This window comes from Caloenas nicobarica, chromosome 2 (assembly GCF_036013445.1).
Source record: "Caloenas nicobarica isolate bCalNic1 chromosome 2, bCalNic1.hap1, whole genome shotgun sequence".
In the NCBI taxonomy this organism is placed as follows: domain Eukaryota; kingdom Metazoa; phylum Chordata; class Aves; order Columbiformes; family Columbidae; genus Caloenas; species Caloenas nicobarica.
The window spans coordinates 4,892,466-5,136,258 of record NC_088246.1 but is presented as its reverse complement, the minus strand read 5'-3'; the positions used below and the strand labels follow the sequence as shown (position 1 = coordinate 5,136,258).

The window sequence follows — 243,793 nt, the reverse complement described above, 5'->3', positions numbered from 1 at the left end:
TTTATCTGGGCCTCAAAGTGTCTCCTTTTCTAATCTCTTACATGTGATAAGAACAAAGACTGGAGAAAACATCTGAGACCTCATCCAGTGGTTAACTTTTGCCAAAGGAGAACTTTCCACGACAAGAGCAAAGTTTTATGGAAGAGCAAATATTGCTGGGAGCTAGTTTGATGTTCTGGGATGAACTTTCTGCAGGAACTAATGGCCTGCACAAGCTTTACCACCTTCTGCCCAGGCTGCTCTCTGTCTCAAGGGTATGGCAGTGCTTATAGGTTACTTAAAAATAATCCACCATTGTCTGCATACATACACACACCCTCTGCCAGGAACTAAAAAAAAAGAAAATAAATTTGAAAGACATTAGTCTGATTAACGGTGTTTCATTGCTAGTTATTATAGTCATGGTCAAGAAAGAAGTTGAAAACAAATAGTGAATTCCAAGCAAACATCACTGTGACCCTACATGTTGATGGTCATTTCACACACCAACAAACCAGAACTTGTACTTTACTAGGTCTGATCTCATTATGTTGGTTTTTTGGTTTGTTTTTTCACTTCAGAGGTTCAAATCTTTCTATGCCATGGTGAGATCTATCTTTTCAGATTACAGACAGCTGAGGCACGGCATCTCTGTATCAATCCCTTGCTCTCATCCACCCCACCAAAGCAAATACAGGCAGGTTTTTTCTCTCTGAACATTGCTGGAGCAATGAATAGACAAAAGGAATTAAAGAGGTGGAAAAGTGCAATTACTGCCACCTGCCATTACTGGCAAAACCTGGTGATGTGTCTCTCTTTATGTATAATGATATATTCCTGATCAGGAGAGAAGGGAGGGAAAAAATCTGAAAAATAATCTTTAGTACTGCGACATGAGGATGCTGGATCTTTTCCATCTGATATCTGGGCACCCGCTGAAGGCTCCTGACTGCATTATTATGAAATTAGACAAGTAGTTTCCAGCAAGATGGTATGGCCAGGAGTCAGTTAAACTCACTGATTTCTCCTAAGAGCTACAGATATCTGGCAGCCATACAGAAGGAAAAATATACATATGTGGAAAAAAAAGAAAAAGACAGAAGAGGATTTTTTTTTAACTTTCCTGTGTCTGCCTCTAAAATGCCACTGCCGGTTCATTTATTAATTCATATCAAACCTTGAATAATTCCCTTTCAATTTTCTGCTGAGCACTAATGTGACCAACTAATTTTTCTTTACTTACAGTGAATTTGTGCTGGAATAGCATCAGCCCGTAATGACTCTTGGTCCAGGCTGGGTTTGAATTAGCTAATAAACCCATAAGAGAAGATTGCAGATAAATCTTATGTTTGGCATAATGTGAAACCCTGCTTTGTTTACTTTCTCGTACGTGAAAGAAGAGATATTAACTGAAAACAGAAGTCAGACGGAGATTGTCATGGCCAGTGTCTTGAGACAGATGTGAGCTCCGTGCCGTAATGAGACAAGCTCAAGCATCATCTCACAGGCTGGCAGCATATGGAGAGGCAGCAGCAGCAAAGCAGAATAATTGCAAAGCAAGGAAGGGATACACAAAGGGCAGCTCGCTGTCCTCAGGCGAGACCTGACTTTTAAGCTTTCTACACAAGCAGAGCCTGTTAGTCACTTACTTCTTCAGCCTCTGAGGACTGTACAGACTGCCCAGCTCAAATACAGCAGCCAGGCCATCAGCATTTAAATTCAGGTGAATCCCTAAATCTATTCAGGGAGAAAGTTTGCTACACGAGAGGTTTCTTAGCTGAGACATAGGCAATTTTATTTTTTCAACAATGTGGCTAAGCATTGAAATTTATTACCCGAGCACAAGGTTCTAGCAGTGTCCAAAAACATTGTTAGGTGCAGAGGTAGCAATTATGTAAAATCTCTTTTATACAACATGTGGAAAAATTGTAAGTATTCACCAGTATCCCAGGGGATCTCATATGTGAAAGATATTGTGTGTGCACAGCCTCTTTGCCAGGAAAAAGAATTATATTGTCACATTCAAAGTGCTTGCGGCATGGTCTGGAATTTTAATTTAGAGAATGGGAGATAATGAACAGGACAAGAGGTCTGTTGAGGAGGTTGTTGATTCCCAGTGGCAGTGTCCTGCTGTTTGCTTCGTTCTTTGCTCTGAACTGTAAATGAAGAACAGTGGTGATGCTACTAATAAAATGTTTCTTGCTGGCTCCTGAGAGATCAGTCAGAGACTGTCCTGCACATTGGAGAGTGGGGTCAGGGTGAGTAACTGGTGAGCTGCAGGGAATGGGAACCCTAGGGCACGTGTAGGTGTAGGGGAAATAGAAACATCATGGGAGATGTGTCTGGGATTATAAATTGCACCGTGAGACGCATCAAACTTCTTTCCCCACATAAGAATGGACAAAGGGTCACCCAAGTAAAAATATCTGTGATGCTCCTGCTGATACCTCCAAAGGAGGCTTCATGCAAGTTCTGCTGGCTTCCCAGGCTGGGCAGGTGGGACCATGTCCCACCTGCATGCTGCCTGAACCCACAGAGGTGACATGTCCTGGGACTGCTGGAGATGACACCACTGGCTGCTCTAGCCTCCATCTTCACAGGAGACACTACCTTCCAGCTTGCCTGCCAAGAATGAGTCTGCTCCAGAGGTTATGACACATTCCAGCCCAGAAGCTGAGTCAGAAAAAGCTCAGAGTTGTTTTTGATGGAGTTCTCTTCCTTCAGCTCTCCTGCCAAAGCCAGTGGTTTTACAATGGAAAACTGCACTGTAACTTTGGAATGTTTTCCTTGGCATTGTGTATGAATTATAACCATTTTATAGCTCTTATTCTCTTTTTTTTTTTTCTTTTTTTTTTTCTTTCCCTCTCAGTGTAATCATACTATAAAAGCAGGGGGCATAGGAAGCAAACAGCAAAAAAACCCCACACTCAAGTCCTCACCACACTCTGTCTCTAAAGAAATACACATATTATTTTCCATTCTTTAAAAGTAATTTGATGACAATGGACCCCAGACAGTACCATTTTCTGTTATCCTTGCAATCACTCCTTAGGGCTCAGGTCTCAGGATGTGACATCTGCTTGTACCACATAACACGTAACAGAGACTCATCTACTGGTGTCCAGCACATTTGGAGCTCTGTGTGGCCTCTGGTTTCTCACCCTGCCACCCCATGCAGTTGTCTCAGACACCTTAGGCCATCTCAGGTGGCACTGAGCAACTATGTTTAGATAACTCAGTCAACCAAGTTCTGAGGTTTAGCTCAGGAGATACGTCTTTTCACAGAATCACAGAATCACAGAATGTTAGGGTTTGGAAGGGACCTCGAAAGATCATCTAGTCCAATCCCCCTGCCGGGGCAGGAACACCTAGGTGAGGTTACACAGGAAGGTGTCCAGGCGGGTTTTGAATGTCTCCAGAGAAGGAGAATCCACAACCTCCCTGGGAAGCCTGTTCCAGTGTTCCGTCACCCTCACTGAGAAGAAGTTTCTTCTCAAATTTAAGTGGAACCTCTTGTGTTCCAGTTTGAACCCATTACCCCTTGTCTTACTGTTGGTTGTCACCGAGAAGAGCCTGGCTCCATCCTCGTGACACCCACCCTTTATATATTTATAAACATTGATGAGGTCACCCCTCAGTCTCCTCTTCTCCAAGCTAAAGAGCCCCAGCTCCCTCAGCCTTTCCTCACATGGGAGATGCTCCACTCCCTTAATCATCTTTGTGGCCCTGCGCTGGACTCTCTCCAGCAGTTCCCTGTCCTTCTTGAACTGAGGGGCCCAGAACTGGACACAATATTCCAGATGAGGTCTCACCAGGGCAGAGTAGAGGGGCAGGAGAACCTCTCTCGACCTACTAACCACCCCACTTCTAATCCCCCCCAGGTCCCATTGGCCTTCTTGGCCACAAGGGCCCAGTGCTGGCTCATGGTCATCCTGCTGTCCACCAGGACCCCCAGGTCCCTTTCCCCTACACTGCTCTCTAATAGGTCATTCCCCAACCTGTACTGGAACCTGGGGTTGTTCCTGCCCAGATGCAAGACTCTACATTTTCCCTTGTTATATTTCATTAAATTTTTCCCTGCCCAACTCTCCAGCCTGTCCAGATCTCGCTGGATGGCAGCACAGCCTTCTGGCGTGTCAGCCACTCCTCCCAGCTTGGTGTCATCAGCAAACTTGCTGATAGTACACTCAATTCCCTCATCCAAGTCATTGATGAATATATTGAATAGTATTGGTCCCAGTACTGACCCTTGAGGCGCTCCACTAGATACAGGCCTCCAACCAGACTCTGCCCCATTGACCACGACTCTCTGGCTTCTCTCCTTCAGCCAGTTTGCAGTCCACCTCACTACCCGATCATCTAGTCCACACTTCCTCAGTTTTGCCGTGAGGATGCTGTGGGAGACAGTGTCAAATGCTTTGCTGAAGTCAAGGTAGACCACATCCACTGCTCTGCCATCGTCAATCCACCTTGTTACGTCTTCATAAAAGGCTATGAGGTTGGTCAAACATGACTTCCCCTTGATGAAGCCATGTTGACTGCCCCTGATGACCCTCTTATCCTTGATATGTCTTAAGATGGCACCAAGGTTAAGGTGTTCCATCACTTTCCCAGGGATGGAGGTGAGGCTGACTGGTCTATAGTTGCCCGGGTCCTCCTTCTTGCCCTTTTTGAAGACCGGAATGACATTTGCTTTCCTCCAGTCCTCAGGCACCTCTCCCGTTTCCCAAGACTTGGCAAAGACTCACAGTTGTCTGAGCCATCCTCCAAGGTCCTCTTGTAGCCAGTGGGAATATCGTTAATACAGTCCCTGGGGTGCAGGGAGCTGTTGAGGTCACCCAAAGGCAAACATCTGCGTGTCGACAAGATAAACAGCTCTTTGGGCTGTTCTCACTGCATGGATGAGATCTCCACCGCCTACCATGAGGATGAAGACACCAGCTCCTTGGACACACCTGCATACTGGCACCTCATCTTAGGTGTCCTTCTCAACGAGGTGAATCCCGAGGGAAAGGTCTGAGTTTGACCTGCCCTTGGAGAGAGGCAGGAACCGGGATGCTTGGTATGCTGCAGGAGGTTTGAGATGTCTCCTTAGGTTGGGACACAGGTGAGCCAGGAGCCCTGCTGCCTTGTCATGCAGAATCACAGAATGGTTGAGGTTGGAAGGGAACTCTGGAGATCATATAGTCCAACCCATCTGCTAAAGCAGGGTCACCTACAGCAGATCACACAGTTCACTTGGGAAACTGCCCTCTGTATGATACCAGCTGCACACACTCAGAATGATCTTTGCGGAGTTTAAGATGAGTCTTTCACATAATTCTGGATGCAGATGTTAATCTGGCCCTGGCAAACAAAAGTTTCTCCTTTCAGCATGGGCACAGATGGGATATATATATATATAGCACATTCAAGGGGTATACAGGCACTGTCACGCCAAGAATATTGTCTGTAAACAGTAAAATAACTGAGCTGAGACAATTTGATTGTTTGGGTTGTGGATTGAGATAGGAACAACTAATAAATAACACCATTCTAAATGATTCTGATGAGCAATTGATAGCGAAAAGCATGTTATCCTTCCTTGCTGAAACGGGGACCTGGAGAACTGATGTGTTTATTTTTTAATCGACTTTGACTGCGCAGTCTTTCATTTTTACGCTGCAGATGGGACTGCTTGTAGTCATTTCAAAAGGAGCCTGTCCCATATGAATCATAAATGTCTTGTGGCTAGAAGCTAAAATCATTTCAGAACATGTGGGAAGAGCTGATTTATTGAAGGAGTCACATGATGAATTTTAGGGCTGCAGCAGCTTGAGGCTTTCCTTTTGATCCTTAGGTGCACAGTGCGTTGGAGGGGGTGGCAGGCTGGATCTGTTTCATTTTACATCTCTGCCTTAATGAGTTCAGCAGGAGAAGGAACTATGTGCTTCCTAGAATGATGTTGCAAACTTTGATAAAATATTTTAATGCAGCTTTTTCTCTTTATTGCTTTGCAAGCAATTTCCCAATGCTTGTCAATGCTGACCAAAGCAAAAATGCTTTGAAAACCTGTGTGCACCAAGTGAGGGAAAAGAATGAGGCTGAGCAAGCCAGCTGTTGTTAACGAGGTGAAGCTTAGCCTGGGAAACAGCAAAAATGTACAGATATATTTCTAGTCATGGATTTTTATCAGCGAGAGTGTAAAACCTGCAAAGTGATTAACTAATAGAATGAGAAAATGCAAATTAGCAAAGCTGAAACAAAACCTTCAAGCAACCTTACTGATTACAGCATTGGGTGCTTGTGTTGTTGTCGTGTTCTGCTTCTCCCAGGCAGTGAACCTTGCATGCACAGGATGGAGCTCAGGACCAGGGCAAGAACACCACTTTCCTACTCCAACCCCACGACTGCCTATTTTCTGTGCAGACTCTTGCGCCTTCAAACATTTAGTTTTTGCAGCATGTCCTGATGGTAGCAGGCCATCTACACTGTTTCTGCATCCAGTCCTCATTCTGGTCTCAACAAAATTTTCCTCAGCTCGAGCATCTCTCTCCTCCTCTGGGCAGATTGTTCACTAATCATATTGCCTGGTAGGTTGGTCCTTGTTGCTCAGTCCTGTGAATTGACTGCTCCTTGGAAATTTCTACAAGTTCCATCACTGTTTCTCTGCATATGCCTCTCTCTGGCACTCAGTCTCTTAACATCCCTGAAGAACGTCATGCCAGCAGGATCATGTCCGCTTGGGTTCTAATTTTTTGCACTCCCAATAAAAACTCATGCCCTTGTGTTGGGCATGTTCCCACGACCAGCTGGAGGAGGCGTCTCAGAGCTGCTGTAGGCTTGGCAGAAGAAGGCTTAGCTGTCTCTGTTCTGGATCTAGGCATGTGAGAAAAGAAGAGTACAATGCCAAGCAAGGATCAAGAAACAAGCATAAAGTTTCTGGAAAAACAGAAGTTGAAGCTAAAGTGAGTGGATGCTGAATTGGCTGGAATTCAGAGCAGTATTGTCACCACACGCAGGGGACAAAATGCATCTAAGTTTCTCCCAAGGACTTGCCCATAAACTCAAGTCAAACTGAAGCTAAAAGCAGCCACCGTAACACATGGAGATAAGTTGTAGGGTAAAGTACCAAAGCGAAATAGGGTTGTGAGGCATGCGAGTGATGCTTTTGGAAAGAAGAGTGTTTTAGAGCAGTTCAATGGAATGGAAGGCTGCTAAATGGACACCATCAATTTAGCCAATCCTTCCATTTCTCTGGACATTCCCTTTTCTTTGATGGTCATTTTTGCTTTCAAAGTTTCAATGAACAGTGTAATGTGGCTTGGGGAGGACATGCTCATAGCAAGCTCCTCATTTTCTCATGGGGAAATCTACTATCAGTTCTTCAGATGACAACTGCCTGCAAAACCCAGGAGAAAATACTTCGAATGTTTTAAACAGAAAGTGTGGTAGAAACTGCCTGAGAGGAGAAAGGAGGAGAGAGGTTTTTTAAAAAGCTAAATTCCTTTTTTTTTTTTCTAAAGAAATTCAGTTGTCAGACAAATAAAACTTTGCTTTATTACATGTGAAGAAGAGGGACTCATCTGGCCAAAGCTCATTTGCCTTTTCCAGTGGCATGAATAGATCTAATAAAGACACTGTCCTTAGTAGGAAACTGTACAAGCCAGACAAGCGTCTCTATGACAAAATGTCCAAACTTGATGCAGATTTTAGAGCTTGAAATAAGTCTGTGTTTTCCTACATGCTGGCTGGGCAGGTTGGAGAGGAAACATAAAAACCATGGTCACTGGAGTGATATATAGACATTTTTTTCATGGGCTTCCAGTCATGAGGTGTTCATGGTAGGACGAGAGTCAGTAGACGTTTGCAGAAGTAATCTCAGACTCTGCTGACTGACAACTGCTGGAGAAATAGGGAAAAGCAGAAGGAAGCACCAGGTAAGGAATGTCCTGTGATTTAATATAGGAGTTTTTTGGGTGTTTTTTTTTTTTTTTTTTTTTTTTTTAAGAATTTGGTCACCTTTAAAATAAGAAAGACCTTTTTTTTTTAAATGTGAAATGCAGTTCTTAGTCATCAGTAACAGCATTTTGAACAACCTGTTTTCCTTCAGTCAAAATTATTGCCTCATTTAACCCAGTTTTGCAAATAGCTTCAGTTCCTGTGAAATTCCCTTTTGGGAAGGAGTCATGAATCTGCTATCTATTGGAAAAATGTCATGTTGTTCTGGTTCAGTGATGGAGCTGGATATGTAAATGGTATATACCACTTGCACCTACCTACCCCTGCAAATGGAAACACTGCCTACGAAAAAGTATGAAGAAGGAAAACAAAATGAAACAAAACAAACCCACACTACTCTCCTAAATTAAAACAAGCAAGTGAAAAAATACAGAGATTTTTCCTCTTTGTATTTCCATATACATCACTGCAAAGAAGTACAAAGTGGCTTCAGGAAATCATCAACGCTGTCCTTCCCAGTTGCTCTTTTCCCAAGGTATACAATATTGAGTTCAAAAGCTTGATCTGCATCTTCAAAGCTCTTAGTCAGTCAGATTTAAATTATCAAAACAGAAAAGAAACCAGTTCGTGGCTGTGGTTAATTCTTTTGAACAGATGAAGCCGTGAAGCTTTCTGCACTGTATGGGGAACTCGGCACCAGTGGCTGCACCCAGCGGCTGGTCACTGCCTCCCATCATGGCTGGTTCTGGTCACTGGGACACAGATGTGTCCAGTCAAAGCCTGCTGAGGTCCAGGAGAGCCTTCCCATCCAGTTCATATTTGCAGAAGACCTGTCAGGCGTGTTTCAAGAAAGCATCTTTACACTGAAAAATACATGAGCATCTGTAAGGGCATTTACAAAGTCACTGAACTCTGATATTCACTCAACTCCACCAGAAATCAATGGGAATTAAGTACTCGGTATATACGGGAATGTTTGAAAATCCCATTGGGTTCCTATCTGCATGCTTAGAAGCCAATACACTTTTGGCCAACGGCATGGGAAAACATACATTATTTTTGTGTGACAGTGTATTTGTCAGCCAGCCACCTCTAACAGGGGTTTGTTGTTAGCACAATGTATACAAATCACACCTCTCATGTCTTTGCTAAATCATAGGTGGACAATATTGACCCAGTATTGTTGCTCGGTTTCAGATGTGGATTGAACCTCTTAGATTATTATGTGGGTTCTGTTGTTATGGTTGTTATGTATGTATGTATATATATGGTATTATTATTTTTTTTAATTCTGGTATTCCACATTATAAAATGAGCCCACGCTGTGTTAGTTGCCAGATGCCACATGGACAGCCACTGGGAGAAGATTGTACCCCAAAGGGCTTCAAGTCTAAGTGCTCAAGCTAAACAATGTAAGGAGAAAGTAATAGGAGATATGGAAAGAAACATCCTTGAAGTGACATGAGAAGTCTACAAAAGAGGTGAGAAGAGTGTGTGGAGGTCCTATTCCCAATCCAGCACTTGATTTGTTTGCTGAGTGTTTCTTGGTCTGCGAGTCACTCTTTAGCCATAAGACATCTTCTTAAGTAAACAGAAGGATCAAAACACCATATGTGCTCATATGCATGCATGCAAATGAGTTGAAGGGTAATAAAAACCATCACTAGATATTCTAAGTGAACTCCAGCTTTCACTTGAGTGTTGTTGTTGTGGCAAAGCAGCATAGGATGACAAGATACTTTTTTTTTTCTCCAAAAAGGTTATGCAATCCTTTTATTCAAGAAAGGCTGCTCTAGATTTGATGACTTATCTGAAATACTTGTGCACATTTACAGAACTGAGGCCAATCGCAGTCTGGTTGCTGAGCAAGGAGACTTGCAGGGATCCCTGGGAGATACAAAACCACAGCAATCATCAAATCTCACAAACAAGCAGTGGGGCTGACCTTGGGGTCTGCATTACTTTGGTTACATACTGCTCCTGAGTCAGTTTAGATGTCGCCTCACCCTTGTACAAGGAAGAAGCAACTTCTGTTTCAGACATGAGGATTGATCAGTTAATGTGCCAGGACCCACCGGTTGACACTCTGGCTGATCAGTTAACCTCTGGCTGAACTGCTGAGCTGCGAGTCAACGATCAGTGAGCACCCCCAAGGTCAAAATGAGTCAACTGCTAAATCACAGCCAAGCCAACCGAAGGTCATTCAGAATTTCTACTGTCTAAACGTGCTTTCAGGGCTGGATGTGTCTGGCCAAGATTGGGATGAACCCAGGTTAATCACTTCTCCCTGCTCAGTTTGGATGGGGCAGCTCATTAGCCACTGTGCCAATAATCAACACAATACTGCCGGACCCCGAGGAAAACATCCCTGCAGGGTGCTGGTGCTGTTTCTTATTACCTTGCCAGCAGCTTTATAATTTGTCATTTTTCCACCTCAGAAGATTGAATCACTCCTTTGACATATGCCAATATCCAGAGTGCAATTAATTGGTTCAGCCTTTGACATGACCCCTTGCAGCCTGGGAGCGCAGAGGAAAGATGTGTCAAAAGGCTTGGAGTGTTCATTTCACAGCCTTTGGAGACTTCTGAGCACAGATAGCCTTCGCGGAGGCTGGCTTGCTCATTAACATCTGGGAAACTCATTTAAGTTTTACGAGGTCTTTTTTAAAGCTTTGGCTTCTCAGAGCTAAAGGTCACTACAGCACTGCTCTATGGTAATTGTACTAATCAGAAATATTTTCTTTTTACTACACTAATTAGTAGGTGGAGAAACTTAGGAAACCAGTGTAGAATCCAACAGGACTATCCAGATGATGCATGTTTTTGTTTTAACTACACATTTTGCCATCAGTCCACAATTTCTAGATATGCTGTTTCTTTTCCAAGAGTTTCTCCTGAGATGCTTGTTATCTTCCAGCTCTATGGCATTAAATGAGAAAGGGAACAAAGAGAACTAGTCTATGAAAACTTGCAGGATTTATGTGAAATGTGGTGCCAAAGGCTTTACTAAAGTCCAGGTGGACAATATCCACAGCCTTTCCCTCATCCAATAAGCAGGTCACCTTGTCATAGAAGGAGATCAGGTTGGTCAAAGAGTGGTCTCCACTGCAAGCTGGGCTTGGGGATTTGTTGCAAAGGAGGAGAATGCAGAGGTTTAAATAGTGTCAGAAGGAAGCTATTAGTCCAGATCCAAAGTAAGCTTACACTTACTCTCAGATGCCATTTGGCAGATGCATTATCTGCAACACTCAGCACTGCAAACATTTTCCTGGAAAAGCTTTTGTGAGTCCCATTTCAAGTACTTAAGTGTTCATGGGTGTTCATTTCCCTAATGATTCACTGAACACAAGAAGCCTTGTTTTCTTCCTAAATAATATGTTATAAATCAAAAGTACCTTGACCAGTTTTCTTCACAGACACATACAATCGAACATGTAGATACATGCGCATATGCTGGTACCTAAACACACACATGCACACAGACAAAGAGGTTGTCAGTCCATCATATCCACAACCATTTTCCTGGCACAGCTGAGACTTTTCCTGCTGATACAAAAGCTACATCTGAATCATCCCAGATCTCTTCTGTGACTGGTTATTTTGTTGAAAGGGACATAGGGCTTTAAAAGGCATCACAATGTAAAGGAGATATTTTTTCCTAAAGAGATGTTGCTTTATTCATCTTTGCATCCCTGCCAGGAGAAAGCAGAGGAAGAAGACGGAAAATATGAGCATGTTTTCAAGACCTCTGAGGTGTACCTGAAAAAAATACAGCAGCCAAAACTTGCTCGTGTTCATTCTTTCCTGGTGTTAGTGGAATGACTGGCAATATTACTACTACAGTGATAGGATAATTGAGGTTGTAAGGGACCTCAGGACCTTCATGGAAACATGAAGAGCAGGTTGGTTTCACAGCCAGCATGGGCCATATTGACTCATAGTTATGGTATGGAGTAGGGTCTTACTACACCTAATAAAACCAGATGAAGGATACAGGCAGACAGGTGGACTTAAGGAAGCAATAAGATTTATTGATCAGTTGACAGATTGGGGGAAAGAGAAACAGCTTTCAAAGTACTATTTCCATGGAGACTACTTTTTGGTTTTTTGTGTCTATGGCAGCTTTCATCAGGAGATTGGTTGCCCTATGGTCTGCCTGGTTCGTGATGTGGAAGAGGGAAAGGGAAAGATAGGAATTGCCTCTTTACTGGGAACCAGAAAGGGATGCTGAGAGGGTAGATGTGAGCCTGACACCAACTCTACTGACACCAGTAAGAGTCCTTCCAGGGACTTGAAGTGTATGTCTAGAAAACAGACTGATGGTAGTCACCTTGCAAATGCAGAGAGACGACAGATCTCGTGCCTCAGCTTGTGACTCCAGAGGAACAAGGACGTGAGCTCTAGGACACAGGTATTCCACTTTGTGTTGCTGACCAGGAGAGTTCGGTGCCCACCGAAAGATTGGGCAGCCAATGAATCAGTCACAGGTTGTCTACAGGGCAGTCACATGCAGAAAAGCTGGAGATCACTGTATATAATATGAAGAGCTTTGGATTGAGCTCCATGTATCCAATCTCAGATACAAACCCCTCAGATGGTGTAAATGATATTCCTTCCACTAGCTGTCACAAAGCAGTCACCTCCTAGGAATTTGCCTGATAAAACCTAGACCCTGTTTTTTTTTCTCAAATCCTGGCCTTTATGACCACCCCTGCTCCATATATGCAGTGCTCAGAGTTACACACCTATCTATCTCCATTGTTCTCCTTTGCTCTGCACTCTCTGAGAAGACAGAAAAGCCACTAGCAAAATTTTTTGTTGCTCTTCTGGGAATGTTCTGAAATCTTGCTCTTAAAAAGCTGACCGTAGAAATTCAAGCTTGATTTTCATCACAGTGCTCTAGACAAAATGGGCTGTGGCTGTCAGTATCTCAGGCATGACAGACTTCAGAAAGCTTCCATGGCAGAACAAGTAGAGGTAGTGTATGTGTTAGCATAGCAATCACTTCACAATTAACATAAGCAGTATCCCATTAATGCTGTACGTTCACCATGCTGGCTTGAAACAGGGTCCAATGATGGAAGGACTGAAAATCTCTGCTTTGGATAAATACTAATTGGTAAAAATAATTTCATTTTTTGTGAAAATACACTCCTGGTAGCAACAATAACCGGCAATTTCTGACAGTAGCTGCTGCATTGCAAATCCCTTTTTCATCCCAGACTGGCCCAGAGACAGAGCAGACACAGAGGTATTCAATTCACATATTTCTAACTTCTAGGTATATCCATCCATTCAAAACCAAAATGCCAGGGGCTGCGCATCCCTGTTGTGATGCAGGTGATGAATAAAAGCACTGACACGGTCCTCTCTCATCCAGGCACTTTTTGTTTCTCAGCCACCATGAAGATGGTTTGCATCACTTTGCTGAGCTCAGGGCACTGACAGCAGTGAGTGGCACAGGCAGGCACGTCTCCAGTCTTATTTGTATTTCTGCCACACTGGGATCTATGAAGCTCGTTGGCATGTCACGTGGAGGGCTGTGTGAAGACTCTTCCCTTCTTCCCTTCTTTGGCAGAGATGGCAGGTCTGACTAGACAGAGTCTCAAATCTCCCTTCTCCCTCCTCCCTCAGTTATCTCATTGAGGCACAAGAATCCAAATGGAGAGTTAGGAGGGAGAAAAGTTACAAAAATTTAATTTGTAAACTTAAGTTTGCTGTGCATTTCCAATCAGCTAAAAGTTGAAGGTGATTGAGCTGTTAGGGCAGAATGCCTCCAAAAGTAGGGGATTAACATCAATGTCTTCTAAGGTATTTTCCAGCCCTGTGTAGGCGCGAAAACTAGAGAGAAACCAATTTAAATCTGAAGATTTAAATCCAGCTTGTACTGGCAAGTCCTCTAAAACATGAAGAAAATTCAAAATAAGCATGCTATGGTGCAAAGAACGAATTACTCCAGCACTGGTGGGATACAGGCGATGGAGAATGTATTACACAACTTGCTTTTTTCTTTCTGGTGTTGCAAAACCCATCGAAGGGAAGGGGAGTGCAGAGGGACAGGGATCCAGTGTGGCACCATGAGCTGAGAAGGGAGACAATTCATCTTGCATTTAAATGCCCTCTTGCTCAATTGTATCGTGAGGTTGTTCTTCTTATGTCTCATTATCAAACAGGATTTCTTTCCCTGATCTTAGGTACAAAACCACTCTCAAGATAGGCATCCTCTTCCATTCCAGAGTAAAGAAAATTATGCCTGGTTTTATTGAAACCAACCCAGAGTAGTGTTTATTATTGAAAATATACAGTATTTTTGAACATCACATAAAAAGCCTAGTAGATACATCAGGTCTACTTCAAAATGCTCAATAGATAATCTTTGTGCAGCATGTAGCACTATCCTCATAATACAAACATCCTCTTCTCATTCTTGTTTTTACAGTGCTTCCCTTTTATGTTTTTTAAATCCAGAAAACATGTTTTATTGTCCTTTCCCACCCCAGTCCTCTTAGTTGAAGAAAAACAAAGACTTTCCAAAGGCTACTTACATTGTTTTGAAAGTGTGGGGCTAAGAGGAATAAGGATATTTTATAGAGCTATCTAGAGATATTATTGTCCTTTTCAAAATTTTATGTATGAACAGGGCATGGTTCTTGCAAGGCAACATGCTCTGTGTTAAATAGTCCAGTGATGCCCTGGCCAACTCCCGTCTACCAAAGGGATAAATGAGTAAGGTAGATAAATTCGGATTTTCCACACCACCTCTCAGATGCTCTTTTTCTTGCTGCCACGTGTTCTCAAATGACAGTTCTGCAGAGAAGAAATTTTTACAAAGAAACAAGAAAGAGACGGGCTATCTACACACCAAACTGCTGAAATCATTGGGAATCAATGTACAGAGTGAGATGGGCAGTATGTTAAAAATAGTCTTCGTTCACCACAATACGGAAGGAAAAAACAACACAAAAAAACCAAAACGAAAAGAAAGGAGAAAAAAAATTGATTGTTCCTGTCACTGTGCTGTTTTAGACTTTTCACTGTGAACTTCCACAAAGTGCAGTCAGTGTTGAATCTCTTTCTTCTTTGAATCTGTTTTGCCAGCACCTACTCCAAGAGGCTTTTGCCTGTTTGCCTTAAAGCAGCATCACGAATATGGGAGGTGAGAGTCCGCAAAAATATGACGGGCACCTCATTGCGAGAGGGAGCAGTGCAGAATAAAGGAAAAAAGTTTGAAGAATGGGGCCTGGGGAGAGTGAAGAAAGAAAAACCCTGAAGGCCACCACGTTGTGCGTGTACGTGCGGGGCATTTCACACAGCTGCGGTCTGTTTGATGCTGTGGAAGCTGATCCGTGTTGGAGAGGTGGGGATAGACATGGCACGTGCTACACGCACTCGGAGGGAGTGATGGTCTTGCCAGCGGTGCCATCTTTTCCTGGCAGCAGAACGGACCTGGTGAAAAAAACCAAAACAAAACAACAGGAAGAACATGAACACTTAGAATACTCAGGTGTCCTCTGTAAAGGGACACTAGACAGCTCAAGATGAATGATGATACATGTCAAACCAGTGAAACATTGATTCAGTTGCCTAAACATGGACATCTAGTTCACTTGATATTCTTCAAAGTACTGCACTCTGGGAAAAGCATGGGTTTCGCCTATCTCATGTCTCGTATCAGATGTCTTAAGTACCGTAGAGCATTTCAAATGGCAATAAATACCTAAGCTTATGCAATTGAATCAACCTCTTGAGATGGATGCACCTGATGGAGGTTTTATAGAGACCTATCACAGGGCCTGTAGTTGCCCTGGCTTCCCTTGTATATGAAGAGGAATCACACATCATCTAACTAAACATTGGTGTCTACAACACAGACACACCTGAGCTAACCCCTGTGAACATCTTGTATAGGCAGTGGAGAGCTACTCCACAGTCAACAGAAGGCCATCCTCAAACAGATGCTTACAAACAGGACAGATGAATCTCCTTTAAGTGAATATTTTGTGGCATGAACCAAAGAGAGAGCCCAGGAACTCTAGCTCAAATATAATGTGTATAAGCAAGAGAAATCAAAGTATAGGAACACGAGCCTCAAACACAATGGGAGAGAAAGCTTGAGATACTCCTAACATAGACTGTAATCAATTCCTGCCAAATCATTGGAACAGAAGACTCAAAGTCAGAAGCTGTAATGAAACATTTAGACCAATTTCTGGGTATTCTTGTTGATCTCTACTTACTGTAGGGATGAGAGAAACCCAGACCCCTAACTGAGGCAGCGAGGTAAGTGTACAAAATCAGGTGAGATGAACCTGGGCCTGACTTCTTGAGCAGTCAATGGGTAATTCTACTCACAACACTTGGAAAGGATGTTCACGTTCTACTGCCAACCTGAAGTCCAGTCAAGTTTGAAAAAAAGAGCATTTTTAAATACAACCTCTATATCAAGTCAGGGCCTCCGTTGCCAGAACCACATTTGTTTAGAAGGTGGGGTTATAAATAATATAACATAGACATTACACCTCAGCCACTGACCCATAGATCTCTTCCTGACCAAGAGAGAAGCAGTCAGTATAGTCAAGGGATATGATTCATCCCCTCCTAAAGCAGATGTCCAAAGCAGGCCAGATACTGTGATCAGATGAAAAAATACCTATTTCCTTTCATTAGTTATAAAGTGTGTCTAGACAACTAGCTCTGCTTTATATGTCTGGATTATAAATTTAGCTAAATTTAGACAATATTGATATCTTACCCTGAATGTTTTTCTGTCTTTAACGTACTTATCTTCACTGTATCCCCCAAAAGTAAGGGAGTATTTTTACCCCCATTTTACCACTGGCAGACTAAAGCTTGGGTATTAATAGCAGTGATGTTGTAGACTAGACCTCAACACGGATCAGCTACCATGGCAACTGTACAAGGCCTGGGGTGAGCTTGCACAGCCTGGGTGAAACCCATGCTGACACAGCTTCTCAGCTATCAGCACCTGAGGTAGATCAAAGCCATCCTGGATGTATCTATAATCACCACTGGGATTGCAGGGAAGAAGGTGTTGATCAAATTGTCAAAAGGTCCACGGCCACTGCTTTCTCCATTTCTTTTAAAACTTGGGGCCTGCCTTCAGGCGCAGTGTTAATTCTACCCAAGACATAAGGAACACAAACTCCCCAGCCCCACATCAGATCAGCTCCAACAGGTCTAACAGGTGCTCGGATGAACTGATGAGGTCTAGCAGCAGAGTTATTTCCCACCCAAACCACACGCTGTCGGTGTTATGTGTCATAGATAAACACGAATAATGGCTTCATAATTAAAACATACAACACTTCATCAGGAGGACATGGGAAGGGGGGATCTGCACTCCTCTCAGAGGGTTCCAATCCTCCATTTCTTGGTGGGCCTTCATGATCTTAGAAAGACCCATAGTTTGCAGCACTGCTACTTAGGAACTCTTCACTGTTGTGGTCTGGCACCTAACAATCCCTTCTCATCACCAGGTTTGTCCATGAAATACACCCCGTTTCAGGTCTGTGAGTATCAACTTGGAAAACTGTTTTGCAATTTGCCCTTTTTAGTGCTTTGTCAGGGGAACCATGAAGCTGGAAATCTGGCTTTTCTATCAAAGCCCTTCCAGAAGGCACAGATTGGGCAAAACAGACCAGAGGATCTCTTTCTTTGGTTGTTTTCTTGACTGTGTGTGATCTGTGCTGCTTGGTCTGAAACTTAAGTAGATGCAGATATTTGTAGTAAGATGAGAAGTGTGCCACATGGGTTTTTTTTCTTTTGATTTTGAATCAATGATTTGTTTCAATATAAAATAATGGGGTTTGCACTTAACAGGTGGGACAGACTCTAAAAGAAAAAAGGCTATGAGGGGACACGGCTGCTTGCGTGGAAAAGGGGAAGAATAAACATTTCATGAAAGAAGAATTAAAGTTAAAAGACAGCACTGCTATGAGGAGCGTAGTCATCACAAATGAATTTATTATGAGAATGAGAATAATGTGATTAAACACGAGTTCAGGGGATGTCTGGAAGAGCCTCTTATTATAAATTAATAAGTACAAAACACTAAACCTTTCTGCTGCAACACAAGAAAAAGTGGAAAGAATATGTGTTATGGTGTTGCGCCTTCCTCGATGCCCAGTGTTTGCAAACCTTTCACAGTTCTACCCAAACTGGCCAAGGGATACTTATTTCTGATTTTGGATTTAAAGGAGAATATAATATGTACTCAAAGGCAAATCCACGTGCCAGAGTATGTACAAGGGGGGATACGTCTCATCTGAAATCTTGACACCTAGTCTTGGCTAATTCTGTATGCTTTCAGTATAGAAAATGGAGAAAGAGAGATGATCTCCCTAAGAAGGTGACTTAGATATGTGGAATGAATAAGTCCTTGCTTCATCTTGCTCCTCTGAGCAGAAAACCAGCTTAGCTAAATGTTGGACACCTAAGGCAAGTGGTATGAGTAACACGTAAAGTGTCTGGGGGGTAACCAGTGTCCTGGAATGGTCCCATAAAGAACATGAGACTTGATCTGCAGAGGGAGGTTGCCTCTCAAATGCTCATTTCTCCACAGTTGTCACCAAATGCTGAGATATTAGAAAGTTTTTTCCCCTTTCTGCTGGAGTGAAATTCACCCTTGTACAGGGAGATGGTAATCCACTTAAGTCCTTCAAAGAGGTGAATTTCTTCGTGTCTGGTGCAAAAGCAGAGAATAAATCTCTGTGTACAGCACAGTCTCGCAAAAGATGTTAGTAGCAGAGTGTCAGTCCTGTGAGCTGGTGTATCCCAGGTACTCCTGCAGCGGTATTCCATCGGGTCATGGAAACGGGGAGTCACCTGGTGAGCTTTTTGTGTTTCTGAGAAACTTGTGTGAACAGGTACTTACTCAGCCAGTGACACCAGATTAGGTTTATCATTTGCGCTTCAAACCAATCAAGTCAGAAAGAGTCACCTGGAGATAAAGACGTTAGTCTAAACAAGCAGTTGTCTGAATGGCTTTTATTATGTGGTTTGCTTACAAGCTTTGAGAAAGGATAAAAAGTAGTAACAAAAACTCTTGTCTTGTACAGCTGGAGCTGTTCCTAATGGACCGGGCACTTGGAAATAGACTCTACGCTTATAGGGGAGAGTGCAAAGCATTTCTTAATGACGGAATAATTCACTGCAATTAGTATGTGGCCAGAGCACAAGAAAAAAGGTTAAACTCAAATTTATCTCTTAAAATTAAACTCAGAAAAAAAATATTCTAGCTTAACTTGAAGACAGAAAAGAAAAAAGAAAAATGGCTGTGACCGCTATAATAACATGTTAAAAAAGGCTATTACACAGCAGAAGAGTAATAGAAAAAGATAAGGCAAAATAGCAGCTTCAAAACTGGTTGTTAATCTCCATGAGAGCAATTACCTCTATCTGTTAAGCATTTGTAGAGTCAGTACCATGTCCTAGAGTCAGCATTAGCACATCTATGACCTGGAATTAACAACGTCTTCCTGTAACAGCCCAAGATGCTCAGGGTATCATCAGTGGTTAAAGCTTAACAAAGAGGCTCTGAAATAAAAATTATCACTTCACCTGTGCGTAACTTCAGTTGCTTGAGAAGACAAAGTTTATTTGTGCTGCTGAGCAGAGAGCTCAGTTCTCTGTGTTGACCCCTGGTCTGTCTTTCTCTTGCAAATAGCTGCTCTCTCAGAATTACCTTTTTCAGCTCTTTGCATACTTTGAATAATCACAGTTTCTGAACATGTGGTCAAATCAGATTTACCAGCATATTTGTGCCTACAGAGTGTGGGCACTGCTCTCAGCAGGATTGCTTTAGTACAGCCAAGAGAAAGAATTCACGTCATGAGATGGAGAGAAGTCAGTGGGTGATCTGATTTCTTCCCTGATTGGATCACCTAACCGAGGAGTCATCGAACTTTCAGATCACATCTGAAAATCACTAAAAAAACAGATCTGATCATAAAAATTCTTAAAAACCTCTCCCCCTCTGAAGAAGAACAACAAAAAGAATGGAAGAGATAGAGAGAAGGATGAAAACATGCAGAGAAGATTTGCTTTTGATAAAACAGACATCAGCTTTGTATTGCTATTACTTACACTATACAGTAGCTGCTGGCTAACTTCATGCAGCCATCAATTAGAAATGAGCTGAAGAAAGAGCCTTTAGCGACATTAAACATGAGGTTTTGGAAGAAATGTCATGTCTTATTAGCAGAAAGGAAGAAAATTTCATCCATTTACACAGTGCTTAGAACAAAAATGCCCATTCATTTGGGGCTTCTTGATGTAGTACTAAAATATAATATTGGTAATTTAGGTAAAAAGGAAGGGTCTGATAAGGAGATCGGGATTAAATGAGCTGTCATGGTAATGGAAGATGGACTACTGGGATGCTGTCATACTCTCTACCCAGAGAACATCTCTCATATGAAAGTGTTAACAACTGAGGGGCAGAAGGTCAGCAGGTATGTGACTACAGAATAATCATGGTGTTCAGTAGTCTACGACTACATAACACTAATTAAGTTCTTACTTTGCTCAGATGCAGCTTTTTAGTCCCAGAAAACCTGATCCAAAGGCAAATGAAATAAATGAAAAAGGTTTATATAGATCTCAATGGACTTTGAAACAAACCAATTTTTGCTCTATGAGAACAGATCTCAGTGATGAATTCATCAAGTTCCACCTACACTTAAGCAGCTTTGTAACATGTTTCAGATCCTTGTGCTACTGTCGAAGGTAAATGGAGAATAACTTTGGACTTTAAATATCTTTGGTTATGGAGAACAGGAGGCTGAGGGGAGACTTATCACTCTCTGCAACTACCTGAAAGGAGGTTGTAACATGGAGGGGGTTGGTCTCTTCTCCCAAGTAGCAAGTGATAAGATGGAAAGAAATGGCCTCTAGTTGTACCAGGGGAGGTTCAGATTGGACCTCAGGAAAGATTTCTTCCTGGAAAGGGTTGTGCAACAGGCTGCCCAGGGAAGTGGTGGAGTCACCATCCCTGGAGGTGTTTAAAAGATGTGTAGGTAAGGTCCTTAGGGACATGGTTTAGAGGTGGACTGTGGTTAATGGTTGGACTTGAAGACCTTAAAGGTCTTTTCCAACCAAAATGATTCTATGATTCTATTAACAGCAGCGCAAATTGTGGAAAAGTTGATGAAGATTTATTCAATCTTATTGTAAACTACAGAGCAAGAGGGACTTTCAAGCAAAGTCCAGATCAACAAAAGGGAACTGGCTACGCAGACTTTAAATTTCAAGATACTTGTCTCACTGTGTCTGACTCCACAGTATAATCCACTTCCATGAAGTTTCTGAAGCCCTGGTCTCGCTCTGTATCCAGCAGAGACGTAAGAACGGCCATAAGATATTGGCAACAGTTCATTAAAAAGAGACAACTAAAATAGCTCAGTTGAAATCCATTGTCATTTGGGGGAATCATTGCCTATAAATGAAGTTGAGGGTGATCAGCTCAACTGCATATGTGTGTATATGAGATGTCTAACGTTAGGGGGATAATCCCATCCATTACGTAATAGAACTTAAACTAATGTAAGATGATGCCTTACAGGATACCTTGAAAGTTTTCCAAAGGGTCAGGGTGTCCCTCAAGGGAGGAGGGACAGTAAATGCTGGATTTCCTAGTAAATGCTGTGAAGAAGCCTATGGGTCAAGCCTCTCCAGATCCTTGGAAGGATGAAATGCCATCCTGAATGGAAGTAAAGAAACAGAAGCACCTAAGTGCAGAGACCAGTAGACTGACAGACCTGGGGATCTGCAGATGAGGAATGCTAATGCTCTCAAAAACACAGGACTGAGTCTTTATCTATTTTTTGTAATTAACGTACATCACTGAGCAAATATACATATGTCCTACAGCTACCTCTCACCTTATTGGTATGTTTTTGCAAGGCCTCTGGTAGAGCCAACCCCTCAGGGCAAAGATGGTCGTGTTACCATTAGGCAAAAAACTGAACCAAACATCTTTATACATGAGCCATTATCAGTGTTTAATCATCCTAAGGTAGGGAAGGGATGTAGTCAAAACAAACGGTAAGGCTCAAAGGAAACAAAAAAGAAGCTCAGGTGGAACTTTTTTTTTTCCAAATAGCCTACATCACACCATTATTTTATGTAACATTTTAAAATTTCTTTTTCTCCCTAAGAAAAAAAAAAAAAAAGAGCCGGCTTTACTGGTCTGGAATTAATTTTTTTTTTTGCCAGAGAATTTGGCAACAACAGGTGCGTAGTTTTGCAACACCTGCCAGACTGGGATGTTGAAGTCTTATTTCCAAGACCACAACAGTGAAATTTTGTTATCATAAATAAATGTTCAAGAAACTAGAACAGTTCTGACTAGTTATAAAGATTTGCCACAGATTTTGGGCTGGAAGCAGATGCTGCTTCCTTCTTCTGGACCATGAAGGACCAGAAATAACCACTAGAGAGGGAGGCCATGAATGCAATCAGCCCACTCCAAGCAGCTGTGGTTTTGTTGTGGCGTGCTCTGGAGGCACAGAATCACAGGATCACGGAATGGCTGGGGTTGGAAGGGACCTCTGGAGATCATCCAGTCCAACCCACCTGCTGAAGCAGGGTCACCTAGAGTAGGTGAACAAAAGTTCACAACAGCAATGGTGTAGCGAAAAGGAAGATGAGGTGAGGAAGGACCCTCAGACCAGTTGTTACTGTTCACCATGCCTGGACTTCTCATTTTACTCTCTCTGTCAGGATCCTGGTCTGAAGAGACCTACTGGGGTCACAGCAATGAAGGTGACTTTCTATCAAAACACACTTGGGTGTAGGAGATGGGTACTGAAGACAGACTGCAGAAGAACTGCTGCCTGGTGGTCCCAAAGGGAAGGTTTGATCCCTTCAGTTGACTCTATATTGATCAGGCATCCTTAAGGGCATTTAGTATTAATAACCATGCTCAACTCTCGGGTACCTTTGCTCAGAAAACAATCATTATGGGAGATAGAATTAAACTTTAACCCTCTAATCCACCTCCATATTCATATTTATTCAGTTATTTGAAGGAATGCTTAATGCATGTCCTTTGGGTTCAGAATGATAAATGTGAAGTCTGCTTAGATTGGTAAGCAGGTGGATGACTAACCATTTAGGTGGTGATTCATAGCTGGCAACTATAATGAATGGCCTCCCAAGATGATCAGATCAAAGTAAGCCACTTTGGGCTTAATAGATTTTGAGAGACAGATGGTGCCTGGGTAAAAGGTCAACACAAAAAAAAATTAAACATATTTATCCTTGCCTTGCACCTTGTTGTGAGAATAATTTACGGTGCCATCTGACAAAGTAACCCGTTCTGTTCATCTCTGGTTATGGTTTCTCTCTAAGTCAGTTAATTGCTTTCCATTTTAAATGTTAATTCATGGATGGCTATCAATATTGACCAGATAATACTAGAATCTGAGACCTGTTTGAGCTGAGAATTCATGCTTTGCAGGATGATTTCAGACACACACATTGGTAGTTGTATACCCCTTCAGGACACAGTTAGAAATAAAGGACAGCTACCTTATTATAAACACAAGATTCATGAATTATAGAATAATTAAGGTTGGAAGGGATCTCAGAAGTCCTCTGGTCCAACGTCACGATCAAAGCAAATCCAGCGTAGAAATTATATGCAGTTTTGAAAATATGTCAGGCCCTTACCCAGTCACTTTGAGCATATCAAAGGACAGAGATCTCAAAATGCTTCTGGTGCTTTCTTCTAGTGCTTAAACACCCTCCATGTTTAATTTGTATTTCACTTGTTTTCTTAATTCAATTTGATAGTGGAAACTGCTCTTCTCTGTCTAGCCCTTCATCAAGAACTATCACTATAAATTTGGGTCATTCTCACATACGATCACCTTCATTCACAAGAACCACTTGTCTCAGGAGAAAAGCATCACTAGCAAGGAGGTCTGGCTGCGAAGGTAGATACCACACTAGAAAGGGAACTGGAGGGAAGATCCATCTTCCTTTAAAGATGCTTTATCTGGAATCAGTCAACGAGAGATGCTGGGAATGCTGTACCCATGTGCCTGTGAGCAGAAGGTATATACTAAAGAACTGAAAGAAGACTCTGGAGACAAAAGTATGAAGAACCTCTAGGCTACTCGTTATACGCCTGACAACTATAACCTTCGCTTAGATTTTTTTCAGTTTCAGATCTGCCTGTGACCTGGATAAGATACTGATTTTTTTATCCAACATTCAGTTCTAAAGGCCATTGTCAGAAAACTCAGAGGTACCACTCGAGGTGAATCCCTCGCCAGACACCCTTTTGAAAGACAGGCTTTAATTAAAGACATGCTGTCGAACTCAGTTACTGGATTGAATTCATCAGCTTGAACTACAGAGGCTGAAGAGACAATTTAGTAGTTTCTATGAATCCACGTTCTCATCTAAACTTACATAAGCATGAGATACCGTGAATGCATATCCCTGATTATAAATTATTAGCTTGTTATAAGCAAACTGATCTAGGTAGAATAAATATAATCAACTAAAAAAGCCTAAAGATCTTTTTAGTGAACTGCAATAAAAATTGTCCAACAGGAGTTTTGTGGAAACACATTCTTTTCAGCACAGCTTCATGCCATTGTATCTATCCTTGTTCCAAAGAAACCCTGTCATAAATACATTTTTTAATTCAGTGTTTTGTGAAATTAAATTCGGTCTTGTGATCTGTGAATTGATAGAAAAATTTTTGAGAAGCATCTTGATTTTTGCAGTCATTGGAAAAAAAGTTCACAACCTTAATTAATTCTTTTTAGCTGACATTTAACACAAATGCATATATAGTTTTCATTATGCCACTTTTCATAACCTCTTAAATTCTCAGAAACCTCTCATTCTCAATATTCATGGAAATCCAGGGATGCTCTTTACCACACAGATTAAATTACATTTACATAATTTTGCCTTCTAGTGCTAGTAGATTTTCTCTGTGTCTAAAAAATACAACTTTTTCCGTAAAGTCTCTAGGCAAATTAATATGAGTCAAGTGCCAATGGCCTCTCATGCCCATCTATGGCACACACAGTTTGCTCAAAACAACTGCAGAACTTTTCAGAGAGCAAGAAAACAAAAAAACCTGTTCACTTTGTAGCTAAACTGCTGCTTCTCCTTAGGTTCACTGGCATAATTTGTATATAATGTGTTAGCTTGAAAGACATAGATATTCAAAATTTGAAGGATCATATCTCGAGTAGAGGGGCCCAGATGACACACATTCTCTCAAGACCGGGCCCATCATGAGTTGTGGAAATGAGGGAAAGGGAGATGTTTGCATTCCAGGGTCAAACACCCACTCTAAACTAAACTCGACTCGTTTGAAATTCTTTGCATGGACTGCAAGTTAATAGCCTAACTTTTTCCTTTCAGTGATCCCACTGCTGAACTGCCAGACCAAATCGCTGCAAGATCAGGACCAAGAGCTTTTATGGTGATATCTTGCATTACCAAGGTGCTATCTTCAGAGAGCTGGAGGTGCTGCCTTCTCCACCAGAAACTCAGATCTATTCAAGCAGCAAAGCTGTGTAACTGCTCTGATCTGGGGCAAAAAGCTCAGAGCAAGAGAAACACTCTAAGTCCTAAGGAGATGTTGTTTAAACCAAGGGAGGCTACAAGATGTTACAGAGAAAAAACTCTTTTTCTGTTCCTTTTTCCAAACTTCATGGATAGAACACTGACAAAAAGGCAGAAACTTTGATAAGTTTCATCTGCAATCCATATTGTTTGAGTTCTACTACAGACAGTTATTGGAAGTTTGTAAATACCTAGTGGCATCTGTATCAAATATGAAATGGTAGAGATGCAGCTGAGATCACAGCATTATCAAAGCTTTAAATTAATGGATTTTCTAACCTTTTTGCTTGTGTCATCATTAAGAGCAGGCCTGGCACTGTGTGGGATGAATAAAGACTATTAAATTCATTTAAAGAACCCAACTCTGTCATAACTTGAAAACCTGCAGTATTTAAAATATTCTGGGAGCGCAAGTCATCAGCTCATCTATCACAGAGACAGGAATATTGGATTCACTGAAGAAATAATAATTCAACAAGGCTTCAGTGATATTTATAAAGATCTCAGGCTGCTGCAAGGATACTACTTACAGGTTATTTTGGTTTTAGAGCAAAATCTGCTGTGGATCTCGCTAAGAGTGCTGGTACCTGGTGTGGATTGAGTGGCATTACCTTCATCACCACTTCTCATAGGGATGCCTCTCTGAGAGCAACTGATATCAGGAGAATGCAAATGATATTTCGGTTCTTCTCATGTTCACATGCCCTAAGAAATACAGGCTGTTTCATAGCAGATATTTGAGGAAAACAATGTGCTGCAAATCTAATGGAGCAGTAAATGGGTATGGCTTTCACTGTGTAGACATGGAAGTTTATGGTAAGAAAACAGACTTTTGCTGTGCTGCCAGCCAAGGCCTCCATATATGCCCCAGCTGGCAATGTAGCTGTACAGGACTTTTACTTCACAAGGGGGCAAGACACAGCATTATTGCAAGGTTTTGGAATGTTGTGTGGCCTTCAGGATGTGACCTGGGAAACATAAGCTCTTTTTAGAATGCTCTATCAGTCTGTGGAGATCTAGGGAGGATAGGCACTATCACAAGGGAGGGCTTTTTAAGTAGTATACTATAAGATGCAACTATTTTTCTGCACCATCTGATTACAAACCTAGAAAGCCCTGAAAATTCACTAAATTTGCTACTTGTTTCTAAGCTGTGCAGAGCTGAAGCTAAAAAAGAGCAGGAAATTTCACCCTTTAAAGCCTTTATGATACTTCAAAAACATTGCCACAGTACATTAAGATGAGTCCAAAGTCCTTTTACAGTTTTGAAATAGTCAATGCTACAGTATTTGGGGGGTTTAGAGTTATGTTATATCTCAAAGAAGAAGTTAAGAAGTTGCCATAGTTTAGCTAGTCAAGTGGAAATTGTTCATTATATGTAAACATATGGCTTCAGGGAAGATTTTGTTCACAAATTCATCTTTTTGTAGGTGTCTACATGTGAGTGGAGTGCCTAGGCATGCATTATAGTCAGTGGAGAGCTAGTCAATATAGTTAGTCAGTGAAGACTAGAGTTGTTCAAGTGAGCAAATGGAGGCTACTGTAGGCTAAGCTGATAAAAAAAAAAGAAAAAGACTGTATTGACTGGCTCGAATTAGTGACACTGAAAGCTTGTGCCATTTGAGAAGCCCTTCTGTAACCCACTTGGCTTCCCACTTCCAAGTCAGAAGGTTTGGATCTTCTACAGATCTTGTATCATATCTAGTAGACTTATGTGGATGTCTCAGATACTCTCTAGCCTCTGAAGTGACACTAGATATCTATGTTTAGGGAAATGAATCAAGATCATCTACATCATCCAAGTTGGGCGTCTTACCCCTGAACTGACTCCCAGAAATGCCCATTCAAATTGTAATAATAGTGTGATATAGCTGGGAAAAATCACTGTTATGGAAATCATTCCAGAACTGCTAGTAGATTGTTATCAAGGCCTAGAAGCAGCACATGAGGTGACTCATCCTGCCTTTCAACAAGCCTGATTATGTCTGAACTCATTTAGGTTACGGGAGATGGGAAGTTGGCTCATGGCCTTGGACACAGAACTTCAGACTACTGTGCTGAAGGAGATATTTCTCTCACTTCAAGACAGCTGAAAGAATCCCAGAACAGATAAAAAAGTGAAAGTCTGGTATGAAGAGCCAACTGGTCCTGGGCCAAGTCCACAAAATGGAAGTGCACTAGTGTAATATATAGTCCTGACTGACGATGAAATGATGTCTCCCAGGTTCCAGCCCCTCATGTTCACTATGACACCAGTAGAAAAAAGAAAAAAAAACCCCAAAAGATAGAAAAAAAGCCTGCTGTCTACATGGAAGATTCTCCTTCTGCATTAACAGTGTAAACCTGATGAATATGACAAGTGCTACTGAAGAGACATGCCAGACTTCTGATGCCTTTAACCTCATCAGATTGTGCAGCACATTGGCTCACAAAAGAAAAAAAAAGTATAGTCGCAAAGCAACTGAAATATATGGCAAGGTTTTGAGGTAACTGGAGTTACAGTTAAGGTGTCCATGCCTTTGGGGAAAGACTTCACCTCCATATTTATTGAGAAGCAGATGGAATTTATTGAAGAGAAGTTGCAAAGAGAACTGAAAACACTTTGCTGCCAGTGTATAAAAGTAGCATGTGCCTAACCTGAGCAGGCAGTGTTGCTTCTGGTTAACATCACCTCAGAATTAATGAAGAAGAGAGAAAATGAAGAAAAACAAAAAAACCCCAAACGAAACAAACTGAAATAAGACCAAAACCAACCAACCGACCAAAATAACACAAAACAAAACCAAACAAGCAAACAAACCCGGCCAAAACCAAACTGCTGCTTCATTGGCTGAGGTATAGAAAATGTTGCAGAGCAGCTGGGTGAGAAGACCTGTCCATTCTTTCTCATAGCACCATACAGAAATTAATGAAATTAAGAAGCACCACAAAGAAAATATATAATGATACAGCAGCAATAATTAAGGCATGGAATTAATTTCTGCAGAGAAGAAAATTTTAACTGGACAAAGCTGGCACATTTAAATGCAGGTAAATGAGACACTGGCAGTGTAAGTGGGGGAAAAGTTATAAATCTCACACTTTGGGGTTTAAGTCAAACACTGAGGGATATTAGTGAAACATTTATCACTTGAGTAGCAGCGGCTAAAATTAATTCTGAGAAACACCACTGACTGTCCCCAGTTCTCTTTTCTGAATGTAACAGGTATTGATCACTCAGAGATAGATATCCACACAGAAAAACCGACTCGTCCAACTCAGCAGGGAAATCTCATTATAAAAATGAGTCACTTGCAGCATATCCTTAACAAGACCCCAGCTCAGAACTAATGCTTCTGTATGGCTAGAAATCATATTTGTAATTAATGAGAAACTTCAAAGAAGTCTGAAACTGAAGAACAAAAATTTTATAATCTGAGAAGGCTTCTTTTCCTCTGCCCTGACCTCCCAGGTAATAACCTGAATTTGATAAAGCGTTGTGAGCAAAGGGCACCTACAAAGAGGGCTGGGAAATTCAGATGCACATTAAGAGAAACTTCTGCAAGAGCAACAGACTGATGAGACTTTGACCCCATGTAAAAATATCTCATGTCTCTAATCAGGCATTTAAGTAGGTTCCACCTCCCAAGAGTTAATTAGACTGACAGCAAGGGACACTACTTACCTCACCATTCAAGAAACAGTAAAATACTGACACAAAGAAACCCTGGAAAGAAAAGAAAGCAATCAATTATTAGGTATTTTACCATGGAGAATCGGGGATGGAGCTTTATCCTGGGATCATCCTGAGCATAAACATTATTTTGTTGAGATAGTCCACTTCTAGATAGATGGAATCTTTAACCTACAACTTCATGAGAAAATAGTAAATGTCTTGCAGCTCTCAGGTGAGATGTAAGAGTTAGAATCTACACCGCTCTTCACTGACAGAAGGAATTGCCACTCTAGCTGTGCTAAAGCTCATCCACAGGCTCCAGCTGCCCCCAGAAGGGCACAGACCCCTCACAGGTCATGTCTGCCACCTCTATGCAGATGTCTCAGACACTACGGGGCATGGCAAATGACCTCAGGCCATCTTGTGTGGACAAGTGTATCATCAGGTTGCTTATGTTCATCTGAGCTGAATTGCTCAGTGGAATCTGGTGGCAGCAGTGACTGGACCCCTGTAATGACTGCAAAGACTGTGATGACTACAATGGGAGCTCAGATGACAACATGATGACACTTTCATCTCTAAATGTGGGAGTGGGGTCCTACCCATTTTGCTTTCAGCAATGGACTATAATTATTGTCACCATAAAGGACAGATTCCCTGTGCTTGCTTTCTTACAAGAAGTGTAGCATTTTTGGAGACATTGTGAATCAGCAGATAAAAAATACAATTAATTTTAAGGAATGGAAAATGTGGATTGCTTCACCGACAAAGGATAAAGTTCCTTTCTTTGTAGATTAAAAGGATCATTTTTCATTTTGGATTTTCAGTTTCAATTTCTGGTGGGATGCACTGTGTTTCAAAGCTAAACATGCAATCAGTAAGACTAATAATTCAAAGCTCAAAACTTTTGTAATCCATAACCCTAGATTTGACTTGACAGTGTGTTTACTGTGTATTTGTGTTGAATATCCTGGGTATCAGAGTGCTTGCTCCTGCAGATATCAGAGGTAAAACATTAATGTGAAACATAGTTCCACCCCAGTTCAAGAAGATCTTTAAGCAGACATAAAGCTGTAGGACAGACCTAAGCAGAAACGTGTGGTTAAACACCATTCAAGATCTTCATTTTCTTTTGATTTTGTGCCAAATATAGAAAGCTGGGTCAATTACTCAGGTTCTACTGTCTTTTTTACATCCTGGCAGAACTCCTGTTGAATTCAGGGGAAGGAAGAGATAGGGCATGAGTTCTCAGTTATTACGGTCTGATGGCTGAGGAGAGCTGGAGTGGGAGACTGGGGAACGTAGCTCATGTCTTAATCAAGTGAGCCCAACAGGTAGGAGTTGTCTCCCTTTGCTTTAACAACATCTAGTCTAAGTCTCAGCTCAGTTGTGCTCTGTGGAGAGGTACCTTGGGAGGATGATTCATCATCCTCTCTCAGGCAGTTTAGGATAGGATGAAACATCATCTGTCTCCATTGACTTCAGATGGAGCCCAGGTGAGGGGCTGTAGCTATAGACTGAACATAGTGCTCATGTTAACGGAGATTAATCCATCCAGTACACACGTGAGAGGAGATCTCTGCTTTGTATGACGTGCTGATATATCTATTACATAAACATGAACAAAGCTGAGCAGTTTCATTTATTATTTCTACCATGGATTTCATTGCCATAAGTTTCATGGCTGAAAAGTATTCAGGATCCTTTCTGCAGTACCTGATACCAGCTGTAAACTTGTTCTCTTACCTGAAAAGACTGCAGGAAGGAATTGAAATAGATGAAGACAATCTGGGAAATGTCATCTTCACCGGGATTGACAAAGAAAAGCATGTAGGTGATGCCTAGAAGAGGCAGAAGAACTAATGTTGCCTTGACTGCCTTCCTGTGGGAAGCAAAGAGAAAACACAAGTGAACACAGGAAAGAACAACTGTGCTCTCTGAACCACTCTACAATGACCCAATCCAAACAAATCACTCTTCTAGTGGAGAGAAGGGATGAATCTCAGAGGAATTCAGAGGGAAGTGAAGTAGCTACATTAGTTGGAGGGGGAACTTAGGTGCTACCTTAAGACAGTTTAGCACTTGCACATGTCAAACAGGGAGTATCTGAGAAGAAAACAAAAGGATGGCCTAAGACATGTCTGTTCAGGTCTGTCCAATATGTACAGTCACTGAAGGAAAGGAGAATTTTAAGGCAGAAATTCACATGTCAACTTCTGTCCAGTGTCTAAGACAGGTGACCAGAGATAGGGAACACAAGTATTCTCTGTAGGTATCTCCATCTCTTGAGGTATGCTGCAAGGGCATGTGTAGTGGAAGCCTGTATTTGCACAATACCCAAGTAACTGAGCTTTTTTCCAGGAGGACATCCAAGTTTTAGACACTTCTCAGCCCACCTGCACAGGAACAGCCCCAAGGTTCATCACCACCTTATTGTGTAACCCAAGCCGACGCTCCCAGGGTCCTCAGACAATGAAGACGCAAGTTTCTTAGAGCTTGGGAAAGGAGGGAGTCTGATCCATCTGAAAGGCTGAATAGAGTTTAGCAGGGGAGCACGGAGAGAGTGACGGCCTCTGCTTTGGGTTGTGAAGCCACAGGTGAGTTTGTTAGTGAACACTTTCTGACCAGTTCCTGACCACTTGGAGAAAGGTGGGTGTTCTGGGGAAACCTTTGCCTTTGAATCCTGCTGTTTGTCCCCACACTCTGAACTCCAGGGGACAAATGGGATCCTTTTTTATATCAATCCCTTTCTCTTTTTTCTTCCTCCAGACCGTTTCTCTCCTAGCAATGAGGCTTGAATTAGGCTCAAACCTCAAGAGTCTCTGCAGGCTCCGTGAGTGATTTCTGACACCGCAGGGTGATGTAATAAGTGCACAATTTATCTGCTGACCAGGGCAAGGGTGCTGTGCCCATGAGACCAGCTCTATGCCCATCTTTCGATTCTGTCTGGAGTGTAAATAAGTGCTTGTTAACACAATTATTAGGGGCTGATCTTAATTATTGGTGCTATAATAGTGTCTTGGCATGTCAGCTGCAGAACAGCACATCATGCTAGACACTGTACAAACACAGAAGACTGCAATTTTGCTAATTCTGTATAAATCCCTGTATAATGCCATAACAGGTAGACAAAGACAGGCAGGTAGGCAGGCAGGGGAGCACAAAAAAAATGCCAGTGTCAGGACAGAATGTCAGTCTTAACAAAGTAGCTGCCACATCATTTAATACTTGCTTAACAAGTGTTTGGACTACGCAGCTTTAGAGCAGCGAGGCTTGCCCCAGGCCTTCCTGGAATTGTAATGATTTCTATTTAGGCTGCGAAAAAAGAAGATTCCATCGTAGAGCTTGTAGCAAGGATAAGATCATCGTAATCTGTTCAAGGACGAAGACAGCTACATTAGATTGCCTCAGAATCTAATATCTCTGATGCTCCCTGCAAACTGCAGCAGGGAGAAAACTGTACTGAGACTGGAATCAGTATCTCTTTTTTTTCATTCTAGTTTCAGTTTTATGGCATGAGGTTTGAGCATGAAAAAGGGGTATTTTTCCTCTTGATTTCTCAGGAAATGTGCAGAGAAAAGTCAGAATGACAAAATCAGACCACTGCATTGATTTCATATTTGTCCCCAAACCCCAGACAGGGTAAAAAGGAAGGAATCAAGCAAATCAAAACCCCACTACTGCAGCAAAACTGCCTCCAAAGCCAAGAGCAGGCAAATATTCTTGTGTACACAGGGGAATTGATAAACTTCCCAGCTTCACTTGAAATTCAGTCCTTCAGATTTCATTGGAGGGGGGAAATTTCATGTGTGCTTTGGGGCATGTGCAAGACTGAAGGTGGTGAAGAGGCTGGTGGCTGCGGCAGCTCACGTGTCCGTGCCCGTGTGCCAAGGCTGTTTGCAAAAATAAACTCTTTGTACATTACTATCTGAGCTCACAGAGCAAGAAAGTCACCCTCCGAGATCAAAAGAGGCTCATGGAAAGAAAAAGTTGGTACAAGGACGAGGCAGGCAAAGCAGTTCTTTGTTAACACCATAAACAGCAAGAAGTGCCAGCTGACTTACCTGTACTGTATTGTTTCTGAAGTGGTTGAAGCTCTCAGCTTTGTCATTAAAATCCTAACTATGTTAAATAGAAATACAAAATTTATCTGGAAAAGAAGGAAGAGAGAGGAAAAAATAAAATCATTGAGTCAAACGGTGGCCTAAAAGATGTGTTACACCTTAAAAGGCACATTTTACAGTTCAAATACAATTGGAAACAGCCTCTTGGTTTTCCCATTGCTCACAACAGACTCAGTATTTTACTGGAAATATCAGATTATTCAGTAAATATCCAACAACTATTAAAATTTTCAAAGCAGCAATGAAAATGGAGTACAGAATTAATGGTTCCAGCAAGGAACTCACTCATTTCCTGGGTGCTACAATGAACTAAGGGTGGGATTTGTTTGACTATTTGCATCCGTCTCTGGCTCGGCTCATCCAGGTCTCCCTGTGCAGTGTATTTGGCAGCCCTGTGTTGTGTCGATAGGGCAGGTGTTTGAAACCACCCCCCCGTTCCACAGCACCCTGTGATGCTTGTGTATGGCTCCCTGGAGCCAAAGCACTCGACTGCATCGCAGAGACCTGAATGTGAGCACTCCATTTAAAACACAGCAGACGAATCATACCTGAAAAATGCCTGGTTTGGTTTGGTTTGTTTTGTTTTCACTGTCTTTAAAGGTGAGATGATAGACTTGCCACTTCCCTTCTTAATCTGCTGAGCTGGGTAATTATTATTTCTGTTACAATCTCACCGCTGAGAACTGAAATTTGCTCTAATTGCTGTTGTAGCATCTGCTGGCAAGTTTCTTACGTAAGTTTCCTCTCAGTGTAAACAGGAAAGAAATAAAAAAAAAAAAAAGAAAAGAAGATTCTGATTTGTAGACTGTGATCAGCAGAAGGATTTGGCACCTAGAAGCAAATTTTGGATTGCTTTCAACACATAAAATAGGGTAGCTTGCAAAATTGTCGATGATGTACACTGTCAGAACTGCAGAACTGCCACCTCAGGACTGCTGAGGTCACAACCCAAGCTCGTAAGAAGATATTTATCTCACACCCATTTCCAGACTCCCAGGGCTCCTGGCATTTTGCAGCCTACGAATAGAACAATTCTGTGATTGATTTCCAACTATTAACACTGTAGCAGAGCTGCCAATTTCAAGGTGTTCTCAAAATATTCTCCTTTTTTTATGTGGTATATTTCAACGATTATAGTATCTTGGCATCCATCATATCATTCCCTGTGGTTACTATAACATGGTTTATAAAAAATGGTGCAATAAGCACCTGAATAGACACTGGGAGACTGACAGTGTTGGAAATCGTGTATATTAAACGGTTATTAAGTGAGATACAAAAATGCTGCTCTAGCAGTTAACGTGACATTTTTGAAATAATTTTCTTAGCAGAGCAGGGCCTTAGGGAGTATAAGAAATAAATAAATAAACCAGTGCAGTTTACATAGCTGTTATTGCTAGAATTGTCTTTATTATATTTAAGAGCTTGAAGTCAACAGGTTCTCCATTTATCAGAGACAAAACCAGCTTCACATCACTGGTTTGACTTGAGTCTTAAACTCCTGACATTGGTGACTGCACCGTTCCTCAATAAAAGAAAGAGAAATGTTCAGCCACTCTCTACCGAGGGGGAGGTGGATGGGGTGGCCTTCACTCACAGGAAGAAAACTTCCACCTCCGAAATTCTGCTGACAAATCTTGAGGTTCTTCATCAGCTCAGAGCCAGGTTTGGGTTACTTCTATTGAGGATGCAAAAAAGGCACCAACCCAAAACTTGCTACTTTTGCAATCATAATAGAAGGTGCCAGATGGAATTATAGACTCTTAGGGAAGGGCAAGTTCCAAATATAAGTATGACTAATTACATGGGATTAACATGATGAACTGGACTGAGAAAGCATTTCAAGTTTCATGAGTCCTAGTCTGATGTGATAGCAGGGAACTGGAAATTCAAATTGCCATGGGTTGCATCAGAAAAATTACTGATTTTGATATTTTCTGAAATTAAATTGCAGAAGTCTGATTCATCAGTCCAGAAGGAGAATTGCTAGCTGAAATGTTTGGGAGCTGCTTCACTAGAAATACTCTTCTTCTATATGAATCAGGTTTTCATTCTCCCACTCTTTCCCCTAAGCAACTTCCATCCAAGGGTTGCAGAAAGAAGACAACTGTGACATAAGGGCTATGGTGGACTGGTACATGTGATGGGGCTGATAAGAGACCACGACTCTCTACAGCAGCAATAAGAAGGCAGATACCTTGGTGCTTCCTTCTAACGAGCTGCCCAGGTGTCAGAAGAAAGCCTGCTAGGGACATTATTTCTATAATATTTTCTAGGAGAGAGGAACACTGATGCCAAAACAGGGGGACCAGCCACTCACCCCGAGTCCCCTTGCTAGTTCAGACATTGAATATGCTCCTTGAATAACCAATGGAGAAAAATAGCTACTTTTACATTACAGTTCCTCCTTCTATTTTTATTGTTTACTTCATCATGAGGTGACTCTCCTCACTTTGAAGTGCCTCTTTGTGTGACTTGCATAGACAGACCTGTTGGGAGGCCATATATTAATATTACAGGGCCCCAATCCAGGGCTGCAATTGAGTTGTCTAAACTCAATCGCTGAGAGGCATTTTTGGTGCCTGGCCTCAAACTACTACTTGAGAACAGCATGGGCTTTCTAGAGGACCTGTATCCTCCCCAGACCCATGTGGGGCTGATAGAACATCTGAAAAGGTACTATGAACCTACATTTAGGCAAAAAGATCTCTCCTCTTTGTTAGGTTAAATAAAGCCTATCTTTAGAGTCTTAACATTTCCCAATGGGACAGCTGTGAATACAAAGTCACATGGATTTTTTTGAAAAGTATGAAGGTACAGAAGAAGACTTCTTTGGCTAATGCTTGGTGGCCTTAACCCATTTGGCATTTTGGTGTTACAACAATAACAATTGTTTGTAGAAAATATGTTCCACTGCTCACCCAAGGCTCCAGAAACAGATCCCAAATGCCACCTTACCTAACTGCAGAAATAAACTCAGTCCCGGGATTTTTATGTCCTGGTCTGATCCTCATAAACAACTGCTCTGTAAATAGCAAACCTGGATCCAAACTCCTCTGGATTCTTAGGGAGGGTCCCAATTTAAGCTGTTCCAAACTCCAGACCTGACATTTACTCAACAATTATACTTGGCTAACGTTTAATAAATGAATTTAAAATGCCCATCAAAGCCTTGGTAGTCACCTAAGGACAAATGTCAGAGCTGATGCCCTGTCATCTGATCACCTTGATGTGTAAAGAAAGAGTATGAGAGCAAACATTCAATGACATTGTACACCGAGTATGGAGTCCTGGCTTTCAGCAACAGCCAACTCTGAGGACATGTTAAGATGAGCTTTAGAGACTCATCTCTGTGTCTCAATGAGCTTTTTCTCCCTGAATGGATCTAACCCAGGTATCCTGAGTTTGAACGGAGCGCAGCTGTGTCTGTTGAGGATCATATAACACATTCTATTATACGAAAGCTTAAAAATGTTTTGAGGCACCAACATCAAGGGTTCCCTTTTGTCTCTGTGAAGGTTTCTCTGGGAGGTACTTAAGGCTTGAATAGGATAACCTCGCAAAGGCAGAGCTTAGCAACTAAAAAATTCCAAGGCAAAAGATGCTAATGTGATAACATCAAAATACTTATTTCTGGTTTTGCCTACTAGAAACACATTTCACTGTGTTCAATTTTGATGACTGCCTTTAAAATGACACTCCATTTCAGAAAGGTATTTGGCTCAGTAAGACCTTTAGTAGGTCCTAAAGAGGTCTAATCTGAAGATAATTTTTCACAGCATAATTAGAAGGATTTTTATCGTCCATTTGTCCACACTGGGCCTGACACCACAGTTCACAGAGATGATAGCTTGAGTTTTTCAGGACAAAAGACACAACCTGGGAATCAAACAGTTAACAGGCTGCTGCAGACAGCCTGCAAAAGCTGAAGTCTTTGAAAGGAAAATGGAGCTATTTTCTTGGCTGGAGAGAATCCATACAGTTCTAGTGGCTACCAGAATGATTGTGATCTACAGGCAAGGAAGATGAAGCCTCTGGTGTTTATTCCTTATATATATATATATTGTAAAGTTTCTAAGGAAGAAAGATCTTACTACTGCAAAGTGAGTTTTCCTAGAAAAGAGCCCCTGTACTGTATCTAGGAAAGTACACAATTATTTATCAAGGACTTTCTTGTTATTATTGGAGCTCTGTGTCAACAGATTAATTTCTCTCAGAACTGGACAGGTCTAACAAAACCCACACATCAGTTCCATAAATGGAGACTGACGAATGGAAGTAATGATGACAGGGAGTACAGCCTTTTTATTTATCTTTAATCTCGCTTGATATTTTTATTCCTTTCTGTTTATACATGTTTTCTACTTCATATTGGAAACTAGAACTAAGAATTTTTCCCTTGATGTTTATAGATAGATAAAATTAATCCAAAGGTGAGGTCTTGAGGACAGAATAAAACAGCTTATTCCATATTCTCGTACTTATATTTATGACGTGGTAAGAATACCCATATTGCTGGAATAAGATCCTTCCAACTACAGAGAGGAAAGAAGTAGTTTTCATACCTTGCCAGGGCTTCAGAAGATTAGTGTTCCCATTTCTAAACTGAGATGAAAATTCAGAGCCCCAAATTTGAGTTATAAGCTAGTGATCCAAAAAGCATTTGGACGACCTGTTTTGGCACTGGTCAGTTATAATCTGAACACAGAAACACAGAAGCTACTTTGAACCAAAAGATACTTAAAAGATACATAAAAACCAACTCCAGTTTTTTCTCCCTTAGTGAGATGAAATATCCAAAGTATTCCGAGATGCACGTAAGAGGGAACTCAGACTGTGAGGGCTTCTTTGCAGTTTTCCTTAAGCTCAGGAGATTAAATGGGAAGTCTTTAAGGTCTTTTCCTCTCTTTTGAGAGTTTAATGGGCAATTAGGATTTATTTTGATCATTTCTGCTTCCTGTTTTATGCTTCACAGAAAGCTTGTGCTTGTGTGCTTCCCATGATTTTTACTCCTCTTCACTCCCAGGAAGTGTAAATATTATTCTATTTAGACTTTGCATTTTTATGCGACATGGTAAAATCCACCCCAGGATTAAGTAACCCAAACTGGCCTCAGAGCAGTCATTTCAGCTGGAGCGCTATATACTGTCATCCTGACCTCAAATGAATAGTCTGCCAGTTTATTAATGCCTCGTTTTAATTCGCTAGTCATACTGTCCTGACATGATTCTCAGCCAGGGCCTTTTATCACAAAAGTTTCCCTTTTCAGAAAGAAATTATAGAAAGAAAGAGACATTGTAGGAGTGTATATGGTACTGGAAACTTTGTTCGACACCATTTACTCTACAGCTACAAAATGTAAACAGGAAAACAGTAATAGCAGTGACAGCAGAATTTGAGATTAAAATCTGGAAGGACTGTAATCAAATCAGCCTATTATCTTTATCCTATGTATAACTACGACAACATGCTTGCAAACCAGTGAAAATTATGATAAATGTCTTGTAAGAAAAGCTCATAGATTTCAACAGTTTGCAGGTCATGAAACCTGCTAGCAGTGGAAGAACTGGGAAGCTGTAGAGAACAGGAAATTTTAAAAATTGATAGGAAAACTAAATTAATCAACAATCCAGTGGCTGAAACAAAAAAACCCCCAAACAAACAAAAATACCCAAACCCCATAAGCAATCAGATAGGAAGGAGAAGGGCAAATGAAAAAGATCTATCTATATTAATAATAATAAAAAAAATTGTCAGTCTTTAAAGAGAACACTGCAGAAGTGGAAGAAGAAGTGTGAAGACAGTCAGCAGAAACTAAGAAAATATTCAGATATGCAATTATATCAGCAAGGAAGTCATTTGTACAGAACTAGGGGATACTTTTCAGATAAAACAAAAATGAAATGCCTACAGATACATACATAGGTACAATACTTCTATATATAAAATGGAAAGTGAACAGATCTTTGTAGAAGATCAAAAGAAAGGAACTTTAATAATGTGGACTGGAACACCCTGAGTGGAGAATTACAGTCAAGCAAAGGGAAGTGAAGATCAAGATTAAGACGCGCTACAGATTTTATCTTATTTGATAATATCAGAAACGAATGGATTCCATGAATATTGGCTAAGTTGCTTAATAAACCTATTTTCCCTGCATGTAACACTTTTAAAGACATGCTGGAAAAAAATGTGTGTAACAGGATGGTAGAAAGACAGGTGTGCTCTGCAGAAGTGTGAGTACCTATTTGGTGTGAGCATAATAATGCAAAAGCATGGAGAAGCGTACTTCACAAAGAAAAAAAAAAAGCACATGAACAGCATACAGTATCATCACACTGATAAATTAGGGCACAGGATGGGAAGAATTATTGAGCCAAGCCCTATAGCTATTGTAAACAGTTGTACTGAAACATCCTTTGTACTAGTGGCCAATATTGAAGAAATTGTTACTATTCCTTTTCTTCTGTTGGAAGACAGGTAATGGAGCCTACTTCTGTGAATGCTAGAAGTCTTAAATATGTTAATGGTCATTCATAAAAATGTCCTTTTTTGTCAACAACACTATTAAAATTAATTAACTCTCCTCTCCTCTGTGATGTACTTATAAAAAACATTGTATCTTTCCGCAGTCTTGGTTTTGGAAAGCTAAACAAACTCAGATATTTATGGAAACTTTCTCCATGACATGGTCTTCCAGAACACTGGCCAGTGGTTGGTATATATGGGATAATGCTATATCTCATAACCTGAAGGTGAACAAGAGCTGGACAAATTCTTTGCAAACACTGTAAAGAAAATAATTTGTAGAAATAAAATATAAAGGGGAAGAATGATACAGTTTGCAAAATCCTCTGAGAGAGTCAGCGTGGGGACACGGAGAATCCAGTTGATAGTTTACTCAGGTTTCTGAAAGTAATTTGAATCTGTTTCTACAAAAGGTCCTATAGAAATTTGGCTGCTATAGGTTTGGAGGAAAGAGTATAATGCATAGAAATACAAGAAAGAGAGAGTAGGAATATATATAGTCTGTTTTCTCAATTGAGAGAGACTACTGGTAGTTCTGTGCTCTTTTACATGGACCTTTGTGTGTCTATAAAGGGGAATGAAGAGCATGCTGACAGATTTTAACTGACACTAAGCTGATTCAGGATAGTAAAAATAAAAGCTGTTTGCAAAGAGCTGTATAGGGACTCACAATACTAAGTGACCAGGCAATAACGTGCCATATGACATCACATGATATAAAGGTGACACAATGGGGAAGCAAAGCAATCTTAACTTTACATGAAGAGTTATGAGCTTTGGGTATTTTCATTCATAAAACTTGGAATTACACTAGATGGCTCCCTGAAAACTTCATCTCAGTTCTGAGTGGCACTCAAGGAAGGAAACAAAAAGTGTTCGGGATAACTGCGAAAGAAAAAAGAAGAAAAAACAGAGAAGAGGATGCTGCTATAAAAATCCATTTGTGTGGTCACACCTTGAGTACCGGGGTAAGCTTGATCTTGCCATCACAAAAATGCTACGTATTTAATGATTAGCACATCATAAAAAACAGTTCAGTCCACCTGTCAGCTGTCTCCTGAGCAAAATTCCGCGTTGCAATAAGGATCAGCCCATCATCTTAAGGACACTTAACTCTTCTACAACACTTGTCATCCAGGGATCTCAAAGCATTTTGCAAAGGAAGATAAGTATCATTAAACTTGCTTTGTAGCTGGGGAAACTGAGACCTAGAGCAGCAATCTAACTTGTTCAAAAGTAAATAGCTGATGCAGGCAGAGACAGAAGCGGACTCCGGTTCTTCCTTTCAGCTCAGACACCCACTATGCCAGCAGTTAATTGATTGTGATGAATTATTTTCAACGAGACCCAAAAAGCAGAGGTGAGAAAACTGTTCAGTTCTCAAGCACGAGGGAAAAAAACCTCTTAAAGCTGAAGGTAAGGTTTGTATAAAAACCAAATTTTATATATATATATATATATACACTTGATCTGCCTGTTTGAAAAACTGAAAGTCTAATACAACTTTAGCTCTGAGAAATATTGCAAAGCAGTTCATATCTGGGGGCAGTTCACAGCAGTAGTTACTGAGAAAAAAAGCAGCTCAGGTAAATGCCTCTGGTGCCTATTTTCTGAGGTTTGTCCTCTGTTATGGCTGTGTTTTCGTGGTTCACCTGTTCTTTGAGAGGGATTACATTTAAAATTGCACATGAGAAATACATTTTTTCTTCATAAAATCAGGCTGTTCCCTGGTATGTACTTCCAACCCTTTGCTCCTTCTTTACCTTCAGAGAGGGATGTATGATTGAAACATAGTTATGCCACTCTGAGGAAAGATACCAGAATTTAAAAAAACCCCACACTAATTTGAAGGGAAAATACCGAACAGTGTATTTTTCTAGCACTATCAGAAATTGAATTTCAAAGCTTCCAGTGTACTGAATGGTTAGATATCTCCTGGGATATTTTCAAGCTAAAATCCATTCAGGAATGAAACAAAGAAGGATGATTACCTACATTTTCTCCCTCACATTTTTTTGTCGATAAAAATACAGATTTCTCGCCCAATATTTAGGATCAGCATTTATACCCAGTTTCCTTTGCCTCTGAAACTGTCTCAGAAATTGTCTCTGAAATTGTTTTGAGCACAAGTCAATGTTCAAGTTTCTTCTAAAGACAAGTAGGAAAGCAGTCAAACCAATTTCTCTACTGCATTGTTCCAAGCTTTTGTACCCTGCAATATAACAAAGAGTAAAATGGTTTTTAAAATGGACTTGAGGACTGCTATGGTGATCAAAGGGCTTTATTTTTGACCAGTTTGCATTTCCTGGTGAGGCTCAGAACTGCATGATCTGTTTCTTGGTGTTACGCCACCTTGTGCTGCAGCAGGTTCAGTGCATAGAGTTACGGAAAAGAGAAACCCAAACTAAAGGAAATAATTTTTAATAGACAAAATCCTCCTGTCTTTCAAAGAGAGCTGGCATCTTTAGAAGCAGGTTTTATTCCTCTGGAACTAAGAATATTTACCCACAATAACACTTTATTCATATTACCACTGATTGGTATATTGATGTGTCGAGAACACATAATGGTGCCACCTTTGTCTAACAGGTACCCAAATCTCAGCTGGGCACTTGGCTCTTAACTAGCTGAGTGAAATTAGTTTTAACTGCCACATACTACATGCTTGCATGTGGACAGGAACTGCAATTTGATTGAGTTTTTAAACCTTTGCCTTTTAGTGTGAGCCCTGTTTTGGAAATGACATTAGGTTCTTCTAGTAACATTCAATGTCTCTCCAGCAGGACACAGAATTGTCCTGTATATTCTTTCATAAAACATGAACCTCAGTTGAACATTTCAATTCTTCGTTAATTCAAATCGAACTTATTAGCTGTGACGGAAAGGGGTCACAGGGTTGTACTATTTTTGACATCTTTACGTCTTGCATTTCTGGTCACTATTGTTCACTGAAGAGAAGAGGGAAGCAGCACTTTGTCTTCATCTATGTTAAGGCAAAGTCATACTGACATACAGGGGGGTGGTGTTGGGCTGTGTTGCCCTGCAAACATGGCAGACGTCAAACTTCAGCTCTCTTAATGCAGCGTTTCTCACAGCACCCTTGAAAGGGTCAGTAACTCCAATAATGATAAGTGATGCTTGAGTCATTATATGGGATTTGTTTTTATCCATGTAAGGATCAAAAAAATGAGCCTGTCAAGTTGCTTTAATACTCTGTGGGGTTGTGTATTTTAATTATAAACACAAGACTCAACTGTAAGTTAAAAAAAACGGGGGAGGGGAAAGGAGCATCACATTTTAGCAATCAGGAGTGTGTTGTAACACGACTTTCCAGATTTGCCTTTTAAACTGTATTTTCAGAGAGCTCTTTTCCTCACTTGGCAGTGATTTCTGAAGGAGTAACCATAAGAAAAGCAAAGGAAGGGTTTGCCCTTATATTACTTCTCTAAATTGTATCAGCTGCTCTCCACCCCACAGTGCAATTACTGTTGTTATCTCATTAGTGTTTTAATTAAAGCTCAAGTGCAGGGCCATGTAGAAAGGTTCAACACACAATGTCAGTTCAGGGGACTGTGGTTATTGGCTCAGTTTAGAGGGGTCTCAAGGCTGCTCTAAATTAGAGGCAGACATAATGACCTGTATATAACGATGAAGCCTCCAACTGTACCTCCATTTTCTGTGCCCCTTTGGGGTCTTTAAATAAAGTACTATTCTGGGGAGAGGGGAAAAAAAAAAAAAGCTATTTTCATGACTCTAAGCTACCTATGGTGTCTGTCAGAGATGCTGTCCAAGGATTTTACAGATCTTGTTGACTAAATGAGTTGTGGTAGATTCACAGACTTCTAGGCAACGATGTGAAAACCAAATTGCAAACTTGCTACCTTGTATTGTTTAAATAGGATTTGTTTGTGAGTTAGTCTTTATGTCAGTGAGTCAATTTACTGTGACGCTGTTTGTGGTTTTGGGATGACTCCCTTGGTGACACACAGTCATATTGTGTGTATCACACCGATTGTATTTCTCTCCTTAGAACATGAAGAAAATAATTTTTACATAAACCCAGACTCCTCCCACCTTTTTTTCTCTTTTCAGCTCTGCACAATATGTTCCGTTTGCTGCATTTTATCAATTAACACAGAAATGTATTTTCCTGATTTCAGGTTAGGAATCATTCAGATTAACAGCTGTCTTCCTAGGCACAGCACTGATAAAGTGAGAGCCTTGAAAAAGCTGGCAGTGGCTCCTATTCTGGAGCATTTGCACCTTCTCTGTGGATGTTGGAATGACATAAAGGACAGCTATACTGCGTCTCGGTTGCCTAAGAGAGGGGACCTAACCAAGCCCTGTGAATTCTCTATTACAACATCTGCCTTCTTCCTAGGTGGCTTTTACCACAAAGGAGTAGAAGAGTAGAATCATGTTTTTCAGCATTGTCCATTCTAATAGTATTGACCTTTTCCATCCACACTCAATATCTTCTGGGAAGGCATCGCTGCCTTATAGTTATAGGTTTAAAATGGTTTATGAATGAGCTTCCTTCTTCCTTTGCCTACTGTTCACTGGCACAGAGGACAGTATTGGGCAAACAGATAAACAGCCTGTTAACTATAGGTGGCACTGAAAAGGAAACCTGACAACAGGAAAGCTGACAAACAAATACCCAGCAATGATGGGGAATGAAGATGTAGATGGTTGTACAAGGAGATGTAATTCTGTAACAGGATTACTACATTTTTCTAATCAATGTGCATGACAGAATTGCTTTAGCTCTCAAGAGCCTCAAATGGATGAGCAGATATTGTAATGTACCTCCTGTTTTTGAACTTTTTACCATCCTGCATCTCAAAACATTGTACAAAGGAAAGCAAATGGCATTACAGAGGGAGGAGGAAAGAATGGCCTAAGGTCAAGGAAACAGCCAAAACCAAATCACTGCAATTCTGACTTGCAGTGTTCGCTACTGTGGCAACTTTAGAGAACAGCTGAAGATGTTCGACCTTGTTTGTGTTTTATTTTACTTAAAAGTGGATGTGGAACATCACATACGCCTATTAAATTATCCCTCAATGGGAGATGGCAACGTCCTTCCACCCACATACACACTTACCAGAAGAACAAGAATCACTGGCCCTTGATATATGTAGTCGATATATTTCCCTGGCTCCTTTCCAAACCAGCACCTGTAAGAAAACAAACAAATAAGAAAATAATTTATAAAGGGGAATGCATTTCTTTTATATTTTAATATCAAAAACACCATAGAGAGATGTTCCCTTATTGCCCAAGTTGTTTAATCATGTACATAATTGGCAAGTGACTGAGTTTTCTGCTATAAAGCCACTTTTTGCTTGGACACAGCTCTGAGCCCCATTTTCCCCTCCCATTAGCACATTCATGTTCTCACTATGGTTTTGGCTATTGCCCATGTAAATATTTCCAAGAAATGTGAGAACCTGCTATAAAGGAGGATACAGAAGATATGTCCTGCTGGGTCTGAAAAAGGGATGAAACAAATATTCTTTGTAAGGAAAAAAAAACCTGTTATCTATTGCAGTGTCCAGCAGCACTTCAATTCTATAAAGCAAGGGCTGTTACTTAGAGCAAATATGTCTCAATCTGTGTGGAAATGCTGTCTAAATAAGGTACTGCATGAATTAGAAGTTCTGGCTTGACTTTCACTTCCACTAATTAGAAGTGTTTGCTCCCTGTTATCTTTTTTGTACAACAGACTAAACCTGTGATTTCACAGTGACCGGTACTGGTGTTTACTTCATTCCTTTAACTGAGTAATAAACTGGTTATATCTATGTCAGCAAATGAATCAGAACCGAGCTTAGACCTAGACTCAGTCACTTACACTATTAAATTTTCCTTGATGCAGTTTTGGCCCAGGCTAAGCAATATCCAACCCCAAAACAGTTCTTGGGGAGCCAATTTGGAGTAGCGTGAACCAGAGGACATTCCCAATAGTCTACAAACTGCAGCTACCCTGATTTGGAGGCTGAGAGTGTTTAATAATATGGATGTGAACTATTCCATGCTATTTGGACTCCAGCCTAAGGAATGATTCCATGTCTAGCTAGTTTAATACTGCAGATATAGCCGCATGGTCTGGATCCTGGTTCCACCCAGAAGAGACAACTTTGCTATCACAATGCCTTAAGGTCATTGGAGCTCCAGGTCCTGTAAGAAGTAGATTTTGGAGTTCAAAAGTCTGAGAGTTTTTTTGCCCTTGGTGGATACCACGCAAAAAGTTTACAGAGCAAAAAATAGATCTTTCCTGTGTATGCCTTATGACAAAAGATAATTGCCACTGGGGACGTTAAACCAAAGGCAATTTCTGATCCAAGGAGGCCACGAGTAAAAGTGCAGATTTTCACTTTTACAAACATTCAAGAAATAACACTTGTTACCTTGAAGAGGTTGCAGTCTGTAAGACACAACCTCATGAGTCCAAGGCAAATAAATTGGGATAAGGAAAGCTATGGTTCAGATGGAATTATTGGGAATCACATAATGCCCCCTTCTCCAGAAGGTATTGCTTGCTAAAACTGAAGGAGCTGTTTTCCCATTGCAGAATGCTCTTATTGAACTGAATGCACAGAAATATTGAGATATGCAGCAGATATCTAGGAGCAGAAATCAGTATCACACAATTGTTTGCATTTTCTTGAGTCAATTTCTACATATTTTAAATTCTAAATAAATGAGAGAGCTTTGAATATTTTTAAATACAAAACATGTCTGTTATTCCCTGGTGCACTGACTGAAAATTAGTTTAAATTGATAATTTTCCAACTAATCTTCAAAATTTGGTGATGAGAGCAAGACTCGGAATAAGGTTCTTCCTGCAGCCAAGTTATCATCCTAGAAGAATCCGCAGGGCAGCCTTAAATGAGGGAGACCGAGGAGACTGGTGGGTGTTTTGTTTCACTTTTTTTTTTCTTTTTAGTTATGGAGATGGAAAGATATGAAGAAAAATGAATTGCAAGATATGCCAAGGTGGGAAACACAACTTTCCTGAGCTTGCAAGACCTAAATTTGAGAATCTTTTTTGAAGGGCATTTTGGGAGAACTATTATATATTGCCTGAAACTCTGAGAACCAAGAGCTACTTGGAGTTTCTGGGCAGCTGGCTATTCTAGCAGAGGATCTAGAAGGGGGACTAATAAGAAACAGGCTGGGGCATGTGGCAGAACTTGGTGGGCCAGAAAAAGTCAGCAGAGAATTTGGCACAGAGCTGGTAGGGCACAAATGAGGTTCCAGAGCACAGGCTGCTCATTGCTCTTTGGAATTTAAATATTGCTTAAGTGTAAGAACATTCTGAAGAGCAAAATGCTGACGTTTATTATCTGAAGCCCAGTATTAGACCATGGTTGCATTGAGTGAAGCGTGATGTGTTTATACAAACTTTCACATATAATTCGAGGGAATAAGTTTGTGGCCAAAGGTAGACTTCTACACAACAGGCATCTCCATAGGAGCTTGATGCTCCAGGAGTTAATGGAAACAAACAAAAAAATAAATAGTAGCTTTTCTAGGACATCGCTAATCTCATTAGGCTATGGAATAGATCTGTTACATTGTCATCTAAACATTTCTAATGTATCCATTAAATCAGACAAGTAATGGTAAGAAGACAGATATACCAGTGGCATCACATATGTCTGCATTTGATTAGCTATATTTCATATTTACAGTCAAATCGTTCAAACTGGGACCTTAGCTGAGATATTGCAAACTTTTCTGCCTGTCATCTTAACTCTTACTTTAAATACAACATAATCCATTATTTCTGCAACAAAATCAGCACTGCACATTTCTTTAAGACCAAAAAGAGAAACATAAACCACAGAAAATCATTTGGTGCATCAGAATTTTAATTCCATCTGTGTGAAATAAAAGCTTTTTTTTTCCTACCTCTGAAAGAATAAACAAACACTCACTGAATATCAGAATATTGAAGAAGACAATTTAGGAAGACAGCTCTGATTAGGCTCAGATATGTAAACATGCTTCTATTGAATAGTACTAATTAATATTATTCGTGGTTCTCTGATAGTTCGTTATATAACAAAAAGCACTGCTGGTTTTATCATTTTCGTTAATTACATCTTAATAATGTTCTTCCCCTTATCAACTGTTCATCAATGAAATTACTACAATAATTCTTAATCATTTATGTGTTGGTTTTTGGTTGGTTTTTTGTTTGTTTGTTTCTTTTTTATTTTTAATTGAGACTTAACCGTACTTTTTTCAGAGTTGTCAGATTTTGCTAAAGAACAACTAAACCCCAGAGAGGATATTTGCCACAGTACCAATTATATTTGCCTCAATACTCAGAACATGATCTCTAAAAAGAACAAAAATGAAAAAAATTAGGAAGCTGGTTGAAGCGTTTTCTTAACATTCTTCCTGTGTGCTATTTGGAGCTCTTAAGTTATTATGAGCTACATAACTTGAACCCCAGTTCAACCTCTGAACAATTAAGTTACAGATCAAATGCGTACTCAGATGGAGAAGTTTCCCATTTTGTTCTGAATTTTGGGCTGTCCAATGAGATACCTTGAATACTGTGTTCACTTTGGGGCCCCTCACTATTGGAAAGACCTTGAGGTGCTGGAGTGAGTTGAGAGAAGGGAACGGAGCTGGGGAAGGGGCTGGAGCACAAGTGTGATGGGACTTGGGGGGTTCAGCCTGGAGAACAGGAGCTGAGGGGAGACCTGATCTCTGAACTGCCTGAAAGGAGCTTGGAGCATGGAGGGGGTTGGTCTCTTCTTCCAAGGAACGAGTGACAGGATGGGAGGAAATGGCCTCATGTTGCACCAGGGGAGGTTTAGATGGGATATTGGGAAAAATTTATTCCCAAAAAGGGTTGTTGGGCATTGGAACAGGCTGCCCAGGGCAGTGGTGGAATCACCATCCCTGAAGGGGTTTAGAAAGCTTATAGACACGGTTCTTAGGGATGTGGTTTAGTGCTAGAGTTAGGTTATGGTTGGACTCAATGATCTTGAGGGTCTCTTCCAACTGGAATGTTTCTGTGATTCTATCTAGTGAAAGATGTGCTTGACCACGGCAAGAGGGTTGGAGTAGATGATCTTTAAAGGTCCCTTCCAACCCAGAGCATTCTATGATCTATGATTCTATATCCAAAGAGTGTCGGAAGCTGCAGGATAGTCCATGTTTTCTGCATGTGTCCAGTGTGGAGGTCTGACCTCATGGGGGAACAACACATGATTTCCCCAGTGGTCAAGATAAATGGAGCATGACAAGTAGGTTGACTGGGGAGAACAGCCTCTTTTCACAGAATAAGTGAGGCTGGCAGGGACTTCTTGAGATTTTCTAGTCCTCCCTCCCTGCTCACAGCAGGGTTGGCTGAAACAGATTGCTCAGAGCTGTGCTCAGCCGGCTTTTGAGTAGTTTCAAGGATGAAGACTCCACAATTTCCCTGGGCAACCTGTTCTACCACCCCCACAGTAAAAAGTTGTTTCTTGATGTTCAGACGGAATTTCATGTGTTTCATTCTGTGCCACTGCCACTTGTCCTGTCTCTGGGCACCAATGAGAAGTGTCTGGCTCTATCTTCTTTATATCCTCCTATAAGATATTTATAAACGTTGATATGATCCCCCTGAGCTTTCTCCTCTCCAGTCTAAACAATCCCAACTCTCTCAGTCTCTGCTCTCATAAGAGATGCTCTTATGAGATCCAGAGAGCAATTGTTTTTTTTTAAAGTCAGGGATTAGTTTTCTCTCATCTGTATATATTTGCACAAACTTACAGAATTCAAATTAAAGGCATGATTTCTATATTATCCCTGCACAGAGAAAGTGTTCTCTAAATGCCACAAAGTTCAGTCCAAACTGTCCCAATGGCTGATGGACTGGAGAGGAAAACAGGCCATAAGTTAAGTACACACAGGTACATATCTCACACACAGCACATGTAGGTACATTCCTACATGTGCTTCAGTTTGACTATTCAGCAGAATCTGCTCCTTTCCTCAGGGAGACAGAGCAGGGGCTCTCTGAAGCATCCCATGCTTCAATGCTTGAGAAGGTGTCTGAACACTTATGACGGCTGTCAGACCCTCAGCAAGTTATCAATTTATATTTTGCTTCAGTTCATTTACTTCTACTGAGTCTCCCCTGCATATGACATTACTACAAATGTGAAAAGCAGATTTCATTTACTAGCCTTGGCCTTACAACTTAATGCCCTTGTCAGCTCTTCATTTACAAGAGCTCTGCCTGGGTGCATATGCTACATCAAAGAAAGGCACTATTGAAGCATCCACTCTTGATTTCTCAAGCAGAGTAAAGTGAATCTTGGCTCAAACACTGACAACAAGCGAGCACAAAACTGACGCTCCAGGCTATTATACCTCACACTATGGTGGGCACAAGCCAAAAGGGCATTCTTGATGAATTTGACATAGCTATGATGTGCAGTGAGGGTGTGTGTGAATGTTTTACTCCAAGGCAAACAGCAGCAATAAAGACAGAAAGGTAGAAACATCCCAAGGCATTAAGTTTGTCTGGGTCTACCATGAGTACCTGACACCTCCCTCGTCAGTAAGCACGTAAGACGAATGATGTATATGAATTGGAAAGTACAGATTTGTCCATGACATGGATTTAAAAGCACAAGCTCTATTTGATAATCCACCCAAGGGGGAGAGCTTGAGCCTAGAGACTCAACAGAAACAGCCTCGATGTTCTCCGCACCGAAGTGGATCACTTTGTCTTCCTTGCCCTGCTGACTGTATTTTATATCCCCCCTTTTTTTGTTGTTGTTGTGCAGTATTTGAGCCAGTTACACCTTTGCTGGTAAGAGTAACACACATACCTATATAAACATGTAATGTCTTTTTTCATATTTGTGATACATCAAGGGGAGATTATTTCACATTACTTTGCAGGTGTACAATAATGGCGCAAGAAGGCACTGGTACAAATGATGCAGTGGTTTCTTCCTCTAGCCACCTTGTGGGCAGTGTGACCACAGGTGTTGTGGCATGTTTCTATCAAGGGTCCTACTTTCCATTATTTCATTTGGGAGTGATGAGCAGTCTTCCAAAAGGAGGCGTTTAAACTTCGGCATTGAACTCACAACAGGAATGTTTAATGTGCATCACCATTATTAATGCATGTGGTGCTTTGCCTCTCCAGGTTTCAAGACACGAGTTTTGGTTATTTTGTTTTGTGCTTTTTAAGCTGACTTGTTCCTTCAGCTCTTACTTCTAGAGCTGAATGTCGTACTTCAGCACAATGAGACAGCTGCCATGCTGCCCTGGCTTGTGCAAGGCAAGAACTACAAGGAACCTGACCATGAAGCAGACCCAGAATGTTCTGATCCTTTACCCATCCAAAACCAAGGTCTGTGAGCACAGAAATTAGGGAAGTCTAGTGATCTGAGGTTAACTCCCAGGGCTATTTGACTTGAACACACGAGGAACAGATTCCAACTGAAGTTTTTCCTGCTATTTTGAGACTACAGTATGAATTCTCCTGTATGATTACTGTGGGTGGTGTGGAATCACACAAAACTTTTCCCTCAGTGAAAAAGTGTCTGTCTGTCTGCCAATATGTGTAACTCCTGGAAATTAGATTATCACCTGCAAAGTCACTGTTAAAGCTACAGAAGAGATTGGCCAAGGGTTCAAAATTTTGTTGTGAGCAGAGAAGAGGAATTAAGTAGCGTGTAGCAGAATTCCTCCCGTGCCTACAGCATGGATGCCCAAAACTCAGCCGGTCATCCTATCCACCTCCCCTATGGCCAGGAGAAATACCGCCTGTAACTCTAATTCGTCCAACCTACTTGGGACATTTTCTTCTGGATGAGCTGAAATACACGCCAGACTGCTTTTATTGTTTAGACTGATCACCCCGATCATAAGAGACCAGAGATTAGTGCAGATGCAAACACCCACAAGGTAGATACTTACATTTAATCAGATGCGCTACAGACAGACAAACAGCGTGGTCATAGGAAAACCAGATTCATAGAGAAAATAGTGTTTTCAAGGTTAGGGAAGGGAGCTATAACAGGCAATAGACATTGATCCAAACACTAGTTGAAAAGTACAAGCTGAGCTATATCTGACCAGTGTCAATGCTTGGGTGAAAAATTCCCAAAACATAGATGCCTCTTTATGTCTCATATTTTTCAATTTCGTGCACTAACTGCTTCCAATTGGAAAAGCCAGAAACAGAAATGCAAAAATTCCAGCTGTATGACTATTCTTGGCAGACTGTCACCTGAATTGATGGAACACCTTATCCTTGGTGCTATCTTAAGACATATCAAGGATAAGAGGGTCATCAGGGACAGTCAACATGGCTTCACCAAGGGGAAGTCGTGTTTGACCAACCTCATAGCCTTTTATGAAGACGTAACAAGGTGGATTGACGATGGCAGAGCAGTGGATGTGGTCTACCTTGACTTCAGCAAAGCATTTGACACCGTCTCCCACAGCATCCTCACGGCAAAACTGAGGAAGTGTGGGCTGGATGATCGGGTAGTGAGGTGGACTGCAAACTGGCTGAAGGAGAGAAGCCAGAGAGTCGTGGTCAATGGGGCGGAGTCTGGTTGGAGGCCTGTATCTAGTGGAGTGCCTCAAGGGTCAGTTCTGGGACCAATACTGTTCAATATATTCATCAACGACTTGGATGAGGGAATTGAGTGTACTATCAGCAAGTTTGCTGATGACACCAAGCTGGGAGGAGTGGCTGACACGCCAGAAGGCTGTGCTGCCATCCAGCGAGATCTGGACAGGCTAGAGAGTTGGGCGGGGAAAAATTTAATGAAATATAACAAGGGAAAATGTAGAGTCTTGCATCTGGACAGGAACAACCCCAGGTTCCAGTACAGGTTGGGGAATGACCTATTAGAGAGCAGTGTAGGGGAAAGGGACCTGGGGGTCCTGGGGACAGCAGGATGACCATGAGCCAGCACTGTGCCATTGTGGCCAAGAAGGCCAATGGCATCCTGGGGTGTATTAGAAGGGGGGTGGTCAGTAGGTCAGAGAGGTTCTCCTGCCCCTCTACTCTGCCCTGGTGAGACCTCATCTGGAATATTGTGTCCAGTTCTGGGCCCCTCAGTTCAAGAAGGACAGGGAACTGCTGGAGACAGTCCAGCGCAGGGCCACAAAGATGATGAAGGGAGTGGAGCATCTCCCTTATGAGGAAAGGCTGAGGGAGCTGGGGCTCTTTAGCTTGGAGAAGAGGAGACTGAGGGGTGACCTCATCAATGTTTATAAATATATAAAGGGTGGGTGTCACGAGGATGGAGCCAGGCTCTTCTTGGTGACAACCAACAGTAAGACAAGGGGTAATGGGTTCAAGCTGGAACACAAGAGGTTCCACTTAAATTTGAGAAGAAACTTCTTCTCAGTGAGGGTGACGGAACACTGGAACAGGCTTCCCAGGGAGGTTGTGGATTCTCCTTCTCTGGAGACATTCAAAACCCGCCTGGACACCTTCCTGTATAACCTCACCTGGGTGTTCCTGCTCCGGCAGGGGGATTGGACTAGATGATCTTTCGAGGTCCCTTCCAATCCCTAACATTCTGTGATTCTGTGATTCTGTGATTCTGTGAATTCTGCACACCCAGAAAGCTAAATCCTTTAGCACTCAACCGTAGTTTTTTACCAAGGTCTTACTCAAGCAAAACTCCCATTGAAGGAGATTAGCCTGACTGTAAATCATGTATAAAGATACCAAATGAGAGCTTCAGGGCTCAGCCAAGGATATTTGGGAAAGGTATTTTCAGGAACTGACTCAAGTAGTGCTCTGAAATTTGAGATAGTCTGGATTTGGATGGAAGTGATTTGAGCCTTCCTCTTTCCTATCAGTCAGCCTGATTTCTAAATTACCGGTTCATCTTGCAGGCATTTCTTAATTTATTTACAGAGTCACATAAACGCAATTGTTAACATCACTTACTGTTCATTTTCATAATATAGTTTTCCAATGGCCCAGGCAATGATGATTGGGCAAGGAATACCTGCAACAGCAAAAAATCAGGAGTTAATCACAGCCCATGTATGGATGGATAATACAGGTGTAGATACAGATTCGTTTGAGGAGGGTCTTGGTTAATGAACTGGAAGAGCACAAATACAAACGGTCCTATTTTTGTATACTTGAGACACTACAATTACTAAGACCTCTTTATGTATATACCAAAAAGATCATCTGAAAAAGAGAAAACTGTAGTTCCACTAAGAAAAGTTTAGAAAATTATTAACAAACACACATATATATATGCAAGTGTCTATATAAGTGACCAGAACAATTTTGACTGGCTTAAAGGCTATTTTGGTCCCTTTCCATTTTCCTGCAGTTGATATGGCAAAACTTTAGAGATATCACTTGTAGATGGGTGTTTAGATTTTTATTTCCCAGGCTGCAAGAAGTCTGTAAACATACAGAACTCTTTAGATGAAGACCATTCTCAAAATTTTCAATTAATTTTTTAGTTGAATCTTCTCTGTGAAACAGGATTATGGGAAAGAATCTCTTGATATCTTGCACTGTCAAAATTTGTTCGTTTGCCCTTTCTGAAGGATCCAGCTAATCTTAATTTTATATATATATAATTCTACCTAAAACGTGCAATGTGTTGTGTCTGCATGTTCGTTCTTATCAAGACTTGCGCTTGTTTTGTGTTAGGCCTTCAGAGTCCAGCTTGTTTCAGGGGGATTTGCTGGAGCAGGAAACTGGAAATGAGGACTAAGTAGAACTGGCCTTTTGACGCAGATCTGCTGGGCAAAACGGGAACTTTCTCACCCAGGCATTCTCCAGGCAAAGACTGGATTGCTGCCAAAATTAGAGGAGGAGAATTTTCTCTCTCCCATTTCCCCCGTACCTTTAACCTGTCACCTCAGGCAAAAACAAACAACAGCTCCATCTCTTATTCCAACCTCCAGGATCACATTCCTCTGAAATCACTGCTACTCTCAGGTGAATGAATGAGCAGAAGCCCAGATTCAGTGACCCCGCTAGTATCTGCTTTTTCCCACTGGAAGCAACACAACTTAAATCCTCATACAGGAGTCAGCCCGGACAAGTATCTACTGCTGCTTTTTAACCTCCCATTTGTTGCCTCTTCTGTGGGAAACGGAGGCTTTGAAGAGGCAAAGCAGAGTGGAAAGAGAACCAGAACACAGTAGGGGTGGGACTGAATTGCTAAGTGGTCAACTTTAATCTCAGCAAGAAGTATAGTGCAGCTCTCGTCTCCTAATCCACCAACTCCTGTGCCCTGCAAGTGATTGTGTTGTCTTCTGTCTTGTTCACCATTGACTCACAGGGTCTGGTACCCTCATTTCCCCCATGTTTTTGTAGCCATGTCCTTGCTCCTAGAGGAAAACGTTTTACTTTTCCTCGTGAAGCAAAGAACAGCAATTTGAGAATGAAGGCAGTAAAAGATTGTGTATGGGAAAGCAAAGCAGAGCCAGAAAGTACCCAAAAGGGTGAGGAAAAAGGCATATTCAGCTTGCATCACTCCTACATCGTTAATCAGAAACCCAGAGGGCTCTGAGTGAGGTAGGGACCAAATCAGTCACGGGATCTGTGAGAGCTGTGTGAGCAGCTGATTTTCCAGTTTGGCGAGAGAATTGAAAATATTGAAAAAAAATTGAATCCATTCCCCCACATGAACATTTTCTTTCTACCACAACTCTTCTTTCCTCCGATTTGATTTTGGATTGAATGACGTATTTTGTTTTAAAGGCTGTTTCTGCCTTCAGAAGTGCAATTCAATTACTTCTGCTCAGTTCTGAAAAGCAGAAGCATTTCTGAACAAAATGACATTCTACTTTCAGAAAAGAAAATATTTGCAACTTTTTCCCATCTTTCTTCTCCCAATAGAAAAGAACTGCCAAATTCACTAGTTCAGTTTTACTTCAGATTTTGCTTTCAAGCGAATAAGCTGCCCGCAGGGGGCTTGTATTGTCAAACCTGTCCTGGTCAAGTTCAAATCATGGATATGTTCGTAGAATCATAGAATAGTTTGGGCCAGTAGGAACCTTCAAAGGTCATCTAGTCCAACCTGAACTCTGAAGGTATCCACTCCAATCTCCTGCTAAAAGCAGAACTGTCAGTACTAACCCACCTCAACCAAGGAATAGCCTTGCTGAATTTGCAACACCTCCAGAGTCAGAGATTCCAGAGCTTCTTAGTCATCTGTTCCAGTGTTGTACTACTTGGTAAATTTTCTGTTTTCTTAATGTCTGGTCGTAATCTCCCAGTCTGTAATCTGTGGCCCTTGCCCTTTCTCATAACATCTGCTATTACCAAGAATATAATCCTTTAAATCATTCTTGGTACCTAACAGATTCTTCCTTAGCTTCCTCCTTGCCAGATTAAATAAACTCAGCTCATTCAGCCTCACTTCACAGGTCATGTCCTCTAGATCCCTGATCATATTGACAGCCTTCTACTGGCTAACCTCCAGATTTTCCACAGCCCTTTTCACCCAAAAGACTCCAAACTGACCACAAAGGTGCCTTACCAAAGCTGAATAGAAAGTAGTAGTAACTTAGCTCAATCTTCTCTCCACACAGTATGTCTTTTACCTTATTTATGACAGGAAGGCACTGATGGCTCATACTCAGCTCGCATCCGCTGCAAGCCCTACGTCTTTTTCAGCAGGACTGCTACTCTCACAATCGGTTCCCAGCCTGTTACCAACAGACCAGCCTATATGGATGCAGTGAGGGTGAAGGAGATGCTCCTTTGCGCTGGTCCAGGCTGGCACAGTAGAAAGAAGGCTATGGCATGCAATGAGCTATTTTTCTGCCTTTGAGTAGCCACAAGGAGAGTACAAAGATGACATGTGACTCTTTGTTAAAGGTGGTTTTCTAGGAACAAATCCTTCAGCAGCCCGAAAGGCGGCGGTAAGGCCAGATTGGCAGATAATTAGGGTTCTCTTATAGCCAGCTCTTCACTTAGATGTGTCTCATCTGTCTCTTGAGGCCGAGTGGTCCACAGGGCATGGGCAGTGCCTTTTCTGTTTCATGCCGTGTTGAGCAGCAGCGCATAAGGGGTTGTGATCGCCGCTTTGCTGATCAAAGTCAAAGGGACATGGTATGAACTGCTGCATTCCCAAAATCCCAAGCCTGGGACTTCTCTTTTGTTCCTTAACACCAGGTATCTGAGGATCTAAATGAAGATAAATCCAGCAATAACCTATTTGGTTTATATCATCGTCACAGTGAAGAACTAAACCCAATCTCATGTTGTTCTGACATAAAGTTAGGTTTGAATATTAGACTTCATCACAGTGGGATTTTTCACATTTATTCTTGCTGCTTTTGTTTTTATCACTTTAATGCCAGGTACCATGTAATGCCATTTTAAACATGAGTCACTTACACCATCCTATGAAGAGAAAGACCCATTTCCGCAGCTTATCTGTGGAATAAGTCATCACTATAGCAGTGTGTAAGTAGCAGCCTTCCACAAACATCCAGAAGAAGTTGGTCACCACAAAATAATTGTAGACAGTGGTAATACATCGACACCAGGGCTGGAAAGAAAATAGAAAATAACATTTAAAAATCATGGTGAGAACATTTGAAAAATTTTATATATTGTTATTCCCTTAAAAATCAATAGTAGAATTCATAGAATCATAGAGTCATTTTGGTTGGAAAAGACCCTTGAAGATCGTTGAGTCCAACCGTTAAACTAACACATTAATGGGATGCGGATTTATACCTGTGATTTGGAATTAGAATATCTTAGGTTCTCTTGGGAACTCACAACTATGTCTGAAGCTCGGTCTTGACCACAACATGCAGGATCTCCTGCACCTGAGCATGTCTGGAAAGTTAACACACCATAGGACACGTCCAGACTAGCAATCCCCAAGTGGTTAAAGAAGCAGATGTGTGGAAAGAAGACAAGAGGAGGGAGGTCATTTGACTACAGATGATCTTTCAGAGAGGTACAGCTATAGCCTAGGGTCCTATCCAAAGACAACGTAAGAGTCTAAGCATATCTTAGGAACTACAACCCACCTCCTGAGAAATTCAAAGAAAATATGAGACAGAAGTGAATGTCACAGTCTTGCTTCGCTTCCACTGAAGGGAAGGAGCACCATTGACATCCAGAAAAAATATATTTTATTTTAAAAACATGCTTTTGTCAGCTACTTCATCCCCCCTATTCCTGCCGTTAGTGCTTCAGTCTGAATTTTGCCATAACTTCAATAGGATTTTTTGGTCAGGTTCAGTAAAAGCATCTTCTCCTCACGGCTGTGCAGAGAGAGCACAGCTGTGGAATACACAATTAGCTATAGAGAGGTAGACGGCAACATCACATCGATAAATCACAGGTAACTTCTGATGGTAATTTCCGCAGTGCTACACAGAGAAGACTGGGAAAGATTCTTTCTGATCAAGCAGGCATTCAACATATTCCCCAAATTTATTGGACAAGAAACAGTTACAAAATGATAACCCATTAACAAGTTGTGATCACTTCTGTATATTGAGCTGAAATAAACAGAAGAAATCTTTTGGATGTGTTAAAGCTTTCATTTTTGTATAATTTAATTAGGATTTGTTATTTAGTTTGGCTTCATCTTTAATATAAGATTAAAAAACAAAACTCAGAGGGAGATGAAACATTTTGTTTTCAAAGTTTTGTTTAAACCAAATCATGTTTTGTTCTCCTTTTGGCCTGAGCAAAGTAAAATAAAACCACAAACAAACAAACAAAATCCTATTTTTGAATAACACCAAACAAATATTTTGGCTCCATTCCTGATTGACCCCCAAACCAACAGGACTTTGTTTCCAAAGACTCTAAGTCTCACATTCAATTTTTTGAAAGTATGAGTATCAATTAAATCTTTCCCTGTGGCCTTAATCTCATGTAAATTCTCTGATATAACGTCTACAGTCTCGTTCCACTATATCCCTCAGTTGCAACACTTACACAATTTTTGTCCTCTCCACAGCTGCCCATTTTCACAAAAATTATAAAAAACCAATTTTATCTGAGCTTGTTGTTCCTGTGTCAGAACTGAGTGGAATTGGGCAGGGGGTTGCGAAGGTACCAGGACAGATACAAATACATGTGATAGTAGTGAGATCTCCCTCTGCATCGTTTCCATAGGAAACCAGAATAAAACGAATTTTGAGCAATTTGTTTTGGAGCAGTGGATTTGTTTGTACTAAATAATAAACCCAATTAGCAGAACTCGTTAATTTATACCATTTCATTTATTTGACTGAGGATTCTTGATCCTCATGTGTATCCACCATCAGACTCCAGACATCTTCACCAATTCCCCTTCTTGATTTATTAACACAAGCACTATAACTTCACGCAAAATGTTTCCACATTGAGTCCTTGATGCTTCTGTAACTAAATTATTACTGATCAGCAGAGAAGAGATCACATCATTAGGTAGCATAGTGATGTTGCTCTCATTGATTTTGATGGTGTTACTTTGACTTCTATCACAATAGGAATTTAACAAAGTTATTACTAAGCTTGTATAAAGTACCTTCCCCAAAAGATTGCAGCGTTCTGCAGAGAAGAGATGAATTAATTAAAACTGAGGCATGTGAGGATCTGTCCTTATATTTGCAGGTTTATATTTTCCTCGACACTTTGTGGTCACATTTTAAAAGGTATTTGAGTGCCTGACTCCAACGATTTTTTTTAAATATCTGTAAAAATCTGTGTTAAGATTTGCAGCAGCATCTTGAGCTTAAATCACACAGCATAAAACTGTCAACAATAAAGCTCATATACCACCATCTTCTGTAGCCTGAAAATGTCAGAAATACAAAGCAAACAGTGAATTAATAGATGCTATAACATCTCAAAGGAGTATCTGCTTGAAGAATGATAGGTATGCATAGATATCCCAAAACCCTTAGAATCTCATACTCTTTCTTTATCTAGGTACTAATGACTTTGCTCTTTGTTTTCCAGCTTCTAATCTATAGGCACTTTAGTCCACTCTCTGTCCAAAGACACTAGGAAGCGGGGGGTATGTGTGTATGTGTGTGCATAAGTGTCTGTAGCATGATGTTTCTTCTTTATTAGGGAGCTAAATACCAGGGGACAGTCCTAAAAGGAGAATACTCCACTATAAGAATATGTCAAGGGAAAGAGAACTGTAAAAAACCCTGCTAAGGGACTATCAAAAAGGACCACTCACCAAGGAAATGTAGAATTACTCCCCAAGAAAATAAAGAAAACTGCTTTTTCTTGTGGAGTAGGTGCTTTTAATCCACTCAAAAATCCTTATATTATTGGGGCTGCTGTGTGACTAAATGGAGGGAGACATTACAGTACTGATGTAGGGACTGATTCAATGTCCTCACTCAAACAAGCATCTGCAGTTAGAATCATGGAATAATTTGGGTTGGAAGGGACCTCCCCAGCTCCCCCAGTGCCCCCCCTGCCATGAGCAGGGACATCTGCACCAGCTCAGGTTGCTCAGAGCCCCGTCCAGCCTGGCCTGGGATGTCTCCAGGGATGGGGCATCCACCACCTCTCTGGGCAACCTGGGACAGGGTTTCACCACCCTCAGTGTCAAAAAAAATTGAGGTTTGGGAGTTACCTGAGTGAACAAAAAATAACATAGATAGTAAGAGAAATGAGAGTGCTGTGACATGCTGTATTCCTTAAGAGTGCTCAAAGCCACACAAAGAAGATGCCTCACTTCTTACCCCCTTCAGCCATCCCATTTTTTATTGTGTGTATCCATCCAGTCCCTTGAACTGGCTCTGACTCTCAGTCACCCATCAGAAAGACGACTTAGGTCACTACACCAGCAGAAAAGTCTTGCTCAATTTTTCGCTGGCTAGTTTTCCACCAGTTTAGTCACCTCTGTCTCCAAGGGTTCAGTCCTTCCCAAGGGATCAAGAAAAGTAACAGAGGCAGTTCAAAAGGAGTGGCAGGAGCTGGAGTGAAGCATTTGGGTCCCTGAAGGAAGCAGCCATCCCGTTTAGTGGCAGGGAGCTGCTGCTGGATGCATCTCATATCACAGATCTTCATCCTCGAGGCCAGCATGGTGTAGAGGGGATTAGCAGAAAAATGGATTTTTTTTTTTTTCCCTCATGAAGATATCAAGAAACAAAAATTGCACTGTTTCAGGCCCTATTTCTTCTTTTCTTGGAAGTCTCACTGACTCCAGACAGCAAGAAGTCCACTGTCATCAGACAAAGCTGACTCAGAGCCTCAACAGCCAAATCAATCATTTCTGTACTGTGTTCATAAAGATTGCCCTCTGGAATGAATGCTTTCCCTACACCAGTGCACACCATGGCAAGATGGTCTGACAAAAAAAAATGTTCAAGAACTGCCAAATTTAGTGTCTTGCACGATACTGAGTCTCACAGGATATAAACTTGGAAAGTACCTATAGTTGGTGAAGATAAGAAATAAGTTTTTGGGAGGGATTTTTACTTTTAAAAAGTGTTTGATATTCAGTAATGAGGAAATAAATGAAAAATCATAAAATCTAAGCTGCTTTTCTTAATATTTTTGAAATTACATGAAAATCACTCCGAGCATGTGTGTGTGTCCTTTGTAATATTTCTATCAGTTGAACAAATTCAGCACCCCTGCCTGCCCCCAAACTACATGGCACAGACACGCTACCTCTAAGCACTTACTTCATTGCTTTCATGTATGTTGTGATCTATCATTTGAAGTAGAAACCACATCACATTCCTCAGGATGAAAGTGGTGATCAAGTTCCAGTGGATAATATTCCGCAGGCATCTGATACTCCTAAACGCAGAAATACATTTAAATCATCATCACATATGGAGAAGAAATACACATACATATTAATGACTGTATAAAACGACCCAAGCTAATTCTATTCACTTTCAAAATTCCTCATGGTTTATCCCTCTCCATTACTTTTCTCACACTATGGAACAGAAGGTTTGTCTATCCAGTGGGTCAGCAATAACAGTTTACACGCTGTCTGTAGCCTATATCTTTACCAGCTGTCATATCTGGGTTTGGTCTCATTCTCTGGCTCTCAGGGTAAATTGCACATCCAGTGTCAAAGCCAAAACTTGGATTTTGCAGTGTAGTCACAACACAAATAAATGACATCAATATAAAGCAGCAACCGGAGGATAGTAAAATCTGTGCTGCTTCTTTTCCTTGTTATATACCTTTCTTCCAGAAACCACAGAATAACTTTTGCAAAGCCACATACAACAATTTGTCTTGATGAGATGCTCTCTTTGACATTAAATCAGTTCAAGCAAGTGAAACATGATCTGCTGGAAAGACCCGAAGATTCAAATGGTTATTTCATCCTTGGTTGTGACTTTTACTCCCCTCAGCCCTGTCTCATCAGCTCTATTATAATGTCAACTAGAATTGATAAGCCCCTAAACAACAAGGCTCCACTGGAGTGTGTTGCATTGTTCACAGAAGGAGATTTTGTGACAAATATCTGCTCTGGACTGGCAAAACTGGAATGGTTTTCATTCAGTTGGTCTCTTGAACAGGCTTGCCTGTGTGAAGTTCAAATTTTTCAGACACATTAATATGATAGGAGAGCATCAACTGCCTGGTTTCCAGCCCTGGGCTCAGCTGGCTGTACCAAGCTTTCTCAAACAAGGTAAAACTGCGTATCCTCCTTCACCAGAAAATCTCTGTATCTGTTTTTAGTCCTTTCCCAGCCCCCTTTCAGATGCAATGTAAAATATGAGCACAATGTAAAATATGAGCCACAATGAGTTGGGGCACAGTGCCATAAAACAAAAGAAGGGACATACTAAATAGTGCTTGCTGCTGAAATAGTGCTGGCTCCAGGAGGTGGCCAGTGTGTGACACTGATGCCACCAACCAAAGTATCATTGAAACTAGACAGAAAGTTATTCATTCCATCATCTGAGACCAGAGCATTTTGTCTTCTCGTTCTTTGTGAAGTCATAAAAGAAGGTGAGTGCAAAGTTGCAGTTTTGCAACCAAGCTAAACACAAAACACTCCAGTTACTAAAATGTCTTCCACGAGGGTCCAAAGAGCCAGTGCATTTCCCAGGATCATCAGGTTAGGATTCTGCATTTGCCACATCAGCCTCCCCGTTTGCAAAGGAAGCTGTCAAATAACGTGGGACAGCCACAGAAAGTGGTCCCAAACACGCTCAACTGCAGCTGACCGTAGCTCATCCCACTGACAGCAAAAAGAGAAAGCACAATCCAGCAACCAACTTTGCTGTTGCCTCAGGGTTTTTTTGCACGAAAAACAAGCCAGACTTCTTAATAACAAATACTATTTTGTTACCACGAAACACTTATTGCACTCTTCCTAGTACTTGATTAGTCAGTTTTAGGGCCAGAAGCAATTCTGTTATGTCCTTCAGCCTCACAAATCTCTCAGACATTTCGCAGAAATCCAGAAAAAAAAAATCCAAAGTCCTCCTACATACTGGATACTCCAATTTACAGAAAAATGCTCAGAGGTACAACCCTACTAAGTCAATGTTAAAATAGCTTCTGAGTTTAACAACTCAGGCTCCAGGTATGAAATTGGTATTTGGTTTTGAGAGCATCAGTGACTCACGACTGGAGTCAATTTGGAAAACAAATCTCCAGCTGCTCAGATCCGTTTACTTTGATTTAGGCTACAAAACCCCAAAGCGTTGCTCTCAGTGTAACCTCTGCTACCAGGGAACACATCAGAGGCACATCTCACTTCAAAAATTTCACTTCTAACAAAGGCAAAGGTTCACGTTAGGCTTTCAAAGAAACTACCCAACCAACACCTACTGCCTTTCATGCTGAACCCCAAGAACCCATCTGTCTCTGGACAGACTTCGAAACTTGTTATTAGGGTCTGTTCTTTGTTTATCATTCTGCACAGAAATGTCCTGAGCTGCTGTTCATCTCAGTATTATATTAACTCCCTTCAGGTTAAGGATTAGCAGATTAAGGAGGGAGTTTGAAATGCTGCTTCTAGGGGGAGAGGGAGGCAGGGGACTAGAAACTGAGGAAATTCAGGTCAAACTGTAGAGCTACTGGCATGAAATTAATTGCTTTTGAGAGCTCTAACAACAAAACAGATCCAGCACATTTGACACCTGTATGTAATTCTTGACAAAGAGAAGATAAGGGAGTGGAAAAAAAAATAATCCTTGTTACATGCCTCCATTTAGGTGTAGTTTAATCATCCCGTATTCTGGAACACCACTAAATCTGGTGGAAGAAACCTTATTCCCGCAAGATTTACAGCAGGACATTGGACTGGCCGCAGAGACAAGTGGGATCGAACAAATAGTTCCTAACGAGAGCTTTCCCTCTCAGTAGGATCTTAGTCGTCAAAATCACATTCTCTTCTGTGTCTTGGAACATAAAGACGACCTCAGCATCTACTGGCTGCATGATCTTTGCTTTCCTCACTACTTCTTGGTTCATGTTGTTTTGTCTTCTTTGCCCATCTGTCTGCATCCAGCCATTGGATTTTGTTTGGATTCCAAGATGCTTGGGACAGAGACGAACTTTTAGTAATCTGTGTTAAGGATCCAGAGCAAGAGAGTCTGATCTGTGTCGAGAACTCCCAAGATTTACAGGTAATTATGATCAAAACCCTCCTTCTTTACAAAAAGCCACAGAGGCACAGGGAAGATGTGTTCCTGGTATAAAATTAAGTAAAGTATAAATATAACCAACAGCTGGAATTTACCAAAATGAGGCCTGAAGCCTTGTCAAATAACGCTTTGGTTATGCAACAGGGATAGTTGGTTCCCAAGTCCCACTACCTGTAGCAAAAGCCATACGTTGAATATCAGCAACCTGGTACCACAGCCTCATTTTCTTCCTCAGACACTTCATGTGTGGCATGGATGTTAAGTAGATGCTTTCACCTGCCAAAAACCTTCATATTTTTGGGGCTAACAGAGCAATGAAGAAGATGCTGTAGAGCAAGCATTTTGCTCTTCTAGCTGCAGTCTCTCCCCAGTCACATTCCCCACCATGCTGCTGCCTTGGCAAAGCAGCACAAACACGTGAGGGGCTGGATTTGCATTTGCGATGTCTGGGTCATTATTCTGCTGGTGTTAATTAGGGTTTTAATGGAACCACTGGTACAGTCAGGCTGAGAAACACAGGTCTGAAAGTTCTGCAGAATATCTCAATGACTCCAGGCGCAGAATGGTTGTAACCTTTTCCCTTTTTATTTTTTTTTCCTTTCCTATATTTTTATTTTAATAGGAGTACCAAGTAGGGGCTCAAAGTTTGTTTTTGTTTGTAGAGAGCCCAGAGCACATGGATGCTTTGTATCTGTCTCCTAACTACAACTAGCACAGAAATCACAGTACGAATTGCATTAAAGCAATTCATAGCCGAGGGCAGGAAAAGCTTGAGAAATCACTGTGCCAGGTTTGTACCGGGGAAGGAGAAACAGGAGGGTTAATATAGTGTATGGAGGCTTGAGGGCACAGCAGTGGAGGGACTGCAGCTAAGTCCATTGATGTCAAAAGGGAAAGAGCTCTTGCCAGCCACCCGAGAAAGCTGCTCTCATTTACAGGCACCGCTGGTGAATGTTGTTATTGTTATTTACAATGGGTAAAGCATCTAGAGGGATACTGACTGAGACAAGGGCCTGGAGCGCGAGTCTGATGAGGAGCAGCTGAGGGACCTGGGGGGTTCAGCCTGGAGAACAGGAGCTGAGGGGAGACCTTCTTACTCTCTACAACTACCTGAAATGACGTTGTAGCATGGAGGGTGTTGGTCTCTTCTCCCAGGTAACAAGTGACAGGACAAGATGAAATGGCCTCAAGTTGCTCCAGGGGAGGTTAGGATTGGATATTGGGAAAAAATTCTTCACAGAAAGGGCTGTCAGGCATTGGAACAGGCTGCCCAGGGCAGTGGTGGAGTCACCATCCCTGGAGGGGTTTAAAAGGCATTTAGACGAGGTTCCTGGGGACATGGTTTAGTGCTAGAGTTAGGTTAGGTTATGGTTGGACTCGATGATCCGCAGGGTCTCTTCCAACTGAAAAGATTCTATGATTCTATGATTCGTTACAGGCACTATTCACATGGGATTGTTCTGTTGGGCTCAGGAGCTTACTCTGTGTGTAAAGTTCATCTGTGTAGCCAGATTGGAGTCTGAGGCGGACAGTGAATGAAGGACATGGTCCAGATTGGGCAACAAAGCTAATGACTAATAGGAGACCTGCAGTGCAGCTAGTGTTTGGCAAAGGCACAAAGCTGACCTTGTCGTATTCGCTCATCTCAAAGACTGAGGAGGAAACTCATAATACCCATAGGGGTAATTTGTCCTCCACAGGTCTTTTCCCGGCTTTTGATAGATGGATTCTAGCTTAAATTTATAAGCCTTAATTTAAACTGAAGTAATCCTGTTACTTGTATAAATGACCTGTCCCTTTTTGAAAGCCAGTTAAACTTAGAGTTAGAACAGTCTTCTGTGACACAGTTATTTTCTCCTTGATTAATTATTGCCTTCACTCCGTGGAGTGAAAAAGGAAGGAAGTCTGTGCTCCAGAAACAGCAGTAACTGCCCTTACAGGCAGCACTGAAAAGGAATTCACATCACATTGTAAATGAGAGGAGGTGAAATTTGAAGCACATTGAGCTGTATTATAAGTTAGTGAATTGAGCTTCCCTAGAGGCACAGTGATTGGCATGAATGAACTCCCTCACAACTCAGAAGCTAAGAAATTTGGCATTATTCTAACCTCTGTAGGGAGATATCACAATTTGGGGACTGTGGCAGTGACAACATCAGGAAAATGAAAGCACAGACAGCAGAGAGCTACCTTCTTAGGAGGGCAAAGAGTCTGGCACATCACAAGATGCCATGGACTGAGGCTACCAACTTCCATTAAAGAACCTTTTCCTGTATTTGCTTCCTGCCCTGATCCTTTTCAGATAAAAAGTGCTGGTCAAGGCCCTGGTTTGACTCTCCTGCTGGGTCTTCCCTGTGCGTAGGTCCAAATATGGAAGGAATAAGAAAAGAGATTGCAGCAATTCAGTCAGAATAGACTTAAAGATTGAGGCCACAACATGAAGACATAAGAACTTCCATGTTCAGTCAGACCAATGAGCCATGTAGGCTGTGACCTTGTCCCCAGTGATGATCAGTAAAAGACAGTATGGGAAACAGGGGAGATAGGTTGTCAGTTGTCCCTTGTTCCTATCTCCTTGCTTCTGGCAGTCAGAGGTTTTAAGATATTCCTGATTCAGAGATCACATTTTATCACATTAAATCACCCTGTTGGTGACCTCAGCTCCTCACAGGAGTCACCGAATTCCTTTTGTGGTTTATGCTCATTGGGGTCACGCCATGGCTTATACTACTAACATGCTGGACTGAAGAGCTCATAATATGTTATTCGCGGTAAAAATAGGTTTGTCTGTGTTGGTTCCTATTCTCCACTTGCCTTTCCCCTCCCAAGGGGTGGATAAGGAGGCATTTCCTCGCAACTACATTCCCTCCTGTCCTGTGGGAATTGCAGGGAGGAGTGATAGAAAGAGCCTGGAGTGGACAGCAGGAAACCGCTGGTCCCATGGGCTGCAGGAGCAAGCTGGGAGGAGTGGTTGGTGCTATGTCTCCAACATGTTCTCCTGAACTAGCACAGTTCCCACAGCAATTTCACTTCTGCCTGTGCCTGGCAGCAGCTTTGGGGCCTGAAATATCCCCTTGAAATACAGCAAGTGGTGTCAGACAGGCACAAGCAAGTAGTGCGTGTTACACTGAGTGAAGGAGCAGAAGGAAAAGGATTTCCTTGAAAAGAGGAGAAAATAAGAACTTGTAGTTTCTGACTTGAAGGGAAAAAATGTACTAAATTATGAAGTACTTTGTTTGATATCTACAGGAATTTGGGGACAATGATACAGGAAAATTTGTGTGTTCCAGTGAGTCATGAGTCCCAGAGTGTCTCTGGTTGTGCTGGCCAAAACCAGACAAGATGATTTGGGAGCACGTACCTCCTGCTCACCATACACACAGGGAGCCCTGTAAAAGCATCAGCTGCAGCTCTGCAGCTAGACACACAGAAGTAATTAAGGTGAAAGCAAACATACTTCTCTGGCCTTCCGAATTAATAAATCAAAAGCCAGGTGTATGGTGGGAAATTACACATAATGACCTCTTTATTTGATTTAAGAACATGCTGTGTTTCAAGCCCAAATGCCATTCCTTGACTCAATATCTTATCACTGGCATCCTGAACTGCTTGACGTGTGTTGTAACTGAGCTTCCATGTCAGGAACAATAGCAGCAAATGAAAAAAAATAGCAAAATTGTCCAGCAGTTGACTGCAGCCTGTGCCAGAGGTGGGCAGAAAGAGTTTCGGATTGTTGATAGAGAAAGCACACTTTGCTAATTATTGCCCTCAAATGACCTTAATTGTATGGTTGGATATAGAAAGCAGAGAGTTAGAAAATCCATTCTTTTGACTTGGGAAATGCTGAGATCTGAAAAGGCAGAAAATCTGATCAAGTCTTTCTGTTACTTTCACTGACTCAGAAATGTAGATCTGTAAGAGTTTAAAAAATAGCACTGGTAAAACTCAAAGTAGCCTTTCTGTTGATTCATGAGTATTTTTTTGTTTTGCTTTGTTTTGTTTTATTTGGTTTGTTGTTTTTTTTTCCTCTATCCATACAGTGATATTTTTCCTCTGGGATATGCAGAGCTACTATTTTCTGATTCAAAGCATAACACAATCAATTAGCATTAGCAATCATAATAATATGCCAGCATGGCTGAAAGCAAGCTGAATTACTTGAATCATCTGCATGGAAATATTAATAATTGCAAATGATAGCTTTAATAAAGAAGCATGGAAATCTTCTATTAATTCATGTAGTATTCTATTAATACTGAAGTTCAGTTAAGACTACTGTCCCAAAGTCTGTCTGAAAACAGTTGGCAGCAGAAATCTGAGAGCACTTTGCTGTAGTCCTTCCCATTCCATCGCTGTTGAACCAGCAGGAAGGAGAATCATGGACAATACTTAAAAAAGTATATTTTCCCCTGTAGTATTTTCTAGGGCAGGCAAAGCTCATGGACAAGCCATAAATGGCATGGAGTGGGAAAAATACCTAACAATGAGTTATTTCCCAGGCTCTGTGTCTGTCATGGCCTGTTTGCTTTCATCCACACAGAGGACTCCCCTGAGGTCCTCATGGTTTCCTCTGAGTGCTCGTGTTCAGTCTCTACATATATTCTGGTACTAATGCTTACAGATGGGAAAAGCAGCTGGAGAGGTTGGCAGGGAAAATGAGGTCCATGGTGGCAGTTGCCTGGGGGAATATAGATATTCCCACAGGAAATGCAAGGGGAAGAAAAAAAGCCTGGAAGAGAATAACAGCTTTATTATAAGGACAGAGGTGAAATGCTTAGGTGAAGAGGAGAAGCAGCAACAGTGTTTAGGATGTGCATAGACCCTAAAAATAAACCCATTGTGGAACCATCTGCGCTCCACTAAGCCTTTTCCAAAACTTCTTTCTCCTGCCTTCAAGCCAATTTTTAATCACGGGACGCAAAGCATTCAGACTTAAAGCACTGATGTTCCTACGGTTAGAAGGATGCAACCAACACAGTGCAGAACAGGACCGCAGGTAGGACAGCCCCAGGGCAGGACCAGACCAACTGTGTTCACTGTCAATATTTGTGCCCAGCATTGTCTGGCTGCATAGCATGGTGTGTCAAAAATGGCCCTCTGCAAACTACCCATGGACGGTATGGATAACTACAGGACACTGCATCAGCCTGTGCTTTGTTCCTAGTCAGTGTACAAAGAGAAACAGAATCACAGACTGGTTGGGGTGGGAGGGGACCTTTGGCAATCATCTAGTCCGATCAAAGCAGGGTCACCAGAGCAGATCGCACAGGATCGTGTCCAGGTGGGTTTGAATGTCTCCAGAGAAGGAGACTCCACAACCTCTCTGGGCAGCCTGGTCCAGGCTCTGGCACCTCAAAGGAAAGAAGTTTCTCCTCATATTCAGATGGAACCTCCTGTGTTTCAGTCTGTGCCCGTTGACCCTTATCCTGTCATTGGGCACCACTGAACAGAGTCTGGTCCATCCCCTTGAGATATTTATCAGCATTTATAAGATCCCCTCTCAGCTTCTCTTCTCCAGGCTGAACAGCCCCAGCTCTCTCTGTCTTTCCTCATAAGAAAGATGCTCCAGACCCCTCATCATCTCTGTAGCTCTGTGCTGGACTCCCTCCAGTAATTCCTTGTCCTTCTTAAACTGTGGAGCCCAGAACTGGACAGACACAGTGCTCCAAATATAGTCCCTGAGAACTGCAAGGTTACATACGGGCTAATTGAAATCCAGTCAGGGGATACTCTCATCTAAGAATATGGCTCCAATCTTGACTATGCAATCAGCTCTTTCAGTGGAGGAAATCTCTCACTTATTTTCAGAGGAATGACAAAGTTCGATGCAGATGGCCTCATTTAGTACAGCACATGCTTGTGGTTTAGCTGGTTGAAACAGATTTAGGGGTCTGCTCTAATTTGCTTTGCTAAATGGAGGTGGGATGTCAGTAATTTTTGAAACAAACAGGAAACAGGCCTGTAAAGTGTCTTTTTAGCAGAAGCTATCTTGCAGCTCAGGTTTTAGTACCCCATAACAAACTACTTTTAGAGTAGCAGGGGCATAATACGTGACTACAGCTCTCTGGGATTTATCTAAGTCATTGTCCTGTTCACACAGGCTATACTTATTACTCCAGACCATGAAAGGGGGAATGTTTTCTGTTAGAAGTGACCATTCTAGCTGGATTGCACAAATTCAAGTGAAGATTTCAGAAGCCAAACACTGAGAGTTGATAGCAGTTGATCTGGCTTAGAGCTGCTCTTTGTGCGCAACATGTCCTCATGCAAAAACCTCTGGTAGGATTGTTAAAAAAAAAAAATAAAAAAAAATTAAATGGCCTGCTAGGGAATTGAGGGTATATGTTTTTTTGTTGCTTTTAATATAATTATATAGTTAGCAATGTTTATTAAATTATCTACCTTTGCAGATACTGTGTGAATAAACTAACGAGGAAAGTCTGAGGCACTGATGCTGCTGACCACGCTCTCCTTGGCCTCATTTCCACCAAAACATGGTACGAAATATTTCATTAATTTTGAGTATTTGGCCAGGAATTCAGGAAAGACCACATAGGATCATTCATAGCCCACTCCTTCCAAATATTAATTCCTGTGCTTGTTCTAAATTCATTAGCCTCATGGTGCTCACTGCATGTGTGGAAATATTTCTGACGGTTCAATCCGGGTACCTCCCTAAGGAAGCTGCTGCTTCCATAGCACACACAGGGAGTCCACCCGGCAGCAGGAGTGTACGTGCCCCATTTTGAGGTGACACAAATCAGGGATTTTCAACCTCTCTCGTGTTTTACTTGACAGAATAATTTGAAGCAGCAGCATTCATCTTTTAGATTAGACAGAAGAGAAGGTGGTTAGGTGCTGGACAACTACAGCGGAGTTAGCAATGGATGGAGACATCCAGGTCCTTGGATGAAAACACAAACTGAACCATTTAGTACTTGAACACCTGCAGGTGCATTTATAGTGGGTGACTCTAAACATCTAGGCTTGCAAATATCTTCTTTAATTCTCCTTCCCAGAGGTGAATCAGGACTTGTTATTTTTTGAAGTAAATTGCACTCCTGAGCATGATTCATATCTAAGCTGTAAAGACTAACCTTTACTTTCTTCCTTCATCTGAAGCCTTGGAAAAGTCACAAGGCTTGCTCCACTGTTCCCAAAATGATTCCAACATCATCAAAAGGAGAACAGAGCACAGACAAGTTTTAGCAAGTCGGTCAACAAAGATCTAATCTTGTTATTTTACCAGATTTTAATCAAGTTAGTGTCCATCTCCAAAAACACTGTCTCATTGCTAGAATCTTGGCAATGACAGAAATATGTCACTAGGAACATATTTCCAGCACAGGACAGGAAGTGGCCACCTGATCCTCCAAACTCCAGGTGGAGAAGTCGTTGAGTAAGAGTCCTTCCTGAAACTTTGGTTTATAACTCCAAGTTAAATTTTTCCTCCCTTCCATTGCTCCTGGAACCCTTCTGCTCTGTAGGTTGGAAATCATCCTCTAATATCCACTCACAAGTCTATCTATAGAGTGTCTATACCCATTTCTTCTTGCACTGACATTGTCCTTGACTGTAAGTGGCTCTTCAGTTTCTAATGTTTATCCACCAATGATGTATTTACAGGCAGTAATAATACTTCTTGCCAGCCTTTGTATTGCTAGGCTACAATACCACTGTTGCAGAGGCATCTTATGAAACCTTCCACATTTTAAGAATATAGCTCTCTGGTCATACTTTTAATTACTGGTATTATTCTAGGACTTCATGAGGGCTCTGCTCTCCTCTGTGGTTTTTGTGCTAGGTAGGCTCTATACAAAGAGTTTGAAAAACAAGTGATACAGATATGAGATGAGAAGGTGGGTGAGTAAAGGCGGTGGGATGCAAAGACACTGGCTTAAGGTTAGTCAATAGGAAATCTGTTTCTGTTCTTTACCTGAGTTTGTGAGACAAGACACTTCAGATAGTTTCAAGCAGTACATGTACTTCAGATGTTTTGTATTCCAAGATGACCATCTCATTGCATGTGTGCTTATTTACACAGCTCCGTTGTTTTCATTCCTGCCTTGCTTTGAGAACTTTGTCATGGACTGTTACAAGGTGGGACAGTGCTGTCTCCAAGCCAACGGCCACTACATCCACTGAGCACATGCTCTGCAATGACTGGTATTTATGATGAAGTTTAAAAAATGCCATGTGCCTGAAACTTTATTTAAAGTTCTGCTGTTCTAAGCGGCAGATGGAAAAGACTTAAAAAGGCCAGGTAGAAAGCTGGGAGATGAAGGGGAAAATGGAATAGTAACGTGAACCCATGAATTCATTTAGTTGATGCCCTGTTCTGGGACTTGCTCTTTTTCTCCTTGCTCCACAAGAGAAAGGTGTGTATGTGAGGGGCGTGCCTTAGATCCGGAGTCTACTCTGCACTAATCACATCAGATACCACTTTACTTTTAAGTGTAAACCAGTACTAATTGTGCAGATCACCCATCCACTTCATATACCCTCAGTCTCTGGCTCTGATAGGTGTCAGATAACCCTGCTTTATGAAACCTCCTCTGTATGGATGCTCTACATTTCTTTTGATGGGTTTGTACAAATCATTTAATCAAACTCTTCCATTCTTACTAACAGAAGCATGCAGCAGCAGTCTCATCAACTGCACGCCAGACTGAAGATCAAGAGGCAGTTTAAAGGAGCTTGGAACAGGGGAGGATGAAGCAATGTAGCTCTTCCTCACCTAAACCCTTGGAGAGGGTTAAGGGAAAAAAGAAAAAAAAAAAAGAAAAAAGAAAAAAAAGGTGACCATGTTGTTTCAAGGAAAAAAATGTTTCAGCCTTTTGGGAGAAAAAATATGTGAGATTTAGGATATCTGGCTGTAATCATGAGAAAGAAAGGGGGCACTGCCTCAGACCTATAAGAAAAAAAAATCAGATATTTTAAAGGGGAAATAGAAAGAATTATCTTTATGGGCAACAGGGAAGCAAAGTTTCCCTCAAATCATCAGTTTGCTTTCATTACCACCATACGGTGACAAAAGATGTTATTTCAGTGTTTGTGGGTTTGGCTTTTTTTAGAGCTGCCTTTATCCAGCAACCTGTGCAGAAGGATATGTCCTTTGTAATCTCCAGCCTGTCTTCCTTTCAGCACCATCCTTCTTTATTGGATTCAAAACTCAGCAGGGACGTCGACATTTCCCAGAACAAATACTTGTCTTCCCGTACTTCTTCTTTGGTCACTACTGCACAAATAAAACATCTTCTGATGGAACTCAGTCAGATCACTGCTGGCCATTGCCAGCACATTTTTTAATAACAAGTCAGGAGTTTTACAAGGGACTCTTATTCCACCTCAGAGGCTGGTATAACAGCACACTAATAAGGAAAAAAACAAGACAAAACAATTTTGGTTTCTGCAACAGTAAAGGAAAAGTGTTACTCAAAAGAACAAAATAAGTGTTTTAATCCTTTTGCCTGTTATTTTTTTTTCTTCAGCTTGATTGGTATTACTGGTACCAGGATTCCTCCTATGGAAAATTTCTGCTTTACTAGAGTGAGAATGTGATTATGTGGGATGATGAGAGCCGTGTCAGCAGGAGCTGCCTGTGTGCACCTGAAGGACCGATCAAACTTTTACTATTAATGATAACATACAGACTATGAGATTCACAGCAGTGCAGATACATTTAACAATGCCCTGTGAAGTGCCCTGAGCAAATCTCTCCAGATCTTGAGTTGGAGGTCAATGCAGCTCTACAGGACATTTGGTTCATTTACAAATGCTTGATTTTTTCTTCTCAGCATATTCTGTTTGTTTGTCTGGGGTTTGTTTGTTTGTTTGTTTGTTTTTTATTAAGATCACCTACATTTGGACCTTGAGGAACCATCCTTGACTTAGATCTTTAGGAACGATGTCAATGACTCATTTCCATTCAATCAGCATGTCAACAAAAATCAAGTCCTCTCCCATAAGTTGGGCTTCACTTCTTAATATTTGGGTGCTAAATGAAATGTTTACTGGCTTATTTTTCATTGCGCAGCCAACAAAGAATGACAGAACTGAAGAAAGTAAGGCTGGAATAGGTCTTTGCAGTCAAAGGGGGTTCCTGGCTGAGTTCTCCTCCCATCTCAGTTGTGTTGGGGTCTCTCCTGGCAGCACAAACACAGATGACAGATGATTTCATTACTTGCTGCTACACCTGAGGTTTCCAATCCTCATAATTTCTTTTGATGTATAGTTGCCTACAGTTTAGGACAGTAGAACGTTTCTACTGGTGTGGAGGGTGGGTTGTGAATGGAGGACAGAGGGTTGCATAGGGAACTGAGGAAGACAGAAACTGGGGTCAAGATGGCATAGGATAGATTTGGAAGAACAGGGACTAGATCCAGTTCTTTCCCCTTCCCACTTCAGCACAACTGAGGACTAAGCTTCCCATCAATGCACCAGCTACGTGGGCTGGGGTAACAGTAATGGTGAAGCTCGTTTCCAAAACCAAAACACCCATCTCACTAGTTGATCACCAAAGCAACACTCTTTGCCATGTCAACTAGATATTTAACCTGGTCTTAAAAACTCCAGTGTGGAGACCCCAAACCCTTCCTAGCAGTTACGTTCCAATACAGCAGCTGTGCTCCAGTCCCTTCAGACAGAACTGCCTTTGAGACTCCAGCTGCACTGACAGAACAAAGGAAAATCAAGCAAGTGATGTGTGAGAAGCAGAAAAATATGGAGCAGATGTAGAACTTGAGCCTTCCTGGATGTCTCCTCTGGCTTCAACCTCAGCAGACACTCAAAGATTGAGGTAAATGGATGGAGTGGGGCAGGAATAAGGAACCAATAGATTTCTACTTTGGGCCAAGATGTGGGACAATCAGATCTAGCCTTCAGGTTCTTTTGTTTTTTTATCCAGGCATTACCTGAATTTTCTTGTTTTACCCAATTAGCAGGTGCCTTCTTCCATCCAAATTGCAAGAGGAAAAAGAGACCCAAATAAGAGGACTGAATTATCAAAACTGATTTGCTCTTGGGACACTTTGAAGAGGTGTGATGAAGATGTGCAAAACCTAGAATTTGGGTAGGGGAAATCTGTAATGCAACATGACTCTGGACTGCCTTCACAAAAGCATCTTTAGAACTTTTGAAAACAAGAGTAACTCTACAGGCACTGAGGTAGTTCATGCTGGTTAATGCTTGCTGGACACTAGATTTTTTTTGCTTGATACAGTGGGAATTTAAAAAGATGGACTACCTTAATTCACAACGTATACTGGGAAGTACTTAATTGCTGCAGTCACTTTAATGCTGAAGATGATTACAAAATATAAAACTTAAAGTCAAAGTTTAAATACCTGAAGAATAATTTAAAAGAGATCAACTAGGCCGCTTGTATGTTAGAAGCTGGATACATTTATACCATATTGTCTAACTGTTTATGCATTATTTACTCAAGCATTTATAAAAGATTCAGCATAAAAGCAGGTAATATAGTTACAATGAAAAATTTGCATTCTTTATTCAGTATAGATTAATTCAGATCTCCAAGCACTATGGGAATTAACATCACATGGACAGTAAAAAGGATAAAATGGAAGTTTAAACTGATGCACCATAAATATTCCTGTTGAATGTTTTAAGCTTTTTTTCCTTCCCGTTAGCAGAGATTATTCTGTTTGTAGGTGCTGGGTTGACAAGAAGACTCCTGTTGTTAATAAGAAAGACCCTCTTGATATAAATGCTCAAGAGGAAGACTTAGCATAAGACTTTGTAGGGATGCTCCACTCTAGGACAGCAGTAGTTCTTTCACTTAGGTCACTGTCTATCATCATGTTGTAATCCTGGGGGAGGTTCCTCCACCTGTTTCTCCTCTGCTACCAGTATAAGATTTTTCTTAAGGGTTATCATTGCATAGCACTTAGTGCTCTTATTTCTAAGTTCAGGTGGAATGCGCCTAGACAATACAGCACAAATAGTACAGAAGTACCAGTCAGGTAATCCAACAAATAATACAGAAATATCCAACCGGGCGACTCTTATTAAAATATATTCCTGTGACTCAGGATGAATACATACAATAATTATGATGACTGATACACATCTATCTGTTACTTCCCACTAAGTTTCCTTCTCTCCTGTCTTTTCTCCCTGTAGCCCTAACTCTTCTTCACAGACTTTCTTCCACTGACATGTCCATTTGACCCGACAAACTCCCTTCTGTACTTCTGAACCAGGGAAATGTTTCAATACAGTTTCATTGATTTGTATTCATGATTTCGTGAACACTGGTGGGGAAAAAGCTACTCAAGAGATGTTTCTCTTGTTATTTAAGAAGACTTCTAAGTTCTTTAACAGAAGGAGAATTGAAATTAACCCAAAGAAAAATTGAAATATTTCATTCTATCTCCTTTGGTCTAGATCTGGGCATTATCTGTCAGGGAATGTAAAATGCCTTAGGTTATCAAGTGCTGCCTTATAAAAAAAGAAAATCTGCCCCCAAAACTTGCAACATGACACACTTAAATCCCGGTTTCCCTTTATGAAGCACTCTGTGCTCACTGAATTTTTTGCTGCATCAATAAATCACGCACAGTTCTCTTCCTGCATATAAAAAGGCTTTCGATCCTATGCACAGCAGCCGCTATTACAACTCACCCAATACATCAGTCAAAGAAACCATGTACATGCTTGGGAATGTAAAAGCCACAACCATTTTTCAGCACCATACACAACCTGGACAGTGTAATTAGGAGGCCTGAGTAAGCTGGTAAGTGTTGTACATCCAACCAAGTTCTAAGCATGCAAACAGATTACTCACCTCAAGCACAAGAAAAGCATAAAGGCAACTATAAGGGCCCCTACTGATATACAGTGCCCCAGGTAGTTTATGATGAGAGCAGTCTTGTAATGGAGTGCGTACTTCCTCTGGAGGTAAAGAGATAACATGATTAAATCAGCATGACTCTCTAAGCACTGACATTATGGAACAGTAAATCAGTTTAGGAAACAGTAATTACTTTTCTCAACTTTAAAATGATATCATAGCCACAGAGCTGATGCCTATGTATAAGCCAAACATGCTGCCCAGGCACAGGAGTACAGGCTTGGTTTAATTTCAGTTTGGGATTGATTTGTCCACAGTTTGTTACAAATGTCAGCAAAAAAGTTATTTTTTCTCCCTTTTTATTTTTTTTCCCCTGCAATTTCCTCAGGACTTTTTTTATTATTATTATTACGCTATTTTAAAACTTTGTTGTTTTAGGCTGACAAAGCTACCAAAGACACATTATTTTACAGTTTTAAAAGTTATAAAACATTATTGTGTAAGGAAACTGCATGGTCTGAAAGAGCTAAGTTATGCCACTTTCCAACTCAAACGGTTTGGTTTTCACACAAAAATGAATCAGTTGTCAGTAAGAATAAAAAATAAGCCCTTTCCACAGAGTGAGATTTTTCTCTGAGGCACATTCCTTGCGAGCTATGATCCTTATCTTTCAAATTGAGGGCAGAACCAATGCAGACTGAAAGAGGTGGAATCTGGTGGCATCCTTTTGCTTTTGAGAGAGCCTGACAAACCACAAAACCTGTTGTTTTTAGCAGCAACCCAAGTATGTGGCGACACTTAATGTATCAGTGTCTATTTCCCGGGATGCTGAGGAGATTATTGGTAGGTTCTTGACCCAGCAAACAAAAAAAATAAGTACAAAAGTGCTCCCACCTAAATCAGTGAATTTAGTGATGTGACCAAAATTTTACCTTGACGTAACTGGAACTTTCTTTATTGGTGGGCTACTGCTGGCTTCAAAAAAATAGAAATTTCTCCTCTCTTAACCTGATGGATAGGAACTGGTAGAAAAACACTATTCAGATAAATACTGAAGCTGGTTAAAAGCTGAAAGGTGTTTGCTACTAAAAGAATAAATACCTTAAAAGACCCATTATTTATTAGTTTTAGCATTTGTTTCTTCTCAGGTTAAGCAGATCTTTCCCAACTTTGGGATGTTGTCCTCCTTCAGAAGAATGAGACCTCTGAAAACTAACCACCTAAATTTTCTGCCTTGTGATAGAAATATAAAAGTAAAATCCTACCAATGGCACCAGTTTTCTAATTTTGGTTGAATATGCTTTGTTTATTTTTTTTCCCTAACAATTTCCCTAAACATTTTATTATAGCCAAAAGAATTTGTTAGTGAATGAATGTTTGGATGAAACTACAACCAGCAGCTGTAGGGAATCTGTTCCGTTGTTTTTGAAGATAGCATCTCCCAGCGCTCTGCCAGAGAGCGAGCGTGCCCTCCTGGAATAATTTTCATGATGAAATCTGTCTATATCTTCAGCACAGGGAATAATGTGCCGTTTCTGGACAGAACTCAACCATGTAAGGTATTTTTAAGTCTATTATAAAATCTGCTAAAATAAACTTCCCCATACATGGGCCCATTTTCCGAATAGCCTTGAGGAGAAAAAACACAAAACAAAACAAGACACTACAAGATCTGAATTCCACACTGAGTTTTATTTATCCTCAAGTCACAGGGACACCTAAAGGGGAGGAAAACTCACTTGAACTGATGTGCCTACCTGAAATGCAATGTTGTACTGTCCAGCTAGTGCCCTGGCAAACTGCGTAGCTTATTTACTTTCCTACTTAGTTCCCAGAATTATAGAATCATTGAATATCTCAAGTTGGAAGGGACCCATAAGGATCATAAAGTCCAACGCCTTGCTTCTCGCAGGACTCTTTAAAACTAAACCATATGACTAAAAGCGTTGTCCAGAATTGCTGATGTAGTGCTAGAAATCTTCTAGAAGATGACAATGTTTCTCCCAGGCCAAGGATCCTGCTCTTTGAATCTGATCCTTCAGTTCCCTCCTTTGGCTCCTAACATCTATTTCGACTTCACTCAAGTTTTAAGAGGGTATGGTTCAAAACATGAGAAAATTAATGGGAAAAAAAAATAATTAAGCTCTTATTTGACACACTGATGCTGAATGAAAAACAGACACGACTTTTTTTTTTTTTTTCTCTTACTGACACTAACAAGGTTTCCTGAAGGCAAATTCAAATACCATAGAAATAACAACTGCCTCAGTGTCTATGAAAACTAAGCTGACAAGGTGGCAAGATCACTTTCCACCAGCCTACATGCAATCTGCATCTCTGGTAGAATTGGAGAGAACACCTTCAGATATGAAGAACATGTGCCCAGAATCAGTCATGTGTTGGCCAAAGCTCAGTTCGTGTAAAATACTTGCATAACTCTTTTCTGTCTCACCCTCTTGAAAACAGATACATTTAAAATGGGAACAACCTTCTACTGGTACCCAACATTCCTCTGCTTCTAGGAAGATGTTTCACTCCACTATAGTGTAGATTTAAATCCTATTCAGGCTTAGGAGGAGGGTTGTTACATCAGAAAGGCCACAGAAATGAGATGGTTGGACATTTGGTTAGCCTTGCTGTCTGGACCACAGCTGGTCACATCACTGGAGTCCTCTTCCTTGCTGTACCTCATGCATGACAATCACATCACATCACATCAATCACATCAATCCAACAGTGCAGAGTTATCTACCAGCCAGCTCCTCCCAGGTAAACTGAGGAAACACCACCTCATGTCTTTACCTGCACCAGCTTTGGAAATCTAAACCACATTGGGCTCCCTGCAGGCTAATGAAAGATTCTGTCCAGAGGACTTTTTCCTTTGCTCTAGGTGGAATGGAACGGCTAACCTGCCCTTCCTCCTACAACTACATGCTGAGAGAGTTGGGATTGTGCAGCCTGGAGAAGAGAAGGCTCTGGGGAGACCTTGCTGTGGCCTTTCCATACTTAAAAGGGGGCTATGAGAGATGGGGTCAGACTTTTTAGTGGGACCTGTTGTGTTGGGACAAGGGGTGATAGTTTTAAACTAAAGGAGGAGAGATTCAGGCTGGACATGAGGAAGAAATTTTTGACACTGAGGGTGGTGAGAGCCCGGCCCAGGTTGCCCAGAGAGGTGGTGGATGAACCATCCCTGGAGACATCCCAGGCCAGGCTGGACGGGGCTCTGAGCAACCTGAGCTGGTGCAGATGTCCCTGCTCATGGCAGGGGTAGCACTGGGGGAGCTTTGGAGGTCCCTTCCAACCCAAACAATTCTATGATTCTAAACCAAATCAGCTAATGATTTGAACAATCAACCACCTAATGGCAGCACTCTTAGCTCTCTATATGACAAGGATCTTTCTCCACCTAACAGAACTTCTTGACAGGTCCTGACAGTCTTTACAGCACAGATCTTCCTGCAAGGCTCTGCTCTCCCTTCCCCATTCAGTCACTTTAGATTTCTCCCTGTTGCCAGGATGATCTCATCACCAGTCTGGTTTAAAAGCACCATATCTCCTCTCCAAAGACTTCCAGAAGCAACTGGGAAGTATCTTTGTCATCCAAGATGCTTCTGAGTTCACTGCTTTCCTGTTCTGAGCCAGCTGGAAGCTGGGTAGCTGTGGCTAATGTGACCGTGCTCCTAAGCAGGATACACTAACTTAAGCCCAGCATGGTTTTAACTCAGCTACACAGCTTCGAACCACCTCAAAACATTAGTAGAGCCAAATTTATATCCAGCTGTCAAAGGCAACATACACAAGACCAAAGTTCCTAATTTATAGCTCTTTTTTGGAGGCTAAGACATATTTTTTGCTGCCAGCAACTCTTTATTTGTCTTCTAAGATGAGCACAGACTTGTGCCAGATGCAGCAAAGGTCCCTTTGACAACAGGAGCTTGTCGGCTGAGTAGAAGCTTTCCATTTGTCACATATTATGCCATCAAACAGCCAGTATCTAATTGCTGTGCCTGGAGAAGGAGCTAACTGATCATTCCGAAGACGGGATGAAGTCTGATATTAGGACACCAACATTAGTGTATCTACCCAACATCTGAACCGATATCTGAAACCTTTACACACATTTATACAAGCACAGGCATCTCATGTCCCTTCAGGTGTACTCAGGAGACTCTGTGCTTCCTTGTCACTCCTGGTGAGTGACCTCCAGTTATTCCTGCTGAAGGACACAGGTATTCCAGAAGGAATTCCAGGTGCATAGAAACACACTGAGGCATTTTAAACTACACTGCATAACTACATGGAGGCAATTGGATCCCAGCCAAAGTGGGAATCTGGGAGCAAAGCAGTTCCAGAGCACAGTTTTATCAGCTGCTGCCATGGGTTTCGGCCTCACGTAAAGCAATAATGTGCTAATGTAACCCATCAGTGAATGTTTGCTACAGGAGCTTATGCCTTTAAGGATGACCCACAGCTGAAAAAAAACCCTGAAATTTCCTTTGCTACATCACCAACACTCTGGCATAAAGCATGTAGCACTGGATTGAGGGCTGATCTTGAAAACTCCTGTTCCTGTCCCATGTATCAGCCACCGCATTTGAGGTCAAACCATGTAATTCTTTAGCACTCTGGCTGTGAGTGGCCAAGTCTGAAAGTAACATGTTTCGTGCATTAAAAATAAACATGAAACACAGGGGGTACCTCCTGGCCGATGCGTAGTACCTGCTAGGATCAGTCAAGAAATAACAATAGACCCATGTGTGTGCTTGCATCTCACCTTTAATCAAAACGGAGGATTAGGAAAATCCATGGGGATTTTTGTCTTTTTTTTTTTTTTTTTTTTTTTGAGATCACCAAACAACCCAAATATTCATATGTAACACTGAGCATTATGTAGAGATTTCAAAAATATTCACAAATATTAATATTTGTAAAGCTTGCTGCAAATCTTTAAAGATCTAATAAATGAGATTTTAAGCTTTTGCAAACAAGGGTGGGGGAACATCTGCACTTTCATCTGTTTAAGGAACGTGCTAGTTAAGAAGTTTCAAGCTATCACCATAGCTGCAAAGTTTTTCAAAGCAAAAACAAAGGAAATAATCTTGTCCTCTAGTCACAATACTCCTCCAGCCTCTTCAAATAGAATGCCTCTGTATTTGCTTGTGCAGAGATAGCAATTGTTCAGGTCATGCAGACAAACACATAGAGTGTCATTAAAATACAGCAGCATTTTCCAGAGCTGGTACAGCAAACTATCAGTTCAAGTTCTCATGCCAGCTAAAACACACCAAAAATTTCAAGCCTTCACCCAGCTCTGTTCCCCAATCTCTAACTCAGCCCCGACTGCTACGTACAGTCCCTCTTACTCATTTTTAAGAGGGTGGCTTCGCAGAAGTGTAAATCCACTTCATTCAGAGATGGTCTGCTATCATGGTCTGCTGTCCTTCTCAACTTCAGCCACACTTTCCCTTCCCTTGCCTGTGCTGGCCCCAGCACTCCTGCAGTAATGTATTAAGATGGTTAAGAGAATTGATCCATATGAAAACATTCCCAGCAAAAATTAGTTTTTCACTTCAAGTGGGAAAGAAATGTAAGGAGGGGCTGCACCAGAGTGGTCCCAGCTTAGATCAGCTTAAATCGTCATGGGAGCCTCTCCACTGTGCCGGACCACCTTGTTTGTGTATTGGTCCCTCTGGATGGCAGTTATACCTTTGTATATTTTTTCTTCCATTCTAAGAGCCTCCAGCAAATGTGTGAGGGAGTGGGCTACCACCAAATCACCTAGCCAGTGGGCAAGAGTGGGTATTCTTCAGCAGCTGGTGTGTAGTTATTTGTTTTCCGATTCATTTGTCAAAGCCCACATTCAGCAACAACATGGATTTTTCAGGATAGATGCTGAGCTACAGCCAAAGCACATCATGACTGTTCTGGGCACAGCACCAGTTCAGATAGTTCCCACATACTAAATCCAGATTAACTCTGCAAGTAGCCCTCAGCAGGTGAGACTTTGACTTCTTCTCTGTTTGTAACCAGCATGGCACAACTCCAGTGACAGAGTGAGTGGAATGAATCCCAAAACATATCCAGGCCTGAGCTGCTGGGCTCCACCCAGGTTATTAGGGGGAAAGTCACATCTGGCAGAGAGACAGCACAAAGACTACTGTAGAATAGTTCGGGTTGGAAGGGACCTCCAAAGCTCATCCAGTGCCACCCCTGCCATGAGCAGGGACATCTGCACCAGCTCAGGTTGCTCAGAGCCCCGTCCAGCCTGGCCTGGGATGTCTCCAGGGATGGGGCATCCACCACCTCTCTGGGCTCGTGTCCCACCATAGCACTCAAACAGGAGGAAGAGAAGGAGAACATGGCATGAAAGGCTTGAAGCTTTAAACTGTGCTGGTGAATGTCTATGATACCTTCAAGAAAAGCTGAGTCATTTGGCAAGAAAAGGACTTTGCATAATTACTTGCAGCCTTTCTGAAGGAGCTTACCCCTACATGCTAATTTCATTCTGTAAATTCCTATGTAATGCGAGATTGTTTCAATCTTTTTAAGACAGCTGGGACCTGAGTCTGCTTTTTATGTATTTTTCTGCTGCTGCCCCTTTACATATTTGCTGAAGGAAAAATGAAATTGGGATCCAGAAAGGTCAGTTGTTGATGAGATGTTAGAACTGATAGGTACAGGGTGGAATCAGCTAGTGAAAGCTTATTTTTCAGTGCCAAAGAAGCTTTTGGTCTTATTGTTATTATTACCAACAACTATGGTAGCAGCTGTAGGATCTGAACAAAGAGGAATGATCTGCATGAACATACATCATCAGGGACCAAATGTAATAAAGCATCCTTTTACAAAACCCATGTGAGTAGGGGATATGGAGAGAGGACAAGTGATTTGCCTGAATTCACAGGGAGGGTTTGTTGCAGAGACAAAAATGGAATCCATCTCAGAAGTCCCAAATTAGTACGTTAACCTTAAGCTTAGCTTTCATTCATGCATGCTGAGAAATGTCATTGAGAAGAATGAAGGGAAAAATACAGACCTTGTCATCCAAAATAGGCTCGCACTGGGAGTAGTTTATCTTGGAAGCCCATGTCCCGTTGCCCAGGCATTCTCTGTAGGCATTTCCTGGTATGGACCAAAAATAAAAGAGAGATGAACATTCTGTGCTGGACATTAAAAAGCCTGGTAATTTCAGAGTTTTAAGGAAAGTTTACGCAGTAGATTATTCACAAGGCAAATAGAATTATCCCATCTCTATGAGGACTAGACCAGCCACTGAGGAGGGAAGAGGAGAAATAAAGAACATAAACATATTGAGAGACATCAAGTATTTAAAGATACTTATTGATAACGTTTTCTTACAGCATAGAGGTCCAGAAGACAGTAAAGGTATGAAAAGAATGTTGCAAGAGAAAGCTTAATGTTAGTATGGTCTTTTAAACAGCAGTTAAATCATGTATTCAAAAGTGGACAGAAAAGTTTAGGTCTTTAGTGTTCCACCTAGGAGAATGGTATGTGTATGGTAAAATTGTTGCTCTACTCCCCTCTCATTTATCCCACTGTAAACTACAAGCAACATTCCTGGAGGCACGAATTTTCTAGAGTCTTCCTATGCAATAACATTATTTGTAAAACTTCTTCCAAGAACCTGAAAAAGAAGCAAGACAACCACATCTCCCAACCCTGGAGCAGGCAGCCTGGGGAGGCCACACAAGAATGTCCCTGAGCAGGTTTCAGAAACAGATACACTGAGGTTAGCATTTGTTTACCCATCCTCTGTGAAAACAGAACCACTTTTGATCTCTTTCCGAAGTGCCAGTTCTCCCAGAGTGTATTATAAGTGAAAATCATTAATTCCTTTACTGAAGCAGAGAGATTTAATGTCCATTTGCAATGTCACCCTGAGGAGCTCTGGGAACTGTGTGTGGTAATATTGGGGGTGAGGAGGAGCGTTCAATTTCTGCAAAGCAGTGTCCGTCGTCCCAAGGAACGCAGAGAGAAAACTGCGCAGTTTTGCTGTACAAACTACCTTCCTCCACTCATCAGAAGCACAGCCAATCCCAAGCAATAGGTTTTTTCCGTGCTTATTTTGAACGGTGTCTTAGTAACAAGAAAATTAAAATAAAACAGGAAATTCAGAAAGATCCCCAAAGGACACATACAGCAAATTCCTTCATGATGTTCTTGCTGCCCCTTACCCAATCTCTTCTTGAGTCTTTGCCATGGTCATTCAGTGCTAGTTCAGCACCCAACCATCAGGAAAACAAGATGTCAAATAAAAGCAGGAGACTCAATGTTTCTAAAAGTACTGTTGACAACAGCCTTTGAAAAAGGTAAAAAGATCTTTTGAAAAAGTGCTTTTTCTTACACAGAAGGAAAGTCCACATAGAAAGCAGCAAGTAACAGTTCACTAGGTGCTCCAGATTACACCATATCCATACAGAACACAATATCATGTTGCTTTTGTCTATTTGCAATTTTTCACTGTTTCTTTTTGGAGTGACAAGGCCAAATAAAATAATGACATTACAGTTGGATTAACTACAGAAACTTGAGCTAAAGGTTAAGGATCTCAGTTTCCATTTCTCTCACTAGTTTACAGACAACTTTACCCATTTCCCTCTCTTTCTTACTGGAAGATGAGGTATAAACTGCAATTATCTGTGCTATTTTTTTTTTAATGCAATTTTCCCCTGAAGGGCAAGCAGATGATTAAACTTCATTGCTCAGCGTTGTGTTTATTATTATTCAATATCTCAAGCTAAATCTGTCTTGGGGCATCTTTTACTTTCTTCCTCTGAGACCAGGTCCGAGTGGGATTCAGGTGGTTGGATCTGAGTTACATCCCTAAAAGTCCTTGTACTTGGCCTCTCCTTTTGGACAGCACTGAAGCTCTCTCTGCAGAATAGTTACTGATGTTGAGTCTCCGTAGCAAAACTAGGGAAAGAGGACCCATTTGACCCCAAAACTCCTTTCAAAGATTTCTCTTAGCTGAAAGATTAGGAGTGCTCTCCCTGTCCACACTAACTTCTTCCTTCACTCTTCTCATTGCTCTTTCCATTTTCCAGGTACAGAAACAGAAGCAAAATGTGTGTACATGATTTCCTGAAAATGACCTGGCAGGACCGTGGCAGAGCTGCGAACCATCACAAAACATGTGTTCTACCTTCTCGGGCCGTGATACCGCCTGTGCTACACCTTCCCTGCTCATTATAACCTTCTTTTCAGGAGGATAAATATGTGCCTCAGGTTTATTGCCTAAAAGAAATATTAGAGAACAGGTCATGATAAGCAAAGCAAGATCGAGTGTAACGAATACCATTCATTTCCACCTCCACTTTGATGTGTAATCTCAGAATATTAGGGGTCATAAAATGTGTCTCTGAGCTCTCTTTCAGTGCAAATTCAGGAATCCTATACAACACCCACATCAAAGCAGTTCTTTGAGAAACAGTGATTTGAGTTTATGAGCTGTCACACCAGATCTCTTACACAGCGAGTATTTGGGCAAGAGGAGGATAAAATCAAACTCTGAAGTCCAGAATCTCCTCCAGTATCAGCTACTTCTCAGAAACAAATGCATCAAGTAGATCTGACTTCTGGGAATGTCTAATTCCAAACTCCAGTAGTCATAAGTGATTTATACCCAAAAGCAAAGGTCTTCTTTCTTTCTTCCAAATGTCTTACAGCATTAGTTCTAATAGCCACATGGAAACAAGTTTCCAATCATACTGAATGTGTTTTCATATATCTATTTTAATAATGTAATAGAGATCTTTACCCAGTGCTTTAAAGGAGAAATATCTGATTTAGTGAATGAGGTAATATTAGAGAATAAGAGCTTCACTGCAGGCATCTGGAAGAAGGAGCTCTTGTTCGTGCACAGACGAATCCCATGGCACATAGCAAGTGAGTTTAGCATTTCTTGCGGACATTGGACTGACCGCATATGCACTGGAGAGACACTCACTGCGTTCGCAGACACTCAGTCACATCTGGCATGTGCTGAACTTCCCGTGTGAGCTTGTATGTCTCTGCACAGAAGACCCTGGGTGACTTCTAATAGTCAGCTTAGTCTTTTTCATAGCAGCAAACAGCTGCTTCATAGCATCCCTACTTACTGTCAAAAGCAGCACAGAGAAGATGAAGAAATAACAGACTCTGGACTCAATAACAGGCTGAGTCACTGGGACACGTGGAGTTGTAGCAGTGATCAAAGCAGCAAAGAGATGTCAAAAAGATGACAGATCCATTGGTTCTGTGAAAGACAGCAATGGAAGATGTGTTCTCCATGCAAAGGAAAACAAGAGGGACACCACCAGTCAGTGGTCTTACCAAGAGACTTCTATGATCCCTTTGGTGGCTGACCATGTTGAAGAATATTCCTTTCAACCTGTTTTTCCAGTGAGAACTGGGGTTGATGTGCTTTGTACTACAAGCATTATTGTCCTTTTCTTTAAAGCACTGTGTACAGAAAAAGACTGGATTAAGTTGAATTTTTCTTAATGACCGTCTTGAAAAACAGGGAGAAAATGGAAGAGTCATGATGGAGAACTCCATTGTAGAAACAAACAATGAACACTCAAGAAGAAGAGAACAGTTACACGATTGTTCTAGGGCAACAATAGCTAATGAGAACAATTAAGATCATCCCTTTTTTCCTTGTTAAGAAAAATTGTGCCAGTTTTCATTTCTGGAGACAAATGTCATACTGAAGAACTTGGTATACTTTCTTTTCTCATATTTTTCCCTTCCTTACTGATTTTATTCTAAAGAACAGATAAACAAAATAAATTAAGAGGGTTTCAGTGGTTATATTTTGTGGTTATTTGTGCTCTGTGCGCACTTGCACTCATACAACTGAACAAGCAGATTTAATCTTCATGCAAAGGAGTAACAAATAGTAGATAAGTCATAATGACACAAGCAACACAGCTTTTATACACGTGGCTTTTGACACATCAACCAACATTCATTTCTATGCTTCAGTTTATGGCCTCTTTGACTTTGAAAATGTTGATTTCCTTTCGTTGAAGACTATTAGCCACACTCTTGGCACTTGATTGCTTCTGCTTAACCATCAGTCCAGGGGACGAGCAAGGAGGCATTGCCAGCAGGTCAAGGGACATGATCCTTCTCCTCTACTCAGCATTGATGAGGCCACCTCTGAAGTACTGTGTGCAGTTCTGGGCTCACCAGTACAAGAGACACATGGACATACTGGAGAGAGCTCAACAGAGGGACACAGAGGCTGAAGCACCTCACATATGAGGAGAGGCTGAGAGAGCTGGGACAGTTCGGTCTGGAAAAGAAAAGGCTCAGGGGAGGATCTTATGGATGCATATAAATACCTGAAGGGAGAGTGCAAAGCAGATGGAGCCAGGATCTTTTCAGTGGTGCCCAGTGACAAGACCAGAGGCCACGGATACAAACTGAAATGCAGGAGGTTCCCTCTGAACATCAGGAAACACATTTTCACTGTGAGGGTGACTGAGCACTGGCACAGGTTGCCCAAGGAGGTTGTGGAGTCTCCATCCTTGGATATATTCTAAAGTCATCTGGCCACGGTCCTGGGCAACCAGCTCCAGGCGTCCCTGCTTGAGCAGGGGCTTGAACCAGATGACTTCCACAGGTCCCTTCCAACCTCAACCGTCCCATGATTCTCTGATTAGCAGGACACTATTATGCTCTGGAACAACTTTAAAGAACAGCTTACGTCCAAAGTTTTATGTGAGTTTGGGAAGCAAAACCTTGACCCTGATTTCATTTCCAGCAGCAGATGATGTCACGTTTCCAAATAGAGTATGCAAAGAGGAGTATCTGATAATTTTTAAATTTTTTTTTTTAATTGACTCTGTTGAAAAACGTAAAGCTTTTTAGGTAGCGGAAACTCAATCAGCATAGATTTGCCTTGTGGTAGGCTTGTATTTAGTCAGTAAAAGTCCATTAAAAGCATGAAACAAACAACAGACAGGAGCAGAGGGTAAAGGTAAGTGGATGTAATTCTCTGCAGGAAGTTAAGCACATCCTTCAAGGCATTAGCGGGTGAAAGAAAATTCCAAACACTGCATGCAAGCACTACTGTAGTGGGTCTTGTCCTTGACAACTGGAACTAAGCTGGTTTCCAAAAAGATTTTAGTCATCTTGTTGTGTCTTACATAGATGACTTTCTGACAAGGTTTATATTTTCAGTCATCATTAAAATGGAAATCTGCCTCCTCTATTTATGCCTTTTGCCCCTGGATCCTATGCGCAGAGTGGCCCTATAATCAGAAGACAAGTAAATCTCCTACTGGTGTGAAGGGAATAAATAGGCAAATGAATAAATAAATAAAACATAGTCTGTTTGGAGCTATGCACAGCTCAGGGTATCTGACTGCTTTGACAGCTTGCTGATCCATGTTAGCTGTCAGCCAAGCTGAAATGAAAGGTCCATCAACCAGAAAACCAGAACCCCCACTGAACAAACTCACTAGAAAGTGCAAAGTTTTGGAAAGTGGAGTTAGCAGTGACTGCGGCAATCTCAGAGAATCACAGATGCAGCAAACAACTGAAAGAGCACAGTGGGTCATGTCATCCATCTCCCTACCAACAGGATTTGTTCAGTCCAAATTTAAAAGCATACACCCCACGAATTTCTAGTAATTGCTTTGTACAACTATTTGAGACAGTCTGTTAAATCTCTCCACTGGGAATGTTTTTTCTAATATCTTAAATATATATTTTTTTTTAACCTCCCTTTTAAGACAACTATTAAACTCTTTTTGCCTCTGTATCGCCCTCTGACCAAGTTGAATAAGTTGCTTTCCTTTTTGGGGTAGGTTAAACTTGCATATTTACCAAGGCAGAGTTCAACCTTGTAATTATAGAATACTTGCAACGTAACCTTGTTCAGCACATTTTACCAGTACTTTCCTATACTCGTTTCAGGGCACAGCAAAGCAGGATGCGTGGCACCAAGCCAATGGTGCCACCAACATGGAGGTATTTATGTGAAGTTTGCCAGTCGAAATCAAACACAAATAAGTGAGGTTTTTCCTTAGGTATGCAAAATTAGAATAGGTTCTGTGAAACGCTGGCCTTTAAAATCAGAATAGAGAGTGGAGAACACCTGTTTTGTCTCAGTGCCAGGCCTAAAGTTGGATGACATTTTCTGAGCTGAATAAATGATTTTTTTAAATACACATTTTTGGGGCAACAAGAATTGCTTGTTAAGTCTGGTAAATTGGACCCAGGTTTTACCCTTCAAAAAGAAAAAAAATAGAAAAATTCAGAGAACAAGGGGTAAAACAAAACATTCCACTGTTGGGCATTGTAGCCCAAAAGTTACTCACAACACGGAGTACTTCGACTATAGTCCTTCCACATTGGACTTCAAGGAACTTGAACCCAGCTCAATGGATTCCTGCTTTTCAGAGTGTCCTAATCACTGGGATATTGCGAGATTCTCCCTGTGTCTCCTCCAAATAATTTCTATTCATTGAATGTTCAAAATAAGACGTTTTGCTTGGTATTAAGCAAAATTTTTTCTCTTGGGTACTTATTTGCCATGATCCCCAGTAAATCCAACAGGAACTGCATGACATGAATTCCTTAGACTAACTGCTCAGATTTCATAGGATTCAGATAAAATGAGACAGAAAAAAACCTGTGTTGCATAAAGGATATGTCACTTTATGTGTATACTATTCTTAGTCCTTTTTCAAAGTCTCAGAAAAACACAAAGCATCTAAAAATAGGGACTGAATCATGGGGCTATAAATTATTTATCCATGTGCCATCCTTCCTCTTTGGTGGGTTTCTTCTGACTGTTGCAGTGACAAGATAGAGCCAGGTAGGATTCACAATGCACCAGTAAACCGCTCGCTCTTTCTAGAGATCAGAAGTGACATTGTGTAATTGTAACAGTGGTGAAACATCCAGGAGATTGAAAAGAAAATTATCTGTCCACATGTTTTGTGAATGAGGAATATTCAGACAAAAATAAGGAAAGAACAGTTATCCAACCAATGCTTATTACTTTGTACATCAGCCAACATCATCTTGAAAGCGAAGCTTTGTGTAAAGAGAGGTTTTCTTAAATGTTATGGTTGGGGTATTTTTTGATATTCCTGTAGAATTATAACGCACTTATAGGAGAGTCTTAGATAAATAATACTTTAGGCAAGAAACATTCCCCTAGAAAAATATTTCTGACCTCAGCTCTGTTTTGCTCACCAACCTGGTGTCTCTTCAGGCTTTCAGGCACACAGGAAACTCTCCTCTGCTTTCTATTATTTTCCTTTGCCAAGAAGTCCTAAAATGCTTTATGAGAAGCTCAAGCAGTCTAATTATTCTCACTTTCTGTATCGATTTCCTATCTGCTAAAAAGCTCAAGTGATTTACCCAGGTCATATAACATGTCAAAGGCAAAAGCAGGAATAGAAGTTCTCCAGACTTCTTCAGTTTCCAAAAACATTTCTCTGTATTTCTAGCCCAAAGCCTTCTCCATTAGGCATATTGATCCATTAGGCATACTGATAAAGATGGTCTTGCTCACTCTTACACAGATCCTCTTGCTCACATATACAGCACTCCCAAACACAACTTGCCTCAAACAAGCTGAGCAGGTTTAATGCTTCCAGGACTACAGGAATATAAAATGACACCCCAGGTATACATTTATGTTTGTCTGTACCTATTTTTCCATCTCCTGTTTTTCACCTAAGCGCTGAAGTCAATGGAACGACCTTTATTAAGTCTTTTCCAGGCAACCTCTGGCTGCCTCCTAGGCAGGATGGCTCAGAACCTACTTGGTGTGTTGTCCTGGTCTCTGCAAATCCTACTGAGGGTGGGATCCCATGTGCATTTCCTTCCTGGAACAGGTGGCTGTTCCCTTGCTTCTCATTTCTGAGATGCACCTCAGTGCTGGGCTGTGGTTAGATCATAGAATCATTTTGGTTGGAAGAGATCCTTAAGATCATTGAGTCCAACCATAACCTACACCTAGTACTAAACCATGTCCCTAAGGGCCTCATCTACATGTCTTTTAAACACTTCCAGGGATGGTGACTCCACCACTGTGCTGGGCAGCCTGTTCCAATGCCTGACAACCCTTTCTGTGAAGAGAAGATTTTGGTCTACACTTTCACTTTCTTAACAAAAGCTGATTCCAGGTCCCACAGCCTGGCCTCTGTGTCCCTACCTCTTTCCTCCACACTCCCATGACTGACCTAAGTCAGTCCCAACTCAGAGTTTCTGATGTGTCTCTGTTGTGCTCAGCAGGTCACTCTTGTCCTAGGCTGGGGCTGCCTGGCAGCAAGCGTTGCCATTTTACCACTTTAAGAAAAATCCTATAGACTGAATTGTGCAAAGCTGTCACAAAAGTGGCTGGCTTTAACTTTGTTCAATTAAATATGTGCATAAAACAAAGTACACATTCTTTTTGATTTTCCAATCCCTTACAAGACAACCCCACACAGTTCTCCTCAAGAAATAAAACCACAATTTCTTGCAATATTTTTCACTCTTTTCATTCCTTCAGGGTTAAGAAAAACTATTCTGTAAAATACATCTTATTGATACTGCATATTCTGTTTCTTTGTAGCTTCATTGAGGTGTGGACAGTGGCAGGGAATCCCCAAATGGTTGCCCTTTCCCAAAACAATCACTCCTTAGAAGGGTGATTGGGGAATTATCCTGGAAGCTGCTTTCTTTGTAACATCTCCTTATGGCTCCTGTTGTAAATCTTTTATTAATCATTCAACAGAACAGAATTATTATTCATGTCTGGAATTGTTACCTCTATAAACTATTAATTACCTGAGGAAATTATTTCATGGCTTGTGATTAAGAAAACTCTTGTTTTGAAGTGTCAGGATCATGCTGTTACAGAAACAACTGAGAGAACATGAAGAAGACAGGGAGACAGAGACAAGTGAACAGGCTCACTGTAGCATTTGATAAATGTTCAGTTAACCCTACTTGCACAATCATAAAGTGCACAGTTTTTTTCCTTGTGCTTATTGACATACAGAGTTTGAGCCACGTGTCAAACACAAGGAAAACAATCCCTCCTTTTTAGTGTTTGTCAAAAGGTGCTGCAGTACCTGAAATTAAAAGCGTAACCTGTGATAACCTGCAAAGTTCATAATTTTAAAACAAACAGGGGTTACTGTCCTGAACTTAACATGAAGATGCAGGGTGAGTCTGCAACCTCCCAAGGCTATTTGCACTTTGCAAATAATTCCCTGAGACAACACATACACAAACATGAATACACATAGGACCCAGTGGTCTTCCACTAAGACTTGCATGTGTCTTTAAGCAGAAAAGACGAAAGAGGGAGATTATGAAGCAATCTGTATTGAGCTATTACTCAGGTTGCCACCTTTTCCATTCATCTGCTTGCCAGCATATTGGAGGAAAAAAAAAAAAAAAAAAATGAAAAAAGGGGAAAAACCCCCACACCAAACCTCTTCCTCGTGGCTGAACAGAAATGAAAATTTGAGTCCCAAAATACGTGTTGCAAAGTAAAAGTCTGAAATTCATCCTGGGCTCAACATTTCCACACACCCCTAATAAAATTAATCTTTGCTGAAAGGACAAGTGTCACACAAACGACCAGATATTTGTCACTCATTTGACATGCACAGACACCACTTCTAGTTCAGCAAGTCACAGAAACTTGGGATTGCTGGAAACTGTAACAGCACCCAAGAGCAGTCTCTCTTCATGCTTGCCCTATTTTTACACTCCTCCCTGCAGAGGAAACAGAGCTCAAGATTAAGACATATAAATTCTGATGTCATGATGCAGATGCCCATGTGTAAGTGAAGGTTACAGTGTAAGTGCTGCTATATAGACATTTGGTACTATTCGAGACAGCCCATGGTGTCCATAGAATCATTTGGGTTGGAAGAGACCCTCAGGATCACCAAGTGCAACCATAACCTAACCTAACTCTAGCACTAAACCATGTCCCTAAGAACCTCGTCTAAACACCTTTCAAACCCCTCCAGGGATGGTGACTCCACCACTGCCCTGGGCAGCCTGTTCCAATGCCTGACAGCCCTTCCCATGAAGAATTTTTTCCTAATATCCAATCTAATCCTCCCCTGGCAAAACTTGAGGCCATTTTCTCTTATCCTGTCACTTGTTACTTGGGAGAAGAGACCAACCCCCTCCATGCTACAACCTCCTTTCAGGCAGTTGTAGACAGCGATAAAGTCTTCCCTCACCCTCCTGTTTTTCAGGCTAAACAGCCCCAGGTCCCTCAACCGCTCCTCATCACACTTGTGCTCCAGCCCCTCACCAGCTTCGTTGCCTCCTCTGCACTTTCTCTAGTATTTCAATGTCCTTCTTAGGATGAGGGGCCCAAAATGACCCCAGGATTCAAGGTTTGGCCTCCCCAGTGCCGAGTACAGTGGCACAATCACTTCTGCCGTCCTGCTGGCCACGCTATTCCTGATACAAGCCAGGATGCTGGTGGCCTTTTTGGCCACCTGAACACATGCTGGCTCACGTTCAGCCACTGTCAATCAACACCCCCAGATCCCTCTCTGCCAGGCAGCTTTCCAGCCGCTCTTCCCCAGCCCGTAGCGCTGCCTGGGATTGTTGTGACCCAAGTGCAGGACCCGGCGCTTGGCCTTGTTGAACCTCAGCCAACTGGCCTCAGCCCAACAATCCAGCCAGTCCAGATCCCTCTGTATGGCCTTCCTACCCTCCAGCAGATCAACACTCCCACCCAATTTTGTGTCATCCATAGCATCCACTCAAGCCAGGGCATCCAAGTTGTGCTGGATTATGAAGTCAAAGCAACTGAATTAACCCCTAGTGATTGCAGCCAGCACAGTCTAGACTGAGATTCAGCTTCAGTTAATTCGTGGCTGTTTACTTTACGGAGCTGAATTTTTCTTCTATTAACTGCATTTGTGCTGACAATAAGGGGAACTTGATCACCTAGAGCACATATAAGCACCTTCATGTAAACAACTAAATTTAGATGCTTGGGCTAAACAAAATATTGGCCTGTATGGGCCTGAATTTGATGTTGAACAACCACTCCTATTTCTGTTTTAAATACTTCCCTCTCTTGAGTCTGGATGATGTAAGTGTTTTAAGTAACATAGGCTATCATCCAACTAATGCTCACAGGAATCATGCACAAATTGCTAGAAAAACTTCTATGGCCCAGAACACGTGGAAACATCCACCTACATAGATACCTAAAACACATGAGTGAGAAAGGTGCAGTCTAAGAAAAGGTTCTCACTGCTGATTAGTCCAACAGGTCATTAATTCTCCCATTGTTCTGCAGTGGCAGCAAAACACTAAGACTGGAGGAGGAAAGGCATTACCCAGGGCTGAAGCAGAGTTTGTTTCTCAGCCTCACAGACTAGGAGAGCACAAAGCAACAAAGCTCTCCGCCTAACCCCCTTCTGCAAAGCTGTCAGGGCACCAGCTGATAACGATGTTTGATCTTTATAGTAATTGCTTCTTAGTTGAAATTCAGAATTCAATTAGTCACTTGCCATAATTACTGAACGCACAGAGATATGGCAATGACAATGAGTGGCGTAACTGCACTTTATTACCCGTAGTAAAGCACAGTGGAATTGAGAAGCACTATGATCTGATTAACACAAGAGTGGGAGAAAGGGGAAAGCAGCCCAAGGCTGGAGGTCTCCTAGGACAGCTGACTCGAGAAGACAATTTGTACAGCTTGTTGAGGCAAATGAGTCCCAGTGTGCGGCCTCCTTATCATTTAATTTCTGCTGAGCTAAATGGGAATGCAGGGAGAAATGATCTTCTCAGAGAGCCTTCACTGCCTGGATTTTATTTAGAAATCTGGTGACCTCATGAAATCTGAGTTGCAATCACATAAGCAAAGCACAGCAGGTGTCTGAATGGTTCATGATGGAGCACAGAGTCAATGTTCACTGGGCATCCTGACCTCTTCCCAATTAAGAGCTCTGCAAAAATAATAAGAAAGGTGGCTGAGATAAGGAGGAGATGGTGACTAGGGATGGGACTGGATTCCAAAATGCACTCATTCATGTGATATTTGCCTGGTAAGATTCAAATACCTTTTGACATGGGATTCAGATGAAACCTCCAGACCAAGAGCAGAGGCTGAGAGAAGAAAGCAGCACATAAGAGAAAAAAGGGCCCTCGGAAAATAAGAGCAACCTGGAAACACGATGCTGTCACACACAACACGGGGAATGAGTCTTGCTAAAAGACTACAAAACCTGGTTATCACAGAGAAATCACTGGCATTTTGTCTGTACAACAGTAACATCCATTAGGAACCAGAGCAGCTCTTTTTGATTTATCAAAATTATTTTTTTGGTTGTTCTTTTCATGTCAAACTCTTGTCCAGATCATAGATCCAGCATTTTGTAAAAATAGTTGCTTTTTAGAAAAATTACAGTCTTACAGGATGATTCAGACAGATCCTGTCACGTTTGCAGATCTTATGACGTCTGGACAAAAGTGCAACATATGCATCTGTCACCTTATGCTGGATTTGGTTGCCAGAAAGCACCGTGCCTTCCTTAAGCCTAAATATCCAGCAGGGAATGCCAGGTAGAAACAAACTGTCTACAAGAAAAGAAAAAAAAAAAAGACTTCAAGCACAAGACAAATGACCATTTGCCAAAGTCACACCTGCCAGCTTTCATAGCTAAACCTGATATGAGCATAAAAATTCCAGATGCTTCTTGGCATATATGAGCCCATTTTGCTAAGCCACAGTTCTCCTTCTAAAAATTTAACTTCAAAAAGGAGATAAAAATGGGCAAGTTCTCTTGGTTTCTGTGAAGCCAGCCTGATTCTTCTTAATACCAAATCTCCCATAATCATACTATTTTACAGAATGAGCAAAATATTCAGCAACACCAAGAGCCTGAAATTTGATTGTGGAGGTGGGATGTGACCAGGTTATAAATAGCTGCTTTAAGCCATCGCAGATTTCATTTGTTTGAGATGAGAAAGTAAAGTCCCTGCAGATACAGGGAAATACAAAAGTATTTCTAAGTCTTAGAGTCCTATTACAGCTAATAATAGTGCTACAGTTGGTGCTGAATGTGTTTCCCTATAAACACTCTGCCTCTCCCACTGGGAAGCAGAATAAGGTTTAAAACAACTGCATGAAAACACTTGCCAGGAGAAAAGCAACACCCAGCTCAGATCATCTTTCTTACACAGATGAACAGGAAACATTCATTAATAAATTGGCTTAAAAGGACTGAGTTTGAGCTCTGGTTTTGCCTCTCTATCAGTTTTTCTCCTCCCATCCTTGAAAATAGTGCTGAAAAGTTTATTGAATAAATAACATAAAGCAAGCACGGCACTGCTGGGGGAACACTGTGTCCAAAGATGTTTTAGGCAAGAAGGGTGGCAGGCATTAGCTGACTTTATAGTTATGTTATGTGCTACATCAATAATGTACCTACTTGTTAGAGCATGAATTTGAAAGTCCATCAACTGCTAAACCACCCAGGGCTCCCCTTCCTACGCTTTATATTGCTGCTTCCATTGCTGTAAACACTGCTGCATTTGCATGCTTTCCCAAAATATAGCATGAAACATGAATCATGTGCCAATCCTTCCCTCTAGAACAGCGTGAGTCAAAACTTTCAGATCAGAAACCTGAGAAAAATAATATTTCATCTAATGTATGCTAGCACTGGGCAGATACCAGGAAATTAAGTTTGCAAGTGATATCAAAAAGGAAGTGAAAAAGTATGAGATTAATTTTGAGAGGGAACTGTGAAGGACCATATTGTTCTGTAGGGGTTGTTTTCATGCACATACCACCTCATGAATCAGAAAAGGCAGATCAAAGATAAGCATTTGGCACCCTGAGTGCAAGATGGGACTGTCTGCAGTGCTCCTTGGTCTCTATTTCAGTTGAGACTCCAAAAACACCTCCCGACTTGCACACAAATGCTCCTCCTCACAAGATACCTCCCTCAGCACAAGGAGTTGAGCCAGACCATGAATAATCTGCAAAAGCTCAAGCAGGTGGAAAAGAGAAAGAGTCTGTTCCCCTGACATAACCTTATTAATGCAATGCATCACTGATTTGGAAAACCTGCTGTTATGTGGGAAGGTGCTTTCTTATCACCTGATAATTATTGTCTCTTTGGGGGTTTGAAATGGCATGGGAGGGAGAAAGGTGATTTTAAAATCTCTTCTAATTTTGTAGCGAATAATGGGTGCTGTCAGCACATGCTGTGACAGTCTGAGAAAAGCATTTCACCAGCTTCATTTCTTGGCTAAGCTCTCTGATGAAACTTAAGAGCCCAAGCTCATTTAAACTGGAAATGATTAGCAAGCCACCTCTGAACCATCCAACATGGTTTTGAGTTCACCATAGCCTGGCAAATGTAGTGTGGCAGCTTCAACATCACCACACACGTCTTTTTGAGACCCAGATACCTCTGATCTCACTCTTCTTAAAGCCCTACCATGAAAAGGATCAGGCCAAGAGCCATCTTCATAATGGTAAAGTACATTAAATTCCCTGAATGCAAACTACCTTCTGGTAGAAGCCTAACTCTGGGAAAGACCATGGCTGCTCCATGGAGTAGGTCTTGTATTTCTCTCCCAGCACTAGAGTCAAAGTAATACAGAAGCATCTGGGCAGCCTTTTAGTGCCAAAAGGCAACAGAGACTTCATGACAATAGAAGTTTTGGCAACTTTATTGTGTCAAGTTACATTTCTTACACCAAGGCAGATTTATCCACAGTGCCATTTCCATTTCGACCACAGAATTAACCCCCTGAGAGCAAACTGAGTGTGCACTATTTAACCATTGGATAGTCAAGTGGGGACTGCTTAATTCATGTCCTTGGTACCAAGCCATAAAATCATAAATCCCAAGTTTGCCACAAACAACTCTGTTGTAGAGGAAAAACAAAACAAACCCAAACAACAGCCACACACACACAAACCAAAAAACCACCACAAAAAAAGAAATTAAACCCAAAACAAACAAAACCCAAAACCAAACAAAAAACAAACACAACCCCCCCCAAACAAAACAACACAACAAAGCCAAACAAAACCACACACCAAAAAAATGCCTAGATGTGTGAATGGACAAGACAAACTGCATTGGACTTCAAAGAATCCAAAGTGCATGAAAAGGTGTCTTAAATTTATAACACTTTGCAAAGCAATATAGCTTTGACTTCTTCTGCCATTTAATGAGCTACTGCTGCTGGCTCAGATATCAAGTGTAGAAATGTTGATTTTAGGCTTGTTTTCTTTGATAGACAAATTAAAAGGTAACTTCTATACTTTTTAAGTTAGGGTGAAACTTTGTCTTTACAGAACAGTGAATTATGTTTTATGTTTTATACAACATTCATGTGCCCGTTATGATTGGGGTGCAGAAAAGCTACATAATATTGTTGAAAACTATGTTAGCTTGACAGTTTGGACCTACTTTTAGTTTAATGTGAACACAAAAAAAAATCTGCAGTACAACATAAAGCATCCAGCCTCTGCACAAATGAGCATCTAAATCCTGAAGCCTCGTCTGTAAGAAAAATAAGCGGTCACAGCTTCCACTGAAAACGTTCATTTTGGCCCTGTGCCTCAAGAGGCTAAGTAAGTGCTGTTCTATTAAGCTCTAACACTGTTTTCATTTATAGTCTATGAATTTTATTTTAGAATACTGCAACAGGGAGACCAAATCTATCTCCAACTGCTCTGTCATGTCCTTCTCACAGAGTAATGCAAAATGGCAAAGATCTTCTGGAAGACCTGCAGTTTTTCCTTTGGTAATACATGTGCCACCCCTGAAGGAATATAATTCCATCTGGGGGTCAGACCTTATCTCTAGACAAGATAGAAGGAGAGGAATAAAGAAAAGGAACAAAGTTTTTTAAAAAGTAGTGGAATCTGCTATGAAGATCCATAGTGCTAAGTCCTAATTAGCTGTTCCAGCATCTCAGCCAGTCTGGCAGGGCTGTCTAATTAGCTGTCACAAATTACCCCTAAAGAGGTTGCTCTTTTGCTTTCATTGCAATGATGGTTCTCAATGCTCATTCAAGCAGCTTATCCATCTTCAAGCCAAGGTAAAACAGGGTTTTAATAATAAAAGCAGTACAGATGTGGAGGGCATGTCCAGAGGGTGATTTGGTCTAAGCACCGTTCTCTGGTGACCAGAAATGGAATTGAGAAGACAGGCTTAGATTAGTTATCATTCAGATATTAGTATCATTCAGGTACATTCAGAGTTGCCATCAGGCTCCATCAAACTCCCACAGCATGGAACATGCCTGATTCCCAAAGAAGAGATGATACAAGGGAACGACCACTTTTATTTAAGCACTCCTGACACTCATGTAAAAGCCAGGCTCAAGAAAACACGAGATGAGGGAGCTCACAGCTAAACCTTCGTTTAACCTGCTGTAATTCCCAAAGAGAGGTTTTTTGCGTAACACTTCCCAAATGAAAAGTTACTGTCACTTACATGGTTACAACATCCTGGAGCAGTTCCCACTAAAGATTTTTTAAAAATAAATCATTACCAAGAATTGTGTTCTTCTCAGCTATCTGCCCTTAATTATATCATGTAAAATGAGATCATTTGATGCACTACCCTTTAACTCTTCTACTCTTAAAATAGAATCTAAATCCTTATATAGACAGAAGATGCTTTTTACGATTGCACATGAAGTGTTTAGGATAAAAAGTCTTTTCCTTTCCTGTACACAAGAATTTATCTTTGGATCAACCAACAGAAAGTTAGCAGACTTACTACTGACAGTACAGTGTTAACTAAAATTTGTTCTCATTATTTTTGAAACATGAAGGAGATGTAACATACGTGAAATTACCAGTTTCTTCTGGTCATCATCTATGAAATTCAGTTAATCACTATCATTAGCTGTTACATCATTGTACATCCAGAATATGATACAAAGAAACAATTCAGAGAATTACTTCGGAATTAGTTTTGTCTAAGAAGAATATAGCTCATTTTCTCTGTTTAAATAGATTTACAATGCAGTACTCATATACCAGTTACTTCAAGTGCCTCTGTTACCTTAGTATTGAAAATCATTTATGAAAACTATTAACAAGCTGCTTCAGGTTCCAGAGAATGCTACTTGATTACGTGTAACCACAGCCAGTTTACAAATCCTCCTTTAAATCTTTCTACCTTCTTCCTTTTCACCACTTACACATTTTTCCATCCTTAATTAGTGTTGCTCATGACCAGTCAAAATAACTGATCTCAAAGCTTAAGCACCAAGTTACACATACATTTATAGAAGGACTTTGTGAGCCATGTAGAAGCACTAACACATCCTTAACTGTTGCAGAATAAAGATGTGTTTAAAAAGACGCAAACAGATGAAACATCTGGGTCAACAGAAGTAAGCAGTTCATGCAGCTATACGTCAGTGTTTGTTCCTTTAACGACATTCAGAGAGCCTTTAAGAGAGTCTTACTTCACTAAAGGGGAAAAAATATACTGAAGAGCAAGAGCTTCGCCACTCGTCCTTTCCTATATCTTGTGAAACGGCAGCATAAAAAGACAATTTACCTTGTGAAAACTGTGAGGGAAATGGATTCAAAAATGCTGCTGAAATAGTGGAAACTGAAGTCCCTCAAGATCTGTTGAATGGAGAGAGCAGGTAGTGAACGAAAGCCTGGAGGTGTCATGATGTAGTTCCTTGACATTCAGCTGATGCCACCAGACCATCTGAAAACTGAGAACCTCATCTTTGGAATTGAATTAGAGAAGGTAGAAAAGTACACTCAGCTTCCACAGCCCTGTGGAATTTTAAGGACCATGTTAAATAGGACATGATATCAGAAACTCCAGGAAAGTTTAAAAAAAAATATTTGTAGAGAATGAAGGTAATTACTCCTGGACAGCGAGTTTGTTTCAACAAAAGAAGATAAATTTTGAAATCGTTTGAAGTAAGACAAACAACCTCAAACTTCAGGTAAAAATAAAAAGTCAGTTAAGTCTGGTGGCTATTTTGGGAAAGGACATGTGCTGCAGGCAGAGATAATTTCTCCATACGACTTCACTGTTATGAGAAGAAAAAATCTGTCCTTCAGTCAGCACACTGAATCCCCATTGTTTTCTGAGACAGAAAAACAGCGTATTTAGCTATAGGTACCATGTGTTGAATATTAAACATTACCACCTACCTTAAAATACAGCCAGAGATCACCAAAACAGCTGTAAGAGAATCAGGTCTGTGGGGAGTCTTTACAGAGAAGTGATGGGAACATAACCAAGCCAAACCGGGCAGGGAGACTGCAGTAGACACCCAAGTATTGACATCTCTGCCTTTTAGTCCCAGCTGGGCCACAGCATCAGGAGCACCAGAAACTGGTGGTTGTGCTGTAACAGCTTTGGTGGGTTTAGGATGTGTCGCTCTAGGTGCATTGTAACCATCAACCACCCAAATCACACCCCTATCTGCAGATTAGACCTACCGCTTTGCACAGTTCTTTGGAAAAAATCAATGATCTTCCATATTCAAGGTGGCATATGCCACTAAAAATTAAATCAGCTTGGTGGACTGCATAGAAATTTAAATCTGCAAATTCCATTCAAATGTCCTAGCCTATCTTTCTGGAGTCACTTCTCCAGGACAATAGCCTGTGCACTGTAGCATTCAGTCCCCATAACCATATTTCCAAGCTGGAATAATTTTGGAAAAAAAATGAAAACAAAAAGTGAGAATTTTGCCATATTTATTTCATTTTATCCTGTGGCGAGCTGACCTTGGCTGGCTGTCAGGTGCCCACCTGATCATTCTGCCTCTCCTCATCAGGACAGAGAGATAAAATAAAATGAAAAATTCATGGGTTTAGATAAATGCACTTTAATTGAAACAGAGCTGAAACTGGTTCCATCCAGCGGCCCAAAAAAGATCTTGTCCCTGAGCACCCCAACAATGCAAACAAAATGAAGGTAACTTTTACCATCAATAATCATCAATAATCTGGTCCATACAGGAAGAAGCAAACAAGAAAATATTGCAACAAACAAAGAACACCATGACAATAAACCACAATATCACAGCAGACAAACAAACAAACCTCTCACTTAATATTGCAAAAAAATGAAATAATTTCTTCTAAAACTGCAAAGCATCATTTGCACTTGCATGCATTCATGAGATTCATCTAAGCACTCAGGACATTGCTAGTACTCGAGCTGAAACCTACTTATTAAAAAACTTTTATGGATATATTAGCACTTCCAAAAGAACATAGAAATGTCTCAAGATCTATTTCCCTACCAGGGATCTGACTATTAGATCTCTTTTATGCAAAGTTTCTCTTGCAAAGATTCCTTGTAGTCAAAGGCAAGTTTATGTGAGCTGTTACTACGTAGCACAGCTCCTTCATTACAAAATTGTATGTATTATGTGCAGCAAAATTGCATGATCTCTGTAATTAGCTCATCTCAGTCATTGCTGGCAATGGAAATAGCTGTGAAAGTTGAACGGGGGGAAAGTTAACGCCATCCATTCATGATTAAGGGTTGCAACTGTAAAACTGGTTCTAGTTGCCCGTTTTGTCCCAGAGCGCAGAAAGCTGAGATGATCATTAACTAGAGACACTTAAAAGACACTGATTTATAGCAAATAGCTGCTGTAAACTGCAGTGAACCAGAAGCTGAGTTGTAAACAGTTTAATCTGTCTGTGAGCTGGGGCAGGGAATAAACAGTCAAAGACAGTATCCTCAGCTTCGGTGTCAGGCTACATCAACCCCACTGATGCAACAAAGCCCCACAATGCACAGTAAAAAAAAAAAAAAAAAAATATAGAATCATAGAATGGTTTGGGTTGGAAGGGACCTCCAAAGCTCCCCCAGTACCCCCCCTGCCATGAGCAGGGACATCTGCACCAGCTCAGGTTGCTCAGAGCCCCGTCCAGCCCGGCCTGGGGTGTCTCCAGGGATGGGGCATCCACCACCTCTCTGGCCAACCTGGGCCAGGGTTTTACCAACCTCACTGTGAAAATATTCTTAATAACGTAGAGTACAATTTTATTTCTCTTGAATTAAGAAATTTTTTTTCATTTTGTTCAGTAGATACAAAACTCTACCGTGAGGCTCCAGTTAAGCACAGCGCTCAGTCTGTGGACAGATCTCTGGCCTCAGTTTCCCAGCTATAATATGAATAAGGAAACATTTCTTTTTCCTTCTTTGGAAAGAAGGATAATAAAAGGTTATATAAATTTTTAATATTAACAAGCACCACGGTGAGTCTCTACATTGTTTTGCTGTTCTCATCTGGTTGGTTTGGAGGAGGGTTTTTTTGGTCATTTCTGGTACTACTCAGCACTGAACAAATCCTGTATAACAGAAACACAAATGGAGTCAGAGCATTTTGGGTCTCAATTCAGCAAAGTGTCTTAGCAAATGCTTCATTTTTCTGGTGGGACTGCTCACACGCTGGAAAGTTGTTACATGCTGATCATACTGCTGTTTTTGCAAAGTACTTATAGTCTTCCTCCCCCATTCCTAGTTTGCTTTACTTTTCTTCTACCCCTTGCCCTGACAATAGTTTTGTATGTCTTTCTACTACTTACTCACGTAAGTATATGCCCTGATTCTGCGCTTAACCTAGAGTTAAGTTACTGGTTTCAGTACTACATCATTTCTTACTCCTGTGGGCTGCCCAGACCCCAGTGACTCCCCATCACCCACCGGCACTGCTCACAGACGGACAAGTCACAACTGCATTCATGGGGCTGATATTAAACAGGCAATAAACCTTCAGAGAATCAATATATCGTTACTTTGGTTTTAACACAAAGAGGAGATGCAGAGCCTGATCAAAGGCTGTTTTCTTCTAACTTATTGTCTTTCTCATGTCATTACCTGAGGGTTAGAATTTCTCCTTTTCATTTGTGTTACAATGTGACAGGATGTATTTGAAGTGTATTTGCACCAAAAAAAAAAAAAAATATATATATATATATATATATATATATTTGAAAAACTAAACTCAGCTTATGGAAAATGGAGGCAATCTCCACTGACAAAACAGGACAGTTAATAATTTATCTTCACTGGATCAAGGAATGAGGCAGAATCCACTGGATGGGATATCTGTCAACAGAATATTTATTATACTAGCAAATGTAGCCTAGGAAACAACTCTGCACTGCAGAGAACAGCACAAAATAGCTGAATAAATGTGGTTTTGATAACTGTTTCCTTTGGCGCACAGAAAAATTGCAGGTGCTACAGACCTGCAGTTGTGCACCAAGACAATAAGGCATGAAAATAAAGAGATCTAGATAAGCTGTGAAAATATATGGTTAAACACAGAAATATACTGGCAATTGTAGCGATCAGTTACACAGATTAAATATCCAAACCCATGGATGTTTTTGCAAATCTGAAGATGTTAATTACAGTAACTTCAGTTTTCCCAGACCACACAAAAGGATACTTTCTGTTCAGCTCATATTTCTGTGTTGAGAATAGAAGATCTTGATTGTTGAAAGAGAGCCCTGGAGACCACGATATTAAGATATTGAAATCCAACTTCCTGCTTAGAACTTTGTGTGTCTGCAAGTCTTTGGATGAAAACCATTACGAGGACTGCAAAACACAAATTCTGTCCTCAAAACTGTCCTGCTCAGCAGAAATTAATGACACATATTAGCAGGGAACTTCTTGCACTCTAAACCAAAAAAAACCCAGGAGAGAAGTCTTTATGAAGTTAAAAAGTCTCGTAGTTCCTGATTTATTGGAGTTACTTTACAAAGGGCAAGACCAAAGGATGGGAGACTGAGCAGGCTGCCTGAGGTCAGTAGCAGGGTATGAAATATTTTTTTCTGAGAGTTACAAGGCACATTTGGTGTGAAACTACCCGATTACTATCCCTTTCAAACTGGCTTAACTACAAACACCCTCTCTTGACTGTAGGAGGGTACCAGAACAACCCCACGTGTCCCAGATGGATCCAGGCAGGCCATGGCCAGGCAAGTCTTCCAATTAACGTTGAAAGCTGCTCTTTCAAGGCAATGAACCAAAGTGGTTCTAGCGTGAGGTTGTGGTTCTGTCACCCACCTGCCCACCAGCTCAGGGGACAAGAAAGCCAGAGGAGAGACTGCAAGAAAAGATCACGAAGGAAACCAGTCTATGAACATCTCTTCCCACAGGAGCATGGAAAGAAAGTACTCAGGCCAAACATGCTAAAAGTCAAGCTGCACATCAACTTTTCCCACACAAAACAAGATACATTGGCTTTGACATTTTCTTCTGTTGAGTTTTAATTTGCTCAGAGACTCTGGTGGCACTGTGGTCAATAATTGCACCTGTTGCTCTATCCTGCACACCTTGGATGCAGTACAGCACATATCACACCTACTCTTTATACCTGGTATTTAACTAACAATTTCCTTCTGTCACCTGCTGTTTTTCTGGGATACTTTTTGCTCGTTGTCTCACAGGTGGCAGATGGCTTGTATAGCACTCCAGTTCTTCCCCAGAAACATTTTCTGTGCCTCCTAATATTTGCCCCATCCTTCTGTCAGGGTTCATACACTGCATTCTTTGATGGCACTAATACCCAAGCCACTCCTCACCTATGTTTTGCTGTGCCATCTTTCCATCTAACCTCACAACACTTTGTCCTTATTTGTTTACAAGGTGGTTGCTGCTTCTTGCTCCACACAACCTGCCACACTACACTGCCAGTTCTTCCCCCTGCACAAAGGAATTCCTACACTTTAAATCACTTAACCTGTTCACTAAAGTTTTCTACAGGAACTCCACACCCGCAGCAACTCTTAGCTTGTGTCTTTCTCCTGGCACAAGGTCTCTGTCCCTCTGCTCAATTCCACCTCAACCAGTAATCTCCCTTTCCATTTCCAGTCTGCTGGGTCCATACTTTGCTCTTCATCTACTTTTTTTTTTTTTTTTTTTCCCTATTTCCACTCTTCCTGCGAGCTTCTGTAATGCCTTTTGTAGAAGAGAAATAAATTAGCAGTGGAAGCCAGTCAGTTCTAGTGAGGTGCAAAATATTTTAACTTTGAGAACTATTCTACATATGCCCCAGAAGGTCTCAGAAAGTGTCATCTTCCAGGTGTTGCAGGGTCCCTGCTTCAGACATTTAGCTCACTGCTTGGATGCAGGCTCCAGGCTTGTCAGAGGGACATCTGAACCAAGTCACTGGTGCTCCCTTCTGAGAGCTGAGCAGAGGGTTTATTCCTCTTACCTTGAGGTAGAAGAGGATGCAGATGCCAAAGCAACAAGTTCCAGCAAGCAGCACACAGCACTCTGGACCTAGACACTTGAAACTTCTAACACTTAAATTGCTTAACTTCTTCTCAAGAAAGCTATTTTTATCTGGTCCTTCTATCTTGAGTATCTGCTTTTCTGAATGAGCCATCAATGAGTCATCAACATTTCAGGATCAAATCAAAGCAATTAGCCCTGCCTTTTCCAGCTGATTTTCATTAATGTAGCATGGCAACAAGACAAAGGTCAGTGCCCTGTGAATCTCGCTTATCGCCCTAAAAGCAAGCAGAGGATGAACTAAAACAAGTAAAATGGTGTAGAAGAATTACACATCAATAAGTATATGGAATCCAAACAAGAGACTGATATTACTCTTGCTCTGTTACACATAATATACTACACATTCTTCATATTCTGCTTACAGTTCAAGTGTCCTAGAAGCTAAAAAACACGACCACTAAGGGTCATGACAGTGCCATGAAGAGCAAAATATTGATGATAGACACCACTGAAGGATCCATTTAAAGTCTGTAGGGATATCACAAAACCACAGAAATTCTGGCTGGGAGAAGTAGGGTTCATCTAGTCCAACTTGCAATATCTTATTTTGCTGCACCGTGTTTATTTTCATCAAGAAAATATAGGACTTCCTCAGCTCAATGCTTAAAATCACTAGAAATGCTTCATTTCCAGAAGGTACTAGTAAAATCAGAGTAGTGTTTTCAGAGCTACCCATGAACCTAAGCACTTGGACATGTGATTGACTTCCCACAGTAAAATCAATTTATTTCCCTGAGATTTCAGAAGGCAAATTTTAGCTCAGGTTTCCCAGAAACTGAGTGCACACACAGTCGGTTTCCATACGGTCCCAGAGCATCAGTGACTCATTCGTGCGTCTACCCCATTCACGGTGCTCTCTGTGCCAGTCAGGTCATTGCAGGGAATGGGGTTTGATAGAGACCCTAGGAGAGGTAACACGGTGAAGGCAGACAGAAGGCATGCAGTTACCTAACCAGCTGAAGAAGTGATGAAAAAATAACAGCACAAGTTCCACCTCTGCTCATCCATGTGCTGAAGTAATCACGATAACTCAGTCATGGATCTGCAGCTGAGATCTAACAGAGAATCAGTCAAATAGGATTTTCTAGGAAATACTCTACACCCATTCACTGAAAAATGAAACTACTATTTATCATATTTCTAGTTACAGGAGAGCATTTTACATACTGTTATGACATTATAAACAAACACACCATATGACATCTATGATCTCCTGATACACTCACCTCTCTGGTTCAGCTCACAGACCCTCAGCATTCACTGAAGGAATAAAGCAAAGTGTTTGTGTACGAACAAAACTGCTGTTATTATTGTTGCCGGGATTTATTTTGCAAGAGAAACGTGCAGTGAATACAGGAGAGATGGAGGGATTAAGAACAGATTTGGATGAAAAAGACAAGGCCAGCCCGAGATCCAGGTTTGTAGGTGGATCGGGATGATTTAACTACAAGATAAGACCTTGGTGGTGATCTTTTAGTTCTCCCTCAAGAAAGAGTAAGAACAGCAGCAAAACTTCAAATTCATATTGCTACAGCCGCTGTCCCTTGGACTGGGCAACACAATTCACCACCATAGCTACATTTGGATCCATTCGTCCTTTTTGAGACTCAGGTTTGAAACAGAAGGCAGATCCAAATAGTACTTTGTTCCCTCACTTCTCAAACAAAACAAACCAAAAACCTTCTTATTTTAGTGCTGCAAAGAAGGCTCCCTTAGTCACAGTCAGCTTTGGCACAGTGCTGCCAGCTGACAGGTGGAAATGTTCATTTTTAGAGAGGCCTAACGAGAGGGAGACATTTGTTAAACATTGGCACAGTACTGGGGCAAGTGGCTGAGTTTACACATGACATTGATGCGAAATGGGAAATTCGGAAGATCGGATTCTATGGCCAAAAATAAACCAAATGTAGATCTGTGGAAACCTGGCTTTCTTTAATAAAAAGTGTTGACAAGAAGGAATGAGAGAAGTCCGCTTTACTTCTTGTGATCCGGTGACAGTGTTGCCTGACGCCCACACAACCCCACACCACTCATGGGACAAGTGCACGACTGCGCAAATCCCTGCAGCTTCCCACCCAAGATGTCACCATCTACATCCTGAGGCAGGGACCTCTCAGAACAGGCACATAAGCCCTTGAAGAAAAGGGCTTCCCAAGTCAGGACTCTCTCTGTCTCCCTCCAAAGCTTCTGGGACAGAATAAACTCCTACTAGGCAGGGACACGCTAGGTGCTTTGTCTAAGGAAGCCCAACACTGAGAGGTGCCTCTGAAGCGGCCCTGATTTTCATCACCCCCATAGAATCATTTTAGTTGGAAAATACCTTTAAGATCATTGAGTCCAACCATGAACCCAACCCTGACACTAACCCATGTCCCTGAGAACCTGATCTACATGTCTTTTAAACCCCTCCAGGGATGGTGACTCCACCGCTGCCCTGGACAGCCTGTTCCAATGCCCGACAACCCTTTCCATTAAGAAATTTTCCCTAATATCCAATCTAAACCTCCCCTGGCACAACTTGAGGCCATTTCCTCACATCCTATTGTTGCTACTTGGGAGAAGAGACCAACTCCCTCCATGCTACAACCTCCTTTTAGATACCTCCTTTGTTGTCTTACCTGAAGCTCCTTGCTGCAGTCCCAAAAATCTATCACCCACTGCCTTTTATTCTGTTGTCTTGGAAAGGAATAGGGTGTCTCCAGTTAATGATACCTAGAAATCAATTTCCAGCAACTAAACACCTGTTGTCCCGCAAGTAGGGCTCAGAGGATTTGGTTGTTTAAGCGTATTAAGATCAGCACAGAAATCAGGATCCTTGAAAATACACTCTGATTCCAAACTCTGTCTTAGCTGCTCTAGTTGAAAAGCAGCAATCAATATAGCAAGCCTGGAGATTCTGCACGAAGTAATGACTGCTCATCATGTACTTTGAAGTACACGAATGCTGATGTTTCAGATATTACTGGCATAATTCAGCAATAATTAAGTTAAATTAAAATTCTTAGCAGTGAGAAAAAAGAATCACTAGGAGTTCACTTCTTAGTTAAAATCTTGATGATGTACTAACAAAGTAATTTCCTATTTTCTTTGGTTGTTTCATTTCTATAACACATTTTCTGTTTTCCAAATCACTGTTTGCTCCCTGACTTACTCAGGAAGATAAGGAACTGCATTAATTCTTGTGTCATTATGGTCAGTGCTTTACAACCACCAGGTGTTTTGGACAGTGCAACTGCATTGGGAATGATTCTTTCTTCTTCTGTTTTCCCAGGGAAAACTCTTCATGAGAGTTTTTTTTTAAAAAAAAAAAAAAAAAACAACCAACAAAACATTGAGTTTCTATTCTTCTAATTTGTTTCAATGGATTACTTCCCACTGCAAAAGTCTCCTATAGAGCAGCATCTGGCCCTCTGTTATTTCCAGCACTGCAGAAAAAGAAGTCAGTATTAAGCAATCCAAATTTTATTGATTTTATGAGTTTGTCCCAAGAGCTACCAATTGCAAACTCCATGAATAAGAGCTGGGGGGAATGAAATTGCACCAAAAAAGGAAAACGTCTACTAAAAATCCATTCCCCTCCTATTTCCATGGGAAATCATATTTCTCATCACCTACCCAAGCTACTAAGAGTGGCTATTCTAATCTGGAAGTCAAGTCATAAGAAATGTGTAGTCCAAAACTGAGTAAGAGTTTCCCTTTCACAGGACAGCAGACCATGAGCAAAAGCCTTGCATGACTTTCAGAGTCTGAGAACTTTACTGAGACCAGGACACAGCTTGACATACTGTTCTTCCAAGACACAGAAGTCACAAAGATTCACTCTTACATGAACAGCAAAGATACCTCCACGCCACTGGAGATCACAGAGGAAAATACAGAATCACAGACTGGCTGGGGTTGGAAGGGACCTGTGGAGATCATCCAATTCAGCCCACCTGCTAAAGCAGGGTCACCAGAGCAGATCACACAGGAATGTGTCCGGGTGGGTTTGAATGTCTCCAGAGAAGGAGACTCCACGACCTCTCTGGGCAGCCTGGTCCAGGGCTCTGGCACCTCAAAGGAAAGAAGTTTCTCCTCATATTCAGCTGGAACCTCCTGTGTTTCAGTCTGTGCCCGTTGCCCCTCATCCTGTCGTTGGGCCCCACTGAACAGAGTCTGGTCCATGCTCTTGACACCCGCCCTGGAGATATTTATAAACATTGATGAGATCCCCTCTCAGCTTCTCTTATCCAGCTGAACAGCCCCAGCTCTCTCAGTCTCTCCTCATCAGAAAGATGCTCCAGACCCTTCAGCATCTTCGTAGCCTCCGCTGGACTCTCTCCAGTAATTCCTTGTCCTTCTTAAACTGGGGACCCCAGAACTGGACACAGAACTCCCGATGCAGCCTCACCAGGGCAGAGCAGAGGGGGAGGAACCACCTCTCTTGACCTGCTGTCACACTCTTCTTAATGCACCCCAGGTACCATTGGCTTTCTTGGCCACCAGGGCACATCGTTGGCTCATGATCAACCTGTTGTTGACCAGAACTCCCAAGTCCATCTCTGCAGAGCTGCTTTCCAGCAGGTCCGCCCCTCACCCGTACTGGTGCCACGGTTTATTCCTCCCCAGGTAAAGGACCCTACGCTTGCCCTTGTTAAAATGCAGGACCCTACACTTGCCCCTTTAAAATACAAAGAACCTAAATCTGGGCTATGAACTTACTGATCTGCAGAACACCCTTCCTATGAGCAACAGCCAAGTTCAGTGGTCACTGCTGAGTGAGGTATTGTCCCACTGTTAATATGACAATTTATTTTTCTCGTTAAGCAGGAGCACATAAAGCTTCCGTCAGGTACCTGAGGGTCTACAAAGACAATCTGACAGTACCTGCAGGGACAGCACCCAGGCAGGAGAGATCAGGTTGATGCAGTGGGAAGCAGTCCAGCAATGAACAGGGTGTGTGCAGCAGGGAGGACTCCATGTGTCACCCAAATGCAGGTTCTTGGTGACTGCTTAAGCTTCTTTGATAGGGTTGCTTCACCCCAGAATGGCTACATTACACTTTGTGTAGCTCCACATCTTCTAACATACTCACCTGACTGGGAACAAAGTTTAGCACTGGTGAAGCCACCACCAACCACCTACCTTCAGCCAGTGACCTGCTCTCAAGCAAGTGCTCCACAAAGGCAGGGACAGCAGGGTTCCTTCCAGAACATCCTCCTCATTCTCCTCTGTGTCCTTAGCCCCACTTCAATGAGTCTCTTCTACCACCCAGCAGGATGGGGAAGCTGCAGAGGCAGCGCTGGGGGTAATTAGAGCAGGACGAGGTCCAGGACCACCATTCATGCCAGGTTTCTTTTACCCCGTCCATCATTTCCACCCCTGACTCAGTGCAGATGCCCGTGGACACTTTACCTACACTTTAAGTGACACCCTGTGGCTGAGATGCAGAATTACGGGTGACCATTGCTTCCGTAAGACTCTCCCTAAGGTTTTGTGACAATAAACACAGAGGCTGGAACCCAGTGAGGTGCAGACAGTCTCAAGTGTTCAGGGACTGGAGAGAACAGCCTGATTCCACCTTCCCCAACAGGGTTCCAGACCTCATCCCCCTGCAGCTTGGCTGGAGAGAAAACGGGTCATAAGGCAGAATAAAACAAGAAATCCCACGTCCACAAGACAGTGCCCACACTAGATGTAGCTGGGTGGGATTTTTTCCTCTCATTTTGACATTCTGAGATGGGGATTTCTTGCTTTGTCTCCCTTTGCAATGTGTTTAATTCCTTCTTTTCCCCATATGTTCCCGAGCCATTCCTTCTTTTACTCCTTCCTTGGCCCCAGAAGCACACGATTTTGCAAGTACCGTCTAATTCCTAACTTGTGGGAAGAAACTGAACCTCAGTCCATCTGTTTGCCAGCTGGTAGTTGCCGTCAGCTTAGGCAACAGTTCAATATCTCATGCAAGTTATGGAGAGGTGGATGGTGCAGCTTCCGTAGGTCACAGAAGCCTCCCAAAAAAAGTGTGCAACCCTGTGTTTGCTCACCCTCCTGAAGGCCACAAGGTTCAGAGCCCTCTCAGACACCCATCATCACTCTCTCGTGACCAGTCCAGAAGTTCTGGGTGCTGACCCCTCTGCCACAAGTTCAAATTCATGGTCACCACCCTGAAGGGCAAAGCAAGGGACTGGGGCTCCTGCTACTGATGTCAGGTCTGATGGACTTTGGCAGAGGGTCAGATGGACTTGGTCCAGAGCAGCAGCAGTAGCAATTCCTGGCTCTGGGAAATGTGTGAAGGCTGCCCTGAAAGTCAAGCCTAAACTTAAGAGAATCCCAATCAGACTCAATAAGATCATAGCAAAGCTACCTCATAACTTACTAGTGAAGAAGAAAATTATTAATCTATGTTTAACTAGCTTGTGAAAAGACCCCTGAACATGGCTGAACTAACATTAATAATCTTCTTATTTTACTACATGCAATTAGCTTCTATTCTGTGCTCAATGAAGAAATCACATTTCACAGGGTGATAGCAGTGCGAGAAAGAAAGATGGGTTATTTTCACTCCTCCTTTTAAATATTGTTTTCAACACTCTTCTTCCAAACTGCAAAATCAGAATGGTCTCTTACCACAAATTATGCTTCACAATGGAAAGAAAAAAACCCACCAAAACAAAACAACTTAAGAAAAAAAAAAAGCGTCTCCCATCTGTGCATGCACTGAAATGAAGAGCCTCCCACTGCTGTTTTTGTGGAAGAATTCAACCTAAACTAGCAAGAGAAAATGAACAAAGGTGGTTGAAATCTTCATCTAGATAGAACGCCATTGGAATCAAGCTGACCTAATAAACTGCAGATTTTTTCTCCCCGGAGACAAGCTTTATGAGTTTAAAAATTATGTTTTATCCCCTCTCTTAGAATTCCAATTCCAGCTTTCTTTTTCCTCTGCTGTGTTTGTTTGGTTTCTCCTCTGTCTCCTTCTTTTAGGTCTCATGTACTCTTGACTCCCTACCTGACAAATATTGTGTTGGTCACCCCAGGATGGCTAAAACAAGGTTTCTTCAAAATGGCAGACGTTTTTTCTTAACAGATTTTTTATAGTGAGCTTGTAATTAAAATTGGCCTACAAAATACCTCTTCTTACCCCAAACCTCCTTCTGTCATTAAACAGTCCAGTGAAATAAAAGCATTCTGGACACCTAACAAGGTTACAGAAGAGAGATAAGGTGGGAGTGGTTTTAAGGCTTCATAGTACTGAGTCTGAAAACACAAACGCATTGCCTAGCAGAAAGAGAAAATAGTGTATTTGACCTTCGAAACTCTTCTTTCAGAAATGTTTTAAATATTTAAAGAGCACTTCAATCCAAACGGCAGTGCACCAGAGCTGCTTAACATCTGCTGCCTCTCACCTTGTCCTTGAGATGCACCTCAGCTGCATCTCCTCACTGAATCCAGCTGTATGTCTGCTCATGCTTACAAGGTTGTGTTGATGGACATTTTGTTTCTCTCTCTCCAATAAAGATGAAAGGCCAACAGAACATAAAGAATCCCCACAAAGGGAGTTAGGTTTCAAAAACGCACCCTTTAGAAATCAAACCAGAATAACCTCCAAGGAAAGAGTTGTGTGAATGTGATCAACAGAAGTGCTCGAGACACTAAAATACACAAGATAAAACACGAGTGAAAATGTTAATTGAACCTCTAGGCTAGCCATATATAAAAGTGCACATTTCTGTAATTATCAGGACAGATCGTACTCATATAGTATGAAAAAGACTCTGTGACCAATGATTTCCAAGCAAGGCTTGTGTTTTATGTGAAAGCTGAAGCCACCACTGCACAAGAATTTTGAACAATAATTAACCAGAAGGAAAAGCAGCAGAGGTTAGATTTTGATAAAAGAATGATTGTTTAACATATGAAAATTAGCTCTTTTGCTTTTTTAAAAATTAAATCTTCTCTTTAACCTCTTTCAAAATACAGGAGATGCAAAACAGAAAAGCTATTAATTCACTTCTTCAGCCTTCCCTCAGCACACAACAGATTATTTGCCTCTCTTCAAGATGAGATAACAAAGAACTGCAGGGATTGTTCTTTCATTGTGGAGTAAGCCACGTCAATAGGTACAACTGTGATACTTGTGCCAATAGTCCTTTCTCCCATGTCCATCCATGTGACCAACAGCCCAGCTGCTAAGTCACCAACCCTCTCCAAATCATTCTCAACAAGGCAGCTGGTTATAGAGCTACCAAAGAGTCATCAAATCATGGAATCACAAAATATCTCAAATTGGAAGAGACTCATAAAGATCATTGAGTACAACTCCCTGCTCCTTGCAGATCTACCTCAAACTAAACCATCTAACTAAGAGCATTGTCTAGTTGCTCCTTGAACTCTGACAGGCTTGGTGCCATGAGAACTTCCCTGGAGAGCCTGTTCCAGTGACCGACCACCCTCTGAGTGCAGAACCTTTTCCTAATGCGCATTCTGATCTTCCCTTGATGCAGCTTCATTCCATTTCCTCATGTCCTATCGCTGGTCACCAGAGAGAGGAGATCAACACCTTCCCCTCCACTACCCGCCATGAGGAAGGTGTAGACTGTGACAAAGTCCACCCTCAGCCTTTCTTCTCCAAGCCAAACAAACCAAGTGACCTCAGCCACTCCTCGTAAGTCTCGCCCTCAAGATCTTTCACCGTCTTGGTCACGCTCCTCTAGACACACTCTAACAGTTTTATGTTCTTCTTATACTGCAGTGCCCAAAACTTCACACAGTACTCAAGGTGGGGACACACCAGTGCAGTGTGGAGTGGGGCAATCACCTCCCTTGACCGGCTGGCGATGCTGTGCTTGATACACCCCAGGACATGGTGTGTACACCGTGGTGTAAACACCCTCAGAACAAGGAGTAGGCAGGAAGGGACCAAATCCCCATCAGTGCAAGGTTAGCAGCACTTATGTGCCTGTTTTCAGCAGCATAGTCCCTGGAGAAGAAGAGGATGCTTTTTGCAATACCCAAACCACTCATCTGAAGTGGCTATCTCCAAGAGCTTTCCTATGCTGAGAGTGTGAGAGAGGGGGATTTGCAGAGAGGGTGTTAGAGCTATGGAGACCTTTTGTTCCTGTTGATCACAAAAGCAGTCTGACCTCCTCGTGTCAATCCCCAGGTGTGGGTTTAGTTCAGCTCAATAGGCACCCAGGGATGAATTCAGCTGCCTAAACACAGGCATCGTATCATCTGTCTTAGCGTATCTGCAACATGTCTGTGGCCTGGAAGGTAAAACACACACCTACGCAAGACCTGGGGCTTCTGAAACAGGAACTAGATACCAGGCAAAGATATACCTGAACATATAAAATGGCAACAGCACTTCTGCATGGGCTACTGAGCTGTTCTGTACATTCGAGTTGAGTTGAGTTGAGTAACTCTCTAGGCTTCATCTCCTGTACCAATTAGAGCCCCACTAAATTGTATTACAGCTTAGATATTTAAATTAGCTGTCGATACCTACTTGGAAATACCTAGATTTATGTGTCTTAATCCTCAAGTCAGAGACCTTCCAATGCTTCCACCTTCTGCCTGCAACCAGCACAAACCGAGCTGACCAGTCTCCCACGGTCTCACCACAGAACACCCTCTGCTGCACCTCTTGTTGTAGACAAACTCAATTCAGAGAGCTAAGGCTACAAGAGTCAACACTTATTGACCATCAGGTGAACATCTAATCCTGGATTTCACCATTGCACAGTGCGATTTGTAGGGAAAGGAAGGAGCTAAAGTTGACATACTTGAGCCTGTAACATGCCGTACTTGCATGCACAACCACTTTTTTGCAAGCAGCAAAAAGAGTCTCACTACTGCCCATTTGCTGAATTAATCAAGCTTCAGGATATCGTAATAAGTGAATAAATGTGTTTCTTCAAACAAGAATAAAAGCTTCACACTGTCAGAGCACAAACACATCTAGAGGGCAGCAATGATATTGTCATCTTTAGCTAAATATAGATGCTGAGCAGAGACAAGTGCACAACCACCCACTGCACCAACACACACATTTTTCTTTCTTTTTTTTCCCCTTCGAGAATAATACTTAAGCTTTGCTGCAAAATTACAAAGTTGTAAGTGAATGAAACAATTTTCAGATCTTTGGTCAAAGAACATTTTGCCTATATTGACAAATCATACTAAAGGGTAACCAGATCTTGATTTATCAGCATGACTTTATTTCCCAAACAGAAAGGGAGAAAAAAAAATCACCAAAATAACAAAGTGTCAGAGATGAAAAATACTCACAGACTGACAGACTTTGTTTTACAAAGCCAACTGAAACTTATCTGAGTCACTCAGCAGTTCCCAAGAGACACACAAAAACACAGACACAGGCACAAAATCACCACGGGATTTTTTTGCAGTTAGAATGGAAATATGTTATGCAAACAGTTTATTCTACAGTAGCAAAAAGGAGGGGATTTTTTTATGCATCAGTTCTTTTTCTTAAGGTTTTTGACTCAAATACCCTTTAGTTATATTTTGCTGGCCTATTGCAGGATTTGATAGTGTTTCCCATCCGAGCGCTCAAGGGTTCTGAGTTAGAGCGACAACCAAAGCAAGACAGTTGGTGAGATGGATACCAAGCCAGGGTAGGTCCATTCAAAGCCTTTGATGACCTGATCCGCGGTGATGTGAACTACTTGTTGCATTTTGTCTTGAATTCCGTATACTTCATGCGCAGAAACTACAATAAGGCGCAGAAATAGCCCCGTGAGTACCAGAATTTGGGCAGCCTGGTTTGCCATGGTTCAGCGTTTTGTGCTTGACTGAGTCTGGTCTAAGTTTTTAATACAGTTTGGGCACTTCCAAGTCTGGATTTTCTAGTGTCTACAATGCAAAAGCTTTCGTTTACAGAGAATGCTACTGGATTCATTCCTTCCAGCTGATGAACTACTTTTATGAACCTGCAATGAACTTGCAGTGTTTGAGAGCTTCATTTCTAAAAACCAAAAAAAAAAAAAAAATCACTGAAATTGATCCAAAAGTTTTATACACATTAGAATGAGCACTATACTCGCAGTTGTACAAAACCAAACTAAATATGGATCCTGAAAGGTAGCAGCTCGCAAACACAGGATGCATGACAGTATAATAAATAGCTGAGTTATGACCTAGAACTGGATAAGCCCTTAGTACAAGAAAGGCATTGCACGGTGTTTTTTTAAACTTGTCTGATATCCCTCTCAAAAACTATTCAGTACAATGTTACACACTACCATTTCTTCCTTTACCTCACCAAAATGGAAAATGGAACGAAAAAACTACACTACATGTCCTAGGCAGGAATTTTATATTAATCCAAGCCACCTCCTGATCAAACCTTCACTTTGGAGCTGTATTATTCACCTCTGAAATCTGCAAGATCCATTTCCCATTTTTTTATCAGTCGTGCTTATTTTATTATCTGCATGAGGTTCACAGTCTAGTTTTTAAGCACATTGAGTCTCATTACAAATGACCCTCTAGTCAGCCCACGAACCAACTTGGTGAAATCACACGAGTAAAAGTAGCAAGAGCGTGTCAATATTCGGATTTCCCAAACTTTGGGCATGTTCTGTGTGTACTTATCACCACATTTTTCAGATCACAAAAGAGATTGTACCGCTGCGTTCAAATCTTAACCTGCTGTCCTACTGCTTTCCCAAGCCTTAATCGTCAACTACTATTGCCCAAGAAGCCACTGATTTTACAAGTTGACTCAAACCTTGGTATAGTACTTCCCTTCCTCGTCTACGCCACAACTTGGAGGAATGACACACATGGAAAAGCATAAGATCAACTGAAAGGCATCTCCAGTGGCTTCAGTGTAATGTAGTTCCCTATTGCAAGCTGCATACACTACCACATCTGGGCACCAGTATGAAACACCAATCCGTCCTGCAGACACACATTTTCTCAATGAGACTATTCACATTTGATGTTACGACTGTTATGTTATGAAATGAGAAAAATGTCCATTTCTGCAGACTATGACAAAATAATGCTTCAGCATTTCCGCAACGTATTTTTAACAGCCTTTAATTTACTCAACATGCTGTTGTTTTAAAAGCAATGAATTTCAGAAAATTTGATAGCGCTGTAATACAAGCATTAGCCACCATTGTGAGGGAGAGGTGCAGGGAAGAACTTTAAATCAAATCATTAATAAACTACAGAAAGCATTAACAGAGTTTACCAAAATAAAACAGGGTATTCAAGATTTTTTTTTTCCATGCACAGAAAAAGCCTTTAAATTCTCTCCACTGTGTTTATGATATAAGTAAGGAATCATTCATAATGCTTTTTTTTAGTTTTTCCTTTTGGAGAAACAAAAATAAAGCAGTGGAAATACTGACAACCCCCACCAAAAAAAAAAAAAAAAAAGGAAATGGAAAAAAAATGCCATACATCTCGAGGTCCATTTCCTATGGCTGTTCTTTTAGGGTCTGTTCTGATACACTTGCTCTTGTCTGAGCTGTCCTTAATTCTCAGAAATTTTCTTCAGATCTCAACTGAGACTCTAAAGATAACGGACTAAGAGCTCTAACCCAAGACAGCATAACCCAGCCCTCTGTATATTCCCACCTATTTTATTGTGAAGAGCACAGGTCAGAGAATATAAGGTTTGAAGATGATCTTGCAGTTCTCTGAGGTAACCTCCTTATTCTGCTCCAAGTCAAGGATGATGGAAGGTGGTGCCTAAGAACAAACCTGGAACCGGGCTTAGTTTTGCACAGCAAATACACAGAACTTGTGTCTAGTTATATGACCCTTGACACCTAGAGCTGGGGAACAATACGTTCGCTTTCAACAAGTTAAAATATAAGGTCTAAGATGACAGGGTCATTCTTTTATGGGATTTATTGAGAATGCTAGCCACACGAAATAAAACTACCTGAAATTTAGACTGCTAACACCCCAGCAACAGTTCAGAGTGAAACACGGAATGAAACGTCCTCACAGTCAAAAGCACACTGAAAAATGAGTGACAAACAAGTGGGTACACATATTTGGAACTGATATGTTAAAAACTCTTAATGAATGTCCAAACAGTGTTGACAGATAAGGAAAAGGAAATGAATCTCTGGGTCCAACAGCCTGAATAATGAATTTTTTGTGAGTCATCATCATTGTTTACCTCTAAGACCAAAGCATCAGTTCCAAGAGATTTCTAAGGAGCCCCCATGCTCCCTTGCTTTGAATATTATTTGCCTCATAATATCCTCTACTGTTTCCCTTGCAATAACGATGCAGCCACCCCAGCCTCACAAGCCAACTGCTGATGAAGTTGCTAAACAGATTCCAGACCCCAGCCTTGTTTGTTAGATACAACTTCCAGCCCAGTTTGTCCCCCTGCTCAGACAGACAGACTCTCAAGTCTTTTACTCACAAGTAAAAGAATCTTTAGTTATGCAAATGGTTGCAGTGCTGCTACAAATACGTTCATCTGTACACATCTACACATGAACAAACACACAAAGCACAGTATATTCTCCTTAGATTGCAGAGGGTATTTTTGCCCAGATCTGCATAAATACACTTAAGTAAAGAGGAACTGGTGTCCGAAAGTCTGCGCTTTTGAGAAATCTGCATCATTCCAGGCAGGAATTTTGAATATACAAGCTGGAATGTGGAGGAAATGTTGATTCCCAGGCAAACACTTTTTTTTTTTTTTAAATATATTTTGGGTCTCCCCAGGTGCCTTCACGACATTGGATATGTGGGAGACAGAAAGGAGTTTGTACTTACTCGTGGTGTTGTATTTGATCCCATTGAAGAACTCCGGGCAGGGTCTCTCTACCAGTTCTCCCGCTGAGGTTCTGGGCCAGCAGGTCCCGATCTGATCGGTTGTGGCATTGCAGTACGGACCTTTTGCAATAAAAAAGGGAGACAGAAAGAGAAAAAGCAGCAGTTGAGTAAGCACAAAAGCAACACACTTTGCATCACAAAGCAAACGGAATCTTTCCGGAGCCCTGCTAGGTAATGTTTCCTACCATCGAAGCCCAGGAAAGGAATAGAGGAACTCTCTAAAAAAGTCTCTTGTAAACGATCCAGGAGGCTGCAGTTGACATCAAATTCTTCTAGGATGAACTGAGATATGGTCACATCCATTATTCCCCGCAGAACTGCTGGGCTGAATCAAGCTCCTTCCCCCTTTTGTGTTTTATTTGGTCCCCTCTCTTCCCTTCTGGAAAAAAAAAATAAAAATAAAAAATGCACATCAAGCTGCAGACACCCTGCAATCTCCTCTGTGTGTGTGTGCGTGTGTGTGTGAGCCTCTCTTCTTCCCAGCGTGCTGACAACTTGGCTGAGAGTCTGCGCTTGGCTGTGCAGTCCGATCCTCCAAGCTCTTCTCTGCTTTAAACCAGCAGCTGAGGAACCAATGGGCTCACACTGAGCCCAGGGCGAGGGCTTTGCTTCTCTTCACCAGCTCCCTGGTCTCGCAGCTCTCCGATGCCGTCTCACATTGCCAGACTGTTGTATTGCTCTCTCCCTCCCTCTTCTTGCTCACACACGCACACACAGTTTTATTGTTAGCTCCGGGGATGAGCGCTTTTGCAAAAAAAAAAAAAAAATAATAATAATACTCGCTGCAAATTGGAGCCAGGGAGAAAAGGAAAAGCCATCAGATGAATATGAGTCCTCTGGCTTTTTGGGAAGTGAAGAAATTCCTGCCTTTGCTGTGTGGAAGTGAGGATGTGCAGAGATGCTTGGAGAGGGAGAGGGGAGAAAGACCCAGCCCAGGAGCTGCAGGACTGGATCCTGAGCTGGCCTGAGAAAGAAGAGAAATAATAAAAGCTGGGATGAAGGAGATGGTCTGATAGAAGGGACAGACTTTTTAGCAGGGACTGTTGTGACAGGATAACGGGTGATGGTTTTAAACTAAAGGGGAGGAGATTCAGGCTGGACATGAGGAAGAAAATTTTTTAAATTAGGATAGTAAAACACTGTCCCAGGTTTCCCAGAGAGGTGGTGGATGAACCATCCCCGGAGACATCCCAGGCCAGGCTGGACGGGGCTCTGAGCAACCTGAGCTCGTGCAGATGTCCCTGCTCATGGCAGGGGGGGCACTGGATGAGCTTTGAAGGTCCCTTCCAACCCAAACTGTTCTGTGATTCTATGAAGGGAGATATCAGAACAAAGGAATCTGGAGTAATGACCCACAGGAGAGGCAGAGTGGGGAGAGTGAGAGAAGGTTTGGGAACCCAGCCTGGGTGAAGCAAGGCACAGAGACAACACATCTTTCAGTCACTGTGGGACATGCTGGAGAGCAGCTTATACCTAACCAGCCTTTCTGGCTTGCTACAGGAGGGTATGAGGAAATCTGGACGAAAAAGTGGCAAAAACTTGCTAAGGAGGATCATCTAGGATCATGGATTCAGAAGGATCTTAGGAAGCAAATAGAAAACTGGCTTGTAAGGGAGAAAAACTAGATAAGTATGTATGCTAGTAGCAGACATGAATGCAGAAACAGAAGGCAAGGACAATAAAGAAGCTTTGGCAGAAAGAAAGGGGCCCAGAAATGAACTCCTGTTCACAACCTGTGTGCACAGCTTTAGGTCAGACATGGTGCTTAAACTGAGTTCAAAGCAGTTGTATAGGACTTGCTATACCATCTATGTCCCACCCTGCAACGGCCTGGACTTTCCCCTTACTCATATTTAAGATTGAAGGGCTTTATTCTTCATCTTCAAGGACCAAAAGGACTGTGATATCCAAAGGAAGGAAAAAGAAAAAATCCCTGGCTTAGAACAGCAAATAAATCGACAACATGCACTGATGAGAGAACTAGCCAGGATGCTCTTTTGCCATCTGGGAATTTGGAGATTTTTTAACATTTTCAGATTGCAATGTGGGGAGAGAGGAGGGGTGCCATTGTGGGTTTTGGGTGAATATTTTCACTTTAAGTATGTAAAAACCCACAAAAATAACAAGTGTCCTAACTCTCCAGGCAGCATGATATTCTGAGGTAAGTGAATACATCTCTCTGGAGCCATGATCTCCTTCTCAAGTGAATATTTCCCAAACTGCAATCCTTCTTGAGAAATCTGCATTTCAACAAATTGACCCTTGTCAACACCACCAGATCTCTTTGTCCCACGCATCTCTAATGCCAAGAAGCAAGAGAGAAAATTTCTTTAGCATCACTCACACACCACCACCAACATACTGGTTGTCTTTAAGCAGGGCTTTGAGGAGAAAGCCATATTTCTTAAACTTTCAAGTGAGGGGTTTAAAGGGTGCTCTAAACCTTTAAGCAATTCACAGGCATCTATCCGTCAGAGTATCTTCACCTCAGAGTATCTTCAACTCCACACTTTGAGTTTCTTTGCTTCTTCCTGACAGTGCAGTTGAGTTCAGAAAATTTATTTTTGTTCCTCAAGCAGAGCGTCTCAGTGATGGCTATGAGAGCTTTTCAGAAGGCACCACCTGAAAGTGCCCAGAAGTATCACTGAGCCCAGTGGCCATTTGCATTGAGGCAGAATTGATCAGTGAGAAGGACACTTGTCCAGGATGTTGATAAGATTTTCTTTTCTGCTTCTGCTGCCCCTCTGCAGAGCAAAAATCACATAGCCTGGCTAAAAGTCTTCATTCCTCACCTACTGTCTGCCCTGTCTACTTTCTCACATTATTTGTGCAGCACCTACCACACTGGAACCAAAAACTTGGCTGGAGGCTTTGGGTACCAGAGTTTCATGAACTTTTTGGAAGAATGCATCACATAATAAATTACAAAGAGAAAGTTTCAAAAAAATTAAGTATTTTTATATTTGGTAAATGTTTCAGTTTCCTAAATGCTGCCCTGTATTTTCCAGCATAAACACTTGGAGATTTTTCAAATAGTTCAAATATTACAGAGTCGAACACTAAGATGCATTTCATTCCAAATCTGTTCTTTATAGTGGTTAACAGCCAAAACAACAGCCCTGAATTAAACTAAATGTGGTGGGTTTTTTCGTTGGTTTGATCTGGTTGGTTGGTTTGTTTGTTTTCAGGATTAATTGAATGATTTCTTCATTTAAGTGAGAAGAGCTAGAAAATCTTCAATCTAAAATTGTTCTTCCCTCAGTTAGCTAACTTTAGAAAATCAGAAGCAGTACATATTGCACAGATATACTATTGCATTTCATATATTTAACAACCAAAAGAACCTACCCCAGAAATAAATATAGAGATGATGAACAAATTGCCTTGGTCTTAATTTCCTAGAGTGGATTCTGGGCCATAGACCTGAAGGCCCTTCTTCTCAACGTGCACTGCAAAACTGATATCAGACTCCACCTTCAATTTTACTATTACCTGGTAAAATATTTATCTTTCCTTCTCATTCCAGGTATGCCAGCAATGAATGTAACAGCAATTTTCAGTGTGGGAACAGAACAGCCTCATAACATGGAGCAAGACAATTCAAGAAGCAAAAGAGATTGACAGCAGCTTGAAGATCTTCACAGACATTACACCTCAAGAACTACCATAGGAATATCATATCTGGCTATCTCCTGTGCCACACCATGCTATAGCTTCTCACAGTGAATTATATACTCTGCTACATGAGTAGACTGTTGAAGACAACTTCTCAAGTTGAGTACTACTCTTGTAATCAAAATCTGGTCCCTAGTGCATGTACTGCCACTCAGGTAAATTTACACAGAATGTGCAGACCTACAAATTGTTGTATGTAGAGAGGAATATGAGACATAGATAAATACAGATCTTTGTTTCAGCTGATAGACTTATTTGTTAGAAATAGGAGACATCCTTTATTGCTAGAAATGATGTATGACTGTAGTGAGCAAAGATATTTATCATTTAAAAATGCAGGTCTGTGGTGATGAATCTTTGCAGCTTCATTGATGTTAGAAAATATTTATTGTGGATGTAAAAAGATTCAACAGCATAAATAATAAATGGTTTGTAGCTTCATACTAACATATTTCTTTCAGCACATTAATGCACTTGTCATTCTCTGCAGCTATAAAACCTGCATAAGTGAATCATGTTACATGAGACAAATGATGAGACATTGCAGGGAGATTGTAAGAACACACAAAAGAACCAACCTTGACACACTCACAAACCATCAATGTAATTTTTTTTTAAAGTGAGGTGTTTTGGATGAATGCGCAGAACACTATCTACCATATGACAACACAGAAACGTTCATTCCAGAATAACTGTGATTTTATACAAGGTCAAATTCAGGGTCAATGCTTCACAGACGTACAAGAACACAAAGGACCCATTTTATATGTTAATTTATTTATGCCTGGCAATGGCCTGGTCCTCTGTTTACAGCATAAGCAAATAAAATTAAAAAAAAATACAGGGGTTAGGCCACATCTGAACAAATAACAACAATGTTTCTCATTAGTCCCACTTTCTTTCTGTTAAGTACAACGGGAGCATTGCCAAATAAGATGTATAGAATCAGAGGTCTTGCCCTGCTCTCCTCCTTACAACACATTAGGCAACAAGATTTCTTGTGGCTTAACTCAGGCTATGCCAGTCAAGCTTTTGCTCTCCCTGCCTCCCACTGCCTCATTGTGCTGACTTTCAGTGCATGCTGGGAAGATCCGAGTAGTCATCCCATATGGTCTTAAATTGGGAAGAAGCACAGAAAGAAAAGTTAGAGGGCAATCAAATGTTCAGAAGTCAATCTAGCATTTCCTCCGAAAACACACAGACACTCTGCATAACTGAATTTGAAATATCATATAGTTCAGAAGGCAGAGAACAAGGTAGAAATAATATTTGATCTACTTGAAGATGTCCCTGCTCATTGCAGGAGGGGTTGGACTAGATGACCTCTGAAGGTCCCTTCCAACCCAAACCATTCTATGATTCTGTGATTCTATGGTCATGTTGCCCAGGTTCCGATCTCTGAGAATGACCAAAATCAGATGCTTCAGAAAATGATTTAGCTCACCCAAAAAAACCAGCCAGCTCCAAACTGCCATGATCTAATTACTAGGGCATCTTAAGCAACCTTAACATATGCAATAAGAGAATTAATTATTTGGGTTATGGGCCAGCACACAACATTGTAGCTACAGTATTGTAATTCATAGTTTTAAACCATTCAACTCATATTTGCTTGGGTTTTTTTGAGAAGCATCAGCAGCCTGGCTTTGACACCGTGGATTAGTGGCTTATATACTCCTTTGGGCATCTCTGCCCAACTCAGCTGCAAAATCTGGGACTTGTAACAGATTCAAACTCTGCAGAGTTGCCAGCTCTCAGATTCAGATTTCTTTGACTCTCTGCTTTTCATGAGGTATCTAAGCTGCCATTATAGCCAAGGATGACATATATTTTGATTCAACTGCCCAGAAATACATGTGCAGCACCACCTGAGATACTCTAGCGTATCTAAGATGGCCACATGAGGCTGGCAGATAAACGCAGGACCTAGGGAAGATCCACCTCTTCTGAAACAGCAGCCAAAGGTCGGGCATTTTGTCCTCAAGCATCTCAAGTGTTCTGGGACACCCATATCTAAGCAACCAAATCAAGCCTCAGATATCCTTTGATTATAAGGGCTGATCAGATCTCACTTGGATGTATGTATGCATGGGCACATAATCTTGAAGATTTAATCTGAATTCCAGCTAGCAGAACAACATCAGCGCACATTGCTCCTCAATTCCTGCAAGTGCCCCCCCATTGTCAAACTCGACAAGGAGTAACAACAGCAAATTTTCTTACAAGCACTTGGTCTTCTACTATGTATCTCCACTCCACTCTTTACTGGATATTAGACAGAGCAAGAACTGGAACTTCCACCATCAGCATGTCACTAGGGAAGTCTCTCACTATTATTACTTAAGCTTTATCCTATGTAATAGATTTCTATTCCCTGGGTTACCTAACTTGAATCCTTCATAAATGTGGGAAAGCTCCTAAAACACAAACACAGAGTAGCACAAGTAGTAGCCTTGTAGAGCAAATGAAGATTTCCTGACAGTTTTCTTCTCTTGGTTGAACTGTTATGCTTAGAACATCCTCTCAGAGATGAAACAAATTCTGGACATGTCACATCTCTTACAGTATCTCCAGTACAGATGTTGCCAGAGGTGTCACTCACCCTAGGTTTCCTCTGCAGCCAAAGGAAGGAAATAGGAACTTTCATAATGGATTTCACTTGATCCGTTGTCATTGCCTATGTTAGCATGAGACTGATTTTGCCCTCAGCTCCATCCAATATCTTGAGTAGATTTCTGCTGTCTGTAGGAGGAACATATAGCAACTTGGACTGATGTAAATATCTGTATTTATTCAAGTGAATCTCATTCCAGGTGCCTAGCACAAGGATCAAATTGTTTGCTGAGCTTTTTCCTACTGGATCACATTACCTTATCTCCCTAGAGCATTTGGAAACAGTAATGTCATTAATTCAGGCCTATCATTTCATGAGAGATCAAATAAAAATATTTTAAATGAAACACATCAAGAATAAAGATGAGAATAAAAATACCCTGTTATGACAGGAATATCACAAGCTACCAATATATCATTACGTTTAGAGATTCTATGTCTTATATTTAATGCAATTATTTACAAGAGGAAACCAATACAACACAAACACTGTATAATAGATTTGTGTCTCTCTGCTAGCCAATGTATTATAAGGACTACAGGTCAGCAACCACCAGAGAAAATGCTTGGAAATTAAGTGAAAGAAATCATGAGCCATCATGTCAGCTTCAAGAAGCGAGACAGTGGTTCTCAAGAACATCATTCTGTAACAGATAGCGAGGAAGGGTCCAGTCAGACTAGACAGAAGCTGGAATGATTAGGTATGAAAATGAATTATCAGTATACGATTAGGGCCATGATAACTGAGGAAAAAGAACCTAATGAACCCCTGATTTGTGATTTGCAAAGCACTTTCAAACTGCTATCATATGAGATTGCAGCCCCAGAAGAACAGAATGGCTGAAAGGATGTTATCTCTGTAGCATTAATTTGTGCCTGTATCTGGAATCAGCGACCATTTCTGTCTATAGAATTTTGAGTACTGCCAAGGATAACAAATCCCCAGGTTGACTCACTACCCTTTGACCTTTTTATTACCAAGGCCAGTATTTCAGATTCTGTACCATAGGGTAACTCAGATCTTGAATAGGTATAGGCTGGATATTTGAGAGGTCCATAGCTGCAAAGGGATTCATTTCACCTAATTTCAGGCACCTAAAATTTGGATGTCTAGACTAAGCCAGACATCTAGGCTCTCTAACAGTCTCCAGGGAAATGGCCACTTTCAGAGAATGACGATTCATTTTTGTGGAGCCAAATATGATCCTCAAATTCGCATCTCTTAGATATTGTACTTGGTAGGATGTAATCCAGCCCAAAAGATTGTTAGATACATCTGTATTTTATATAGAGCTTTCTCCTGCCCATACATCATATATCTGAGATGGATATTGGAGCCGTAGATATATGTTAGGTACAAATGAAAAGGACAAATCATGCAGTGCAGCACAGTGTGTTTCAAAGCTGAAATTAAAATGCCTACATTAAGCTATCTTTACAAGATACATTATATTAACTACTGTTCATAGAGATGGTTTGATGGGAAGAAATTCCACAGAAGGCAGAGAAACATCTTCATTTCATTGAGCCTCGTGTACCAGGAATTGTGCTGGGGAACTCTACACGCAGACACTGATGCTGACAAACAGCAGTTTCTGAAAAAAAGTAGTTGGTGTGATCATATTTACATGCTGCACACTATGGAACAGAAAAATGCTTTGAGATCATTAAGGTCTGTGCTGGTTTTGGCTGGGATAGAGTTAGTTTTCTTCCTAGTAGCTACTCTGGGGATATGTTTTGGATTTGTGCTGAAACTGTGGATAATACAGGGATGGTTTTGTTACTGCTGAGCAGGGCTTACACAGGGCCAAGGTGATTTCTGCTCCTCGCAGCACCCCACCAGTGAGGAAGCACAAGAAGTTGGGAGGTGACACAGGTGGGACAGCTGACCCCAACTGACCAAATGGGTATTCCACACCGTATGATGTCACACTCAGCATATAAAGCTGGGGAAGAAGAAGGAAGTGGGGGATGTTTGGAGTGATGGCATCACCATTACATATGGTAGATCCCGGCTTTTCTGGGGATGGCTGAACAGCTGCCTGCCCATGGGAAGTGATGAATGAATCCCTTGTTTTGCTTTCTTGTGTATGCGGCTTTTGCTTTACCTATTAAACTGTCTTTATCTCAACTGACGTGTTTTCTCACATTTACTCTTCCGATTCTCTCCCCCATTCCACCAGGATTAGTGAGCAAGTGGCTGTGTTCTGCTTAGTTGCTGGCTGGGCTTAAACCATGACACTCTTTGTTGGCACCTTTAAGTTTTGTGACAGACCTCAGCTTAAAATTTTGTATCATAAAAATGCCCTGCTCACATTATGATGACACACTGTCAAATATGCTTCAGGCCTTTCACTAGTTTTGTTGGTTTCTTTTCTACACATGTCCACCTTTGGGGGATATAGTCTTTGGTAAAGGCTGTTTTCTTGTTCAAAATCAGTTTCATTGATGAGCGCTTCTGTGCTTAAACGTTGCTTAACTTTAAACCCTCACTTAACTTCCACTTCAGGAATTAAGGAGTAGTTTGAATGACTTGGTAGAGGTAATTTGTTGAACTAGGACTTAAATGCTGCTTTGGTTGAAATGTACATATGTTTGTTCAAATATTATGTTTTCCCTTGGATTTTATTGGTCTTGTATAAAGGTTACAGAAGGTTGTTATTCTGAAACCTACTTTTTGAGGCACCTGTAAACTGACGGCATCCATTTTATGGGTGAGAACTTTCACAAGAAGAATAAACCTTGGAACACAGTCTAAAGCCTCATAATTAATGTTTTTATGTTATTATCAAGTATTTAGATAGGGAAAGCTCAATCCATAGCTGGTTACATCAGCCCTGATTACAGTGGAGTTTTACAAAAGCTAAGGATCAGTTCTCAGGAATTCAGTGGAAAACAGCTGAAGACTGAAATAAACACCAACATTAAAATAGATTCATTTCGTTACAGATGTAAAATGCATGTAACTGTCATCATGTAAAATAAAATAGCTGATATTGTGATAGATATTTTAGTAACATGTGCATCAAATATTAATCCTGGGAAGTGTGGCACTTCCAATCTACTTGACAGCACAGCTGGGTTTCTTTTCCCATGATGTGTTAATCTGTTTTGTATTTGGTAAACTGCACATCTCATACCAATGAATATAAAAGAAAGAGTTTTGGGAAAACATGGAACATTCTTATTAAACCTTTTGTCATTCATACGCTGTCACACAATTCAAAAGCAGATATCTTATTGCTAAGCAAGTGCTGATTCTTTTATGGACTCAGCAAATCTCCTCATTAACCTTTCAAAATCTCCTGCCTCCAACTAGAGTAGCCATTCATGATGTTGGTAACTGGCAGTTGTCATAAGTAGATGTCAAACTCTGTAGACTGATACCTGGAAAATATATTCTTTTCCAGCACTTCTTCCCTTCTCCAGCTAATAAAATTACCAGAATCATTATTTACAGGAACATTGCATGCAACAAGCACCTGGGCATCACAGCTTTCCCTGTGGAGGCTGTTTAATGAAGACATAATTATTTTTTGCGAAGAGGTTTTCCTGCAGTTATTGCATTTGGAATACTAAGAATTACTTCAGTGAGGATCAAGTTTGCTTCATTTCCATTTCATAGAAAATTATTAACTATTCAACCTACTAGTTTAACCCTATTTTTCCCTTCATGCATATAACCCTTCCTAGATGGAAATGATGAATAGATAAATACAGACTATTTCTTTCAGAGATAGACAGAGAGTTTGTGAAGTGCTATGGAATTCTTATGGATCAAAGGACTGATGTAAGCAGGATATAAATCATCCTTAACAGGACTGTAAGTTGCTGCCTTTGATATATGTAGCACATATTTGTCCCCCTAGATTCTAGACTTTCATCAAAGCCAGAGCAATGCTGGTTTATATTGATTGGCCACTGGAGGGCTCTCCTTATTCTCTGTTACTGCAAAGGAAAAGTTTGATTGAGTTTCAAAACGTATATATGTTTACAGTTACCTGAATACAAAACCATCAGCCACCAAAACATGACAATTCACTAGTTCATACACAGATCTGCCTGTGGACAAGCTGCATTTACTGCCTCTTCTTCTTAAACAGCAAAAATGTCACTATACTAAGAGATTTATTTCACTAAAGACAAAATTTCCTTTTACACGCAAGGTTATCAGCTTCACAAGAGATTATGTGTTTGAGGTGGACAGCAAAGTCTGTCCTCATCACCCATTCCTCCCCATGCCATATCATTTCACTCTGAAAACACTCCATGACTCAATGCATTTTTCAAGTAACTATGCTTTCAGAACTCTGTCATCTGATTTTGAACTTATTTCACCACCTCGAGACGAATTCCCCTGGCTGGGTCAATTTTCTCCTGATGGAAACACTGATGGATCAATCATCTTATCCTTTTCACATTAATGCTGTTCTCCCCTTTGGGAAGAGGCAACGTCCACACTGTCACAAGTACCTACAGACTGCTGCCAGTTACGAATTTCTGACACGGTTTCCTTTTTTTTTTCCCCATTTTGTTTGTTTGTTTGTTTTGGTGTTTGGTTTGGTTTGGTTTTTTGGTTGATTGGTTGGCTGTTTTTTTACAAATCAAAAGGACTGAGCTGCTTAAAGCGAAATTGTCTTCTAGAAACAGAACAGTTTGTTAAATCTTTTCTTAGGACAGTATTTCCAGCGCCAAAATAAGAGTCAAATAGCTTTCACCACCTCAGAATAATAATTGGGAATGGACTTTCGCTTGTCATAAGGGAAATCCAACTGCGGAGCCCTGTTGCACTCAGTTTTGCCTCATACCATTTTCACTCACCACTCCAGCAGACTCTTAGGTAAATCTTGAATCAAAATCTCTTTTCTCTTTTCCTTGACCTCACTAAAGTGAACTTTATTTACATGAAGGGAGCACAGTGTCTCTCACAGGCCTCATGGGAAGATGTCCCCGTCCAGAAGGACACCAGTTTGAGTAAACAGTCCAGACTCTGACCATTTTATCCCAGATCGTTTGAGATATTCTAACACAGACAGAAAAACTACCTATGATAATGGACAAATGGATTTTCTTGGCCTCTGTGACTCTGCTTCTGTCTTCGAATATGAGATTAGTCAGTTGGGCTGGAACAACCTAGGGGTCATTTAAATTACATTTTAATTATTTGATCTGAATTCCATGGGCTTTTTTATTTGCCAGGTGACAGAAAATGTAGACAGGAGAAGAACAAAAGTTTAAAATCTGGAGCAGGAGTTAAAAGTTTCCTAGGCTTTTCTGAAATCTGCAGTTTCCTGAATGAAATATATGGTTGAGATCCTTAAATTTTAGATGTTGATTAGCTTATCCGAAAGGTCCTCACGATATCATTCGTGTAGCGCAGTTAATAGTAATATTTCTGCCTATAAAAGGAGCCTGAGGTGTCTGACTTCATTGCAGTTGTCTACATTATACATACCTAGCGTTAGGTGAGCTGAATTCTTTTACCATCTCTGATTATGAGCAAAGGTTATTCCTCCAATAAAGTCCTGTCAGTTTAACATTAATATTCCAGTCTCCACTGAAATCAATAGCTGAGTATTCCTCCACATCAAGAAAGCCACAATTTCATTTGAAATAACTGATTATTTCATGGAGACGAAAGAACAGCCCCTTTTACCCTCTTCAGATAAAAACCAATAATCTCCTTATAAGAAACTTCTGAGAATAAGAAGCAATTTGTATTTTTTAAAAGAAAATACCACTTCTCTTCAGAACAATTGTACTAGTTTTTTATGGACTATGTTCCCTAAAAGTCCTTGCTGGAGACAAAATCTGTAGAAAATATAAACCAAGTAGTCTAGAAAAGAATTGATAGATGGGCATTGCTCAAGCCAGTTCTCCTCTGATTTGTGGATGATGAGGATGGGATCATTTGCCTCAGTTTAATAATCTACAGAGTAGCTGTCAGGGGCAGAGAAATCTCTAAGCTCCCTTAAAAGTCAAAAGAGATCTGGACAGTGCAGTCAGTGGACTCTACGGGACCATTTCTGTCACCATAAAGAAAATAATTATATTGGGTCAGATAAATTGTCTTCTAAAAGTCTCTCTTTCTCACCATTAAGTATAAAGGCAACCTGGGCTGACCTGCTCGCTGGGACCTGTCTGTACTATAAATGTCTAAACTTAGGGACAGGAATCCCAGCTGTAAGGAAAATAAAAGAAAAATCAGGCCCAGAAAAATCTTTCTGTAGAAATAGCCTTCATTTGTGGGGAACTGAATGCTTCCACTGGGTCTTTGTTGTTACTTTCGTTTTTGTAAAATTTTCCATGATGTTTGTTATAGCTACATAGGAATCCTGTTCTTGATCACAGTGTCCCTATTTAATGAATGATTGGTTTTCACCAACCAATAGCACCAAATAAGAGAAAAGTGAACAATGAATTAGAAATAACTTCCACGGTTTTATTTACACATAGTTCCAATGGCATGACTTTGGCTTTTTAATCTCTAAAACTAGCCATCATTACATTTTGGGCCTCCTGATGGATTGGCCTTGACAAACCAGACGACAGACCCAGCATCGCTCCAAGAGATCAATACAGTTTTTCATTTCATTGGTACGTGTGGCTGTGTCCTGCTCCCCAAAATAACCATCAGGGTCTTTGAAGTAGGAAGTACTTATGGAGATAATTATCTATATTGCAGAAAAAACAGTGTTCTTCACAGGAATTTGCGGAGACCAAACTATTATAAAATTATTTAACCCAGCTGACATATAGTTGCACTCAATTCTGGGCAGAGGCGGAATGAAAATTGTCTTAAATTCACCTTTAACGTGTTCAGTACCTGTAGCAACGAGTTAGAGAAGGCTGGACAATTGTCATGTAAGACTGACCTTTCTGTGATTAGCTTTAAATCTGAGATTAATTGAATTAGGAAACAAAGCTGTCTCAAGCTACAACCCAGCCCAGTAAAACACACTGTGGGAAAGCTGAAGCAAAAATTATCTTAATACACAGGGCTAAATTTGAGGCTATAACAAGCTCCCCAGTTAAACAATGACACCAAAACAACCCATTTTGCCTCATTTTCTGGACCAAGGAGGAGTCAAATTGCTCAGGACTAAGAACTCAGCATGAGTGGAGAAAATACGAGATTCCTACAAAGTACTCAGAAAACATCCAGCTCCTGCAAAATGCTGAGTTTGAGGATTTTCTGCTGAATAGATTCCATTTGCATAGAAAATAGATTTTGATTTCCCAGAGTTTACACTTCTACTGTTAATAGAGCCCATCAATTTGGGACTGATGCAATTTTAAGAGCATTAGTTATGAGCAGAAAATCTCATTGAAGCCCATGCTTTCCAGAATAAATACAAAGGAAAGAAAGGAGGCAAACAAACAGCTATAAACTCTTAAGGGATAAAACCCTCTTTTTTTCTGAGCATGTTGAGATCTGCACAGTGTTCATACCAAGAGACAGGCTGATCTCATTTAGCTTCTGTTTACTATCATAATGAGAAAATGAATAATAACAATATGATTTATAACCTCAAGTCAGACTTAGATTTTTCATTTCTGAGATCAGAAGTGCCCTAGAAAATGCAAACTCATTGGGCTCCTAAAAGCTTTAATTAATGGGCTGAAACAGCAAAAATAAAGGAAAAACTATTATTCTAGAATGTGGCTGGGAATCTACATACAGAGTGTACACAGATTTGCGAAGAGCAAGGCATAGAAAATTAAGTTTTCCAAGACAACCTTATCTTGTGAAAAGAAAACATACACATTTATGTAAATCCAGATTTTTTTTTTCTCTGGCAGCATTTGTTGAAAATAATACACATTCCTGAAGTCAAAATTGGAGTGTTTTGGAATTAAAAGGAATATTGAAAGAAAACATTCATCCTGTTCTAAAGGGTATCAGGAGTCAGCAGAGTTCTCTGGGATGTGTCTAGAATTCCACCCCCCACCAATGCCCCATGGATGCCTGGAAATGAAGAGCTCATCAGATTGTGATTGATCCCCCCTGAGGGTTATTTGGTCTTCACTCGATATAGTTTCTACCCTTACTGAAGTCAGCTGTCAACAGATGAGTCAACTACTGAAAAATACATGTGGTCAATCGTGACAAGATTAGTGCAGATTGAGAAGTTTCCATCTCTCTGACTCCTAAAAAAGGACCATCAGCTAGAATGAAAAGCAAACTTGTTTTGCCTAAATCAGCTTCAGCATGTAAGAAAGAAGAGGTAAGAAATGTCATCTTAAAAATGGGCTATGATAGCAAGTAATTACTTGACTGTACCCTAAATAAAACGTACTGTTGCTTTTCTTCAGGGCTGCTACTGTTCTTTATTTTTTTTAATTAAAAAAATACGCCATTTAGGTGAAGTCTGTTTTATCTTTTCTGAAGGTTTTAATATGCTTGAAAGTAGTTTCCAAAGTATTTTCAATATCTTATGAAGTAAAAATCTTCCTAAAGGTAAAAGTTGTTTTATTCTCACCTAGACATCTACTAGCAATCAGAAGTATTAGGATTTTAAGTTGATTTTTTTTTCAGTTTGCTTTTGCCTGTGGGAAATTTTACATTAACATTGCCTTAAGAAATTGCGTTGAAAATTCCTAAACAGACGGGAATAGCAAACACTCTGACTGTAATTATACTTAGTGTTTGGGAACCCCTCAGTATATTAGGGGAACTGAAAGGAAAGGCACTGAATCTAGGCGCATTCTCACACTACTAGCTTTATATTGCTTTTCTGCTACTATGTGTTGTTATTTTTAATTTAGGTCATATTTAGAAATTAATTTACTAATAAGATCATGTTTAAGTGCTTCTTGACACTTTTAAAGTATGCATGTTGTTAAATACCCCACCTTGCTAAAAATTACTGAAAATATTGCTTTTCCAGATGTACCAAAACCAATCGGATTTAAACTTTGACCTTGACCTAGCATCCAATAAACACAAATATAAGTTTTGAAGTACTTTTTTTTTTTTTAATCATGGTAGTAATATCCCATGACAATTGCTTCTCCATTAAGTCTTAAACCAACAAGCTTGTGCAGAAGTGTCAACAGGAGAAGAAAACTTTAACATCTTCCAGATACCCACCACAGCCCTGATCTTAAGACCAAAGCCTAGCTCTGAATCCTGCTCTATCTCATCTCCATCACCTTCATCTTTTTCACAGCTTGGCAGGCTCAGTAAGATGATTAAGGACCGGTCGGGAGTTCTAGACATCTACAACAAGAAAGATGTAGAGGAGGATCTGTAGGTCCAAAGAGGAGGATGGAGAGAAGGGATGTCTTGTATCTCAGGATTCTGTGAGGGAGTAGGAAGAAAGAGGAGAGTATAGAAATAGCCTGGAGAAGAGGAGAGAGACATATAGTCCATCTGTCTCCCAACTCCTCAGCCCCTTCCTATGCAGTCAAATTTCCAAACTATCACTGACTTTTTACCCTCTCTGCTCTCTGTCAGGAACCATTTCAGCCAAATTTATTTGCAAGGAGCAGCAAGTTTATTGCACCACAGGCAATCACAATCACACAATTTACAGTAATAAAATATAACTACACGACACATGCAGTAGCTGCCGAGTTGTAAGGGACAAAGATGTCTACCTGCAAACTGTCACTGTCTCACAACTGCTCCTAATTTCAAAAAATAAAGAGGAAAGCAGTGGGAAGAAGGAGCTGAAACAACAGTGGCTTTAAATTACCCATGACAATACATCATGGGAAAGAAAAATGTTGTTTCTCCACACAAAGACTTCAGTAGCACCTAACTAATGGGGCCACATCTCCTCCACCCCCTGGTAACTCAGCTGGAGAGGGCAAAGGGTAGTAATTACAAAGCAGAATTATTTGCAAGGTGTAATGCAATCATGGGCCAAAGGCCAAACAGAAAAAAAATAACAATTGAAAACAAGGAACGTTTTAAGTTTGGCCTTGAAAATAATAAAGCATAGGAGAAAAACCCATGTGAAGAGGTATTCCACTACCTGAAGCCAGAGGTGATGGACACTCCAGGATGGAGTTTGGTGGCAGGCACAGAAGCACGAGAAACATTAACAAGAAGAAAGTGTTTGGCCCACACTGTTGCTCATGAGGGAGTAGAACTGACCCTCAATGTTTGCACAGCGCACTTGGCCGAACAAACGAGCTACGGAGAACAGAGTGTAGGAGGTGAAGGAAACCACTGCTTCAGACTGCGCTGGTACAAAAAGAAATTTAAAAAGAGCTTAAGAATGTAGCACTTCTGATGCTTATTAATAGACTCTCTGAGAGATTCCAGGAACAAAAGTGCTGTACATACCAAAGGCTGTCATGTTAACAAGGCCACCAGCATTTTTTTTTCATATTAAACTCTATAGTTGCATGTGCTGAGGTGTTTGGCTACGCATGTCTCTGAGGTAAATCCCACAGTTGACCCCCTAAGAAAGGTTTGTGCCAAAATAACCTACAACAGTTCACTGGGGTCCTTCAGGACCAGAGTGACCCCACAGTTTACTTTAACCCAGGTCACTTGGCCTGCCTTTTAGTTTTTTCCTGTCAGGGCTTTTTGCCATGTTTGAGAATTTCCAGCTACTGTTCAAAGCCAACTTTGTACATCAGATAAAGGCTGGACATGATCAGGTAAGACTTCTGTAGTTGTTGGCTTGCCCAAAACATTACTCTCTTTCATGACAGTCTTGTCTACACTGACCATTACTTACTTAAGCTAATATATTCATCCAATAAACACAATAATAACCTTGACAATTCAGGGCATCCATAAGTAGCATTTACATATCCATAAAGAGCTGTATACTTGTAACAGATAAAGAGGAGAGGTATTTTTATTATGCTGATCACCTTACCCTTGCTACATTCAAATATAAACCTTTTAAACACCATCAAGTCTTTTGGGGATTAGTATGGAATAAAGGTATTTGTACAGCATATAACATGCCAGCCATGATCGGTGTCATGCTAACATGCATATATTTTCTTTACATCAAAATATGTGACTGTAACATTTCATGAGGGAAGAAAGTATTTATTGGAGCATGGGGCAGAAAGAGAGGAATTTCAAATCCACTTCTAGCTGAAGTTGTGATCTCAGCTAAATTATCTCCCTTGCCTTTATTTGTATTTCCAATAGGTGCTAAGTAATTATTCACTGTGAACACCTCAGCACTCCTTTCCCCAAAATCATTACTTCTATTCTCCAGAAGTTCACAGCAGCCACCAGAATCCAAATTTAACCCCTTATTTTCCCATGGAGTCATACCTGTGAGTTTCACCTTTGGACCTCCTAAGATTTCTGAAGAAGATCAATTGCAAATATCAGCATGTAAGAGCTCCAGCTAAAAGCAAGAGCAGTCACATCAATCAATTACAATGTTCTTATGTTGCATGTGAGCTTGCAAGGTTACCATGGAATATTTAAAACTTTTGCAATGCAAAAATATCAACTGCTTACTTCTAATTGCTATATTTTTAGTACCAACCAAGTACATCAGACAGGCTACAGACTGAGAACATCTCAAGTTCTAATAGTCCTCTAGTGATTTGATTGGCTTCAAATTCTTGGCAGATCATTTAACTTTTCACCATATATAAAATAGAAGTAAAAATATGCACTCCTCAATTTCTACGAATTCTATAAGAATGTTTTCACTATTAAATTTTTAAATTTTAAAATATGGAAAGCTAACTAGAGCAAAATATTCCTATTTGTTTTAACACTGGAAACAAGTAGTAACCGAAAATGGTGGACTTAAAGTAAAATAATCCATAAGGGAGTCAGGCCTCCTGAAAAGAGACGAAGAGCTAAAATGTGCTCTGAAATCTGCAATGCAGATCAAAAATCAAGTATGCTTTGCTTTTTTCATCTGCGGACTGTGGGACTGCATAAAAACACAGTAATAGTGCTACATAATGCTGCATACTTTTTTCCTCAACTCTGTGTTTTCTCAAATAAAATGGACAGATATATTTCATTTTCTCCTGGATTTTGATGAAATTCTATTTATTATAATACCAAAAAATAGAAGGTATAATAATTTCTACTGTGTGCGTTTCCACTGATGCCCCTGTGCTCCATGTCTCCCTCTTGAAAATGGTCATAAAGTCTTGTTCTCCAGGTTAGGGAAACAATAACCAAAAGTTTAATAGCTTATATAACTATGTTAATTTTGACTATCATCTTATAAAAAAAAAAAAAATTCATTGCTTTCTGTAAAAGTACATATAGTAGGTGAATTTTTGTATCACTTATCTCAGAGATTTGTGTCCTAACCAACATAACAAGCTATTTTGTAGCAACTCAGAAAACTATGTCTTTTCTGCTAATGAAAGTTTTACTTTTGGATCCAAGAAGACTTCATAAGACGTTAAATAAAAGAAGAAGAGTAATCAGTCAAAACCACATGAGAGAACACCAGCCTGGTCTGAATGAGTTGGACAGTCTCTCCCAAGCAGAAATGACAAGCACTTTACATAGTAACTTTGGCATTTGTTATAAAATAGCATTTTCCCCCTCTGAAGCTCTAGACTTCTAAAATGTCTAGGAGGAATGGGGAAAAAAAAATAGTGAGCATCCTGCATAAATCATTGACTTTACTTATCCATGCAGAAAGTGGAGATTTGAGCAAATTTTTAAAGTAACTTAAAGAACTTAATATGATACATTTTTTTCTAGAGATATCAAAGCAAAAACCACCCGTCATACTCTGAAATTCTAGAACTCAAAGGTTTCAGAGTTCACCCAGTGGCTACTGGAAGAAGGACAATTTCAGCATAATGACACTTTTCATTCTTAAAATAATCGGGTGTTTGTATGTATTTTTACATATATGTATATGCATATAATTTTATACATGTACGTATATATATATATTAAAAAAACCCAGCACAACAAATTGCCCAGACAGATAAGAAGTCACCCATCTTAGCCAGAAACCTTGGTTTTAGCTCATAATGCAAATTTCAAAGACCTGATGCCCACTGAAGTGTGGCTAAACACAGAGGATTCATCTAAAGATTTCATACACCCATTCACAGTGATGAACTCACAGGCAGTCTCCTTGGGTAGACTAAAAATGAAATTGCAACTGTATCTCCCTTCTGATATTAACTCTTTCACCTTTATTTACACAGAAGGCAGAAAGTAATAGTCTTCCACATGCTGCTAAATTACCTCAGGGATACTTTCAAAGAAATAGAAGGTTCTTAGGAGTGTGATTAATTTCCTGTAACTCTAGATATTGCAAAGTAGACATCTGCAGCTGAGTGGGCCTTAGGTTGCTTCCATATCCAATGATAAAATAGGTTTGTTTAAAAATACCAGAACAGCCTTATTGGTTCTGACTAAAGGTCCACCTACTGCATCTAGTAGATTGTAGATGCCCCATCCCTGGAGACATCCCAGGCCAGGCTGGACGGGGCTCTGAGCAACCTGAGCTGGTGCAGATGTCCCTGCTCATGGCAGGGGGGGCACTGGATGAGCTTTGGAGGTCCCTTCCAACCCAAACTTTTCTGTGATTCTTTGATGTTCCTGTCTTAAGTGGATGCTTAGGGAAGAACACAAGAACAGAAGACACATAAGCTCTCTCCCAGCCTCCATTAATCTCAGAGGATTTCCTGAACAAGACAAGGTTTCTCTGGTGTGGTAAACCTCCATGCATTTAACAGTGTTAGCAGTCAAGAGATCAGCTTCTAAGTGCTTGGCCTTATGTACCAAGGACCTCTGTACAAGATGGAGTTTCAAGAGGATGAAGACAGAGCCTTGCAATGGCACAGTGCCCTATGGTGTTCTTTAGAAGGATTTAGGGAAGACAAACAAATCCACACATAGGCTAGTAGGTTTTTTACAGCAGAGCTATTTACAGTAATGAAATCCAATTCCTGTAGCACATGAATGGAGTTGAGATACTACAAAGCATTTACACCTTTAGGAATCTGTTTCTCATTTATCTCTCTTAGCTATGGGTATGTGCACTTGAAGTATTTATGTCCATAAACAAACCTTTTGCCCAGCATGTTTATGCACCGGAGCAACATTACTCAGTGGAGCGTATCACTGTAGTGAATAAGTCTTCTCATACAAGTAAAGATACACTCAGGGTGAAGCGGTTGAATAGTTCAGGTCCTAGTGGCTTACATAAACTGTGTTAACATTTTCCATTATCTTTTTCTTTTGCAGCCAGCTTCCACACTTTGACACATTCATGAGTAAGATGAATGCCTGGAGGAAAAAAAGAATCTCACAGTTCTTATTTCATAATGGAATAGGAAAGTTGAACAATATAGAGCTGGAGCTTTACAGGTCAACTTTGCATTTTTACTGGCTTTATACTTAACTATTTTTTCATACATGGGACTATACAATAAGTTGTCCCCACATCAGGGGTGGAGGCCAAGGCAAATCAATTCCATACATAACAGAGTTTATTCAGAAAAGGTCAACTAAGTGATGCAGTTGAGAGCTAAACAAGGATGGATGAGCTACCAGTTGCAACTTTACAATAGGTGATTTATGCAAGTTGAACCTCTGATTCATTGTCTGTGTTCACATTCTCGTCCACGGCCATGACAGCCTCTGTAAGTATGAAGCATCCTACCACTTTCTCTTCCTCAGACCAGCCACTGGATTCTTTGAGCACATCTTGCAAGGTACTAATAACAGATAATAGAAGGTCACCTTCTTTTTTTTGCTTTCATTAGATGCTAATGAAGTAAAGCAGTGCAGGCAGGTATGAGTTTATACACAGGGGCCTAAGACACAGAAAGTTTACCATTTTATATTCACAAATAAATAAATGGAGCCCAATCTCACCTTGGTCTGTCTATATCATGAATCTGACTCTGAGTGTGGCTCGAGGACATTCCTCCGAAAGAAGCAAGGAAGCATCCATTTTGTCGAAAGCAAGAAGACAAAGGCAGGACAACTACTGCATGTCAAAAAGAGCACGTCTAGAAGCTCATTCCTAAAGTGGAGAGCCAACTTAGTCATGGGATCATAAGGTCTTGAGCATTTTACAGAAATCAGAAGCAACAAAGACAATTTCCCATTAAAGTCCATCTCTCTCATTTCCTAATAATAGTTATCCTTCAGCACTATGTATTTTATATATTCTTTAGAACCACCCATTGTTACAAATAGTGCAGTTTGTAGTATCATTATTATTGTGTGGGTTTACTCTCTAGATCGGCCACAACTTCATTTCACTGCTTGAAGGGCTCACTAACCCACAAACCCAGAGAGAAATGTTGATTTGAAGGACAGGAGGTGTTTTCATTTAAGATCAGATTCACTGACGTGATTCCATGTGAAAGGAAAAGGCACTCCATCTGTTTAGTAGAACTTGACAAAATGAGAGGTTCTACAGGGTATATTTTTATCTGCCAAGTGTACAAAAAATGATATCTAATTCAGAAGCCACATTCGGCAAACGGTATTTATTTTACCAACTGTATAAATTCAAAGATTTAAGTACATTTGATCAAGTGTGGCATGGTAATGGTCATTACTGAAAGTCTGCTGAGAACATATCATGCAGAAGGGACAGACCCACAACTGAGGTGTGTCACTCTTCCAAAATATGAAACAAAACTCAATTACATGTTCCCACTGTAACATGTTTTTGTTTATGAGCTGTCTGATTTGCATTCCTCTAAAATTTTACACTGTTCACTTTTCCCATTCCATACCCTCCACAGCATCCCAGGCTGGCAGCATGGAACCACCATAGCAATGCCATTGGGTTGATCACTGTAAATGCTGACAGTATCTAATAAGACCATAGAATCTTCCCTGACTTCATACCACCAGCAACCCTGTTCTACAGTCCTTCCTCAGACCCACGTACCCAACACCTTAGTGACTCCAGGAAGACCTGCTACAGATTTTCTTTTCAGTCAGTTCAGAACTGTTGCCATTGAGAGAATTTTGATGAAGATGTTCAGAGGGTTGTTACCTTCCTGTATAACGTAAAGTATGAGGAAACCGATTACTGATATTTCACCCTATATCACTAGCACTGCTTCCAGTGTAGTTGGTTCCTCTTCTAAGCTAAGCTTACCTCAGTTGGTAGTTTCCTGAAGTTCTGCAAAAACACCCATGGGATCGATGCACTGGTGCAATTTCTTGCTGAAACATGTTTCACATGCAGGATGACAACACAAAGCCAGATCACAAACAATAGCTACTCATGGGAAAACAAAAAGAAAACACTACCACCACACCTCCAAAAACCCAAAAACTCTTTGTGTGGCTCTCATGAATATAATAGATGAGCACTTTACAGCCTCATTTATGCAGCTTAGAGAATTTTTGCTGTAAATTTTAGAAGAATTTGTCAGCAAATTACACCCACCCCCCAAAAAACAAACCCCCCCCCAAACAAAAAAACCAAACTCACCATAAATATTTAAATATTTTCTTTGTACAGCAAACATACAAAATAGACGTGGTGCTTAAAAACATGGTTTAGTGGTGGACTTGGTAGTGTTAGATTAATTGTTGGACTCAATGCCCTTAAGGGTCTTTTCCAAGAGAAATGATTCTATGATCCTATGATTCTAAATAATCATCTCTCATCAAGCACAGAACTTGTTGGACTGTCTACACGGTTTCTTAATACATGAGAGTTTTTCCATATCCTCAGCTTGGAACTGCACCAGACTTAAGAAATGCAACTTTTTAAATTGTAATGACCAGTGGTAGTAATACAAGTTGTGCAACAACGTATAACACAGTCAGCTTTATTTTGGGAAGCACAAGAAAGCAGTGCCAGACTGCCCGGTATGTCATTTGAGGCAATGGGAAAGTAAACCAACATCGTCACCTCTATTTAAATAGTGTTGTTGCAACATCTGAAAATAGGAAGATTGCCTGTTTCTTTGGCTCGAGCTTTGATCATGCAAACGTTGATGCATTGAGGTTATCTTTATGCGTGTGAGCAGTAACTGGGTTGTGTAGATGTGATGAAAGCACATTCCTAAGCACCCCACAGGCAGCTGCAGGAGCAGCATCCGGAGCTTCAGCCAGCAGGCTGATGCCAAGAGAGTGCAGAGCATACGTTTCAATGAACAGCTCATCCAAGGATCATTATAAATAGGAGTGCTCATTGATGTGACCTGCTGGGAAAATCAGAAGAGAAAGAGTGAGAATTGCGGCCATGCCATTACTGTGGAGGGATATTGAGAGACATAACGAGGTCAAATCTTCTGTTTCCAAGAAAAAGTATAGGGCAATGAACAGAAATAAAAAACCCCCGGAGCAGTGAGAGCCTCACCTTTGCAGTTCTGGATAGAAAGCAAGTTATCGAATATGTTTGTCTGTCATGAAACTCATCTATTAAAAGAATGATTGATTAAATTTGACTACTAAAAACTAACAACAATCAGCCAAGAAAAACCTACAGCCTGAGTGCTCTCAGGAGCAGCGGCATCAAGGCAAAACTCTCATGACTGTTTTTCAGTTTTCGATAGCCAAAGCATCTGTCATTAAATCCTCTTGTCAGAGATTTCCTGTATGCATTCAAGATATAAATGTGGATTTAACTCTTATCTTTCAGACTATACGCTATATGGCATTCAGTTTGCAGATTTCTGTGAAACTCCTGTGTGCCTGTATGGGGATGTTTGAATTGAGCTGAACATCTAGTTCAACACATGTAGTTCACCTAGTGCAACCAATGGAGATCTAAGGAAGGATTCAGATGGCCACACGCAGGCATCCACTGCCACCAGTGCCCTGAGACATCCCTCTCGCCAGCAGCAGCTATTCTATATGGTACAGGACTCTTTTAGGTTCTGTATCATATTTGCCAGCCCTTCAGGTCTTGGTTACCCTAAACAAAAACTAAAAAAAGAAGACCACTTTCCATACCTTCCCAGTTTTATGCTATTGTAAGTGCTGGAGAAGCCCCTAGTATAAGACACTGTCCCAGCAACAGGGGAAATTATGGCAATGTCTGAATGATATCAGGTTAGTTGGAGACTCGAGTGGCATCTTTGAGGAGTTGTATGTTTGAATCTATCCCTGGATACATTCTTGCCACACCCACCAACATGTTCCTTAAACCAGAGCTTCCCGAGAGACTTGAGAAAACAGCATCAGCCAGATATTGTATAAGCCAGAATTTGTACAGGTGGAACCTTGCACCATTCAGAATCAGGAGATTTACACCATTTCTGTGAAACAACGGTCTTTTGCCGTACTACAGAACTACCAGAATAAGGTCAAGGAACCAACCCCTACCTCAAGAGGATCCAGTGACTGGGGGGGAATCAAATAATTTTTGCTTTCAGTGAATCCCAGAACTTCATGAAATGACATGTGTGACATCTAATCCGTTGTCTCTATTGGGTTGTCTGAAGAGCCTTAAACACCATAAATGCAAATTACAACCTTCAAAATGACCGAAGGGTAAGAAAGAGAAGGAAAATAATAATTTAATTCTTATACTGACACAATCAGCACAGTAGCACTGGCCATCCATCTTCTACTTTATTTTTTTGGACAAAATTCCGGTTTTCAGGTATTTCAACAAGGTCTTAAAGATTGTGTGGCTGAACATGTCAATGGACCAAAAAGTGGGATCAAAAGATTTCCATAGAGATCAAAAGTGAGCAGGATCAGATGTAAGTCAAGAATTTTACTCTCTAGTGGAAACATTTAAGATGAGAAAGTCAAAGGACGTGAAAGGAAGCATGAGAAAACTCATGGAATATCAGTGTAAACTGAGGACCCACTTCCGCTAAGTTCCTATAAAAATTCAAGCTATAACTCAGATCATGTATCATCCAGATATATAGGATTACAGTCATTCAGTCATCCTGGATATTACTTTAACTCTAGCCAAACCATATCAGGCGATAACAACATCAGGAACATCCTCAGCTGCCATTTCAACCAATTCCTCTTATATATGAAAGCAAAGTAATAATTAAATAAAATTATTCTTCAGGTCCACAAATAAAAACATGCATTCCCATCAAGCTCAAAAGCTGCACCCAGGCAATCATGAAGGTGTCATCCAGGGATTTTTCAAGGAAAAAACACCCAAAAGAGAGAGAAAGTTATACTGCCTTACACCTCTGAAAAAATATTGCTTGGTTTAAATCACTTCAGACCGAATTTACAATGTCATTCACTCAGCAATTCAGTGAAATTACACATACATTAAATTCTCAAAAGCATTTTATGCCATCTGTTTGGGATACTTAGTATGAACATATTGGGGAGGGGGGGCAAGCTAGTAATTATAGGGGGAGAAAATAACATATTGGACTAATTAACAGCATCTTCTGGAAAAGAGACAGGGAAGACAACCAATTACAAAACCTTAATGTTTACTGCTCTGCCAGCTATAAATAAAGATTATTCAATATGCCTCTCCTTGGGGGTGTTTTGTTGATTTTTTTTCCCCCTGTAAAATATGATATCTGCACTATGTCAAAGAATGTGAGCCAGAGAAAAGCCTCAGACATTGCGGACTCCGTGGTCTGGTTACGTGCTGCTCAATGGAGCACACCAATGTTTCAATGGGATACATGAGGGCTCAAAATGAAGGATGCACAGAGCTCACCTAATTTTGGACTTAAAAAAATTAGAGTAGACTTAGTCACAGGAGCTCGTTATCCTTGGATTCCTTTAAAGAAAAAGCATTTCATTTCTGCTCCATTTGGGATTTTAGTTTAGAATGAAATCGTGCTTTGGACTTTAACTGTACCAACTAGAAATTTACTGACTATGAAGAGGAGATCACCATAGTGTAAACTTCCAATTTTAGTGAGAAAAATCATAGCTGAATAGTTCGGACCTGTTTGAAGATTGTGCAATTGGCATGGAAAAGGAACATGTAGCGGTTAGAAGCGCCACGTTGGTGATCCACCACATTGAGAAAAGCGCATTGGCCCATACTAAGCAAAAAAAGTGAACTTTTGTCCCTAGTATGTCCCAAAGTTCACTTCATGCTTATGCCTGAGTCTGGGCTTATGTCCAACCTGGCTGAACATGAAGCAGCTTTGGGTTTTACTACATGTGTAAGCCCATGCTCAAAGAAGAGTACAGGTTCATAGGATTTTGAAGAATGATGCAGAAAGGGCTATGGTCACAAGCATCATGGGAAGGTATGTTCTAGATAAGCTACATGTTGGATTGTCTCTATATGACAGTCAATTTTCATTAATTTCAGAGCAGTGCTTTACCTTTTTGATCAGTGATACCTTACAAGGATAGTGCAATACAGGAGAGGCTTCTGTGACTTCTCCCTTCCCTTCTCATATTAAAATGCTGTTATAGTAGTTGCACTCAGCCTGAGAAGATGCCCCGCGTTCATGCATCATATAAATAGCCCAGAAAATTATTGTTTTGTCAACAATTGAGAAGTAAATTTTTTGCCAGCTTCTAAGACAGCCTGGTGGGATTTTTATTTTTTTTTTTCAATAGAAGCCCTGGACAAGGAAAAATACATTATGAATTAATGGCAAGTTTTACAATATTATTTACAAAAATATTCACAAGGCAAAGGATACCTGAAATAAACGTCCAAAATTAGGGAAGTTTTCGCTGAACCTCATCTATCATTCTTTTGTGTTCAGTTACGAAATGTGATAGATGGTCATTAAAATTTATACAAGCAAATATAACACGAGACAGAGTTGCTCCCTGGAACACAATGGCATAAGATGCAAAGCTCAGGCTAGATTCATAATACAGGTCAACACACCATTTATATGCAAATTAAGAGGCAGTTAAGGCAACAGAACTTCCAGCCTTCACTCTGTCTTATCTAGATCATCTTATTGTCCCTAAGGAATTGATACAGTCAGATTAAAACACAATTGTTATAATATCAGATACAGAAAGATTTTTTTCTTCCTTCAGTCTCATTTATTTTGTCATTTCTCAGGGCTGGAGAACCAGCTAATTGATAATATCTACGTTATTACAAGATATTTTAAACTTCTTCCTCCACAAAGATTTTCCAAGGGAAAGAGAAGTGAGGGGGAAAGAAACAATCCTGCTTTTTCCCCCAGCAGCATCATTCATCGCAGCACACAACTCGCGGTCACGTTGCAGAGGAATGACTCTGAGTATGCCTATCCCACTTCTGAAGAAAAGCTGGGTCCAGTTTGACATCTCTTACAGCATCATTTTTGTGCTGGCGCATTTTAGTCAAGAATCAAACACAAGAATCAGTGCTGTATGTAGCGTATTCTGATCGGAAGGACTGCGGTTTTTCATGGGATATTGATCTGGCCGAAATGGTCCAGGGTACATCCTTAGCTTCAGTGAGGTGTCAGTTTGGTCAGAGCACCCCAGTTTCCACAGTGACCGCCACACAAGGGCTGGATTTTACTAACACATCTACCTGTCTTCACCTACCCATCCTGGAAGTCCCATTCTGAACTTGGAGAAATGCAGACAGTCTTTGGCAATAAATCTCCACCAGTCTGGATACTGACACTTAAACAATACTGACCTTCAATGATCATATCAGTCAGTGGGTACAGTCAGCTTGACAAATTACAAAAAAATCTGTCACTATTAGTTCACATGAAGCTCTTTCCAGGTGTGCAAAATTCAACATTTTCTTTCCATGTCACAGCAGTGTAGATTGTTGCCAATGAAAACGCAAGGCTGGAGGCACTATGTTTATCTCAGCAAGAAAAGATGTTCCTGGAGCAAGGACACTTTGAAAACAGGTCCCACAGTAACAAGAAGCCAACAAGAAATGAAGAAATAAATACCTGTGACATTGGTGGGGGCTGACAAAGCTTCACAGTACTTTTCCAGTAGAACAGACAAGGGCAGATTCACAGAAGATTCACAGTGGAGAACTATCTGGATGAATAGACAGAAATAAACCAAAACAGACAGTAAAGCAGCCGCATGGATAGATTTTTCTCATTCCAATCCCCAGAACTTATATAGCGGTTCCCATTCATAATTAGCTCAGGTGCAGATGTCCCCTCATGACAGAGAAGATTTACGGTTATAATTGCTCCATGACATCAGTTGGCATTCATCTCACTAAATGTAGGCATCTACAAATGAACCACCTATCCTGGACCTCTTCTTGCGGGAGATAGTCAATAGCATCAACAAAGCTCACAATTTGTCTCACCTAAAAGTAGGTGCTTAAAATAGAGAAGATGAATCACATCCCATTAAAGATCATGTGTGGAATTTTTCTCAACTAACTTTTAACAGTTATATTGCTGCCAAAGATCCTTACACAGTCCAGAAGAAGAGACGGGAATAGGCAAAGGGCAATCCAGAGGGTGCGAGGAAAGTATTTTCATTGACTGTGTAAGAAAAATAGGCACCTCTGGAAGGTGATCTTTGGCTCTTGTTAGCCAGTAAAACAGACAGAAGTTTCTGACCCTCAGAATTCAGAGTGCTAAGCCCTCCACTGAGGGCAAATGCTATCGAGAAAGCAGTAATATCAAAATGGGCACTTCAAGAAAGCTGCAGGTTCAGTACCTCCCCAAATAGGTTTTAGGAAACGTATATTTAGAGTTGAATCCAAGGAATACATTGTCATTTTCACACTCAGAAATGAAATGACTGAAGTGCCCACTGCAGACAGAGGAGAGAAGACCACAGAACTGTACGTCTCAACGTACAGCTGAGCTGAGGTACTGCTTGGAGCAAGAGAAGCTCTTGACAAGCCCTTTAAGAAAGGCAGAACTAAACGTCGTAAGCAAATTCAGGAGTGACACACCAGTGACAGAAACTTCCATTTTCAAACTGTGGAACAAAATCTTCCTGACTATTTCTGAGGGGTTATAAAGCCATGGTAATGCACAAAATGCCTTTGCTTTCCTATTTATGCAGAATGACACTAATATAATACAGGTAGCTTTTGCTCAAGGAAATGACCATACTCCTTGAATGTAGATGTTACATGTCAGTGTTTTAAGGTGCATTAAGTGATTGCAGAACCCTTTTTATGCCACTGAATTCCTTGCTGCTTAATAAGAAGCAGAGTAAATGATCATGACAATAGAATCCACCAGCAATGTTGGTCTCTAAAGAAGAACTATTCTTTGTACAATACTATTTCTATCTATTTCTCACTCTGTTGCTCTTTTACAAAATAGAAAGTCTTGAAATAATAGAATAATCGTATGGTAGAGTCATTTTGGTTGGAAGAGACCCTTAAGATAGTTGAGTCCAACCATAAACTATCTCTAGCACTAAATCATGCCCCTAAGAGCCTCATCTATACATCTTTTAAACACCTCCAGGGATGGTGACTCCACCACTTCCCTGGGCAACCTATTCAACTGCTTCACAACTCTTTCTATGAAGAATTGTTTCCTAATATTCAATCTGAACCCTCCCTGGTGCAACCTGAGGCCATTTTCAAACAAAAAACCTTTCTCAGACTTTATTCTTTTCAAATAAACACCAAGGTGCTGGTTTTCCCCCAGGAAGACTCAAACTCCTGCCTCCCACCGCAAAACCTTTCAGGGCACTGACCATGCATGGCCAGGTCATGGAGACAGGGGAAGGCGATGGCTCTGTTCTTCAGCCAGGGCCATCTCACAAGGCACAGAACTCCAGCTGAGCCTTCCAGAAAGCAGTGGTCATGTCAACCCAGACACGTGAGGTGACATAGCAGAAGCATTTCTTTCCATTTCTTCCCAGCGCCAAAGCGCTGTCTCACTTCAAAGAAGAAACTCGAGACGTCTCCATGTACTGTAAATACACGGCGTGTTCAGCTGTCCGCTTTTTAAGATGATGGGAAAGAACAGACAGAGGTCTAGTTCAGCACAGGGTGTGTAGGAACAGGGAAGGTTAAATGTCACATTTGCTTTAGGGTCAATTTAGGTTCATTTGGCTAGAGGGAAAAGCACCTTCTACATACTATGCTACTTTTGCTTTCATTTTCTCTCCACCAACCACAGTGAACAGCTTTCTTGTATGTGATACTTTATAAAAATTGTATTTAAAGCAGACAAGCCCCAAAAGCCTAAAAAACCCTCTTAAAAATAAAGAACAGTAAAAATGCAAACATTTAAGTAAAGTAGAATTTTAAAGATAAATAATTATGGTGTGATAGTTATAGATAATTATGATGTGAACTGTGGGGCTGTCATATGCAGGGACAGGAGTTGGACTTGATGATCCTTGTGGGTTCCTTCTAACTTAGGACATTCTATGATTCTGTGATTCTAATTGGCCTGTGACTGTGTATATATTTTGAAATATTAGTTGCTTTGAGTAACACAGTACTTTACTCAAACTGCTTTTCTCTTTATACAGCTACTTTTCCACAACCTCTTCCCATCAAATCGGTTCTACTTTGTCTTGCACATTTACCTGAAACACGCACAGAAATGTCTGTCTTAATTTCTCTACACCACTGTGGATGCTTATACAAATAAAAATAATGCACTGATCCAGAGAGTAAGGTGAAAAGGGGCCCTTTGCTTTCTAAAGCAAGAGCACCAACTACTAGTCTGCAGGACAATTCTGCCTCTCCCGAGCAACATGTGGAGTCCTTGGTCAACTCTATGTTCACATCTGAGAGGACTTGCAGAAAAGGAGTGGATGAATTTTTCTGGTGTGTCACTGTGCCTCCCATGGTCATTTTGTTAGACCTTTCCCCTTGGTCATGGCCACTGCTCTTCATTAATCCATGAAAGGTCTTTATTTCCATCAGAGGGAATGCAGTTATGAGACACAACCAGAGGACCTCACCCTAAGATCACCTCTAGATATAGGAAGGGCACATGAAAAGGGCAACAACCTAAGAGAGAGTAGCATATTGCTACGTTCTGTTGTTAGAAGTTGTGAGGCACTAATAGTAGTGTGTGCTCTTCTGAAAATAGAAGGGTTCTGATCTTGCAGACGTTTATTTGTGTGGAATTTCTTATTTGTCACACAAGTGCTCTCATAAATTACCAGCACGAAGTCATAAAAACACATATGTAACATTATACGATATATGTAACATGACTCAATGGAACCATATGGAGAGCTCTGGGCATAGACAAATACCTGATCCATCATGGTGTCACCTCCTCTCAGTTTCTAAAAGAATTTGTGGTTGCTTCATGCAGATTAGAGAGGACTTGTGACTTAATTTTAAAAAACAACATAGAGTCCTGGGGGGAGCAATTATTGTGTTCCTCTAAGTAATTATATATATATATGTATATATAAAGCAAATTAACACTTGTACTGTAATTTAACTGCATTGGAGGTTGTTTTCTTCTCTCAAACGTGTAAGAAATGGCTACAGCAACATAAACAATCCCCACAGCTGTAACTGTAGGTGTGGGGCTACCACAGAGATACAAGGGACAGCATCTTGTAAGTTTAAATATCTAGTAAAAAGAAGCAATAGAGCAGGTGAAGTCGAGATGACTGAAACTTGAAGGAGAGAGTTGAAGTGGCAAAGGATGACACATGACAGTGCAGCATTTGTCACTGAGATAGGGGAGGGAAGCTCGGGAGGCAGCAAATGCTGCCAAACATGGGCAGATGCTTAAACTCCGCTTTCTCACTCTCATGTAAGAACTCCCAGATACTATATTCTAGTTGTCTAATAAAAGCCAGCTTTCTACGAAAAGCTGTTATGCCTCCCTGTGCCGGTGGCTTGCTGAGCAAAGGCAGAGGTTCTGACATCAGAGACGTAGTCTAAAGAACAGAACAAAAATTCTCCCTTTCTAGCATCTAGTACTTACGAGGTCCTAAAGAAATCCAGCCCATGGAACTGTAATAGCATCTCATCAGAAAGTCACTCACAGAAAAGCTGTGGGATTTATCTCAAATAGCACAGACTTCACAGCAGAGAGCAGCAGCTGAGCTGATCACATGAGAAATTCCTTTGCAATTCAGGAAGAAAAGTAGGAAATTTTCAGGTGCAGTTCATCTGCCATATTTTAAGTCTCCACTGACTGCATTTGCTGCATCTCACCCACTACTATAAGGACAGAGTAACTTAGTTGCTATACACAAAAGGAGAAGTAAAAATGTTCTTAGAAATGACAGCTACAGGAGACAGGAACACATCACCACCTTATAAAATTATCTGGAGTACTACTGTTTTCTTTCTTTTACTGAGCAAGATGAAGTGACCTTCTAATACCAAACAATTTTGTAGTTATGAACCAGAAAACGTGCTCAGTCCATAGTTGACAAGGGAAGGTTCCGTGTCATGACTCCATTGCTACATAAAAATGAAGTCTCAGTCTAAACTAGAAATCTGTACTCCTTATAAAATCAAAGTAATTTCCCCTCCTGAGGAGTCATCTACAGGAATGGCATAGATCATGTTAGGAGGATGCTTATTCCTACCCTCCATTTCTGTGAAGTAGCAGTGTTGTTGAGCCTCCTGCTGCACCTTCTCCCAGGGATTTCTGTAAAACATCTGGGAGTGCTGAGACCTTAAATTCTACCTTGTTTCACGATCAACAGTGCAGTGAAATTGTCTTCAGCACACAGAAAGCTGCTACTTCATAGTTTTGCCCCAGAGCTAAAAAAAAAAAAATAAATTAAAAAAAAAAGTAAAACCTGTATTTAATTTTTAGTTCTTTAATTAGATGATTCAGATAAACCAATCCGAAAAATACTCCTGGCTCAAAGGTAACCTTATTAATCAAAGCTCTCCAAATGCAGCATTTCTACAATGAGATTGAGTGTTCATCTGAATGTTTGGGAAGGACTGACTCAGAGCAGGAGCCCAACTGAATGCAAAAACTGTGAAGTTTGTGTCTACAGAAGCTCAGTTTAGGGAAACATGCGTCTAACTTCACCATGAAAATATAATTAGTGAGAGGGCTCAATGCAGCAAAATCAAAGCAAATCCCATATTTCCTTGACAAAACCCATACTGTCTTCAAATACAGCCAGGGAGTTTCCAGGGCAGGTGGCATCTGGCAAGTTTTACAGAGGTTCCTGCCATCACCAGTATTTGTGTGTGAAAACAGATGCTTTGGGAAAAACACCAGGTATTCAGCAGAGTGCACTTAGAACAAATTGCATGGTTAAACAGGGAACTGCTGGGCAAACTCAAGTGGAAGAGGAGGGTTTACAAATCATGGAAGGAGGGGCTGGCCACTTGGGAAGAATATAAGGCTGTTGTCAGAGGATATAGGGAGGCAACTAGGAAAGCTAAGGCCTCCTTAGAGTTAAACCTGGCGAGAGGGGTCAAGGACAACAGGAAGAGGTTCTTCAAATACATGGCAGATAAAACTAACACCAGAGGCAATGTAGGCCCACTGATGAACGGGGTGGGTGCCCTGGTGACAGAAGATACAGAGAAGGCAGAATTACTGAATGCCTTCTTTGTCTCTGTCTACTCAGCCGGAGGCTGTCCTGAGGAGCCCCGTACCCCTGAGGCCCCAGAGGAAGGCAGGGCAATGGAGGAGTTTGCCTCAGTTGATGAGGACTGGGTTAGGGAGCAATTAAGCAATCTGGACATCCATAAATCCATGGGTCCAGATGGGATGCACCCGCGGGTGCTGAGGGAGCTGGCTGAAGTCATTGCTGGACCGCTCTCCATCATCTTTGCCAAGTCTTGGGAAACAGGAGAGGAGCCTGAGGACTGGAGGAAAGCAAATGTCACTCCGGTCTTCAAAAAGGGCAAGAAGGAGGACCCGGGCAACTATAGACCGGTCAGCCTCACCTCCATCCCTGGGAAAGTGATGGAACACCTTATCCTTGGTGCCATCTTAAGACATATCAAGGATAAGAGGGTCATCAGGGACAGTCAACATGGCTTCACCAAGGGGAAGTCGTGTTTGACCAACCTCATAGCCTTTTATGAAGACGTAACAAGGTGGATTGACGATGGCAGAGCAGTGGATGTGGTCTACCTTGACACCGTCTCCCACAGCATCCTCACGGCAAAACTGAGGAAGTGTGGACTGGATGATCGGGTAGTGGGGTGGACTGCAAACTGGCTGAAGGAGAGAAGCCAGAGAGTTGTGATCAATGGGGCGGAGTCTGGTTGGAGGCCTGTATCTAGTGGAGTGCCTCAAGGGTCAGTTCTGGGACCAATACTGTTCAATATATTCATCAATGACTTGGATGAGGGAATTGAGTGCACTATCAGTAAGTTTGCTGATGACACCAAGCTGGGAGGAGTGGCTGACACGCCAGAAGGCTGTGCTGCCATCCAGCGAGATCTGGACAGGCTAGAGAGTTGGGCGGGGAAAAATTTAATGAAATATAACAAGGGGAAATGTAGAGTCTTGCATCTGGGCAGGAACAACCCCAGGTTCCAGTACAGGTTGGGGAATGACCTATTAGAGAGCAGTGTAGGGGAAAGAGACCTGGGGGTCCTGGTGGACAGCAGGATGACCATGAGCCAGCACTGTGCCCTTGTGGCCAAGAAGGCCAATGGCATCCTGGGGTGTATTAGAAGGGGGGTGGTTAGTAGGTCCAGAGAGGTTCTCCTTCCCCTCTACTCCGCCCTGGTGAGACCTCATCTGGAATATTGTGTCCAGTTCTGGGCCCCTCAGTTCCAGAAGGACAGGGAACTGCTGGAGAGAGTCCAGCGCAGGGCCACAAAGATGATTAAGGGAGTGGAGCATCTCCCTTATGAGGAAAGGCTGAGGGAGCTGGGGCTCTTTAGCTTGGAGAAGAGGAGACTGAGGGGTGACCTCATCAATGTTTATAAATATATAAAGGGTGGGTGTCACGAGGATGGAGCCAGGCTCTTCTCGGTGACAACCAACAGTAAGACAAGGGGTAATGGGTTCAAGCTGGAACACAAGAGGTTCCACTTAAATGTGAGAAGAAACTTCTTCTCAGTGAGGGTGACAGAACACTGGAACAGGCTGCCCAGGGGGGTTGTGGATTCTCCTTCTCTGGAGACATTCAAAACCCGCCTGGACGCCTTCCTGTGTAACCTCACCTAGGGGTTCCTGCTCTGGCAGGGGGATTGGACTAGATGATCTTTCGAGGTCCCTTCCAATCCCTAACATTCTGTGATTCTGTGATTCTGTGATTCATCTGAGCAGCTCTTTAACAAGAGATGGCAATATGTGGGGTGAAGTGAGGAGAGCCAGAATATTTGCTGACTGCTAATCACCTGAAGGCATATGCACAACCAGGGGAGTGAAGAATGCTGCTTAAAGAGGAAAACAGAGGACAGCCTAGGAGAGGAGGGGAAGGCAGTCTTCTCTGTGGCCAGGATGGATTTACATTCACTGTCCTGTGGTTACTTCATGCACAGGATGTATGCAAAAGAGACACTTATTAAAGGACAGTGCTAAGAGGGCCAGCATGGTTGACAGGCATTGGAACAGGCTGCCCAGGGCAGTGGTGGAGTCACCACCTCTGGAGGGGTTTAAAAGGCATTTAGACGAGGTTCTTAGGGACATGATTTAGTGCTAGTATTAGGTTAGGTTATGGTTGGACTTGATCCTGAGGGTCTCTTTCAACCAAGATGATTCTATGCTTCTATGATTCTATGAAATACTTTGCTTGTTGAAGAACCAAAAAAGATCAGTCCTCTTCTTCAAGACATCTTTGGCTTTTCTCAGCTCAGTAACTTAACTTTGTTGGTGCAACAGCATTCAGCAGTACATGGTCGTTTGGTTCTGCTTCACCAGAAAAATAATTTCCATTTGTGATAGAAGGTCAAAATACAAGTTTTCACAGGAACCTGCAACCTGAAACCTGAGTCAGCTAAGGTTCCAGGAAAGAGTGCTAGTACAGTTCAAGAAAGCCAGTCTCCTTTTCAAGTCATCCTTCAGTCCTTTCAACTCCCTGTCATTACTTGTCTCTAAGTTAATCCAAGCGGCTAGATAAAATAGTACTACTAGCTAGTGAACTCCAAATGATCCAGAAGACATTGCTCTATGATCTTAGAGGACAGCATGTATTGTGCAGCTCTTCCAGGAAGTCTGGAGAAAGACAATATATGTCTGCATGGAATGGGAAGTAGGACCTCAGTTCAGTAAAGCAACTAAACACATGCTCAGTTCCAAGCATGAAATTAAATTCATCTTTAATCAGAAATAAATTTTAAAAACTCAAGTATCTGCTACACTGAGCCCACCACTGAACTTCACTGTTGTCTTTGAAACTTGGAGATCTGCCTTCATCAAGCATCTGCCTATGTGCTCTGCTGAATGAGCGTGTAGAGGGAGGCTCTTCACTGAAAACCACATATGTGCTAACTGTCCTTCTGAGTTGCAGCATAGAAAGCAAAACTGTTTAAGGCCACCCATGACATGGACTTGTCCCAACAAGTCTCCATGCCCTCTAAAAGCAACCTGAGATATTAAAAAAGGAGCAAGACAGCATTTGAATCACAGGCTACAGCTGTCTCCAAATATTTTTTTTAATCGAAAGACTTTCCAGTTTCACATCTTTGAAGAGTTTTGTTCCTCATTCCCCGTATCTGTAGATATCACATTCAGAATCTGGAAGGGGAGCAAGCCCTTCACAGCACTCCTGCCTTCTTGTCTGTCCTTTTCCTAGGTCTTCACACCAAACCCACAACTAATTCTTCCCCACTCTTTCCACCTAATCCACGTTACTATGGATTCCCTCAGCATCTCAAATGTGATTCACCTCACTCACTCACTTCAGAAGGCATTGCTTAGGCTCCCTAATACTCAGTGGAAGAAGGAAGCACTATCGAGGAACAATCCATCATTTCTGCTTTAAACAGGTATTTTAGGATGAGATGACTTACGCACTGGAGATGAAACACTCAGGGAATGCAGAATAGCTTGAGTTTAAAAGTCACATTTACCCAAATGAATGCCAGTATCTCAGCTACCTCTCCCAGGCAAACTCTTATCTACCTTAATAGGCTCTGCAAAGATCATTCACTCATCCGTCGTTATCACATTGCCACCAGACTTCAAGGCCTCCCTTCACAGGTTCCCCCATTTCTAACTCAACAAATGAGAGCTCCTCATCTTTGTTTCTCAGGTCTCTGCTAGTACATTCCCACCTAAAAAAATGGTAAAAACCCATCTCCCTTTCTGGATCAAGACTTCAGTCAGCTGGTAATATCTTCTCTCATTGCCCACAGAATGTTGACAATGGTACCTCTCTATCCCCCATAAAATGTTTCTTTGACCCAAGACTCACGAAAGGTTGCAACTGATGACCAGTGTCACCTCACTGGTTCGTTCTTCTCTTTCCATCTATTGCTTCTTCCTTAAACTTCTAAGTCTTGGGCTGGAGCCCACCTTTAGTATTTGAAAAGCACATAGCACAGCGAAATTTAACTCCAAGACTGGAATGAGAGAAGGTCTAACAACAGTCTTTCACCACCTGAAGGGAAATTACAGAGGAGTCAGACTCTTCTCAGAAGTTGACAAAACAAAGGACAAAAGGCAGATGTTATTCACAAGTTGCAGCATGAGAAAATCTCACAGGGATGAAGAAAAAATAATGCACCATAGCAATGACTGAACTTTGGAAAAGAAGTTCAGAGATGTTGTGAAAAGAGGTTCAGAGATGTTGTGAAAAGAGGTTCAGAGATGTTGTGAAAAGAGGTTCAGAGACACTGTGAAATCCCCATCTTCACAGATTTTCACAACTAAACTGGATGAGGCCCTGAGCAACGTGATCTGGTTTTGGAATTAGCTCTGCTCTGAGAAGGAGATGGGACAAGAGACCTCTAGCAGTTCCTTCAAGCATAAATTATTTTTTCATTCCCTGATTCTAGGACATATAGTTTCTGTGGTAAAAAGAATAATAGATAATAGTTACTTCCAAATCCTTTATATTGGCAATGCTGTAATTAACAGTTTACAGAGTGTATCTTGAATGCTGATTTTTTCACTCAGGTTTCTAGTATTTTCAACACTGTTTACCTAATCATAATTAGAATATGCCAAATACTAAACCCCTCCAGGGATGGTGACTCCACCACTGCCCTGGGCAAACTGTTTCAATGCCTGATAATCCTTTCTGGGAAGACGTTTTTCCTAATATCCATTCTGAACCTTCCCTGGCGCAACTTGAGGCCATTTCCTCTCGTCTTATTGCTTGTCACTTGGGAGAAGAGACCAACCCCCTCCACGCTCCAAGCTCCTTTCAGGCAGTTCAGAGATCAGAAGGTCTCCCCTCAGCTCCTGTTCTCCAGCTGAACCCCCAGCTCCCTCAGCCGCTCCCATCACACTTGTGCTCCAGTCCCTCACCAGCTCTGTTCCCTTCTCTCAACTTGCTCCAGCACCTCAAGATCTTTTCTTGTCATGATGGGCCCAAAATTGACCCCAGGATTTGAGGTTTGGCTTCCCCAGTGCCCAGCACAGGGGGACGGTCACTGCCCTGGTCCTGCTGGCCACACTATTCCTGATACAAGCCAGGATGCTGGTGGCCTTTTTGGCCACCTGGGCACACGCTGGCTCATGTTCAGCCACTGCAGATCAACACCCCCAGGTCCTTTTCCTGCAGGCAGCTTTCCAGGCGCTCTTCCCGAGCCTGTAGCATTCATGGGGTTGTTGTGACCCAAATGCAGAAGGGTTACTCCTGTGATGGCCGCACAACAAAGCACAGCCACAGCTGCTGGCTCATGGACCATCTCTGCTTCTGCTGGCGTGAGCCTCCTGAAACCCAAGCTGTGTCCGGGCTGTGGAGTCTGCTACTGCCACTCAAAGGGAATTGATACTTTAGTCCATGCACTGAGACGGCTGCTAGCAGAGCCTGGCTGGCAGCCCTGTGGGCAACCTGATCAGACTCATCAGCACACTTCCTTCAATTCGCTTTCACCTTCTTTCCTCTTTCTTCCCAGAACTTCCTTTCCACTGTAAAAGCCACCCCTGCTAGAGGACAGCACTCCCAAAATCCAGTCAGCACAGAGATAACAGCACTTAAAAAGCCTCCCTTGTCCCAGGAACCTGGGTAACAGCAAGAGAGATTGTCCCATAGCCCTCAGAGGCAGGTGGCTCCTTTCCAGTTCTCTGGCACTTCAGCTACTATTACCAGGGCAAGGGTTTAGCATTGCAGTGGGGACAACTAATGTATTTTAATCTCCATCTGCATTGCTCATGACTTACTTTCCCGGCATAAGCAACCCAGAGCGGATAGTTATTCAGCCAGGATTACGCAAAAGTTTGTAGAGCTTTAACTAGTTTCATTTTCCTACAGCTCAGTTAAAGAAGTATGTTTCGGGTCTTGAAATACCAAATGGATTTTCTTTCTCCTTTCGTGAAAACAAGTCATGTTTCTGTACAAATTCTGTACAATTGATCATTCTTGGACAAGGACATCTTCCAAGTTCTCCACCCATTTAGGTCCACAATAAAGCTGTCAATCTGGGGAAGAAGATGTGCAGGAGCAGGAGCAACAGGGTCCCAGATCCTGACTCTCAATGTGGGCTCACTTGCACAGCAATGAGGGACTATGAGCCAGAGGTCAGGAGAGAATGTCAAAACCCATCTCTGTGAACTAGTTTTCTCAGAGCATCACTCTCCCTGCCACAGCATTTCCCAAATGGCACAGCCTTTGTCAAGGTCATGCAGAGTCAGCAGAACTTCTGCTTGTGAGGGCTAGTTGAAATGAACCCAGGCCCAGAGAACTGCTCAGGACTTATGAAAGCATGACACTCTATTTGTCAAAGAGCCTTGTAGGAAAGTTATCCCCACACTGGCACCAGAAAATGGAAGTGTAATTTTCATAGAATCATAGAATAGTTTGGGAGCTCATCCAGTGCCACCCCTGCCATGAGCAGGGACATCTGCACCAGCTCAGGTTGCTCAGAGCCCCGTCCAGCCTGGCCTGGGATGTCTCCAGAGATGGGGCATCTACCATCTCCTTGGGCAACCTGTTCCATTTTACCACCCTCATTCGTACATTTGGATATGACTGATGAAATTGAAGCAGCTGTTAACCTGAAGGACGGTATTTGTTAGTTGACTGATCACTATGGTAAAAGACTAGTTTGTATTTGCCTCCTCTTGTAATAAGGGCCAGAAAAAAAAATTATCCAACTCTTCAGAGAAGAAAAAATAAAACACATAAAGCTCTTTACCCAATACTCACCAGCTCAGACCATATATAGTTATTTTAAAAGCTGTTAAGATTACAAAAAAAAAAACAGATTAGAAGTAAAATAAAATAATTCTTTATAAAGAAATTGTTTGATAAAGCAGAGAAGCCAAATGCATTTAGTTATGAATAAAAAGATAACAAGGCAAAGACAATGTTCATGCAATGCTTTGATACATATCTTGTCTCCACAGGACGCAAGGAGGTGCCATGTGGCTTGCTGGACAGCTCCAGCTTTACATCCAAGAATTAGTGTTTGCACTTCAAGGGAGAACAGGCTACTTTTGGGATTAAAGTTGGTGTAGGTTAAAAGAAAGAAGGGTGTGTGTATATAAACAAAGTTTGATCTACCTGTTTCAGTTTATAGACATAGAGTGGAAAAGCAAATTCCCGCAGAAATGTCATTTACTGGATAAAATTGTAATCTAAAGTAAATCAGCCTTTCTCCAAAGCCTCTTTCTTGGGTTTGCAGTGCTGCAAACCTGAAAATAACATAAACTAAAAAGGATCAAATTCAGCAGCGAGCATAGCCTGTTCTTACTATCCCCATTTCCTCTTCCAGCCAAAAAAAATTCTGAAGAACTATTAAAACAATACAAAAATGTGCAAATGTTTGGTCTAATAGTAATATTTAAAAAATATTTTATTTAATATTATATAGGACAAAATGAAAATAAAAAGAAAACAGAAACTTTAGAAGTTGATATCATCCACTCCCTTGTTTTCTCATTGTGAATCTCTCAGATCACCACATCACCAGCAGGATCCCACAGTAATCTCTAGCACAATGAAAGGTGATCTCTAAATTCAAAGCAATGAAGAGCTTGTCTGAGAGGAAAATGCCTCCCTCAGGCACTCGTTGAGAGCCATGAGCAATGGGAGCACAGCATACTCCATCTAAGCTAATAAATCTGACAGTGCAAAGGTCTGTTTTAACTACTTAATCATTTATACTATTAAATTTTTAGAGTGGTTTCTGGCCTCATTTTTGCCCCAAGCAGTCTAGTGGTACCTCAAACAGTTCCAGGGAAGGATGCGCAAATTAAGCTGCACCACGGACCGTTCTCAATAGTCAGTTTACACACAGGCTCCTCATTTTAGAAGCTGAAGGAGCTCAATAGCATGGGCAGAAACCACTTTCTGGCATTTGGATTGAAGGCTGAAGAGCTGTCCTGATTATCTTAATATACTAGTAGAGATAGAACCTATGAGATTGAAACTAAATAAGTATGTAGCTCTGCTAGAGAACACTCTGCAATGACATCCCTGCACTCCTTTCCTCCACCAGCTTTGGCAGACGCTCTCTGGTTTGCAACACGATGGCCACAGAGTTGAGAAGACTTAATTGTTATTTCTCTTCCACTCTCGACAGAACAATAATACGTAAGCAGATGCCTTATATGAACAAAAGCTAAAGGCTGCGTGCTTTCTAGCTGAGGGCAGCTATGAATATCACTGAAACATTTCATGGCAAAACTACCTGTCATCCAACATCAGCCGCTCATCCTTGCACACAACTGCCTCCTTCAAACATCCAGTAATTACCACAAGATGGCTACAGATTTAAACCCTGCCAAAGTACTCCCCCCATGACGAGATGTTTATGCTGCATTAATTCACAGTGGGACTGAATTTCGGCAGTCTCAGATCAGGAATATTCTTTAAGTTGTCACCACTGGCTGATAAACTGCTGTGGTTGTTTTAGGAGCTTCAGGAGATGATATGAATTATAGCAAGCTTTGCTTTTGTTTTTGATTAATAACCGCCCCCCTCCTCCAAATTAAGTGAACTCAGCAAGAACTCTATATCAAAATGTCAAAAGATTCATTTGCTCTTGTTTTATGGTTTGTTTGTTTGTTTTTCACATTCAAGTCAATGCATTTTCCAGTGTATCATATGTACGGAAACCCTTTAAGAGAACATAAATCTCAGAGCCCGCTGTGCAAGTCTTCACCCCTTTGCTGATCAGCCCTGTGAAATCTGACAGGTCATTTGCACCAGCATTTTCATGTGGCAGGTCTGATTTTGTACTAGAAAGTTGCCTCACTTCCTAAGTGTTGCAAACCTGCAGTTGCCATAAAACACAATTGCTCAGCTACTGTGAAAACTTAAGCTTCCTTAATCGCGTGAGGGCCTGTTCCCACAAGCAGCTCTGCCTTTTCTCAAATCCACGAATGTGAATAGAGCCGTTGACCCTGAGTCAACTTCCAAGTGTTTTCAAGTCAAACAGGAACTTAAGAGCTTTGGATTTGAGCCAAAGTTTTAAAATATTGCTCTTAAGTTTCTTGGTGCATAGTTTCATCCAGCTGTAAAGCAGAGATACAGATTTACCAGCAACATTTGCAGAGGAAAACACACCCCCAAAGAACAGAAAAAACTCAGCTTTTGCTACAGCTGCAGCAACAAGAGCTGTTCTATACATGAGGCTGAAGATCGTCTTCCAACACATTATTTCCACATACCGCACAGGCGAACACATGAGTCTGTATCAGACACAAGTAGCTACATCGAAACAAGCTTCTCCATATAAGAACACTCGGAATTACACTCCAAGTACACATTTCTCTCCGACTAAATGCGTTGTATGGAAACTTGACATTTTGAGTCTTAATCTGCATTGCTTTTTAAATTATTTTATTTCTTTCAAGGCAGGTGGTTTGTTTTTAGAGCAGCAACCCAATTACAAAAATTTACAGGGGGACTGGAAAAATGTCCATAGGTTACATCTACAGGGGAAGCACACGACATTTTTTGATTCATTGAAAAAGAATTACTCTGGCAGCTCTTGGTACCTGGGCACTTTTGATAACCTCACTGCCAAGAAGTCCCCCTCTCTGAGCATAAACTGAAATAATTTTGTGGACCAAAAGAAATTTAGTAAGGGAAAACAGTCTGGAAGAGAAGAGAGATGCAGAAATAGAGTTTGGGAAGAACGGTTTTGGGATCGAAAATAGCAAGTTTGTAGACCCATGCGATTGTGATCCCATGTGCACTGATCTCTGACTGGGGAAAAAGACACAGGTGGAGCTGAGAAAATATTCTCTGTCTTCTAAGAAAGCTACCACAAAGCTTTTAAGATTAAGTTGCTGCTTGCCTTTGGAGCCTTTTGCTTTCGCAGACCTGGCTTCTCTCTACCTGTCTTTGTAAACTAGAGAGCAGAAAAACAAACAAAGAAACAAATAAACAAAAATGTAAGGAAATAGAACAGACTTTTTTCTTTCTTTAAGGAAATGTTAAAAATGGGCCAATTAAACTACAGTCCAGAAAGATCACTGTCACTTTTTTAATGCTGTGGGAACAGCCTTTATAAATTCTGCACAAGATCAATGAACCTCCTGCTTAATCTCTCACTTTTAATTTGTAAGTATCACTTACCACACTTAAAACTATCACTTGAAACAAACAAGCCATGCAAGAAGTCAGTCTGACTTAGGAGTATGGGCTGGGAAAGCTGTTTGAAGTCCAGTCTGACACAGACCAATCTTATCTCCACCTCATCCCAGCATCTCCCAGGGGGAGGTTCATGATGGAGAAGGACCAGGAGGAAAAGCCTCTCGTACGTTTTGCTCAAGCAAAACTCAGAGCAAACGCTGGGATGGATGCACAGGCTGAGCCCTGGGCTTCCCCACCGCTGTTTGCTGATCCCTGCAGCGAAAAAGACAAATGCTGGGAGAAGAGGGACCGGGGAGAGAGGCTGGGGACAATGGGCACCAGATGTGGCCACACACTGTCCCACTGAACTGGGCGGTGGCAGGAAAACCCCTTTTCTCTGGGACAGGCAGCTGTGACCCCAGTGGGGTCCCTGTGGTGGACATTTCTGGCAAGGACGGGGGACGGGGAGGTGGCAACTTCACAGGGAAGGGTTATGGGTTCTGAGAAGACCCAGAGTTGAGCAGCCATGGGGTATTTCAGCGCCTGGAGATGGGGGGGACCTGTAAGGGAGCAGATAACGGTCCCCGGAGAGATCCCTCAGAGCCCGGGGACGAACCGCATCTACGAGGGAGCGGGGAACGGTCCCCGGGACGGGTCCCTCAGCACCCGGAGCCGGGCGGGACCTGTGAGGTTCCTGAACCCGAGTGGGTTCCCTGCGGTCGTGGGGCTCCCCCCCGTCCTTCCTCCCTCCCTCCCTCCCTCCCTACCCCCGCACCACCCACCCCTTCCTCGGCACTTACTGGCAAGAGCAGGAGCGCGGCGGCCGCTGCCGCCGGGAGGCTGAGCTGCGGCGCCCGCCCCGCCATGGGGCCGGCGGGCTGAGCGGGGGTCTCCCCGGGGCTGGCGCTGCCCGCTCAGCCGGAGCCTCCGCGCTGCCCCGGCGCTGGCATCTCCCCCCGCCCCGCGCCTCCCCGCTGCTGCCCTTGACCCCTGCCCGCCGCCGAGGAGCCGGCCCCAGCGCCGCCGGCGTGTCCCAGGGCAAACCCCCGGGAGGGAGGGAGCCGGGCGGGGGAGCCAAGCCCGCCCTCCGCCCGGGGCGCCGCGGGGATGGAGGGGACTGCGGGCGCACCGGGGGAGCGCGACCCTCGACGCCTCCGGGAGCGAGGGGGAACTTCTTCTTCCCCTGCACGCAATGCGAGAGTGATTCCTCTCTCCATTCCTCCACCAGGCACTGGGTGCAATAAGGGCTTCACTGCCCACAGTCCCCCCTCCCCAAGTACTAAGTGTAGTGGAGATCGCTTTCCCAAAGCACTGGGTGCAATGGAAGCGCGTTCCACACAAGCCTCCAGAAATAACAGGGATCCTCCCCACCGCTCCATATATTGGGGGTTCCACTGCCTCAAATTTTCCAGGAGCGAGAGGATTTCCCTTGTCCAGGCTCTAGGTGCAATGTTTCCAAAATTAGGTGCAACGCAGACCTCCACCACAATCCTCCAGGAACCATACAAATCACTTCACCGACACCCACTTCTGCCAGGCAGTAGCTGCAATGTTAGCTTCAACTGCCCATAAACTTTCAGGACCAATGGGTTTCCACCACTGCCCAGGCACAAAGTGCACTGTGCATCCCCTACAAGCCTCGAGAAGGATGGTGGAATCCTCCCTGACACTATGTGCATTGTGAACTGCCTGCCAATCCTTCAGGAGTAAGAGGACACCCTCCCCACAGCCCCACATGCAATATTACTAGGTGCAATGAGGACCTCCACCATCGCACCTCGAATCCTGGGTTCAGTTTTGGGCCCCTCACAACAAGAAAGCCCTTGAGGTGCTGGAGCGAGTTGAGAGAAGGGAACGGAGCTGGGGAAGGGGCTGGAGCACAAGTGTGATGGGAGCGGCTGAGGGAGCTGGGGGTTCAGCTGGAGAACAGGAGCTGAGGGGAGACCTTCTGATCTCTGAACTGCCTGAAAGGAGCTTGGAGCATGGAGGGGTTGGTCTCTTCTCCCAAGGAATAAGCGATAGGATGAGAGGAAATGGCCTCAAGTTACATGAGAGGAGATTTCAATTGGACATTAGGAAAAATTTATTCCCAGAAAGAGTTGTCAGTCACTAGAAGAGGCTGCCCAGGGTAGTGGTTGAGTCACCATCCCTGGAGGGGTTTACAAGATGTGTAGATGAGGTTCTTAGAGACATGGTTTAGAGGTGGACTTGACAGTGCTAGGTTAGTGGTTGGACTCCATGATCTTAATGGTCTTTTCCAACCAAAATGATTCCATGATTCAAAGATAATGAGGAACAAGTGTCCAGACTTGCTGGGTACTCTGAGGCAATATGGTTCCAGCCTGTTGGTCACCAAATTCACTGGCACACCTTCCCCAAAATCTCTAAGCCTGTGAGGCATCCCCTTTTCTATTCCCCAGCTGCAATGAGAAGCCCTTTCTTCCCCAGCACCAAGCCTTGTAAGACTCCCCAACAGCACGTCTCAGCTGGGAACATACACCCTCCTAGGCAGGCAACCCAAAAGCAGCCTGTGTGGTTATTTCTTGCACTTTGTCTCTGAAACAAGAGACTTTTGTCATGCTCTTCTCATCTGTGGGTACTTGCCAGACTGGACCTCTCTGCAACCACAGGCAAAGCAAGGTCACCCCATATCTTCTTGCCGTACGCGCAGTGACACACTTGCCCAAGGTGCTTCTGGCTCTTTGCTCTGTTGCCCCAGAGCAGCTCTTGGTGCTAAGGGAGTTGGAGTCTTGCAGATTTGGACACCCAACCCTGTTGGGGCTCATTAGTTCCTGGGCCTAACACAGACTAATTACTCCCTGCCTCCTGCATCCATCTAGGCCTCTCCATACAATGGATGTGTTTGTGGTATTGTCAAACTGTGGGCATCAGGCCAAGCCCTGGTCTTCCCAGTGCCAGCAAATGAGCCTAATAAGATTTTTTTCATCCTCTGCTCCATCCCACCTGCCCAGAGGACAGCCGGCTGTGTTGTGAATCATAGTCTGTACCTGCCCACAGCTGCAGCTGCGACTGTCCCGGAAAGCCCAACTGTTCTGAGACACGCGAGCCTCAGTCACAATTCTGGAGCAGGAGCAGATGTGACCTGCTCCTTCCCAGCCCAGCTGCTGGATATCCACAGGGAGCAGTGTCATACACTGCCCATCACCTCCGGTGGGCAAAGTCCGCCCTGGTCACCTGTTGCCAATGCCAATGGTCTCCTTTCAGGGAGGTGGTACCTTTCTTTCTCCTACCTTTATTTTTTTTTTTTTTAATTAATCAAAATCAATTGGCGTAAAGGTCATGGTGGCACAGAGGAAAGAGTTCCAACAAATCCTCAGGGCCTTCAAAATCTTAGCAAGCCTTACTTAGAAATGGGAGCACCTGGACATCTTTGAGGCTTTACTGAATTATTTTGCTTTTTGTAATTTGCTCAGAAAGGTGTAAAACAACAGCTTCTCACCCTCTCTAAAACACTTACAAGGAAGCTTAGACCCTTAATCCCATGCAGGAATCCCACTTAATACAGCATGAATATCTCAGCAGTAAGATGGGCACTTATATATACTAGTGGACCTGGAATTCTTCTAACACACCGACAACGGTTTTCACAGTGCAGCATTATTTTCTCTTTTCCTTTGGCTATTCAATGATTTTAATGCATTTAAATATTTAAAGCTTGCCTAGTTTTTCCTCCCCGGTTAGTTGCACACCAACATTTGTTTCCTTTTGTTATTAAAAGAAAACAAAACCATAACCCAAAGTTGCATGCTTCCAATTAATATGAATGTTTTCATGAAAACGCAAAAGGAGGAATAAATCCAGCACAAATTTTTATTGCATTTAAACATTCACCTCCAGGACTGGAAACTCACATGCAACAGGATTATGTGAACTCATGAGAACTGGTAAAGGAATCCTGAAGATCCATGTGCACAGACATAGCTCATCTGCCCTGGAACCAGAACAGTTTTCCAACATACCGTTCCATGGCTTTTTGTTATGATTTATCTGTGTTTATTCCACTGTCCAGAACCAGAGCCTCATAATGTTAAAAGCTGTATTGAAACAGAAAAAACAAGCCCAAATTGTGACTATCTAAGGATTAAACAAATCATTCCCACAGTCTCGTTTCCAGGGCTTTTCCCCTTATAGCTGACTGCAAAGTCCAATCAAAGCTTTTTGTTGAGTGGGTTGCTTATAAGGTCTCTCCTCTTCAGATTCCCTTGTGTTCCTTAAGGGCTGAGCTCGTGTTGCAGCTTTTCCTTCAGTCATGGTGTGCCTGGGGACTCTTATCCTGGTCACGTCCTTTTATAAACTTGTAGGATCATTCATCATACTGTCTGGCTTTATGGGTGAAGTTGGTCCGAGACTTAAAATGGAGACAGACACATACAGATAGAGATATACACACACTCGTGCATGTGGATATGGCATATGCAACATAAGCCTTGTTCCTTTAGGAAACAGACCAAGACTCTTGAGATATATGCGTAAAGATTCAGGCATGCAGGAGAAGAACATGACAATTCTGATCAGTTGGATGGAACGAGTCTCCATATGGCATCATGGCATGGATCCAACTGTTCAGTTCTTGCCCAAATGACTTTCAGATATTGCTTGCAACCATGCCCATACAAGGGTGACTCCCTCTTGCTTAGTTTGGTGGTTTATTTATTTACTTATTTACTTATTTATTTCCTTATTTATTTCTTTATTTGTTTGTTTATTTTTAATTTTTAAAGCTCCTGAAAGGACTTAGACATATCTTCAACTCTAAACCTGCAAGTATTCCCACTGGTCTCAGTGCGAAACTTACAGAAAGCATCCTCGCTGGAGGAAAGGCATGGCCAGCTCTTGGTGTAACATCTAATACAGTAAGGTCGCTGCTGTGGCTGGAACCCTGAGGAGTTTCTACAGTACAAATAAGTAAATTGATAAACAGTTTTAATAATAACCACAAACGTCACATAAGACAGAAGTACCCAAAGGGTAGAATCAGACTGAATTAGGTGCCAACTTTGTCTCTCTGAAATATTAGGTGGCCTCTTAGACATATCTTTCAGCTAGAGTAAAGGGAATCAACAGAAAATATCAAATATGTTACCTCAAGTGAGATCCAGAGCCCTGTTCTATGGATGTGTCACCAGCAGAGCAATGGCAGGGGTGACACGACTGGACTGTTCATTTGCAAAGGACACCATGGGTCTTAAGCAATAGGACAGTTTTTTGGGACTGAGCTCCAGCTGCTGTATCTGTCCTATGGGTATCTTGAATGAGCACACTCCCTATCTCCTCTTGAAGTCGAGCCTTGACTGAAAAAGCTCTGGGATCAGGAAGAGATGAGTGTGTGGTAATCACAGATACATGGTTGGATGCGGAGTCATCCTTGCACTTTTTGCTAGAACTTCAGCGGATCAAAACAGCCAAAGATCCTGGGTTCAGTTTCTTATCCTAGTCTCAACCTCTACTTAGGCTCTCTCCATACTCAGTGCAAAATACAGGTTTTATTCCTAGTATCAGCAATCAAATGATGCAGGCTTTTGGGGAAAGTGGACACATTGGATCCCCATTCAGGACCTCAGGCAGGTTTTAGGTCTCTTGTGCAGGATCTGAGTGGATCAAATTTTAATTACGCATCACATGTTTTATTCATCTCCTGAGTCAATAAAGTTAAACTCCTTCCAGAGATTATGTGGCAGCTCAGAACAGGTACAAATCTCTGAAAGTGTTGTACTGCTCTGTCTCCTTTCGACTGTATCAGTTTCAGCTGTTTCCAAGAGGCAGGTGAATTGATCTGGGTGTGCCAGATCTGAAAAAGGTCAGGCTGGGGAAGGGAATGGGACGAGTCTCCCCCTGCTTCTTGCAAAGTGAGTGAATGCCATAGGGACATGATGACATTTCAAACCAGAATAATGTCTGCAAGGTTGGAAAGTTAGCTGGAGGGCTCTTATTAATAATGAATGTAATGGTTTCCTGAAATAATGGTGACCAGAGATGATAACGAGCACAGCTCAGGATAACAGAATTCACTCTTACAGAGTAAAGGCACATAGTTTCTTCCTCTTCAGCAATTACACTTGAATGAGGAATGTAAGTAGGATGGAGGAGAAAATGGTGATATTTAAAGAAAGTTACATTGTTTGAAATGGTTCCTACTAGTGAGTCTTTGGTGCGCAGTATAAACCTTGGGACTGGGGGGAGAGGAGGAAAGTGAGGTGGAAGCATCACCCCTTAGGCACAAAATATATTTTCTGGCTTTCTTTACTGTGGAATTCGTGTAGACACAGTATTCTCATGGAATAATGCAGAGCTTTTCCTTGGGACAGTATCCCCAGCTTCGTGTTTTGCACATCCTATTGCCAAGGCAATCAGCTCATTGCTTCCCTAAAGCCCGCAAACCTAAGCCAGCACCAAGCCCATATGGGCTGGGAGAATTGTTCTGGTGGCTGCAGGCGCTGCCAGATGCTCTTTTTGTCCCGGCTGGCTGGGGGACAGCAAAGCTGACACATCAGGGAATGCTGATCTGGGTGTCTTGCAGTCAGACTTTGCAAACTGTGAAGGGCAACTGGCAGCCTGGAAGGGATCCCGAAGTCACCTGGTAAAGCAGTTTTGGAGACAAATTTCCTGTCCAAATGAGCAGGTAAGGAGCCTCCTCTCAGCCCAGGACCCTCCTGGAGGGAAAACAAAGGCAACACATCCCAGCGAGGTTTTGAGATCAAGTATCCCACCCAGGGGCAAGGGGAGGGAGAAGACCCTATCACAGACCACATCTGTCATTAAATCATCACTGTCCTAATGTTTGTACTGAATCCTTGCACTGCATGTCAGCTGAACCATATTTTCACAGTTTGCATGTTCCCAACCCAACACAAGTCTCAGGGAAACAGAGAAGTTAAGGTGCTTTGCCTCTCTTTGCTGTGGATTGAGTGTATGGAGGTGACTGCAGCCAGAACACAATAATTCAATTAGATCTTCACTGATTTCCCTACATTTCATCCTGTAATTTCTGGCAAGCTTCATCATTGCCTTTGTAAGCTTCCTTGCTGAAGTATGGTTTCACCAGCTGGAATTTTGAGAGGATCCTTCCCTTGAGCAGGCTGCTCTGAATTCTTTGAGGTCTCAATTATTTTAGTAGCTGAGTTGTCAGCAATTTTTGGCCTCAGAACTGCCAAGTCACTTCTGGATTTCCTTGTGGGGTTATCACAGCACCACACTCAGCATGTCAGGAATTTCCTTAGAAAAACTTTTTGCCAATGCAATGTTTCTTTTATTTCTTGCCATCATCTGACAACACCGCTCATTTAGCTTTTGTAGTGAAATATTTGAAAATCACTTCTGTTTTTCTCTTTCCCCAAGAACTGTTTGCAAGCTCTCTGGGAGCTCACAGGACAGGACAGCAAACAAATAAGCAAGCAAAAAATATTCATGATATTTCTTCACAAAGTTGCCTGCGCTGTCAGCTCTACTAGAGGAGCTGTTAAAATTTGACTCAGCAGTTGGCCGGTAAATGAATCAGAAGCAGTTTTACAAATATTAGTTTGTCAGTCACAGCAATAATACTCCAATTTTACACTTTGTAGCCATGTGGATTTCAGTGAAGTAATACTGGAGGTACACATGGGAGAACCAGGCTTAGAGAGTGAAAGAATGCAGAAAATGGGGATTTTCTACCTCCACTTGCCTAGAATTCAGCTGTCAACATAATTTCTCTCTTTTCATCTCTAGCCTAACGGTGCTGTGCTACCCCTGAAGAAAAGCATCACTCTTTTCCCAGAAATAACTGCCTTCTATTTTAGTTTGTTCTTGCTGCATTTTTTTTTCCATTCTGGGTGTCTAAAGTTAGCCACTTGAAGCCATATTGAGCATGTAAACATATGCATTTGTGTATAAGTACCAGCCTTACTTCACTGAGCTAAGTATCCATGCAAAATAAATTAGAATGAAGTATCCCTGTGAGTTAGGACTCTCAGATTGGACACATAGTTAAAAAACTTACCCTGAAGTTCCTGAATGTGACAACAGAGTTTGTTTTTGCAACATTTACATGTGTATAAATTGCTTGAAAAAATGTCATAAAATAAATTACTTATGTTAGGAAAGAAAAAAAGGATCTTATACATAATGTTGGTGTTTTTTTTCATTTTACTTCTTATTCTTCAGTCATCTCAGTTTTGCTAGTTACTAGAGGCAGCAGCAGTACAACACCGCATTTGGTAAATGATAGGTCTAGAAATCATGCTGATAAATATAAATGAATGTGAGCAGACAGACTGCATACTAAGCAGAAGTTCCTATTAACATTTCAGTCTCTGCACAAGACATTCATAACATGTCCAGTATAGGACACTGAACTTTTAAAAAAGGACATAGGAAATGAGTTCCTAGGAGATTCTCTGGCTCAAAAAACTGCTATCATAGGTAGGACTGGGCTTGCCATGCAGAGGGACCTGGACAAGGTGGAGAAGTGGGCCCATGAGAACATCATGAGGTTCAACAAGGCCAAGTGCCAGGTCCTGCACCTGGGCCAGGGCAATCCCAGGTATCAGTCCAGGCTGGGGATGGAGGGATTGAGACCAGCTCTGTGGAGAAGGACTTGGGGGTACTGGTGGATGAAAGACTGGACACGAGCCAGCAATGTCCGCATCACAAGGAACATGGGCAGCAGGTCAGGGAGGTGATTCTGCCCCTCTGCTCCGCTCTGGTGAGACCCCCCTGCAGTGCTGGGCCAGCTCTGGGTCCTCAGCACAGGACACACATGGACCTGCTGGAGAGGGGCCAGAGGAGCCACAGGAATGACCCGAGGCTGGAACAGCTCTGCTGGGAGGACAGGCTGAGAGAGCTGGGGGGTTCAGCTGGAGAAGGCTCCAGGTAGACCTTATTGTGGCCTTTCCATACTTAAAAGGGGCCTATAAGAAAGATAGAGACAGACTTTTCAGCAGGGCCTATTGCAACAGGACAAGGGGACATTAAGGCTAGGTATGAGGTACAAATTTTTTACACCGAGGGTGGTAAAACACTGGCCCAGGTTGCCTGGAGAAGTGGTAGATGCCCCATCCTTGTGACATTCAAGGCCAGGCTGGATAGGGCTCTGAGCAGCCCGATCTGGGTGAAGATGTCCCTGCTTATGGCAGGGGGTTTGGTTAGATGACCTTTGAAGGTCTCTTCCAAGCCAAAGTTTTCTATGGTTCTATGATTCTATGAATAAAAGTCATTGTTTATAAAGTATCTACAGGTGATCTGGTCTCTCCAACCTCCCTTTATAGTCAGTGGATGTCTAATGAATACAGTCAGAGAAGTCCAGATTTACTTCACGACACCCTTAACTCAATGTCTACAGTCTGTTGACTGGTCCTGATTCTGTTTCTTCCCTTGACTATGAAGGGAGCTGAGAGCAGTGAGTTCAGATGGGAATAGCCGCATTATAGACAGCTGAAGTTAGATGAGATTAATCCCATCCATTCTTTCATGAGAGAAGAAATTCCACTGCAAGTTTTTATTACTTGCCATATACTTAGCTGTTCTTCATTTTCACAGTATTATCACAGTTTACAGTGACTGAAGATCTGGTTCAACACACTTAAATCCTTACTGAGAGGCATCATGTTTAGGAATGAGAACGTTTGATTTCTGACACCCATCTTGTTCATAGCAATTAATCAGTGCCACCTTTGGCAATACTTCTCAACGATGAACATCTGTCTCCCAGAATGTGAATCAAAGCTGTATGTGTTGCCTTATTTTATATGAGAGCTCTTGCAGGCAAGAGAGCTGTAGAAACTTTTAGTCATTCATGTTAATTCGCTCCTAAATACTTCAGCAATCAGCTACAGCAGTTTCAAACTTGATACCTTCGGGTATGAAATTTTAGAGTAACGCTTCATATGCTCAGTATCAAATTAAAACACATGCTGGCAGACTTACTGTTATTCAGCCAAGATCACTTGTGTTCATTTCCCTTAGATCTTCTGATGATCAGTCATAAACCCTTCCCACAGGAGTTCTTTGCATCAGATGTCTTCAGCTCCAACGGTCTCCTTTTTCACTAAAAGTCATTTGGGAGGGATCACAACTTATTTTACAAAGAGGTAATGGCCTTACTTATGATACCTTAGATTAGGACGGTTCAACGATTTTCAGTCTAGATATCATATGTCAGCTTGAAAGCTCACACTTGAAGGGTCAGATGAAGTTAGCAGTGGATCCTCTAAAGTTCTGCAGAGGATAAGGCTGTGCACATCATCAATAAAAAAGATTTGGCTTTTGGGGTCCACAGAGCTTTGTTGCTACCTCTACCTTGATGTTTCCACGTACACTGAAGAAAAGGTGAGAAAGTGGGTGGACTCAGCCTGTAGATTACCAAGGGAAACATCTCATCAAAATGTATATGCACTCCTGTAAAATTCCCACACTTTCTTCATCTTATCAGAGATTATCCAAGCACTTAGAGAAATATCCTTCCAGCTCTTTAAGGAAAAGGTTTTTACGCTGGTTGCTCACCACTCTGCATTTCTTAACCATCTTTTCATCCATCTAATCTCCTAATTCTGTAATTCACTTAGGACAGTGCTGCTGTTTCAGCTGAAAATGATCCTTTGCACAGCAGCCTGTTAATTCTAGACTTTTTGTATGGAGAAACTAAGCCATCCAAGCCCTGTCTTCCTCCAGCATGTCTGGGCTCTGCAGATCTGACTCCAAAAAGCTGTGGAATAGAAGCAAATGGTGATCACAACCTCCGCAACCACTTTTTACCTTCCCTGATCCTTTTACCTACCCTCTGTAAAGTCACCAATGGGCTCAGATTTGGATCCTTGGGCTTTCAGCATCACATCCTAGACCTCCACCACAGGAACTAAAGGAGCAGCCGTGTTGGTAAATAATAACAGAAAGCAGTTGTCTCGCCAGATGCCTGAAACTAGGTTTACAAACACAATTAGAAAATGTGTTGTCTATAGGAAAAAGGGCATAGCATGCAATGATTACAAGCAAATGATACAGCAGAGCACAACACCACACTGGTTAGTACTGAAAATCATTCGGCGGGACTTGTTGCTTGCTCAGAGACCCATCCCTTTGAGCTGCCTCTACTTTCATCTTTTCCAGAAATGTCATTCTCTAACATGGAGACCACTGCCTCTGTAAGATGCCTACACAGACAGTGATCTTCTCAAAATAGAGTACTGAGTTGTAACATGTTCCTATCGATGACTTTTTCCATCTCTTTTTTGAAAAAAAAAAAAAAACAAAAGCAAACTTGAAGAACATAATGTACCACACTATCTGGCAATGGAAGGGGAACCCTGGCCCTGTTTATTCGAAGTGGACATTTAAATGTATTCAGGTTTTTCGTTTTCCCACCATAAAATGCGAGGGTGAAAAATCAGCTCTACTGGTAAAACCTTCATGAAAGGAAGGGTTTTATTTAAAGACATGTTGAAGTATTGGGGAAAAGAGCTAATTCTATTAAGATTTGAAAGAATGACTTATGACAGCAGAAAAGGGATGCATCATTTCATGCTTATTTATCAAAGAACTGGTAATAAAAAATTCATTTTTACTCAGAAGTTGTGTTCTCTGGGTATTGGCTGTTTGTCAATAAATGCTGCATTACACATTAAAGCATGAAAAGGAAAGGAAAATATTATCATTAGGGCTAATGCAATTTACAGTCTAATGAAAACAGAGATTGAGCTAAAGGTACCTTCAGTTGAAATGCTTAAGGGTGTGTAATTTCTGTCTTGTTTGTTTTCATTTTAGGTGGAAAGCAAGCTAGACGCTCTTTTTCCAGGTAAGCTGATGAGAGCAATTCACTGAGTCTCGAGCTTCTTCCCAGAAAAAGCAAGTCCTAGTCTACAAAAGACTGAAATTTTATGTATAAAATGGTTCAACCTCTCTTTGCCTCCAAGAACAGATACAGGTGGTGTTTGACAAACTTAACAAATGCTTTATTCATTCTCATTTGAAATCTTTGAAACAGCTGGGTGAAGCATGTAAGGATGGACAGAATTATATTCCCCAAGTACCTGCAGCTGTGGATAAAACTGACTGAATAGCAGACAGACCTCACAGACCTTTTTTTCAATCCACATGAAAAAATTCAGGATGCCAGAGACACATACGGATACAAACATATCCTGAAACCCGTGGTTCCTGCATACCAGCCTGTGAATCAGTGATAGGTATGATGGTGAAATGCAGCTGGACTGCAAAATTATGTCATCCTTTTAAGGCTAGAATTAAAATTTGGATATTACTGCCAGTGCTCCACAAGAATTCTAAGTTTTGCAGTTACTCTCCCCAGACCACTACCTGCTTTAGAAGATTTATCCCCTTTTCTGGCATGAGACCATATCTGCCATCTGAATAACTTCTGTAGCAGAGTTCTGAATCACGTTCATCTACTTTAAGCAACAATCAGGATTAAAAGAAAGACAGCAGGCTTTAGTTTAGTGAGCTCAGTGGGGAAGTCCTTTACAGAAGACGACTCTAAGTTACAGAAGTAAAGTTTAAAAACAAGAAAAAGCAATCTTAAATACATCTGACATCTGCCTCGCTCATCTGCCGCTGAAGTGGCGAGTGTAGCAGATGAGCCGTCTCAGCATCACCTCTCCCCTGTGGTGCTGCCTTTAAGGACGGCTCATTTTTGACAGCATGTCTCCCCTGTAATATCCAAGGGGACTCAGAACAATATTTCGGAATGGCCATTTCTCTGTCTTCTCTTCAGTAAATGACACTCATCATGCTAAGCCATGGAAGGCCACAAAAATGACCAGGGGGATGGAACACCTCTCCTGTGAGGACAGGCTGAAAGAGTCGGTGTCATTCAGCCTGGAGAAAAGAAGGCTCTGGGGAGACATTGTTGTGGCCTTTCCATACTGAAAAGGGGCCTAGAAGAAAGGTGGGGACAGACTTTTTAGAAGAGCCTGTTGTGATAGGACAAGGGGTAATGGTTTTAAACTAAAGGAGGAGAGATTCAGGCTGGACATGAGGAAGAAATTTTTGACACTGAGGGTGGCGAGACCCTGGCCCAGGTTGGCCAGAGAGGTGGTGGATGAACCATCCCTGGAGACATCCCAGGCCAGGCTGGACGGGGCTCTGAGCAACCTGAGCTGGTGCAGATGTCCCTGCTCATGGCAGGGATGGCACTGGATGAGCTTTGAAGGTCCCTTCAACCCAAACTATTCTATGATTTTAGGCCTATGATGAGTGACTGTCAGAATGCAAATTCTAGATTATCTCAATTTTGCCAAGCACCACAATATAATACTCTGCATTCTCTCACTATGCCAGTCAGTCTGTGTAGGAAACCTATTTATTTTTGCCCTTTCTAACCTCTGTCTTTACATAAAGCAAAAGTTACACAATAAGGCTTTCCAGGACAAGTGGTTCCCACAATAATCAGACACTAACTGAATATAAGATATTTTGATTCTTGGATTCAGAGGAAAAAAAAAAAAAACATAAGATGGAGGAAAGAACGCCATGATCTGCTGGCTTGTCCAAATGCATGAGAGCGAAGAATTCAGATCTCGGATGTTCCACTGTTGACATGTTGTGTTTTAAGTCAAGTTGTCTCTTCTTTGCTTTCCCTACCTGTAAATTTGGAAAGAACCAGGATGTTTTTGTGGTTACCATAAAATGTAGCATCAGTATGCAAAGCATGGAGCTTGTGGTGTTTATATCAACAGGAAATATTTTTGTGCTTGGATGGCAGGCAGAAAGCTCCCTCCACTGCATGGTGGGTGCACTGATCTCTGAGTTTATTGGAAGTGGACTAAAGGCAATTCTTTATTTGTCTCAACTACATAACAATTTAAAGCTGAAAGCACAGGATGCCGGCTCCTAAATTAATCTATGCTGTGCATAGTACTGTGAAATAAGAAGAGTCATGGGGACAACTTCTTGCTTTTTTTTCAATTTTGAATTTGCCATTTTCTGTATTCTTATGGCCAATATGTTACAATAACTAGTATGAGTCAGGACCACTGGCATAAGGCCACCAGGATTAATATACTCAAGTAATCCAATCTTAATGAGATTTAAAAAGGAGCTTAACAGTGGTTCAAAAACACTTATTAAATGTATGGCTTGTCTGTGATTACTGAGGCATGCAAAGAATGTTATTAATAGGTCTGCAGTCAGGTGAATAGGTCTGAAGTCTTAGGATTAATTTCATGTAGCAACAGTCAGTGGTGTTTTAAGTACGTGGAAACTTCTATGACAAACATGTTGATAAACTTTCCAAGAGCTTGTGGAAACACAGCAATGGAAAATGGATAAGGATAAATGTGTTGAGTAAACATTTGTAGCTCAGATTCATCCTTCAAGCACATCTGCTCCGCTCACCTCAATGTCACAAACCTCCACAAGTAAACACACACTCTCTTTCCAGAACTGAGGTCTGAAATTATGCACTTAGCTCCTCAACTGTGAGAAGACATAAATGATTATGAAAAACATGGACTGCAATGAACAGAAAGTGCAGATGCCGCTGACTCCTGGCCAGGTCAGTGTGAGCACAGCGGTGAACCCCAGGTTAAAGGACAAATAGCCACCTTGAAATCGCAATATTGTCAGAGCACCATAGGCTGTATAACTGCATAATGATGGCTGTGCCTAGTAAAAACAAAGGACTGTCTCGCTCCATGCCATGGGCTAGGACTGTATGACGACCATCAAAATGGGACAGGCAGATAGTGCTTTCCTGGAGTATTTAGCCAACCTCTGGCATTTCCTGTCCCAGCAACTTTCTAGGTCAGGGGCTATGTCTTTGCATTTAAAAACCATTAATATCTTAAAAAACAAAACAAACAAACAAACAAAAACAAAAAAAGAATTTATATGAATTTGTCTATTCCACATACATTCCATATATATTTCTACATATTCCCATTATTTTGCACACATGTAAACTCTTACTTTCCACAACATGCCGTGTCTGGGAGTTTCACAGTTAATGCATTGTGAAGAATTGTTTTCTACCATTGGTTTTGAAACTGACCCTTGGCGGCTTTGTTTTACAATGCTTAATTCTTGAATTGAAAGAAACAGTAAACAATCATTCTCTGATCACCTTCTGCAGGCTCCAGATCTTTCAGACACCGTGGGTTTGTCTGTTGTAAATTCACAGAATATTATTGTGAAATGAAAATAAGATAACATAGCAAATAACCACTTTTGTTTGTATTTGCCATGCACATTTGTAGTCCACTGGCTAACAACCTCTCCTGTCCTTCTCGATAATTTGGGGTCTAAGATCAATAATTTTACTAGTCTCAGAATTGAGGACCTAATGATTCTGAGGTCCAGGCATTTAAGTAAAAAGTTCAATGTTAAAGATAGGTTGTCAGTACAAGCAATAGCGCAAACAAGCAATCATTTTGTAGAGGACAAAAAAGTGCATGAGTTTTCATTTGTTTGTTTTGGGTTTTTTTTTATATAATGAAAAAGACCTTTGTGAGAAAATCATCTGAAGCAGAACACAGATAATGTGCTGTTGCTGGAGCAAGCCAGGTTTGCTGAAATTATTCTGGTTTCATACTAGTGCCAGTGAGAATACAGCTTCATAGTTTTAAAGTGGTCTAAATACCAAGCCAGATCTTGCCATCATTACATGCAGAAGACAGTAATTCTCATCAGTCTCAGTGGGGATCTCTGCTTAAAAACTGAGTCCCAATCCTGCTTATTTGTTTTCAAGAAATAAATGCCTTTCAGTAAGTGTACTTTTCAGGAAGAGTAAATTCAGTCTGCTGAGCTTCTGAGCAGCTATTTAAATCTGGAGAATTAAGAGATTAGTAGGGGAATGCTTATTAAGAGTCAAGACATTAATTCTCACATTAAGGTTTTTCTAGAGGCTGTGTTCTCATGATAAAGAGGCATCAGGTCACCTGTTTCGTTAATCCCAAGTATTTGTTTATGCAATTCATTAAGGCAGAACACCAAATGCAAATCCATCTGCTTCCAAAACCCTCATGGAATTCTTGTAATTCTTTTCAGCATCCCGCAAGTTGTGCCTTTACTTCAAGAACTTCAGATTATCTGAAACAACCCATCAGAAACATTCCTAGGGAATCTTTTCCCACTGGGAAATGTCAACCTGTGAAAAGAAAAGTGTATAATGGAAATTCATCAAGTTTGATGAAGCACTATATTGAAAATCAGAACAGAACACATCCACCGAAATATCCTCTTGTCAGCCTTTCAGGAGCAGAAGGGTTTGCTTTCCATTTTAAAACAGTTTTTTGTTTTACTTTATTTCCCATGAAACCAAGAGAGCAGAAATCATAATGAAACACTTTTAATGCCCCCAAACAAACAGCATTCAATATTATTGTTGATTTCATCTCACGGGAAAAGTTGTTTTCCTATTATCCATTTAAAATTGAATTTTGTTTTCAGTTGTCAGAATTTCAGGCGAAAAAGAAAATCTATTTCCTTCTCCAGTTTTAATTAAGCCAAATGTTTCCTGAAGATTTAATAAGAAGTGGAATGGTTAAAGTCCTGCAAACATTATTAAATTGGATAGAAACAGGTACTATAAAGTTTTGGTAGGAATACAGAGCCAGAAAGAAGGAGAAAAAAAAAAGGGGGAAAAAAAATAGTCTAAATGGGGATTAAAGCATTCCCTCCATAAACTGTGCCTTTGGGTTCACATCCCTCTAAATCATTTTCCCATGTGGATTTCAGCCGTAAGTGCACCACTGTGTAATTGCCATGGATTTTCATGTTTATTCCGCATCTGTATGTCTGGTTCTGCTGTCTACTTATGGCAGGAACTGCTTACGCTGTACTGAGTGAGAAAACTCCTTACCTGCAACTCAACAGCTACAATTAAGGTCAAAACCAGGACTGATTCAGAAGAACTTTTGTTTGTTCTCAGGAATCATATGACATCACCATGGCTTAAAATTCCAGATCTTTTCCCACTTACTCTAAGGGAGGTTTTGAGGACTCAGTGTGTAGATCTGGGAAGAGATTCCTAGCTACGAAAAGGGGCAGATTCTCCTTTCCAGATTCTCCTTTCCCCCTTAAACGGTAAAGAATGGATAGAAGTATATTTTTTCAGTCATTATATACTCCTAGAAAGGGAAAGGGAGCTGTAGAAAACACAAAAATGAATAGAATTAAATATGGAATATTGAAATATATATGGAAAAATGGGAAGATTTAATAGAGGTTTTAAATACAAAGACATACCAGCTGACATTGGGAATCTGCCTGACTCAACAAAAATCTTCATGGACATGAACTCTTTAATCATAGCAGATATGGATGGCTATCAAGACTCACTCCATTCCAATGATCAGCATAAACTTAGGTTGAGACTAGCAAAGAAACAAGAAGCCACAACTAATCTCTTTGTAATTTGGCATGATTTACTTCTTCTGAGACTAGTTTATTTTACCCATGGGTCTGACATTGCTGTCTCTCAAAGTAATGTGTGCTCTCCTTTCTGTGGGAAGCTTTGGATGACAGTCATGGAAACTCATAGTGTCACCAGCCATATCCCTCTCAAAATGAAGCTATACTGGGTCAATTAGTAAGGCTAATTTATCTTAATGGAACATCTTACTAACACAACTATTTGTTTCTATGTCCAGAATTAGCTTGGTAGGGACTAGACTGAGTATCTCAGCCTTGGCAACACATTGCAGAATGTAGATATTTCCCAGGAGACATATCCATAATCTATCTGCTTTGGACACAGATGCTGTCATCTATCACAATAATATGTTATTGCTTTCCATATGTGATCAAGAATAACAGCAGTACTGTACAGATTTTCTGACATTTTTCCTTCTTAGGTTCAGAATGTATTTAAGGCTACCATGTTTTTTGGCTCAGTTATTTTGTTTTCTGGTGGTAAGAAAAAGTGTGGGAGAATTTCAAAATGGAAGAGATCTTCTCCAAGATTGAGGGCTTGAAATCTTTGCTGAAGAAAACCAGGAAATTGTACTTCTTGAGTAGGTTGACCCATAGACAGCTATCAGTGGCACTCAGGAGTTTAAGGCTTGGTTTGAAAACCACTGAATTGACAGAGACATCAGGATACAAATAGTCATGTTCTGTACCAGCTGATGTCCAAGTAACAAAGAGAGAGTCACGGTAGCATAGCCTGAAGGTGATAAATGCATGGATTACAGAGGTTTATGAGGAGAAAAAGATGGCAATCCTTGGTAAGAATGAACTTCCAAAATAAGAAAATCTGGAAGATGTGAGACTGAGGAGTCAAACCATGCTGGAAGGTTTCATACCACCTTCAGGAAGAAAGTCTTTCACGCTTTTCAAGGAGACAGCTTATAGTTTGATTCTATCATTTCAGCAGCATCAGGTTGGTTTTCTTGGGCCTTAACTTGCTTCCTGCCCTTCAGTCAAGAGCAAACTGATTTTAAGAGACCTTAAAGAGGCATTACCTAATTCAGTTACTCTTTTCTGTATCTAAAGTGTCCTGCTTCTAACTGGCATAAAAAGTTTCCCCTGAAGCAGGACTTGATTTTAGGCTATGATCCACCAGAAATCAAAACAGACTCAGGGAAACACTGATGTTAGATCTGATAGGAGATTAATCTGATCAGCTGCAGGTGTCTGAACTTGTTTTCTCCGTTCCCTTTATAATCAGTGGACAGAAAAAGGCTGCCAGGGTCCTGAGGACACTAATGGGCCTTAGAAACCCTGACCAACCTCTCCTGAGGCCTCTGTGCACGCTCCCTACTCATGGGCTCCATTTAAGTTCAGTCCTGGTCTTTTACGTGTGGCCTGAGTTATGTTGTAGTAATATTTGTCTTGTTCTCAGTCATAGCGATGTTTTGACATGGATGCCATTGATCTAAACTCTGACCTACAGGCTGGCTTCCAAGCTTGATCTTGGACCTACCTTGTCAACAAGGACCTGTGATCCTAACCTACACATTGGCTTCCTGGCTTAACCTTGGACTTGCCTCATCAGCATGAACTTGATGGATGATTTTCTACTTTTGGCAGAACCGTCTCTGGATTTGTCTCACTTTGGAGCACTGTGGGGCAGGATCTTGGCCGATGAGGCCTTAGACCTGCTGTCTGGTTTATCACTCTTAGTTCCTGGCCATTGCTGCTCCCTGACAAAGGCATTTTATAGCTCATGCCGTTGCATGACAGCTGTCTACCACAACTTGGAACTACATCAGCTCTTTACAAAGACTGCCAAACCCTCATGACTTGGTGAGCAACTTTGAAAAATTGCTTGAGATATGGCTTAATCAGCAGCCATGTTGAACAGCTCATAGCCCTCAGGCGACCAATTCCACCACAGACACAACCTCATCTGTGGGGAGAGTGACCTTTATAAGCGAAGGAAACAAATTATCTTTTGCCACTGGATAGCAGTGAGAGCAAAATCGAAGAACAGGTTGAAAAGGAGCATATATTCAATGAGTAATTAGAACCTCTCCTATGAAGTATTTATGCGTATACACTTATAAGTGATATTGATAAGCTTTTGATTTTTAAGCCAAGAATTACTCTACCAGTAGGTTACAATGGAATTTTAATACATAGCTCTTCATTAACAGGCATTCTTCCTCTCTCTTTCTTCAGCCAGGTAACATTAACTGAATGAACCTGGGCTGATCAGGTTTGGATATCCTTATATATCCAGCAAATGCAAGAAGTGAGCATGACAGGGGACTGTAAATACTTCATTCCAATAAGCAGCTATTTAATTCTGTAACAAGATGAACGAATGAAGCTTCGATTGTTTAGCACTTACTGCAAGAATAGCTTATGGTCTCTAACTTCATGTTTTTTTCCTTCAAAGGCTGAGCTGATGATAGAGCTAGAGAATGTTTGCCAAATCAGCCTGAACCATGGCAATACTATTTTCCAGATCAGATCCCAAAGCATTCGGAGTTAATGATCAAAAAATACATGTATATCATCCTTCTGAAAGACAATGTACCTGAGAAGGTTTTAGGTGGTATTTTTGAGATGCAAAATGATAGAAATAGTCATTAAAAGGGTTAACCTTTTTTTTTTTTTTTGATGCTTTTTTTCTCACCCCAATTCATTTAGTGATCTGGCTTACAGCTTGGCTCATAAAGAATTGTAACAGTTCAAAGACAGTGCAAGTGAACCGACATGAAGATGGAAATTAATAGTGAGACAGTATGAACCATCTTTGCTGCTGCAGAAAATGCCATATGGAACCATGATTTCTGCTTGTATATAACTATCACACTTTTGAGATACTGGTCACAGTGAAGATTACTGGATACACAGCAGGTCATGAATCAAATCCAAAAAAAGAAAAGATAGGCTGGGTTTTTTTTTCCCTCCTTCTTCCATTTTGCATCATAAATCAAGGTTTGCATCCGTTGCTGAAAAGCCTTGGAAAGCCTTTTAAAAAAAAATTTAAAACCCACATAATAAAACAAAAATAAACAACAACCACCAAACCAAAACAAAAAGCAACAACCAACCAACTCCCCAATCAACCAACCAACCAAACAAAAAACCACTGACAAGTCTTAATTATTAGGGTTAGCTAATCTTGACTGTAATTACTAAGATCTGATAAAATGTTATCCAAGAACTATTATTGTTAGTAACAGCAAGCTAAGCCAGCACTGTGCTTTAGCACACTCTAATCTGACCTGCTTCTTTGGCGTTTTCTGGTAAGTACATAGATCAGTAGTAATTTTTAAAATTGGCGTTGCCAATGCTAAATTTTTAGAAATCATAAGATGTCCTCCGAGAGGCAGGTACTGAAGATGTTTATTTACAAACTTTTCCCTATATTTACAGGGATTATCTACTTTCTTTTCATTGAGTATTCAGGACTCTCTCCATAACTAGTCAGCGCAGAAAAAATTTGGAGGGTTCTATGGGTTTTCTCCACTAAGTTCCTTTCTAATGGCTTTGCTGCAGAAACTGGAGAAATAAGTCAAGTGTGAACTAGTAGAGTACTCACAGTGAAGGGTGTGAGCTGGCAGCACTGAACTGTGGACTGACATGAAGTTAATATGTGCTTTTCCAAATTGGTGGGTAGCAGAGAGTTATCAAAGACTTTATGTAACAAATGGTGAGTCACTGATTGCTTTCTACAGTGTGCCAGCCAGGGAGAGTCAGAAAGCTTATTTGAACAGGTTTTCAGAGTTTATGATGGAGACATAATAGCCATGAAAATTTTAGGAGACTTAGAGACATTTTTTCATCCTAGATATTCCTGCGTTGACTTGATACTGCTCGTCTATCCCCACAACCCTTTCTAGTCTGGTGTTCTGCATCCACGCCACTGTCTCTCTATTTCAAACACTCACAAATACAGTAATTAATGCAATCTTTCTACTTACCCAGTTAACAAAACACACATGCATGCTTCCTGTTTAAAACTGCAGCACAAACTCATATGTTTTGTAAGACAAACCTCCTTTAAAAACAGCAGTGTGTGTTTGGGAACACCGCCTGCCTGTCTCTGCCATAGGATACTCACCATTGCATTTCCCTGTTGTGTCACCATGAGGCTTTTGACCCTGGAGGTGGAGTTAGACTTTAAAATTCTTCACTGAAATCCCAGCAGCTGCATGACTCTCATGGTGAGGGTGTCAGTTGATTTATTTTTAGAAAGACTGCTTTAAAGAGTCTAAGTCTGTTCTCCTTTGTTTAAGAGTCACTCGAGGTAAATTCTGCTAAGTGAAAGGAGCTGAACATACTAAACTAGACTGCAAGAGCAGAACCAGGCATCACAATTCCTTTCCAGTTCATGTCAAAGTCAAATTTTACCATTGAAGTTGGTTTTGTACAGAGGACGTTTCACCACTGTGGTGACAGAATGTAGCACAAAATAAAACCTGGCAGACAAATTGAAACTGGAGGTCGTTTGGACAGAAGATTTGGGGAAAAGAGAAGGATTGGATATACGTGATTTCTGTAATCATGCAAATGCTCAAAAGCAATTTGTCTAATGCATTAGCATAGTCTAGATCAATGATTGTGCTTCATAACCCCCAGGGAGTGCTAAACAAGGCTTCTGGCTAGTTGAGTGTGATGTGGCAGGTAAGCAAGCAGCCCTCTGCCACTCACCTGGTGCATTTTGTTTTGGGATATTTGTGGTCATGGTTTCAAAACTGCACTGCATCAGTACGACGGAGTCCAAGCAGGCGTCTGTAAGTTAAATACATTCCCTGGTCCTGGGGAACAACAAACGCAGAACAACCCATATCTCTTGTATTAAACAAGGGGTGCACAACCAAAGAGCCTGTTGGGATCAGATGCTGGCCTGTAATTTCTGATTTGTCCAGCAGATGCTTGTTGACCCAGGGCACAGCTGTGCCCAACAGCACACACTCTATTGACAGGAGAGACCATGATATTTCATAAACTGTTCCTGGCATGTTTTAATTTCTCAGTGTAGGATAAACTAAAGGGCGTAAGGACACAGCACTGAAGGTCAGACCTTTAGCATTGGCTTCAGCAGGAATAAAGTCAGGTTGCTTCCATGTGAACATCAGGAAAGGGCCCTAAAGACAAGGGCTGGATTCTCTGAGAAGCTGAAGCAAAGCAGGAAACAGTCAGGATGGTTCAGGCATGCAGCTCTGCCCCAGATGTTGGTTAAGTTGCCTTACAAGACAACCACTGTTCAGCGTTTGGGGTGGAAACCTTGACATACCTGAAGTCAGTGATATTTTTCCCCTCAGCATTTAACGTGAATCTTAGAATCAATCCAAGGAAATATTCTTCTGCCTGCCCTTGCCATGTGAGGTTCAGACATCTATCCCCAGAGATCTTCTGGACTCTGAACCTTACTTTTGTGGCAATACTCAACTACAGCCAGAAGTGCTTGAATCAAGAGTGGAAGTGTTTCTGATGTATTCTTCTCTTCAGTATTTCCCACTGGTCAGCTCAGTGAGTGTGGGTGAAGTGTTAGTAGTGCCCAAATCAGCATGGGAAGTTAGAATCATAGAATCATTTCAGTTGGAAAAGACCCTCAGGATCATCAAGTCCAACCATAACCTAACCTAATTCTAGCACTAAGCCATATCCCTAAGAACCTTGTCTAAACGCCTTTTAAACCCCTCCAGAGATGGTGACTCCACCACTGCCCTGGGCAGCCTGTTCCAATGCCTGACAGTCCTTTCCATGAAGAATTTTTTTCTAATATCTAATTTAAACCTTCCCTGGCACAATTTGAGACCATTTCCTCTTGTCCTGTCAAAAAAGAGAAATAAGTTTGAATAATCGCAATGTCCCAACACTTGTCCCAGCCTTGGATCTATCCCTTGTCACTAAATTGTGCTGTGTACTACTGGACCAATCTTTTTAACTAAATAATCTTCCCAGTCCTATGGATTAAAACCCACATGATATCTTTCTGATTTTTTTTCATAGTTTCATAACAATCCTTCAACTCTAAATAAAGGCAGATTAAATCTGCATATTTATTTATACTTGCTAAACCACAAATCACTGTCAGTTCTAAACACTCAGTTCGAAAGTCTAATCAACCCTGAGGTTTTCACAAGACACTTCACACAAAATTCTTAGAAAGATGCTCCTTGATCCAGTGGATTATTGAATTAATTTTCAGTAGTTATACCATTACTGTGTATAGATGGGAAAAGGAAAGCTAAACAGCTCACTGACTTGGCATGGAGACAGTCCCCTGAGGATATTAATGTCACTAAGTCCATAAAGGGATTATGTAGTTCAATAAAAATAGAAACAAAGTCAATGCCTTGTTTAAAAATACAAAGAAGGTCAACCATAACTTGATCAGGGCAATTCAGGGAAAGAGAGCACAAAGAGGATTGTAACACATTCATCAAGTATGAACAAATAACTTTAAATGAGTCATTTATTCTCCTGTTTCTGTTTACAAATAGTCCTGGTCCAACAGTTATTACTCCTTACCCTTTGCCCCTCCCTTCTTCCTTCCCAAAATTCATATCAAAATACTTTAGGAGGTAACTCATGCTCTCTAGCCTGCTCACAAACAGTTTAATGCCAGAATGCAATAGAATAATATGACATTGAAGAATCAGTTTTTTTGGACAGGTTGTGGTAGGTTTCTGTGTCCTCTTTGAAAGAGGATCTCTCTTCAGATGAGTTATCCTCACATTGCAAAGAGCTATGTTTACAAATCTGAAAGGAGCAATTAGCAGTAAATAGTCTCTTCTGGGTAACAAGCTTTTATACTTCCAAGAACTGGGCTTAATAGAAGAACAAGCATTTTTTTGTCCTCCAAACCGCTGGAGCCTGCTGAAGAGAGAGGAGGTTTTTTGTGTGATGTTTTGTGTCAGTTCTTGTGTAATGTTTGCTTGGCTAACACTCATCATGAGTTGTGCACTTTTTTTGTCAGGATTGTTTTGCAAAATTCATTAAAAATGAGCTGTTCCAACCCTTCTTATAGTTAGTAACAGTGCTGCAGATATCAGCAGGGAACAAAAATAGACCTGTTCAGGCATCTATATGTTGAGGTGCTGGAGCGAGTTGAGAGAAGGGAACGGAGCTGGGGAAGGGGCTGGAGCACAAGTGTGATGGGAGCGGCTGAGGGAGCTGGGGGTTCAGCTGGAGAACAGGAGCTGAGGGGAGACCTTCTGATCTCTGACCTGCCTGAAAGGAGCTTGGAGCATGGAGGGGGTTGGTCTCTTCTCCAAAGGAACAAGCGATAAGGTGAGAGGAAATGGCCTCAAGTTGCACCAGGGGAGGTTTAGATTGGATATGAGGAAAAAATTCTTCCTGGAAAGGGCTGTCGGGCATTGGAACAGGCTGCCCAGGGCAGTGGTGGAGTCACCATCCCTGGAGGGGTGTAAAAGATGCATAGATGAGGTTCTTAGGGACGTGGTTTACTGCCAGAGTTGGGTTATGTTTGGACTCAATGATCTTAAACGTATTTTCCAACCAAAAGGATTCTATGATTCTGTAGATAACGTCTCTCTCATTTGCAGCACTGGGTTACAAGTGAAGTGATGCGACTGAGGTGGCCCCCGCACTTGCTGTAGTATCCAGAGGGTAACCAGCAACCACTCGGAGGGACACCAGGAGCACTGAGCTGTGCTGGGTGAAGGATTCGAAGCGGCAGTGACTGCAAGCTGTCCATACCAGACATGGGATTTTGCTCTGCTGTAGCCAATCCTTCTCCTGCCCCACATGCTTTTGTGGATGGTAAATCTTTGCTCACAGCACCCCCCCGAGCAGGTGCAGCTCCCCTCCTGCTGTGCTTTTCCTTTCACTCTGAAAAGCAGGAATGTTACACAATTCACGGATTTTTTTTTTTTTTTTGGACAGGCCAGAGTGACTGGCAATCAAACCTGACCATTATTCAAGCAACATTATTAGAGCATCTCTCCTGACAAATTTCCCTCCAGGGTTTTTCAGGTACTGACAAGGTCCTACAGTGACAATACTAAAACCAGCAGCCAGTTCACGTGTAACTGTGTGTGGCAGTCTGATTCTGCTTCCTCCCAGAGAGCTTTCTTATGTTGTGCACATGTGTTTATGAAACCAGGATGTTGTTTTGTGTTGAGTTTTTATATTTCTAAGAACTGTGACTGACTGCCATTTCTCTGTTCCCGCAAACCTGTTCAGGCACACACATACCCTCACAATGCTCCCTCCTGGGCTATGCTACAGCTGTTCTTTTATTCCCGATAATCGTTTTATTGTTTTTATTCAGCTAACATGAATACTGGGTGGCTGAAAATAAGCACAAAGCCAAAGTAGATGGTGTCTAGAGGACAATGAATGGATTGGAGGAAAAAAAATATACTAAGTTGCTCTTAGATGGTACTGATTGATTAAAGACTAAATCTTACACTCAGCACGAGCACCCTCAGTGATATATGAGTCGGTGTGCAAGTCACTGGTGTAAGTCTGGCAGAAAAGAGATTTGAATTGCAGTTCCAAAGCTCCTGAAATAAACAGTGAACTCTTGCTCCTTTAGTCAGACGCTTCCTTGACCAGACATTACAGCCCTGTTGAAATGCTGTGTTCATTTCCATTAAAAGCTGATATGTTTTCAGGGGGAAAAAATATGCCAGGAGTTTCTTGATCAGACCTTCTTGGGATCCCGTTGACCTCTATCAGAGTAATCTCTTCTTTGTGTCTTTTCTCTGTCTAATTCATTTGCTGGCGTTAGTAAACAAATTAGAAGGGTTCTGATATGGTTTGGTCCCATATGTAAGCATAGAGAAGCTGCAGCACAAACCAAAGTTCTGAAAATAGACATGTAAATGTGCCAGAAGTTGCTTGTTTCCTGTAGTCAAGAAGCAACTTACATATGCAATCCATCACTCTCTCCTCACCGAACTTTCTACCAACAGGTTAATGAAACTCCTGGGACACCATGAAATCCAGAAAGAAGACAGTATTATGTGTTTATGAGGCTGACAGCATCTGGGACAGCACTGGCATGTGTGGTGTGATGCCAAGGCACTAGGCACCAAATAAGAACCCAAAGGTATTCACTCATCCATAAGAAAAATACACAATAAGTCATGTGAAAAAGTCTAATCAAAGAGAAGTTACAGTTCTTGGTAATTTAATTATTATAGACAGCCAACGGTCTATAGCGTGAAAGGATGTAAACTTGTACTTAATCTGGGAGTTCTTATGTTTACTAAATTGCAATGTTTCTGGCAGTGCTCAAAGGTAAGGATACTCATAATTCTCTTCCACAATGCAGTGCTGACATCTGAAAATAAGGTTTGCAACAAAGCCTATATATCAATACAGCCTAACATCCCATGTACATGTTCACCAGGTCCAGGGCTGCAGAAAGGGTCCATCTCACATCCTCCAAATCATGCTGAGTTGAGATGTGCAGATCTGTAGGTTTTCTCCCCTGCAGTGCTGGGCCAGCTCTGGTTCCTCAGCACAGGACACACATGGACCTGCTGGAGAGGGGCCAGAGGAGCCACAGGAATGACCCGAGGCTGGAACAGCTCTGCTGGGAGGACAGGCTGAGAGAGCTGGGGTGTTCAGCTGGAGAAGAGAAGCTCCAGGTAGACCTTATCACAGCCTGTCAGTGCTTAAAAGAGGCTGATAAGAAAGATGGGGACAGACTTTTTAGCAGGGCCAGTTGTGACAGGAAAAGGGATGATGGTTTTAAACTAGAGGAGGCGAGATTCAGGCCAGACATGAGGAAGAAATTTTTGACACTGAGGGTGGTGAAACCCTGTCCCAGGTTGGCCAGAGAGGCGGTGGATGAACCATCCCTGGAGACATCCCAGGCCAGGCTGGACGGGGCTCTGAGCAACCTGAGCTGGTGCAGATGTCCCTGCTCATGGCAGGGGGGGCACTGGATGAGCTTTGGAGGTCCTTTCCAACCCAAACTATTCTGATTCTATGATGATACTCCAACCCTGTCGGGGTTGTTTTCCTCCCTGTTCATCATTTTTAAAAGGGTGGATGTGGGAGACAGCTGGCTCAAATTCCACACCCACCCACAATGGTAATATTTTGCTGCCACTGTGTCAACAGTTGACAAGCCTAAATTGTGAAGTGGTTCAGGAACAGTGAAAAAGTTGAGTTTGCTATGCTGAGAAAACCTTTATTCCCCTGCAGGAATGATGCAGAAGCTAAAGAGTGAGAACAATTTTATTTCACTGTGTATATAGCTATGGATGTGACTGACTGTAATGTAAATCAAGTTTTAAAGCAATATCAAAGTACAGTAGATTTGTTAATATGAAGAATTTTTAAACACCAGAGTAGACTGAGTATGTATACTTTTTATTTTTGGTCACTTGAAATGCGAATATTCAAGAGATGTTCAGTAAATATTTGTTTCTGGTTTCAAATAAACTTTGGCTTATCCTTATATTCCTACTATGTTTTCTTCGTGCAACAGTCCAGAGAAACAATTTATTTGTCAGGTCACATCTGTGAGTGATTCTTGGTCTGTACTTTCTTTACAAGCATTCATTACGCAGGTTTAAACAGAGGGATTCAAAGTTCAGGGTGTGTCGGGTATCTTCTGTGCATTTTGGTTCCTTGCACAGGGAACAAAGTTATCAGAATTGTGTTTCCTTGGGGAATAATTATGTTTCCAAATTTCAAATACGCTCTCTGCAAATATGCGTGAGTACTAACCTAAATTGTTTTTTTCCTAAAAGCACAGTGGACGGTTTTATCTATCTTCTTCTTTGACACTGGATTGCTCAGTTAGCCTGGTTTGGTTTTTTGTTTCTGTTTTTTTTGTTTGTCTGTTTTTGTGTTTGTTTTCATTTGTTTGTTTGTTTTTCCACAGCTACTCTACATTACTTCACCACCTTCTTATTTATCTCTGTGTAGATAAAGAGAGGGAATAGGTGCTTACTGAGTGTTACTCACCTTACCCTAAACAGACACTTAAAATGTGACAGGTGACATGTGTCTTAAAATTTCCCATTTCTCTGCATTGATAAATGAAGTGCCAGGTAACAGGCTACCTTGCTGATTTTAGCTGTGTGGTGATGGTGAGTGCTTACAGGCCACGGCAAATGGGAAGTAATTTATTTTGGTGCACAGCTGTCAACGAAGTGAGTCTGGAATAATTTGTATTGCCAGACATTTGCGCTGGTACAAGAACAAGTGCACAGACAATTAAGCTGAGTTTGATAACCTATTAGGCCTTGGTAACTTGATCGCATTTGTAAGTCCTCAGGATAGTCATGAGAAAGGAATACGAACAAAAATAACATGTTCTGCATTCTCTTCCACAAGACTCACACTCCTGTATGAGTTGTGCAGAAGGAAAGACAACAGAATTGCAGTGTCAACCAGCAAGTTATAAGAATACATTTGCAGCTGATTTTTCTTTTCCAAAATCACTCCAACCGAAGAACACATTCAGCTTTTCTCCAGAAAAAAATAAAATTCTTCCCCAATAATTCATGACTAAAGAGATATATTAGTGTGTATTAGAGATAAAAAATAGTCATAGCAACATCTGTGTGGGCTGTAATGATGCCATGTGAGAATTCATGAGCTCTAAGCTGGGCACCATCACTGAAACTGTTGGTCCTACAGAAGGCACGTGGCAGGCAATGAGGAATCTGTTAAATGTCTCTGTTCCGCTCTCCAGGTTGTCAGGAAACCATGTTTGCAAGGTTTTCCAGGAGTTTCTTGCAACAAATCTCAATGTGCTGAGCACTGCTTTTCCAATAATATCTTACCATGTGTAGTCTACGAACAAAAAGGCAAGCAATAAACAAGATGAGAAGAGATTTGGAAAACATCATAATGATTGTAGAGTGTGAAGATGGAAGTATGGCCAAAGAAATTTATCAAATTTCATTAACATCTGTCATCTTAAATCTCTCCTCCTTGGTTGGAAAAGGCCTCTGTATGACCTCCAGTCTGACCTCCTGCTTGAAGCAGGACTATCCACAAACACTAGATTAACTCAGATATGGTTTTGTCTAGGTGAGACTTGTATGGCAAGTCAAAGATGGAGATCTGACAACTCCTCTGAGCAACCTATTCTGCTGCTCCCTTCCCCTTCCCTGTTAATAGAAATGTCATACTCAGTGACCAGCCTGAACTGCCCAAATTGCAATTTGTGATTATTGCCCTTTGTTACACCCACTGCCAGCGCTGAGAAGAGTTGGACTCCCATATCTCTGCATCTCACTTTCAGTGTCAGGTCTCTCCTCCTCTTATTTTGCTGCCAGCATCTCAAGTTTCTTCTCTACTCCCCCATCACGATATCTGGCACACTATGATGTTACTGAAGAGGGTGATCATGTGCTAACAGCAAACCTGCATATGGGGATGAAGCTAATGAATCTCATCGCACCCTGCACTCCATCTCTAGTACTGGTGTTTAACACACTGTTGCATGTGAAGGGAAGAAAAGAGACATTCCTTAACGACCCTCTGGATGCTGGCATCCATGCTGCAGTGACACATTTCCTTCATGTCTGACTTTTCTGTTAAATGTGAGGTTTGGCACAGGGAATACATTAAACAGAAAGAACTTTCACATAAGTTTTTTATTAACATGATCTTTTTTTTTTTTTTTTATGGTCAACCAAGTCTTTCATGTTTCAGCCAGATCTGGCCTTGGAGTTCTGATACAAGGACCCATATTTACTGCTGGAGCATTTCACCTGGGGTGACCAAAGACTTCCAGTACATAGCCCCCAGGCCTCACAGTCATTGGCTAAGCATGACTGGTAGAGAGGTTTGACGTGAAGCCCATAGCACTATTTAATCTATCTCTTCTGGTCAGTAAATTTGCAGAATGACTCCATGATCCAGATGTTCCTATTCATTCCTTCCAAGGAGTCACTGAGCAGGATGAGACCTTCTGCAAATGCTGTTGCGGTGGTTTGTTTTACTCTGCTTGCTGCAGCTGCCATCTGATTCCAGCATGAAGATTAGGTGCTTGTTTACCAGGTTAAACAACAGTGACATTCAATTTCCTTGGCTGACCCTGACCTTGATGTTAATCAGTTCTGTGTAGTCCCGCCACAGTTCTGTACGAATGCTGACATTTCTGTACAGGTCTTTAATGTGATCGGTTTTGTATTTGTCCTCTTTGTGTTTGGCCTTTCTCCCTGAGGACCCAAGTGTCACTTTGGCTACAAGCCAAGCTGCAGGATCTGCCGGTTTCCTGATAAGTTGGGGACTGTGACAACTCTATCTGCCCTGTATTGGTCAGGACCATGTTTGTCAACTTGACTGTGACTATTCCCGAAGAGTCACAGCACAATCAACTTGAAATTCATTGGGCTGCAACCACTGATGCCCTCTAGGTCCTCTGGGTCCACACTGTCTTGGCATAAGATGGAACAAAACTCCATTCTGCTGTGTCCCATCAGCCACAGCTTGAACAACGGTACTAAAAATGTGCTGCGAAAGAGACATAGTCAAAATAAAGCAGGTTTTTCAGGCTGACTCTATTTGGACCCATCTTGAATTTTTAATTTCTATCATGTCTCTATACATTGCCTTTGCTGAGATTAGTATTTCAAAAGTCTACCCCAGCCTATCCCAGCAAAAGGCATCATGTTTCTCTTCTCCGTGTATGCTTTACAAGCCTTCACCTATGGAACCTTGTACTGGAGTGACTTCTTGTTGTCAAGATTGAGGCTTACAAGTTTTTCTCTGTTTTGAAGAGGGGCTGATAATGAACAAAGCCATCTTTTTGTGCTTGCCTACTAAGCCAGGACTATTTCTGCTTCTTTTGAGAGATGACCTCTTGATGGAAGTTAAAGATGTCAATTCCATCCCTATGCTGCATACAGAATTTCTGAGAAAGCTTTAAAGCAACTTTTAATGCTGGATACATTTCCGAAGGGGGCATATATTTTTAAATGCTGGCATCTCCACATGGCTGAGTTTACGGAGCAGGAGGAATGTAACATTACACTCAAAATGCGGTAGACCTAATTGAGTTATCTACACTCTTATTAAGCCACTTATCACCACAAGTGACATGACACACAAACACAGGTGCATGAATTCTCACAATTCCTCCTGTGACACGGAAAATTAATATCATCTATAGCTGCAGATGAAGGGATAGAAGAGAATATTTTCCAGAGTCTTTAAGTGATTTTTAGGATCCACTTAGAAAACTTCCTGTGATCTATTCAGGTTATTAAAGCAAAAGATCTTAAAGCCACTGGCTAAGCCAAGAGCTTAACCCAGAACTTCCATGTTCAATAGCAAGTGCAGAAGTAACTCTTATCTAAAGGGAAGGCATGAAGCAGTGCTGGGGTATGAATTCTACAGATGCACCTCAAGATCACCATTAGATACATACCCAAATCCCTCAAAACTTTAGTTCTTTTCATGCAAATTGCAGAAAATATCAACAGCTATTTAGGAAAAAAAAAATCCTGTTTTGTTTTAAAAAGACAATTAAAGCCTTGAGAAAAATACTAACGAGCTATTATTCTAATATCACAGAATAATTTGTCTTGGAAGAGCTGTCTGGATATCTCTGAGCTGGCTGCAGGAATAATTTTGAGGTTATGGAAGGTTACCCAAGGCTTTCTCCAGTCAATCTCTGAAAACTCAGAAGAAACCTGTTCCAGTGTCTGGCAATCTCACTATGAAAAAATGTTTTCTGCTCCTATAATGAGATGGTTAAATCCCTTTTAATGAATAATTCTTGTCGCCGTTCTAGGTGGAACAGAAGCTTTTAAACCCATGCCTCATTCCAGTACACATAGACAAGGATTCTTTCTGAGGTGACAAAAAGTGGTTAAATATGACTATATCCACTCACGTTCCATTACGACACCTCCTTCCCCTCTCCACACACACCCCTCTGAACATGTACCTAGGACAGAGATAAACTCATTGTAGTTACACGGTAACTTTAACCCAGTGTAAGTCTACTTCATCTTTCCTGTTTATTTCCATTAATTTTCTGTAGTTGCACCATGTGTATTGTACATTACATCAAAAACAAAAAAGATTATCACTGCCTGCATGTCTCAGGCTCAGTTTTTGTCTCAGATGGGAGGTTATCTACTATATTTTCAGTCCCCTAAGGGAATTTTTACCCTTGTGCATCCTCCTCTCCAGAGTTACTCTATTAAAATGAAGACTAGTGGATCTGAAGATAATCAAATTCCAAGTGCTGATGACATCCACCTAGTTCAAGTTCCTGCTGTTCTGCTTTGCAGTATTTATATCTCTCTCTGCTTTCTATCACTTAATTTCTTTTTAAGACAGAGACACCTGCCAGGAACAAGGAGGTGATATACCATTAGATTCCCAAAATGCCTTCTGCTATTAAACAAGTTAGCCAATAATTACTCTAGCTGAAAATACCACGAAGAAAGCCACATGGACACTTGATAGAGTTTTTTGATAGGATGTTGTTTTTTGGTTTTTGGTTGGTTAGTTGGTTTTCATTTTGTTTTCTGTGTTTGGCTGGTTTTGTTGTTGTTTTTTGGTTGGTTGGTTGGTTGATTGTGTGGGGTTTTTGTTTCTTTGTTTGTTTCGTTGTTATTTTTTTCTCCCTCCCATACCAATAGGAGCTCACAGAAACTTTCCTGACAAATCAGATTTTCCAACACAGCAAGTATAAAGTTTTCAACATCACACTCAAGAGTGGGAAAGAGAACCCACTCACACAAACTACAGTCTGCAGACTTTCACAATGACGTTTCTGTGCAAAGTATGCTCCATCTGTCTCAGCAAGAGCCAAGAAGGGCAGCTTCCCCAATCACAAATAACTTGTGTTTTTTCTAAGACCCACAGGTGGGAAAAGATGATTAGAGACAGCTGTTGACTTTGGCATGGTTTTCTTGGAGACATTTGCACTACACTCATCTGAGCCCTTCAGCCAAAAACTGCTACTTGACTCCAGGTTTTGTACCAAGCTCAGGGGCTGGAGCTGGTATGGACTGAATGGCACGGTGAGATTTGGTCCTGATTAACCATTTTCAGGGACAGGAATGCTCTTTGGGGACTGCAGGAGAAAATCAAGCACTTGCTCCCAGCAAGCAAAATGAAACGGTCTGTTTGTTTTTCTCAGGGTTGCTGTACCTAAACCTGTTTGTTAAATTTTTCATTCTTTGGTAGAGTCTTCTCCCTGCTGCAGGAATGAAAGCCATCAGCCTTTCCTAGACCATGCAGCTTTGTTCTCCATGAACACCTGACAGTCTCTCAATGAAGAACTTTGCCAAGTCCTATTTCCTGACACATTGCATTGCTCTTTTTCAGATTTCCACACCTTGTAAAAAACAGCTGGTCAGTCACCTTTGATGCACAAGAGAGCATTTCAGAGAACACCTCCATTTAGTGACCAAAATCAGGGCAACCTGATACTGTAAAGCATTGGTTTGACGCAGGACTGGAGATGAATCATTTGCCCTCAACAGATACTCCAGGAATGACGAGGAGGCACAAAGTGTTCTCTGGAGTTGGGCAATGAACAGAGGCTGGTGAAGACAAGAGAGTCAACTGCAAGATTACAGTGTCTGTGTAACTTAAATACTGTTGGGTTGAATACTTTCTAAGAAAAGTCAGCTCTGTGGGTGTAAGTCTTTTCTATCTCTCCCCATATGAGAACAAGAGGTTACTGAATGACAAACACTTGAAACCTCATACGCAATTTAATGCTGTTCACTTGAAACCCCAGAACTTTTCATTGAATGTGCAAGGTGAGATCATTGCTTGCTGTATGGTGATTACTAGGGATATAAAGCACTTTTCTCATTAAAGCTCAGTGTTCAGGTATATTTATCTATTGGCTTCTGACTCCAGAGTTTTGTTTCTCCTTTGAATCACTGATCCTGTTACTCAGACAAACTAGGAAGACAGAATATGTTTGCTCTTGGTTTTACTGCCTGATGAGACCATCTACAAAATGCACTTAACAGTGAACTTCAGTGAAGGAAGAATAGCCCTTTAAAATCTCAGATCCTTGCTTGTGACTGAGAAACTCACTAATACAAATTAAAGGAGTAGCAGGAAAGAAGGGAAAAAAAAAATCTGCCGTTGCTTTTTTGCATCTGCATCTTGACAGGGCTTCGCATGCTTCATGGATGTTTTCTTCTAGCAAGTAAGTTAAGAGACCAGGAAACCTGGTCCGTTTTTAACTCTCTTCTGTATTCAAAAAGGCATCACCAACATACACAATATTCATCTCTACCACTGCTGTGAGGTAAGAGTCCAGCACAGAGCTCACCAATTGCAACAGTTTGCTTGAATATTACTTGGCCCAAGCCCTTAAATACCTCTCGGTAGTCTTTAAATAAAATCCTCTCAAACCTTTAAACCCACAGCAGGTTATTCCATAGCATTAAAAACAAAACCCGAGGATAAAAATTGCATTATAGTGAAGACTTGCTTCCTGGAATCTGGCATTCCTTACCTCATTGCTGTTCGTGCTTCAGGAGAGCTGAAGGGCCATGGTGAGGCACTGGAGCCTTTCTCAGGAGCCTCGCATGAATTTTCAGAAAGAGTGTGTACTTACAGATCTGACATAAGACAGGCAAAACACATAGCAAAGTAAGCAAGCAAGGGGTAAGGAAACATTCCTAGTGAATAAGAGATTTTCTCCAGCTCCCGCACTTAAGGCTGGAATGTCCGAGTCTCTTAAGTTTCTAAATTTTTCCTCCAGTGCTGCTGCTTCACATGGACCTATAGCCCTCTCCTCATTCCTAGTGTTTTCATATTTATCTTTAAGCAGAGGCAGATATTTATAAAGGGAAGAGGAAAGAAAAAAAAAAACATTCCTGAGGAGGATTATGCTTTGTCACAGAGTTTTGAAAGCATTTTAGCAGCACACGCTGTGCTTGTAGCTGGGGATCTAGAGCAGCAGCGATGTTCTCATATCTAGGACTGAGCCCGAACTACTCCCCGAGTGTAGGACCATCTTAAAATTCTCCTAGAAGTGACAATGACATGAAAAAAACTGCATGAAACAACAGGAAATTTTCAGGAAGGCTCTTATCTATTCTGAACTCTTAGAGACCACAGGATTTGCAGACAGCTGATTAGAGTTGGTTTCAAATACATGTGGCAGAAAAACACACTTTGCCTTTGAATCTGAGTCTTCACCTTTACATGGTTTACCAGAGAACTGGGGTGAAGATCATAAAAGTTTGTGGCATGGCAACAACGTATTTTGCTCAATTTGAGTTTTTGGAAGACAGCAGGGTCCATCACATTTATCAATGCACCATCACTAGATCAGCTCTTTTTTAAACCGGTACATGTTCCATGAAAATACGTTGTTAGAACAAAATCGAAACTTTCTGAAATGCTAGGTAGATTTACCAAAAATCTTGCTTTTCAGAATGAAACAGAGGGAGGAAAAGGTGCTTTAACACTGTGGAAAAATCCTGTTCAAACAATTTTGGATGAAATGTTTTGCTAATTTTGTATTTACTTACATTCTCATCTATGTAGTCTTTTTGCCAAATCTAATTTATAGGGATCATTTTAAAGTGTCAACCCATGTTCCCATTAAGAAACCCGGGAAAACCTATGTAAACTGCTGGCGTGTTGCTCAGTGACTGACAACTCTTTATTTATTAAAGCAATTAATCAAATAGCTTCATAAATTAGTACTTTATGAAGGAATAAAAGAAAATTAGGAGCAGAAGACAAATTGGGCACTCAGGTGTAGATAAACCTTTGTCTCAGAACTGAAACAGTTCACATACCCTGAATATGTCATTGAACTTGTATTATATAATATGGTCTTCACCAAAGACCTCCAAGCACCCAATCAATGTGTAGATTACAAACACAGATAGTTGTCTAACTAGCCATGGCTTTCCTTGGAAAGCACTTCCATTGTCTTTCCTGTTTCCATAGCAGGAATCAGAAGAAAGGAAGACAGAAGTCATCTACAGCAATTTACCATAAATTGTTCTGAACCTCAGATGACCCATGTAGCAGTTTTGACTCTTGGGTTGCCATCCTGAACTCCAGACAGCACTTTTGCACATAAAAGATACATAACCATCATAAATTCAATACAGTAAAGCACTTAAAGTAGTGCTCAGAAACCTTTGTTGAATCAGAAATAATAACCTGAAACTTTACATACAATAGTCTGCCTACGCTGGTGTAATAAAGAAATGGATCCTGCCTCATTATGTGGCATTTGGACTTAATCACCAGTCAGTTAAGCTTAATTTATGATAAGAAACTGAAAAATATGACAGAAAAGATCAGTAATGCACCATGAAATAATAACTGGTTAGACTTCATAAAAATAATAATTAAAAAAAAAAAGAGCAAACCATAGTGGTATTAAATTCTTCATTTAAAACACCCATACCCAGACAACAAAGAATATTAGCTTTAAGGAATTAAATTAGACAGCCAGATAAATACCTGCCTGTCTAACTCCTTCTTAAACTGTGCCTGCCTCCAAATCTCAGAACACTCCTTAAAAATTGCAAATGGATATTCAGAGTACAGAAACTGTAATTTTACTTTCAGATGGATGGCTGTGGGGAGTTATTTCATGTTTGTTGTCTCTAACTGTCTTTGGATCAAACAAGCTGTGGCAAACTGTTTTTGGAAGATCAGGATGAGCCAGCACCTAGGAATTAATCCTGTGATACCTGGTGTCCCTGGTATGATGGGGTTCTTAGGCACATGGTTTAGATGTGGATTTGGCAGTGTTAGGTTAATGGTTGGACTCAATGACCTTAAAGGTCTTTTCCAACCAAAATGATTCTATGATTTATGATCCTATGGTATTTCTGAATGGACTCTCACTGCTGGGTGGGGGCTGGCAGCAGAAGACAAGGCACTAGCTGTTAAGACAGTTCTAGGAAATGGAAAAATGATGTCTTTTAGTCTGAAAGGAGGTGATTGGGTGACAGCAACTGGAGAACATGAGAGTGGCAAAGAAAATCAGGAAAAGAGCAGTCCCTGTGGTACATGAAACAGATTTCCAAGACCAAGATGACTCCCATAGCGTTACATACATACAATACAGATCCTTTCAATAACAGGCTTTAGACACTGCCCACCCAGTAGCTGGCCTTTGGATCCTCACATCTCCAGTTGCTTCATGCGCAGACACCTACACATGAAAAGACTTCTCTCAGCAGATCCCCAGGTGGTCTCTCCTCATGGTCTCTCCAGTGGCTGGCTTGGACCTCTGTGTACATCCAGTGAAAACTCACCGGTCTCATGTCTCTCCAGTATCTGGTCCAGACTTATGGCCATCTCAATACCTGTCTGCCAAGCTGCATGTCCCTCTCACCAGCTAATCTGGCATGTGCTCACTAGCGATCACACACTGACACTCTCTGTTCTCTCTAGTTGCTGGCACCACACAGAGGTCCTCCAACCTGTGTTGTGACTCCAGTGACTCCAGACTCCCACGCACACATATCCATGCAGAATAGGGAGCACCTCACCCAGGGTGGTAGTTAGAAATGAAGTTTAATGAAGAGACAGGACAGTCCGCACTGATCTGGACCAGGACATGGCCAGACGAGCACGGCCAGGCCAGCAAACTGTTCAGAAGTGACCTGCCCCTTTATCCCATTGTTTTCAAATGCTTGTTCCTCCCCAAACCAGCCAGATGCTGCCCTTTCACCTTCTTTAATTCCTCCCCTAAACACCCCATAAGGAGCCTCTTGTCCTTGTCAACTCATGGGGTGGGTGTCATCACCCTGGCCCATAAGGCTGAGGTCCTCCTGGGGCAACCCTGCTCCAGGAATGGTTTCTCTGTGTAGATTATTGGGGCCTGTCACCTCCCAATGTGTCTCTGTGCTCCTTTGTGTGCAAGGAAAAAGACATTAATCACATAACCTAATAAGGTTCCTTTGAATTGATGTTATTTTCATCTGCCTCCAGTTACTTAAGAAGACAGTCTTAGCTCTTCAACTTTGCGAGGTTTTTCAACATCACAATTTCTCTGTGTTTCTCTCCCATTTTATTGACAGTCAGAGAAACACATTAAACTCATTTCAATTTCACATGGAGACTTACATTCTTGAGATAGCTGTATTGCAGACTTCTCTGAATGAATTGCCTGAAAGTTGCTCAAAAACAAACAAACAAAAACAAATCCCCAGAAAACTCCAAGTACCAAGCACCTCAGATCTCCCGCTCTCAGAAACAATCTCTTTTCCACATATCCCACTTGGTCTGCAGACAAACACCACACAGAATTCCATCATGTTGTCCTCCATGTTTACAGAAAACTTCATTTCTGATGAAGCTTTAAATTGCTTTATTCCTCAGCACATGCATATTTGTTGACTTGTCTTTTACATGAACCAGAAATCCCTGGAGAAACAGACATCTCCTGGCTGTCATCATAGCGATTCCTTCTTAGGCTGCATCAGCCCCAAACTCACATCCTCCTCGGCTCTAAATAACCTCTTGTTGTAGCACATGCTGTTGCCAGTGGGAAGAGTTTGGGAAATGTATAATTAATGCAGCTATCTCACTTCCCACATATAAAGATGGTGTTGTTGCTTCCTACTGTCCTTTCTGGTAGAGTTTGGGAGTGTGGGAACAAGCAAATAAAGCGGATGGCCAAGGCCACATGCAGAAGTGGCTGGGGGTGAGCACAACACAGTAGCTAAGCTGTTAGGGTCAGACACAATCAAGGTCAAATTTCCAAGGAAAAGCTTGACCTTTTCATCCTGAAAAAAGGCAGCTCTTGAAATGATCTTGGGAAAAAAAGACAGAGCCTCTACAACTTACAGGATTTGGGACTGAGTATAAGCTTTGGGTAAAATAACTTCTGACCAAGCCTTAAACATGGTTATAAGGTTTTTTTGTTGTTTTTTTTTTAGCTCTTTATCTACTGACTAGCAAGCCGGTGTCATATTTTAAAAGTTCAGCCAATGTGGGATAACTTCTGTCATTTCAAGAACAGAAGAGGCACAGCCAGACAAGCGTCCATTTAGCTAAATTCTCATTAGACGCTTTCTGTTCCTGAGCCTCAAAGTGATTGTAAAATAACCCCAGCAGGAATCAGTGGATCAGGGAATGAAAATCTGTTCTATTTTTAAATTGATAATTGAAATAAGACACCTCAGGTGGTTTGAAGTGGTTTGACAAGGTTTGATATCAAACCTTTCCTCATGCTGCTATCCCACAGCTCGGTAGTCCCACCAGCTACTGAAGATATGAACTTGGCAACACACTGTAATCTTCATACTGTCTTTGTGTCAAACATTTGGACTGTTAAAGGGAGTCATATATAAAAATAAACTGACTTCTAGCACTTACGGTGACTGTGCTTAAGCTTTTGAACCTTTTCTCACCTGGTTCCTGTCAAATTCTATGTCAAAAATTGGACTCGGCACCTGCCACCAAGGACCTTTCCTTATCATAGCCGAAGGGATGCTAAAGTAGAGTGAGGCAGGAGGGTGGAAGGAGGAGGGTATGTACCATCTCTCTGTTAGGCTACTTGCTGGTGGACAAAAACTGTATATGTTTTGAACTGGAATGTCCCAACAGAGGTCCAACAGCACTCCCCAGGCTAGTCGAGGGATGGAGCTGCCTCCTCCATCACAGAGTGATCCACTCCAACAGAATTTGCAGCAGGACAAACTGCTGACGCTGTATTTTGGTTTTGCTCTTTTTAAGGCAGGGGTAAAAATAGCTTCTCACTGCCCCATCAAATGCAACAAAACCCCAAATGTCTCTGATTCCAGAGGATGCAGATAGCCAGGATTTACTGTGTTTGCTTTCTGTAGCCTGCAGATACTCATTGTCTCTGGTTTGCCCTCCATTCTGGACTTCTCTCCTGAGCACTCTGCTGTCGACTCTCTACTCGGTTAATGAAAATTTGGGTTGAATTTACTATTTCTAAAAAAACCCATCTGGGCTCAGCTCAGAGCTCTACTACCAACTTGCTGTGCAAGCTTGGCAGGTCTCAGCTTTTCTGTGACACTTCATCAGCTGTCAGCTTCAATTACAAGCTCTGTAAGACAGGACCTGTCTCTCACCGCTTTTCAGCAGCACGTGGGGCCATGACCCCTGATAAAAAACTTGACCAGTTCCTGTAATACACAAAATAAATTTTCTAGACCAGTGTGAGATTATGTTGATAGCCTAAGGGTGCAGATGGTCTTCTCAGGTTGAATAACTCAAGCCATTTTCCTTGGGTCGTTTATCTCTTTTGGAGATAACATTACACAAATCAGTGAGGGAAAAGTAATTTTGGGTTTCCTCTGGCATAGAGGATGATTTGGAAGGAAAATTAGAACTCTTTCCTAATACTTCCTCAGAGGGAAATATGAGGTCTGTCCATTTTCCCATGGGACCACAGATGCCCTGAGATTAGGATTTTCAAGAGAGTCTATAGGAGTTATGCACTCACTGAATTTCCAGTCTTATTAGCTCTTTTGATACTAGGGAAGTGACTCAATAGTGTTTGAAAGACCTTTGTTTAAAAGTGCCAGCTGACACTACTCACAAGGGAGGACACTGACCTTGCCCCCCCACAAGACAGAACTCTTTAGTTTTTGTTAGATAGACCATTGAGTTTAATTAAAACTTGATTATAGATTCCATAATTTATGAGGTTTGTCTCCTTCAATTAGTGACACGTTAAACCTGAGGATGAAGACTGGGTGAAGTCATTAAGCAGAGAAGAGTGTAATCTAAGAAACAGCAGTGGTACTTTTACTATAGATGCAACAAAGTCAAAGATAAATCATAATGTACAAATACTGAGGCAATACATAATTGCAGATCTTACCAAGTATGCACGTTTTTACAGCTTCATTGAGTTGTAGGTGGACACTACCCTAAGTTGAGTTGTCATTCTCCATTAAAATACCAAGTTTGTCCTTTATATCTTTTAATGAAGCCTTGTACTTTATATCACCCTATTTTGCCTTCCTCTCTTTGTTACAAAGTCAAATTAGCATTTCCTTTACCATTCCGTGTTACATTCACTACCATACATTCAAGATATATGGGATCTCTGCGTGTTGAGTCTGTGTCTATGCATACAGATACATATTCTGGTAGATTTATATTTTTCATCTTTATTGTTTTGCAACCACTAAAACAAGATGTACATTCCTCATTCCTTAATTTGCATTATTACTTGCAGTTGTACCTTTTTTAGTAAAATTTACTTTCAGATCATAGAACATCGTCTAATCAGCAATCCACTTGTACTTTGTAAATCACCTCAACCTATAACTGGAAAAGTGGTTTTTAAAGCAGGCTTTAGCCTCAGTACTGAAGTTTGCCTAATTAGCTGAGCTCTCACGTTTGTTCTGAACAGAATGGTGGGGGTTTGAGTTTGCAGGCATCCTAGCCAAAGGAAATTTTCCAAAATTTAAGATATCCCATGTACCTGGACATAGGAGGAGAGAGGTCCATTATCACGACCACACAGACATGTTCCATACGGGATGTTCTGCAAGGCAAAGCTCAAAGACAGTCAGAGTTGGGCAGACCTCACCATGCTGATTCCAGAGGCTGCTTTTTACAGGTGCCACTGACACTACTATAGATAAACTCTTTCCCCTTTACATGGGTGCATATAAGGCCTGATCTTATACATAGGTGAGCTGTTTGCTGTGACTCCAGGAGGCTGAGTAAGGACTTCTTCAGGGATCTGTAAATTCCCTTCAGTAGAGAGCTGCTAGGGATTAATAGGTTTATTCTAAATCTTCTCTGCCTTCTCTTCCAACAGCTAATAGTCCTCCTTCACTATGGATGGGAGCTTGACATCAGGGGGCTATAAAAGATGAATTTTAATTTCTAAAAATAGTCCACCTCTGATCTGGTGTGACGCTGGCATATGCCACACACTTTTGGTGCAAAAGTTACCATTCAGATTGCTAGCCTCAGGTCCCCTCATATTTAGACTTGCTTTTGTTCCTGTATTTTTTTAACATGCCCGTTCTCTTGTCGTTCGGTTTCAGGACACCTGTCAACCTAAGACAACAATGTAAGCAAGAAAACAGTAATTTAAAAGAATACCATATTCCAGAGCTTGCATGAAACAACACCCTACTGCATAAATAATTGTGTGCTAAGCCGATGCAGCTTAGGAAGATGGCCTTATTAGAACATATCACAGTTATTAGTTGCATAGTTTAACAGCCACATTTGTCTTGACCCTATATTTTGTATTTAATCCACACACTGCTGGGAATTCACAAAAAGAACGAGGGGGAGAAATCCCTGTACATGTTCACAGTTCATTATACATTCAAATTTCCTCTGAAAGCCCTTTTCACTGAATAATAAGTTGACAAGCTTTCCCAGTGCTCCCTGTCTCTGAGGCCAGAGTACAAAAGCTTCCCAGTATTTAATGAAAAAAAGAAAGATATTGTAGCAACTTGAAAACTCCAGAATGACCTTGAATAAAACCTCAAAAGTCATCCAAGATGGTCTCCTTGTTGTCCTAGACTACATCCCACTTCTTATTCCCCACAGGAATAGCCCGTTTTATTTCCTGGTCATAGGGCTTTCGTCATTCAGTCAAAAAGCAGGTATAATATGGTAAAATTAAGGCAGAAGTTACGATTTGATGTTTAGATGGTGTTTACTGAATTTTATCAGACCACACACACCTGCCGTTGCTGAGAACTTGCTTACAGAGATACGATGTCAACATGACTGGCATCCCTGTAGAATCATAGAGGCATGGAATCATAGAGTCATAGAATCACAGAATAGTTTGGGTTGGAAGGGACCTCCAAAGCTCATCCAGTGCCACCCCCGCCATGAGCAGGGACATCTGCACCAGCTCAGGTTGCTCAGAGCCCCGTCCAGCCTGGCCTGGGATGTCTCCAGGGATGGGGCATCCACCACCTCTCTGGCCAACCTGGGCCAGGCTCTCACCACCCGCTGAGTAAAATATTTCTTCCTCATGTCTGGCCTGAATCTCCCCTCCTTTAGTTTGAAACCATCACTCCTTGTCTTATCTCTACAGGCCCTGCTAAAAAGTCTGTCCCCATCTTTCTTACCAGCCCCTTTTAAGTACGAAAAGGCTGCAATAAGGTCTCCCCGGAGTCTTCTCTTTTCCAGGCTGAATACCTCAACTCTCTCAGACTGTTTATTTTTTAACTTTTTTTGCGTTGGTTAGATGGGGCGGGCCTGGCTCTAGGATAGTTCTGAGCGTGGGGGGCTGCCCGGAGGTCTTCTTAAACAGTACCTGTCACATGGATGGACCTCTTCTCTGTTCCTGACCTAACTTTCATCCACCCATTGCTGTCTTCGCAGCAATGTCATGTGCCCAGTGTTGGCAGAATAAAAAAAAAAACAACTAAATTGCTTTCCAGATAAATCACAAACATACCAACATCAGATGCAAGTGACAGGCAGCTGTCTCAACCTATGCTCAACTGGCCTGATGAGAAGCATTCTTCCAAAGAGCTTATTTTCAGGATTTGCTGTTGCTGTTGTTCAGACAGAGCAGCAGGATCCTCCTCCAGTGTGGGGCTTTACAAAAGAGGAGGGCTTGAATTCACCTTTGATCACCCAAATAATTGCTCACATATTTTTAAGAAAGAAGTTTTGTTTCCTGGGTGTTATTCAGGGCAGGAGGACTCTTTTCTCCAGCCCCAGAAATGGACACGTGATGTTTTCACATAAAAGGGGCCACCTCCTTAATGGATCCCTTGTGATTTCAGTAGATCTTCATTGCCAGACATGAACTGTCAAATGTAAAATATGAATACAGGCCAGAATGAAACTGTGTTTACCCAGAAAGGAAATGTAACTCATACATATCAATGCTCTCTTGTTGAGGAGTCAAGAAGACCCACACAAAAATATCCAAAATACCAAATTCAGAAGTGAGAGAAGGGAACAATTTTCTGTTTGATGAACATGGAGGGGCAGGAAACCGGTTGCAACAGGATACATGCAGACCAGGAATAAAGGAAGATTCAAGGAGTTATTATACAAAGGTAACATAGATATCCTGCAGTATTCTAGCTATTGCAATCTTCTTTTAAGGTGATGCAGCGAATTTGAGGTGAGAGGCAATGAGAATGTGGGCAGATTATCTGCCACCTGTTTACCCCAAGACAACCCTTGGGCCCTGCTCATAAAATAACTGGCGTTAGTCTTTGAGACAGGCTTCTGGAGTTGATTATAACAGCTCACAAACAAACTTCTCATTTCCTCCATTTGCTCTTTGAATCTCATAGGAATTCTGAGGTTCGCCTGCTAGGGCTGCAGTAGTGTCTAACTGAATCCTAGGGATTCACTTGGATGCTGATCAGAGTCATTTAGCTTGCAGGATCATATGTCAGTAAGAACCTGAAATTGCTCATTTAGGTTCAAAATTAAACTATCCATCATAGAAGACAATTCAGAGGGAGGAACTTGCAAACTGTTCCTTCCAGGGTACCAGGTGCCTTGCAAAGCAACTTCGCAGAGCAGGAGACCCTGAGAGAGAATCTGGGGCAAAACGGTGAGTCCATTGTGGCAGAAGGTGTTGAGTCTGACATTAACAGAGCAGAAATTCCTACACCAGCCATGAATTCATCAATGAGACTTTGTGCTCCCTCTGCCCATTGTGCCTATTTTCACATGGTGGTAGAGCATGAAGCTCAAGGCAGGGGTTGTGTCAAACCATGGGCTGACAGCAATGAGAGCATCCAACATGCAGCAAGGCAGAGCAGCGTGACTCAATACCCTCCTGTTTTTCCAGGCAACTTGCACATCTAATATTCCACCTTCTCTGTTTCCCCCAGCATTTCATTTTGAGCTGTTATGTATGACATCCTTTCTGATGATTGATTTGAGCTATTCTTATTTTGTCAAATTAAAGAAGACAGAAAATACAACAAGAATTAACCATCACTCCTTGCTGAAGGCTAAAAGAAACTTCCTCTAGAAATCTGTGAAAAATAAGTCTATTAAGTCACTAAAATGGGGTGTTCAGGCATAAGGGGTGATGATTGACAAAGGGCTTTGGTTCTCTTTAGTTCAACAAAGCACTTCATTTTTTGAGCACAGAATAATCAAATATCTCACAAATGTCAGAAATGCTAAATTAATCTTTTCTTGTTTCATTTCTTTTTGTAGCTGATGTGTTTTTCAGGTAGAGTCCTGGACATTTATTTTCTCCTACCCAGAGACACTGTTCTGTCAGGAACTGAAGAACAAACATAAATTGTCCAGTGCTGCCAAAGTCAATCAGAGATTGCATGGGTGACTAAAAAGCCCTTCATCAAAAAATTCTGGAAGACCCACAAGCCCTAAAATCAAACAGGCTACAGGGCATTTGGTGAAGAGGGATTTCTCCTCCCATTAAAGAAGTCACTGTACAGCAACACATGCAAAAATGTAGATTAAATAATCGAGCAAACAAAACCATGGTTTTCATCTATTGAGGAAAGCCCTGAGCCAGAGAAGGATGAATCAGATCCACCTGTGTTCAATATTAGGCAGACAGTAATTTATAAAAATCTAGCATCACAAGGAGCAGAGTCAAAAAGTCCAAGATAAGGACACTAAGAGCATGGTGATAAGCACAGATGGCTCTTCCTTTTCCCAGCTTTTAGAGAGAACTGATTAAGAATCAATATGGATGAAGCCACCACATTTTGGAGAGAATGGGAAGAGCAGAATTTAGTGTAAAGATGAAAGCCATGTCATGCTATTTGTTTTCAAGAGAAAGAACAGTCCTTGGCTCTGCTTAACTTATTAACCAGACAGTCTTGCAAGACACAAGATGTAGTTTGACTGGGCACCCCAGTTTCAGTCAGATGGGAAATGATCCTTAGAGCTTCCCATGATTGTGCTCATGGCATTCTCCGGGGATGGTTTTCTCTAATGACTGCAAGGGAACCCACATTTTTCATTTTGATGATCAATTTTCAAGCCTTGTGACAACTTTCAATCACCTAAAGCACCAAGTTTTGAACTTTTTAATATTTCTTATGTCGGGGTTGGGAGGTGGAGGGGGACTAAATGTCACTATGTGGCTGAAGAACAATTCATGATCTTCATTCTCATTTGATAGCACCAATTACTTTATTTTTTTCTCCTTTGGAATATTCCTATATTATACAGCAAATTGCTTTAGATTACGTGGCTAACAGATACTTTCTGGAAATCACGTAAGTCTCATTTTTTAAAAGTCAGACAGGCATTTAAGAATCTAAGTTCCACTGAATATCACAAATATGAGACTCCTGAACCACTTCAGCATACTTTAATATTTAATTTAAAAGCCATACTTGCGGCTTTAATCCTGCCACTTACATTCTTGGAGTTATGTTTTACTCGAAGTATTCACAGCAAAACTCAGTTGTTATAGAGGTAGTGAAGAACTATTCTGTATGGATAAATGCTACAGAATTGTGCTGTATGTGTTCAGATTCATGTACTTTTTTAAAAAATACTAGTTGATTACTGACATCGAAGTATTACAATAATGATCAAGCAGAGCAGGAAATACAAAAATCAGAGCTTGCATACAAAGAACTCATAAACAGCAAACCATGTACAAATAATATTATGACATTATTGAAACAATGTAATATCAAAGCAAAAAACTACAGCAACTGCATTTTGACCTTCATCATATATTGCTGAATGCAAAAAGAAATGTTTCAGTATGTGTTGCATTTCACTTCCACTTGGTGAAGGAAATCAAAATGTCAGCCAACATCTCAGTAAAGTGTACTTCCAGAGAGATGTCTTAATAGAATAAATCATTTTTCAAAGTAAAAGGAACTTCAGCTGTAAGAAAACCATCTGTATTAGTCCTTATTTACAGATGAACAAGCTATTTGCTTTGTTGTCACATCCAATCCCCCATGGCACTGAATGCCGATTAACAGCACTTAACACTTAAATTATCTGAATTTTGGTCTGCATTTGGCTCAGTAAAAATAAATCAGATATCCAGTAATGACAAGCTGATAGGTGAGGCATCAGCAGAACTAACAGTAACTCTGTAAAAACCTGAACTTTCTAAGGGAGTTCAGAGGTTACAAACAAACACAAATAAACCACAAAGGATGGGTACCCCTCACACCTACTATTAGGATAAAAGGAAGTGGCCTCAAGTTTTGCCAGGGGAGGTTTAGATGGGATATTAGGAAAAAATTCTTTGTGGAAAGAGCTGTCGGGCATTGGAACAGGCTGCCCAGGGCAGTGGTGGAGTCACCATCCCTGGAGGGGTTTAAAAGACTTATAGATGAGGTTCTTAGGGACATGGTTTAGTGCCAGGGGCAGCTTAGGTTATGGTTGGACTCGATGATCCTGAGGGTCTCTTCCAAGCAAAATGATTCTATGATTCTATGATTCTATTAGCCACCTAAAGGTTCTGCATCTATTCATCCACCTACTCTTTCCTTCTGCAGCCATCTTAATCCATGTGAGGGCTAAGCTGTGTGAGATGCCTTCGGGAGGTTCATCTTTCTTTCTGCAATTGGCCACAGAGAGCCCAGATAGATGAATCTGAACACGGTCCTACCACAATATCCTACTATAACTTTAGAATTGTTTCTACTGTTGCGATTTGTCAACATTTTCTGCTGATGCTATGGACCGGATCCTGTAGTGTTGTTCATACCAGTCCAGGGCAACCTGACTGACGACACGTGGAATCCAATGCACAGGGGTTTATGCAGAGCTGGCAGGAATGTGGATGTTTCAGCTCAGGATCTGAGCACAGAGAGATAGGATTTTTTTTTTTTTTTTCCTAACTAGCTGAAGTGAAGAGCAAATGACAGGAAGAAAGAATGATTTGAGCTCATTTTGAATAATTTTATTTGAACTGAAATGAAATGTTCTGTGAACTTAAGGGGATTAAGCCAATTATTTTTATGGTCAATTTTCAATTTAAAACACTGTTCTCAAAATGAAATAGCAAAACATTTTGTTTAGCAAATCTGAGTGCAGCAGTTTGCTATTCACTTTTTTTCTGAACATTTTTCAAGCCAAAAAGATTTGCCAAATTTAACCAAGAACCAGACATAGCTTTAGTCTCCCTAGACTTCATTTTCCAATAAATTTACTGCATAGTTTGCTGAAATATTTGCAAGACCTGAAGCCATGGTCTTGCTTTAATTGCAATAATTATAGATTGTACAGAGGGTTACAAAAGCACTAAAAACTGTTTATGAAGAGATAAATTAGCTGTAAATTCACTGAAACCAATGGCTTGGGATAAGAAAAACAAACAAACAAACAAACAAACAAACAAACCCAACAAAAACCAAAAACCAAACCAAAAAAAACATACCAAAACCAAATGGCTCTATGTTAATGCTCAGCATTCACTGATGAATGTTCACTTAGAAGCAATATGCTGTGTCTTCATGTTTCTTCAAGCAGAAAGTGTGAGCAGACCTTTTGCTCCTACACTTCATTTTCTTGAGGGCTATAAAATTGCAATTTATCTCCAGAATGAACCTAACCTCTGAAAAAAAATTATGTATTTTTTGCTTCTTTATACAAGATATTAATACTTCTTCCTAGCTGTCATCTTCAGCCTGCTGAACAATCAATAATTACAGCTCTCTTTAGACATTCAACAATAAGCATCTAGAATGAAAGGCAGTAGCAAAGGTTGCTATCATTTGAGAACTCCCCACAGAATCTGATTTAAATATCATAATTCCATCTGCTCCTTTTCCTTTTTATGCATTGCAGAGGAGCGTTTCTGTGGCTCACGGTGCTGTGCTGGAATCCACGCAATGTCTTTTTATTATTGATGAGAACAATCACAGAGAGACAAAATATATTTCAGTTCCTTTCTGAAATACTTTAACGCACACCAGGGCAGGCAGTAGGGAGAAGCTGTCCCAGTGTTTTCATGAAGGCATGAAAGGAAATAGAAATGGTGTCTAAATTAGACAATAGCCCATGGAGGTTTTCCTAATTAATATCAGGGATTTGTTCTGAATCAGCTAATGCAGCAATCGCTACCAAGTCTGTAAAGACAAAGGAATTACTGGTGGCTGAATTAGTGATTTGAAAGCCTCAGTGAGATTTGAGTAATTCTTACTCTCACTGAAATCAATTTTTTCCACAGAAAAATGAGTGGCCATTTGAAGTTCAGGATCTGGAGCAGATACTGGGATGCTTGGATTAGTGACATTCATCCATTCAGCTTATCAGAGACAACTGACTGCATGGTCTTGCTCTGAAGAAAATATCTGACGTTTTATGCCATCACTGATCTCCTCATGCCAGCAAGGCAAAACAGACAAGCTCAATCATTAAACATGAAATCAGTTCATAACTTTAGAGCAATTAATAGTGCTGCCTGAAGTCACATTGTAATGGTTCTTCCTAACTCAGAAATATATTTTGCAAAAGCACATTGTTCCCAGTAACATTTGTACCGACTATTTTTCAGGAAAAAAGTGCATCTCACTTTCTACTTTATTCAGTCTACTGATTTCAGGCACCCTACTTTGATTTCAGGCACCCATCTCACACTGCCTGGTGTGGGGTTTGAACAACAAAAAGCATACAAGGCTTCCTTCAAACCATATGGGAAAGGTTTGTGCATTTGTCTCAAAAGCACCAAGAATCCCCATTTTTCATGTCAGATGGAGCTGATTCTAAAATAGACTTCTGAAGATTTCTGTCCTGAGGGAGGGGAGGAAGAAAGCTGGTTTGTGTCATCAGAAGGCAGAGCAGGACAAAAAATAACTATTTATTTTGGCCTTGGAAATGGTGGAGAGGTGTTGAAATTCACCTGCTCCTATATAAATGCTAACCAGTTTGAAACCGTGCCCACCTGCAGGGACATCATGGTCTTGGCAGAGATGCAATGAAAGATACAAGATGCTTTGCAGAGAAGTCCCAGGAAAAGTGGTAAAAAAAACCTCATTAAAAACATTTAGCAAATGACATAATGGTGGAAATGGCCATTTTCTCGCTGAACCATGCAACTTTTCTATGAAAATAAGGATGATGACTTTCTTGTACATTTTAAGCATGTGTGTAGTGATGCACCCAGCAGGAAAGGGCTCTGTTACAATCTATTAAGGTAATACATTAGGATAGTAAAATGAAGCCAAAGAGCAACATGATGGGGAACAAAATAAGAGTTCTAGAGAGCTCTTTTGCCCAAGTCACTGCCATGTCAGTTGGCATTTTAAACAGCATCACTGCCATGGAGTCAATCGTAGCATCTGCAGAGTTACACCAGCATAGAAACGGGGTGGTGGGGACAGAACATTTCACTTGCACAAGGATGACTTTATGGGGTGCTGTGGGACAGCCACACCTCAACCAAAATGATTTATTAAGAGATGAGACCCTCAGTATTGTCTGCTTGAAACAATTAAAACCCCTATATCCAGACATTCTTACCACTTTTAACTGTGGCCACAATAAAATGAGACAGGGTAAGAAATTTAAAAAAGCATATTTTGCTCACACAGTTACAGTTGAATATATTTACACTTTCAGAATTAAACACTTCTCATTTCTCGCCTGAGTTTTAGCATGTTTTCTGTAGCAAATTTGTGGCTCTGAGATTGCCTTAGCTAAGAATTACTGGGAGTGAAAAATAAAGCTGTCTATCCAGCTACCACCATGAATAATGTGTGCATGTACTCTCACATATACCCATGTGTGCTGTTGTCATTTTTGGACATTTTGAAATTTATGCAATTTAAAATGCAATCCCCAAATGCTGGCGATTCTCACTAAGAATAAAATTCAAGAGTGAAAAATGTATATGAACATCAAAGAACAGGAAGACCTTTGTCAGGGAACGTGTTCAAGAAACATGTCATTCACCTCCTAGTCCATTTCAGGAACCTAAGATCTTTACTCATCTAGCATCCTTATAAGTTGCCTATTTTTTTCCTGACGAGAATGGAGAACACACACAGTCACAAGACTTCTGTAAAGGAACATTTCTAAAAAACCCCATGAAATAAGATTTTCCCACATCTGTGGTACAAGCTGAAGCAGTACTACGTGCTTAATAGTGCATGCTGCAAATGGCTTGTTTGCCATAATTCTTGGTCTTAATATAAATGTTGTATAACTACAAATAACAGGTATATCAGAATGAAAGATAGCTTTGATGGGAGCTAAGATGTGGTATTCACTGAGACCCGGATAAAAAAAGCATCTCAAAAAGCTTACTTGGGAGAAAGGAGTACAGAACAGAGACGTTCAGTTAAACTGTTGGCATCAGAGTCAGTTCAAACCATGGTTCTTCCACAGACTTAATCAGTAACCTCAGATAAATAATTTAATTTCTATGTGTGTTACATCCACATCATTTTTTAACCCAGTGGCTGTCCGTCTAGCTGTCTATGAAGACAGTAGTTTTCAAAGTATGAAATAGAGATAGAGATCATTCCCATCTTCCACTCCAATCTGTCTTGGACCAAAAAAAAAAAAAAAATCCAAAAAAGGATTCAGGGTCTCAGTTCCAAGTTAGGACCTCTGTCGAAATATCTGCAAGGCTGAAATTTGAGGCTTCAGTCATCTAAGGCATAATCTGGCTGCTATTTCTTCAACAGACTCTTAGGACCCACTCATGACTAAGAACACTATGAGAAAGTGAACAAACCATTACAGGACAGGATTTGCTTATTTTCTAGATTTTTTCTATCTGTGCTAGTAGGTAAAACCACGGCATAAAGAGAACATGACTCAGTCTGTAGAGGCTGAATACCATGGGAAAATCAGATGGGAAATACCAAGGATGATATCCAAGGAGAATGCATGCTGAGCTAAATCAAAGTTACACATCTCAGCTATTCTTGGTCAAATCACAGTGTCTGACAGGAGACATGTAATAAAATAATTTTTGTCTCTTTAAACCAACAACTTCCAAACTTATTTTTATGAGAGCTTTCAAATTTCCTTGGAGATCTGACCAAGAGCCGTAAATATGTTTTCATCAGTTTTTGGTGAGGACATCAATTAAGGCATGACAGTGTTATTATAGTATTTATCTATAAAGTCTAACACAAATCTATCTCCAGTCAATCAGAGTTTACTTTCAAATGCATGTACTTGCTAGTAAATAGATATCTGCTTTCTTTAAAGATCTATCTCATACATGTCCTATGCATAGGACCAGGTATTAGGCTGAACTTCGGGCCAAATGTTCAGTCTTTGTGTTCCTAAAGTTAAATGGATGAAGTAAAACCAAAATTTTGAGTAACCACTTAAGCTCATGGGTGCTTGAGACACTCAGTCTTTCATATTTAGCAGAACCTGCAGCATGGCAGCTTTTGCAAGTGGGAGAAAGTTAAATATCAAAATGGAAACAAATGCCTTAAGTGATGCTCCTCCTGCCATCTCCTGTCTCTCAACCATTCTGAACTGTACAATATCAGATCCTCCAACACTGGCCCTCCTCAAGTCCTCCTCAAATCCCTAATCCTGCAATATAATGGATTTCCCATCTAGCCGACACATTTAATCAACTCTCTGAAATTATCATTAAGACTTATTCTAAAAGAAGTTTATATTAAATACTAATACCTAATACTAGATATCTAGCTCCAATAGGTCAAGACTTCTTGAAATAGCTGCACCCTCCAAGGAAAGAAAGTGATTGACCAGACAGCCACAAACAGAATTTTTCACTGCATCTCCAGCTCCTGGCCTGGGAGCTCTCTAAATCAATGATATTTGCTAATCTGGCCACATCAGTGTTTCATGTTCATAGTAAAACTTATCACCCTTTAAGCCTCAAAATAGCTTGACTCAGTTAAGTGGAATAATTCTAAAGAGGATTTCAATGTTTCTTTAAATTCACTGCATTTTTTTTTTCCTTTAACTTGTCCTGGTTTTATGTGAGAGAGGCAGAATTTTTTTTATTAGCAAATAGATTCCCGTGTTATTTTCCTTTTATGAATAAAGAATCACTCTTTGGAGCTATTCCTATCCTGTATGTGCCCAGACGTACTTTCCACTGTGCTGAACAAAACCTTTGACAAGAATGTGTTATTTTTAAGTGATTTCAAAAGTATATTAATTGAAGACTTACTCTGCAGATTCCTTTGTGAGCTGCTAATGTGTATTTAAATTGTACTTTCCATAGTGGCAGACAAATTGTGAACTGCTTCATGTATGGGACATCCTTTATATTTATCAATTTGAAACACTACAATATTAATTTCTTCAAAAGAATCACAGTAGTGAGTAGCATTCTAAACTAAAAATAACAATACTATTTTACTATGAGGCTCTCAAAAGCAGTATAAGGGACTCTAGGAAAATCATCTAGGTGAGTGGAGCGTATCCTCCATAAGTTTGAGCTCTGGTACATGGAAATGGATTCCTCAACTAAAAAAGTAATTTAAAAAATAAAATAAAACTCATTCCTAGTTCATGCTTAGGGGATGAGGGGACAGCACATCTGGTCCTGCACCGAGACCTCCTGAGCAAAGAGGGCAGAGCCCCAGAGGAGCTTCTAACACAAGCTCCATGGCCAAGTGTTGGGCAAGCATTGGGCTTGCACTGAAAGAAGACGACTTTTCTAGAAATCAAGCTAAGAGCGCGCTTGGGGACTGTGTGGGGTCTCAGTCATGTAACACTTTCCAAAAGGAGAGAAAATCCCTTGCGCAAGTACAATCAGGAGGAGAATGAACTCATGCTTATTTAAGTATTGTCTAAAATTCATGTTGTTTTGCCAGCAAACTTTCCAACCAGCCTTATACAGGTTATAAAGGAAGACTTAGAGCCTTGCAAATTTAGCAGAGAGGTAGTCTTTAATGATATTATACAAGCGGTGGTGGTAGGGAACACTGGTGAGAAAGGAAGCACGATGGTGGCTGGGGCTTGCTCAGAAAGGCAGCAGTTTCACGTTGCTCTGTGTGAACAAATCTACACGTCCAATTAATTTAACGCCAGGTCTATCTGCATACACAGTTTGGAATTTTTACCTGAGTTGGAAATAAATTATTCCACACTCCTTGTTTAACACTAACTCTCAATTTCTTGTGCTGCCAGTGGACTCAATTTATAAGAACACAAGGTCAAAATGGTGTGGGCGTATTGCTCCAAGTGAGCGTCAAACGCACGAACCTCCAGAGAATGAAAATGAGGAGCCTTGACAAAAGAGATTGAAACAGAAGCAGATTGCAGATAAATTCCACTTTACCTCTACAAATGTAAAGAAATTGCACTTTTGATCATACAAAACAAAGAAAATAGTACCCACGTGAGGATTCAAATATTTCTTACCTAACAGAGAATATTTTATTCTTAATAGTCCACTTATATCTGACCTTAATTAACGTAAAATACTATGCAGGCAGATGTAGGCGGACAGCAAAAAGGGCCTGGGTTCAATTGTCAGGTGTCACTAACAATAAGTATCTTGGAGTCCCACCTAGAGCCATCTGGATGCTGGTTGAGGTGCAGTTCCTACTTGCAAATGGTAAATCAAATGACATAGAGAAGACACGGGCTATGCTACCCAGTGAGGAACATGTTTTTCAAGTCCTATTTATCCTAAGGCAGCAAATTGCAGCCTTAGGTAGGCTGCTCACAGCCTGGTCTTGCTTCTGCATAGACAGTTCTCCAAACTTTCACATGTTGCTTTACTACGTCTGTCTTTTGTGATTCAGCCTGTCTCCCTTTTTTTTTTTTTTTTAAGAAAGAATGCTTCCCAAATATAATAAAAGATAACCCACAGACCGAGTTCATCTTGGGGTCTTCCCCTCAGGTCCTTCTCTTTGACAAGTCAAAGTCCTCCTGCTCAGGATTCCAATCCACCTGGAGCTTGATTTTAAGGTCTGGTTTCATCACTCAGGACCACTGTGCTCTGGTTCAGGGATGGTGCACAGTGTGTGCTCTGAAAGCTCCCTTTCTCCTCTCTTTCACATATAGTTCCTGATCTATAGTTTATTTGCATTTCAGAACTGACTTGTAATCACTGATTTAAATGCTCTTCATAATTTGATGACCTTTGCCAGCTCCTCCCTTAAAAAATTCCTTGAAAATGTCATTGTTTATGTCTGCCTGAGAGCTGATTTCATGGTGCTTAAGATGAAACCATCTTCCAGTCAAACCACATGGACTCTTTGCTTCTCATCAGACTCAATGCAGAGACTTTGTACCTGAAAATTGTCCATTTTTCCCCAAAAAAGTCCAGTAAAAGATAACCTCTTTCCCTAGCTTATCTTAGACTACTTTGGCCAAACAGTGACATATAAATCAGGCAGTGCTGAGGCTCTGAGGTCACTTGGAGAGGTGGTTGTATGGGCAGAGAAACACTTGTAGGGTCCTTTCCAGCCTCCGAGACAAGCCAGGATGGCTGGAGTAGAAAGACATCTTCATTACCCTGCTGCACCCATGGGGCTCTCCCCTAGACCTTTAGAAAATACTCCAGATACCTTTAGTCTCTTGGGATATTCAGTCATATTAAGGCATACTAGTCAATGATTTAGAAATGCACCAATTTCTTTTCAAGATAACCCCCAAAATGACCTTTACTTTTAATGTTTCAGTGTTTCATGTGCATTAGCAGCAAATTATTTCTTCTCACTGCACAGCAGTGCTTCACTCTCTTAACTATCTTTTTTTTGCCTTCTTTTACCTCACTTTGGCAATGCAAATGGAAGTGCCGATACAAGACAGCTTGGCAAGCTGTCAGATTTTTAATTCATGCTTGAAAGTGGTAAGTGCAGGCTGGAAGCATTATTTCCACAGGCTGAAAGAACAGAACTGAAATAGAAGCATGCTGATAAACCCTCTATGAGAAACGATCTGAAAAGGGATTGTTTTCAACCAAATATGAGTCTTGACCTTCAGCTTGGCAAACTGCATAAGCCTTTCCCCTCCAGCGTCTGGTTTTGTGTATCACTTGCCCAAGGACGTGTGTTTCACGGTGTTCAAAGTACCCTCACATCGCTGTCCGAGGAGCCTGCCAAACCACTGCCCACCGTCTTCTGAGAACCATCAGTAGTCCCAAGGAACGAAGGAAATGTTTCTGCCTCCTGAAATCAGCAGAATTATTTCCAAACATTGCCATGCTGTTCTTCTGCTTTTCAAAGCAGATTTGTCCCTCCAGCAGCCACAAGACTCTCAGATAGGCAGGTGTCCTGAAAATGAAACGCAAGTGGTACCTGTGAAGCTCAAGTTCCTCCAGATTTGCAGCCTGTTTCTCTTGCACCGTCCCACCACAACCCAACACGACCACGCCAGCTGCCCCAGTCCTCCCCACCAGCCCCGGGACTGCAAGTACTCTGGTTGATCTGGAGTTACGAACATGCCAAGTGGAAAGCCACAGTCACTGAAAATAAAGTATAAACCTCAGCAGTTTCTGCTTTTTTCTTAGTGACCGTTAGTTTGGGTTCTCACATTCAGCCAGGTGCCGATTTTCATAACTCTTGAATGAAATTCTCTGTTAAACTTCCAAATGCTCTCTCAGACTTGGTTTCTTCATATTCTAAAATTATTGGAAGGAAGATTGACAGACGTGGACAGATGGACACACAACTTTAAAAGGCTGATTTCGCTTAGACTCAGCTAAAATACAGCTTTCACTTCAGACTCTCCAAATGTGTTACATTTACCTGGTTTTAGAGGATGACAAAGTCTGAAATTTCAACATATTTGAACAAATCCAAGTTGAACCCAACCATTTCAAATACTTTGAGCTTGCGTTTGGCATTTTTCTGACCCATGTGTCAATGAGAAACCCTTCGCTACAGTAGAGAGCAGGAAGGCAAATTCACTGAACTAAAAAATGGAAGGAAAATGCCCTGTGAACATTTAGATGGGACTCAGAGGAACGATTTCAAGTGATAAATGGCACTGAGAAGGTCAGGAGTTCCTTCACGGGTAGGCAAATATATCAGGGATGCTCTTGATGTATTTGGTCCTGCCTCCGAATGCGGGGGTGGATGACAGGACGGAGTTTGGTCACTGCCATCCCTATATTTCACTGATTCCAGATTTCAAATGCTGCTGCTAAGCTTCTCTTTTCCCAGTCCTGTATTTCTATCAACTCTTCTCTGTTAGGTTTTTCTATGTTGCTGGGTCTATGTCATCCTTGGGTATCAAAAAACACGCCCTGTCCTCATTTCTATGCTTCTCTGTTGCATATTCTCAAGCTGTTAATACTGTGCCCTTATACTGGAAACATCGTCTCTTCTTCCCCATAAGACATAGCTTCTCTTTTGGTATGTTTTTCTCCATACTTATTGTCAGAAGATGGTGGGACAACCTGGCCCTGTCATTTAACCTCTCCTCTTCGGACCTGGCTGTACTGATGTCTTTCCTTTTTTCATATACTACACAAATAATATCTATCTTCTGGGGACTGAAATGTTCTAGTTTTACCCTTTGTGGTGGGCTTAGAGGACACACAACATGACATTTAGCAGATCAGTCTGCAGGACCTAGCACATTGTTCCTCAGCAATCTAGGAAATCAGAAGCATTAACATTTTCATGCAGATGCCCAAAGCATTTTTTGCCATTACTACTTGGGAAAGCTGGTTTTAAGTTTATACCCCAGGAAAGAGTCTGCTTCTTAAAATATAACATTTCCAATGTCATCAAGTGATCATAGTGTGAACAAAACCATGGAAAGATTGATCTCTTTGGTAAAGTGTCTACAGCTTCAGTAGAAGCAGGACTGAACCCTACCTGTACAGCACTCGGCTCAGAAGAAAACATTAGCTTATGTTCTGCAAAACCAGACTTACTACTAAATCTTATATAATTTTCATTTGTAGGTTATTGGAGTAACAGTATGTGGAGAATATGTTAAAACCAAGAGAAAAGGAGCCATGCTATAAAATGATCTCTGAATTGAATAAGCACCAGAAATGTGTGTGCAGAAATGCAAGGCAAAGCAGAGATTGTCATATTATGTCGAGATTGGTCACTTCATTCTTGCATTGGAGAAGTTAAATCTGCACTGACCATCTTTGCCTTCAAACACCAATTCAGAAAACACCCTTTCAAAGCCAGAAAAATTCATAAAGTATGTCCCATTCTGCCTCAACCGCTGGTTTCTACTGCTCGGACTGAACAAAGAAGATTAGTGCTTCTTTCTATTCCTATTTTGGTTTGGTTTTTGTTCTTCCCAATTTTAGCTCTGCTAAGCACAGTCAGCTGGAAAGAGCTTATGTTGCTACAGAAGTGCCGAACACCTAGAAGTGCCTGAGCTGCAGTAGTAATTACTTCTTCTGTCATTGTTGTCTTGAATAAGACTTTCCTCGCATCCCCCCTCCCCCAGTAGTTTATTGTATTCTGTGTACTGCTGCAATTACTGAGCTGTTCAGCCTTGAATAGTAGACTATTAGAACCAAATGCTACTTACAGATGATTTAAATCACAGGGTTTTAAAGCTGCAGTTTGCAGTTGCCATCATAACTTGTAAGTCCGTTTGGTTTTGAGTTTATGCAATTTGGTACAAGTGGCATGTACAAACAAGGGCAGGATGCCTGTCTTTATATAAAAAATAGTAGTTATCAGTGCTAACTTAGATCCCTCTAGCTCTGAAAAGCAGAAAATTACTATTGGAAAAGACCCTGTGAGTTGAGTTTTGCTGTATAACAGCCCAGTGGGATTGGTCTGGAAGAATGAGAAGGGAACTGGGTTTAATCATCCCTCATGCACAATGTGATGCTGCGTGGCAAATACCACAGGACCTACCTAGAGATGGGAAGAAGAAAGCAAGAAAGAAAAGAGTTATCTAAATAAAAAGGGAAATAAGCCAACTAAAAACCATTCTGCAGAGACCAGACTGTACGTGCAGTTTTCTGAAAGACATGGGTTCCTGTGCTGATTGCCTGCGAGCTGTGAAATCCAGTAGCCTGTCAGAGACAAGGCTGATGCAGCTTCATGTCCCCAGGTCCAGCCAGTAGTAAGGCTGAGCATGTATTGCCCATAGGTACACACACAAACACGTGTAAACAACTTGTATATATATGTACATACACATACAGCTGGCCACATGGGTCAATGCAAACAGAAAACACAGCACTCACAGAAACATCATAAGCAGCACCATTGGTCTCACCTTGTTCCTCCTTTTGCTAATTGGGGTGGAAGTTTGTTAGTCCAATACATGTAGACAAATACATACATGCAAATAGCAGAATATATATGTATATATTTATATATATAGTTAGTTGAATACGTACATGTAATGTGAATTCTTCCGGTAATTGGTTCAGATATTCAGTCTGTCCAGAAGTTGGTCTCTGGATCCCATTCGCTCCTGTTGCTGGTACCTGGGCCTATGGGCCCCTGAGGTCTGCAACCCCAGTCCAGCTTCTGGTACTCAGACCTATACAGACATGCATGGAAACAGTTTCTCCTGTAGCTGACTCAGACCTACAGTCCCTCCAGTAGCCTCTGGTCCCTCCAGTAGCCTCTGATCCCTCCAGTATTTGGCCCCTGGTCTCTCCCTTACTCAGCCCCTGGACCTCTTAGCCCACTTGCCAGCTAGTCTGGCTTCTTACCAGGCCTTTGTGCTTATGGTGATTAACCCTTGATCACCCAACCTAACACTAAAGCTCCACCGAGGCCCAACACAAAATGGTTTGGCTGTCTGGTTTCCAAAGCACATCCAGGAGAAGTCTGGTTAACTCAGGTTCAACACCAAGGTCATGACTACTCATGCACGGTTCACTCCTGCCTGCAAAATCCTACCGTGAAAACGTTCCAGAACATGGTTAGCTGTTCCTCAAGGAGATGGAAATCCATTACCCTACACTCTTTGAAGGAGGGTTCCTTTGCTTTGTACTTAATCAGCACTGGGTAGTCTTGATCTGAGCACAACTAACAAAGTGTTATGACCATGATCATAAGATCACACTAGTACCAGATGTTGCCAAAATAGAAAGCTGCTTCTATCTTTTTTCCTAGGATGTTGTCTTCCATTGAAACACACTGATGGAAAAGTGTCCTGAGGCAACAATTTCCACAACACAGAAGCAGGGATTTTATCCCAAATCCTCCCAATGCTGGCTGTCAGCATATGTGACTTTTTCTTTGCAATCAGTGTATGCCTCAGCTTTAGCTGTGTCATGATGGAATGAGAGAATCAAAAGGCTTTTTATTTGTTCATGTCACCAAAATTTTACTATGGGTACAGGGCCTGCTTAGGCAGGCTGTACAGGTTGCCGCATCCTGGAGTATGTAAAATTAGGTAGGTTTGAGGTTAGTCTGTTGGTGTGTTGAGCTCTGTTAGGTGTACTCAGATGAGACCCAAGCCCGTGAAATATAGTGTTCCTTCTGCTCAAGGTGCTAGGCTTACCCTGGAACAGATGCTTCCACCTGTCCAACAGCTGGCTGGTGATGTCGGTAAAGATCGGCTCTGGAGACCGTGTGGGACAGAGTTGCCTCCCTGGTTGTTCTGAAGGGCCAAGTCTTTCTGTGCAACCTTGAGTGAGTCCCATCAGTAATTTATGATTTTTCTCCTATCTTGCAAATTAGACAGTTATTAATCCTTAGACATGTTCTGGGGTAAGGCTGTTATTGCTCTGAAAAGGTGAAAGTGAATGTTCGGCGTTCATCTGGATGACACAATGTCACTGACACAACGGACTCCTTGGGGACACTGGGAGAGCTTTCTTGACATGAGTCTGAAAAGCGAGTAAAATCTGTGCAGGCACCAGCTATGTCACCAATCTGCTGTCTGTCCTAGACACACAAGAAGACCAAACTCTTTCCACTCCTCATGCTGGCAGGACTCTGAGCATCTTGCAGGATGGACACCTTAAATCCGTACTCCTGCATATATCGCTGTGGAAAGGCTCTGCTGATCAGTGCTTATGCAACAAGACAAACTGTCATTTGCCCACCATTTGCTTCCATGAAAGGGCAAGAAGAATTACCATAAGGCCAGCAGCAAGGTACTGTACAGAGTGTTTCGAAAAGATGGACCCAATTTCAAAGCATAGTGATTTCAAATTGGGTCCATATTTTTGAAACACCCTGTATATTTTCTCCAGGCATTTGTCAGTTGTAAGGTAGCCAGAAACACCTCCACTGTTCCATCTGTCGCGAACACCATTTTAAAAATGTGACTGTGTCCCTTATCCCCAGAAGGATATTGGAGAGGAAAATGGCCTCTGAGGTATTATAGAAAGGTTTTAAAAGCTGTATTTTAAACAAACACAGAAAGTCCAGCCGATTTAGCATCTAATATTTGCCTTTGTGCTCAAAAGCAGCCCATCTTGGTAGTGACTCTACTTCATATTGCCTATTCCTGATGTTTCGTGTTTAACAGGGTTCTTCAAGCCAGCTCATGCACCAGGTTTTTATTAATCCTTGATTTGCTTGCTGTGCCAAATGCTGACAGTTCATTAAAAATAACTGGCTCGTGGAGAGAAGAGGGCATTTCAAGAAGCCATGAAGGTACCTTTTATAATAAACCCGCAGCATGGGAGATGCAAATTTCTTGCCCAGACAGCATGTGCTTGTAAAGCCCCCATCACTGTGCTGAATTAGAGTTCCTCAACATCTTCTGTGTGTCTTGTCTTGCAACGTAACTTGGGAACAGTGAAAAAGTGCTTCAATTATGTGTCAGCAGCCACACAGATGGTCTCTGTCAGACCACAAGCTGCCCAGAGTGTGTTTCCTTCTCACCTGCTACGTGGCAGTGAGACAGAGATGATACAGCTATAAGGAGGCTCTTGCTTTTAATTCAGTGTAACATATGAGCTCAGTCTCCTCATTGAACACAGTACAGATGAGCAGTTCCTGCTCAAAAGGGTGTTCCCGAGCTAAGGACAGCATCATAAAGTGTTGGTCTCTTCCCCAAAGTATCAAGCGACAGGATGAAAGGAAATTACTTCAAATTGCACCAGGGGAGGTTTAGACTGGATATTAGGAAAAATTTCTTCATGGAAAGGGTTGTCAGGCATTGGAACAGGCTGTCCAGGGCAGTGGTGGAGTCACCGTCCCTAAAGGGGTTTAGAAGATGCATGGATGAGGTTCTTAGGGACATGGGTTAGTGACAGTGTTGGATTAATGGTTGGACTTGATGATCTCGAGGGTCTTTTCCAACCAAAATGATTCTATGATTCTGTAGTTCTAAACACAAATAACTCAATACAAATTGCCTGTGAGAAATGAATGGGCTTTATAAACTCAAGAAAGAAAAATAAATAGCATCTCAAGAAGAGTGGCCCAGCTCTTATAAAGAACTTACACCAAAGACCCTGGAGTTCTTCCATCACTGCTCAGTACATGTGGATGCAGTTTAGGTGTAAGCAGCAACAGGTTATACAGGTTTAAGTCAGAGACTGAGAGATGTTAACTAACTTTCCAGCACATAGACAGGACATTGACCTGGAGTTCCCAGACAGAAACCATCTATCATTCTTGTGTCCATCCAGGTCATAGCACCAGGCAGATTTTTCTTTTTCAGTGTTTTCTCTTGCTGCACGGTTTACTGCTGGTGGCGGCAAATATTCTTCGCTACTTTAACACTTCCAGACAGTCTGTAGAGACAGAACAAACCAAGGATAGTCAAATCCAAGATACGCTGTGCATGCACCAGGAACCTGAGACAGCACATTTGTCTACAGCCCTGCTGCTGCCATAGCTTGATCCTTTCCCCTTTACAAATATCATTCCAAATATGAGAATGATTAGCATAACTGCTAATCAGTTTTTTGGTTTTAGAAGTCTTGAACATGGTTCCCATCATCTGTCTCACTGTGCCCCTTCTCCGTGACTATCTGTCAGCTCCGGAGCCTCCCCATTTTCCCTCATGCCAATTCATACGCGATGAACAACACATTATATGCAATATACATGTACCAAAGCCCTCTCAAAAAGATGTCACATTTCTCACAAGGGGGGAACTGAACAAACATAACTTCAGAGATAGCAGTCTGAACACTTTACAGGCTGAGGTTGGGATCCTTTAATAGCTAGATGTTTTTATATCAAGGATAAGGTAGGCAAGAAAACAAAAACCACCAAGGGTGGATAAGAACATGCAGAAGACACATGGGCTACAGGCCCCTAAGCTGAATGGCAAGGCATCAGACATGGCATATCTGTGGCGAAGTGCAGGGCAGTGGTGAGACCCCTAGTGTTTGAGACCTGAAAGACCTCTTAGTCAATAAAACCAAGATGGAAAGGAGCACAGAGCTCCAGAAAGAGTGAACAAAGAAAATGGGATTGCAAGGGCATAGGGTCTATCTGGTTTGTGCTGTTCTGAGATGTGTGCAAAATTAGGAGTTGAGTAAGGGATGACACACCAGCTGCTAACTCCAGGGAAGCACACAAATAGATCTAGATCTGACTCTGGGATTAGCATCATCCCTACACAAATGCACAGAAGTCTAAGGTATTTTATTCATTGCCTCTGCCAACAGTCAGTCTTGCCTCTGGCTATAAGACTCTAGGGACCAGGTAACACATGCAAAATAAACTGTTACAGTACTGAAATGGAGATATCAGTCATTGCTATTTCCACCAGTGGAGGTAAGTGGTCCCAAAGGACTTCACATTCATTGTATAAGTCCCTCCAGTCCCACTGAAACAGCCACCCCTTGGAATGAACAGTACCAGGGACTTCACAGACCTCAACGTGTGCGAAACAGGGAATAAGCTGCCTTCGCTGGGAACAATATGTCATGAGAACAATGATGTGATGTCAGCCTTGACAGTCACTTCTCCTCCCACATCACTGGTGTCTGCCATTCCAGGCCCCACCGCAGCTGTAAGGATGCATTGGAAAGATTCATTCCTCCGTCTTGGCCAGGGAGAACGCTGGGAGGGAGGCGAGCACGCTGCTGATGCAAGTCAGCTGGGACAGCAGTTAGCTCTGTTTTGACATCAACACCCTGCTGCTCAGTGACAACACGTTTTGCTGAGGTAATTTTCCATTGCCATGCAGGCACACGCATCACCCAAAAGCAAATCCTCAGTCTGGTCTCCCTCAGAGCTGCGTGAATCTGCAATTATGGTGAGTCTGAAATGACATCAAGAAAACACTAGTGTCCTCGAGAATATAATCCAGTCTAACCCATTTGAGGTGATGCATAATTCTGCCTTCCTTCCTTACTTCTTAGACATGCGTGCACTCTCACAATTTCACATTTATTATAGTTTCAAGAGAAGAGGTGCCTGCTGAGAAGGCTGGACCTAAAATCAGCAGGCTATGGGAAAAACACATAACCCATGCTGTCAGCACCTAAAGTAGTCTGGACTGGATTTTATGTAATGGCACATTCACCACGTACAACAGGGCAGCTTGAGGATACGCATATATTTATTTGGGCTGCATCATGAGCAGCATGGGCAGCAGGTCAAGGGAGTGATTCTTCCCCTCTGCTCCACGCTGGTGAGACCCCCCTGCAGTGCTGGGCCAGCTCTGGGTCCTCAGCACAGGACACACATGGACCTGCTGGAGAGGGGCCAGAGGAGCCCCAGGAATGACCCGAGGCTGGAACAGCTCTGCTGGGAGGACAGGCTGAGAGAGCTGGGGGGTTCAGCTGGAGAACAGAAGATCTGAGGAGACCTTATTGTGGCCTTTCAGTGCTTAAAAGGGGCCAATAACAAAGATGGGGACAGACTTTTCAGCAGGGCCTGTTGTGATAGGACAAGGGGAGGTTCAGGATGTACATGAGGAAGAAATGTTTTACACTGAGGGTAGTGAAACACTGTCCCAGGTTGGCCAGAGAGGTGGTGGATGAACCATCCCTGGAGACATCCCAGGCCAGGCTGGACGGGGCTCTGAGCAACCTGAGCTGGTGCAGATGTCCCTGCTCATGGCAGGGGTTGGACTAGATGGGCTTTGAAGGTGCCTTCCAACTCAAACTATTCTATGATTCTATGATTCTACAAAGTATTTGGAAAGCCTGCTCCATTTTGGTATTCTTACAGTTCTTACACATAATTGGAGCCACAGGAGGTAGTGTCCTTCTAATAGTTGAGAAGATGCATGTCAGCTCCAGATATTGTAAATCTGATATTTAACCTGGACTTACAGGGGAGCAAAGCTGTGAGCTAGGCTCTGTATCTTTTGGTGTAATCGTTTAATAAGGGAGTCTAACTCAGTGGTTAACAGGGTAGGCAAAGACTCAGGGGCTCAGTATCCACATCTAGGTCAGCTGGCTGGTCTGCCCTGGATGCCTCTCTACAACCGCAGTGAAGCACATAGAAACCTACAAGCAAGAAATGTCCTATGAGTGAGGTTTTCTTGGAGTGGCTTGTGAACTATTATGCTTATTCTATGGTTGGTTTTTTTTTTGCTTTATTTAGATTTGAGAAGTAAAATTGCAAATTTCCCTCTGAAATGAAACAGTAATTCTAAAAAGATGTGCCTTAATACCACTGAAACAAATGCCGTTGAAATGCACTTGGCTGCATCTTTTCCATCATGCTAAATCACTACTCCAGTCTGTGCTTGGTATTTGATATCTAAGACGCAAGACTCCTCTCTGCAGACACCCTCAAGTGCCAGTGAAGGAAGAGGAGCTCCCCAAATAGGTAGTTCAGAGCTGGTGCCCCACAGAAGCTGCCTCCTGCCCAACTGACTATGGAGGTAGGTTACGGAGATGGACTTCCCAGACTACATGATAAGCTACCACCAACCCATCACATGTTGCTATCTCACACTGTGATATTTGCATCAGAATATCCCAAGTGGAGTTAAACAGTTCAGCTCTGTTGCTGCAGCATATCTGAATTTAAAGACAGATACATTTTTGCCAGAAAACTCTTTTTTTGGAACATGCATGTTCTAATTATTTTTTATTTAATCATATTTCACTGAGCTTTAGTTTAATTGTCTTTTGGGACTGATACTTGGCAAAAACACTTTAAAAGTATATACATTTCTTGCGGTTTTGTTCTGAGACTAAAAAGAACGAACAATAACTTCAAGTCAACTTTAGATTTGGACAACTTTAAAAATGAGTGATCACTACAGATAATGTGTCATTGTGAAGGACAGGATATATGAACTCAGAAGGTAGTAACTATTTCTTCCTTGAATATATATAGCCTTCAATGACATTTTTATATCTTGATATTTGCTGAAAGACAATCAACTGACACAGTTACATGTATTTCGAAGGGTCTTGTTAGAAACCATTCCTTCTCTACACAATTTTAATGAAGCTATAACCATGGTATATATCTGCTATACCCATGCAATCAGGATTAGTAACAGGATTTTCTGACACTGGGAAGTCTACCAGGGACTTTTTGTTGAAATCACTTCTGCTCAAAGGGATGGGCAGCAAGAGAAATCTGACAGAGAGACTGGAAGCAACCAAACTTTTGAGAGAAGCTATCAATGTTGAATCTGGGGCAGGAAATTGGTTGTCTCCATCCCCTCCTCACAAGACTACTGTCCCTTGTTGAACCCACAGCCATTCTCAGTGCTGGGAAATTGGAGTTCGTTATGAAAATAAATTTTCTTCCAAAAACCCTGCTCACATTATCCTAAATGGGCATAAGTTGATGGAACAGGTATACAAAAAAACTTGAGCATAGGCAACACACTTGGTTTTTATAATCTCTTTGAAGCATACCAAATCCTACAGGTTTCTTGTCTAGAGCACAGGAGAGATGTAAAGACGAGCTGTCCTCAAGCAATCAGATCCTATGTCAACCATAAGCAACTTTTTTTCTACACACAGATATGTCAGAGCCACAGCTCTGAGTATGATTGACTTTTTTAGGATGTACATGGCTCTTCCACTAATAATTCATGCATGAGATTTTCCAAAGAGACGAGGGTTTATATAAGAAAACTGGCTCTTCCTTGAATAAAGGCACATCATATACCAACAGACAGGATCTAGGATAGCTTCTCTCAGTTCTCCAAATAAAGAAACTTGTACTGCCTCTTGTTTGTGATTGTTTATATAAGGGCATTTGTTGGCATAAGGGAGATGTGGTCATTACTGTTAAAATTAATGGCAACTGCTTTGGAGATAACACTACAATTGAATACCAGACCCTTTCCAAAATAAAATTCACCTTTGGGTACTCAAAATACTCATTTCCTCCTGTCGTACACCCATGCATTAAAATAGAAATTGTGTGGAAATACTCTGCAGATTGTCTATTTCTCCCTGTTTTGAGAATATAAAAGGTACATGGGCACTGTGCCAGCCATCTACATGGGAAAATGTCCCCTGTAGAGTTCTGCCCAGACAGCACACAAGCACTGTGCCTTTTTCTTCCACAATATATGGGAATCCATGCCAGATACCCATGAGCAAGACTTATCACTCCTAGAAGGTGGGATGCGGAGAACTATCTGGTACTGATGTGATCACTGCCACAGCCTGACACTTCACTGAAGTGCCAAGAGCAGGCACATTGCCCAAAACACTACTAATTTTACAGTCAATCAGTCTTCAATATAATTCTTTCCTGCTGAACTGTAATTTACTTGTGATAACAACAACTTCGTTTCACTGAATGGCTTTTTAATACCTCTAACTATAAAAAAAAAATTAATTTTACCACATGTCGTTCATCATTGTGAGCTCAGCAGTGGATTATCTCGACTTGAGTTTAAGCCTCCAGGGCCTAAGTGTGGATATGTGATAATGACCAGATGGTTTACCTGAACAATAGACATTTACTAGAATAAAGGAAGAGAATTACATTTCTGTATGCTCTCAGTTATCTGCAGGATTGAGGACTTTTTTGCCACAGCATCCATCACTGACAAGCACTAGAGAGCTAGAAATTAAGCATACGGTAATAATAATCACAGCTTAATGATCTCCTGGTTGGACTGAGCATCTGTTTTGCTTTCAGCTCAGCTAGTGACATCTCTCTGCTCTTAAACAGAAACTCATCTGACTAAATATAGGCATCTCTAAGGGAGCAATGCCTCTGAGCTAGTCCTCCTGGGCTCCCCAAACAGCGGGATCTAGGGGCTGGTCACGAATCTGTGTGTCTGGGGACTCTTGCAGCCTCTCATTTGGCATTTTCTCAGGTCTTCCAGAGCTCCCCCTTGGTGAGGCAGCTCCTGGCCTGGCCCCAAGTGGGGTAAGTGGGGGGTCCCTTGGATTCTCAATGGAATCCAGATGTTGCAGTGACGTGATTGTGCTCTCTGATGTCACTCAAGCCTGTGAGCAAAGTCTTTCTCTATACCATGCTGGGTTAGATAAACCCAGAATAGGCAGGGTATATCTGGAAATTGCAAGAGGACTAGCCCCTAAGCCCTATGAAGTCCTGCTCAGCCATGCTGCAGATAGTCTGCTCTTTCCCTGGCCAACACATGCTGTAGATATTCTGCTCTTTCCCAGACTGACCCACCCATCCATGCCTTTTTGCCCCAGTTTCTCCCTCAAAATGTCTCTTTGTTCATTGTAGTCCTTATCTTGGGTAGATGGTGTTCCAGGAGCAGTCTTCCCATGGTTTCCAGTCCTAGCAATGGAGAAAGGGCAGTGTCCACTGCTTCTTCTCAACTGTTCCCAGGTGGTGGTGGAGTACTTATGTTTGAGGGACCTCAAATCTGGGTTGGATCAGCCTCCCAACAGTCTCCTTTGTGATGAGACGGCTCACTTGATGGCTGATGGGAAATTGCAATGAGCATAAACACACAGTTACAGGATCTCCCCTTTGCACAAGCTTAGTTCAGCTCACATTGAAGAAGATGTCTACAACAAGTCAGCTAAATACTACTCTAAAGATTTCCTCTGTCCTCTCACCCTTAAAGGAGCATAAGGATACTGGTTTAGGTGCCTCAGGATACCTGAATCCTTTTTTTTTTTCCCCAAAGGGACTGTGGTTTTCCTGCAAACCTCAACACCAGAGAGAGAGACCTTGGTTCATAGCCATGGTTGGTAAGCGCTAAGACTGCAAGTTGCTCACAAGGATGGCACGAGTCCTGCTTGTGGGGACCACTGCTCCTCTCCCTGGGGAAAGCTGGATGTGGGAATAAGTTTGCGCTAAAACAAAATATCCAAACAGCTGTTTTGCATGGGACCAGGTGATTAAATGTGACAGCAATCTGCCACAGCAAGGCTGGGCTGAACTTTGAATATTGTTCATTAAATCGTTCAGCATACCAGGCCATTTCTTCTGAGAAATTTTGACTCAAATATATGCCAGGAATAAACACTGAAAAAAAAGTAAAAGAATGTTGAAAATCAATTTGTAAGTAGCAACTTAAGTTACTTATTGCCATCATGAAAAATAAGATGTTTCATTATTTTCTGGAAGGTTTTTACACCTTTTACCTTTTTGATTACACTGAAATGAAATGCATGCAGGGTGTGCTGAGGTACATAATGAAAGAGAATAAAGTCTGTCAGGCAGGTTTCTTAAATGCAGGCCCATTTAAAAATGCGATTACCTTTCAATATAGCACAATAAGAGGAATACTTGAAGAAAGTGAAGCAGGTCTAATCTACAAGCGCTTCAACAGAGTAATTGTGATCCGTATAATGGAGTCCTGCACATAACTTGTGTTTAAATTGGCCTAATCTCAGTCTTTACGTTGTGGTCTGAAAAACCAGCTGAAAGGTTGTACAAAAAAACACTGGCAACTGGCAAGATGTAGATGTCTCTGCCAGGCCCACAGTGATGGGCAAACTTGCAAAGATCAGAAAAATTTTCTAGGATTTACTACCAGATGGGCAGATTACATCTTAAATGCACAAGGTGCTCCCAAAGCACTGTTTACCAAAAGAGGTTCAGTGTGCCACAAAGCCAGCGACTGTTCCACCGGAGTGGCAGAAAAAGTGAAGGACAACACTGTGTCACCTCTGACCAGCCTGTGTGTGTTGGTGTCTGACTGCTGCTCCTGCGAGACTCCACTGGTCCATTAATGGAGGTCACAGCCTGGGAGGGTGGAAGTTTTTGGGCATTAGGCTGAGTTAAGAAGTTGAAGCCCAAAAATTTAGGAAGGCCAAGGACACCTAAAAAGCTCCTTCAAGAAGGTAAAGACTCTACTGACAGTAGCCCCTGGGTGTTGGGCACAAGCCATCACAGAGGAGAATCTGCAGAGAGGAAAACAACAGCACCAGTGCAACCACCATAACTTGCATGGGTTTAAAGAAGAAATTTTTCATTGAAAAATATAATGAAATATAACAAGGGCAAGAGCAGAGTCTTGCATCTGGGCAAGAACAACCCCAGGTTCCAGAATAAGTTGGGGAATGACCTGTTGGAGAGCAGTGTAGGGGAAAGGGACCTGGGGGTCCTGGGGACAGCAGGGTGACCATGAGCCAGCACTGGGCCCTCGTGGCCAGGAAGGCCAGTGGGACCTGGGGGGGATTAGAAGGGGTGTGATTAGTAGGTCGAGAGAGGTTCTCCTGCCCCTCTACTCTGCCCTGGTGAGACCTCATCTGGAATATTGTGTCCAGTTCTGGGCCCCTCAGTTCCAGAAGGACAGGGAACTGCTGGAGAGAGTCCAGCGCAGGGCAACGAAGATGCTGAAGGGAGTGGAGCATCTCCCTTATGAGGAAAGGCTGAGGAGCTGGGGCTCTTGAGCTTGGAGGAGACTGAGGGGTGACCTCATTAATGTTTATAAATATGTAAAGGATGAGTGTCACGAGGGTGGAGCCAGGCTCTTCTCGGTGACAACCAATGATAGGTCAAGGGGAAATTGGTACAAATTGGAACACAGGAGGTTCCACTTAAATAGAAGAAACTTCTTCACAGAACAGGCTGCCCAGGGAAGTTGTGGAGTCTCCTTCTCTGCAGACATTCCAACCCGCCTGGACACCTTCCTGTGTAACCTCATCTGGGTGTTCCTGCCCTGGTGGGGGGATTGGACTGGATGATCTTTTGAGGTCCCTTTCGATGCCTAACATGCTGTGATTCTGTGAAGAGTAGGTAATAAAACTTTGTGCATGCATTTCCCCTCACTTTAACATGGGAAGTGTTTGAGTCACCGTCCCTGGAGGTGTTTAAGAGACATAGATGAGGTTCTTAGAGACATGGCTTAGTGCTAGATTTAGGACATGGTTGGTTAGGTTATGGGTGCACTTGATAATCTTAAGGGTCTCTTCCAAGCAAGATGATTTTGTGATTCTATGATTCTATGAACATTTGTCTCCCTTTGCTTTATACCTCAGCTCAATCAAATTAGCTCTTTGTCTTGGAGAAGCTGCTTTTGTGTCACATCAGTGTGTTGGCAAACGAGATCCCACAGAGGAAATGTCTAACACATGAGCTATATAAGAGGACTACTGTGAGATGGACAGTGTTGTTCTCTGAGTGCAGATCTAGCAGTATCTGGACTCCAGGGTTCCTTTCTGGCAGATGTGCAAGAAGCCACCAAACTGAAGAAATAAGTGACATTTATGGGAGAGTTTGCTCCCTGTGGGAGTTACCTCCACCCTATCCCAGACCCTGGCTGCTGGACTAGTCTGCGAGTCATTATATCTCCTGAAAGATGGAAGGAAATTGGAGAAGGGATTGTAAATAGGACATCATAAAGGTGGTGTGAGGGTAGCTACAACTACCATCTGATAAAGATGGTCACTGTTAGAACACTTAGAGTAATTTTGGATAGATGTGTCCTGTCACTAAAGTGAGGAAAATGGGATTTTCCTTAGGGAAACCCAAAGTGATATCTGCACAAAAAGCAGATCTGAGGAAAACAAAAAGCAGATCTCAGGACTGCTAACACTAAAGGAGAACTGGGAAGGTAAGTGGGAGCAGAACAGATGGTTACTAAAGCCACTGTGAACGTAGAGGCTTCTCAACACATGAAGACATCACCTGTTCTCTGTCTGACTCCCTTTATATCATACTTTATCCTGAGCATTAAGCTCCGTGCACAGGGGGATGCCCAAAACAAGAGCACCAGAGGAAGTCAGAAACTGACGGGCACAGGCAAAAAGACCTAAATACATACAGCTTAGCTGTGCCACTGCTGCGATGGAAGCGTGACATTATCGTGGACACAGAGGGGGCGTTTAGACCAAAGAGGGAGGAAGGAATTAGGCTGAGGATCGCACATCATAGTCTGGAACTCAGAAAGGGGATTCAGTGCTGAATATAAAGAAACACAGTATAGGACAGTATGTAAGCCTGGTGCAAGAGACTAAAATGGGTGCAAAGTCCCCAAGCTCCAGCCCAAAACCAGGAGAGCAGGGAGTCCTTTTGGTATCTGGTGGAGCAAGGTTGAACTAGATAGATGTAACTAATGGGCACTATGAAATTGCTTTTTGTGTGTATTGTGTGAAAAGCAATTCTGGTAAAAATAGAGAAAAGTTTGAATGATAGCAAGATGTATCAATCTGGAGTCCTAACCACAGGCATTGTGATGTCCCATACTGGAATGTCAAATTAAGGGCTTGAGATACAAAAGATTTCAAATTGCAGTTTGAAAAGATTGCTGTAAGAAATGGGTAAGGGTGTTAGAAGATCTTCTGTGAGTGCAGAGGAAGGTCCCTGGAAGACAGGAGTATCAGAGGACCACAAGGAAAGCTCCATGAAGATCTCCTCACAGTTGTCCCTAGATGGTTTTGGCAGACCACCATCACAGTTCACAGCGGAGGAGATGCCCATGTTGCTGTGTGACATACAGGCAGACGTAAAGCCTGTGCAGGTTCCCTGTGATAGGAGCCCATCTTTATTTGTCACTAAGTGTGGTTTATCAAAGGAAGTGTCCGATTTTCTAGAAGACAGGGAAAGACTCTGGCTGGGAGGTTTATTGGCACAATGCACCCTGACTCTGTTTCTGGCTGTATCACTTCTTGTGTGGGCATACCTATGAGCAAGGCATTCAACAAAGGAGCGTAGTCTTCCTCTCACCCAGATCCCTAAAAAGGTTTTGACTGGTATTCTCATGGGGACAACTGACCCATGTGAGCTCGAGTTTGAAAATACTTCGGATAACAGCAACAGAGCAGCTGCCAGAAAAAAAAAAAAAGCTTCTTAGACTATGATAAAGGACCCAACTTGGACATAAATTCAGCACAAAATTAAATAACTTTGAGATGAGTATGGGTGGAAGGTAGAGAAGATTCTGACTTTGGAGTCTACTACCAATCTGCAGCAAGGAGGAAAATATTTTGCCTAAACCCAAATACAGAGAGGATAGATAGAAGAGCAGCAGATGTATATGGACTATAGAAGCCTGAAGACAAACTGTCTACAGCAGAGCAGTGAACTAATTAAAGGCATTGGGGAAAAAAAGATAAGGGAGGTTAGACAGAACCTCAACAGCTTCTAGTCAAAACCTTACACAGCTTCTACTATGGAAGCCCATGTACACTCAGGTGACCTCAGCCACTGCGGACCTATCCCCAAAAGCCCAGTTTTTCTCCTTCTTCTAATAGGAAGGCTATTCTGTCTCTCTCACACACTTTTTGCGGATATCCTTGTCTGAGACATGCATACAATTAAAACCGTAGTCATGGACAAAGCAGCCGCTTCAGTATTGCTCTTAGCAGCAAAACATTATGCATAATTAAAAATTAAATCCTATCTTATGTATTCCTTTATATAAAAATTAATTTACTTAACAGGAAGATTACAAGCTTCAATAAAGAACAGGTTGTTATTAGTTCTGATTCCTGTCTTTCCCTTATCTTGCCTTTACACAGGAGATGAAAATGGCTGAAAATTAACCTTGCAAGGTTTGTCTGGTTCTTCCCAGTCCAACAGATAGCCTTTCATTTTGGTTCCAGGCATGGAGCCAGAGTATGATAATTTTTGAATTCTGTTTATCTGAGATAAGTCATGCTTCCAAGTGGCAACATTTTCAAAAGAACTATGTTTTATAAGACCTTAAATCAAATTTTCACTAGTGACTTAGAATGTGGATCTGGAACATGAATCGCATAGATGTCCCAGGTCCCCAAAACTCAATGCTGTTAGTAGGAATCAAGTCCCTTTGAAGATCTGGGTCCCATAAGTATTGATTTTCAATGGCTTTGACCCACCAACAAGATACTGCACATCAGCTGCTCTATGGTAATTGTTTATTTTTCTTGGTTACAGCATCAGCTGGTAAACAGAAGGTAGTTCATCCCTTAAGAAAACAGAGATTCAAATTATCTCTTATTTAGTACTACTATTTTCTGAAAGGTAAAAGCAAACACACAGACAGTTGTTGAGCAGATGAAGGAGTGTATTTACATAGAAGCCTTCAGGCTCTTATGTGACAGTGTCATAATCAAAACCAAGATGCTTGCTGCTCCTCAAAATTATTTATTCAAGGCTTAAATGCATTTCTCCTACTTATTTAGTGTGAATGGTCTTAAACCCTTTCTGGGAAGAAATTTTTCCTAATATCTAATCTAAACCTCCCCTGGCGCAACTTGAGATCATTTTCTTTTGTGCTATTGCTTGGTACTTGGGAGACCAACCCCCTCCATGCTCCAAGCTCCTCTCAGGCAGGTCAGAGATCAGAAGGTCTCCCCTCAGCTCCTGTTCTCCAGCTGAACCCCCAGCTCCCTCAGCCGCTCCCATCACACTTGTGCTCCAGACCCTTCCCCAGCTCCGTTCCCTTCTTTGATGTAACCCTGGAGTCAATAACAGTGAGACAGACCATGAGAACAGTGAGTACTGCCTTTCTCTGGAGACCAACAGGAAAAATCCAGATCCCATTTCATACCTTTCTCAAATGTTTTGCATTTATTCCCATAAACTAAGACAGAGCCTTTACGAACTTTCTTTGTTGTCCTGCCAGTACTTGCAAAACAGAGATCAATTCTACACTAGGAATTGCAATTTTGCTCTTTCTGGATGACAAATAAAGACATGTCTCTATATATGCCTTCTTTCACATATCTATCAGATATATTGGTTGAAAGATTAGCACCTTTGAATATTTTTCTTTGGTCTTGTCTCAAATAACAAGCATTTTGGGAAAAGCAAATGAAACATACTTTTCAAGACCAGGACTGGAAAACAACAACAATAACAAAAGAAACAAAAAAACCCACAAACCAAAACACTCCCATTCCTCTTCAAAACCACAAAGAAATCATGCAGGCAAAGCTGAATAGTTTGTTTGTTTGTTTGTTTTTACCTAAAAAGGAAAAGCCAGAGTGTCTCTGGGGTCCAGTAAGGATTTTTATAAGGAGCAGATGATGGCTGGAGTGCAGTGATACAATGGAAGCTAGAAAGACGAGACCAGCATCTGGTAGCACACTAACACCTCTGGTGACTGGCAAAATGAATGCAAATCTGATTGCTCTGACCCTTGACTTTCTAAGATATCAGCAGGCGGTGTATCCCAGGAGACTTTGTGTATTAATTAGAAGACTCAGAGGCTTGTTTTTTTCTAGATTATCCCAGTTACAGCTTAGTGCTTCCAAGGCAGCACCCACAGGCACACTGGCTTTGTGATTTACTGCGCGAGATGACGCTTGCCAGGATGGGAAAAAAGCTTTTTCCAAATCTCTGTGTGACTCCTGGTTTTATAGAGCTGAAGTAAAGTTCCTCCAGCTTCAGTTGCTTTGTGGTTTAGTTATCATTGGGTTTTATGGCTGCAGAATGTTTTCCCATTTATAAGCTGCTCTGCCTGGAATGCAGCGTTGGGTGATTTATTACGGGCATGACACCTCCCCTGAAACTGGTGACGTGGTGTTTGTCCAGAGATGAGGGATTGTGAGGGAGCCGAATGGGGTCCAGCTGTGTCTCTGGATCCAAACTGGCCCCAAAATTTGGAGGGGTAATTCTCTTTCCTGGAGTATACAGAATGACAGCAATTTCTATCAGAGCTGACTTCTGCACTTTTTCTTCCCAGATCTGAAGTAAGTGCATATATCGTTGTTCAGATTTTGGAAGGGGTCTAACAGGATGATGCCTGAACCACTCCCCATGCACTATTAAACTCTTTGGTGGCAAATGAGAAGATTCAGCTTGTGTCTCCAACTCCACATTGTGCAACGTGCGTCTTTAATCATCTGTGTCATGAGTCTCTCAAAGCAATGTTTTGGCATTGCTTCCAAAATCCAATTAACTCAGCCCGATCCTGGGGTACATTTACCCGTATGATCAAGGGATGTCTCTTCCCCAGCTGTACCAGGAGCTGACACTGACTGGCACCAGGATCTCCAGCTGATGGATGGAACTTGGCTGGGACCAAGACAGAGCCTTTCCCCTGTTGCTTCCTCGTGTTGGTGTACGTAAACTGTGATTCCAGTGAGACCAAATTTTCCTTTCGAGAAAAGGGCATTGTTCTAAGCCAGTCCCACTGCACCCATTAATTTCTAAAAATTAGATGGTGCTGAACTCCTTTTTCAATCAACCTTTGTCCAGCTATAGCAACATATGCACAGCCTCTGCTGCTGTGTTTGTTTTTCCCCCTTTAATTGGCCTACCTAGGGGTTGAATAATCTGTCATTTTATATTTGCTGTGTTCAAATTCTGCTGGGGGTGGCAGGCAACCATTTTACAGTATGTTCTGTCTTGCTGCTAGAATAGCTAGGAAGATTTTGAAGGTCCTCAAGCACTCTGGGGAGCCAGCTCACCTTGCACTGTGGCAAAGAAATAGCAATTATCTCTGATTTGAGCTGCAGGTAGAAATGATAAATAAATACAGAAAATGGAAAACATGGAAAAGACTCCACAGAGCTCACAGAAAACGTATTTTTTAAAGAATCAGATTGGTAAAACAGTACCTACTTCCTCCAGTGCTAAAGAGAAAGAGACAGCACGGTTTAGGGGTTGTAATTCCTTTGGGGCCAAAACCACTAAGTAATTGGGATAATATAGCGTGTCACATAATTGGCTGCTGGCGTGTGAGTGCTGCATGAGAAATGATTAACACGCATGCCTGATCTCAGCAGACCCTCTCCTTGTACACAGGTGGTGTGGAGGAATGGGAAAAGATGCTTTGCCTCCTTATGGGGAGGAAACCTGACCAAGCACCCCTGAGAGATGACCAAGCCGGATGCCATCACACTGACCACAACTTCAGAGGTGCAGGAGCAACCTGGGCTTTTCCTAGGTACCAATTCACCCACCAGAAAATGAGGGCGTTATTTAAGGGCAAGGACTTGTTATGGTATAGCTGAACACAGCTCCTAAGATGGAAGTTGTTGGTTTTCCCATGTTTTTTTTCCCAGCAGTGTAAGATACCAGCAACCGTCTCCTAGTGCACAAATGTCCCAGAGTCCCTACAGAGCAAAAGTCTGACAGTCTCATTTCTTGGCATAGTTGATTTTTGCTGACAGCTCCGTTGGGACCATGCTCCATTCCTAGATGAACTGTCTCCCACTGACCATTCAAATATTAGGACATAAGCAAAGGCTGTAGCTCTAATGAAGCTGACTGTGGTATTAATACTCTTCTAGGAGGAAATTAGAACAGTTACTTGCCTTGGAAATTAGATTTGTTTACAAGCATCTCCTAAGATTTTGAGGGCATGCACCCAGCACAGCTGAGAGCTAGTATATAGCTTGGAACACATGGTCATACAAATAAATTGCGATTATGCCAACACAGTCTACAGAACATTTTCTGGGAGATTTCTGACCCCTCTGACCATGTGTTGGCTACTTGAATGGCATCTCTGGTGAGCAATGTTTAAATGGATGATGTGGACAGACTCTGGACTCCCTATCTTTCATCCACCAACACCTAATAAGGAATTAAACCTACTGAAGTGAGGAGCAGCAGCTCTGAGAAACCAGCAGGGCTGACTACACTTTCATGGCTATTTGCCACCCAGGTGAGCTCAGGGAAACATCTTAGTCTTTACCTCTCTCATCACATACTAGTTAAACAGAATGGATTCTGTCAAACATACATGGAAAATTCATGCAAGGTCCCAGAGACTAACTTTGATCAGATGTTGCTGTCTCTGCAGTCTCAAAGTGTGTTCCGAGGGCAGCACATAAGAGCAACAGATGAAGAATCAGGCTGACTTGGATTCCCAAGGTGGCAGAGGGAAATTCCTTGCCTTCAAGCAATGTGAAATCAGGTTTCCTGAATTAAGTTTCATGCCCAGTAAAGTGCACCACAGATGGCGGGTCTGCATCTCTCAAGGCAGATATAAGTTATGACCTCTTGCCTCATTAAGATTTCCTGGTAATTCTGCTGCCCTCTTAATCTATGTCAAGGGAAACTGAAGGTAGGGATGCCACATGCTCACCCTTTCTACAATTGCTAAGCAATAAATATTTTGTCTGCTGAAGGGTGAAAAAGGTAGGAAGAAATCTGTGGAATTCCCTTGTTTTCACCAGTTAGCACTCGGGTTTCTCATGTTCTTTGTAAGATTTCTGGATATTTACTTTGAACACAATCTCTTCATGAGCTCAGATACAGAAAACAGAGGGGGATGAATTTGTTTGTAGGTATTTCTTATTTGACAGATGCAAAATATCTTACATGCTACCTCTGGGCAAAGTTCCCAGATAACATCAACCAGCCCAACTCGGTGCCACCAAAGAAAATTAAACCTGTTAATTCACTTTGTGCTCTGAAGGTGGTGCTGGCAAGAAAAAATATGAGTACATTGGTGCATAATTATTCTGATTTAGTATCTGTAGGCTCATGGTGATGGAGCAATGATCAGTTCTCAAATAAGTAAATGTTTCATACACTGAAGAAATTTAGAAGGCTTTTACTGAAGAGAGGAATTTAATCATGGGGTAATCCTTTCTAGCAGCTTGAGGAC

General features: G+C 41.5%; 1 protein-coding gene across 4 annotated transcripts; it reads right to left on the bottom strand.

Moving 5' to 3' along the window:
- Positions 1 to 8,430: 8,430 nt before the first annotated feature.
- On the bottom strand, positions 8,431 to 166,024 carry CRHR2 (corticotropin releasing hormone receptor 2). 4 transcript variants are annotated; one of them, XM_065628081.1, is made up of 14 exons: positions 165,766 to 166,024; positions 149,365 to 149,458; positions 121,288 to 121,407; positions 84,279 to 84,364; positions 77,237 to 77,343; positions 61,489 to 61,606; positions 57,221 to 57,374; positions 53,789 to 53,849; positions 44,951 to 45,023; positions 33,256 to 33,341; positions 30,938 to 31,073; positions 29,201 to 29,242; positions 18,815 to 18,880; positions 15,278 to 15,366 (listed from the first exon to the last, which is right to left on the bottom strand). In XM_065628081.1, the coding sequence occupies exons 1-13, from the start codon at positions 165,829 to 165,831 to the stop codon at positions 18,842 to 18,844; spliced, it is 1,182 nt and encodes a 393-aa protein (XP_065484153.1). In that variant the 5' UTR covers positions 165,832 to 166,024; the 3' UTR covers positions 15,278 to 15,366; positions 18,815 to 18,841. The 4 variants fall into 4 exon arrangements, with proteins under 4 accessions (XP_065484154.1, XP_065484151.1, XP_065484152.1 ...); XM_065628082.1 differs by lacking the exons at positions 15,278 to 15,366; positions 18,815 to 18,880 and adding an exon at positions 8,431 to 8,783 and having other exon boundaries at positions 165,766 to 166,023; XM_065628079.1 differs by lacking the exon at positions 18,815 to 18,880 and having other exon boundaries at positions 14,178 to 15,366; positions 165,766 to 166,015.
- Between the last annotated feature and the right edge of the window lie 77,769 nt (positions 166,025 to 243,793).

Bases quoted from the DNA above. Each gene is read 5' to 3' on its own strand.
- CRHR2 (XM_065628079.1), bottom strand. From the start codon at position 165,831: ATGGCGGGGCGGGCGCCGCAGCTCAGCCTCCCGGCGGCAGCGGCCGCC. The intron at 77,344-84,278 runs GTCTGTATTTTT...CTTTACCTCCAG, and splicing joins AGCCTATTTTGGATGACAAG to AGGAAGTACGCACTCCATTA. The intron at 57,375-61,488 runs GTAAGTGCTTAG...TTTTCTTTCCAG, and splicing joins ACATACATGAAAGCAATGAA to CCCTGGTGTCGATGTATTAC.